General features: G+C 42.4%; 13 protein-coding genes, 1 long non-coding RNA gene and 2 other non-coding genes across 28 annotated transcripts; 9 read left to right on the top strand and 7 right to left on the bottom strand.

Moving 5' to 3' along the window:
• Window positions 1–7,350: 7,350 nt before the first annotated feature.
• On the bottom strand, window positions 7,351–27,954 carry man2a2 (mannosidase, alpha, class 2A, member 2). 6 transcript variants are annotated; one of them, XM_052062234.1, is made up of 25 exons: window positions 27,786–27,954; window positions 26,954–27,086; window positions 26,056–26,829; window positions 23,904–24,161; window positions 23,637–23,781; window positions 23,305–23,476; window positions 22,973–23,100; window positions 22,207–22,380; window positions 20,952–21,138; window positions 20,223–20,400; window positions 19,738–19,940; window positions 18,377–18,559; window positions 17,906–18,020; window positions 17,043–17,113; window positions 16,784–16,949; window positions 15,484–15,720; window positions 15,291–15,413; window positions 15,086–15,200; window positions 14,788–14,921; window positions 14,554–14,695; window positions 14,250–14,383; window positions 12,979–13,056; window positions 12,100–12,294; window positions 10,040–10,150; window positions 7,351–9,434 (listed from the first exon to the last, which is right to left on the bottom strand). In XM_052062234.1, exons 3-25 carry the CDS (start codon window positions 26,185–26,187, stop codon window positions 9,282–9,284), a joined length of 3,534 nt encoding a protein of 1,177 aa, XP_051918194.1. In that variant the 5' UTR covers window positions 26,188–26,829; window positions 26,954–27,086; window positions 27,786–27,954; the 3' UTR covers window positions 7,351–9,281. The 6 variants fall into 6 exon arrangements, with proteins under 6 accessions (XP_051918194.1, XP_051918190.1, XP_051918189.1 ...); XM_052062230.1 differs by lacking the exon at window positions 12,979–13,056 and having other exon boundaries at window positions 26,056–26,832; XM_052062229.1 differs by lacking the exon at window positions 12,979–13,056.
• A 1,757-nt stretch (window positions 27,955–29,711) lies between these two features.
• On the top strand, window positions 29,712–39,665 carry unc45a (unc-45 myosin chaperone A). 2 transcript variants are annotated; one of them, XM_052062236.1, is made up of 19 exons: window positions 29,712–30,119; window positions 30,227–30,419; window positions 31,528–31,703; window positions 31,792–31,881; window positions 31,977–32,144; window positions 33,099–33,267; window positions 35,336–35,506; window positions 36,085–36,256; window positions 36,361–36,661; window positions 36,737–36,831; window positions 36,938–37,079; window positions 37,223–37,363; window positions 37,508–37,635; window positions 37,716–37,782; window positions 37,899–38,012; window positions 38,097–38,212; window positions 38,567–38,684; window positions 38,772–38,927; window positions 39,003–39,665. In XM_052062236.1, exons 1-19 carry the CDS (start codon window positions 30,093–30,095, stop codon window positions 39,288–39,290), a joined length of 2,832 nt encoding a protein of 943 aa, XP_051918196.1. In that variant the 5' UTR covers window positions 29,712–30,092; the 3' UTR covers window positions 39,291–39,665. The 2 variants fall into 2 exon arrangements, with proteins under 2 accessions (XP_051918196.1, XP_051918197.1); XM_052062237.1 differs by lacking the exons at window positions 29,712–30,119; window positions 30,227–30,419 and having other exon boundaries at window positions 31,572–31,719.
• A 23-nt stretch (window positions 39,666–39,688) lies between these two features.
• Window positions 39,689–42,906, top strand: LOC127598401 (RCC1 domain-containing protein 1-like). Its single transcript, XM_052062238.1, is given in 9 exon segments — window positions 39,689–39,971; window positions 40,069–40,254; window positions 40,390–40,555; window positions 40,964–41,085; window positions 41,164–41,271; window positions 41,788–41,843; window positions 41,846–41,942; window positions 42,346–42,375; window positions 42,465–42,906. Coding segments are annotated over 9 exon segments (1,203 nt in total). The 3' UTR covers window positions 42,620–42,906.
• Window positions 42,725–45,372, bottom strand: LOC127598402 (calcium and integrin-binding protein 1-like). Its single transcript, XM_052062239.1, has 7 exons — window positions 45,208–45,372; window positions 44,848–44,882; window positions 44,640–44,739; window positions 44,354–44,507; window positions 44,163–44,281; window positions 42,984–43,072; window positions 42,725–42,903 (listed from the first exon to the last, which is right to left on the bottom strand). The coding sequence occupies exons 1-7, from the start codon at window positions 45,256–45,258 to the stop codon at window positions 42,882–42,884; spliced, it is 570 nt and encodes a 189-aa protein (XP_051918199.1). The 5' UTR covers window positions 45,259–45,372; the 3' UTR covers window positions 42,725–42,881.
• A 1,912-nt stretch (window positions 45,373–47,284) lies between these two features.
• LOC127597365 (titin-like) lies at window positions 47,285–54,641 on the bottom strand. Its single transcript, XM_052060354.1, has 4 exons — window positions 54,471–54,641; window positions 54,011–54,098; window positions 47,578–53,835; window positions 47,285–47,422 (listed from the first exon to the last, which is right to left on the bottom strand). Exons 1-4 carry the CDS (start codon window positions 54,492–54,494, stop codon window positions 47,388–47,390), a joined length of 6,405 nt encoding a protein of 2,134 aa, XP_051916314.1. The 5' UTR covers window positions 54,495–54,641; the 3' UTR covers window positions 47,285–47,387.
• Window positions 54,642–55,332: 691 nt separating this feature from the next.
• On the top strand, window positions 55,333–57,577 carry gdpgp1 (GDP-D-glucose phosphorylase 1). Of its 2 annotated transcripts, none has more exons than XR_007961643.1 (2): window positions 55,333–56,794; window positions 57,384–57,577. XR_007961643.1 is itself a non-coding variant. In XM_052060397.1 (2 exons), the coding sequence occupies exon 1, from the start codon at window positions 55,669–55,671 to the stop codon at window positions 56,731–56,733; it is 1,065 nt and encodes a 354-aa protein (XP_051916357.1). In that variant the 5' UTR covers window positions 55,333–55,668; the 3' UTR covers window position 56,734; window positions 57,391–57,577. The 2 variants fall into 2 exon arrangements, 1 of the variants encoding a protein (XP_051916357.1); XM_052060397.1 differs by having other exon boundaries at window positions 55,333–56,734; window positions 57,391–57,577.
• Window positions 57,578–60,213: 2,636 nt separating this feature from the next.
• Window positions 60,214–68,243, top strand: rhcgb (Rh family, C glycoprotein b). Its single transcript, XM_052060409.1, has 11 exons — window positions 60,214–60,935; window positions 62,554–62,746; window positions 63,133–63,283; window positions 63,962–64,109; window positions 64,193–64,359; window positions 64,455–64,592; window positions 64,868–65,004; window positions 65,093–65,217; window positions 65,294–65,367; window positions 66,090–66,157; window positions 67,295–68,243. The coding sequence occupies exons 1-11, from the start codon at window positions 60,713–60,715 to the stop codon at window positions 67,326–67,328; spliced, it is 1,458 nt and encodes a 485-aa protein (XP_051916369.1). The 5' UTR covers window positions 60,214–60,712; the 3' UTR covers window positions 67,329–68,243.
• Window positions 68,244–76,563: 8,320 nt separating this feature from the next.
• LOC127597378 (uncharacterized) lies at window positions 76,564–88,185 on the bottom strand. Of its 2 annotated transcripts, none has more exons than XR_007961640.1 (4): window positions 88,047–88,185; window positions 86,963–87,078; window positions 85,241–85,504; window positions 76,564–78,081 (listed from the first exon to the last, which is right to left on the bottom strand). It is a non-coding gene; the product is annotated as an uncharacterized LOC127597378 (long non-coding RNA). The 2 variants fall into 2 exon arrangements; XR_007961639.1 differs by having other exon boundaries at window positions 86,963–87,151; window positions 88,047–88,182.
• Window positions 88,186–89,894: 1,709 nt separating this feature from the next.
• trnar-ucg (transfer RNA arginine (anticodon UCG)) lies at window positions 89,895–89,967 on the bottom strand. Its single transcript has one exon. It is a non-coding gene; the product is annotated as a tRNA-Arg (tRNA).
• A 212-nt stretch (window positions 89,968–90,179) lies between these two features.
• On the top strand, window positions 90,180–107,928 carry polg (polymerase (DNA directed), gamma). Its single transcript, XM_052060824.1, has 23 exons — window positions 90,180–90,403; window positions 90,628–91,218; window positions 92,172–92,367; window positions 92,434–92,601; window positions 92,692–92,838; window positions 92,937–93,016; window positions 93,086–93,268; window positions 94,557–94,699; window positions 94,763–94,889; window positions 94,973–95,197; window positions 96,114–96,231; window positions 97,362–97,427; window positions 97,547–97,672; window positions 97,738–97,898; window positions 99,250–99,303; window positions 99,397–99,514; window positions 100,170–100,305; window positions 100,823–101,069; window positions 102,496–102,618; window positions 102,715–102,883; window positions 106,833–107,041; window positions 107,128–107,288; window positions 107,777–107,928. Exons 2-23 carry the CDS (start codon window positions 90,647–90,649, stop codon window positions 107,878–107,880), a joined length of 3,633 nt encoding a protein of 1,210 aa, XP_051916784.1. The 5' UTR covers window positions 90,180–90,403; window positions 90,628–90,646; the 3' UTR covers window positions 107,881–107,928.
• On the bottom strand, window positions 107,631–119,851 carry fanci (FA complementation group I). 2 transcript variants are annotated; one of them, XM_052060812.1, is made up of 37 exons: window positions 119,648–119,851; window positions 119,473–119,545; window positions 119,164–119,294; window positions 118,793–118,946; window positions 118,640–118,697; window positions 118,399–118,440; window positions 118,182–118,305; window positions 118,020–118,105; window positions 117,802–117,934; window positions 117,633–117,710; window positions 117,401–117,540; window positions 116,678–116,858; window positions 116,504–116,591; window positions 115,839–115,969; window positions 115,687–115,757; window positions 115,430–115,544; window positions 115,010–115,132; window positions 113,858–113,926; window positions 113,650–113,751; window positions 113,268–113,462; window positions 112,962–113,083; window positions 112,723–112,884; window positions 112,372–112,551; window positions 111,542–111,708; window positions 111,395–111,465; window positions 111,046–111,162; window positions 110,920–110,971; window positions 110,723–110,850; window positions 110,432–110,497; window positions 110,255–110,351; window positions 109,956–110,140; window positions 109,326–109,382; window positions 109,177–109,236; window positions 109,006–109,074; window positions 108,293–108,388; window positions 108,094–108,195; window positions 107,631–108,015 (listed from the first exon to the last, which is right to left on the bottom strand). In XM_052060812.1, exons 1-37 carry the CDS (start codon window positions 119,738–119,740, stop codon window positions 107,953–107,955), a joined length of 3,981 nt encoding a protein of 1,326 aa, XP_051916772.1. In that variant the 5' UTR covers window positions 119,741–119,851; the 3' UTR covers window positions 107,631–107,952. The 2 variants fall into 2 exon arrangements, with proteins under 2 accessions (XP_051916772.1, XP_051916770.1); XM_052060810.1 differs by having other exon boundaries at window positions 107,631–108,195.
• A 345-nt stretch (window positions 119,852–120,196) lies between these two features.
• Window positions 120,197–120,269, top strand: trnar-acg (transfer RNA arginine (anticodon ACG)). Its single transcript has one exon. It is a non-coding gene; the product is annotated as a tRNA-Arg (tRNA).
• A 1,320-nt stretch (window positions 120,270–121,589) lies between these two features.
• fbxo31 (F-box protein 31) lies at window positions 121,590–135,840 on the top strand. Its single transcript, XM_052060890.1, is given in 11 exon segments — window positions 121,590–122,120; window positions 124,400–124,471; window positions 124,834–124,869; window positions 124,872–124,916; window positions 125,272–125,348; window positions 125,428–125,595; window positions 129,304–129,378; window positions 129,507–129,616; window positions 131,265–131,418; window positions 132,643–132,995; window positions 134,262–135,840. Coding segments are annotated over 11 exon segments (1,698 nt in total). The 5' UTR covers window positions 121,590–121,735; the 3' UTR covers window positions 134,485–135,840.
• A 378-nt stretch (window positions 135,841–136,218) lies between these two features.
• Window positions 136,219–142,837, bottom strand: ces2b (carboxylesterase 2b). The gene is made up of 13 exons (XM_052060891.1): window positions 142,688–142,837; window positions 141,679–141,871; window positions 141,469–141,610; window positions 141,140–141,273; window positions 138,114–138,267; window positions 137,917–138,021; window positions 137,737–137,835; window positions 137,470–137,613; window positions 137,313–137,390; window positions 137,090–137,237; window positions 136,866–137,015; window positions 136,711–136,783; window positions 136,219–136,615 (listed from the first exon to the last, which is right to left on the bottom strand). The coding sequence occupies exons 1-13, from the start codon at window positions 142,761–142,763 to the stop codon at window positions 136,429–136,431; spliced, it is 1,683 nt and encodes a 560-aa protein (XP_051916851.1). The 5' UTR covers window positions 142,764–142,837; the 3' UTR covers window positions 136,219–136,428.
• Window positions 142,838–144,633: 1,796 nt separating this feature from the next.
• Window positions 144,634–149,158, top strand: LOC127597735 (cilia- and flagella-associated protein 20-like). The gene is made up of 6 exons (XM_052061087.1): window positions 144,634–144,970; window positions 145,647–145,726; window positions 145,822–145,933; window positions 146,031–146,219; window positions 148,289–148,401; window positions 148,475–149,158. The coding sequence occupies exons 1-6, from the start codon at window positions 144,887–144,889 to the stop codon at window positions 148,515–148,517; spliced, it is 621 nt and encodes a 206-aa protein (XP_051917047.1). The 5' UTR covers window positions 144,634–144,886; the 3' UTR covers window positions 148,518–149,158.
• Window positions 149,159–149,316: 158 nt separating this feature from the next.
• On the top strand, window positions 149,317–199,115 carry banp (BTG3 associated nuclear protein). Of its 4 annotated transcripts, none has more exons than XM_052060905.1 (14): window positions 149,326–149,469; window positions 150,254–150,355; window positions 152,535–152,613; window positions 152,699–152,811; window positions 152,927–153,126; window positions 153,238–153,318; window positions 155,004–155,176; window positions 156,641–156,880; window positions 158,112–158,270; window positions 161,625–161,746; window positions 165,546–165,617; window positions 170,079–170,123; window positions 187,629–187,769; window positions 198,241–199,115. In XM_052060905.1, the coding sequence occupies exons 3-14, from the start codon at window positions 152,544–152,546 to the stop codon at window positions 198,343–198,345; spliced, it is 1,521 nt and encodes a 506-aa protein (XP_051916865.1). In that variant the 5' UTR covers window positions 149,326–149,469; window positions 150,254–150,355; window positions 152,535–152,543; the 3' UTR covers window positions 198,346–199,115. The 4 variants fall into 4 exon arrangements, with proteins under 4 accessions (XP_051916864.1, XP_051916865.1, XP_051916863.1 ...); XM_052060903.1 differs by having other exon boundaries at window positions 150,254–150,365; XM_052060904.1 differs by lacking the exon at window positions 150,254–150,355 and having other exon boundaries at window positions 149,317–149,469.
• The last annotated feature ends 15,760 nt before the right edge of the window (window positions 199,116–214,875 follow it).

Raw genomic sequence — 214,875 nt, 5'->3', positions numbered from 1 at the left:
GACATAAATTTGTCGATCGTTTTTTTTTAAAATAAAAACGCCTTACTATACATGGTCGTTTTTTTGGGCCAAAAAACGCCGTGCTATACATGGTCGGGTTTTTTCGGCTAAAAACGCCTTACTATACATGGTCGGGTTTTGGGGGATAAAAATGCCTTACTATACATGGTCTTTTTTTTCGGCTAAAAACGCCTTACTGTACATGTTCGGGGGTTTTTTTGGCCAAAAACGCCTTACTATCCATGGTCATTTTTTGGGGGGGCCAAAATTGCCTTATTACACACGGTCGTTTTTTTGGGCCAAAAAATGCCGTGCTATACATGGTCGGGTTTTTTTCAGGTAAAAACGGCTTACTGTACATGGTCGGGTTTTTTTTCGGCCAAAAACGCCTTACTATACATGGTCATTTTTTTCGGCTAAAAACGCCTCACTATACATGGTAATTTTTTTCGGCCAAAAACGCCTTACTATATATGGTCGTTTTTGGGGGACTAAAAATGCCTTACTATATATGGTCATTTTTGGGGGGCTAAAAATGCCTTACTATACACGGTCGTTTTTTGGGGGCTAAAAACGCCTTCCTATACAAGGTCATTATTTTGGGGGATAAAAACGCCTTACTATACATGTTCGGTTTTTTTTCGGCCAAAAACGCCGTACTATATATGGTCGTTTTTGGGGGGCTAAAAATGCCTTACTATACACGGTCGTTTTTGGGGGGCTAAAAACGCCTTCCTATACATAGTCGGTTTTTTTGGGGATAAAAACGCCTTACTATACATGTTCGGGTTTTTTTTCAGCCAAAAACGCCGTACTATATATGGTCGTTTTTGGGGGGCTAAAAATGCCTTACTATACATGGTCGGTTTTTTGGGGGCTAAAAACGCCTTCCCATACATGGTCGGGGTTTTTTTTGGGATAAAAACGCCTTACTATACATGTTCGGGGGTTTTTTCAGCCAAAAACGCCTTACTATATATGGTCGTTTTTGGGGGGCTAAAAATGCCTTACTATACAAGGTCGTTATTGTGGGGGATAAAAACGCCTTACTATACATGTTCGGGGGTTTTTTCAGCCAAAAACGCCTTACTATATATGGTCGTTTTTGGGGGGCTAAAAATGCCTTACTATACATGGTCGTTTTTTTGGGGGGGGATAAAAACGCCTTACTATACATGTTCGGGGGTTTTTTCAGCCAAAAACGCCTTACTATACACGGTCGTTTTTTGGGGGCTAAAAACGCCTTCCTATACAAGGTCGTTATTTTGGGGGATAAAAACGCCTTACTATACATGTTCGGGTTTTTTTTCGGCCAAAAACGCCGTACTATATATGGTCGTTTTTGGGGGGCTAAAAATGCCTTACTATACACGGTCGTTTTTGGGGGGCTAAAAACGCCTTCCTATACATAGTCGTTTTTTTTGGGATAAAAACGCCTTACTATACATGTTCGGGGTTTTTTTCAGCCAAAAACGCCTTACTATATATGGTCGTTTTTGGGGGGCTAAAAATGCCTTACTATACATGGTCGGTTTTTTGGGGGCTAAAAACGCCTTCCCATACATGGTCGGGTTTTTTTTGGGATAAAAACGCCTTACTATACATGTTCGGGGGTTTTTTCAGCCAAAAACGCCTTACTATATATGGTCGTTTTTGGGGGGCTAAAAATGCCTTACTATACATGGTCGTTTTTTTGGGGGGGATAAAAACGCCTTACTATACATGTTCGGGGTTTTTTTCAGCCAAAAACGCCTTACTATATATGGTCGTTTTTGGGGGGCTAAAAATGCCTTACTATACATGGTCGGTTTTTTGGGGGCTAAAACGCCTTACTATATATGGTCGTTTTTTGGGGGATAAAAACGCCTTACTATATACATGGTCGTTTTTTTGGGGCTAAAAACGCCTTCCTATACATGGTCGTTTTTTTGGGGATAAAAACGCCTTACTATACATGTTCGGGGTTTTTTTCGGCCAAAAACGCCTTACTATATATGGTCGTTTTTGGGGGGCTAAAAATGCCTTACTATGCATGGTCGGTTTTTTGGGGGCTAAAAACGCCTTCCCATACATGGTCGTTTTTTGGGGGATAAAAATGCCTTACTATACATGGTCGTTTTTTTTGTTGTTGTTGTTAAAACGCCTTACTATTCATGGTGGGTTTTTTCGTCGAAAAACGCCCTACTATTCATGGTCGTTTTTTTCGTCGAAAAACGCCTTACTATACATGGTGGGGGGTTTTCGTTTAAAAACGCCTTCCTATACACGGTCGTTTTTGGGGGGGGCTAAAAACACCTTACTCTACATGGTTGTTTTTTTTCGTCTAAAAACAACTCATCGTTCACTTCAAAGACCCGAAATCCTCAGGCATGCTCCTGAATTATTTAAATTTTTGCAACATTTGTTTATAATTGTATGTATATGTTGTTGTTTGTGTTATTATCATATGCAATTGAATAAGTAGACCATTTCAGAATTCGAAATTTGGGACTCTCTCAGTGCATAATGGGACTCGTACTTTTCTGATCAGCGAGTCCCTGGGACTCGCTGCCGGTAAACTGTAAAATTATCACTGCACAGATTACCGCTTTTTCTGCACTCAGTGATTGACTTCTATGCAAAGTCATTTCCATGCCATGTCATGCCTGTTGAGTGTTGATTTACTTCACATGAAGAAACTACTGCACTAAAACATTAATTCATAAATGTATGTCATATGCTTTTTTTGTTTTTCTCAGTATAAATAACACGTACCCTGACTGTTCTCCTCTTTGAATAAAAACACTTCATTCAAACGTTAGAGAGTGCAAGGGGTTATGATGGAGGGGTGTTGCAAATCATGAAGACCTGCCAAGTGGTATGATAGCATTGTTTTATACATGTCCTCGGCTAGGCCTCGGCTTCAAAATCAGTCCTTGGTCCCTGGCCTTGGAGGCAAGTCCTTGGTCCTTGGCCTTGGCCTTGGGTTGTAGGTCCTTGGACACGACACTGATCTACACAGTGAAAGCAACGATCGCCCTATGGTGACTTTAAACTTTCACACAGTATTGTATTCTCTTCATCTGCACATCTCCCGGGGGGGGGGGGCAAGCCGCCCCATTACCACCCCCGCATCCATGAAACGTAGTGACGCCCCTGCTGAATACTGCAGATGCTCTCATGGCTTTCCCGGTCATCTGTTCACAATCCACTTGCGTTCTGTGATGTCACAAAACACTTTCTTCTTCTTAATGTTGGGCCTCCCAGCCCCCACTATAGATTCCCTGTGATGTGTGAAAGGAAGGTCTGGTTTCCGCCGTAGCTCGGCTCTGCAAAGTTGGCAGGAAGGGGAGTAGCGACTCATTAATAAATCTTCAGACCTAACTCGCGACACAAACTCCATTATACACAGAAACGTAAATATGCGTCAGGCGCCTCTCGTGGATTTATAAATTCTTTTTCTTCTTTATATCCAAGACTCCATAGAGCTCTGATTGGCGCTTCATGCAAATCAATCATGCTTGGCAATGCTCGGCTGCCAAAGATTAAGATTCAACACATGCATCACAGCAAGTTACTGTTATTGCAGTCGGTTAGTTCGGGTAGGAAGGAATGTTTTCCTGAGAGGTAAATACAGTTGGTGGCAGCAACTTCAGATTTCAACTTCAGCACTTGGCCTTCCCTCTAGAGCTCCATCAGTGCTCGCAGTCAAACCTTGAGCGACCCTGCTGCCACCACTCACTTTCTTTTACACTTAGAACTGCTTTTTTAATGTCACTGCAACAAAAAAAATGTTTACAGCGGTGTGAAAAAGGGTTTTCTATGGGCTGAATTTATGTGCTGCAGTGGACGACTGGGTAGCACGTCGGCCTCACGATGCTGAGATTCATGGTTCGAAATCCGGCTCCGCCCATCCTGTGTTAGGTTTGCACTCTATATTGTCCTGAGGTGTGATTGTGAGCGCAAATGGTTGTTCGTCTGTGTGTGCCTTGCAATTGGCTGGCAATTAATCCAGCCTAGTGCACGACGGCAGCTCGGATAAGCTCCAACATGCCCGCGAGCCTCCTGAGGAAAAGCGGATTATAAAATGGATGTATGGATAGATGAAATACGTGCCACCAAAATCTGAGCCGTTCATATTTGGATTTGAATCAACTAAACTTGAATAACTGCATTGAAAAACAGAATTTGAATCACAAATATTGAATTTGTATTGTTTATTTTGAATCATTGTATTGAAAATTTGAACTGTGCAATTTGAATGTATTAGTCCTGAAAATGTATTTGATCCTGGGGTCGCTGGAGGTGTAGAGGTGCACTCGTCTGACTTGTGTGCGGGCAGTGTGGGGTTGGTTCCCACTCAGTGACAATGTGAACGGTCGGTTGTCTCCATTTGTGCCCTGCGACTGACTGGCGACCAGTTCGGGGTATAGTGTGCCTTTTCCCCGAAGTTAGCCCTTTAGGATAAGTGGTGTCGAAAATGGATGGACGGATGTAGTTGATCCTCACTGAAAATACACGTATGCATATGTTCACATTCAGTTCTTCGTAATACAAATTCAGTTTGCTTGACAGGCACCCATGAACTCTCGGAGAAGCGATAAATCACAGTTGCACAAATCTCTTTGAACCAATTAGCACATTTGCTTTTGAGCATGGCGGCCCGGTAGTCCAGTGGTTAGCACGTCGGCTTCACAGTGCAGAGGTACCGGGTTCGATTCCAGCTCCGGCCTCCCTGTGTGGAGTTTGCATGTTCCCCCCCGGGCCTGCGTGGGTTTTCTCCGGGTGCTCCGGTTTTCTCCCACGTTCCAAAAACATGCGTGGCAGGCTGATTGAACACACTAAAATTGTCCCTTGGTGTGAGTGTAAGCGTGGATGGTTGTTCGTCTGTGTGTGCCCTGTGATTGGCTGGCAACCAATTCAGGGTGTCCCCCGCCTACTGCCTGGAGAGAGCTGGGATAGGCTCCAGCACCCCCCACGACCCTAGTAAGGATCAAGTGGTTCGGAAGATGAATGAATGAATGCTTTTCAGCATGTGACATGATGGCCTCTCTTCACCTTCACACACGGTACCATTAAGGTACAAGTCATCTGGTCAGGGATGAATGAAACGTTGCTTTCAAAAATAATGTATTGATAGGAACATCCATCCATCCATTTTCTGAACCGCTTTATCCTCACAAGGGTCGCAGAGTGTGCTGGAGCCTATGCCAGCTGTTTTCTGGCAGTAGGTGGGGCACTCTGAACTGGTTGCCAGTCAATCACAGGGCACACAGAGACAAACAATCATCTGCACTCACACTAAAAATTTAGAGTCTTCCATTAACTTGCAATGCATTTTTTGGGGAACGTGGGAGGAAACTGGAATACCCAGAGAAAACCCCCACAGGCACGGGGAGAACATGTAAACTCCACACAGGGAGGCCAGAACTGGAATCAAACCCTGCACCTCTGCGCTGTGAGGTCGGCGCGCTAAGCACCAAAATCTGCTGTCGTACTACACATGGTTCTTCAGACATCGTGCTGGGCTCCTTTGTGATCTGCCGAGTGTGTCGTCGCTGTGCTCTTGGGGCAATTTCTGTAGTCTCGTCATGACTGTGAAGGTTCTCCACTGTTCCTTGCTTTCTCCATTTGTTACCATTTCCAGCCTGTTAGATGTCATTGAATTTATTTTTCATCGGTTCTTGAATTTCTTTGATGAATGGCATTTTCTTGCAGGTTTTTGACCTCTTTTTGCTGACTTCATTTTGGTAGACAATTTCTATTTAGGCCATTTCTTGATTAAACAGGCATGGAGGCAATCAGGGTGTAGTTCGTGAAAATGAATTCAGCTCTCCAAAAGATGTGATTAACCACAATTAATTCATGATTTAACAAGTGGGGCGAGTACTTTTGACACAAGCTCTGACATCTTTTTTTTCCTGAATAAATCTAACCACCTTTACTTCGATTATCTTTGATCATTGAATTTGTTTAATGTATCTGAAACAATAAAGTGGGGAATTTTTGCAACAAAAATGAGACTTCAAGACGGGAGGCAAGATTCTTTTTCATGGCACTGTATTTCTAACATGAACATAACATGCTCGAGTTTATGTTCTTCCATAAGCTTCACACAAGGAAAAATGCATGTTTTTTCACTGTATCACTTCTGCTTTGTGTCCCTCTCGTCCACCAGGCCTCAAGGGAACAGCGTTTGAGCTGACTCAATGTTGCCCCCTGGAGGCTCATCAATCATTAAACCAGTTTTTCGGGCCAGGAGGGTGGACTTTGGCTTGGGACAAAACCACAATGGATTTGAAATAAATCAATGTTTGAATGAGTTGTGGATTCACAATTTTAACAAATATGTTTATATTATCTTCCTTCCAATTAAAATTTTGATATAATAAGTACACGTGCTGCAGGGAAGCACAGTGCAGTTATCACATTATCTGCCTATAAAAGTCTCAAACCTCTGGAGGTCAGCTCTGGTCTTCTCCTGTGTGGAGTTTGCGTGGTCTGCCTTGTTCTTGCGTTGCTTTTCTCCAGGTACTCTGACTTCCTCCCACCGTTCTACAAACATGCATTTTTAGGTGTTATCCACTGGATCATTTTACTGTGACGTCATGCGCCTCAAGACATGCCCGGGGCACCTTGCTGGGGTCTATGCGTCATTGTGTTCCGCTGCTTTTGAGTGTTTGCAGAAATTTCTTTGCTAATGTTGAAAATGGTGAATTACTGATCGGATAAGCGGTTTGGAAAATGTTACCGTATAACCAGAATAGTCTCCTGTGCGCTCCGCCCGTGACACGATCCGCATCTGAATGTGCTGCACGTTGCACTGCTTGATTGTGTTTGAGCTTATTCTAACACTCAATTGGCCAAATAATTATTAGGCCCTGAAAACTGACGTAGAGAACCCCTGCATACGGTTTGGCCCCTGCAGATTCACCTATTTGTGGGCTTTTTTTCCCTGTATTTCATGGGGCAACCTGTTTTTGGTTTATTTTTGTGACCACTCTAAAAATGGAATGTTTCATCCCATCCAATGAATACTGTGAACCGCTTAACCTCACGAGGGAACATGCTGGTTGCCTTTGGATAAGTGGCAAGGTGGAGCCTGACATGGTCGCCAGCAGATCACAGGGCAAAAAGAGACAAACCACCATTCGCACTCAAATTCACACCAAAGCCAAGTCAGTCTTGAACGAACCAACTATGCATGTTTTTAGAATGTGGGAGGAAACGCAGGCACGCGGAGAACACGCAACTCCTCATAGGAAGGCCCACTCTCTCTGCACTGTGAGGCAGTTGGGGGAACAAGTCATCCACCATGACGCTATCGCATCACATTTTCCTTTTAAATTGGTTTAAAAAGTAAGCGGAACGTAGAATTTTCTTCTTTATTAAGTTTCTCTCCATGTTAATTCCACGGGGACTTAATACAGAAGATAGCCTGCCACCATATATTACCTTTGAACACAGTGCTACAGCAAACAGCACTTTTTCATTTAACCCCCCCGCCCCCCCACCCAGGACAAACTTTCAGAATTTCCATGTGACACAGTGAAAGAGCGGAGATAGAGGGATGGAAAAGAACAAAGTGCAACTGAATGTTTTCTCATTGAAATGTTAATCAAAGCCAGAACAGGACATGTTGATGTGTGACAGACGTCCTGAGGGAAATGAACTAACCAAACAGGCATAACAAAAATTGGTGGCGACAGCTCCATGCAGAGTACAGACTGAGGCTCAGGAAAATGAAGGGAGCACGGTGGAGATGAAATTTTGTAGCCCAGAGTGGCACACATACCAGCCAGCTATGCTTACAGTGTCACTCGGCTTGCCTCCAGTCAAAACTGGGAGGCAGAACCAAGTCACAGCAGACTGTGTGTGCAAAAGTGAAGCAATCCATCTGCTTGCAAAACAGGCGCGTGGAATTTTCATTATGATGCTTGTACAAAAAGAAAAATTACATATCATGAAGGTAAATTCTCAGACATGCCTCCATTTGACCAAACCTAATCCATAAACACGTTTTCTCCATGTTCGCTGGAATATTACTAATGTATACAATAAATCGGATTATAGGATTCTCCTCTCATTGCAACTCTCTGTGGAGCTGGACTTCATAACTTAAAGAGCCCAGACATCTTAAAGCTGCTAAAAATGTGTAATGATAGTTTTAATTTCTATGGATTAAAAACGGATGGCTCAAACTGAAGAGGAAATCATTTTCGCATTGAGCTGAAACTGCAGTGACAGCATCAGGAATTGGCCCTGACATACTCCTTGTGTCTCCATCTATAATAGGACTGTGGAAAAAAAAAAGTCTTAACCCAGCTTTCGATTTGTTCTTTCAACCAATGGTGCCTAACCATTGGGCCTCAGGTACAGTAGAGTGGGGAGGGGTATTATAGCTTTTGGAATACAAGCCCCACAAACTACACCACCCACTCAAACAGCACAAACCCCCAACACCCCCACCCGTGTAGTTGGCATTTGAGGAAAGGCAGGGGGGGGGGGGGGGCATTTCATTAAAACAATTGAAATGATTGTAATGTGTGCAAACATCAAATCACCTCCTTATCCAGATGCTTCTTTGCACCATTCTTCAACTCCTGCTAATTAATTGTACGTGTCCTACTATTGAATGTTTTACTGTGTCAATGTGAAAGCCGCATGAATACAACAGGGGCAGGTGGTTTCCTAGGACTTTGCATGCACACACATACTACGGTATAGTGTCAGCAAAGCACAACTACACGCACAGCCGCTTAGCCATGATGCGCCAACACGAGGATGAAGACGCACGTTGGCCCGCAGTGACGAGGAAGATCCGAATGATGAGTGGAGCGCTCCCATGATCCCGTTATTACTACAGAGCGGAAAGCCACTTGCACCTCCAAATATCCACACTGCACAGTGTCTTTGTTGAATTGAGGCCAAAACAAAAAAAGATTGCAATGTGCGCCAACATCAGTCTGAGCATAGAAAATTAAAAATAAAAGCTCCGAAAACAAACAAAGCGTTCAAAATTGCAATCATGTGGCAACATTTTTTTTTTATGAAGCCCTCCCCTATTCCTACCTGCACATCATTTGGGATATTTACATTCAGTAGTTCAGTTCCAGGCTGAAAGCCGAGAACGAACACATTCTTACGAAGCAGAACCCATTGCAGTCGTGTTCTCAGAGAGTTTGTGGTTCTGTACATCGTTTTCGTCACAGCTGCATCCGAGTCCCCTGTGACGGTCCAAAGTCCGGCAAGGCTCCAGTTCTCATTAGGAAGAGTCTCAGCCTTCTGGATCCGGTTGGGTCCTAGCACAGTTTGAGCTTGAAGGCAGAAATCTCCATCGGATCCAGGCTGACTCTGGAGTGGTTGGCCAGTGGTGGACTAGAGTACATTAGGGTCAAAGACATGGGCTGCAGCAACTGCAGGTCCAAGTTCTTAAAGAGGCTGGAAACATTCAGCTGCACACAAGATGACAAAGCGATCCGGCGTGTCAACAGAGATACAGAACAGTGTAGAGAAATGCAAGGTGGAGTAGAGCCATGTGTGTGTGTGTGTATATAGATCGTGTTTGATAGAGAGAGAGAGAGAGAGAGAGAGAGAGAATTGGGAAAACCCTGCATAGAATTGGGACTCCAAAGGTTTCAAGAATAAGTTGGTTCTCTCCATGACTACAGAGAAAGGATCTTGAGGACACTGGGGTAAGTGTCCATGAAAGAAAAACAGTGTTCATTCAAGAAAATCAGAGGCGAAGACTTCAATTTTAAATTTGCGCCCTTGGCAAGTGGAACGAGGTCATTTCTTGTGCTTATATATGCTTCATTGTATTTTGTCGTGGACTTGGAACTTATTGATCGTATTGATCCGTACTTTGTTGTTTATACTAGTTATACTTTAGTCTTATGACTGCACATGATGTTTGATTGTACCAACCTCCAAATAAAAATCAAATTTGACATGACACAGAGCAAATAAACAACATGCCACTGCTTAGAACTAAAAAAAACCTGCAAGTTGGGGAACTTGTAAGTCAAGGTGCCACTGTGTTTCGTGTGTGGTTCCTCACCTGTCCTTGGGTGGTGGTGCAATTGAAGCCCAAATTTGGAACATCCAAAGCACAGTCGAGGCCAAAACGGTGAAGAATTAAAGCTGTGTATGGTGATGGCGCATTGGGGTCCTACACACACACACACATAAAAAGAAAGAGCTCACTTCATTAAAAAAAATGTCATAAGTTCGATTTGTTCATACAGTAGTTTAAAATAATGTTGCACCTATGACAAAACTGTTCCAATACAACGGCAATGGCTGGCAATGCAACCAGCCTGCGAGCCTCCCATGCGCTTCTATGAAAAGCTGTCTTTCCAAAAACCGTGATCGGTTGTCACCAGAATGAATGTGCACACATAGATGCATGGCCAAGTCATATCGTGAAAACATTAGCATGAAAGTTGCAACATTTTTCTCATTGGAAGAAGACAAAACCTAACATGGGTTAGAAGTGCCTTAAAAATGATGGCCATACCTAAAACACCATAAAGCACTTTTATAGCAAGATAGACCAGAAAAGAAGTCCAAAATGAACAGTCTGGTGTATATCACGTGAATTCCGTAATATGCCACGGGAATCGAGTGAATTGATCAAAAATGTCCAATATGGCGGTGCACAGCCTATGTCATTATTTTGATAAATCATCGGCTTCAATTTTTTTTTTCGGGGAATCGGATGCCATTGATATTTGCACTGTTATTGTTTTTACACACTGCCTCATAGAATGAAGGAAAATGAACGTTCAGTGGCGTTTTACTGGACGACCAAGATGATCAACTTGTGTCGCCAAAACTCTCGCTAAATGGTAGGTACTGTACAGTAATCTCTCATTTATCGCGGTTAATGGGGACCAAAACCACCCACGATAAACGAAAATCCGCAAAGTAGCGACCAATAAACATATATACATATGTACAGTATATATATTTTTTTAAAGTCCGCAAATTGTCTGCGAGAAGCTGCAAAACAACAGCGAGTCACATGGAGTACAGTACTGTATATGTTGCTCTATGTATATGGATTTTTTTTTATTTAATGAATATGTTTGAAAAAATCCACGATGCACTGAAGCCGCGATAAACGAACCACGAAATAGTGAGGGATCACTGTATTTGTAAATGTTACTTGAATCACCGCTGTATTCACTTTCATTCTTTGCACGTCACTGTATTCCTTGAAAAGAAGTTTTACAACCAAACATGTTGATTGGGAATTTTCCTGCTCTGTCTAGTGTTTCATTGTAATTATTTATCATTAGTTAATTTTCTGATATGTTCTATACAAAATGTGTATTTTAAGAACAGATGGGGGAAAAAAATACAATCGGAAAAAATTTTATGTATAAATCATTTTAAATGCTGTATATTTTGTTTACTAAATGATTGATTTGCTTCGAATTGTCCACAGTCATTTACATTTATGGCCAGAGTTTTTAACGAGTTTGTGTTGTTGGCGCAAAGGTGGACCTATATACCTCACCGCTTGTTTGTTCCGATGACGGTTCGCTCTTATATACAACTAGCTGGTTCGCTTCGGCCCACAAAAGTGTTGTTGCTTGGTTCAACTTTTGTTCATCTTCATTGCTTATCGCGAAAATAAAGAGATGTTTAGCTCTACTAAATAACTAACAATTTCATTGCAATGCTTGTGGGTAGACAACATTTTTTCGCTAAGATGCCCGCGCGATCGTAGTGAGCCACTGCCTGAGCGGCGCAGTGCCGCAGTGAAGTAGGTACGTTTTGAAAAGGGACAGACGGAAGGACAGACCGCGTGCGGGACGACGCGCAATATATATATAGATGTATCCCTCGTCTTTTAAAGTCTGCTGCACTTAAATTGTCCCATTTGATATGTGTTAGATTTTTATCTACATTTGGAAGAGACAAAATTCCAATTGGAATATATTGAAGTATTTGATTCCATGTATCGGCGCCAGTGAGGCATATCTAAATGGTGGCCAACTGAGAGCAAAAAAATTGCAACGGTGTCCCTTGAACCATGCAGTGACACTATCCAGCCATAAAGGTGAAGCTGTGAATTTGATAATGGTTTAATAGTGGAGACGGCCTCTTTACTTGGCTCTGGATGCTGCGAAGGTTTAGAAGGTGGAAGTCACAGGGCAGCATTGACTTGAGTGGCGCAAAGGTTTGCAGAAGAGGGACGCCGCGCCTTTTAGGCAGGACAGGTAGCGCCAGAATGTTATGATTCAGGATGGCGTTGGTCATGTGACTAAGCACAGAGGGGAAGCTCATCGTGGAGCTGTCTGTCATCTGGAGGAAGGCACAGGGGGAAAAAAGGATGATGATTAGTGTGATATAGACAGTAGCTTCTAGCTTCTATGTTTCTTTTAACTCATTCACTCCTAAAGACGTTTTTAAACGTCTTTTCAGACTTGGTCTGGTACTGAATGAGTTAAGAACAACGATCAATACACAGTGGGTTTGGTGAGGTCTACTATTAAATGCCAAGTACAGGACAATATTATCCTGCTCCAAGCACTATTTTTTATGTTTTACTTGAACAGAGGATCTTGGCAGACAGAGACTATCCAGTTTTGGAGCGCTACACGGGAAAACTGCAATCAATGTCCTTTGTTCCATTTGTTACTTTTGGCTATGAGGAGCTGTGATAAACGAAAACAGGAGCTATAGAGCACAGGCGAAGGCGGTGATTCTCAACCAGTGTGCCGCGAGAGATCATCAAGGGTGCTGAGGAAAACTATTGAATGTCAATTATTTTGATAAAAATAATGTTTTGTGTTAATTTAGGTATGCTATCAGTAACAGGCAAAATAATGAAATGCTTTTCCACTAGATGACTGAAGGTACATTATTAACCTGAATATGCCAAGTGGTGTGCCGTGAATGATTTTCCGATTTGAAATGCGTGCCTTCGATCAATAAAGGTTGAGAAACACTGGATGAAGGGTACATGTATCGCAGTCATGACGTTACCTCTTCAACTCTGTCATGCAATATTTTGGGGAGGAGCGTGTGAAACAAGGAGGAGAGTTTGGAAAAGAAGCCATCATGCTGAAGGCAGCACAAGGGAAGAGAAGGAAAAAAATGCATGAAATGAGAACTGGGGGGAAAAAAATATGTTTTCATGAAGTGGGGGAGGAAGAACAATGACCAATTGATTGTTTTGAACAAAAAAATAAAATTACATAGATCAAATTAAAATATACACACATATGCCCATACACATACATAAAGTACATACAGACAAATGCCTCAGACACACATATACACAGATCCGACATATATTTGCATATCGGTAATCATAAAAGACTGTAGTTATAAGAATTAAAGCCTCGCCTTTCTCTAGAGCACTTTGAAACAGTAACTCATGCCTTTGTCACATCCCGGCTGGACTTTACTTTTGATTCAGCCAATCCTCCTTTCAGTGGCTCCAGTTGATCCAGAATGCTAAAGAGAGCACATAACTTCTACGCTAGCATTCCTTCACTGGCTCCAAAAACATTTTTGAATTAATTTATTTTATTATTTGTTTTCAAATGTTTCTCTAAGCTCCTGCGCCCCTACGTACTTGGCTCAGGTCTGCGGACCGGACATTATCAGAGGAACCAAGAATTAAGTAGAGCGTCAGATGGTGATCAACCCTTTTCTGTTGCTGGCAGCTTTCTTTGGAATGACCTCCCAGTGAAATTTTGGCAAGCCCTCTTGCTGCCCATCTTTAAAACTCTAGATGTATGATTAACTCCTTTGTACAGCAGTGTAAATTCTAAGGGATTGCAAGTATGATATATTATCCTGTGAAAATCTAATGACATCTTTTACCATATTGTGAGACAAAGGTTTTCTTAGCTTATATTTATTGTTTGGCTTTTGACGTAGCATGAGATTTGATATTTTAATAAGTTTTACTGCTTTTGTTCATTGGTTGTTTGAATTATTTTAAATTAAGTTGAGTTAAAAAACGAAATATGTGGATAATAATTAGAACCATCTAGTATAAAACTTAAATCGGAAATTTCATTTGAACAGAGGTGTGACTAACTCCATTGTACAGCAGTGTAAAGTATAATAAATTATCCTGTAAAAATCTAATTACATCGTTTGCCAAATCAATAAAGGGAATTAAATTTTCCTGCAAAAGGCAGGCCACCACCTTTTTTTGGTGCCAATACTTTTGTCCATTCAGTGTGCTTGCAGCAGTTAAAGGATGTGAGAATTTCCCACTTATCTGCTGTCAGCTATCTGACCTTGTTGCCCATCAATCTCCTCTCCAGAAGCAGTCGAAAGCGGTTGACAGTCCGCTTGTTGTCCTTGAGGCCTTGTCCCAGCCCACGATTATCATCCTGCATCAGTCGGCGGTCCAAAATTACTTCAAGCTGGCCTAGAGGAGATCATTATACATTTTAAAAACAAAACAAAATCTCACTTTCAAACCTTTAAGACTCGTACACAATTGGGGAAGTGAGCAGTCAAAAAAGAGAGACTTAAAAAAAGAAAAGGGGAAAAAAAAGAGACAAAATTCAACAGACTAAAAGAAAATGAGATGCAAACCGTTTCCCAGACTGCTGACACCCAGAGACTGTGCCGTGTGCAGCGTTAGCCTGTGGTGGCCGTCTTGAATGTAAGCCTGGCTGGGCATTGGGAAGAAGTTAGCTTGCAAAGGAAGTTTCTCGTGGCGCTGACGAAGTTGCATCTACAAAAGAAGGGAATTGCCAGCTTCTCAACTTTTTGAGATTGTAACAGGATATGCATCAGTAATACTCGACAAAGCATTGTCACACTGACCTGGAAGCCATTGAGGTCTGTGTAGAAGACGTCTCCACTCTGGATATCCGTGACCAGTCGCATGGCCAGCTCCTTGTTGTTCTGATCTCTGATGTCCACTGTGGTGGTGATCTCCACAGACAGGCCCTCCACACCTGCAAACATGAGGAAATAAGAGGAAAGATTACACAAACATGCATCTTAATAGGACATAAATTGCCTGTTAAATGGAACAAGCTGGCCCAAGTGGTTTTATAAAATAAACAGAACACATTTGCTGCGTTTGCTATTTGAACAGATCCCAAAACAGTTTTGTTACCTGGCACGTTGTGGATGCGAATTGCCTGCTGAAAGTGTTGGTAGTATGCCACAACTTCAGAAAAGAGAGGTCCCTCAACGACACGCACCACAGGTGGCTCTTGGTGGAGGTATGGCTGAAAGCAGCAAGAAGGAGCACGATCAGCATCAATCGTGGCAATAGAAGCAGTGTGGGGTTTAGAACAGAACACAAAGTGAGTTCATACCCTTGCTTTTCCATCGGGCAGGAAAAGATAAGCCCCACTTTTGTCCTTAGAAGGACGAGTTCCATACACCATGAAGTGCATCTGAACCTTAATTTCCTGAGGATCATCTTTGTGTTTGATAGTCTGCAGATTAAGACAGATTTAGCAAAGTGAGCCTTGTTGAAATGAGCAGATCAGCAGTGTTGAAACAAACCTCCAGCAACCCTGTCGCCCCAGAGAAGCCCAGTGTCAGAAACTGGCTGCTGATGGAGAATGTCTGAGGCTCAGCCTGCTGAGACCGAACAGGAAGTGGGCCTGAAGCTTGGGCAGTACGGGTGCCTCCCGGTAGCCGGAGAAGGGTGTCCGAGCGTAGAGTCATGGGCGAGTCCGGAGAGTCATACAGATGGAAGACAGCGAGACCCAGCGCTGGTAGACGCACCATGAATGTAGCCTGTGAAGAGGATTGAATGGGTGAAAATTAGACATCTGTCAATTACCCGTCTGATGCCTGGCTGCATTTCCATTGCTATTGCAGAGGAGAATGAGAGTTGACAGCAAGGCATTAGACATTTAAAAAATTGACACATTAGCAAAAAACGACTGCATTTCAAGTTGATTAACAATTTGTAAATGGAGAATTCACATGATGAAAACCATTGCATCCAAAGCAGGGGTCTCAAACTCCTCAAGGGCCACGTTCCCGGACATTTGCCATTTCTCCCTGCTGCAACATATCTGATGATCAGCTCGTCACCAAGCTCTGCGGAAGCCTGATAGTGATGCTGATCATTTGAATCAGGTGTGCTGCAACAGGGAGAGATGGAAAATATGCAGGAAAGCAGCCCTCGAGGACTAGAGTTTAAGACTCTGATCAAAAGAGTCAGGGATGCTTGTGACATGCATGTTTGACAACACGTGCAAAAGGATCAATTTGCGCGTAAATGTTTTGTGAACTTAAAATATGAAAGGCTAGCTTGCAGGAAAAATAAAACAAAAAGAATGCTGTGGGATGATCCCTCTATGCTGTATTTTTTTTTAGAAAGCACTCAAACAAAGTGTGGAGAAAAGGAATTACTTTCTCAACCTGAGAAATATGGGAACGGATCAAGAGCTGTTGTTCCAAAACACTGTCTATCAATATTTGTTCTGTGAAGCAAGTTCAGATTTACTCTATGCTTTTGTAAAAACAAATTGTCAAAGTAAAAAAAATATATATATATATATATATATATATACACACACAGTATATATATATATTTTTTTTGGGGGGGGCTCATATTGTCCACACCTACTGTAGTACCTCGTAAGTGCCTATGTCGCAAAATTGCACCAAGCAACATTTACAGTATGCCTTTACCTATAACCATTTTCAAGCTACAGCCTTTTGAAATAATGAGATCAAATCTGAATATGTTTTTGAAAAGGTTAAGACTGATCTAATGTTGCACAGCTAATGAAAAACCAGGCCAAGATAGGGATAGAATCATTAAGATTTATGCAAAGTCATCTCTCACCTCAAACACTTCTGCACTCATTTGAGTCGACGAGCTCCACTGAGCGCCAAGTTGTACAGGGAGGGTCTGTCCATCCTCAGTGAGGATCCTCACCTTGACAGTGTTGACCAACACAGTCACGGCACACAGCCGTTCCTGCTCAAATGGGTTGAACAGGATGAGGTACCTGACGGTGATGAGGGGAAATAGCAATCAGTCTCTTGGCATTGAAGGACCAGAAGGAATGGGGCCAACATGGTAGACATGATGTGGGTCCTACCTTGGTCCTGCTGGATCCAGTGCAATTAAAGTGCGCTGAGGTAGAGAGTCCTGAGTAGCACGCCTGTCATCCTACAAAATCAAACACACACACACAGTCAGATAGAGGCGTGCATGCCGGTTGGGTGGGTTGAGAGGGTACTTTAAAAAATATATTGATGATGATAATAATAATAATAATTTCAATTAATTTATTTCTACAAAGATTCATTTTTCCATTAGACATGGTGACAGCCAGAAAAAAAAGCACAAAACCTGTCTCAATCAAATCACGTTCCACCAGGTGCGCCACAAATTACAGTAATCCCTCGTTTATCGCGGTTAATGGGGACCAAAACCACCCGCGATAAACGAAAATCAGCGAAGTAGCGTCCAATTAACATAAACAGTTTTTTTAAAGTCCGCAAACGTTCCGCGAGAAGCTGCAAAACCACAGTGAGTCACATTGAGCAACATATACAGTACTGTACTCCATGTATATGTTACAAAAATTATATATATTTTTTTTTTGTTTGAAAAAATCCGCGATGCACTGAACCCACGATAAATGAACTGCAAAGTAGCGAGGGATCACTCTTGACCACTTTCAAGCTGATCTCAAGTCTAGTCTACTTTTCGTCATCAAATTGGCAAGTGCGTAAGAAAGCACAGTCAGTTCGCCGGAAAGCCAAGAGAGGAGCAATGCGGTCTGCCAAATTCCCCAAACACAGTCACGTGACTTGCCCTGGCACAAAAATGACTATGGGCCAGATTTTGCGTGCAGCGCATTGGCGCCCATCTTTGAAAATAGGGCCCCAAGTAAGTCAAATGCAATGTAAATTGTTTATTGTCCTGTTGGGAACACTCTCCAATGTTTCTTCTTACCATGTCTAAGAAAGGCTCTGTCTGGTAGAAGCGATAGAACTCTTTGTTCTTCATTACTAAGAAATGTGCAGCATTGATGATCACTCTCTTCAAGCCAACGAGTGAGCGTAGTAATCTAGGATGACAGGAGACAATGGTATCACCCAGGAATCAACTGCTATTGGCATGTTATTTTGCTACTGGGTATCAAACTTGCAAGTTGCTTCAACAAAATTTTAGGATTAAATTATCCTTTTATACAAGAACTCATGTATTTATTTATTTAACCTTTATTGCTCAAGATAAACCAATTGAAAAACGATTCTCATTCGTAAAATGTATCTGCTTTCTATATCTTGAGTCATCTAATCGAAAAGTGAAATGAAATTATTCATTATTTTTCATGTACACTTAAAACTTTAAATATGCAAATTACTAACAATCCCTTTAACCAGATCTAATTTATCTATCAAGGCCATTGGGATTTCCTACCTGGCGCCATAGTCGACAACAACATTCTCTTTTGCAGTACCAGTGATGCCATCATGATGTTGGAAGAGGCCCACATTGCGCCTGGCATCAACGAGGAGGCCGTAATCTGAGACTGGATAACGTCCTTCCATGCCCATGTGTCGTGCATTGGCAACCGCTAAGCTGTACAGTATCTCAGCTCCCCTGAATCGTGCATAACGCAGCAATTGTGAGAAAATGTGTAAAAGACGATCTGCTTCACAACTGAAAACGTCTCATCATCCATAGTACTTTTGTCAAGTTGGGACCTCAAATTTCTTCAATTGGCTCATCAGGTTTAAACCAAACATCTGCTTGTTCCATCACTGAACAAACACACCACTGATGAGACTTTCAAACTTTCAGCAAAGCAAAGGTGCAGTGAGGCTTCTAAAAAAGAATTACACAAAATCTATTGAACTGATTTCCTTCACACTTTCTGCATCCATTCAAGTGGGGAAATAATGGATTAAAAAAAAATCTTGTATTAATTCTAGCATTTTACTTAATTTTTGGAGAATAATAAAAAGAACACCGTGTTGATGTTTTTTAAATGGGCACGTGTTTTGCACAGGACAGCCCCGACAGGAAGGTTTACAGAAGCTGCTGGCTTGATATAATTAAACCGGAGTTGGTGGTCTACTGATGGCTCAAGCTTCTTCACCATTGAAAGGTTCCGTGAGAACCTCTGTTGGACCTTGTATATTTAATGCCCACTTTTCTAAGAGTAACTACAAAAAGGCTGTATATTTTCTGTTGTACTACTGAATGGATGCCAGAAAAATCAAGTACACATCTGTGGAGCCTGACAGATACTGGAAAAAAAAGTGATTCCTGCACTGACCCTCCTTTGGCCACTCCCACACAGTGGGCCGCAACTCCGCCTACCCCATGTACCAATCTGTGACTTTACGGAATTAATAAAACTAATACATATGTGTGCCAAACGAGTGTCATAAGTAAGGACGACAAAGTAAGAGAGAAGTCACAGCCACAAAATGGCCTCCCTCAAGTCACTCATCTCAATATTCATGCCAAAAGAGGCATATAACCATAAATTCCGAACATAAAACTGACACAAAAAAACCCACAAAAACAATAAAAATATTTTTAAATGGAAACATTTCTGGGTCATATCATCAAATCTACAGATCATCTGTCTACAAAAGCATGAAAGAGCGTGCAAAGGGACAGGGACACCAGTGACAGCGTGCTTGCAGTGCATACAAAGAAAAATAAACATTTCCTGTTAGACAGTTTCGTCACGCTCGAAAAACAGGTTGTAAGTGAGAGAGTCAGAGCCAGAGACACAGAGGATTGACGTGTGCATTAAATTGCCCAACCTGAGGTGTGACTCAATGACACGATCCAAGCTCTTATAAAAGGGCCTGGATGTAAAGTAGCCTGTCCAATAGTGGTCTTCTCGGTCTGCATAGGCAAAGAAATCCCCACTTAGCACGGGGAAGTCTGGAGGACGGGATCCTTGGACCAATCCGTAGAATTTATACAGTGCATTGAAGTAGTCTGTAAGAGTTCCAAATTGAGCCTGGAGGAGTAGGCAGAGAAGCGCGAAAAGTTCAAACAAAAGAAAATGCATTAATTAAACTGAACACATAACAGAACAAAAGGATACATTGTTATACCTCTGAACCAAGCACTGAGCCATGACATATCTTATTCTCTCAGCAAGATTAAATAGCTTGTATGATTCATTACCATCTCAAAGTTCAAACTGTACATCCAAACTATTCTGATCACCACAAGCTAGGAAGCATGGAAAAATAAAAATACAATAGTGTGTCTGACAGGTGCCAGATTACTTTCTCACCTTGACATGCATCTCAGGGTGAGAATTCATGTAATCGAAGAGCTTCTGATAGTTGATATACTGCTGATCCCACTCCAAGGACTTGTCATAGCGAAAGTCATCCCCCAGAGGGATGAGAAGCACCTTGCTACGGTAAAGTTTGGACTTCTTGCGATACTGATCAAGGAGGAGTTGTGCCCTGAAAAAGAAAAAAACAAATTGAGGCAGAGCCCCTGTGCAGTCTTTAACACCAGCTTCCTAAGAAATTACTACAACCTTGGAAAGAGAAGGTTCACAATAATAAAGAGCTATTTGCCATAAGCCAGTGAAATGTGCACTCAAAAGTTATTTATGGCTTTTAAAAGCTGCTGCCTCATTGGCCTGTAGGACAATTTGTATACGATTGCCATCTTCCTCTATGCATGTCTTTCTGCCTGTTGTCCTTGGCTCAAGTTTAGGTATGTTAAATGTGCATCCATCACTGCTAAATGCAATAGCGGTTCCAAAATGCTGAATGCAGTTTTCCCCCCAGGAAGAAGCGTCCTTTTTTTTTGTTTAGGTCATCATTATATTAACTTGATTTTTACTAAATAGTCCAGTTTAAGGAATGCTGTGAGAGGACTTTGCAACAGACTCCAGTCTCCAACAAAACAAATCACAAATGAGACAAATATCCAGAAATAACTGTTTAGAATTCATTGATAAATTACGTTGCTTCAGAAATTCATATTTTGCAGCAGTATGACGCACCTCTCTGCTACATTTGCTTCCACCACAGCCTTGGGTGGCACTTTCCATGGACAGTTGATTCGACCGCCGGGTAACCTCTTAAAGTCAAACTGGCAGCAGATCTTTGGGTCAGGCCCGCATGTATGAGGCACGTCATAGCTATAGAAGGGCATCATGTGGCATAAGATGTCTGAACTGGATCCAGCGTCTGTAAAGGTAGTACAAGTAAACATTTACCTTGAAAAAGTATTACCTTGAAATGAGAACATCTATCTTGGAGCAAAAGATAGATTTTTAAATTAACAGTATACAGAAAAATGTTGACGATTAAATGGAATGCAATTTCATTCATAAAATTAGTCAGCTGAGCTCTCAGCACAATGGAGAATTTTTTTTCAATGAAAAGAGAAGGCGGTGAGGAGCGGAGATTGGTTTGCCTGTCCGTGGAGGATGCGGATGACATCTATATTTTTTGGGTTCTGATAACAGGCATCCTACTGTTTGGATTTGCCATATGCATCTTTTGGAATACAGTGATTCTCAAAACAATGATCAATAATGATTGAACAAGGTAAGAAATAGTGCCAGATCTCTGCTTGCGGAATCACTTGTTTCAACGGTCACTTAATGGGATTAAATCTAAATCATGCATAACATGTTGGCTATTAGCAGTGGTTACCGGTTTCAAGGACATATACCGTACTGAATCTCCAAATTATGTCAATAATCATCCAAAAAGGGAACATTTCCCATCAATTTCGGTGTTGTCGTATAGATGTCCACGGCTACAATCATGCTTTCAATTATGTCTGCTTCTCAGGAAACTCCTACTTCAATTCGAGGACAAATTTCAGCTAAAAATATACACTAATAAGCTCATACAGGCAGAAATTTCAAGGTGGTCTTCGAGTGGTAGTCCATTGTTGGATTTTGCACTACATAATGCACCATAATGATTAAAGCTGCATCTCTTGCCCTAAAAAAACCTGACTGAAAAAGCACAAATTGAACATTATTCATGTATTCATGAGAAGAGCAGTGTTGGCAGTAGAATAGGCGAAGCACTTTAATCATCAATTGTGCTTTCCTGAGTTTATTTCTTAAGTAGTATTTTGAAGGTGTGACTTTATTTTGGAGGCATAATTTGGGGGGCAAAATTCTCTAAGATGGCGGCCAATTCTTACATTACAATTATAAGTGTGAAGAATAGTTGAACTTGCTGAAGATGTAATATACTCTTTATTCTTCCAACATGTACCATTTGTGCTACACTCACCCCAGGGCTGTCGCCACATAAACTCCAGGTTGCGTGTGGCAGCAAAATGCTTTTTGACTGAGTAGTGGACCCTCTGGATGAGCATGTTGGTCAGGTTGGCTCTCTTCAACACATAGGCCATAGTAGAGCTGTGACCAAAAGGGTCTATTGCCCATCCGCTGTGGGGTGTTGCCCCTGGATTAGAACAGAAAGACATTCTTATTATTATTACTACTCGGCTTACCCGGAGTGTTTTCACATTGGTCATGTCTCTGTTGCTCCAAATATAACGTAAATTCTGCCGCAGTGAACAGGAGAGCACTGTCCACAGGGAGACCTGCCTGTGTGTCTGTCTGTGTCTTTTGGTGTCACACTGACTGCTAGAACCCCCCCAAAAAACTTAACATGACATTGTGCGATGTCAAATGAAGCTATTGCTGTTCAATTTGAATTATTTGGTAGCTTTGTGACCTTTAAAATGAAGAAAACCATTTTGTTTTCTCCTATCCCCGATAAGATGAAAATGACATGAACAGCCCCAGTTTCCAATCGCATTATCGGCTCAAAACATCTCTAGTTCATATACTTTTTCCTCCCACTGGAGGTGGCATCACCTGTTAAGTGAGAATCTTAAATTCAATGTTCCCTTACAAGATTTGATAATGGAATAGTGACTGGAATGGTCATTGTAACTTGTGTCTGACTCGTGAGTGATACATTAACCATCTCGGAGTACGAGGGAAGCCAATAGAACATTTAAGTAGGACATGGATAGTTTCTAATGCACCTATGTTTCTCTCTAGCCACTGATGTCCCTCAATAAGCTGGTCTATCATGGCGAAGTAATGAACGTTGGCTTCATCTGTCATCACCCAGCCTCCCGTCACAATCTCTAGTTGTCCCCGAAGGATCAGTCTATTGGACAGAAAGGATTACAAAAAGAAGGTGAGAATAATCCTGCACCACCACCGTGCAAGAATCACACTATCCAGATAGCAAGCCATTTTCAGAATTTCCACAATCTGCCAGGATGGATGAGACACGGTGTAAAACATTATCTCCACTAATTTTGGATTTAGCTCATAGAATTGAAAAAAAAATCATTGAGTAGCGACTCACTTGCGTGCTGCCTCTTGCTTTTGGGCATCAGCACTCTCCCACCATTTGGAGAAGAAGGAAATCTCAGACCAGATGAACTTCCTGCGGGGATCTTCGGTCAGCTTCACCACCATGTTGTTTAAAATATGCTGCGTCTGGTCTGAGAAGTACTTGTCAAAGGTCTTAATCCAACCTAAAAAGAAAATAGTAGATTGTAGTCAGAGAGATGGTCTTTCTCTTACCACGCACACAGAAAAAAAATTGTTAACACAGACGCATTGATTTTGGGGGGGGGGGGGGGGGGTCAAATATTTTGGGTTATTCTCAAGAAATTATGAGAAATAGGTGATCACCTGGATCATTGTGAGAATGTGGCACCACAAACACTTGCAGAGGTTCTTTGTCCCACTCATCAGCTTCGTAAGTTATGTCAAAACCCTGTTTCCACACACCACCATCCGGGTTGTCAAACTTAAGGAGTGAGTATACATCCAACATCTGGAAATGAAGACAACATACATAATAATGTCACCAAAAAAAAGAAGGCAATTTTACATTTGACATTCACGAAATAGATGAAACGTGTACGTGCTTGTCAAAATTTGCAGGAAGCTACAAACCTGAACGTCTGCCTGACTGGGACTGCCTGCAGCCAACTGACAGTCCTGTGGCTTGACAGCAAGGAAAGTGGGTCGGCCGTCAAAGGGAAGGACCCAGGAGCCATTGGCACTCCTGAAGGGCAGGTGGCCACTGGGAGACACTGCTCCCGTGTCTGTGAGCTCCATCACAGAGTCTTTTATGTGACTGATGATTTGATGGTTTTCCTCCAGGAGTTGCTCCAACTGCTCTATCCGATTCTGCAGGACGGAAATTTGGCTCTATAACATACAAAGAACAAGTTAACAAAAGATCACTCAGACTTAACAAGACCAACCAAATTCATGTCCAGTAAAACTTACGTACATCATCGGATTAATGGCCACGTCAGAGCATTTGAATTTCAACCAAAAGGTCTAAAAATGTGTCCGAAACATCACACAACTTTGAGCTCAAACCATGTGTAACCTCACCATATCTAGTCAGACTTTAAGTCAGTCAGCATCTAATTAACTCTAAGTCTATTTTACTCTTTGTATGCGTTTATTGTGTTTTAGATGAACAAAAAGACCATGTGTAAGTGATGATAAAGTAGATATATACAACTGGAAAATGTATTTCTGAACATCACGAAACACTAATTCAACTTAACTGCATTGTATTAATTCCCGCAAACGATGGCGACAATTTTGCTCTACAAATACTCCCATTAAGTGTCTGTAGCTACAAAGACAAGGCATTTAAATGTTCAAACTGATAAACGTTCAAACATTTTGAATCTGCAACATATTTCAAAAGTGCTGGGACAGCGGCAATAGGCAACTGGCAGTCAAGTAATGCTCAAACGATGCCCGTTTAGAACATTCCACAGGTGAAAAGATTCATTCAAAATGGGAGCGTGCATGTTAAATACTCTCTAGATGATTGCTCGGAAAATGGTGACAGTAGAATACCGTATATAAATCCACAGACACCTTTGGTCACACATGTGAAACAGAACCTTAGGGAGTTTTCATGAATGGGTGTACAGGGTACAGGTACAATTGACGTCTAATGTGTTTCGAATTCCAAAATTGAAATACCTCGTTAAATAAAGGCAACCCAACATGCCGTTTTCGCTCAAATAATCTACATACAATACGTATTTATTTTTCAATGCCCATCTATGTACATACGGTATGTATTTTTCAGTCACCAGCTTCAACTTTCCAGGCCACAATCTATTTTTCATTTTCTTACAGAAACTGGTGTTTTGTGATTGTTCTCTATTGTGTTTATCTGCTCAATAAAAATAAAGTTAAAATGTGAGTGCATTGATTTGGGTATGAAAGAAGCATCCCCGGAAGGCTCAGTTGTTCACAAAAAATGATGGGGTAAGGTTCAACACTTTGACACCAACTGGGTGAGCACCAGTTGAAGAATGTTTGTCAACTGCAAGGACATTTGTGATTTCATCGTCTACGGTTGATAATATCAAGATATTCTGATAATTTGGAGAAATCTCTGCACATAAATAGCAAGGTCGAAAAGCAATATTTAATGCCCGTGACCTTTGATCCCTCAGGTGGCATTGCATTAAAAGTTGGCATCCTTGCATAAAGGAAATTGACACACGTGCTTAGAACACTTCAGTGTTAATTGGCTTGAACATTAAATATCTTGTCATTTTTATTTAGTCAATTGAATGTAGGTTGAAATGGATTTGCAAATCACTGTAGTCAGGTTTTTTTCAAATTAATTATATTACATACATGCATACATACATAAATATATGTACAACGGCTCAAAATAAGGCTTTGAAGTCACTTTTCTTTTAACTTAATATAAAATAAACACTGATACCCAATGTATTACAGGATAAAATTTACAGGCCCATTTCCGGTTCTGGCAGGGCCACCTCAACATTACTCATGGCGGCCCCTAAATGTTTTGTAAATCCATTTCTCTTTGCCAAATTGCGATAGTTGACCAAGCTTCACTACAAAAAATTACCAATCACAAAATAATGTCTTGTTTCCAATTTTGGATTGTATTTTCTGCCCAATAATAATAATGTGGGAAAGACACTAAAGAGGCAATCATTCCTAAACAAATAGATTGACTGAATGAAATGTAGTACAAATCGTCCCCCCCAAAAAATCAAACGACAAAATAGCCTCACACAGTTTTTCTTACCCGTGGAAAGTTTCCACCATTTTGTCGCCTCGTAGGGTCATGCTGGACACGGTCCAACATGAGATAGAGTGAGAATACAGCCACACAGAAGATGGCCCCTCCACACACTGTCACCTGTTTCCTCAGCTTCATCTTCCCCGAGAGCGTGTTTTCTACAGATTCTAGGAGAGCTCCAGCTGCTTTTTCAACCAACACAGAAAAATAGGTCAATCCCAAGGGTTTAGCTCCTCACAAATGGGTCCTCCAGCCTCCATTCATGATACTGGCGACTACACTGAAGTCGGCAGTGGCTGCAGTGGATGTGAACAAAGTGACTAAATCAGCAATGGCTGGCAAGAAGTCCATCAGCTCTGGCCAGGCCACAACCACCGGTGGGCTCCTTCAAAGTGGCCCTTGTGCTCAATCATCCAAATCTATGAGATAGCAGGAAAAGAGAAAACAAGCACGAACGACACAGATGGGAAGGATCCGACAGGAAGCTTAGTGTCCCTGCTCACTCCCAGTGGACTTGCGCTTTCTGGTCCAGTCCCCACTCGCACAGCAGCAGCTAATCCTTCACTTTAGTCCTCCTTTGGTCCCTTCCAGTGCCTTATCAAGTCTGCACGCGTGTCTGTTGCAAAGCTGGCACTGGTTTTGCAAAAGCAGCTCCAGGCAATGATGAGACAAAAGGTGTCTTTCTCACAGCGTTGTCATCAAATTTAAAAGAGCAGCAACGGTGGATCTGTCCTTGATCACAGTGGCCAAGACGAAATCACACTACTGTATCTTCCTTAGCTGCTGAAATAATTAGAAGAGATTAATGGTGCATACATATTGTAATCGGGCAATTGAAACTAAATATGCTTACATGATGTGCAGGCATTAGAATACAGTGGTGAGAAAATGAGTGACAACATACCTAAACGAAAGGGAAACAATCAGGAAGCAGATGGTGGGGGAGTGTACTTCCTCTAAGCTGAAACGGATGTTCCTGGTTCACCACTGTGTGCAATCCAACACAAGACTAATCAGCTCACTTCTCAGGGCTGCAACTATTAGAACATGATCAGAGAAGAGTGGCATTAGTTCAAACACTCTAACAGCAGGTCTCAAACAACCAAAGGCAGACTATATCGTAATACATAGGCAGACTAATAATGAAGTACAAAGGTACATTATACAATAAGTAGTATTTACTCAGTTTGAGCAATGTGCCAATCGCTTGTGTAAACAACGACAACTGGACAAACACGTCTATTTTATTGACAAACGGCTGTACCTCTGTTAAGCTTTAACTTTGCTGACTTTCAGACGGGGCAGTGAGTTTGACAGCGGAACTTCGATGTTGTAAAATAAAAAATAAATGAATTGGGAAAAACCCCGCAATCGCCAAATGCCACTGGTGAATCAATGATGGTATCATCTCTCAAGTAGCGACATCAGTGTGCCATTAATGCGAAACTCGCCGATATATTCCATTGTAACAAGCTAGCGCTAGTCTCAATGTATATAAGTCCGAAATGACCTAGTCCGCTGATGTAAGAGCGTGTACGAAATTTCAAATGCTTTCCATAGTTTTCATTATGAGCAGAACAATTTAGTCGTAGGCATATCAAGTGTGGGCTTGGGGCATTCAAACAATAACCTGACGCAAGAGAAAACAGCCCGGGCAAAGATGTTCGATTTGGTCAAATACCGGGCAGAATTTTGTGTGAAACCCTTTTAAATAAAATTAAGAATTCTGACGTTACCTGTCAATGTGGCGAGTGGACCTTCGGCGTGGAGACCCCTCATGCGCGCGTGTGTGCACCGTATATGTGTGTGCCTCCAGCTACAAGTCACGTCAGGCTGACAGCTAACCGACTATAGCAGCCAACTAGCGTAAGCAGCTAACAACTAGCTAGCGTCGTCGGGCTGCTGCAAAAAGCTTGTGGGAGGAGAGCGCGATGATTGGTCGACTGCTTCAGCTGCTTGCATGCAGCCAGCAAACAACCCAGTTCTTCCTGTTGACTTTGGTCGAGTCATCACTAAACTATTGTCTACTCATAAAAGGTAGGTTGAATCAATAAAATACACCTCTCGAGTCTCCTTGTCTTTTTTTAGTAATGCGTTTTGAAACAGACTTTAAAAATAGAAAAACGAATGGTTCTTTGATTTTCGTTGTAAAATGGGAACGCCATCGTTGAAATATTGCTTGATTTTCCTCTCAGAGTAAGTAAAGCAGGTGTCACCAACATTTTTGATGGTGAGAGCAACTTCATGTGTACCGATTGTGTGAAGGGCTACCAAATTGATACACGTCTGAAATAACATATTTGTCCAAAATACCTTCAATAATATGAGGATGTGTTATTTTTAATACTTGATGATTTAAATTGTCAGACTTTGATCGTGTTTCGAAATATCTCACAGTACTGCCAATGTTTGCATTTTTAAATCATAATTTCTACTAGCAAATCACAATGTCCAGGCACTGGCGGGCTACTCAAGTGGTCTTCACGGGCTACCTGGTGCCCGCGGGCACCATGTTGGTGACCACTGAAGTAAAGGGATTTGAATTTTTATTTGAATTTCTAAAAACGAAATGTGAACAAGAGATCAATCCTGATTATGGCATGTACTGTACATGTATTGGTTTTGGCAAAAGGGATTTGAATTTTTATTTGAATTTCTAAAAACGAAATGTGAACAAGAGATCAATCCTGATTATGGCATGTACTGTACATGTATTGGTTTTGGCAAAACAAGGCCTGTTCACCAAATGTATGAACTCTAATTGTATGAAATTGCACCAATTATTATTGGACGTACAATACAACGTTGGAGTTTCGTGTGCATTCGAGCACGGTTGACAAATGATTTTGCCCACATTCCTGGTTGACATTCAGGGGGAGATTTTCTGTGTCCAGTCTGCGTGATCCCCACGTAGTGGAAGCAGTGCCGCCGAATTCGTGGTGGCCAGCTACCTGGCCAAATTTACTTCACATTTGACCTTTAAAATCCCTCACAAACAGGATGTGATCATTTAGCAGCATGATTTCAGCAAGATTTTAAAAGTGCCCCTGGCCTTCCTGTGTGGAATTTACATGTTCTTCCCATGATGTGTGAGTTTTCTTCTGGTACAGTACTCCAGTTTCCTCCCGCATTCCAAAAACATGAACGGGATACTAGGTTAAATGAACACTCCAAATTGTCACTAGCGTTGCCCCTACTCCTTTTCCAGACCCCATTACTTTTTCACAGGTAGTTTGGGATTTTTTTATGCCTTCATAAAATAAATTCTCTTTTAGAAACTGCATTTCATATTTCCGTGGGTAGTCTATATGTGATATGAAATCTGTTTGATGAACTGAAACCTTTTATATATGATAAATATGCAAAGAACACAAAAATCAGGTTGAGGAAAATACTTTTTCACAGCACTGTGGGTCTTAAATTTTAACAGATATAAACTATTTTCATGGTTCTTCACATTTTTGCATTTAACTTAATGCATAAGCAACATATCTACATTTTTTACAGATTTACGAGTCATTCCAAGTATGCACTGCGCGCATGAGGGATGAGGGGGTTGCTGGAGACGTTGCATATTTGACACGCCTGAGTGACGTGACGTCATATTTAGAAGCCATCTCCATCAAATGACGACAGCGTGGACTTACGTCTCATTACCCCGAAACATTTGTAACTGCCCCTGCCATGTTCCTTTGCCAATGTCCGACCTCCTCGATGAAATGTTTCGTGGGAGGTGCTAGCATGAAAATAGAGGAGCGAGTTAGTAGGAATGTGGAATTACAATAATGAGATGCGCCCAATGTAGAGCTAACCAACATATTTGACACTAATGTACGCTCGAGCTTTCCTTATACGGACTGTACCGGAAAAAAAGGAGGCGTGACCGATAACTCAACGTCATCATTTCTGCACCACACACCCGGAAGTGTAGCTCTTTGTCGGTATACTGTAGTAGAAGTTCGCCGTGTGTGCCAGTACTTTTTATGAGTAGCGTTAAATTAATTTCCAAAATACCCAACGCGGACCTGTGAGGAACAACTTAAATGATGAGCGAGACAGAAAATGAGAAGGTAACAATGAAACACTTAATCGCAGACGCATGGGTTCGATTTGCACTTGAGGTAGTTAGCGCTCGTGTTGAATTATTTGGGAGCATTCGTTCTTTAATTCCTTTTAGGGTCCTGCAGCCCTGAGGGAAGAGGGGAACAATCGTTTCAAGGCTGGGGACCTGCGGGGTGCGTTGTGTTGCTACACCAGAGCACTGAAGCTGAGTGACAACAGACAAGAGAGCGCTGTGCTTTATCGCAACCGTTCGGCGTGCTACTTGAAACTGGAGGAATATAACAAGGCCGAGACGGATGCCTCCAAGTGTAATGTATTCCTTCTTATTAATGGTTTATTTTAGAGAGATGTATATCTGACTAGACGTTTATGGAAATGCATTATTAAAGTGTAAATTACAAGCCATTTTCGTTAATGATGTACAGTACACTGATTGTACACTCCTTGATACAGACTCACTGGGCACCTAATTAGGTAATTTTTTAAAAAGTGGGATCCCCATTAATTTTCACCACGGTGAAGGATATGCTTCCCGGGGTCCATCACAGAAATTACAGACAAATACAACACAAAACAGTTGTGCAAAATCAAAACGAGTGCAATCCTTCACCGAAACATTCCCAAACAAATAAAAAAACGAGTGAACATAAAGTGAACCTGCTACTTATTATTTTTTAATTATTTAAATCAAGGCTCTTGAAAATAGATTACATTTTATCAGCTAATCCATTTGTATACGTGGTTATACAACATAGAACATAATTTCATTTTCCAGTTGCTTTTTTGTTTTTTAAAGTTTACATTTAAAGATTGATATTTTAACCATAACAAGTTAGGTCGGTAAAACATGGTTCCATTATGAAACTGATTTGTGCATTAATGTTCTTTTCACTATTCGCTGTGGGAATAGGGAGGGCGAAACGATCACCGAGATCAGTGGTGCCGAATTCTGGGCCTTAAAAGCCCCTATCCAGCCTGTTTTCCATGTTTCACTTCTCCAATACACCTGATTGAAATGATCAGCTCAACAGCAAGCTTTGCAGAAGCCTGATAACAATCCTGATCCTTTGAATCAAGTGTGTTCGAGGAGGGCAAACATGTAAAACAGACTTGGGCTCCCCTGTCCTAGAGCCTTGAACCAGCAGAGGGTCAGGCGAGTCGCTCTGTTTTTAGTGATTTGGAATTTTGCATGTTCTTGTGTTGGCTAGTGGACCAGATGAGACAAGACTAAAAATTTAATGAATAATCTGACTTAATTTTGGAGAGGTTTCTACTCTTTTTCAACACAATATCATTAATGTGAAAATGGACAGCGAGGCAAGTGAACAGAACTCCGTAGCACTTTGCTTCGCATCATCCCTTCTTCACTAAGATGGGGCAAAGGAATAAAATGTTATTATTTTGTTTGTTTTTCAGCTCTCGATACTGATCCAAGTGATGTGAAAGCCAGGTTTCGCAGGGCTCAGGCTTACCAGAAACTTGGACGTCTTGATCAGGCCTTTGTGGATGCGCAGAGGTGTGCCCAGCTTGAGCCCAAAAACAAAGCATTCCAAGATCTCCTCAGACAGCTGGGGGCACAGATCCAGCAGAAGGTGATGTTATTCCCTTGTGAGACTTGCATGATCTTCAAAAAAAGACAGTGCTCATCAGCCTCTTGTTTTCTTCCTTTAATCTTTGTAGTCGCTCCAGTTAAACTCCACAGATGCACGTGTGCAACAGATGTTCTCGCTCCTTGTAGATGCATCTGTGAAAGATTCTGACCGACAAAAGGTAGGTTTGCCTTCCCAGGCAAGAAGCTACAAAAAATGTTTCTCCCAGTAGGCTTGCGTTCTGTCCACATAATGTGGTCATCTGTCTGATTTCAGGCTGCCCAGAATCTAGTGGTGTTATCTCGAGAAGACGCAGGAGCTGAGCAGATCTTCCGTAATGATGGCGTGAGGCTGATTGACCAACTTCTTCATTCAAAGCAAGAGGATGTTGTCCTTTCTGCTCTGAGGACTCTGGTTGGCTTATGTACAGAGCATCAGTCCAGAGTAAATTAATCTCTTTCCCATGCATTTTATTTTTTTTTAATACTGATTGTCTTCATTAGAGCTGGAGGCTGCCATAGTAGACTTAAATGTGAGAGCTGAGATAAACCCGGTCACCAGAGGGTGGTCTTGCCGAGCTTGTCTGTGAAATGCAAGTTTGTAAACCACTGCAGTGACGGGACAGATCCCTGTAAATGGCAGAGTTGAATCGCCTTGCATTTATAATCGGCGCAGCTTTTGAGGTGAGGATAAAAATTAGGGGGTGAATCTCATCTCGTCATGTTGACGAAGAGGGACAGAAATGCCAAAACATAGGGAAGTTTGTGCACCTGACACTCAAAAGTATGAACGTGTATGGTCTAAATAGAGTACGTGGCTTGAAAGTTTGTTGAAAGTGTGTTGCAGTCGTGAGTAAAGATGGCACAGTTTATGGAGTAATGGCGAATGCCGTGACAAAAAAAGCAATACTCAAACCATGCAGTGAGTCAGCGTTTCATAATTGCATATCTGTAAATAAGTATTCTGTGGATCTTGACATATCAGTGAAAATGCTCTAAGACAACTGGAAATATGGGGAACTGTGTGTCGATAAATGAGTGAATTCATCAACCTTGCTTGGGGAATGTGGCTGGAAGCCAGAGTACCGGTACCTACAGAAAATCAATTCAAGCACAGGAAGAACATTTAAAATTCAATCATGGACGGCTTGAGCTGAGATTTAACAACCACAACCTTGACTCAGAGATGGAAGTTATATTGATAGTACATTTATATTTTCAACTGCATAAGGAAGTCAAGGAAAACCCGCAGTGCATTATTGTTGTCTGTGACTATGTATTTGTAATTGATCGACTTGACCTATTCATCCGCAATACTCAAAGAAAGTACCCATCTAGCCTATCGCACAGGATTTTGCGTTTCTGTTCTTAATGCTGGCATGTATGGTTTTATTCCTAGACGATGGCAATCGTCAACGAGCTGGGCATGGAGCAACTGTGTGCAGTAATGGCGTCGGGAGGCTCGGCCGTTTCCCTGGCCACTTGCCACCTGCTGCAGGTGATGTTTGAGGCTCTCACAGAGGGCATGAAGAGGGAGATTCGGGGAAAGGAAGAAGCCATACTTCCTGGTAAGTCTGGACTCAGTCATCTTCATGTTTTGTTACATTAAATACTTGTTTCTCTAGGCTCTGGGAATTTGACTTAAAATGTCATGGGAAACACAGACATGAATCCACCAAATGGTTATTAATAAAAACAATACCCCTATAGTATTTTAAACTTTTTATGATGATTAAAGTTGTACCTTAGAACAGCGCAGTTGTAGTTCTAAACTTCAAATGGGGCAAACAGACCCTGGACATAGGGCTGAACCTTTTTTTAGGAAAAGACGGATATATATTTCTGACTGATATCGCGATTTAGATTCAATTCACGATTTTCAAATGCAGCTTCAGTGCAGTATTCAGTATGGCCAGTAACATTTATAATCAAAACCGAAAATGTCATCATAGCATCGAAACCGTAAGAGCTATGTATGACTCAAATAATGCAAGGACACTGCGTGAATGAGGCAATCCTTTTTCATGGTTTTTAAGATGGTTCAATAAAGCAAAACCAACCGATTGATCATATGTGTATAAATATGAAATTATGTGTAATAGTGTATGTAGAAATATTTACATATTTTCTTTGTACATCAATATTTTGTATTAAGTTCAGACATTTAACTGCTTGAAACGGAGACTGCGATATTTAATTTGTGGTATCAATTGAATCTTTTCACAGTCATGGTGTGTAGAAGTGTAAACATCTGAATGGAAGTACTTCTCAATAGGTTATTCAAATGTGAAAGGTAAAAATGTCATTTTAAAAGGGTCAGAAATTGTCCTATTTATTCAAATTTTGCATTTTCATGTAAGTGTATGTTTTCCATTAAATGAAATCAATTTAACAGATTAAAACATACTGAAATCTTGATTTTAAAAAAAAAGAAGAGTAATTTTGAGACTGATTAATGTGGAGATCTCAAATCTCACTTCAGTGCTCTGTGGTGCAAATAACATTTCTGTTGTTATCAGTATTTAATATAATTTGAGCTCTCGTCGTGGCTAATGTCAACTGTAAGCGGTTCATTTCCGGCTTACAATTATCCACTTATCATGTAGCTGTTGTCTGATCAATTGTAAATTTAATTTGCTGTTCCTAGCTGGTTTTCTCTACACCCGAACGCAGTTCTAGCCAGACCTCTGTGGAAAATGTCCACCTAAGCACTGCTCTTTCGCACCATGTAGGTAATAAGGGGCGTTCACACAGCAACTTTTACTCCGGTGCAGCACCGAGGGTGCCCCCGTAGAGCGTTCACACATACAAAGTTACACCGTATTAAAGTTAAAGTTAGCCCCTGAAAACAGCTTCCACCGGAGCAAATTTAACCCTGCTCCAGGGAGTAGTTTAAAAATGTTCTCCGGAGTAAATGCTAGTTTGCGGGCCAGCACCGATATAAATTGGACACGTGAACGCTACAGGAGTAGACTCGCTATTACGCGTGAGAAGAGTTGATTACATACGGGTATTGAATGCGTTGCTTTCGTGCTCTGTTATTCCTTCCGTCAACCTTCCTTTCTCTCTCTCATCCTTTTACGGTGTCCGATAGATCACGGCGTCGATTTGTCTGGAGAAGTATAAACCATGGTTTTTCGATGTGTCACATATTGCACGGCCTCAGAAACTGCCGTGTGAACGCAAGTGGGGCTGCACTGGGGTTAACACGCTTCTCTTTAGGAAGCAGCTTTTTACGCGTGAATGCTCCACAAAATTTACACCGGTGTAAGATATATCGTGACAAAATACGGCGGTGCAGCACCGATGCAAATGTGTTGCTGTGTGAACACCCCTATCTTAGTACCTAATGTTCGCGAGCAGCTGGGAAAGCAGCGAGAATGGGCACCAGTGTGATGTGGACGCAACACTTTTTTTTAACCAGCTTAGCGCGAACTGGTTATTGTGACCTGTCCTGTTGATTTGTGAGCTTGGGGGAAATAAGAGTGCTTGAAAAAAAAAACGCACACGGCTTTGATGATCCTGAGATCACGATTCCGATTTTTAAAAAATGATAAATCGTTCAGACCTGCCTGGACAGATTGTGGAGTGTTACTGTACGTTCAGTGTGCTTTGGCTGTATTCGTTCTAAAACAGAACCATCCAAGGAGCTTCGTTCAATGTTGCGTTACCTCTTGGAGATGTTGCCAGGATCAAATGTGTCAGGACCTGGCAGAGACAACGCCATCAACCTCCTTGTCAAGCAAGTGCCCCGGAAGTCCTTAAAGAACCCAGACAACTCCCTGACACTATGGGTGATTGACCAGGGTATGTTAGTACTTAAGAGAATTGTATTTCTTCAAAGGTACAGTATGTAGAATTTACTCCCATCTAGTGGTCAACTAACAGAATATAATGACCTAAACTCTTAGGCACGTTCATTTTGAAGCCCGTGCACGACTTGTGCTTCCACCACCAATTTCTTCAGCCGAGGTGCAAGCACAATGTCATCCGAAACGACTTATAGTACAGTATTCCCTCAAGTGACAGAGTAAGTGCATAGCATTAATTCAACATGCTGCAGTCATCATGTTCAGGAACTATATTCGTTTATCTCCTCTGGGTATCCACATGTGAGGCTCCGCTAGGGGAGGCACTCCCTCTGTAGTATAATTCATGATTACTTCACCTACAATGACAAAAAAAAATGTATGACGATGTGACACAATTTTTTTTTGTCGGTAGTTGAAATTAATAGTGGGTTTTTGAAATACATTACGAAGATTGAAAAATCAACTTTTTACACACTGTCCCTTTAAAGACCTCAAAATAGGCAATTTCAGAGATTTACTACCTGTTTTGTACCGATATGTCTTTGTTGAGATCCATGAAATTCCCCCTTACAGGGTTGAAACAGATTTTAGAGGTGGCTGCATCAGTGCCTGAGCTTTCAGAAGGGCCAACACTTACAGAGAACACCCACATGAGCTGCTCAGTCTTGCTAAACAAGCTTTATGATGATCTTCAAAGTGACAAGGAGAGGGAGAACTTCAACAAACTGTGTGAAGACTACATTCGGTGAGTTGGCAAGCCAGGTTTTGTGTGACACAGGAGCAGAGAAAGTTGCTCTGCACATCTAAATTGGAACTTCCTTCAGATATCGCTGTTTACATTTGGTTTAGACTACACTTTACCCAAACGGGCCTTGAAGCCAAGCTGCGAGCCATCCAGACCGTATCTGTGCTCCTCCAAGGACCGAGCGATGTTGGCAACCGAACCCTGGAGATGTCAGGATTGATGGATGCCGTTATATCCCTGTGTGCCTCTGAAGATGTAATTCACCAGCAGGTTGCAGTGGAGGCTCTTATTCATGCAGCAGGTAAAGCAAAGAGGGCTTCCTTCATCACAGCCAATGGTGTAGCACTTCTCAAGGACCTCTACAAGAAAAGTGAGAATGACAGGATACGCGTGAGAGCCCTTGTGGTAAGAAAGCTGTTGTGGATGTGAACATTTCCAGATGCAGAACTCAAATAACAATGGTCTCTGCTTGTTATTCAGGGGCTGTGCAAGCTTGGATCAGCAGGAGGGACTGATTTCAGCATGAAGCAGTTTGCAGAGGGATCCACACTAAAGCTATCCAAACAATGCAGGAAGTAGGGATGACTGTTAATGTTTCCAACTGGATATTGTTTAGGACTAAAGTGTTGGTGGAAAAAAACCCCAGCTCAGCCATTGTATGATGGATACTTTCCTCGTTAGGTGGCTTTGTAATGAGTCTCTGCCCCCTACGTCCCGTCGGTGGTCTGTGGAAGGTCTTGCCTATCTCACCTTTGATGCTGATGTGAAAGAAGACTTGGTCGAAGACAGTAATGCTCTTCGGGCCATGTTTGACCTTGCAAAGGTTTGATTTGAAAAGTATTTTTACCATGTGAATGTATTTAGTGTTTTATTTTTATTTTTTATAGTATGTGCAACTACTACCAATGTACTACACATACCAATCTTGGAATAACGTGAATATTATTGCCTTTATTTTTCTGGCAGTCTGAGGACAAAACAGTGCTCTTTGCTGTAGGCTCCACTCTGGTGAATTGTACCAACAGCTATGAGGTGGAAAAACCTGACCCTCAAATGGTTGAACTGGCCAAGTATGCAAAGCAGCATGTGCCGGAGGAGCACCCCAAGGTAACGTGTCAGTAACCTTTTCAAAGTTGTTCTTCCCTTCTGTTCCTTAAATATCTGTTAGGATCAACACTGCAACAGAATTAAAATACAGTGTTTTATTCTGTAAAACAAGATACTGTAATGTGAAACTGTATGGTCTATCAGGATGCAGCTTCCTATGTAGAGAAGAGGCTAATAAAGTTGCTGGAGGCTGGAGTGGTTTCTGCTTTGGTGTGTATGGTCAAACACGAGAGTCCGGCTCTCACAGATGCTTGTAGAGAATGTATCGCCAGGTAGGAAGAGGTTTTTTTTCCCTCTCTTGATACCACCCTCCTGTATAATTAATCAGTATCTTTTACATCTTTTACCACAGGGTGTTCTTGGCTTTAGTGGAACGACAAGAAGACAGAGGCACAGTAGTGGCACAGGGTGGTGGAAAGGTACATTACACAGATATGCTGAGTTGAGCCCATACCAGAGTGACACCCTCTGGTATGGGCTATACCAGAGTGACACCCTCTGGTATGGGCTAATGTATGTTTCTCTTCCACCATAGGCTCTCATCCCACTGGCATCTGATAACACTGATGTAGGAAAAGTCAAAGCAGCACAAGCACTTTCCAAAATTACGATCACATCCAATCCAGAGATTGCCTTCCCTGGAGAAAGGGTAAATAAAATAAAATACACTAATGTACTTCTTCTTTTAAAACTATATTTTCGGTCTTTGACACATTCTGTGTTGTTATTTCAGATTTATGAGGTTGTGCGCCCCCTTGTCAGTCTCTTAAATCTTCATTGCACCCTGCTACAGAACTTTGAGGCACTTATGGCTCTGACCAACCTGGCTGGAATCAGTGAGAGACTCAGGTTGGCATAAAAAAGTGGCATGAATGTTTTAAATGGAGTCTCCAGCAGACAGTTTTCCTGCTGTTTTTTTTTTTTTTTTTCGAGCTCACCTAAGGGTCAAATAATATGGACATGTATATTTTCCCACAGTAATCTCACCAATGTTACATAAAAAAGGGATGCATGTTAAGAACGGGCATAAATAAAAAGTTAGAAGCCTTTTTGGAATAATTGACAGTTTTCTCTTTATTTTTTTTTGTATATCCCAACTATTTTTGGTAGTCGTAACTATTTTTAATGTGGCGGGTTCAGTCAAATATAGATTAATGTGGTGTGTTCATGTTGCTGCTATTCATGACATACTTTGTTTTACAGACAAAAGATAATAAAAGAGAAGGCTCTGCCAAAAATTGAAGGCTACATGTTTGAGGAGCACGACCTGGTCCGAGCAGCTGCCACAGAGTGCATGTGTAACCTCATCCTGAGCACAGAGGTTTGACATACACTCCATGATTCAGTGTCTTGTGTTGAAAAGTGGAACTGAAATAACGGTGTGTTTGTGCCTGATGTGTATGCTCAGGTGCAGGAGCTGTACCTTGCCACGGGCAATGATCGCCTGAAGTTGCTTGTCCTCTATTGTGGCGAGGAGGACGAAAGGCTGAGAAGAGCAGCTTCAGGAACACTGGCCATGCTGACGGCTGAGCAGCCTGAGCTTTGTGCTCGTATCATCACAACAGTAAGCAAAGCTCCATAACCCTCACCATGTCACTATACACTCAATACTGCTACTCACACGACTCCTCGTTTTCAGAGCACACACTGGCTGGAGATCCTGCAGGCCCTGCTTCTCAGTGAAATATCTGACTTGCGCCACCGCGGAGCGGTCATCATTTGTAATATGATGCGAGCCGAGAAGAGTCTGGCAGAGATACTTATTGAGAGTGAAGTCCTGGAGATTCTGTCTGTCTTGACAAAGGGAGGAGAGGGCACACTCGAACCAGCCTCAAAGGTAGCTCAGAATTGCCTGGACAAGGCAATGGAGTACGGCATCATCATGAGTAGAGAGGGAAAGGAAAGGCCGGAAGGAACAAAAGCCTGAATCACCTCCACTCTGTGAATCTGCATTCTATCAGCAATATCCAGTACCCGATACACCTCAGCCATTTCAATTTTGCTGGTCATCAGTTTTGTCTGAATTTCATGTGCATAAGATCAGGCACTTTATATATGTCGTAAAGGAGGTGACAACGAATGTTTGATGGATTTTTAAGAGATTATATTAAATCTACTGTATCACACAATTATGTAGATGTAATGTATACCAATGCACAAAAACAATCCACTTTGAAAACTTTTTTTATTTGAAAATTGTACACATCATTTGAAACTGCGTGTTTTACATTTTTGTTCAAAATATTTTGTGTGCCGTTATTTACATTCCTCTGCGTTTACACAATAAAATGAGCCACGATTACCTTTGACTTTTGGAGATTGCGCATGCGCATGACTTACTGCATAGTTTTTGTGGAAAGCGACACAGTGCCCCCGCCGTTGTACTGGCACAGTAACCTAGAAGCAGTTCGAATGCGCTGGTTCGGGTTCGGCTTTAACGCCTTTGGACAGGTATATGTAGGTGGACGAGTTAACGACGACGACACCGCCAACGAAGTTAAAGTTATAACGCCAATAGAGTTGACGTGTAATGTTGACGGAAGCTGCCGTACGAATATAAGTGGGCTCCGAGCGAGCTGGAGTCGAAGAGCAACCCTTCACTCGAATGGTGAGAGACACGAAATATGTCACTTGGTTCCAAACGCGGACGTTTATGGAATATATCACAATCGCTGAGTAATCGCTGGACCTCGCTATGTTGTCAGGTACCCACTGCCTGTCAGGTTTCAACGCGGCGAGTGGAATTTGTGTGACAGGGTTCACCGACGTCATTGTCGGAGAATCTTTCTTAATCCTCGCTTTTCCAGACCGAATTGAGTCATGGGACTTGGACAACGACAGGAAGACCCCAGTATGGCGCATGGATGTCAAAACTCCATCCGATGGGACTGGTAATAGTTCTTCCTCGAGTCTGTCTAGTTTAAAAGGAAGTCGCGTTTCACCATAGCGCCATCCTCTGGGTCGCTTTGGGTGTTTGTCCCAACATTGCAAAACTTTGACTGAAACCCCACTTTGCGGGTTTCCAGGTACGCCTCCGAATCTGCCATTAATCTCTGATGGTTACATTGCCCTAAAACCACCCTTCTACCGGCCATTATCGCCGCACCTGAAAGCCACCAGGCTGGCACTGGGTGCAGGGCACAGCGTTCTCCTCAGTGCCTCTGGAACTGTGTACGCCTGGGGACTGGGCAGGTATCACTCACACACTTTTGGTTATCTAGAAAGTCTTTGTAAGCCTCTGTTGAGCCAAGGTACATATTTTACATTACCAAAAATATCAGGGATGCCAGTGGATACACAATAACTATACCTTGCTAACAAATATAATTCATGTGTAGTTAAGTTCAGATTTCTACACCAGTGATTCCCATTGACACTTAATTTGTCCAAATAGTACAATTTTTCTTTGTCCAACCCGCAATACCAGCAATTTATCGGGACTGGCGATACAATGAAATGCTCTTCCACTCGGGAGCACAGTACACAATTAACCTGTTCATCCAACATCTCATGTAAAATGTATACCTCGGCCCAATAAAAGGTGGTAATGCCAGATTCACAGATTACACTATTTTTTTTTTTTTTTTACCACTGAAACAGTCACGGTCAGTTAGGACATGGTGGCCTCTTGTATGAAGAGCAGCCCAGGGTAGTGGAGGCCCTTTGGGGTATGACCATGAGCTGCGTGGCTGCAGGAGGCTGGCACACTGTGTGCGTTAGTGGTAAGAATAGCTCATAATTATGTTAGTGGAATCAGGTATGTGCATACTGTAAATGGCCCTATCCAAATGTATTAACAGATGCGGGTGACATGTATGTGTGGGGTTGGAATGAGAGTGGCCAGCTTGGACTTCCCTCACACGTTGAAAGGAAGACAGGGCATCATCCAACTAGTCAAGAAATAGCAGGTTGGCCAACTACGTTATCAGAATATTTTAAAATTTTATTTTCATGCTTGCTATACCTCAGCTACAGTACATATAACATGTCGTAGAAGCCCCCCTCCCCTAAACAAAAAGATTTTCATGAGCACCGAAAAACTTTTTTTGGTGAATGTACAGTATATGACATGTGGATAGCAGGTAGTACTGTTCAAAAGAAGCCAGACGAACACTAACTTAAAATACCGGGACTTATTTTCATTCATTACAATGAGCATAGGTTTTCATCTGTGCCTTACCTTGTCATCTATTGCTGAAATCACATTTTCGATTCTTGATACTTGACTGTAACATGAACAATAAACATAATTTATCGATCAAAGAATGTCTATATCGCAATGTCTGCGGTTTGCTGGGAATCATTGAAAATAGCTGGATTTATATATAAATTTTTAGGAGGGGGGGGGGGGTATGTATGCACACATATATTTCCAAATGGAGCCAAGTTTAACATTGATGGATTCGTCAACTGTTATGTTACAGACTTGTCTTCATATAAAGAGACACCCGAGGGAGAGAAGGACAAAGAAGTGTTTACAGTATATCGATCCAAGCATTCCCAGCACTGCTGGACGTCACTCCATCATGTGACATTAAGATGGTTGGCTGCGGTTCCCGACACACAGCTGCAGTGACATGTAAGTAATCTCATTCCATATGTCTGCATAAAGTTGTCTTTGGAAAGAGGGTATTTACAATCGTTTGTTTCAACAAGTGATAAGCAAGCGATTTGATTTAAAAATTTTGCACATTTTTAAATAATTCAAATCGAAGAAAACACTAAAATTAGAAGCTTCATGTAGTGCAAACTAGGCTGAGAGCATGCATAATTTCTTTAAAATTGTCACCAGCAACATTCTATGGGACTTCACATAACAACAATTTGGAGTACAAATTAAAAAGACTAACCAATCCAACTTACACACAAGAGATTTTTGACATCGCATTGGGTCACCAGAAGACGGCAACCACCGTTCACTGAACAGTGAACAGTGGTTCATATGTGGACTTCGGTTTTCAATGTGATCTTTCTCATTTTAGCTGCAGGTGACCTCTACACATGGGGATGGGGTAAGAGTGCAAGACTTAATATTCCCAGCAAGAGTAATATACGCTTTCACTCACTAAAGTGGGGACAACTTCTTTGTTTTTCCCCTCAGGTCAATATGGTCAGCTTGGATACGAGACACCCTATTCAGATGAGCCGCGCTGTGTGGAGTTCTTCAGGGAACAACAGATGCGCGTCGTCGATGTGACTTGTGGGACGTGGAATACCTTTGCTGCTGTAGTCAAGGAGGAAGTAGCTGCATCTTAAATGTTATCGAATCCCGTTGCAAAACATGGGCTTTGCTCTGTATTGTACAAAATGACAACTTGAAGTATTGAATGCATTTTGTATAGACTCAATAAAAAGCTTGAATTATTAATTTTGTAAAACTTTATATGGAAACAGTTTGAAAAATTACAAGTGTGTGATTTATATAAAATAGTAAAGTCAGTAAAACCATATATAATTTACAGCAAACAATTACTCTGTTGAACTGATTAAACAATACGTGGGTGCTCAACTTCTGTCTTCACAGCACAATCTTGAAGGAACTGTGGAGAGTTTTTTTGAAATAAGTAAATTGCTTTGACAAAGGCACCCATTTTTAATCATGCAAGATTTTTATGCTCACCTGACAAAATCCGGTGACCTTGAAATGACATGCTGAAATTCTGAGAGGTTCACAGTTCCATCCTTGTCAATGTCTGACTCATCAAGAATCTAAATAACATCCATTAGAAAGTATTGTAATTTTACAAATCTGTTTGTCTTGTTGTGCAGTGCTTTAAGTGTGTGCTGTTTCACAATTACTGTAATTGCACGCTCGCGCGTCGTACACTTTTTTCTTACTGCCGGTATTAAAATAGTGGTGACTTGAATAGGGATTCGAGTGGCCATCAGTCTTTCTCCCATGGCATCATGCACATGCGCTTTTATTTATTCATTTTTTTAGTTGCGCGAAGGGGGTGGACGACTGGTGAAACACAACCACAGAGGCGCTTTAGAAGGATGAGGACAGATGGGGTTGAAGGATGATTATTTTGTGAATAAGGATGGAGGGACAATGACAGAAGGGGGGAAGGATGGAATGGCAAAATTGGGTAAAGTGCCAATCTCTGGTTATGCTTGCCACTATGTGCAAGATAGGCAAAGAAAATGTAGATAGGCATTGATAGAAAAACAATAGTAATTTAGATATGAATCCATCCATTTTCTGAACCGCTTTATCCTCACAAGAGTCGCGGGGGGTTGCTGGAGCCTATCCCAGCTGTCTTCGGGCAGCAGGCGGGGGACACCCTGAACCGGTTGCCAGCCAATCGCGGGGCACACAGAGACGAACAACCATCTGCACTCACACTCACACCTAGGGGACAATTTGGAGTGTTCAATCAGCCTATCATACATGTTTTTGGAATGTGGGAGGAAACCGAAGTACCCGAAGAAAACTCACGCAGGCCGGGGGAGAACATGCAAACTCCACACAGGGAGGCCGTAGCTGGAATTGAACCCGGTACCTCTATATTCTTGAGGTCGACACGCTAAGCACTGGACCACTGGCCCGATATTAATCATAGTAATTAAAAATGATACTTTCAATACATTAATGTTTAACTACAAGAAAATGTAATTTTTTTAAGTCAAGGCATACCAAACCAAACTGAAAACCATGAGCACAAAACCAAGAACCAAAGTGAACTGTGGCTTTTATTTAACTAACGACTTCACCTGGCAAAAGTCGAGTAAGGGGAATACCGGCATTTATTTTTTTCCACTTAAAGCACTTGTGTCTATACTGAATCATCTCACTCACGTTGTGGATGAGCTGCCTCATCTCCTCAGGGGTTAATCTTGTGTCTTCCGTCTCTCCAGTCAGGCAGTTGACAAGTTTCTCCAGGTCACCACAATCAAGCGTTCCATCATCATCAAAGTCTAAAAATGAGAAAATAGCATCAAATATGCTTTTGGTAATCACATGCACAAGGTTTTTTCAAACATGTTTACCAAATATACGGAATGCGTAGTGGGACTTGATTTCCAATGTTGCCGAGTCACTGAAGGCACTCAAAAGATCGAGAAAGTCCTCAAAGGTGAGGCTCCCATCTTTCACGATAGATGTTGAAAAGACGTGGCAGATCCTCGTTCTAAAGGGATTGGACTGAAACAGGAATAAGTACAAAGGTCACTGTAGTTTCAGAAATAACTGGGACACTTCCTCCAAACAACATGATACACCTTTCGCCATGAAGAATTTTTTGTTTTAATCCATCTATTTATTTATTTATTTAACCTTGAGTTCTGGAAGGGTGAGGATCTTCTCCATGGGCACTCTAACGTTTGGAAGGTCTTTCTCATCTTTCGTAAGCAGCTCAGTGAATCTTTTATGCGCCCTGGAAATAAGCCACAACATAATACCTGGTTCGATGAGCACAACCGTACGAATCTTGCCATTCAAATAGCAAATACATTCAACGCGTGGCATAAAAATGGTCACTTACAGAAGAATTTCTTGTTTGGTTAAAAACGTCAGCTCCTAGAAGTAGGATGACAGTTACCACAAACATACACGCAAAAAAAAAGAAATCATGCAGGACATAGTGTTAGCAACATGTTACTTTACATTAGTAAGATAACTTGGGATTCAATATGATGAGACTCCACTGTCGGTTCAAATTCTAAATCGGTGTCCAATCTTGGATTCTTCTTCATGAGGTCAGCTAAAATATTTTAAGTTGTCTCACGTTGCTGGGTGGAACAAGTGTTTGGCAGAATGGCAGCCCAGCGTCACCCAGTTAACGTTAGGCAGTCATGACGGCATCGTGTTTTTTTGTTTAGGATTCTTATATTTGGCCACTTACTTGATATTCTGAGAGCAAATCCTTTCCAAGTTGACTCGCCGTTGTCCCCATCGTGTACAGTCTTTCCCGACGAAGTTTTGTCTTGTAAATACTGTACTGCGATGCCACATTACTTCCGGTGATCCTGTTAACCCTTTCATGCTGGTTGACAGGCTACAAACGCAGCTCCTAGCCAAAGTCCAAAACATGCTACAAGAAGCCAATATGGTTATTAAAGCCTGAAAAGACATTTCTGTATATTCTGAGGGTTATTGACACAGCGCTTTGGTTGAATGTATGCTGTATTGGGGGTACAAAAACACGAAAACAGTAACAACAAAAACAAAATGGAATTGCGTCAATAAAGTCGTCCTAAATTACGAATCTTTTGGTTATACCTTTTCCGACGAAGGGGTTTACATTTCTGAGGGAAACTGGAAATTGCGACATTATTCTACCTATTAGACGTTTCTCCTTTTACTTTTCATCGTGTAGGTAATGTTGTTAAGTAAATAATAGCTAATACTGTAGGAGTCGTCAGTCTTTCATTTATTTAATTTACGTTTGACTGGAACGTTAAGAGGCAAAGTGAGATTTGTCTCCAATGTTATTTTTGTATCGTTTAAAAGTTGTTAAATTGCCATAACAAATGTGTAATTTTACTAGGAAAAAAACAACAGAAAATTATGAGAAAAAGTTGTAATTTACAAGAATAAAGTTCAAAATAATTTATGAGAACAGAGTTGTGATTTAACTAGTCATATAGTATACAGTAGTACAAGAATAATTTGACACCCTAGTTTATCCTGACAGAAATGGTAATAAAAGTCTTAATATTGGGATGAATAAAGTGAAATGAAAACATTTTAAACCCTAACCTTTAGAACGGAAGATGTGTGATTTAAACTCCTCTTGTTGTCTGTTTAAACCCTCGTAGTCCACCGCTTTACGATAAATGTAAAATTATGTCTTTGAAACAAAGGCAAAGGCATTCGGAAAAACACGAGAGAGCTGAAACGTATGGGGGAGTTCTAAAATGGCCTAATTTTCCTGAAGTCACCGGCTGATAATTCTCAGGCATTGCAGCAATAATAAAAAAGGTTTTGATTCCGTGATCTTCACAATTTACATATTTTGCACCATAGAGACCCATTATAATTAATATTTCTGAATGCATCGTAAACCTAATGTGTAAACATGCATTTCACGCGATTTTCACGTCAATCGCTTTGTTTTCGCTTGGACAGACTTTTATGCATGCCACATTGTTGGGTTGAGGTCATTCCAATTGTGCAACTTTTAGGTGGCGCCAGAGGATGCAAATGAGTTTGCCTTTTTGCAGGAGGCTTCAAACCAATGATTTTACATGAACACGTCTGGTCGGGATTGTTAGTAGGGCTTGGTTGGGACCTCCAGACACAATTTTTTTTTCCTTTTGCAAAAAATAAAGAATAAAAAATCCCAAAGAACTAATAAAAACTATATATGTATGGATAGCACAGATGCCTCTGAACATTTTGAGTGTTTGAAAAAAAAATGTTTGTATAACACAAAATACATTACAAAAATTGTAAAATGCGTAACTTGGGTTTTTTTTCATTTGAAGGACCCAAGGGTTAAGAGGGAGGAAATTACAGCACATTTCACAATAAGGTTGTACTTGATACTTGATAAACTTATACATCACTATGCAATTTTAATTCCTAAATTATAACCAGTAGCAACCGTGAGGCGTTCAGGTAAAATGAGTGACATTTGCTAATACATATTAGTAAATGATCAATTAATTATTTGATGAGCCGCTGACATGTTAGATTTTTAGATTTTGGTTTTCCATTCATTTTCAACAGTGCTTGTTCTTATAGGGTCACAAAGCTGACTGGAGCCTATCCCTGCTGACTTTGGGAAAAAGGCCGGATACACTGGTCGCCAACAAATCACAGGACAATGTAGGGTTTCTAGAAAATTCAGTTTTGCAATACTGTACTGGTGGCAGTTCATTGAGGTTGTGGTACTTTGGCCTGACTTTGGTGCAGGCAACATGGGCTCACTTAAAACTCTAGAAACATTTTAGATTGACTGCAACACAATATGTGTAAATTCAAATAAATTTTATTTTTTTACATTTAACAAAGTTTAAATAGCTTGGCAATCTACTCAACATGCAGAAGAGTGGAGTGGAACTCTGGAGGAGAGACGAGCTAAGCACCTGTGTTTGTTTCCCAGTCTGTTGAATCTAAAATAAAATACACAAAAAGAGAATTACACAACAGAATACAGTGGAATAAAGGTCTCTCTCTGTTGAGATCCATTTGACTGACCAACTTATTTGGATAGATAAAGCCTGCTATAGTAAAGGCAACATTATTATGTGATTTCTTCAGACCTTACCTGTCATTCTTGTTCCTTCCCTCGTTTCAGCCGGAACGCCTGTGCCAAATTCATTTTCAGCAGTGACTCTGAAATAGTAGATCCCTCCCTCCTCCAGGTCAGTCACCTTGTAGGACAACCTGTGGCATCTGTGAGTGAGTCTTGTCCATCCTTTTCTGCTGATGTCCAGTATGTCAACGAGGTAGTTCTTAACGGAGGCTCCTCCCTCATTCTCAGGGATGTCCCAAGTAACTGTGGCAGAGTTCTTGGTAACGTCTTTAACGGCTAAATGTGTTGGCGGACCAGGGGAATCCAGAACCCTCACACTTAGAGTCAAAGAGGCATTCCCGACACCATTTTGCAAGTTGACTATGTATTTGCCTGTATCATCGCGAGTCACTTTTTCCACAGTGATGGAGGTGACGGAGTTGGTGGTGTTGATCAGTCCTCTGATTCTTAGATCCACATCTGCTTTTTCCCAAGTCACACAGGGAGCAGGTTTGCCAGTGAAAGGCACGATGAATGTGAAAGCGCCTCCTTCTTTAACATGGAGGGTCTTCTTCATATCAGTGCTAATGTCAAACCTGGGCTCTTCTTCTCTGTCCACAGCTGCAAAAGGATCTGTTTCAGGACTGGCCTCACTGATGCCTACCTTATTTATTGATCTAACAACAAACACATATTCTACACCTGAAGTGAGCCCAATTACTTTCAATTCTGTCTTCTCTGTGTTATGAGTCCCAACTGCCCATACGTTTTCTGTAGATTTTCTGAATTCAACTTTGTACCCAGTGACAGGTGCTCCACCATCAAACAGTGGCTTGTTCCATGACAGAGTGACTGAGGACTTGGAAGAATCAAGTATCGTAGGCTTTCCAGGAGGGGAAGGCAGAAACTTTGGATCTTCTGCCATGGTAAGAGGACATGGTATACTGGGTTCACTTATCCCTGCAGCATTCTCTGCAAAAACACGGAATTCATATTCACATCCTTCATGTAAGCCAGAGGCTTTGACCCGTAGGTCGTACACAGGCTTCTTATTTACACGCAGCCAACGAATGCCCTGCTTGTCACGTTTCTCAATGATGTACCCGCTGATTCGGCTTCCGCCATCAGATACTGGTCTCTTCCAGCAGATAGTCATCGCATCACTTGTTGTACTTGTGACCTCAACATCCATTGGAGCGGATGGGATAGTAAAGGGGTCTGCTGCCTTGATGGGATCACTTTCCAAAGTCTCTCCCTCACCATACTTGTTCACTGCCCTCACCCTAAAGAGGTATTCATTTCCTTTGAGCAGCTTAGTTATCTTGCAAGTAGTTGCCGCCAAGTCACCGTAAATAAGAGTCCAGATTACACGGCTGGTTTCACACTTCTCAACCATATAATGCATGATCTCTGCACCGCCTGTTTCATGAGGGGGTCCCCACGATAAGGTGACTTTCTCTGCTGTGAGTCCTGATGCTTGCAGAGGTCCAGCTGGAGGGCCCGGTCTGTCCAAGACTCTACATGTAATCGCAACAGTTGCAGTACCCGCTGTGCTCTGTAGGGTCAGAATATACTGTCCAGAGTCTTTGCGAACACTTTCCCGGATTACCAGAGATGTATGTGTCTTTGTTACTGTAATCTCAACCCTACCCTTTGTGCCAATAGCTCTACTATTCTTTGACCACAACACTGTAGGGTTGGGGCGGCCAGAGATGTCAGCGTCTATTCTTAGAAGATCACCCACTTTGACAACCAAAACCTGTCGAAATTTGTCCTCGACGATAATTTTAGGTGGCTCCATATCATGCTGCACAGTGACCGGTCCTGTGGTCTCAGAAGGTGCACTGAAAAACTCAGCTGCATTCTTTGCAAGTACTCTGAAGTCATATTGTTCACCCTCTGTGAGACCAGTCACCTCCAAAAAGGTGTCGAGTAAGGTGGTGAAGTTACACTTGAGCCAACAACTGTCAGGAAGCTCTTTGCGCTCAACAATGAAACTAGTTATTTTAGCCCCACCGTCATATTGTGGTTTCTCCCATGAGAGGGAAACTGAACAGTTTGTTATGTTGGAGACTGTCAGGTGGCGTGGGGGATCACACTGGTCTCTCGCTGCAACAGGCTCAGAGGCATCACTGCAGGGACCTGCACCAACAATATTCTCAGCATACACCCGGAACTCATATATGAGGCCTTCTTCAATACTTGTAACTTTGAATCTGTTCTCGGTCACTAGACCTCTGTTTAACTTTGTCCACAGAATACTACTTTGATCTTTGCATTCAATATGATAGCCAAGAATAGGGCTGCCGCCATCACTGCTTGCCGGGTTCCATGTAATGACTATTACAGACCTGGAGGCACTCACAACAGAAATATTGGTTGGTGGACTTGGAACCTTGAAAGGATATTGGGCAACTACAGGTTCAGACTCAACAAAGGGGCTCCTCCCGTAGCGATTCTCTGCAGCGACACGAAAGTAATATTCAGTGCCCCGTGTCAGACGGGATATTTTTATAGACGCCCTGGCAACGGTGGCTGACACAGTCTGCCATATTGCGCTGCCTGTATCTCTCTTCTCAACAACATAATTTGAGATTTGACACCCCCCGCTATATTGCGGTGGCTGCCATATCAGAGCCACAAAGTCAGCGCTCACTTCTTCCACAGTGAAGTCACATGGTGGTCCAGGTTTTTCAAAAACATTAACATGCATATCAGCAGATGCAGTTCCAGCGGAATTGGTAACGGTTACCTGATACAAGCCAACATCTATCTTCGTTGCATCTTTGATTATGATTTGAGATGACATAACAGATGTACACACATTTACCCTGCAGGTCTCTTTCAATATGTTGCCATCTTTCTTCCATACTACTGTCGGCCGTGGTGCACCCTTGAACGGCACATCAATCCTTAAATCATTACCTGCTTTCACACTGAATGTGGTGGACAGCAAATTAATAACAGGTTCAGCACTTGTGTCTTTTACAGTAACAGGCGTCAAAAGGAGCTTTGGTTCACTCCTACCCTTTTCATTCACGGCACTAACTCTGAAGAAATACTCCATTCCTTTTGTCAGTCCATTAATGACTGTTTCCAGTGTTTTACTCTCAGAGCAGGTTCCCCACTTGCCATGTCCGTTTGCCTGCATTTCAACGATATAACATGTAATTTTGCTTCCTCCATCATGATCTGGCTTTTCCCAAGAGAGTTGCACACTGTCACTGGTGACATCACTCTGTGTGATTTTGCCAGGAGGAAGAGGCACTTCAGACATTTTAACAGGCTCAACTGTTTCAGCTGCTTGTCCACTTCCAAACTCGTTTACAGCCAAGACACGGAAATAATAAAAACATCCCTCCTGGAGGTTGTCAATTTTATATGAATTCCTTGTGCAGTTACTACACACACTTGTGAACACCTTTCTCGCCTCCTCTCTTTTTTCCACGGCATAATGCGAGATCGCTGCTCCTCCGTCAATGAGAGGAGCTGCCCAGGAGATGAAGACAGAATCTCTGCGGACATCTTTCACTTGCAGGTTTGTTGGTGCACTGGGAGTATCCAACACTCGAACATTGATAAATGCTGATTTAGAGCCCATGCAGTTAGAAGCGGTCAATACATACTTCCCAGTGTCATTCCTGTTTACGTTTTCAATCATCAGCAATGTGGAGGAGCCTGTCACCTCTATCTGCGCACGCTCACTGAGAGGTGCACCTTCCTTTGACCACTGGACTTCAGGTTCTGGCCTTCCTTTGATGGCGACATTGAGACATAATGTTGAACAGGCTCGAACACTAACGAGCTTTCTCAAAGCTGGGTCTAACTCCACTTCAGGATGCTCCAGTCTGTCAGCTGCGACCACTGACCCTGGTAGGTCCACAGGCTCACCGACTCCATTGGCATTTGTTGCACGTACCCGAAAGTTGTACTCTGCATTTTGTCTCAGACCTTTTATGGTGTCTTTTGTTTCTTCTGTGTTTGCTGTGCATGTGATCCACTCATCATCTGCGGCTTCTTTCATCTCAACAACAAATCCAGTAATGGGAGCTCCGCCATCATAGATCGACTTGGACCAGGATAGAGAGACAGTACTGCGCGAATGGTCAGTCACTTTGAGGTTGGTAGGGGGACCAGGAGGATATGACGTATGACACACTTTAATATAATCACTTGCCTCACTGGGTGCACCAACACCTGCAGTATTCTCTGCCGATACTCTAAACTGATAATAACGTCCCTCAGTGAGTCCTGTGCATCTGTAACGCAAGTCATTCAGTCTTCGTTTGTTGCATTTAGTCCACCTAACACCCTCTTTGTCACGTTTCTCCAGGATGTAGCCATCAATCTCAGAACCCCCGTCCGACTCGGGTCTTTCCCACGTCATCATTACAGAGTCTTCAGTTGTAGCGCTGGCTTTAGGGGTAGAAGGCGCACTGGGTGTTTGAAAAGGATTTTGTGCAATGAAAGGTTCTGATTCCAGGAACTCCCCTACACCAAATTTGTTCACAGCACTAACGCGGAATATGTATTCTCTCCCGGGTGTCAGTTTTGCTGCTTTGCAACTGAGAGCTTCAACATGGGCATCGACCCCTGTCCATGTAACACGACTCGTCTCCCTTTTCTCAACAATGTAATGTGAAACACTGGTACCGCCATCATTTAAAGGGGCGTTCCAATGAAGATTACAATTTTCACCACTGACAGCTTTCACTTTCAAAGGTCCGTCTGGGGAACCAGGTCGATCCAGTACTTTCACATTAACTGGCACAGATGTTGTTCCATCGACGTTAGTGAGGCTCAGGACAAAGTGTCCTCCATCCACTCGTGTACAGTCCCTGATAGTCAGTGTTGTATGAGTCAGGGTGTTTTTTACATCTGTCCTTGGTGTAGATTTGTTGATTTCCTCACCATCTTTCAGCCACCTTAGTTCGGGAAGTGGCTTTCCAAAGTAATCGGCTTCAATTGAAAATGTTTCGCCCGCCTGAGCGACGATTGTATTCTTGAACTTGGGGTCCATGAACACAGAGGGTCCTTCAATGACATCTTCAGCAAGGATGGTTATACTTTCAGAAGGTTTGCTCCACACACCTGCACCATTCTTGGCAGTTACTCTGAACTCATAAGTGTGGCCTCCTGTCAGACCTGTAATTGTGAACTGATTTTCAATAATATTGGTGAAGTTTGCTTTCATCCACCGGCCATCTGAAAGCTCTTTCTTTTCAACAACGTAGCCTGTAATGGAGCTGCCACCATCATGGCCAGGTTTGGCCCACTGGAGTGTGATGTTCTCTTTTGTAATAACAACAGCTTCAGGTTTACCAGGGGGATCACAGGGATCTCTCGCCACATAGCAGTCAGATATCTTGCTTGCTGGACTGAGTCCAGCAATATTTTCAGCAAAGACTCTGAATTCATATTCAATACCTTCCTCCAAGCCACTTGTTTTGAATCGGGTGTCTGGTATGGCAAATTTATTCAGCTTGGTCCATAGGATACTGTTTTTCTCCTTTCGTTCCAGGTGGTAGCCAATGACAGCGCTACCTCCATCTCTGGCTGGGGGTTCCCATTCAACTAACATGCTGTACTTTGTCACTGTGGACACAAAAGGTGTACCAGTAGCCATCGGCATGCTAAATGGGTACTGTGCAAGTACAATTGAAGATGTAATGGCTGCACTCTTTCCAAACCTATTTTCTGCAAACACTCTGAATTGATACTCATTACCAGTCTTTAGTTTGGTGACTTTAATTGTGGTTCGCACTGTCGTTGCTGATACTGTTTGCCACTCAATGTTAGTAATGTCACGTTTCTCCACGACATAATTGTCAAGCTGACAGCCTCCTGTGTATTCTGGTGGCTCCCAGGAAATGGAGGCATAGTCACAACTGACCTCATCAATTCTCACAGGACCTTTGGGTGGGTCAGGCTTTTCAAGAACGACCACTGTTATTTCTCCTGTATAGTTTCCGGCATCGTTGCTTGCTGTGATGGAGTATTGGCCAACGTGCTCCCTGGTCGCATTTCTGATATGAAAAACTGTCTTTGATGATGTCGTTGAGATCTGCAGCCTGGATGTCTCTTTGACCGCGTATCCATCTTTTTTCCATTCTATCTTTGGGGATGGATTCCCAAGCACTGGTATGTCTACTTTCAAATCTTCGCCATTTTTCACTGTGAATGTGGTAAAAGCCAGTTGAAGTGTTGGTTTTAAAACCTTGGCCTTTGCTGCATCAGTGGAACGTTCTTGAGGGTTTAGTGTGCTCCTTTCAACCGATTTGGTGATCTGTCCTATTGAAACACAAAGCAAATAAAGAAAACATTATGTGAGACGTTAGGTCGATTATGATAACTTCCCACAGTGATTTGCAGATATCTTGAATTCGTAATAATATTTTATATACACTGTTATGAATGCATGCTGACTCTGAAAACGTCATGATGACTAGATGGGTGCCTTGCATACCTTCAACACTGGCAGAGGTGGATGACTCAGGATGAGTATCATGAGTCAGATTAAGGGTCTGAGCTGTATCGTTTCTTTCATTTCCTGTCTACAAAATAAATACAATTGTCATTTGTCAGTGAAATTACATTAAAGCATCGCTGCTTAATTCCTATATGATCTCATGAAAAACCTTAATATGCTAATGTGCATTCTGGTGAACGTGGCATTGTATTTTGAAAAGTATATAGATAGAAATTGTATATGGTAGGCGAGGATTAACAGTTCATAATGACAGATTTAACTACATAAAACTATTCATATTAATCCCAAAGAGCCAAAAAATAAAGCATTGCCCAAGACAAAACCAACAGATACGAGAGAGAGAGAGAGAGAGAGAGAGAGAGAGACTAGAATACATACAATGCTGTCATATTTTCTGTGGAAGTTTAAAAAAAAGCAACAACAAAAAAGTACTTACTTCTTTGTCTGTTCCTGCCTCCATCCTTATCTTATTAATGTCCTTATAAGAACAACAACAACAAAAAAACAAATTCAACTCAACGCTGTTCTAGATATTGTAAAATGAAGTCTGCTCAGACACAACTCCAGCAGTCACTGCCTGCTTTATCTCCAAAAGTATGCAGTTACTCGGCTGCTAAAATAGCCACATGACTGACAGACCAGCTGCTGTATCTTCTAAAGTTAGTTGAACCTGCATAGATTACAAAACAAGAGCAAATTTACCTAGACCAAAACAATAATAATAATAATAATAAAATGCGACAAAACATTTGTTGTATGTTGATATGATGAGACGTATTTTTCGGAGTTTTTTTCTTTTTCAAATATAGATGTGATACTTTTAAAATTTGTGCAGATGCACTGGAATTTTTATGCACGAGGCAAATTATGGAAATACAGTTCAGTATTTTTTTTAAAACACGATCGGTATTGCATAGAGTTGAAACAACACACCAAAATTAAAATTAAGGGCTTACGTCGATTTCTGATCCATTGGTTCGACACACGCTTCAACTGCAATTTTAGGTTCAGACCGTTCAGTAAAACCATTAGTTAAACTTTTATTTTGGCATCTCAAAAGGAAAATGCAACTCTCAATGTAGAACATCTAACGGAACACGATGTCGTAGGTGCTATACAGTAAAACAAACGTACTAAAGTGTACGAAAAGCGCGTTGTTTGACAGTACTTCCACAGTACTGTCCTTTATATCATTTTGATACATTTGTTCACTTTATCTTATCGAGATTATGGAACTAAACTGTAAACCCCCGGCCAGAAAACTATAAAGTTGCTTTTATTTTGGTATCACAAACCGGAAAGAGAAATACCAACGAAGAAGCATAACGTAACTAACCAGGAAATAATACGTGATCAACCTTTGTAAAACGTGCTCAACTGTATGTAAAGTGTTTTGTGCGACATCTGTATTGTAGTATATGATATACATCTTAGTTAAATATTTGTTGTCATTGTGTTCCCAGTGAAATACTTTCATTTCAATTTGTCCATTGGGTGAGAACTGAACAGATGGCATCCAACTGGACGACTGTGAAGATGACGCTCGCATGTTTATTTACACAAGCGGCGTGAAAGGTCATTCGTTTATTTTATTTTATTTTTTTTGATAATATAGTTCATCTCTAGAACCACCCATGGCAGTCCAATTTGTCTACACGAACCAGGACTTGATACAAGATGTACGCCTCAATACCGATAACTTATCCCTGTCGGCATGTAAATCGAGGTTCGATTCAACCATTCAAACTGGATGGACGGACAGAATGGAAAGGGGACTCTTTCGGTACCGTTTGGGAGACTTACAAACGCGTGTCCTGCCTGGCACGTGTGGTTTTGTGGCCCAGTTAAATGTCAAGAGAGGAATGGAGAGAAGAAAGCCTCAGGAGATCCTCAGTATTCAGCAAGACTTCAACGCCAAACAGTTTAATTTTAACAAGGTCAATCCAGATGAGATCATATTTGAGATGATCAAGGAGTCCGAGGATGGGCATGAAATTGGGAGTCTACCCTACAAGACAGTTGTCTTGGTCAATGTCAGCCCTCTGGAGTTTGGACATTGTCTTTTTGTTCCAGATCCAGCACGGTGCTTTCCTCAAATCCTCACAAGGCCTGCAATTCAAGTTGGTATTGAATCGGTGCTGCTCAGCTCTGATCCAGCCTTTCGTGTGGGCTTCAACAGTCTCGGAGCGTTTGCATCTGTCAACCATTTACACCTCCATGGATATTACCTGAAGCACAAACTCAATATTGAATACATGTCCGTCCGGCCCCTTCTTCCTGAAAAAGGATTTTACACTTTAGCGGGATTTCCTGCAGGGTTTCTCTTCTACACTGAATCAGAGGGAGTGAATGATGTTGCCAGTGCCATCTGTCATGTCACTGACTACCTAATGGAAGCCAACATTGCTCACAACCTCTTCATGACCAGAGGATGCCCACCCTACGCAGAGGATGACAAGTTAAGAAAAGGCGTACGCATCGCCGTGTGGCCCAGAGTAGCTTGTTTTGGTACCAAAGAGGAGTCCGCTCTCAATGTTGCTCTGTGCGAGCTTGCTGGCCATCTACCCTTTAAGAACAAGAAGGACTATGAGGTCAACACCGAGTCAGATGTGATAGAAACAATTCAGCATTATCTTCTGCAGCATGAAGATTTTCTTCAACTGGAAAGGCAGCTGACTCAACATTTAATGATGCTGTAAAGTTTGTACAAAGAATGTCATGTGGTGTTCAGTGCTTATGATATTAATAAATGACATAATGCTGTAAAGATAAGACAAAATATCCTTTATTCGTCCCACACTGGGGAAATTTACAGCCTCCAGCAGCAAGAATGTATGTAGAAAGAAGAAAGGAGAAAGAGAAAAAAAACAACAAACATCTTTCAATTAAATTCAATATGAACACAAATGGATAAATCACAGTACTATTTACAATTTTCCTTCACATCATTTAATTATTATTATTATTATGATTGTTATTTTATTATTTTTTATTCATCAGCCTGACAGCAGTCGGTAGGAACGAGCGCCGGTATCTCTCCTTCTTGCAGCGCGGGTGTAACAGTCTCTGGCTGAAGGAGCTAACAAGTGCTGTCAGGGCGGGCTGGAGGGGCTGGGAGGGACTGGCCATCATAGCTTTTAGCTTAGTTAGCATCCTTCTGTTGCCCACCTCCTCCAGAGTGTCAAGGGAGCAACCCAGGACAGAACTGGCCTTCCTGGCCAGTCGCTCCAGTCTCTTTCTGTCCCGGGCTGAGATGCTGCCTGACCAGCAGACAATGCCATAATGGATGGCCGAGGCCACCACCGAGTTATAGAACGTCTTAAGGAGTGACCCCTGAACCCCAAAAGACCTGTAAGGTTTGGACAAAGCATGTCAAGTGGTGTTCAGTGTTTATGATAAATGAGGATGTGTAATTTTTCAGGGCCGATACAGATTATCGCAGCCAAGGAGGCTGATATTTGGAGCTGATATTTATTTTCAGTAAATGTGATAATATTGAAGTCAAATTTTACAAATTAAACCCCAATCGTTTGTTGAAATGTCCTAGAGCGTATATTATTGAACAACTTTTCAGAAATGTTTTTTGAACCTTCTTTTAACATTCTAAAAAAAAGGTTGACGAACTCTGTCATTGTTATGTCTTAAAAGGTTATATGAAAATTTAAACAAGTCATCCCCTCCGTATACTTTGTTACAGTGACTAAACTTTTCCAAAATGAATATAAAGTAAATGTCAAACTTTAACTTATCTTAATTGTTTTGATCCGCCCATCCATCCATCCATCCATTTTCCGATCCACTTTATCCTCATACAGGTCGCGGGGGGTGCTGGTAGCCTATCACTGCTGCCTTCGGGTAGTAGGCGGGGGACACCCTGAACTAGTTGCCTGCCAATCGCAGGGCACACAGAGACAAACAACCATCCACACCCACACCCACACCGAGGGACAATTTAGAGTGTTACATTCACCTGCCATGCATGTTTTTGGAATGTGAGGGGGGGACCGGAGCATCCGGAGAAAACCCACGCAGGCCCGGGAAGAACATGCAAACTCCACACAGGGAGGCCGGAGCTGGAGTAGAACCCGATACCTCTGCACTGTGAAGTCAACGTGCTCACCAGTCGACCATGAGTCACCACATTGTTTTGATTTCAAACAAAAAACTGCGTAGAGCGTCCCCAGGGAGAGCAGCATTTCATAAAGTTAACTGAAAATCTAAATAAATAGTTCCCTGAAGTTAACACGGTTTTAAATTGATCTCTCATTGGCCATCAGATTTTTTTTTTTTTCAATTATCCGGCCAGTTGTGAATTGGTCCATCCTTAATAAAACAGTTCTTTTTATATTCTCACAGTGGCAATTGAGGTTCATGGGTCACACAAGCCTTCTTTCTATGTTTTAGAATCTCTTGCATAATGTATTATCCAGTAGAGGATTGGAATCAAAAATGTTGCTTTCTTTTATGAAGATACTACTGTTGGCTCAGGCCTGTGCGGAGTTTACATGTCGTCCCTATCCTTGCGTCGTTTTCCCCTGGCTACTTTAGCTTACTCTGACACTCTAAAATATGACGTTGCGCTAATTAAAGACCACATTGTCCAGAAGGTCTTGATTAGCCCTGGAATTGGCTGACGACCTTTCCAGTGTCTACCTTGCTTCTCTTTTCAAGTCATCTGGGATAGGCTCCCGCTCACCTGCAATCCTAATGAGGACCAACAGTATAAGATCGATAGTTGGCAAATTTGCATCACATGGACATTCTGAGATTAAATTCAGCAAATGTACCTTATTTTTTTCTATGGAGAAAAATAACATGAAAAATTGGACCACTATTGTGGTAGAAAACAATCTTTCCGATCAGTGTGTCGAATAGAGTGATATGAATGGAAGGGGAGCATCATCCCAGGAGAGCTTATCATGTGCCTGAATGGCATCACCAAGGCAGCGATGCCAACTCAAATGGTCAACGCAGCGATGTGTTTTCATCTGATAACAAGCTTGTTTTTTCTCAGCGTCCAATGCTGCCTTGACAAAAACTATTATCTTCACAACTGATATACCGTTAAGTCATAAGACTAAGAATTTAGATTTGGTTTTGCGATCACATTTTGTACTGGTTAATTCATAGTCTTGTTTGATCATTTGTAGGATTGCTTGTGCTTCGGTTCTTACTCATTTCAGGTCCTTTCAGACGGATTCCCAAGACAGTAAAGAGCATGCGTAGCTCAAGTTGAGTTGTAAAAAGTGTAATGATGACCATCGAAGCATTGCAACATAAGGATGAAAGCGTGACTCGTTTTCTTTCTGGATGCAGAAGTCATTCTGGCGAAATTGAGAATAAATTAGTTTTCTAGCCAATGGATACTTTTTTTTTTTTTGTATTACAGGTAAGAGTTTAATGCATGGAGCTGACTCGCTTTGTGCTTTTGTCTAAGAGGCGATTTCCATTGTGCATTGTTTAATGGTGAGTTTTACTTCATGGTGCTTTTAATTCGTTTTGAACTGCACGAGTGACTCACTGTGGTGACCCCTGAAGGAAAAGACAGCAGTTATTTCTCATAATTTGACTCTGGAAGGGATTATTTGATTTTCTTCTGTTTCCTATGAGGGGGTAAAAATATCGATGGTTGACCATTTTGTGTGTGACTGTCAAATCCGAAGCAATTAGCCTGATAGCAGGCCCATTTATCAACCAAGGCATGGTCAGCAGCTAATAAAGCCGCATTGAAATTTGTGAACAGTAACGTTCGCGTGACGTGACCAACAGCGTAAGAAGTGGAAACAGATTGATGTCCACTTCTTTCACCACATCTCTTGCGCTGTTCAGGTAGACAGCACAATAAATGTGAAGTTTTATTCCCTCCTGAAATCTCAGAACTGTTACGCAGACGCGCTAACCCACCCGTAACTGTCCTCCCCAGTATGAATAATTCTTGATAAATTTAGAACACAATGGAGAAAATCTAACAGTGGCTGATAAAATGGATGGTCCGTCACAGGATTCCACACACTTCTTTACCCGCTTGAAAGTTCAGTGGACACCTGGGTTCACCTTGAACCCGGTGCTGTAATGGTTGACTGAGTCAAACCTGCCAAGCACCTTTCTGGTGTCTTGTGGGAAACATGTTATTTACAGTGCATGCTTCACAGGGTCTGACTTCTGAAGTCATGAGAACAACCCCCATTGAAGTTTATATCGCTTTTCTGGTGCACACTTTATTATTTTGCACACGAAAGACCCGACTATTGTTTCCTTATCGGCGTCGACTTTGAATTTGCCACCTTTTCAGTCCCCAATATCGCAATCATTCAATCAATGAAGATCTGAACAGCAGTTGACTTTACCTCTGTGGACAGAATTTTGAATCATCATCCGCGGAGATTGAAAAAGGTAACCAGCCTATTTTTGACAAAGTAAGGAATAAAAAGTCCAGACTTCTCTTTTCAAATGTCGGGATTAAATGTAAAAGATTTGAAACACTGCATGTTTAGCTTCCAGACGGTGTCGAGGGAGTGACTATGGGAGTGTCATCTCATCTTCGCTCACCTTCACTCGAGCGTGGCCTTTCACTTTGTCAGGAACGTCAAGAGAGGACATCCAAGTTGAATGATTCCACTCCTGAACATATATTAGAACAAATTGAAAATAGGCAAAAAGAAAAGCTAAGGCTGCGGAATGGGCTGCGTTCAAAGCTTCAGGGAATTCTGCGATCGTTCTAAAAATACAAACGTTCGTCTCAGTCTTCCGGCAGTGTGTATAGTGTGGCAGACAGCCATGATCATCCTATTTGGGGTTTTTATCCGTTATGACGAGGAGTCCAATCCACACTGGATAGAGCACAGGAAAGAAGCAAACATATCAAGTGACATTGAGAATGACTTCTACTTCAGATATCCAAGTAAGTGACTTCATCTTGGCTTGTGTCTCGTCTCTCATCCAATCAGTGTCACCTTTTTTTGAAAGAACAAATTCAATGCAGCTACTGTTCTTGGAGGTGCAATGTTGCGAATAAAGTGTATTTTACTTTTAGAAAAGAACAAAAAAAAAATTTAAAAAGCGGGGGTTTTTCAGGCTGAGACGGAATCAAATCACCCGTACATAATGAGTTGACACTGCTGACATCCACAGGTGATTATTTCCCAAGGGGTTGGCATTGTCACCCAGCTTTCCCAGTTTATGCGTCAAGTGTTTTCCAGTTGCAGCTTCGCTCAAATAAATAAATAAATAAATAATGCCATATTTTCTTGTAGTTACATATACTTTTGTGTTGAGATCAATAAGAACCTGTTGTGTTGAGTCACAACTGCCCACAATGGTGTCAAGAGACTTTTTTTTGGGGGGGGGGGATAATTATTTTGAGGGAAATAAAGACTTTCAGTTAGATGCACTCAAACACACTTTTCACACGATGCTGCTTGTCACAATGTATCCTAAAGTTTCACAGTGACAACATATTGTGCCAGTAGATGTGTCAGATGGTTTGTGGTCATGTTTTTGGAAATGACACCGGCCGGGTGATGCTGGTATCCACTGGAGAGCCAATAGCAGGCCTTGTTAGAAAAGTTTGCCTTCCAAAAGATAATAATGATCAAAGTTTTTTTTTTTATTAGTTTGACACCCTCTGAGCTGTCTTTATTTACCGTGCTTGTTTATGTTGTTTGCCATGTTTTCAAAACATCACTGGATCATATTTTTAATACTGTGCTTAATACCACCAAAGTGATCGGTAAGGTGACAAAAATCTTTATGTAAAAAAAAAAATTTAATGTAAATTGCAAAGAGACCGAATGCAATGCTGTCCAGGATCTTGATTGACTTTTCATTTTGGTCAGATTTCAAATCAATTGTTCCCCCGTCGAGAATGTTCTTCTAAAATCGTCTGTTAATGGGTCAAACAAATGCAACCTTAAATGTTTTAGCTGTGCTGGATCAGTCAATTTGAATATACAGTACGATGATCCCTCGCTCACTTATCGTGGTTTCAGTGTACAGTATTGCCGATTTTTCAAAAGTATTCATCAAATAAATAAATTAATAAATACATGGTGAAAATGCCGCAAAAGGTCCGCGAGAGGCAGCGAAAGTCATCAAAACAACAGGGAGTCACATAGAGCAACATATTACGTGTATATTTCATGTGTATGTTTACTTTGTTATTTATACACCAACCTAACCTAACTTATACATCTTACACATGTATAAATATATATTAGTATATAGTATGAAGTAATGTTAATTACTACAAACATTTACTTCTACTTGCTTGTATACCATTAAATTTGGCCTTTTAAATATTATATGTCCTCATACACATGTACATATCACTGTATGGGGGGGTACCTACTTTGTGGATTTTCCTCTTTTGTGGGAGATCTTGGTTCCCATTAACCGCGATAAGATCACTGTATATACGGTATATATATTTTTTTGTCGTACAAATTTTAAAAAGTAACTTAGCCATTGTTGTCTCCTTATTATGTGTGAACCATATCCTAACACCTTCTTTGTTTTTCAAGGCTTTCAGGATGTCCATGTGATGATCTTTGTGGGCTTTGGCTTCCTGATGACTTTTCTCAAGCGCTACAGTTTTGGCGCCGTGGGTTTCAATTTCCTCATCGCAGCGTTTGGCCTCCAATGGGCGCTGCTGATGCAGGGCTGGTTCCACTCCCTGGATTACACTGATGGAAAGATCAAAATCGGTGTTGAAAAGTACGATTGTCAACCGAATCGTAAATACTGAATTATATAAATCATTTAAAACAAATGATGCTCACAGTTGGGTTTCTTTTTTTTTTTTTTTAATGGAGTTGGATGCATATGTTTGATCGTTTCTGCCAGACTTTTCACAGGACAAAAACAAAAGATGTTGCAAAAACCAGTCGACTCGGATACATTAGATTTAATCACGTTTCTTACCAGTGTAGATCGCTGGTTCCAAGGTAAACTGAAATGTGACGCTCTTGAGAAATGATGATGCTGTTCGAATCTCGTCTGGTGAATGCACAACCATAACCTCCGTTGTTCATGTTTCTGAAAGTAAATTGCTCAATACTTACAATGTTGACTCCTAAATTTTCACATTTTTTTTCTTCAAGTTTAATTAATGCAGATTTCTGTGTGGCGGGCTGCTTGATTGCTTATGGAGCTGTGCTTGGGAAGGTCAGTCCAGTCCAGCTGATGGTCTTGACCCTGTTTGGCATCACATTGTTTGCTGTGGAGGAATATATCATCCTCAGTGTCATACACGTAAGTATGAGGACACATGTGTCGGTTTGTCGAGATATCCTTCAAAGCATTTTGTTGTTTCAATACGAAATAAATGAACTATAATTAAGCAGCAGCATAGCGAGGTAGTGTGAAGTGCGCCTGCCTTACACTCGAGAGGTTTGGGGTATGAATCTGCGCCGGCATGCCAGGGCCCCCCCCCCCCCCCCCACGCTTGTGTCGGTTTACCCGGGGTACTCCGACTTCCTCTCACATTCTGGAAATATATATGCTTGTTAGCTTCATTGAAGACTGATTTGTCCGGAGGTGTGAATCAAGTCAACAAGTCAAGTCAACAGTATTTATAAAGCACTTTCAAACAGCCATCGCTGCATACAAAGTGCTGTACATGGAGCGATTTAACATGCACAATAAACAGTAAGACGAATCGGTAATAAAGGCGGTAGAAAGCACCAGACAGTAAAATCAAGAACAAATCTAAGTCATGCTGAGTCGAACGCCAAAGGCTATTTTCCTCGATTTGGCTGACAACCAGCCCGAATTGGAGTAAGCTCTTGAAAGAAAAGGAATGGATCAACAGTATAGAAATAAATAACATTGACTATCAAAAGAGAGAGAGAGAGAGAAAAAAAAGCAATAACATGAACGATAGCATAAAACGGAGTGTTTTGTGACCAAATAAGCCTTGTTGACCTGAAGGCCCGAGATGCAGGAGGCTCCATGGTGATCCATACGTTCGGCGCTTATTACGGCCTTGCCATCTCGTGGATGCTCTATCGACCCAACCTGGACCAGAGCAGTCGCCTGCAAGGCTCTGTCTACCACTCGGATGTCTTTGCCATGATAGGTAGGGTGGCATCACGAAAAGCTGCATCACTTTGTTGTTTTGACTCGGCGTCTCGTGACTTCTTTGCAAAATTCAATGGGTAGGAACTCTCTTCCTATGGATGTTCTGGCCCAGTTTCAATTCGGCCATCGCCGACCACGGGGACGGGCAGCACCGAGCCGCCATCAACACCTACCTGGCCTTGGCTTCAACAGTGCTCACCACTGTGGCTTTCTCAAGCCTCTTTCAGAAGCACGGCAAATTAGACATGGTAAGAGTCCCTAATAGACCTGCTGAGAAGCCAATTTAAGTTCGGTGTTCTGGATACGCGCGGCATGGACGCACGTTTGTTCTTCTTCTGCGCAGGTTCACATTCAAAACTCCACTTTGGCCGGCGGCGTCGCAGTGGGAACTGCAGCAGAATTTATGCTGATGCCCTACGGGTCTCTGATAGTTGGCTTCTGCTGCGGTGTCATCTCCACATTGGGTTATATCTTCCTCACGGTATTCTTCACATGTTTAGATGTTCATTAGCATTCTCATGGTGGCCGAGTTAGTTCCCCTTTGAGTTTTAGTTCCTTTTTTAAGAAACTGTTGTATGCTTCTACGCTTTGTGGGAACAGTATGGAAGTCCCATATCTCTTCCGACACAAGGCACTGTGTATTAAGGCAGTGATAGATTAGCAAACACAAATACTGCACAATCTATTGACCGAGGTCTGACATTGGAGGTGCTGAACTCCACTAAACCATTGCTATGTTTAACGCTGCTCTCACAGCCATTTATGGAGAAGCACCTGAAGATTCAGGACACGTGTGGAGTCCACAACCTTCACGCCATGCCTGGGCTCATAGGTGGTATTGTGGGCGCTATTACTGCTGCAGCTGCTTCTGACTCGGTTTATGGTAAAGAAGGGTGAGAAGCATGTCGGGCTCAAGGAATTTTTGATGAAGTTAGGCTCTTGGCCACCCTTAATGCTTTCTTTTTTTTTTTTCAATTAAAGGCTGATTAACACCTTTGATTTTGAGGGGGATTTTGAAGAAATGACTCCCACAAAGCAGGGGGGTCACCAGGCTGCGGGCATCTGTGTGGCCGTCTGCTTCGGTGTCGGTGGAGGCATCATGGTTGGTAAGCGACGCAGACTGACCAAAACTGACTTCAACACTTTTGGTGCAGTTTTATGATGTCGTTATATACTTGACAGGTTTTATTTTAAGATTACCCATCTGGGGGGACCCGGCTGATGACAACTGCTTCGATGATGAGGCCTACTGGGAGGTTAGCGACTACATCAGTCAATGTCATGAGCGTCTTTCGGAAGTCACAATACATTAAGTACAGTATAGAGTGACCAAGCTGTGACACCAGTTGTACAGGGACCAAACATCCCATACTAGTAGTGTTATCCGGTACTCCGTACTACCGATGGCTGCCCACAAGCTCCCCTGGGGTACATGGCCGAACACTTTGTCTAAGTTCGCATTTTGACTGGTTCTGCAACCTCCCATACAACTTCGAGGATACTGCTGAGGGTGTCGAGCTGGTTTCAGTCATCATAGGAGGTCTATGAGCCGTACTTTGCGTGGTCAATCACCTCAGAAGTGTTTGCCATGGGTGACCCTGCCAGGGGTGTAAAGCCGCAGACAACTTAGCTCACTGGGACACACAAAACCCTGGAACATGATAAGGTGATGGCTCAGGTGTATTAGTCCAAAAATGGGAGCAAGCATCCTTAAATTTCACAATTACAGTTGGCTCTTGGTTTTGGAATAGTAGTTTTGAAGTTGAATACATGAAAGCTAAAATTCGAAAAATAAGAACTAGCACAAATCTGCAACACAAATCATAGCAAGTAGCAGCTGTGATGATGCATTCTCATTATTTTTTTAAACTACGCTCTCAATGCTGTCACACTAAGACCATGTACAGTGTGTTAGCTATTTTTCAACTTTCCAGCTGATGTAGTTTGTACCCCTGAATGATATTGAATTTTTCTGCAGGTGCCTGATGAGGAGGAGAGTATACCACCAGTCCTGCAGTATAACAATCACATGCTCAACAAAGACGTGTAAGTGTTTTAGTTTGAAGACCAAAAATGTTCAGGTCAAATACTCCCATATCCAGTCAATTTAGTCATTCATATTTGAAGAATTACTAGCATCACATAGGTTCCTAGTGGAGGGAATATTACTATTGTGCAACTTCAAATTCCAATTTCAATTTGAGAAACACAAAGAAGAGTGAGTTTGGTTAGTCTGGACAGTTTTTCCAGTGATCGGAAGAGCAGTGCATGACAAAAATAAATATTTAACAAGGCCTCTAACAATAACCAAAGTCCACTCATAAATGCAAGAAGTAATTAAAAAAAATTGTAAGGTAAGTAAAAATAAATATGGTGTAGTGTCGACGCACTTTCTCAACTAGGAATGTGGCTGCCAGAAGTTACAATTTCTTTCTTTCAGTGAAAAACAAACATTGACTTTAAATGTTCGCCCGATTGGATGATCCATTACTGCTCAACGTGTGAACAGTGCTTCCACCGGTGGGCAGTACAGGACTTTTCGGGAGGTGCAGAGAAATAGAAAGAAAAACGTTAATGATTTGTTTTTGCTGTGGTGAGCGGTGCAAATTCGAAACTCTCCAAAGTAGGCTCCAGAACATTGTTAACAAGGCTTGATTTTTTTGGACTTCCTGACAAATGTTGCAATGATGACATAACTAGACAGTCAAACTGAGATTAACATGAGAGCGACGAGTGTAATATTTTTCGGGAGGTACTGTTGTTGCTTTTATTATCCTCTTGGTGGCAGCACTAATTCATGAAAGAGGATGTCTCCAACGTTCAAGCCGCTGAACAGGACATCAACGATAACGTTCGAACTCTTCTTCGCTTACACACACGCTTGCTGATTGGGCGATGTTACGTCATGTTCACGCTCGTGGGTTTTGTGCTTGTGCTGATGGGGTTTTCACAGCACACGCGCAAGTACATTTATACAAACGCGCACAAGCGACCTTGATGATGCAACGTTGCTGTGTAAATGACATAATTCAATGAGACGTAATTTGTCGTTTTACATTTCGCAAGGACCATTCTAAGTGAATTACTGTACTGTATACCTGTTTGTTTTTTTTAGTCAATGATTGTTTTAATTATGGGCCTTAATGTATTTGTTTGTTTGTTTGTTTGTTTGTTTGTTTTTAGAACTGAGTCAAATTTCACCTTGGAGCAGAACTGACCCAGCGTCTTGAAAATGATGGTTTGCCGGCTTGTGTTGGTCCCTTTTTAATATCCCGATGAACAGAATCATTCATTCCATATTTTCAACGTCTGAAAATAAATTATTGGCCATCCAGAGAATATATTTATGTAAAATTAGGTGAAGTTAGGAATCTAACTGAAATGGCTAAATATAGGTCATATTATCACATTACAGTTAAATGATTTCCACAGTCTAATTCAATATTTGTACAATGTCAATTCATAATATGGATTTGGCCCTTTTTAAAAAGAAGCAAGACATAATGAGGCTATATTGTATGTTCTTTGCTGGGCCCATATTGATTTGTTCTTGTTGGAGAATTGCAGATTTTGGAATTGTTACAAGGTTGTGTATTCTGAATAAAATGTTTAATGTGTGAGGAAAGGTGAAATCACAATAGATCGCTGAAACTCTTTTTGCATTGTTCTCTTGTGGTCATTGGGGTGTCAGGCATTAAAACGGCCACACTTGTGTGATGTTATGAAAACACACCATCATCATCATCATCATCATCATCATCGTTATGAGTATGAGGTGCTGGAAAGCCCCAAAATAACATTTTCGTTTTGCATTTTGATTTTGATTTTATTTTGATGACTGTGATTTAACATGTGTGTGAGTGTGTGTGTGTGTGCGTGTGTGTGTGTGTGTGTGTGTGTGTGTGTGTGTGTGTGTGTGTGTGTGTGTGTGTGTGTTATGTGGCGGAGTGAGATGGTTTCTGGTGCATATGAGAGTTTTCTGTGTGTGAGAGGTAAATGTGTTTTTTGGGGGATGAGGGGGGGATATATGGTACCGTTAAGAGTCATCAACGTCAAGGACTCACTGATCCTGTTTGCTGTGTGTTCATGGGTTTGTAAATAAAGTGTTTGCAACATATAAATCACCCGCTATCTGATTTTGCTCTTAGATTAGCAATGTCATACAGGTGTTACATTTACAAAATATTTTAAATAGTTTACTGTAGTGAGTTGCACCGACAGCTTTTTCTTTCTTTAAGTGAAACGATTAAGTTTCTTCGACAGCATCAGTGAAGACTGTGCTTGAATGTGTTTGTAAATGCTTTTTATTTTTCCATGCAGCTCATTTCCCTTGCTTGTGATTGAAATCGTAATTGAGTTTTCAATGAGTGGATGAAGTGTGTCTACCAGATACTGCCTTTAAAACAATATGCTAATGAAAAGGATGCTCACTCGAGTTAAAATATCTCCAGCAAGTCCTTTCCCCAGGAGTGACACAGACTTCTCAAGAAAAGTTCCATGTATACTGACCCCAGTGCACACTTGAACGACCCAACGTGCACTTGCCTTTACACTGTGACTTCAGTTCAATGGGCAAGAAACGATAAAGGTCAAAGTCTGTGTTTCATGACATTGTTCTGACCAATGATGACCACTCTACTGAAAACGAGCATTCTGTCAGTTTTTTTTCCCACAGATACGAGGCAGCAAGGAGTTTGCATGTATCCACATCCAGTATTAACAAAAACAGGAACATGTTTGAGTAAAGGAGGTAATGATGCCACAAGTGTTCCAATTAAAGGAGATGCAGCCCTGCCGAGAGAAAGGGTTCCCACATTGCTGCATTGATACTAGCCACACACACCCACCCATCCACCCACCCAACACACACACACACACACACACACACACACACACACACACACACACACACACACACACACACACACACACACACACACACACACACACACACACACGCTGGCCTCTTCTCATTGGACCTCAGTTCCCGCTCCTACTTGACTCATGTTTATTCTCCATCTACTTAAAGAACAAATGCAGAACTAATTCAAGGCGTTGTTTACATGATAGCTGGCCTTCTTAAAAGTGCAGGTGCACCAGGCCTCGGGGCCTCGTGAGACCCAAGTTGAGCGTTTTTTTTTGTGTTTTTTTTTACTCAAACAGCCCTATCGTGATATTTGATTGACAGGTGGGGGGCATTAAGGAGAGGGTGGGAAAGGAGTACAGAAGAAGGCCTCCAGAATGGGTAGTGCACAAAACATGCTTGCAAACAAGGGGCCACAGAGACACTCATAAATAATAAAGAATTTGCGGGTAAAAGTGTGTTTACACTGCGTGCCAGTGATAGCGTTTGCAGATTTGAGATTAGGTTGTAATCCTTTACACATGGCTATAAAATGTACAGAAAGGCAGAAATACATCGTGGGGGGTCGTGGGGGTATGGGAGGGTGCCCGCTGATATGCATTCACAGCAAAAGGGCGTGACCTCTGACTGCAACTGCAGTTTACTATTGACACGTGATTAGTTCAGTGTGAGCATCTTCTCCAAGTGTTTTCATGTTACATTTGTGTTTTTGACTGTTCGTCCCGCTCAGCAACTGCATCAATGACTGTGCTCAAAATGTCCCCACCAATTCCTTTCTTTCTTTTTATAGTATCTATTTATATAACTTTAAATTTTCCAGGTAAGGCTATTCAGAACAGATTGTCATTTGCAATGGGGAACTGTCTGCAGGCAACAAAGTCAAACAGCGAAACAAAAGCGCATATACAATATGTACAACAAACTGCAATGTGATATAGTTCCACATTTACATCAGAAATTACAATACAAAATAGCATGCAGTCAATAAAGGTGAACAATATCGTTTTGAAAGGACAGTAAGCAAGACGAGGTGAGTTTTTAATTTATTACAGTCATTTGCGGAAGAAAAGTGAAAAGACGATCAACCCAAAGTAGTGCAGACTGCTGAGAGCGAGGGTGATGGTATGCATGGTGAGTAGAGTGCAAAGATGTGGTGAAGAGAGGACCAATTAAGCAAAGAGTACAGTTCACACCGTGATGGGCGTTAAAGGGAGCACCAGCACGTATCTGATATAGTACTACGAGTTGTGTGCTCAAATAATCGATACGCCAATGTACCTGTATAGTTGTGGGCCTTTTTACAATACACATATCGATTTGGAGACATCAGAATTGATATTTCACATTCATTCATAATGTTTCCTGGCACATCTCTGATAGCTCATGCTGGCTGTGCAGTGTACACTCATATCAGCCAGGCACAGCGCCGCCAACAATAAAAGAAAACATTTTTGTCATCCAGCATAATAAAAATATCGTTTGAGTATACAAATAAAAATGTACTGTATGTAAAACAGGCGTCGCCAATGTGAAATGTGTATTAAACTGGATAGCTGTTCATGTTAATCAATACATAAGAAGTAGCTCTCAGTTTAAAAAATGCTGGTGACCTCTGATGAAAAGTAATGTAAAATATAGAGATACATGTGTATCGCGTTACGTGACGATTGTATAGTGGCACGTATTGTATCGTGAGGTTGTGGCAATACCCAGCCCTAAATCCTACCTCCTCTGAAGTATGTATGGAGAAATGAGGCTCTCTTGAAATTCACATTATGGCTCGCTACAGAAAGCATAGAATTGACTAAGCGATGGTTCATAATGCCCCAAAAACTCATCAGACAAGAGTAGGGACACCCTGAGCTTGTCGGCAGCCAATTCCAGGGCATGAGCAGAGTCAGGGGAGTGTGCCATGACACCTCAGTGAATTCAGCATCAAAAGTCTGTGTGAAAATGGCTGCACCATGTCGTCACAGATTGGCTGGCAACCAATTCAGGGTGTACCCGCCTACTGCCAGAAGACGGCTGGGATAGCCTCCACTACCCCCTGCGTGCCCTGTGAAGATAAGCGGATGGGAAAATGGATGGATTGGATGGATGTCGTCATACATGTTCAAAAGACAACCTGCTGTCACACCAAACCAGTGGTTAGCGCGTCAACCTCACAGTGCAGAGCTCATGGGTTCGATGCTGGGACTTTGGGCTTCCGGATTTCCACCCACATTCCAAAACCATGCGTGGCAGGCAGATTGAAAACTCGAAATTGCCCCTCAGTTTTAGTGTGAGCGCGAATGGTTGTTTATCTGCTATTGGCTAGCAACCGGTTCGGGGTGTCCCCTGCCTACTGCCCAAAGACAGCTGGGATAGGCTCCAGCATCCCCAGTAACCCTTGTGAGAATAAAGCGGATCGGAAAATGAATGAATTAACTTGATGAAGATCTGTGACACTGTGTGCAGTATTAGTGCTTCAACATTCGTTTTGGTTGCTTTTCAAAACAGCCAAGGTATGGTGCACCTTGAGACACACTGTATATTTTTTTCTGAACATATGGGTCAAATTCTGAACTGCACAACCTCGGTGGTGTCTCAATTTTATCATGAAACATCTTGGTATTTCCTTCTGTCTTTTACAGAATTGAGTAGCAGTTGTTCATGCATTCAGGGATCCATGCTGTAACTCCAACAAAGCAGTAAAAGGCCTTAATGAAAGCCGCAAGTCCATAAATGTGTTCATAAACTTGTTCAAACAGAGGTCTCAAACAGAACCGTTCATGTTCTATTATTATTCAAGGTTAGTTCACTTTTTTTTCAATACTTGAATTTCACTTTTATGGAAGACTCGATGCAGACCAGAGACACCCAGACGCTATCTCAAGCGGCCACAGCATAAATTGTGTTGAGGACCTCTGATACGATAAACCCTTTCCATTTTTTCCACAGGTGTTTTGTAGGCCTTATGTTTCACACCATACACAAAAATCAATGCAACTCCCACCTGTGTGTGCCCCAGGTTTCTCCCCACTCCACTAATTGTCAACAGAGGCTGTTTAAGTGTCCCGATCAGACCACAGTGGCGAGGAACAGCAGATTAAGCATGATCCTATTCGATCCCTGCGAGCCCCTTCTTACGCTCTGTTACACCAGCATTTAAAAAGAGGAGGGTGTTCCTTTCAGACTTGTGATATGAATCCCAGACGTATGGACCAGAACAGAGCTTTGCCCCCCCCCCCCCCCCCGTTTCACAGAAAAGACCCCTTTTTGGCAACCTCCAATTCTAGTTGCTACGCGCGTCTGAGTTCAATGGCGCGCTCCTGTTGTGAGGGGACAAAGCCTCTCAGTCATCCAGCCATGGTTGCTAGGGGAGCCAGAATGTATGGGGAGGGACGGGCTGCTGTTGTCCCAGACCAAATGTCTCTCTTAAGGCGGGCAAGAAGGAGTGATTGACAGGTGGCTACACGCTCCACTGCAGATCACCCGGGAGGTCTGAGGGAGGTGACATTATATCTCTGACTGAGTGTGTGTGCGTACTTTGCTGAGTTATGCAGTCAGAGGAGACGGTATATATGATGGTGTAAATGAATGCCTTCTCTCTTTCTCTCTCTCTCTCTCTCTCTATATATATATATATATTATATGCGTGTATATATATATATATATATATATATATATATATATATATATATATATATATATATATATATATATATATATATATATATATATATGTGTGTGTGTGTGTGTGTGCGTGTGTGTGTGTGTGTGTGTGTGTGTGTGTGTAATGGTACACACGCCTGACTTGTATGCAAGCAGTGAGGGATCTGTTCCAACTCAGTGATGGTGTGGATGTGGGCGTGAATGGTTGTTTGTCTCAATACAGTATGTGCCCTGCGACTGATTAGCAACCAGTTTAGGGTATAGTCAGCTATTTTCGTCCGAAGTCAGCTGGGATAGACTCCAGCGACCCTCATCAGGAGAGCTGATGTTGAAAATAGATGGATGGATGGATGAATGTGTATATATATTTATACATATATGTGTCTGTGTGTGTATAGAATGAGAATTATTTTATCGTAACATTTTTCTGAACAGATTTGCTTTTATGCATTGACAAAAAAAAAATTATAATACTTCTCCGTCCGACAAATTGTACACTGCTACTGTTGCAAGTGTTCTTATCAGTTTATATTTAGTGTGAAATTTCACTGTTGTATTCATGAAGGTTTTCTGATCTTATTTTATCTTGTCTGATGAAAACTTGCCCGATGGACTCATTGAAAACCTCATCAAACCATCTGTCAGTTCGACTTCAGCATTGGATCTCATTAGATGAGCAAATGAGTGAACATTTCTGTATACGGTTTACCGACTTTTGTAAGATGAAGAGCCTTTGTTCCTCCTCTTTAGCCAAAACTGATCAAGATAAATATTTAATTGTACTTTGCCATAACCTTGACATGTCATATGGCAAAGTTCCTTCTGAACTTTTTTTCTCATACTGTATTCATCTTTTGATCAAGGACCCAAATGTATTCAGTAAACAACACAAACATGGAACCTTGCCACTCCAATACTTTTTGAGGGGGCTCAACGCATAAACTCTCAACAAAAACTTACATCGGTCATTAATTGATTGCAACAAACATCAATCGAAAAGTCTATTGCCAAGAAAATGTTTGTTCGAAAAGGGTTCTCCTAATTATCCTCTAAAACAATGTTGATGAGAATCAAAATTAAACGTATGACTGGTGATGAACGAGAGACAAACGCAACTGAGTGTGATCCAAATGTTCAATCAATGTTGTTGTGTGGATTTGCATGGAGGCAGATTAGGGAGTCTTTGTGCTATGCGCAGACACCAGCTCCCCCTCCAGGGGCGGGCAGCAGACAAAGTGTGGCGCTTCGGATGCAAAAGGGTTCACGACGGAGCCCGTCTGGCCTGGCATAGATGCTTGAGACTGTCTGGGTTCTGCACTCCCAGACAGGGAACCCTTCCACTCATCAGATGCCACCCATTCCCATCCCCGTCTCTCCAACCCCCTTCCCCTTGACCTTGACTCTCTGTCATCGTGGCCCTCCAGACAGTCTGGGGTCAAAGGCTAACACAGTAGTCACACATCAGACACGGTTCGAGTCCCCTGTGTTCGTATAAATGCTGAATGATAAATCACCTCAAACCAGCCTGTTGGAATGTGCCTTGGAATTCCTGTGGTGCTCGCGCGGCTCAAAATGATAGAGGGGAAATATAACAACAGTTTCTTTTCACTTTTTTTTGGGGGGGGGGGCTAATTTTGTCCCAGCGTTCCTGTTTATCCATGGATAGCAAAGAATATCATATATTTTCAGGGAATCAGCTTGCAGAGAAAATGTTAACACTTAAATTTGAATGTGAATGCCAGCAAATCACAGCAGAGTTATTAGCGTGTGGCAACAATTTGGGAACTTCATTGTTGTGCAGTGCTGATTAACCAATATCAGCTTGCAAATTGCTTGCACAGATCCTTTCATGGTGTTTCACTCTTTCCAGTGGCATCAAACACCCTTTGAAATTCTTAAGATCTATCACGAAACCCTCTACAACATGGACACTTTTTTCTTTTTTTCCCACATGCAATGGAGTCTATTTCCTGCTTGTTCTTTCTTTCTGTCCCCCCCCCCACCCCTTGCTCTCTCTCTCTAATAGTACATCTGCATCACAGTGCAGAGATCATGGGTTCAAATCTGGCCCTGGCCTTCCTGTGTGTGGTTTGCACTCTCCCTGTGCCTACATGGGTTTTCTCTAGGTAGTCCGGTTTCCTCTCACAGTCCAAATACATGCATGGGAGCTTGATTGAACTCGAAATCAGTAGTTCTTAACCTGGGTTCAATCGAAACCCGGGGGTTTGGTGATTCAGTCTAAACAAGTTCAGTGGCGGTCAGGTCACGTGCAGTGAAAATTATGATTCATGACAACTCGTCAACTTAAGAACTTTCTCCTAGGTTAATGGATCACTCTAAATTGTCCAGAGGAGTAGGTGTGAGCAAAGTTGGTTGTTTGTCTCTGTGTGCACTGCGATTGGCTGATTTGTTTGTTTGTTTATTTATTGAACATATAAAACACAACACAACAACAAATTGACAAAAGTGAAGGAAAGCAAAAATTGTAAAAAGGAAAAGAAAAAATCCCTGTCATCATCACAATTCTATGTTCAAAGGAGTAGGAAGAAGTAAGAAACGTATCTAGTCCTGCCCCTTGTTATGTAGCAACATATGAGTTGATCCTTTTTCAATACAAAAATAAAGGAAAAAATCAACATATCATCAATGCTTTTATCCTTATGTGTACTGTACTTATCAATACAGTTCTCGGTTTGTATATACATACTCACTCTTGCAGATTTTTTAAATCAATTTTCTCATATTCATAATAAATACTACATTTCATTCATACATTGAATAAGTTGATCAATGTAATTCTGATGTATTACTATATGTTCTAGGTAGAACTGGTCACCAGTTAAGAGAGAGAGAGAGAGAGAGAGAGAGAGATGTGTGTAAAAAAATAAATACACACACACACACAATGGTGCCATTTAGCTTCTACGTTCAAGATTTAAACTAAGAGAGAACTGAGCATTAATTGCCTTTACAAGCAAGTAATTTGTAATAATTAGTAAACAAAGTAATAAATAAAAATTTCAATGTTTGGATGGAGATACTTTAACTAATCCAAAAATGGAGGTTATTCCGGTCGATGTGAGAGGAAACCTAATTGCATAATGACCCAATGGGAGAAAGGGCCGCCCTGTTATTTCGAGGCCTGGGTCCATTCATAGGGAAAGGCACGAAACATGTGTGGAAGGGGTGCATGCATGAGGAAAGCCTTATAGGATACGTTAAATCAGCTCGATTGGGAGTTTAGGCCAAGGCCAAGGCTCCAAAGAATGGCCCACTAGTCACAGGGTGGGAGGGAGGTCGGCTTCAGAGAAGTTCACAGACCCCATTTCCATTCTTATGCTAAAGTTCGCTTCCAGACTCTTTCACTGCAGGCACAAAAAGCTCCAAGCGACTTTCCCTCCAAAACGTGGAGAGTTTGTCAACAGAATTCATTCAAGTCTTGCTGCAGTGGTTCTTCGAAACATCTAAGATCTCATCTGCAGAAAATCGCTTGCTTTTGGACCATATTCCAAACTATTCGGTACAACTTCCATCGTGTTAAATGCACTCCTCGTTTTTCCTCTTTCGCAGTTTCGTCATCTAGTTTTCTGAATTTGCTGCTGGTTTTTCTGTGTACTTAAGTGGTCAGTGCATCTCAGTGCAGTGGTCACTGGGGAATGGCTGGAAATGGCCTCTTAATTAGCAGCCCTTGCCCTTTGACACTGGCTCCTGACCTCAGCATCTCTCTGGTCTGTTTATTGTGCTCTGGGGGACCATCCTGGTCATGACCTCGGACCCCTGATGTCCTGGAAGTACTTCGCCAAAACAAATAGCGAAATGTTTTTGGCCTATGTGGTCAATACAGACGATTGGGAGTCTTGATTAATGGCAGCATTTATTAGTGGAGCACACAGGTTTGAAAGCACACAAGAAATATTTAATGAATAAAATCTCACCAGTGGAGCAATTTTATTAATGTGCTTATTTCAACATTCCAGAGGCTGGTTTCATTAATTGCTTTGCATTCAACCAGAAAGGAGTCGCTACAATTATTGAGACACAACGAAAACATGCACAACTCCCCACCCTCACGGAATCACTAAAAAGCTTTTCGATTGGGGGTGCGGGGGGGGGGTATTTTTTCACATTTGCCATCTCATTTTACGATTCATTGAATTAATGTCCACATTTATTTGTGTATATTTGTGCAAGGAAGTCGAAATTTGTCAAAAAATCTTTTGTCACTTGTTTTCACTTGAATTTAGTTTTATACAGGTTGGTATTGTTTTATGTGATGAAGTCCCTGTACTGCTCTCCTCACTATAAAATAGTCGTGGGGGGGCAAGGCTGCTAGGCACATGCATTACACTGTATTCCGTTACCGGTATATTAAATTATATTACCTTGTATTGTCGTAGATGATGCGTCTGTGCTACTTTCCACGATACCTTTATGTTTTGTATATTTCGTTTCAGTGGATCGATTGCATGTAAAATGTCAACATTTAAGAACGTTTTCAATTTTTCACATATGAAAACTGTTGACATTTTAATTTTAATCGTGCAAGCCATTTTTATTTGAATAATCATTCTTTATGAAAATTATCTAATAATCCACTGAGCCCCGACGTGAGGAGATTCGTTTCTGCACATTCGTTTGGGCCTTCGAGGTACCCGAACGGGCTCCTGTTAATGCCTGCATCGCATTCGTTTTTCATTCCTTTAAAACGGATGCAGTCTAATCCCGCGTTGACCCGTCTGCACGTACCCGCGCGCGTTTGTGTGCGGGTCTCTTCATATGCTGTTTGTTTGGGTGCAAACAAGGCGTCAGCCATGTCATTCGATCGAACCTTCCTCCTTTTCTGCTCAACCCTGCTTCAAAATAAATTCATAAACGAACATGAAGATGTTGAACCCATTTTAATCACAGGTGCAGCTGTAGCTAATTGTGCAGGGTCAGATGCACTTAATGGGCTCCCCCCCCCCAAATAAAAAAGCGCAAGCAAAGCTTGTATAGCGCATATCCTCATACCAGCTTCTTTCGATGAACGAAATCATTAAATACATTGCTATCAACACGAAAGCACTGCGTGTGCATTCCCTTTTCCCTAAACACGATTTAGACCGTTGTGCGTTTATTTCATTTTGTTGTTCATGTCAATATACAGAAGAATTCATCATTTGGGACGGAAGAGGGGGGCGGGGGGATTACAAGAAGAGTTTTATTTATTTTACAATGTTCTTGAAACAAATCACATTGAAAACAAATTGTACACAGGTTTTGCGGGGAGGGGGGGGGGGGGTTATTTGCAGAATTTAAGATGAACACATTTTACATAAGAACGTGTAGTAACGTTTTATTTTGAAAAAAACATCGTGGGTTGAGTTGAGGTATCTTTGAAAAAAAATGGTGTGGTGACTTTGGTCGCAAATATGTGCAGGCTGGAGTTATTCCACTGCTTGTCATCTTCAACCTGGGGACATAAAGAAAGAAAAGGAGCATTTTCAATCCTGCACAAAATGTAAAAAAAAAAAATTATGATACAAAAAAATTGTCAATACAAGTGCATCGCTATGTTTAAATAATTGAAAAGGGTGCATGAAGGTAAATAAGAAACATCAGCAGAGTTATTTTTTTTTAGCCTCTGTATCTACATGTTATTTTTATCTCTTATTTTCTGACTTTATCATAGAGGGGTTTTTAAGGCTTTTATCCCCACGGGGAACCAGGCCCAACTCTTTCTCTGTCAATTTTCGCCCACTCCCCAATTCACACGAGCCTTTTCTCCCACCAAGCCTACAATGAAGGATTTGTCCTTGTTCTTTGTCCACCTCTGATATCTTTTTTTTTTTTTTACCCGCTCCTTTTATTTTCTGCAGACAGCATACAGCATATGCAAATACACACTCCTTTATTCGTGAGCACCCCCTCCCCTGAATGAATGCAACCTTAAATGAGGCCACACTTTCGCATATTTACGAAGGGGACATGGAGGCGTGCACTTATTCCAATCAGCCGGCTTGCCGGTTTCTCAGAAGTAATAAAATCCCCCCCCCCCCCAAAAAAAAAACAAACACCGCCACAATGGACATGAAAGATGTCGAGCTTTCTTTCAAGGAGTTTCACAAAATGTTATTTACCACAAAACCCTTTTCTACAGATTGCCTCCGTTTGGGGTAAAGTGACATCATTGTATATAGCTGTCATTTATAATACTTGGATGGAATGTCAGTGACACCTGCGCGTCACACACAGGGCAGTAATAAACATGTCACTCGGTCCATATCCTTGAAAATGGAGACCTTTTACGTGAAATGGCAATCTGGTCTCATGTCATACAAGTCTCCAGTTCAATCACATTTTGGATTGTATTCATTTCAAAATCATTTGGAAGGGAAATAACAAAAGACTCTTTGCCCAAATACTTTTGGACCAAACTGTACTCTAAACTATTTCAGTATTGTCTCACAAGTAAAATGTCCAGCACTCCTTCTGACTTGAAATGATGATCTTCGGAGTATTCTTGCTTGAAATACGAAGGCGCACCATCTGACAAGTGGTGTATTTAGTGCCTTGCAAGCTCACACTATGCATAAAGGCTGCTCACATGAATGGGCTTGCAGCTTGGATGAATTATAACAAACATAAACTGCTTTCTTGCAGCGGACATCGCGAGAGAATGTGAATGGAAGTTTTGTGTGTGTGTGTGTGTGTGTGTGTGTGTGTGAGCTGCAGAGCAGTGACAGTTCGGCCTTTTCATTCGTACGTTACTGCGCCCACCAGCCTCTTCCCCATAGCAACGGCGGCAGAGGTAAAAGGCTATGTAACCCCCAACAGGCATGCAGGGACCACCGCTGCACCCATGAACTTGAACTCATAGCTTGACTGTTGAGTGAAACTGATAAATGATCACGTCTGAGCAAGAGCGTAGCCAATACTCGTCACGCTGGAAGGAATGATTACACACAAGTATTAAAGGCACAGTCACCTAATTCTCCTCCCCTGCAGGACCTGCACTCAGGGATTCCTCATAATCCCAGCAAGTGTCTCGCCATCCTTCTTTAAGATACTTAACGTTCAGCTTTGCGCCAGATTAATCCACGTTGCATTAAAGGAGCCCGTGTGAGCCTCGCTTGACCCACATGGCAAATCATCCCACACTCTCAGGTTGTGCCCGTGAGCTGAGCATTAAATATTACAGCGTGTTAAACATTTATATGGTAGTGGCAGATCCAAAAATTTCCTAGAGCCTCGGGAGGACCTTCAAGGGTCATAAAAAGAGTGTTGTTGTTTTTTTTTTTACATGGCAAACAAACGACTTCGATCTATCGTCGAACTAATGTGCTTATCCTCATGTCAAGAGGCAACACATGCAATCATATTCTGTCACCCATTTATTCATATTCATTAGTTAGTAAAACATGACTGTTTTTGTGATGCTTTAAATGTCATTGCTCTTGTGGAACATGACGAGAAAGACATCCTGTATGTCTAACCCTCTGGTAACATGCATCACACAAACACACGATATTGCAATATGCAACATACGAAATGGATGTTGAATATCGCAATGTCGATATTTAATAATGTACTGAATGATTTTGTTTTCATGCGGAAAAATAAGCAGTCTTACTGTATTCTTAGCTAATTAAAATAAGATAAGATATCCTTTATTCGTCCCACACTGGGGAAATTTACAATTATTTAAAATTAAATTTAAGTGTACAGTAATAACTTTTTGGGATGCAGAAGTTATTGTGTGCTAGTATTAGTATTATTATTATTTATTATATTTATTCTACAAATATATTGCTCATGCTTTATTTTATAATGCACTCATATTGAACTGTATACAGTTCTTTTCTGAAACATTTATTTTGTGCAATGAAACAATTTATTCCCCCCCTCACCGCCCAATTTTGCTGTTGTAGACTGAAAACTTCCCCAGTGTGGGACAAATAAGTTATCTTATCGTATCTTATCTTATTGGATGGTGATGTGTAGTAGTAGTAGTTAGTTAGTTAGTTATATATATATATAACTAACTAACTAACTACTAATATATATATATATATATATATATTAGAGCTGTCAGTTTAGCGCATTTTTATTGGCATTAATTGAAATGAATTTTAACGGGATTCAAAATTTTCTCGCGAGATTTACGCGGCACACGTCACAAGCGGATGTTACGTTGCTCTATAAATACACCAGAATTTTTGCCAGCCACGGCAGTGCGAGACACCGAAAACAGATACTTAAAGAGTTTATGAATGGAAAGTTTACTTTTAAAAAGTCAACATATTGCTCCACTGTGAGAGATTATGTGTGAATAACTGCACCAAGTGAAAAATGTTCATGTAAAATTGAAAATCGAAATTGTTATTTCAGTAAATATTTGCATTTGGCACATAGAAAACTGATTCATGATTCCATGTTGACGAGAGCATTAAAATGGGGAAAAAATAGGACAAAAATGTAAAAGGAAATTCAGAAACGATAAAAAATGTGTGAGTAATCACGATTAATTTTTTAGTTCATTTGAGTTAATTATGACAGTTGCATTTTTAATTAGATTAAACATTTTAATCGTTTGACAGCTCTAATATATATATATATATATATATATATATATATATATATATATATATATGTTTGTATGTTTGTTGAATATATATATATATATATATATATATATATATATATATATATAAATATATATATATATATATATATATATATATATATATATAAAGAGAGAGAGAGAGAGAGAGAGAGAGAGAGAGAGAGAGAGAGACGTTCTACCACAAACTGCTCGTGAATTCATTTAATGCACTCGAGAACGGAGACTGTCAATATTTGAATGCACATGGTGCTATACACCGATGTCCTAAATCCTCTTCCCTGGCCAGATGGATAGTCTTGATTGAAAACACTTTTTGTTTTCAGATTAAACAGATGTTTGTGTTCAATCACCAGGTACTTAAAATATAACATGACTAACTTCACGTGATCTGACGCAAAAGCAAAGAGAAAAATAGCTACAGTATATGTTAACTCTTCTTTTAGGAGATGTGGTCATACCGTGCCTGTGCAACAGACCTCCCAACTGAATGTCACGCTCACCTATACTCATTTGAACCCCATCTTGATCGGTCGCGTTTCATTCTCGTCTGTTTGTTAGTTAACCCAATTGTACGCGACCATTTTTTTCTTCAGTATGTGTGGTTCACGAAGCAGGGCGTCGATGAATGTGTGCAGTTTGGACCTGTCTAGCTTAAGGGTGTTCACATTCAGATGAGATGACACGTAAATGTGTTTTTTACAACGAGTGACACGATTGATTTACAATCGACCTTTCTATCAGAGCTTCCCTCTTATCTGGACCTATGTAATCATTCATTCATTCATTCATCTTCCGAGCCGCTCGATCCTCACTAGGGTCGCGGGGTGTGCTGGAGCCTATCCCAGCTGTCTTCGGGCAGTAGGCGGGGGACACCCTGAATTGGTTGCCAGCCAATCACAGGACGAACAACCATCCACGCTCACACTCACACCTAGGGACAATTTAGAGTGTTCAATCAGCCTGCCATGCATATTTTTGGAAGGTGGGAGGAAACCGGAGCACCCGGAGAAAACCCACGCAGGCCCGGGGAGAACATGCAAACTCCACACAGGGAGGCCGGAGCTGGAATCGAACCCGGTACCTCTGCACTGTGAAGCCGACGTGCTAACCACTGGACTACCGGGCCGCCTATCCTATGTAATTAAGTGAAGAATATATTTTCACCATATATGAATGCAACAATTTTATTTATTTATTTGAACAGATATGTGTGTACCTTACAAAATCTGTATCCGTGTGGTTCATTGTGAGAGATTATCAGTGAGATACATCATTGGGCCTGTCATGCAGGCTGGTTCACAGACACGGATAGGCTTGTGCCATTTCGAGTCCAAAGGTTTGCAGGCAACATACAATCAGATTGAGACTATGAATGTGCGGCTGATTTCATGAATGTGCTGATTGCATTCCACTTCTAATAAAGGCCAAGGAGAGAGTGACAAGGTGTAGGTTGGTGACTGCGTGCATGTGGTGTACTTCGCATGAATGCATGTTGAATCCCGCTCAATTGGCAGAGAAAAACAGCATCGTATCACCATGCCATTCAGACATGCAGAGGGGGCTGAATAGACTAATGAACAGTCAGGTGGCACTCCAGGGCCCGCGCTGCCCCCACTCCCCAACGCACACATATCAAACACGCATACACTTGCAAACACATTAAAACTCAGCGCCTCACCCGACCTCGGTGCTCTGCACGACAGTCTAATGTCTCAGGCATCTGCTCATGTCTAGTCTGGAGGGCCTTTCCCACCCTGCCCCCCAGGCCGGGCCCGCTGTGGCACCAGCTCTCACAATTGTGGGAAAGCAAGCTTTTTTGAAGGGGGGCAGGTGTGGCGGGGTGTCAGCAGAGTGTGTGTGTGTGTGTGTGTGAGGGGGTACGGGGGCGCTAACCAGCTATTGAGATGGCAGTGAGCGAGAGCGAGCAGACTTGAATGATAATGTGAAAACGCACAGCGCTGTTCATTAACACACGTGCACGGCAGCTGCGCATGTTGGCGGTAGACGCACGTTCACATCTTCCCGCATGCTGCTCCTGACTACAGAGACGCCAGAGCAGTTAGCACCGTTATCACAATATATAAGAACTGAATCAAAAATTCAACCAGGAAAAAATTAATAATGCTCAATTATGACACTTCATTTAATAATTTGTATATGAATGCAGGTGTAGAACATCCCTACAGCACAGCTGGAGCTGTTGTCGAAAATCTTGACTCTTATGTGACAAAATGAGGTCAATAGAACACGAGAAGTACCTCTCATTGTAGTGCGGCATCGTTGTACTCCAATACAACCTGTACAACCTGTGGATGAAGCCCTTTCTGAGTGTCACCAATACTGAGCAACATTCCCTTGGTAACAGCTGAATATTTTACACAGATGTGTTGAAATATAATAACTGTGTGTGTGTGTGTGTTAGGGATGTGAATCTCAGCACTGTGGACGATTCGATACACACCTCAATGCACTACCAGCGATGCGATACTTAAACGATAAATGGAATTTTCTGGCGACACGATGCGATATGTTTCACCGTCTTCACGATGTGATACGATGCGATACACATTTAGTTCAAATCAATGCGATCCGATACGATACAGTGCAATTTGTTGTGATATTGTGTGTGCAATTAAACATGATGCAATTATGCAAAGAAAAAAGTTTCAAAAAGATGGAATTCAGTATGGTATTGCAAAAAGTAGACCACTTTATTCCTTATAAACAGTAGAACGTGTAAAACAACTTATTTAAGCCCTTTCACAATTGGGTTTTGTGCAAAGAAAACGTAAACAATTTGGCACCTGAGACACAGCTGTTGCTGTAGTGTAAACACAAACAGACTACTCACTGAGTGTCTTATATGAAATATCCATCTCTGCATATTTGTGGCGCTGCCGTTGTATGTCTTCGTAGTGCGACATTCTTTGCAAATTACAGAGGTTTTATCAAGCTTTCCATCTTTCTTTTCGAAGCCATAGTATTTCCACACATAATATCTGAATGTTGCGGCTGCATTAAATATAGTAGTTTCCTTGCTGCTGCTTGCGCTAACTTCCATAATGTTTCGCTAGTTGTGTACTGGACTGTATGTGACGCACGGCTACCGTCCGTGTTCAACACAAAACGCAAAGCAATGATGGTGCATTCATTGCGCCTAGGAAAGGGCAGATAGGTGACGTTTAACATGAATAAAACGGTGCTTGAATCAGATTTTACCGATACCCACCAATGCATCGTGATGAATCTCGATTTCACCCGTCAATCGCGTCGTACCCAGTGAATGAGCCAATGCACTCGCATCGTGCACGTACGCATCGATGTATCGATTAATATCGATTATTTTCCACACCCTTAGTGTGTGTGTGTATGTGTGTGTGTGTAGGTGTGCGCGCGTGTGTGTGTGTATATGATGATGATATTGGCATCTTCATTTCAGCTGAACTCCATTATTTTTTAAAATCTTTCTCCATTGTGAGACAAATATTTATACTACATATATATAATATATATAACCTTTTTTACGTGACACCTAGAGTGTGTGTGTGTGTGTATATATACATATACTGGACTATATATATATATATATATATATATATATATATATATATATATATACACACTTTGTAACATGTATATGCCAGGTGGCGCCCATCATGCTGTGTGCAAAGGAGCAGCGTGACAAGAGAGGGTGGCAGCTTTCCTTCAACCAGTGCCAGCTCATTAATTTTGTTTGCTACCCAGCCCCCTTCCTATCACACCCCTCTACCCCCCCACCAACTGCTAATTATCAGGAAGAGAACAGATGAAAAAGGGGGAAGGCCATGTGAGTGTGAGAGTGTACGTGTGTGCGTGTTCGATTGGGGAAGAAATAAGGAACTCATCTTTTCTTCATCCACGTTGACATCAGTCCGTGCACTCACGTACACGCACGCCTATACACTCACCATTCGTCCTCCCACCAAAAGCCAACGTTACCCTACATAAAAAGGATGATGCAACCCACCTTGTATGTCAGCCCAGCCATTTTAAATATCACTGCAAGATCGCCCAAGATGGCTCCTCCGCCCGCAGCCAGGATCCGAGATCGGCCAAGGTCTTTGTCTGCCTCCTGGCATAGGCGCAGTGTCTGTCACTGGCAGGGCAGATGGCATCCCAAGGCTTCTGGGCAAAAAGAAGAGAGGGCGGAGGAAGCGCGACGACCTCGTCCTCTTTTTCGCTGAACAATGCCTCCACCGTCTTTTCAAGAAGAACGGCGCTAATTGAAACTCTGTAACGACAACATCAATCAGGGTTTAGACAACAAGCCCGCATTGAGTTGTTGGTTGTTATGAAAGCTACACAAAGAGAAGCGACGCACGTTTGGATGCTTGATTCTCATACAGGTGATTAAACGTTGCTGTGAACCTGGGTTTATAATTCAGCTGCTCATCACCAAAGCGAGAACGGCGGTGAAGAATCATTCATGGACTAGAGGTACAAAGGATGACACAATGGTGCCTTGGAGCATCCCATAAATAAAGACACCATGAACAGGAAGAGGCTCGGACCACAGCCCCTTTCGCATCGCTAATATCCCGCAAGTGAAACGAAGCAATTAGGCCGCGAGCTCCACTGCAATAGGTAGTTAACGCGCTGAATGCAAGCTCATCTCACACCGGTGCTCTTCAGGCTTTCGAGGCTCACGTGGATATGGACTGCATCACACTCAAGGAGCAAGTTGAAAAGTTCAGCTCCTGTCTACAGGATGGGGCGGCCCCTCTCATTGAGGCCCGCTCCAATCTATCTCAAAGACTCTAAAGATTCGTTACAGCTTTTAAACACAACTGCCAAGTGTTTTTTTAAACCCTGTTCTGCAGAGGGTCCTACACCACTCCATTTCATTATTAGTAGTCCTGGAAACATTAATGCCAGCACAAAGCACTCGCTTCCCCCTTTCTTTCTTCTGTCAACAAAGCGCGCTAGAGACATTTTACATTTAAATTAAATGAAAAGATTCACGTTGGCACTTTATGACAAGCTTACACACAAATCTAGTTCAGTTGCTGTTTAGTCATTTCCTATGAATATTTATTAAGTCTCCACTAAACAACATGACCAATGTGTGTGTCTACTTCGACAACAATGATGCCCAATGCACAACTCGGGATCCAAACCTGTTTAAAACCAGCTCCTCATATCGCTGATTTGATTAGTGGCTTGGTGATGTGCATCCTCAAAAACAACTTGTGTGAAATCCAATTATACCCAAAGATTTTACACATTCCAATCTATATGTCTGCACACGTAATATGATTTGAATTATTACGGTGGGGTCATTCATTGTGTCATATTTACATTTTAATTACAGTCATATTATTGGATAAGATCGATCACGACATTTTTCAATCCTGGTCTATAGATATTTCTCTACTTGACAATCTTTCTCATGGCAGTATACAGCACTACTTTTCGACACGACACAATGATAGCGATGCAAACTGTCATGTTTATTATGTACACTGTGTCCTTGGCTTCTTTTTACTGCTACTGGTATTATCCATTCTCATTTAGGTTGCGTACGTTGTTAAGTGCGCGTTGTATATGAGTGTGTTTGAATATGTAAGCAAAATTAGTAGTTTACATACGGTCTGCTTGTTGATCAAAGAAATTTGTGCATGACATATATAGCATTATTTTTCAACTGCAAAATTAAACGAACAAGCAGTTAATGTAGAACAATCCTTACCTTTGAGGTGAAGGCCAGTCTTCGCTCTTTCTTGCTTTCTCCCTCAACGTTCATTACGGGAGTCATTCCTACATTCGGTTATCTAGCTTTATGACAGGAATTTAACACTCATACAGCTAGATAACCAAAGACAGAAACAGACTCCCAAAACATCGGATTGCTTTAACCGCACAGGTTACCACTTATCATCTAGAGAAGGCAAAAATGTGTCAGTGTTTTTTCCCCAAAATGAGTACAAATGGATTTACAGCATTTTACAAAATAATCACAAAACACACAGCTAAGGAAACAAGGACATATTTTTCAAATATTTTGTGAAATCCATGTTGTTACATTATAAAGAGCCCACAAAATATAACATTATTATCATAATCAGGTCACTATTAATCGTACTCTAATCCCCCAAAATAATAATACAGTAGGTATATAAAGTATCTGTAAAATATGCACACTTGTTAAAGGCAAAAAATAAATAAAAAAGGCTGGGCCGAAACGCCTGATGGCCTATTACGTTAGAGACGTGGGATACAATGTGCATTTCTACGAGTATTACGGAACATCTTTGCGTGTGAAGTATTTTTGAACGTCGACAACCTCTGCTTCACACTTGGACGTGTTCAAACTCACGTTGTGCTCATCAAGGTTAGAACGCACTAAAGAAAGAAAGAAAAAAGGAAAGCAAAAAGGGAGCGAAGGCGCGAGACGTCAGATCACCGTGACCGTTTTTTCTAATTCGCCCCAATTACTTCGTTTTGACTCCATGACGTTTTTTAATAGCCCAATATCCTCACTTTTAATTAGACTTATGCCGTTGGCCTACTTCGACAACTATTGGGTTAGGCACACAAGGCAATGTTTCAGTCCCAAATATTTATATTAATACAATATTATAAGCGTGCAGTATTATTTAGTAGAACACTGTTATATTAATGGCTACGTTTGATGTTTTTTTTTCCCGAAAGTGAGACCGTACATCATGCGTTCCCTCAATGCCCCAGATCAGTAAGACACATGGTGATAAGCAGGTAAAACGTGATGTAGGATTATGTAGGCATAATCGTCTCCTTTAAAAACATTCGCTTACCTAATTGTAAGCCCGGACTGTAAAGTCCCTGACCAACAGTCGACTTGAATTTCCCACGAGGGTGTTTTTCGGGCATGAGGCCCAGGTAAAGCGTCCTCTTCCATCCTCGTTCATCCACCTTCTCCCTCTCCTCCAGCCTACACGCTGTCACTCAAGCCACTCCGGGATGACGTCACTATTAGCTCTCTCTCTCTCTGACCAATCACAGAATCCAGGGGCTCCGAAGATTGTTTAAAGTGGTGGGAGGATGCTCTTCGAAAAGAAGTCGTTTTTATCCAGATTTCTTTTTTTTTTACCCCACATTCATGTTATTTGAGGCCTGATTGCAAAATAGTACAGATTTTTTTTCTTCAATTCAAGAAGAAAAAACCTTGAGAGATCACATGAATATATTATCACTTCTTTACTCATTACTGTTATTTGACGTTTAATCTCATTGAATTTCTACGTGTAAACTTTGAGACGTTTGCACATATTGATTGGAGTCTGTTGCAGAGATTAGTCTACCTTTTGCATGAAGTCAACTGGGATATGCTCCAGAACTCCCGCGACCCTGTTCAAGATAAGAGGTTGAAAATGGGTGAATGGATATTGCTAACTTTATTTTGTTTCCAATCCTCCTTTTTAAAATCCAAATAATCACATTTGAGAACATAGTATTTACCGGACTCTGATTTTAATACTACTTTAGTCATAGATTTGTTGAGTATATGCAATATGAGGCGACCATACATTTATTTGGGTTCACAGTCATAATGGTCCTCTGAACGAAAGATCAGCAAAAAAGAGTATAACACATCTGCACTCTTTAATGGGTTCGATAGTAAGTTCTCCATTTGTAGTTTGATCGAGTAGTTGTGTAGTGATTATGGATTTTCTCCTGTATCATGGGTCGCTAATATGGTGCCCACCAGGTAAACTTCAAAGACCACATGCAAACCCCGTGGCCCTGTTCTACAAATAACTCACCAATGATGTGACATTGTGATTTCCAAGACTGTTGTAGGGGTCATCATTTGAAAATCTAAACACTTGCCAAAAAAGTGTGACAAACTGATATTTATGCTTCCTGCCTTGTTAAAAAAATACCTGCTAATTATTGTGAGAAATCTTTAACATGATCTGTGTTGTACATGAGCTCCAGTTCCAATGAAATTGGAATGTTCTGTAAATCACTCATTTTTAATTTACTGTAAGTCTAAACTTAGAATTTGGTTGTTTGTTTAAGAAAAGCTAAATTGAAATCTAAGATAAAATATTAAGATCTACTGTAATATCATTTTGAGAACAGTGATTGTGCAGATGTCAAAATCAAAACTCAGGACTCTGTTGCACACCCTGAACTGGATTGTGCAGATGTCAAAATCAAAACTCAGGACTCTGTTGCACACCCTGAACTAGTTGCCAGCCAGTCGCAGGTTAGACATACACAAACAACCATCAGCACTCACACTCACAACAAGGGACAATTTAGAGTGTTACATTAAACTGCCACACAGATTTTTGGAAAGTGGGAGGAAACCAGAGTACCCGGAGAAAACCCAGCAGGGATGGGGAGAACACGCAAACTCCACACAGGAAGACCGAGCTATAATCGAACTCTGCCCCTCTGAGGCTGATGCACTAACCACTTGACCACAAGCCACCCTCAATTAGGTGCTTTCCATTTTATATTTTTAGATTCCTGTGCATCTCAAAAACCAAGTTCCTTATTTATGTAGCACCCATTGTTTAGAAAAAGCAAAACAAACGATGATGTATTGTTAGACCAGCGTTTACTTTTGCACCTGGCGTTGTATATTCGTAATATGATGCGAGAAACACGTGAGACACTGTCAACAAAACATACGACCGTGGCAGGACTCGAACCTGCAATCCCCTGATCCGAAGTCAGATGCCTTATCCATTAGGCCACACGGCCGTCAGCGACGGATAATAGACTTTTAAATAAATATAAACAGTTTATTACTGTAGCAGGCAAACCTTTTATTGTATTAACATCAGGCATGCGTAATTTAGACGAAGCGCAAATAAATTGAATCTTTTTCACAGTTATCCAGTTTAAATGAGTGGACGGAAGTAAACGCGGTTATCCAGACCACAAGATGTCGCAAACGTTTTAAAAGCATGGTGAACTACTCGAATAACACACCGAAGCAGCGCTAGCCTTATCCGGGAATATTTCGTCACATTTGTTTTTTGAATCAGACTTGGGTGCGTTTATGTTGCCCTCGGTCGCTGTCCTGTCATAGCTGGACTTAAAGTAAGCAGCTGTTGTCTTGTTAGCTCACAATCGAGGCAAACACGAGCCGAGTATTGCAGTTGGTAACTCATCATACCATCATGATTCGACCGAGGTAAGTTGGTAGAAGGACGTACGTACCTTTTATTGTAGTTTTTTTTTTTACATTTACTAATGACCGTCTTAACCGCATCGTGCTTGCAGTGTTCTTGAAATTGTCATGTAAAATAAATTAAGGAAAGACGCGGGTAATATTTAAGGGACATTTTTTTGTCCAACAGTTGCTACAAGCCGATGTGATTAAGTCAAATAGTTTGTGAATATTTTTTTTTCTCATAGGATGCAGTGAGCCGTCCAGATGCTCAAAGTGTTCCGCTGTCCCACACCCAGGTCTCTCATCTCCAAAAAAGGGACATGGCCCCGCTCCTTCTGCTCCACAAAGCCTCACCCATTTCAATGCGAGGACACTGGAGAAACCCGTCTGAACCCCCTTAACATCCAGATGCTGTCAAGAAATCTACATGAGCAGATCTTTCGAGGGCTGGTGCCCGAGTACAGAGAAGAAGATGTGGAACGTAGTGTAAGGCACTTGCAGAAGCATCAGCTGTGGGGGAAAGAAACGGCACTGTTACAAGAAGTGGAGCTGAAGCTTCCCAAAATGTACGGGGACAATATTGACGAGCACTTCCGTGTTTTAGCTCAGAAGCAAAGTCTTCCCTACCTGGAAGCTGCGGCCGTGCTGCAGCAAGCAGAGCTCCCTCCCTTACCCCAGGAGTGGACATGGCAGGTTGGCTGGACACGTTATGGGTCCAGCGGGGAGAGCCACAGGGTTGACTTCCCAGATGAAACAGCGCTTGTGTTTGATGTAGAGGTGTGCATGGCAGAGGGCCACTGTCCAACATTGGCTGTTGCTTTGTCTCCAACACACTGGTAAGGATATTTTAAAAAAGAGGGGTGGGGGGTATTGCCACGTTGTAAGATGAATGACTATGTTGGACTGGCTTCATCCATTTAGGAGCATGGTGCTCTAGTGGTTAGCAGGTCTGTGGTTCAGGGTTTGAATCTAAGCTCTGACCTTCCTGTGTGAAGTATGCACATTCTATTCGCTCTATGCTTTTGTGTTTTCTCCATGTACTCCATGAAGATGCTAAGTGTGGAATGTGAGTGGTTGGCTATACAGCGAGGTCCCTAAATATTTGGACATTGAAGCAAATCCTGATTGTTTCGTTTCAAATCCATTGTGGTGTTGTACAGAGTTAGAATGCTGAAAATTGTGTCACTGTCCAAATATTTATGTACTTGACTGTGCTACGCGATTACAGATGACCAGTCCAAGTTGTACCCTACCTCTGACCCAAAGTCACCTGTTGACAATGCTTCAGCTCACCCATCACCTGAATGAAGACATGGGCTACACAAAGTGGATGAATTTATTCATTGCTTAGAAAATTATTTGTCATTAAGTAGACACAACGATGGTATCAAAATAACATAGTGGCAGTTGTCTTAAAAATGTAATCTGTTCTGTGACCAAATTCTTATGTGTAATTAAACTGAAAGTCCCATCATCAGAGTAACCATTTATGTCATTCTACGAGGGAGTGACGTCGGCTCCATGCGAGCTTTTTCATTTTGCATTTGTTTATTTCACTGTCCGGTTCAATCAATGGCCAGAAGTGCATCAGGGGCTTTTTTTACCCACTTCACTCAAATTGCAGCGCATCTAAAACTCGCTCACAGCACTAAACAAACAAAAAATATCAAGTGGCTCGTAACTCGAAAGACTTTGGGGTAAGTTGGGGTACTTGTAACAGGGTAACACTGCATGGGTTTTTTATTTTCTTGCAAGTGCATGTCACAAGTTTTTATGTGTCCATTACAAGGTACTCTTGGTGCAGCAAACGTCTGATTGAAGAGCGCTACTCCTGGTCAGACCAGCTCATCCTCGCTGACCTAATCCCTCTGGAGACACCAATGAATTCTGTTCGTCCACCAGGCGGTCAGTGGAAGGAACGTCTCATTGTGGGCCACAATGTCAGTTTTGACCGATCTCACATTAAGGAGCAATACTTAATGAAGGTGGGTGTGCAAGTAGCAGGCTTGTGTTTTTGCACATTAAATTCATATCCATATCCATTTCTCAAGGCATCTAAGGTGCGCTTCCTGGACACGATGAGTCTTCATATGGCTATCTCGGGCCTTACTGGCTTCCAGCGCACACTATGGATGGCCAATAAGCAGGGCAAGAAGGTGGGCCTCCAGGAGGTCAGCCAGCGCATGAAGAAAGTGGGACAGAAAAGAGACGGTCCCAAGGTTTGTGTATTCGACACTGGCTCAGGGTGGTGTTGTTGTTTTTGGCATAAACTCATGAAAAGGTTCACAGTGGAATGTTTGTGTGCATAGATCGGATTTTGGGACTGGGTGAATATTAGCAGCATCAACAACTTAGCCGATGTCCATGCTCTATATGTGGGAGGGCCGCCATTACAAAAAGAGATCAGGGAGACCTTTATCAATGGCTCCATGATGGATGTCAGGAAGCACTTCCAGGTCTGTCCGACTTTCTGTCCACTGTTTATCCATCCATCAATTTAGCAAGCTATCAATGTGTCAGTGTACGGTTACTTTGTCTTTGCTGTCTCCCACAGGAGTTAATGCGCTACTGCGCCTCAGATGTTCAGGCCACCCATCAAATATTTGTTGAACAACTGCCCCTCTTCATGGAGAGGTTGGAAGACACATTTGTCTTAAATTGTAGTTATTACTGAATCTTAACAGCTAATTTGTCCTTCCAAAGATGTCCTCATCCAGTGACATTTGCCGGAATGCTTGAGATGGGTGTGAGCTACCTTCCTGTCAATCAGAACTGGGGGCGATACCTGGAGGATTCCCAGGACATTTATGAAGAGCTCCAGAGAGAGATGAAAAAATCTCTCATGATTCTAGCTGATGATGCATGCCAACTTCTGGAGGGTGAGAGGTGAGACTCTAACCTCATTTTGTCAAAAAACACATATTATTCCTCAAGAGGGAAATGAAATGAAGCTGAATTTTCGACACCAGGCGTATGATTTAATGTGGCTCTTTCTTCTCCTAGGATTATTGCAATTTATGGTATTTTACACGAAGTACTTGCTAAAGGTTATTCAGGTGCATCTCAAGAAATTGGTACAACATAGAACAGTTATTTCAGTAGCTCAGTTAAAAAAATGAACTCATTCTATACATCTTTGGCCAATACCTTTCACAACTTCATATGTAGTACTAACATTTTTGATTGCTTAAGCTATAATCAGTGTTACTATGACAAACATACAATCAGAGTGTTTCTCACTTTGTGTGTAGTTAATCTTTCATGCAGAATGCGAAGTTGCTTTTTTAATAGATCTACTTCAATGACATTTTCTGTGATTCAGTAATTTTGAATTTCTTGTGATGCATCTGCACATTGGAGGACCTGCGTAATTAGCACTTACTTTACATTCCCCCCAAAAATATTTGACCAGCTTTGTTTTTGTTGTGTACTGAAGACATTAGTGTCTGGGGTTAACGTCAGACATCAGGGTTGGAGGAAACCAAGCGTTATTATATTATTCCTACATTGATGCCTGATGGTAGCAGCACCACACTATGAGGTTGTTCTTTTCAGCAGTGGGATCTGGAAAACCAGTCAGGATTGAGGGAAAGATGATTGCAGCAATGTACACACGCCAAGATATGAAGGAGTGGCTTCAGGGCAACTTTGAATATCCGTCAGTGGCCCAGCACTACAGCAGACTTGAAACAGATTGAACATATCTGGAAAGATCTAAAAATGTCTGCGCAGTCATCATATTAAAAAATAAATAAATAAAATTCAAAAAAAAGGTGCAATACGTCTTAGATGCACTCAACCACTGAATCAGCTCATTCAATAGTTACGGTTGGCCCCTGTCCCTTAAGTTCCCCCTTCAACTTAAACACATGTATTGGACGATACGTTGCTTCTGCATTTTTTTGCAGTGCATAAAGTCAGAACCATAAAGGCTTAAATGCACAAACCCCAAACTTAACCCCTTTTAAAAATGGAGGGGGCAACAAGAACCAAGTCTGTCAGCCAGCCCCACTCATCCAACATCAATGACCCCTGATGTTACAAATACTTAAATCTTATGAAAAAAAAAGCATCAGGTATTTGCTGTGCAAAAAAGGAGATCCCCTACCTTGATATAATGACTTATTGTCACCATACCATTGTCCATATCATGTATTGTCTGTATGTTTCCTAGATTCCGAGGTGATCCTTGGCTTTGGGACCTTGAATGGGACGTGCAGGAATTCAAGCTGAAGAAACTTCCAGCCAGCAAAAAGAAACCGTCCCAAAAAGCGGTTGAATCCCAAACCGCGACTCCTCTTGCAGACTGGATGGATGGTATCACATTACAATGGTCTTCATTCCGAAAAGCCTTGATTATGATTTACTTTGTGCTACAAGACACAGGTCCACCAACTGAAGACGACACTGTAGCGGGCCCTTGTCCCAGCAGACTAGCTGTGGATAAATTGAAGGAAACTGTGAATCGACTTCCCAAGAGAAAGCAACACCTGCCTGGACATCCTGGGTCTGATCTCAAACCGCCAGAACTTGACTTTCACTTTCACTTTCCACTGTTTCTCAATTCTTCCCTGCGTCCTGCATCATCAGGTGGTATCGCAAGTTGTGTGAAAAGATGTTTGCAGACAGCTGGTCGCCGGGAGCGAATCTCATTAGTCTTCAGATGAGGGTGACCCCTAAACTGATGGGTCTGACGTGGGATGGATTTCCCCTGCATTACACAGAGAAGCATGGCTGGGGGTATCTGGTTCCGGGACGCAGGGATAACCTGGACTCCCCGGAGGGAAACATCGGGCCAGCACTTTGCCCTCACAAGTATGTCGTGGACCACACTCAAGTTTAGTGGTTCTCAACCTGAGGCAGAATAATTTGCATAAAATTCGGTGGTACTGTTTTCATAAGTGCATAGCTTTTAACACCTTTTAATCTCTTAGCCATTTCTGCTTTGTTTTTCTTCTAAATGTGTTTGTTTTCAGTCATGTATGCTTGGCTTTAAAGTGTACATTTTATCCCGTGTTTTAAAATCTTTCGCTTTCAAAATTAAAAGTATTATTATTATTATTATTACATATGGGGACCAGCCTACCAATAAAATAAACAAGCCAAGCCAATTACTGTGACCTACTTCAGTTTAGGCCAGTTAAGAGCGCTGATATCTGATACTGTAACATAGCACATCAATGTGACTTCTTTGCATAGCATTTTTCGCTCTCTCACACTACTTTCTCCTTGAGTTGCACAAATATGGCAAAAGGACCTCAGCCGAATATGTAGTTCGGAAGTACATTGGGACAAAAGAAAAATGTCAATGTCATGGATAAAATACTACTTTTGCAATGTGTAAATGGTAACCATGGCTTTGGCGATGTTGAGTCCAATTTTTTGTCATCTTGGCAATGTTGAGTCCAAATTTTTGTCGTCTGTAAAACAACATGAAAATGATTCTGCTCGTGTTGTATCTTTCTTATCGGGGTCTTATCCATTTGCGCCAAGTTGTTCGTAAAAGCAGGGCACGTCGGCAAGTTATGATGGATACTTTTAATTTACGGTAATTGGATTGGATTTGGTTCCTTACTGTCAAACACGCCATGAATACTTTGGTTGAAACTGTTAAACACGTCATGGATACTTGGAAAACATTCTTCTCTGCACCCTAAAAGTTTGAGAACCACTTTTATAATAATGAAATCCAGCCTGCATAGGATGTATTTGAGCTTTTTGTCTTCTACAGAGAGATTGAGCGTGTTTACAGAGAGTATTGTGATGAGAACTGCAAGGGGGCGCCTGAGTATATGGACTGCGCACCATCAGAGGACCTTATGTGGACAGACAACGCTGTTTGGGCAAAGGTACCCAAGCCGAATATGATACGACGCCACAATAGTGGGCAAGCAAGTACACTATGCTGCACGCTCTTGAATTAACTATCTATCCATCGATTTTCTGTAATTCTCATTAGTCGAGGGTGAGCTGGAATTTATCCCAGCTGACTCTTGAGCTGGGGAATTTCATGGACTGGTAACTAGCCATTCAAGGGGCACTAACAGACAAAACAAGAAGTCACACTCGCGTTTACACCAATGGTCAATTTAGAGTCTTCAGTTAGGCCGGGGGTCGGCAACACGCAGCTCCAGAGCCGCATGGAGCTCTTTAGCGACATCTAGTGGCTCCTTGCAGATTTATAAAAAATGTTTGATAATGGAAAAAGAATGAATGAATGAATGGAAAAAGATTTTGATAGTAGGCTAATATAGCTCAAATAGATGTATATACATGTTGCAGCTCTGAAAAAGGAGAGCTGTGGTGTTGGTTTTTTAAAAGGTACACTTTATTTATGCTTTTAACAGTCTCGACAAACGCAGACACCCGACTCCGTGCCTTCTCTCTTCTCGTTCGACTCGAGAGGTGATCAAAGACAGCCTCAGAAAAACGGAAAAAAATGATCACTTCATGGACACTAAGAAAAGCGAAAATACTGCACCAAAACAAAAAAATGAAGCGAAGAAATTACAAAATAAATTCTATGTGGGTGTTGTGAACACACAACAAAGGAATGAATAACAAACAATTCTGATACAGTCCAGTCTCCTACATACATACAGCATGGGTTTCCTTCATTGTAAGTTTTATAGAAGGCTTTTATTTTTTTGCAGCTGCAGATATATTTGTTTTTTGTTTTTTTGTTTTTTTTGTCCTGTATGGCTCTTTCAACATTTTGGGTTGCTGACCCCTGAGTTAGGCTCACATGCATGTACCTGTATATGTATTTGGAATGTGGGAGGAAGCCAAAGTACCCGGTGAACACACACACAAGTAAATTGCCCACTGAGGCATGATTTGGATGCAGGACCGACGTAGTTCATCGTGCTGCTTCTACAATCAATTCCATTTTTAAAAATCAAATTTCCATCAACCAGATGCTACAAAAAAGTCCTAGTAAAGAAAAGAAGATGCACTGAGGTTTTTTCCCCCCCACCAGGTGGAGGAATATGGAACACTGGAGAGACTAACAGAGGAACATGGAGTCAAAGCAGTTACACATGGGGTATCCAAATTGTTCTTTATTACCTTTATTCTCATGTCAGCAGGAAAGTTACTGTTTTTACATACGAGCTCTCGACATTAATGCTTTTCGTCCGTTTGTTTTTCTTCCAATTTGTAAAGAAGCCGCAACCTACCCGCAAATCCCACCCTGTCCCAGAGGAGAGTCATTGCCACTATCACCAAGGAATCGGCCCCTACAGCGATATAGACATTCCTGGGTGTTGGTTTTTCAAATTACCACATAAGGTAAGGTGTCGGTACTTCATCAGTAAGCGACTGGCATTACACTCAAGAGTCTTTGTCTGTTTCAGGACGGGAATCAATATAACGTTGGCAGTCCTTTTTCAAAAGACTTCCTACCTAAGATGGAGGATGGTACTCTCAGAGCGGGAAGAGGTGAAACCAATGCCACACGTGCCTTAGAGATTAACAAAATGATGTCCTTCTGGAGGAACGCTCATAAACGCATAAGGTATCCAGTAACATTGTATTACCGCGTTTTTTCCCCCATACACTCAGTGTTTGATTTAAATGCAAAGATAGTAGTTAAACTGTCATTTGACTAAACCGTAGCTGGTAAGACAAATACGGTTAGCAGAATTACACATAACAAATTATTCAATAACTTGAAGGGTGCCCTGTGGGCCACGTAATAATCCATTACATTTTGGTAAAGATCTGAATGAAGGTCCACATATAGGGATTAAAGTTCAACAGCAAGGTCCATCCCCAGAATTGTAATGGTACCGCCCATGTATTCAACATTCATGAGCCAGGAGGTAGCTTGCCTGCTAATAGACAAATACACAATTTGGTTTGACTTTAGACTACCGTACACATTTTGCAATACTGTATTCATAAGTAATAATGACATAACGTGAGCATTATATAGCTTTTGTATAAAAAAATTCATGATGAACCTAAAATGCGCGCTAACATTGACCTTCATTTTTGCACAACTTCCTGTGCGAACAAGGACGGTAAAATTCACGACAGGTGAATCATTCACCACATGTTGTGGTACAATCCAAATTGGTATTTAGCCCTCTTCACCATGCTGGTCACGTTTTGACATCATGAGGCCAAGATGGCACCTGACTATTGAGCAACAGTTCCTCGCCCTTATAAGGCTTCAGGCAGGATATTCTTAGAGGGAAATGGATACTGATCATACGGTGTAGCAGAGTGTCAGCAGCAGGTTGCCGCAGAGATACAGACAGAATAGAAGACTCAGAGAAAGGCACAATGTAGGACGCCCTGTCTTGTCCAGGGAAACCAAGACAATGAAAGTCTTTATCAAAAAAATGATGACATATATATCCGCTACAAAAAATATGGAGAGCACCAGTCATAAAATTCAAAAATCTATCATGGAGTCTTCTCTCCCGAGCAGTCAAGCGCTCCCTTTTTTATACTCTTCTTGGGAGGCGCTGAAGTGCAGATCATGCAGCACAATCAGCACTTTGGACAGCTGCTACTCAGAGAACAAAATGAAGTCTGGCGCATGAGCAAGCAACTTTGCTTGTCTGCAAATAACACGGTCAACATTCATAATGGCACAAACAGTTTGTTATAATATTTTATTTTATTTATACATTTTAGCACTGTTAGATGTTGAATTCCCATTACAGTCCTTGGAAATACATTGGCCGATTCATGAATTATGCCATTCTACTCCTTTACGAGTTGTGCGACAAGTACCCGGTAGTAAAACGCTGAGCTTCTGCATGACAAAACAACCCCCAAGAAAACTACCGGTAATCTTGAAAGTGCTTGAATTTAACTTGGAAAAACATCATTGAAAACCGATGGTCTTATCATAGCTCCCAGATGGTGATATGGCTGCGGAAAGGAGAGCTTCCTCGTTTTGTGAGCAGGTTAGTCTGCCACCTATGCATATTATCCGTATTGACCACAAAGGGTGAAGGAAAACTCAGCACTTCATACAACGATGTGTGTTTTTTCCAAAGGCACAAGGAGTTCGATGAAGAGGGCCAGTATGGTGCTATATTACCTCAAGTGGTCACGGCTGGAACTGTCACACGAAGGGCTGTGGAGCCAACATGGCTGACTGCCAGTAATGCACGTGTAAGCCACTAACACTAAATCTCATGATGATGTACTGTCATGTATAAGCTAAAAGCTGTGTTTAGAATCACTCCCTATCCGCTATCAATACTCATGTATTGAATATGCAATTTTGGAACGCTGTTCAAATGGGAGAATGAATGTCGGTTATCCCTGACTGCAAAATGTAGTGCCCTCATTGTATCCCACACTAAACTTTCAAATGTAGTAAACAAACCATGATCACTAAAAAAAGCAATGTATTGTTGCACTAATAGAGATTTGTGTGTGTGTGTGTGTGGGGGAGGGGGGCTTGTTCAGGGGTAGAACTGAATTTGAAACCAATTCATGAGTGGTGTCAGGAAAATATATCTTTAGCATAAGTAGAGCAACATACTGTAGCACAACATGGATTGGTGCTTTTTTGTCTATATTTTATAAACATATGCTCATATTTTAACAATGTCATGTTGACCGTGATTCAGTAGGTCATAATTATGCAACAGCAGGAAGTATTTATTTAAGGCATGCCTGAGTAGTGTTCCAAAACATTTTTTTTGGTTTGACTCATGAGTGAACAGTATCGTCCACTGTACAATATCAAAATCCTTATGAAGTGATTTGGGAGTCGGGAATGAGGATTCCGAACAACAGCCGATATGTTTTGTGTCCTTAGCGGGACAGAGTGGGCAGTGAGCTGAAAGCGATGGTGCAGGCACCACCAGGTTACCACCTGGTTGGGGCCGACGTGGACTCTCAAGAGTTGTGGATTGCAGCTGTGCTCGGAGAGGCCCACTTTGCTGGCATGAATGGTGAGATTTGGCATCCATTTGTTCGTTTTTCTATACTGCTGTGAAAAGGTATTTGCCCCCCCCTAATTTCAGGGTTTTTATTTTTTGCATATAAACAAAGGTTTCAAATCATCAAACCAATTTTAATTTCACCCAGACAACCCAAGGAAATACAAAAAACAGTTTTTAAATGCCAATTTAATTTATTAAGGCACCCCCCGCCAAAAAAATATAATATATATGAATATTTTGTGTGCGTGTGTGTGTGCGTGTGCGCAAACCTGTTGCCTTAAAACCGTGTATAACTGATTTATATCGAGTATTGTCTATTGTAATCTTCCAGTGGTCAAATCCATTGACTGTCCAAAAACGACTAAGTACTGTAAATTCAACTTAATATTCAGGAGCCGTGAAGGCTGCATTCATTTTTTGTGATTGATGAGTAAAACTACAGTCTATCAACCTGGAACAACAAAAAAACATGTTATGGAACACCTGTAAGCCAGTCAGGCAAAATATCTTTCTGTGCCGCGTTTAGGTTGTACGGCGTTTGGCTGGATGACCCTTCAAGGGAAGAAGAGCCAGGCCACTGACCTGCACAGCCGTACAGCCGACGCCGTGGGCATCAGCAGGGAGCACGCCAAGGTGTTCAACTATGGCCGCATCTATGGCGCAGGACAGCCCTTTGCAGAAAGGCTGCTGATGCAGTTCAACCATCGCCTTAGCCAGATAGACGCTGCCAATAAGGCCAGGCAGATGTATGCTTTAACAAAGGGGTTACGCAGGTACTCTCATTCATTGTAAAGTGTTACCTTGACTTAGGAGATTCAAGGCGATCCACATCCACGCTCATAACACAAAGCGCTCATCGCTAAAATCAACTTTGCTTGTTGAAATTAAGGTTCATGCATTTACTCCACCCCAATTTTTAGCGATGTTTTCAATTAGCATTTAACTGGGACTGTGCGTCCCTCCAAAAAAAAAAAAAAAAAACACGATTCAATCGGTACGCATCCTGATATATTGGGTGCGGCTCAGTTCGAGAGGGATGGAATGAGTTTATTTTCGGCATCTTCTCATGGACAGAGGTCCACATACTGTATGGGAAATTGTTTTATTGTTTTATTTACCACATAAACTCTTTCTACTGTGGTACGTAAGAACTACTCTTGTCCTGCTTCTCCAAGTTGACCACACAGTACACACACCCCTCGCTCATGTTTTTCAACTTAAATGGGCATCATCCAGTTGTTCTTCTCAGCACTGACTTTCTTCGTACCCTTGCTTGGTAAAAATACCTGCGCAAAAAAAAACCCAAATGGGAGCACAAAACGCAAGAAACTCACTGCTAGTTGTGAACTGATGGTGGTTGGACATTGTGAAGGTGACTGACCCAAGCTAATAGCAGACTGTTTGCTGGTCATCGAAAGGTCAAAATTGTCCTTGCAACTCACAGCAGGCAAATACAGCGACCGCTCGTAACTTGAAAACTTTGTAACCGCACGATGCGACTCAACAGTTTGTTGTTTTTTTTGGTTCAGTAATTCATGCCTTTGTCACATCCCGGCTGGATTACTGCAATGCCCTGTACCGGTACTTTGGAGTCAGCCAGTCCTCCATTAAGTGCCTTCAGCTGGTCCAGAATGCCGCTGCTCGCCTCTTGACTGGTACTCGTAAGAGGGAGCACATAACTCCTACTCTGGCATCCCTTCACTGGCTCCCCATTCATTTTAGTTATCTTCAAGATCCTCCTCTTTGTTTTCAAATCTCTGAATAATCTCGCTCTGAGCTCATCCGCCCCTACACACCTGCCCGGCGCCTCAGGTCTGTGGACCAGTCTTTGTTAGAAGTACCAAGAACTAAACTGAGGCTCAGAGGGGATCGAGCCTTTTCTGTTGCTGGTCCCTCTCTCTGGAATGACCTCCCACTGAACATTCGGCAAGCCTCTCCTCGCTGCCCATCTTTAAAGCCCTCCTCAAAACTCACTTGTATTCTTTGGCGTTCGACTCAGCATGACTTAGATTTGTTCTTGATTTTACTGCTTGGTGCTTTCTACCGCCTTTATTACCGATTCGTCTTACTGTTTATTGTGTATGTTAAATCGCTCCATGTATAGCACTTTGTATGCAGCGATGGCTGTTTGAAAGTGCTCTATAAATACTGTTGACTTGACTTGACTTGTTTTTTTTTTGTTCTGGGGTGGGAGGTCAGATATGAACTATCAGACGAAGGTGAGTGGCTGGTCACTGAGCTGGGAATTGAGGTGGAAAGGGAGGATGATGGAAGTGTATCCCTCCAGGAGTTGCGCAAGATCAGTCGACTGGCCTCACAGAGGTGAGAAATTAAACGCCTGCAACCACCATTTTAGTACATCTCAGTCTTCACTGATTGTTATTTCCTGTCTTCCATCTTCTCACTTGATTAATTCAGTTCCCGTCGGAGAAAATGGGATTTAGTTGGCAAACGAATATGGTTTGGGGGGACAGAGTCGGACATGTTCAACAAACTGGAGAGCATTGCGCATTCAGCCCAGCCGGCGACACCTGTACTGGGCTGCAGGATTAGCAGAGCTCTGGAGCCCAAGGCAGTCAAGGATGAGGTGAGCTGAGGAACTCACCGACACCAAACAAACTTATACTCGAGGACAGTGAGAAATCAATTTTTTTTTTTATAAAGGGGAAAAATATTTCATTATTTAATCACTGCTTTTCAAGATTGTGCTATTGATCTAATTAATTGTAGTTCATTTCAAAAAGTGAAATTCATACAGATTCATCAAATCGTTACTCACATTCTTATTATATCTAGAAGTAGTAGTCAGCCAATTACAAGTTACAAGTAGAAGTTCTGATTTAACATTTTTTTTTGGTTTTGTTTTATTTTGTTTTTTACCAATGGATTGTATTCTGATAACATGACCTAAAGAGAAAAAGTTTTCTTTTTTCTTTTCATTTTTTTTAATAGCAACATGCTAAATTAGGTTATGATACCTGAAAAACATGTTGAATCCCAAGTGCAAGATATGTTTTGAACCTTGGGAGTAACAATTAAGTTGTCCAAGAAAAAAAAAATACACTACAAGTACAATCAAGTATTTGTACTTGGTTACTTCCCAACACTGTTAAATCCATCGGAAAACTATTTTATGAATGACAATTGATACTGGACCCGTTTTCTACATTAAAGATCATTTCAGGGTTTTTTTCTTATGTAATATTAAACTTTCTTTAGATGGTGAATTCTGGGTAAACTCTGTCTTCACTGAGTTAATGTTAAGAGGTAACGGTACTTTATTAGTTTAACAATGTGAATATGGTTTGTGTTTTGCAACATTAAGTACAACTACACATTCTAAAGCTCATTGTCCATCCATCCATCCATCATCTACCGCTTACCGGCCGGGTCGCGGGGGCAACAGCTTTAGCAGGGAAGCCCAGACTTCCCTCTCCCTAGCTACTTCTTCCAGCTCTCCCCGGGGGATCCCGAGGCGTTCCCAGGCCAGCTGGGTGACATAGTCTCTCCAGCGTGTCCTGGGTCTTCCTCGGGGTCTCCTCCCGGTGGGGCATGACCGGAAAACCTCACCGGGGAGGCGCTCAGGAGGCATCCGAATAAGATGCCCAAGCCACCTCATCTGGCTCCTCTCGATATGGAGGAGAAGCGGCTCAACTCTGAGCCCCTCCCGGATGACCGAGCTTCTCACCTTATCTCTAAGGGAGAGCCCGGACACCCTGCGGAGAAAACTCATTTCGGCCGCTTGTAACCGGGATCTCGTTCTTTCGGTCACGACCCATAGCTCGTGACCATAGATGAGGGTTGGAACGTAGATCGACCGGTAAATTGAGAGCTTCGCCCTTTGGCTCAGCTCCTTCTTCACCACGACAGACCGATACAACGTCCGCATCACAGCAGACGCTGCACCGATCCGCCTGTCGATCTCCCGCTCCCTTCTGCCCCCACTCGTGAACAAGACCCCAAGATACTTGAACTCCTCCACTTGGGGCAAGATCTCCTCCCCGACCCGGAGGGGGCACTCCACCCTTTTTCGACTGAGGACCATGGTTTCAGATTTGGAGGTGCTGATCTTCATCCCAACCGCTTCACACTCGGCTGCGAAACGCTCCAGTGAGAGTTGGAGAGCCCTGTTTGAAGGAGCCAACAGCACCACATCATCTGCAAAAAGCAGGGATGCAATACTGAGGCCCCCAAAACGGACCCCCTCAACGCTTCGGCTGCGCCTAGAAATTCTGTCCATAAAGGTTATGAACAGAATCGGTGACAAAGGGCAGCCTTGGCGGAGTCCTACCCCCACTGGAAACGATTCCGACTTACTGCCGGCAATGCGAACCAAACTCTGACATCGGTGGTATAGTGACCGAACAGCCCGTATCAGGGGGTTCGGTACCCCATACCCTCGAAGCACCCCCCACAGAACTCCCCGAGGGACACGGTCAAACGCCTTCTCCAAGTCCACAAAACACAAGTAGACTGGTTGGGCGAATTCCCACATACCCTCGAGGACCCTGCTAAGGGTGTAGAGCTGGTCCACTGTTACATGGCCGGGACGAAAACCACACTGCTCCTCCTCAATCTGAGGCTTAACTTCCTGACGGACCCTCCTCTCCAGCACCCCTGAATAGACCTTACCAGGGAGGCTGAGGAGTGTGATCCCTTATAGTTGGAACACACCCTCCGGTCCCCCTTTTTAAAAAGAGGGACTACCACCCCGGTCTGCCAATCCAGAGGCACTCTCCCTGTTGACCACGCGATGTTGCAGAGGCGTGTCAACCAGGACAGCCCCACAACATCCAGAGCCTTGAGGAACTCCGGGCGGATCTCATCCACCCCTGGGGCCTTGCCACCGAGGAGCTTTTTAACCACATCGGTGACTTCAGCCACAGAGATAGGAGAGCCCACCTCAGAGTCCCCGGGCTCTGCTTCCTCCAAGGAAAACGTGTTGGTGGAGTTGAGGAGGTCTTCGAAGTACTCTGCCCACCGGTTCACAACGTCCCGAGTCGAAGTCAGCAGCGCCCCATCCCCACTGTACACAGTGTTAGTGGTGCACTGCTTCCCCCTCCTGAGACGTCGTATGTTGGACCAGAATTTCCTCGAAGCCGTCCGGAAGTCGGCTTCCATGGCCTCACCAAACTCTTCCCACGCTCGGGTTTTTGCCTCGGTGACCACCGAAGCCGCGTTCCGCTTGGCCAGTCGATACCCATCAGCTGCCTCTGGGGTCCCACAGGCCATAAAGGCTCGATAGGACTCCTTCTTCAGCTTGACGGCATCCCTTACTGCTGGTGTCCACCAGCGAGTACGGGGGTTGCCGCCACGACAGGCACCAACCACCTTACGGCCACAACTCAGATTGGCCGCCTCAACAATAGAGGCACGGAACATGGTCCACTCGGGCTCAATGGGAGTTGAAACTCTTTCTGACAGGGGATTCCGCCAGACGCTCCCAACAAACCCTCACAATACGTTTGGGTCTGCCAGGACGGACCGGCATCTTCCCCCACCATCGGAGCCTACTCACCACCAGGTGGTGATCAGTTGACAGCTCCGCCCCTCTCTTCACCCGAGTGTCCAGAACATGCGGCCGCAAATCCGATGATACAACTACAAAGTCGATCATCGAACTGCGGCCAAGGGTGTCCTGGTGCCAAGTGCACATATGGACACCCTTATGTTTGAACAAGCTGTTCGTTATGGACAATCCTTGGCGAGCACAGAAGTCCAATAACAAAACACCACTCGAGTTCTGATCGGGGGGGCCGTTCCTCCCAATCACGCCCCTCCAGGTCTCACTGTCGTTGCCCACATGAGCATTGAAGTCCCCCAGCAGAACAAGGGAGTCCCCAGCAGGAGTACTCTCCAGCACACCCTCCAAGGACTCCAAAAAGGGTGGGTATGCTGAGCTGCTGTTTGGTGCATATGCACAAACAACAGTCAGGACCCGTCCACCCACCCGAAGGCGGAGGGAGGCAACCCTCTCGTCTACTGGTGTGAACCCCAATGTACAGGCACTGAGCCGGGGATCGGACCGCCAGGCTCCCCGCCTTTGGCTGCCGCCCAGCTCACATTGCACCCGACCCCTTTGGCCCCTCTCATGGGTGGTGAGCCCATGGGAAGGGGGACCCACGTTGCCTCTTCGGGCTGTGCCCGGCCGGGCCCCATGGGTGTAGGCCCGGCCACCAGGCGCTTGCCAACGAGCCCCACCTCCAGGCCTGGCTCCAGAGTGGGGCCCCGGTGACCCGCGTCCGGGCAAGGGAAACCTTGGTCCATCTATTGTATTCATCATTAGGGTCTATGAGCCGTGCTTTGTCTGGCCCCTCACCTAGAACCTGTTTGCCATGGGTGACCCTGCCAGGGGCATAAAGCCCCAGACAACTTAGCTCCTAGGATCATTGGAACACGCAAACCCCTCCACCACGGTAAGGTGACGGCTCACGGAGGGGAGCTCATTGTTTAATTTAAAAATAAAAAAAAGTGAAAGTGATGAGGGAAGTTCACATGTGAGATGTCACATTTATGCCAGGTTTTCCTTGTGTCAGTTCATCACCAGCAGGGTGAACTGGGTGGTCCAGAGCTCGGCAGTGGATTACCTTCATCTGATGCTCGTGGCGATGAGGTGGCTCTTCGAGGAGCACGACATCGACGGCCGCTTCTGCATCAGCATCCACGACGAGGTGCGCTACCTCGTCCGCACCGAAGACCGATACCGAGCAGCGCTCGCATTGCAGATCACCAACCTTCTTGCCAGGTCTGTTCACAGATGGGGTAGCCCTTTGTGGAAACTAAATTGGACATGGACTTCAGTGTTCTGTGTGCTGCTTCTGTCTCCCGCAGGAGTATGTTTGCACATGCATTAGGCATGCGGGACCTTCCACAGTCCGTCGCTTTCTTCAGTGCGGTTGACATCGACACGTGTCTGAGGAAAGAGGTCACAATGGACTGCGTCACCCCCTCCAACCCAATGGGTGTGGAACAAAAATACGGCCTTCCTCCTGGTGAGCCTAAAACCAAATACACCTACTGACAATGATTTTCAGTATTGAGTGCTGCAAACTGTCAGCCATTCTAGCAGAGTGCGGTCATGTTGCTGGGTGAGGTCATACATACTGTACATATTGAGAGAATGATATTATCAATAAAATTATAAAATGAATAATAATTCACCGACTGGCAATGAAAATAGATGACTACTATCTTTGTGAAGGTTGTCTTTTTGATACAGTACTCTCGTCTTGGATCTCATTACAATGAATAAGTCGTGAACAAAGCTCACAGTTATATCAATCATGAACTTAATAGAAGTTACAGAAGTACAAATTGATCACGTAACACCCATGATGCAGTATGGTGCAGTTTTAATGTCAGCCATAGGAGAACCTATACAAAAGCGTTCAGAAATTCAAGACATGCTAAATATAGTGTTTCTTCATAATTAAATTAAACAAGACGTGAAAACAGATAAACACACAAGATGTGCTTTCAGGTGAAGCCTTGGACATCTACCAAATAATGGACATCACCAAAGGCTCCATCAGTAAAGGAAGACAAAATCTTATGGACCAGGCCAAGGACACTCGTAACATGTGAACCCAAAATGGAGAACTGCCTGGAAGCTCATCAACATGCAAGCAGGAGATGTGTGTAACCAACGTGAGCAGCTCAATGTTTCCGTTTTTTCTTCAGTTTGGGTTCTTGAGTCTCTTCCACAGCTTGTGACTCAACCTAAGGCACAGAAACAAATGCAAATGCTGAAATCACACCTGGACAGATTGATCCTCCTCGAGTGCAGATGACGCTTACCTCCACAGTGTCGTCCTGCTCCTGCAGGGCCGCGTCGAGAGAAGCAGCATTGATACGGAAATCTCTCGAGGTGCTCAGTTTCATGTATTGCATCAGATTGACCTGGATGAAGCAGATGCCATTGAAATTAGGTTTTTTTTTCTTTTTCTTTTTACTCTCCCCGCCCCTGACATTTCAAACAACAGACATTCACATGTACCTTTGACTTCTTTGAGAGTGCGATGACGTATTTCTCATACTGTTCAATGCTGAAGATCAAGTCGGGAATGGCCTTTGTCTGACGCAGAAGTTTTGCCTACCCAGAAAGCAAGACGGGTGTATTCACTTAAATTTTTCTTTTGAAATGTACACTGTACAGTTTATACGCCCTTTTTTAAAATTAAAATATGATCAAATGCACCATGATATCTTGATGGGATGGGTGGGCGCATCCTACCAAATGCTTGGCTTCATCATGAAGAACACCTCGCCGTTTGGGGGTGGGAGGTGAGGTGCTGTCGCATTTTTTGCCAATGACACATGCTAATGACTAGTCGGGAAGGGCCTTTTTTTTAATAACTAATTTTTCAACTGGGGGTTGGGAGGGCCCCTGGAAATAAGCAGAATAGAAAATTGTATTGTTGATTCTCTCAATTACTTTGCAGTTTGGAGAGGACCAGGCTGACGTCGATCAGCTGTGGAAAGTTGAGTAACTATTATCCACTCAGGCCAAATGTCAGGCACAACTACATTCCTAAGGGCAGTGGGGCATCATTATTGTCCTTAATAGGACACTGAAAGACAAATTCATCACATGATTCGGAGTTGATGGTGCACTTAAGTCTACTTGGATAAGGTTGAGCTCACTTGACTAGCGGAAGTGAATGATTTAGCCCATTACTAAAAGCAAATAAATACAAGGAAGGTCCTTACAGTGGCAGCAGTGTTCACCTCGTTCTTCTTTTTCTTCTTGTCTGCACCTCCAACACTCAGCTCTCCACCCTGCAGAGGAACAATGGGAACCTTTACGGTATGTCATTTCAAATCACGGCTGGTGTCCAAACTATGCATGGACTTTTTTTGAAAACTTGAACCCGTTTGCACCTGAACATATGTGATGAAGAAATAGCATTGTGGAGTCAGATGGGAGCCAGAGAGTTTGACCTGCATTGTGGCAAAAAATAAAATTACATTAAATTTGAGCATCACATCATGTGTAGTGCAAATCTCCCAAGATTGTTGCCAAGACTCACCAGCTTCTCAATGCGGGAAGGCAATTTACCACTCTGACTGGCACAAACTTGAATGTACTAAAAATGTGAAAAGAATACATTTATATCAAACTGGGTAAGGCACATCTAGGACTGAACTATATATAAAAAATTAAGATTGGGAATTGTGGAAGTATCCAAATTGAAACCTTGTTTTTTAAAATGGGAATTAACTGAGAATTGCAGGTAAATCAATAGAAACGTATCATATTCAGCCTGAAACATTTGGTCATAAACAGACAATAAAAAATACATAGCTGTCCTAGTCCACATGAGGGAGCATTACAGTTCCTTATTTGCAGCATTTATTTTTTCACATTAACGGCACCCAATCTGAAGCATGCCTGTTCCTCGGATTTTTACTCACAACACAAATGGCCTCAAAAAAGAAAAGGTTATTCAGAAAAATAAAATCAACTAAACGACGGCTCATACCTAAGTCAAGGTACCACCATATTTGCATGAATTGTATTTGTTTAGTTCTCCATTTGGAGTGAGCCTTCAATTTAGGAGCTTCCTGCTTCATTCCCATTAATTCCCATGGAAAGTTTCTAACATTGGCAAATTCCCAGGAAATTTGCAACCCTAACAATAAGTAGAACAGATACACACATATTTAACGAGCGTGGTGAGGATGGCGTAAGTGCGACTCAGAACTTTGAGCAATGTGATGGTGCAAGTTCCGAGCTGCAACGCGGTCTGGACCAACTCATTGAGTGCAGTCAGAAGTGTTCCAAGCTGCAATGTCACTGCTTTCTCTGTAGGGTCCTGCTGGCCTGTAGTCTGCGTGGCCTCTTCTACTTGTCAGAAACATAACAGAGCCCCAATCATTGTTGGCACACAGAAGAACACGTCCACCCTTAAACCTCGAAACTTCATGCAAGTGAGCATCAGTGTAAAACTTTCCCGACCAGGGCATGATTTGTCAATGGCCATCTGGCTTTTCTTTGTGCCAATTAGCCAGTCCACTTCATCTAGCACCTTGTCCGCTTGAGACAGGACCTGCAGCTGGAGTTAGAGAGTACAAATATAATGACTATTGTGATAAGTGACTTCATAACTTGGGGGGAAAAAAGGAAACCACTTACTGCTGCTGTCATTGCTGTTTTCATGTTGACAATAGCAAAGTGCGACTGCTTTTCGACCTCCACATCCTGGTAAGAAAAACAACAAGATAAAACAAAGCTGGTAATGATGCTGTGTATCCATCCGTTTTCTATCCCTCTTGTACTCATTTGGAGTCATGGATAAACTGGAGAATCTCGTAAATAATGATGATGTGCAATGTTCTCATTGCCGCTACGTCGGCCACGCTTTAGAACAAATTCTCTCCAGCATTTCAGCTCGGTAACAGCAACTCACATAATTTGATAACATACCTGATCAATATCTCCGAGGTGGCTATGGATGTCCTGACAGAGTTCCAGCAACAAGCTGGCAGGGCTCTTAAAAAGAACATGCAGGCTGAAGAGAAGTGAGAGAAGCCCCTTGGACAAAGCTGAGTCCTCTAAACACAAGGACATGTTTTAGTCAACCAATCAAAACCAACCAATGATGCTCGCTGGCATTCACTGACCAAAGCTGGTCTCCTTGCAGATTTTCACCGTCCATGTGATCATCTGAGCAAACTGTTTATTTGATGCGGATGTCAGCAGAACTAGTATGTAGTTGTGATACGATCATTTCATGATTGCATACGTACTTGCAGAGAGGAGGGATTTAGCTGGAGTGAAAGCACGCTCAAAATGTTGACCAATAGTTGAGCTTCTTTGCTGTTAAATTCCTCCTCTCCTCGACTCAACTGGGCAAACAGCGCTCTCTGTTGACAAAGAGCAAGTACAATGCATAATGAGCGGTGATGACCGAACAATACATCTAGCCGTTCATCATCTATACTGCGTCTTCGGCCAGTAGGTGTAAAGCCAAACATTCAGGCTCACATTCACAGCTATGGACAATTTGACTCTTCAATTAACTGTTTTTGGAATGCTGGGGAGGAGCTCAAGTGCGCCAAGAAAACTAAGGCAAGCATGCAGAGTACAAACAAGGACCTGAAATTGACGGATGTAACGGTATTTCATCTGTTCACAATCTTCTGGCTCAGCAATGTCGTCCGAGTTATCTAGAAGATAGAACACAATGGAATTACCGTCTACACTTTATTCAACGTGAGTGGGTTTTATTTCGACAAGTCAAACCAATGGATGAGAGAAGCTTGGTCATCTTGTCAGGATAGCGCTGCTGGCATGCCGTGAATACCCCAAGAAGGCCCTCCAGGCTCAATTGTGACAGACTGGACCGCTTTTCTTTCTTCCCAGCATCATCCGTTGCACTGGGGACGTTGGTATACCGCCACATCAGCACACTGTAAAATGCCCGTTACGTCACAGATGTGTGCACAAATGTCAAAACACATGTTCGCTGAATCAAGATTATAGGTTTAACGAAAATTTACAAAATAGCTACAATAATAATACGTAAACTAAAATTGGGGGGGGGGGAAACTAATCTCATACTAGATCTAATAAAAAAACTAAACTATGAAGCAAACTATTTCAAACTACTGCGTAACTGTCAAAATGAAATAAATACAATACAATACAATACATACAATACATGCCGATTTATATAGCGCTTTCACAACAGCGGCAGCTGTAACAAAGCGCTTTACAAAACAGTTAACATAAAGTAAAATAATAAACACAACACATAACATAAAACACGGACAGTCGTTCAGTCAACCACTTTTCCGACACACGCTTTGTTGTTTGAAGCGGTTTGAGATGAAAGAGAAGAAAATCAAAGTGTCCTTTAACCAGTGGATCAGAGACGTCATGCTCAAAATGTGCACACGTCGGCTACAAGCTAAGTTTCAAAGTCAACAAGAAGCTGTAGCATCCATTGACGAAAAAGGAGATTGGTTCACTTCTCCTGTCTCATGGAAATCCATTTCAATTCCAAGCGGCGACTCACAAACAATGATGCCAAATCCAAAGCTATTATAACCCCGCAGTTAAACGATTCCTACCTTGTCATTTCACACAGGAAGCGGAAAGTCGAGTCTGAACTTTGGCCATCCGGGCCGTCTGTAACTCCAGTATCTTCCAGCTGCTGGATCTTCTGCACAGCCACGCAGAGCGCATAATGTACAAATTCTCCACGGGAGCGCAACACGGTGAGCGCCTCCTCTCTGCTCTGAGAGCTGTCTCTGGAAACCACAATATTGTATCTTGATCACCTTGCAAAGGACACTATGTTTCAACGTCCTCGCTGTAGTTATTTTTTTATCAGGACCCAAGAATTAACTCTCACTTTCAAAAAGGTTGGTTGACCATGAGCGAGGAAAACATTCACAAGAGTACATACTGAGCATACTTACCGAAAGAGCGCAGTGACGAGAGTTGATATGAAGCCCATTGAGAGTAAACTCCGAGGAATTTTGTTTGAGGCCTGCCGACCTTTTCCGGATTTCTCCCTCAGGATCTCACACAGCTTGTAGTAGCGGTTGAACAGTTCCACTAACTCCTCAAAGGCACTTTTACTGAAAGTGTCATGCAAAGTTTCTAAATATGAAATTCGCCATCACACACAATACAGGAAGTGACAAATACTTTGTACCTGTAATTGCCTTTGACAAAGTTGTACTCCAAGAGGACCTCGTAGAGTCCTATCAAGAGCACAGCGTAGATATTATTCTTCACACCAACACTGGATACAGTGGAGAATTCTGCTGACTTGTCCTGATGAAACACAATGACGGTTGCCAATAACTGGGAAGAATGGGCTTGTGTCAAGTACATTCAACCGACTCTGGTTTTCGATCGTCACTTTGGTTTCTGATCAAAATTTTCATTTATAGCTTAAAATCTGATAGCGCCGCAGTTGATTTATTGGAATTTATCAGTACGTGTGCAGTGTGCGTACCAGTTCAAAGTCTTCCATTTCACTTTTGATCATGCGTTTTGTGATGCTCTCTAGAATAACGTGCAGTTCGGATTGATATCCCTCATCCTCATCCTCGTCTTCGTTATCATCACCGTCATAAGCACCGATTTTGGCTGATCGCCGCATATTTGTAAGCCACAAAAGGCAGTGTACAGTGCAGGATACCAGGTGGGCCTGAGATAGAAAAGTGTTTACAACACATAGCGGATACATGTCAGAAATTACGTGGTCCACTCCGGAGTAAGATTTCAACAAGACTTTGATGAGTTGTCCATTATCCAGAAGAACATAGGTCAGCGTGAAGTTATGACCTAAAGCAAATCAAAAACAACAAATCAGTGTCAGTAAAAATCAACAGTACTAGAGGCTCCTGAAGGTGGATTTGTTCTCCACTAGCTGTGATGCAGGGCTGCAGTTTCACTGGGGGCAAGAGATCTTGTTCGGGTTCGTAGTACCTCCGCAACTAGGAAACAAACCACAAATGGGGTTTTTTGTTTGTTTTCTTAATCTACAATGCATGTAACATGACAAGAAGGTCATTGTGGACAAATAGTAGGAGACATTCACACCTGTGAGAAAAGTGTCTGCATGATGGAGCTTGCAAGTTGGGAGTTCCGACAAAGAACATCATAGAAGCCCTGAATAACAACACAACACATAAAAAAGGGACATCACATGAATCTTCTTAAACTAGATTGCAATGTAATATGTTGTTGTGACTTTCAGCTTGTCCCATATCAAGGGTCACTAGAACTATCCATCCATCCATTTTCTGATCCGCTTTATCCTCACAAAGGTCGCGGGGAGTGCTGGTGCCTATCCCAGCTGTCTTCAGGCAGTCGGCGGGGGACACCCTGAACTGGTTGCCATCCAATCGCAGGCCACACATAGACAAACAATCATCCGTGCTCACACTCACTCCACGGGACAATTTAGAGCACCGGTGTCAAACTCAAGGCCAGTGGGCCAGATCCGGCCCGCCACATTATTTTATGTAGCCCCCCGAAAGAAATCATGTGTGTCAACTTGCATGATCCTTGCTAAACAAAAATACTGAAAATGTCAAATTATCATGTGTAAAACATTTTGTTGAGATTATGCAATACTTTTGTGACCCTTGCAAGTAATAATGCGATTAAAGATTTTTGTGGTTTCACTGTGATAACGGCCCTCCGAGGGAAGACGCAACTCAAAAGTGGCCCGCGACAAAAATTACTTAGACACCCCTGATTTAGAGTGTTCAATCAGCCTGCCATGCATGTTTTTGAAATGCGGGAGGAAACCAGAGTACCTGGAGAAAACCCCACGGGAGGAAAATATGCACACTCCAAGCAGGAAGGCCGGAGCCGGGATCGAACCCACGGCCTTTGCACTGTGAGGTCAACGCGCTAACCACTCGGTCAGCAGGCCCTCGCTAGAACGAGTCACGGGTAATTTGATTTGCAGTTACGTCAATGCAATAGAGATATAACAATGCATCTCATTATTTTTGTATTTAGTTCTGGCACTAACAAAACACTGCTAAGACAATCATTTTGTCGGATCAAACTGAAATTAGAACGGAAAATGGAACATCGAATCCGGGCTTGAGTGAATCATTACATCCCGACAATGCAATATCACCACGCTCAGATAATCAAATCTGCATCTCCGCATAGCCCTAGCAAAATGTCTAGAAAATAACGTGAATTGAATACGAGGCTTAGAAAAACAGCACAAACCTCATAGAGCATGAGACGCACATCAGCCTGCTGGCCAAGGCAACGACGCAGGCTGCTCAAGATCTCCAGACAGAAGGCCTCGTTGGCGGCAGCATTATAACGGGAATGAACATCCACTTGGATCTGGTTGGGTTTACAGGAAGACAGTTGAGCATCTGTCACAAGTCATACACCAAATGTGGGACTTGACTGGATTCCGCTTCTCTTTTATAAGAATCCAATCCAATCTTCACATACTTTAAAGTAGACATGCATTTTTCTTTTCTCCTAATAATATGTGTGTTACTGCAGAATTCGGCCATCTTCGCAGCCCTTGAAAACTTTGCAACATAAGTCAAGCGCTTCCAACAATTTCAGGCACTAGTATGAACCTGAATGAAGCCCCTGCTGTGTTCCATACTCTATTAAGTAACTACCTACCTGGCTGGAGGAGATTGTCTGGCTGCACTGGCTGGAGGCCAGGCTGCCCAGCACTTTGAAGTTCTTCAGCAGCAACAAGAAGCCAGTTACAGCTGACTTTCGTCCATCCAGTTGGCTGACAAAGAATCAGAACAGATCTTTAAATGAGGATATCAAGATGCTCATTCAGATATGGAGCCACCACAATGCACAAATATGCTGACCTCGGCTCAAATTGGCAACAAAACACATTGGGGAATGTGGAACAATCCGTATACCTTGAAAACATGGCCTTGCGGAGAACCAGAATCAAGGCATCTTTCATAGACATGCTGACTTTCAGCAGAGGCTGTAAGTCAAACAGTGAAAACAATTTCCGCATGTTTCTCATGATGTGCGTATGTGAGCGCCTGCTCTGTGTTTTCAGTACCTGGACAGCTTTTAGCAATCCCTGCACAGTGGGCAGGGGAAGGTATGACAGGTGGTCAAATGTCTCTGTAACTTTGGAGGATGATTCCAGCAACATCATTGGAGCCGAGGTTACAATGTCTGAGAAGAGGTCTGAGGACACAGAAACTGGAGTTACAGTGTCATCAAAATATATTTCTTGTCACTATACAGCACATTTTCATTTAAAAGGGAAGTCAAGTCAAACATTCTCTTTACTATTTTAATATGAATGTTCCTCTAAACATGGTACTCTGATTAATATTGCGTTTGAGAGTAAGGAATTAAGCAGCAAAATCAAAACAGTTTTTAATCCATCTCCAGGGGCGGCCATTTTGCAGCTTGCTGTTGACCAAAGATGACATCACAGTTGTTGCTCAGGGCTCAACCCCAGAGAACAGGTGAGCCGTGACAGGAGTTACGTGAGCCCTTTTCATGTGACTTCCCCTGTATAAGGTACACTTACCAGCCACAATGTTATGAGCACTTACACAATTTACTGAGATTCAACGCAAGAGCTGTATTTTTTTTAAACTGCTTTTACAAAAGATAGCGATGTTGACTTTTGATTATATTTTGGTACCGTATTGGATCGGACGGTGTTTAAGCCAACATAATGATGTCGAAAGTGATTGTACATTGTATTACCTAAAAAATGATTGACAGGTGAGGCAGTCTTTGTGACCAGCCGATTCAAAACTTGGTCCAGTATCTCGCCTCTTATTGCCTCATGCATCTAACAGAACAAAAACAAATTGCAGTAAGACAGTAGAGTAGAGTCAACAAGTGCAGATACCGTATTACAAAACAACTCAATGTTACCTTGAAGCCCTGGAGGAGCACCTGACCTCCAAGCTTACATGCCAGCTGAGAAGGAGTCCGGGCCACAGCAGCAGAACCTTCTATGGTCTTTCCAAATGGTCTGGGTTTTGGTCCGAATGTATCCATTAGAAAGAAACCCAGCTGCACCAGGCCCTGGGTCACATGATCCCATCCAAAGACACTGCACAAAAGGATCCAGGCATTTTTTTCCACAAGAAACTATTTTTATACTCCATGTGAACATAGCAGAAGTGTGATTGCTCACGACCAAGTTAGAATACACAAAAACACACGATCAAGCTCTGAGTGGCCAGAGTATGGCCAGAAAAGACACATCGAGTGCCACAAACCACAAGGACATTCAGTGGCATTTAAGTTCAAACGTCATACCATTTGGAAACAGTCTAAAAATTCACACAAACACGTGGGAGGTTGTTCAATATTACAAACATATCTATTTCTGGGTCGCTTGTACAATGTGCCTAAGTTAACAAAAAGACTGGAGTGCTTTCTTTGCCCATCCAACACCAGATTTCTAGCCCACCATCAAAGACATGAATGACGACATCGCCTGTACAGTTTATAAAAAGAAAGACCTAGGAACAGATTATTACATAATTCAGCTCTACAAACATTTTCTGAACAGCAAGCCGTTTCGTAGAGTGTAATGTTGATTGTTGCATGTACAAATATAATGAACTCATGACATGTAACTGCTCACACCTGCTTTTCACCGTGTCCAAAATCATCTCAGCGATGCTACAGTGACCACGAGGCAGGAGGTCCTGCAGGAACTTGGACCCCTGCAGCAGCTGCACATCTTTCAAGCTCTTGAGAATTGCCCCCTTGAAAAGTTCAAACACCTATCGAATACAAAGAACAGTGGGGGCCAGTCATGAATAAGCAGCCAGGAGACAAATGAAGCTAAAGGAGGAGCATCTCGGCCACTCCCGACCTGTTCCTCGCAGCGCTGGATCTGTGCAACAGAGAGCAATAGGGCAACGCTGAAAGGGCAAAGGTCCCCATATGAAGCCTGTTGGAAGGGAATGATTTATGGCATCCAGGAAATGCATGAATTAGACTGTGTAACCATGTTCTGAAATGACTGTTGTGACATTAGGTACTTTGATGCTTTTCAGGAATTCTCTCCCAAGTTCATGGTTGAGCCTCACAGCAAAAACAATGTGGAGGATAACAGTGCCCTCCACGTGTCTTAGCTGGCCCTGCGGAATGGACTGAACTTCTAAATCTGAGTTCCTGACAGAGAGAACAGAGGAAGTGTGAGGACAGCCAATAATGGTTTCATATGGACAGTGCAACTTGCAATGTTTAAATAACCCACTCTCCATGTTTCTGCTCCTCTTGCTGGTGAAGGTCTTGCTGCTTAAAATAATGAACGATTCCATCGAGCACCTGTTTCTTGCAACCCTAAAAAGTGTAGCGCAGCCATTTAGACTGATTGGAGGACTTGTTTACAATACATGCCTGTCTCTCACCCTTCTACCTTTGCAGATAACAAGAGCAACTGATAAACAAGTGGCGGAATTTCCTGCAGGTCGAGCTTGCTGAACATACGCAGCACTTTCTCCACCACGAACCGCAACTCATCCAGTGACAGGGGCACATCCCTAAAGTGAAGCAGACAAAACCTCGAAAGGGTCAGAGCACGACTTTGAAAATGTTGCCAAATATCACTTGGACAAAAACACCAAATAGGTTACCTGAACATCTTGGCCAGGTGGATAACACATTGTGAGTCCCATCTGCAGGATAAATGCAAACAATAGTGAGTTTATTCCTCTTTGGAAATGACTATTCAGTCTTTACTAGTTTTAGGTGATTGAATCAAATGGCCATTGTTTCTTCACATGTTGATGCACAGAGTTGATCGGGATAATAAAATGATAATGAATTCTTTTTTTTTCATGGCTGGGAGCATGAGCTATTATTATATTAGATCACCTGCTAGCGCAAAGGCTGTTGATCAGCTGTTTCTTGTATTGCTCACCACTGAGCTCACCTGTGGTTAAAAAAAGAAATGACAGAAAACATATTTTGAGTGGGAAAAAGTTTGTGTACAGTTTATTACAATTTTCATCCACTATTTGTACTAACCTTTGCTGTATGAAAATGTTTCACAAGCTGTTATAGCCGTAAGTACAGTTGGAAATAGCTCCAAAGATTTGCCATTGCCTATTTTTCCTGCCTTGATTTCTTCAATGAATAGATCTGCTAGTTTTGCAAGCGAGGGTCCAACCAAAGTGTGTGTCTGCATTTACACAACACAAACAAAATAAGAAATAGAAAAAACATGTACAAGAGTGAGTGTCTGAATTAATGAATGAATGAATAACTGCTAAGAAATTAAAACCTTCACTTATTGCTGTCCTTCAACAGAGAATCTTCCACATTTCAAATACTGTAAGGCCCCTGCCTGCGGGGTGGGGGACAGGGTAGTGAGCAATAGGTGCATTGTGCTTTTGTACCTCTAACATGAGCAGTCCAATAATATCAGCTGCCACTTCACTTTGGAGGTCACCAGACTCACAGAGAGGGATGCAGTGTTGGTAAAGCAACAGTCTGCGTTTTGAACCTTCACTAGATCCCGGTGGCGAGCCTAAAATAAAAAGAAGTCAACATATTTTTTATCCGAGAGCGATTCTCATTTAAATGGCAACATGTGAAAACATGTAAATTAGGTCACACTAGGTTCCAGAAACAGGTTCATGGCAAGAACGTGGTAAAGAGTAATTACATATTGAACAAGAATTCGCAAACAAAAACAAAGCTCTTACCTTTGAAGACGGCTTTAATAATTTTGCCAATCGTTTTCCCCTTGAGTGCACTACTGGTAATTAACGTAGTCAGCTTCAAAACAAAGAAGTGAGTCGTTTACATTTCCGACTAACCAGGTGGGCATGAGAACGAAGGGTGCAACTTGTTATGCGTTACCACGTCAATGCTGGTTACCTTGCTTTCAGAGAGGGAGGACAAGTATTTTTGAAGCTCTCCAGAACTGTCGCCATCTGATAATGAAATAATTCTTTCAATTTCAGCCTTCATGGTAGAAGAAAAGTGAAAAGATCAGGCAGACACACAGCAACAGAAAAACGTCAACAACAGTCCCCCACCACAGGATCTTTGCAGCAGCATATTTCCCGCCAGCAACGAGCACTTCCGGTACTTTTGGGGGGGCGGGCGGGGGTTGCTTTGTTTTTAAAAAAAACTTTAAAAAAATATTTTTCAATATGATGTTTGAACAAATTTCAATCATACAATTACCATGTGGGTAAAACGAATGTACAGCTAATGACGTCATTGTAGGCGTCATAGTGGTGAGGCTTTTGCTGGATTTTTTTTGCCTGTGCCATGTTTGTTTCAAAACGTCATTTACAACCTGCCAACCTTGTAAGTGACGATGAAATACTGAAGTAATCAATCATACAATATGAAATCAATCCCGACCGAATGCATTGCTGTATATGGTTTATAAGACCACATTTACAGAATGTTTGGAAGGGGCCAGTGGCGCAATGGATAACGCGTCTGACTACGGATCAGAAGATTCTAGGTTCGACTCCTGGCTGGCTCGACTTTTTTTCTCCCAAAATGTGTTTTAAATATATTACCAAAGACGTAGCATACAGAAATCTTTCTTCACTTGTAATTAAGAAAAATCTACATAATATGTTAATTTTAAAAGTTTTGGAAAAGAATTCGCAAAACTGTTGAAATCGAAATAGTTGAATCTGTCCCCCCCAAAATTGAAGGGCAAAATAGGGGGAAAATACCCCACACTTTCAATTGCCCTGATTCTGGAGGGCCTGAGCTGATTCGATTGGCATAGAAGACAACAGAACTCGAGCCAGTTGACATGAAAAGTCAAAACACCCTGGTTTAATGCCAGGTTTTTGTGATCTAAAAATGTGAACAAGATAAAACATTTCAAAGATTTAGCCACATATAATCTGTTTAAAAAGATTTTTGAGAGTGGAAGTAAACAGGAAGTAAAATAAACAATTGATATAATGTGGTTGCACAATTGGGCAACTCTGCTAACATGGGGAGGAGGCTGTTCAGAATTAATCACATTCAAATCCATCGTTATTGGGAATCACCAGTCACTGTTTCACTCAGCCAGGTCTTGCAGGACTTCTCAATTGGGTGTGTGTGTACTGTATTTGTGTTCGTGTGTGTTTTTGCATAAAAAAAACTTGTATACGTGTACATAGCTGGTTTGTAGAGAACTGAAGGAGATACCTGCTGACTTTGCTTTACCTGGGAATGAGTTTGATGGTTGAGGTTTTTGATTCAGGGTTCTATGTAATAAAATAATACAAATAAGATAATATATTGTTGTGTCGGTGGTGGAATTCTGTGGGTAAGTCCATACTTTGTGGGGCCGGCATGGGTGGAGGACTGCAGATGCTTTCACAAGAGCAGATGTCAAATTCAAGGCCCGGGGGCCCTGTTAACACTAACTTGAGCAAATGACTGTGTCATTGATTTGAGTGACTTCAAAACTATTAAACCACCCATTTGTTATAACGACGCAATGATACAATGAGACAATTAGACATTTATTTGGTTTCACAGTCTTAACGGCCCATCCGAGGGAAGACTTAACTTTGAAGTGGCTCGTGACAAAAATGAGTTTGACAGCCCTGCACAGGAGTATAGAGTAGTTCGGTCGTTTAGCAAATCTAGCTGGGACTGCCTCTGGGTTGAGCCCAATGAACTCTGCCTAGCAACAGGCAAACGTTAAGTACTGTACATATAATCCATTAAATTCTGTTGATCACTCAAAGCAATAATTCATAATTGCATATTATTTTTATATGGCGCATCGTTATAAAAAGGCCAGCGATTATTTTTTCAAACCACAAAAGCAGCATTGGGCAAATCTTTGGCTGCTGTGACGGTTGACTCCTTCCTTTCCCTTGCTTCACTCGCTCTATTCGAGGCACTCGTTCACGTCACACTAGAGGACGAGATTAAGCACACTGCAGCGGAAACACGTGTAGGAGTGATGTAATGTCGCCCGTCTGCTGACCACGGATGGCTGTTTGTGCCAGGCTCTGCGGAGTGGGTCAGTCGCGGAGGTGCCGGAGGCGACCGCGGCAGAATCAGCAGGTGCAGGCGAGCGATTCGGACATGGACGAGGAGGACGAAGAGCGGATCGTGGGCCAGAGGCGAGGCGACGCCTGCTGCGGGGGCCCGGAAAGCGGCGTCAACACCGCAGGGCCGAGCCGGGTGCACCGCGGTGTTGTGGGCGGCACGGGACACCCGCACCCGCAGGCTTTGTCGGAACTACCGCCGGAGCTTTTAGTGGAGATCTTCTCTTTGCTTCCCGGAACCGCGCTCCCCAACGTCGCCCTCGCCTGCAAGACATTTAGACAAATCATCAACACAGAAACCATCTGGAGAAGGCGGTGCATGGAAGGTACATAGACAGCTGTCGTCGCTATCTTTTAAGCGGCCTGCTGCTAACCTCTATTTGCTACATCGCCTAGACGTCACACGGCGTGACATTCCTCCGTGCTGTTAATTAGATGAGCCGCTGCGACGACTATATGATTATATGTTCGCCGCGCGAGGCCTGCCTATTGATCGGAAACGAGAAGCACCTGCACGCCGCTGTCAAAGCAAAGCGTAGCAAAGCAAAGGCGGACCGGCTGACTTTGTTTACAGGCCCTCAGCTCAGCAATCTCGCAGTAAACAGTGGGTCTGTGGAAGGGTTCTTTGTTTTTTTCCATGCCCCCCAGCCACTGACCGGCGAACAATTGCACGCGTTTTCGAAAGCAGCTGTCGATATATCAAAACTACAGCAGCGAATGTTGCCCTCTCGTCAGGTTTCATTCTAGGTCGCAAATGTTCGCCAGACTTTCACCAAGTTTTATATACATGTATCTATTGTAATATCCGTTACTCGGCGGAAGGTGAAAGAAGAGGCCTTTCCGTGCAGGCATTACAATATGTTTTTCCTGTTACAAGGGACTTTGGAACGTGTACACAGGTGAGTCCCAAGCAGGTATTTAGGAAAGGCACATATTTTGCATGAGCCAAATATCACGGCATACCTCCAAACAAAAGCATCCCTAAAATTGGAATCCCGGATGCGTACTGGAACGATGGATTGCATTTAAAATGTCCTCCCAAATCCTCAGTGTGCAATGTGCCCCATGTTTAGTTGAACCAAAAAGCAGTTCTTTTGTCGTATAAAATTGGAGCTTTGGCCATCACATAGAACAGAATTTCATTGCCCATCTGTCAGGGATAGAAGAACAAAGATATGTAGTATTTGTAACTCATAATAATTTTGGGGCGAATGGACGATTTACAAGCATGAAAACTCATTAAGTATCTCCTGACGAAAGGTCAAATAGCAGAACAGTTTACACTGTCAACATGTTGTAAGTTACTTGTACACTAGCCGACTGAAAAATAACCTCTGTTGTTAAATTAACTCTGGGTTGTGTAATTGCGACAGTGTTTTCAATAGGTCAGTCCTAGTACCTTTCTAGGTGCAAATGGCATTAAAAGTTATATTTCAAAGACGAGGTCATAGCCCCTAGAGCAGGGGTCTCCAACGTGGTGCCCGCGAGCACCAGGTAGCCCGTGAGGACCACACCAGTAGCCCGCCAGTGCTAGGATTGTGATTTGCTCGTAGAAATTATGATTTAAAAATGCAAACGTGGGCCGTATTATAGATTCTATAGCTACCTATTTAGCTATTTAACTAGCTAGCTACAGTATATATCTAGCTAGCTAATGTTCTAATATTATTAAATGTAATTTGTACAAATGTTATTTCAGACGCGTATCAATTTGGTAGCCCTTCACACAATCAGGACACATGAAGTAGCTCTCACTCTCAAAAAGTTTGGTGACCCCTGCCCTAGAGACACCGCTGCCCAGCGAGTCCCAGATGCCGACTGGGTTACTAAGAATTAGTTTGCACACGATACCATCAAAATTGCAACCACTCACTGAGTAACTGTCTCGTGATTCAGAATTGGAAAAGGAATGTCTTGATCTCAGACACTCTGAGATCTAAGATGATCTAGTTAAGATGCAGTGAAGCTCCTCTTGCAGCAGCAAAATACATAAATGACCAAAACTACTATTACACGTGTAAAAGGTGAAAACAACACAAACATGGAATTGCTGCAAGAACACATTGCGCTATTCAGAGAAATTTGAAATCGAGTTTACCTGATGACCCATCAGCTGTGTTCCAGTTTAACCCAAAGGTGTTTGATAGTAAACAACACTCATCCAAGTATGTCTTTATAGACCATTCTTTGTGCAGCTTGCACACAAGAGGGTTTCTCCAAACTGACCTTCCACTAAATCGGTGACATAGAATAGCGTAACATTTCCTAGTTATGTCAGGATTCCAAATTCAGGGGAATGGAGGCCAAAAAATTGTGAGATCTCTTTTTGTCCTCACTGTACCAGATTGTCCAGTCTGAAGATTGAATACATTGTAACAGTGTGTCAACTATCTTCTATATGGGTCACGTCTCCTGATAGTGGTTGTTTTAAAGTGGTCTATAAATAAGGTTGAGTTGATTTGCTGCCATGAAATTTCGCCCTGCCATCACACTTGATGTTGCTTTTAATATAACTGTCAAAATGCGTCTAAGATCTCCCAATGTGAGTAATGGGCATGCCCATTCCTTCTGGTTGTATCTTTCGAACCTTATTTTTTTTCCGCAGAGTTCCACATGAAGGAGGATCTGAGAAAGATGGAAGTGGGCGGAGTTTCGAGCCGAGACCTGTATGTGAAACGTGAGTGATCTTATTTAACACCGAAATGTCAACTCTGAATGTAATACTGTCGTACTAGTACGGTATTAATGTGGCTCTCATGGAATGTGACATACAGTCTCACGTAAAGTAATCATTTTAATTCTCTGTCGAATAGGTCCTTATAAGTCGTATCCTATGCCGGGTATATTTTGTTGAATGAGTAGAAATCATTCCTGGTGAAAGCCACAACCTTTGTCTTTTAAATTTGTGATTACCGGAGCATAGTCTTTTCCACTGCATTTTGGGGCCATTTTGTCTTTTGTCATTCACTTGAGTACCTCGTCGGTCAGAGCGCTTCTGGATCTCTGGCTCCTCAACATGCCAGTGTTGTGCCTGTCCAGGTCTTGACCCACGAGTGAAGTCTGGGCGCTTTATGAATCTCCGGACTACGAGTGTATGGACTATAAAGACGTGTACACGCACCGTATATACACGGGCCCTGAATTAATGGCCACAGCACGAGGGCCTTTGTGTGTTTGTGAGGGATGCTACTCTTGGTGTAATTCTGTTGGCTGTGTTTTGCTTTCTGTGTGGATTGCAAATGCTTTTAGTGGCCAGAAATAGAGACATACAGTCGATGCATAGTGTATTTAGCCAGCTGGTAGAGGGAAACTCAATCCGCTCACATATTCCTTCGAGGTTTTCCAACAAATTGAACTTTGTGCTAATAGAGATACAAAAAAAAAAATAAAAAACGTGTGCTGTGTGCCCTTGCGTCAAGTGTGTGCACAGCACTATCGGGAGTGCTGATTATGGTGCATTGTGCTCTTGTGTTGCAGTGCTTCATCCGTACAGACACATTTTGGGATTATGGCAGCCTGACATCGGCCCTTATGGGGGATTATTAAACGTAGTGGTAAGCATGAATATGAAATGGAAAACTTTCTGAAATGCAAAATTCAGCCGTAAATGTTTGACAACTACATTATTCCAAGGTTGATGGGCTGTTCATCATCGGCTGGATGTATTTGCCACCACATGACCCTCGTGTAGAGGATCCCATGAGAAGACGGCCTCTCTTTCGTATCCACATGTGGGAGACCAAAAAGGCTACTGTGGAGTGCATGTATGGACACAAGGGTCCCCACAGAGGAGACATCCAGGTGAGGAGTCACACGCTCTCTGAGCGAAACTATGCCAATGGAATGTATTAAATTCCTAAATGTGAGTGTATGTGTAATAATAATAATAATAATAATAATAATAATACATTTTATTTGTGGGCGCCTTTCTAGAAACTCAAGGACACCTTACAACAAGCAGTTAAAATCACGAGTACAATGTTAAAAACAACATCAAATAAGAAAAAAAAATAAATACAACAAAAAGAAATAAATAAATAAAATAATGGCTTTATGGTCTGAGTGAATAGGCTTGTCGAAACAGATGTGTTTTGAGGCTAGATTTGAAATGTGTTAGTGAGTCTGAATTACGAAGGTCAGCTGGGAGTGAGTTCCAAAGCTGGGGAGCAGAGCGACTGAAGGCTCTATTTCCCATGTTGACGAGGCGAGCAGGGGGGACAGAGGAGGAGGAACGAAGAGAGCGGACAGGCGTAGGAATATGGATGAGGTCAGATAGGTCTGGAGGGGCTAGGTTATGAATGGATTCGAATGAGAGGAGCAGGATTTTATATTGAATGCGGTGTAAAATGGGGAGCCAGTGGAGATGTTGGAGGACAGGTGTAATATGGTTTATGTATGGTGTGAGTGTGATAATGCGGGCGGCTGAATTTTGGACTAGCTGAAGCTTATGGAGGGTTTTTTGAGGGAGACCAAACAGAAGGGAATTACAGTAATCGAGTCGCGAGGTGACGAGGGTGTGTACAAGTATAGCAGTGGACTGAGGAGTGAGAGAAGAGCGGAGCCGGTGGATGTTTCGAAGATGATAATATGCAGAACGAGTGATGTGGTTGATATGTGAGGTGAAGGAGAGGGTGCTATCAAGGATGACACCCAGACTCTTGACCTGAGGGGAGGGGGAGGTGGAAGAGCTTTCGAAGGGAATGGAGAAATTGTTTATTTTGTTCAGAGTGGATTTAGTGCCAATGAGGAGGAATTCAGTTTTATTGCTATTCAGTTTGAGGAAATTTGAGGTGAACCAAGATTTTAATTCCTGCAGGCAGTTGGTTAGGGAGGATGTTGGAAGTATGGTATTAGGTTTGGTAGAGATGTAGAGCTGAGTGTCATCCGCGTAGCAATGAAAGTGAATGTGATGTTTCCTGAAGATATTACCAAGGGGAAAAAGATAGATTAGAAATAGCAATGGGCCAAGGACAGAACCCTGAGGAACACCTGAAGTGAGGGGAAAGAGGTGAGATCTAAAACGTTTGAGCTGGATAAACTGGGTGCGGTCAGAAAGATAGGAGTGGAACCAGGAGAGGGGGATGCTGGTGATGCCAATGGAGGAGAGTCTGTCGAGGAGGATGGAGTGAGAGATGGTGTCAAAGGCTGCACTGAGGTCAAGCAGGAGGAGGATGGCAAGTGAACCGGAGTCAGCAGAGAGAAGAAGGTCATTGCATATTTTGAGAAGGGCAGTTTCGGTACTATGGAGGGGACGGAAGCCAGATTGAAATTGTTCGTAGAGGTTATTGGAGGAAAGATGGGTGTGAAGTTGAGCAGCTACTGTTTTTTCTAGAAGTTTGGAGATGAACGGAAGGTTTGATATGGGACGAAAGTTGTTCAAGTCGGAGGGATCATAGCCAGGTTTCTTCAGTATGGGAGTGACAGCAGCAGTTTTGAGATGGGATGGTACAATGCCAGTAGAGAGGGAAGTTTGAATAATGTTAGTGATGAGAGGGAGAGGGCCGGGATAGAAGCTTTGACTAAAACAGTAGGGAGAGGGTCAAGTTGACAAGTAGAGGATTTGGACTTCTGGATTAAAATGGAGATTTGGTGGACAGATGGGGATGTGAATGCAGAGAATAGGTGGGTAGGAACCGGGGAGAATGGAGAAGGAGGGTTAGGAGCAGCTGAAGGGGTGAGTTGCTGGTGGATAAGTTGGATTTTGGATGTAAAAAATGAGGCCAGAGTATTACAAAAATCAGTGGAATAGAGATGTGAGGGAAGAGTGTCAGCAGGTTTAGTGAGTTTAGAAATGAGTGAAAAGAGTGATCTGGGGTTGCCTTCATTGGAACTGATTAATCCAGAGTAGAAGATTGATTTGGCTTTGGATATTGAGTCCTTGTAATGGAGAAAGTGGGTAGTGTACATTTCTTTATGAATGGCGAGTCCAGTTTTTCTATATAATCTTTCAAGTTGACGGCCTTTAAGTTGTCTGAGGGTAGGGGTAAACCAGGGTGCTGTTTGGTTGAAGGAGACAGTTCGGGTTTTGAGTGGGGCCAGGATATCGAGAATGTTATGGAGATTTGTATTGTAGTGTATCAAAAACTCATCTGTTGTAGAAAGACCATCAGTACTGGGGAGGTTGTTGATAAGTGATTCTAAATTGTCCGGGTTAATGTCCTTGATTTTACGGAAATGTATAATGTGTTGTGGGTTGGATTTGAAAAATGACAGGTTAACATTGAATGAAAGCAATAGATGATCCGTGTATGGGAGGAGATCGGTTTTACAGTTTGTTGGTGATAATCCAATACAGCAGATCAAGTCCAGAATATGTCCTTTACTGTGTGTGGGAAAGTTGACATATTGTTGAAAACCAAAACTGTCCAGACAGGAGGTAAAGTCTTTGGTGAGTGAGTTATTGATATTGTCCATGTGTATATTAAAATCTCCTAAGAGAATCACCTTTGGTGATAGTGTATACAGATGAGTGAGGAGTGTAGTAATGTCAGTGATAAAATTCTTGTTTGGTTTTGGTGGACGGTAAATAGTGGCAATCAGTGTGGGAGTTGATCCAGAGAGCTGTATAACTGTAGCTTCAAAAGATAAAAAAGCAGGCACGTTTACAGGTGCAAATTTCCAATCCTCGCGCAGAATCATCGCGAGGCCGCCTCCCCTCCCAGTCGTGCGCGGCACATCGTGATAAACAAAGCCCGGTGGAGTAGCTTCATTAAGAGTACCATAATCATTTGGCTGCTGCCAGGTCTCAGTCAGACACAGAATGTCAAACTCACGGTCTGTCAGGATGTCGTGGACGAACTGGCCCTTGCTCGTAAGGGAGCGGATGTTCAGTAGGCCAACGTTGACAGCAGTGCAGCTGCGAGCGACCGCAACGCTATCCGACCTCGGGACGCGTGTCAACACAGAGGCATCCGCACGGCGTCCGGTGTTCTTCCGTGGGCGGCGAGTGGTGGACCAGAACGACCTGATGGAGCTGGAGTTGTCGTACTGATAGTTTCGGCGTGAGCCCCGGTGAGTGCACCTTCGCCGGGGCACGTAAAGGATGTCCGGGTGTTGGAGCAGAGCAGGCGGTGGTGGACCGTGTGGATTAAAGTTGAGTTTGAGCTCAGTGGCTGCATATTGGTGAAGCGCTTCCAATGGGTGGTGGAAAACACACAGAGCGAACCAGCAGAAAGCGAGCCACTCACAGCTGATCGACATAGCCGGACCGGAGTAATGAAGTCGGGAAGCAGCAACAGGTAGCAGGTAAGCTAGCCGCTAGCCGCAACTCAACGACAACTCAATACTCGATGACGGGTAATGACAGTTCGGCCGATCGAGTGTGGATTGATCATTGTTCACTCGGTGACCATAAAAGCAGGTCGACATAAAATATGTCGTCTATAAAAGATCAAAAAATTGACATAAAAATTGACTTAAAAATCAAAAAATCACGGGGAGCCAGCGTTCACTCCGGAAGTCAGTATGTGTGAAAAGTAGTTCATGTTTGTGTTATGTTGTTATTTGTAGACCGTCAGGAAGGATGAATTCTCAACCAAATGCAACCAGACGGATCATCACCGCATGCCAGGGGGCAGACAGGAAGTAGGGCAAAGTTATAGTACTTTCTCTGATTTGTTAATTTGTTTATTATTATTTTTTGCTAAATTTTTAGTTGCTTCAACTCAAAGCTCTTACTTTGGCATTCAGTTGATCTTTATGTGTTTGTGTAGGAGTTCAGGACATGGCTGGAGGAAGAATGGGGCCGAACGCTAGAAGAAATCTTCCATGAGCATATGCAGGAGCTCATCCTGATGAAGTTCATTTACACCAGCCAATATGAGTATGCACCATTTGCATGCACAGGTTTTGACATCAAATACTTTCTGACTGATGATTTTTGGACTTGAAATTCTCAAACTGCTCTCAGGACACGCCTTGTACTTTACGGTCATTCAAAATTCTAGATTAAGTGATAAAAAAAACAAACATGATGATGGCGTGGAGTTCTCGGTATGATTGCGGCACAGTTCTACACCACTGCAAAGTACACCCAGTTTAACACATGTTGAATGAATACTTGTCTCACAGTATCGATCCAAACTAAACATTATTACCTTTGCAAAGGCAGAACATTTGATGAAGCTTGTGTGATGGAAATTGTTATGTTGTAAAAGTGATCTTAATGTGGTGGTTGGTCATTGTATAAGCCAACCATACATAACAGGTCAGCGCTATACACCACTTACAAAATCCTGCCTATAGTATGCATGTGTTGTTCTAAATTTAGGATTGGACATTATGACCTGATGAAACCCCTCCGTGAGTCGTCACCTTACCATGGTGGAGGGGTTTGTGTGTCCCAATGATCCTACGAGCTAAGTTGTCTGGGGCTTTATGCCCCTGGCAGGGTCACCCATGGCAAACAGGTTCTAGGTGAGGGGCCAGACAAAGCACGGCTCAAAGACGCCTTATGATGAGCAAAATATATGGACCAAGGTTTCCCTTGCCCGGACGCGGGTCACCGGGGCCCCCCTATGGAGCCAGGCCTGGAGGTGGGGCTCGTTGGCAAGCGCCTGGTGGCCGGGCCTACACCCATGGGGCCCGGCTGGGCACAGCCCGAAGAGGCAACGTGGGTCCCCCTTCCCATGGGCTCACCACCCATGAGAGGGGCCAAAGGGGTCGGGTGCAATGTGAGCTGGGCGGCAGCCAAAGGCGGGGACCCTGGCGGTCCGATCCTCGGCTGCAGAAGCTAGCTCTTGGGACATGGAATGTCACCTCTCTGGCAGGGAAGGAGCCCGAGCTGGTATGTGAGGCAGAGAATTTCCGACTGGATATAGTCGGACTTGCCTCCACACACAGCCTGGGTTCTGGTACCAGTTCTCTCGAGAGGGGTTGGACTCTCTTCCACTCTGGAGTTGCTCACGGTGAGAGGCGCAGAGCAGGTGTGGGCATACTCATTGCCCCCCCGGCTCAGTGCCTGTACATTGGGGTTCACACCAGTAGACGAGAGGGTTGCCTCCCTCCGCCTTCGGGTGGGTGGACGGGTCCTGACTGTTGTTTGCGCATATGCACCAAACAGCAGCTCAGCATACCCACCCTTTTTGGAGTCCTTAGAGGGTGTGCTGGAGAGTACTCCTGCTGGGGACTCCCTTGTTCTGCTGGGGGACTTCAATGCTCACGTGGGCAATGACAGTGAGACCTGGAGGGACGTGATTGGGAGGAACGGCCCCCCCGATCTGAACTCGAGTGGTATTTTGTTATTGGACTTCTGTGCTCTCCACGGATTGTCCATAACGAACACCTTGTTCAAACACAAGGGTGTCCATATGTGCACTTGGCACCAGGACACCCAAGGCCGCAGTTCGATGATCGACTTTGTAGTTGTATCATCGGATTTGGATGGATGGATGGATGGACCTGATGAAAGTTTAAGAAGAAGTGAATCATTTAATAGTCTGTCAACAATCTCTGTCGTTTTCCCTTGTCAGCAACTGCCTGACATACCGGCGGATCTACTTGCCTCCCGCAATGCCTTCTGACTTGATTCAGCCAGGCCTCTTTAAAGGCACCTATGGCAGTCACGGTTTGGAGATTGTCATGCTCAGTTTTCACAGGACCTCGGCAAGGGCCACCAAACTCACTGTAAGTCACAGCTCTAATACAGTATTTCACCCATCACTCAACTGTCTGAGGCTATTTGCCTTTATTTCCTGACTGATTGGGTTTATGACCCTTTGACTTCCCACCGCCAGACATCGCTGTTGTCAATCATTAATAAATGCTCTCTTGGACACTTAACTCTTGTGCACACCCAAACACAGTGGTTATACTGTACTGAGCATTGAATTTCCTACTTTACAAGTTCTCCTTAAACTTAGCTCTGAGTAACATTTTTAAAAAGCAAAAAAATAAGGGATCAATTTAACTTGAGGCAAAATAAACCTGAGTCAATTAGTATGCACTATGCAGACTGTGGTTTGCCGTTGTCGCACACACTTGTGCTACGCCTGATTGAGGAAATAACCTCACAGCTGATCATTGTAAATGGGCTGGAATTTATCGCAATCGCTAATCTCGAATATATAATCGCACAACCCCAGTTATCCCTGTGCTGGTTGTCGTTCAATTGCAGGGCACATATAGACACAAACATGTATTTCACAGTTCATGCATTGCTGAGTGCACTAGTAATAAAAAAAGAAAAAAAGAATAAAGTCCATTTTAGGTAGACCTAAGCAGAACGTAACACATGTTGCATCTTGCAAGACACAGTTAGTATGGGTTCACTGTGTCACTTGTTTTTTTCTGCATAATACATCACAAAGGCGATTGTGATATTGTGGTTAGCACATCGACTTCTCAGTGCAGAGGTACCGGGTTCAATTTCAGCTCCGGCCTCCCTGTGTGGAGTTTGCATGTTCTCCCGGGCCTGTGTGGGTTTTCTCTTGGTACTCTGGTTTCCTCCCACATTCCAAAAACATGCATGGCAGGCTGATTGAACACTCCAAACTGTCCCTAGGTGTGAGTGTTGACGTGGATAGAAGACAGAAGACAGCTGGGATAGGCTCAAGCACCCCCCGCAACCTTAGTGAGGATAAAGCGGTTCGGAAAATGAATGAATGAATAAAGTGAAAATCATTTAATATTTGTTGGCATATCCCTTAACTGGAAATGCCTCTCTACATTTGAAATTATTTTCCAGGCCTTTAATGCAGTCTCTTTCCGTTCTTGTTTGTTTCTGGGGATTTCTGCCTTCAGTCAAAAATCTGACTTCCAAACACAATAATGCGGCGTGATCAGTGTTTATACCATGCTATTTTTATCAGCTGAGATGTCAAGAAGAAACGTGTTGTATTATATGTGCAGGGAGACCCCAATGTTCCTGCAGGGCAACTGACATTGGATATTGACTTGAGTCAGCCGCTCGTCCTTCCAGACTTGGAACATCAGCGCAATATAGAGGAGCTGTCACGCCTCGTATTGGGTGTACATGAACAAGTACAGAGACAGGTGAGGGAAGGTACCCCTGCCACAGTGAGAGCCCCTGCAGAAGGTGCTCCCGGCGATGCAAATGTGGCGGAGGCCGACCATGGCGTTGGTTCCAATGGCTGCCAGCCAGGTCCAAGTGCAGACACTTGTCCTTCTGAGAGCCACCCCTTTGTCCTGCCCTTGGGAGTCATGGCTCGCAATGAAGTGTACCCACGCACTTGCAGAAAATGGTAAGAACATCTGAAATACATATTGTATGGTAATAACCTTTACAGTTGTGTACAGGAGTTATTACCTGAAAACACATTTTTGTACTTGGGGCCATGGGGCCATGGCTGTAGCTCATTGCAGGCGGAACATCACGGTTCGAGTGAAGGAACTGCAGAACCCAGAGGAAAATTTCACTCATTATTTGCTCTGTCTTGAGCTTCGTTTGAGAAGCATGAACTGAATGTCGGATGAGAGCATATAGAGCTCGGATGGAAATTTCTCTGCCTGAGATCACAGACGGAAACTCTAGAAACAGAGAAATCTATGAGAACTTCTTCAAGTCTCTTGTCAAACGCAAAAGGAGACTGACTTTTGGATAGTAGGGCCGTCACTATCGCATATTTTTAGAATGTATTCTATCGATTATTCCATCGAATAATCGGAGAAAATTTTATTTTGCAAGAAAGTATTACAAAGCCATTTTTCCTGAATTACTATTAACTTACCAATTGTTGTTGTTGTTTTGGTGTTGTTTAGGAGAAAACGACAATGAAACAAACAATTAAGCGATATTACACTAGAGGGGTTGATGTTGGACTTAGCAATCTTATTGGAGCTGATTCAGTTACTGGTTAGCTCATTGTTTTCGAAAGTAAAAGCAGACGTTTGTAAATGTCTTATTTGGACTGAACACAAAAGACTACAAGTCTGCTTTCAGAGTTCAGGATTTGGACAGGTGTCAGTTAAACAATGGCGATAAACGATTAGTTGATTTTTGAAAGATTTGCTGATGAATTTGGTCGTCGATTAATGATTAATCGAATCATGTTTACAATATACATTGATCTCAGTTTGGCATCACACAAATCTCATTGTCTCGGCGAGGTAAATGAGACGTGTTTGAGAGCTCCTTTCAGCAGTTCTTTTTCCTCAAAGAAGGTACACTTAACGTATCGATCCACGTGTTGCCAGTCATACAGCCGAAACATTCAGAGCTTTGTGCGAGTACATTGGCCTTTTGTTTAGTTAAATTAAGTTCATCATTATTTCAGTATTTTTGTTTGTCTGGTCCTTTCCCCCAATAAATGTTGGGAAACACTCCACTAGGACACACAGGTCGAGAATCACAGGTCTTTACTGTATGCACTCACAAACAGCTTGGATAGGCTCCTGCTCAATGATAAGTGGTTAAGAAGACTCGGTTAAGTGTGGTTGACATTTTGTTAAAAACAAACAAACAAAAACATCCATATATTGACTGAAAAATTTATGTGTGTCCATCGCAGCTTCTATGGTACAGGTCTGATCGCTGGGCATGGCTTCACAAGTCCAGAGCGCACCCCAGGGCTATTTGTGCTGTTCGATCAGGATCGTTTTGGCTTCATCTGGCTGGAGTTGAAGTCGTTCAGTCTCTACATTCGTTTGACGGACCACCTGGCGCATGCACATGCTCCGAACTTGGAGCGATTTGAAGCCATGCTGCGCAATATGCAGTCTTGGACATCATGAGGCCCCAAGCTTTAATTCCCTTCCTGGCAATATGATGTATCATAGGAATAACCATACAAATAAATAATAATATAAGAGTACATTATACCTCGCCCACATCCCCACAGCAGTACACATTTTAGATTGTGACATGACCTTTTCCCGCCTCTCTGTTTCTCAAACATTTTGTTTTACTGTCTAAAAGGGCAGATTTATTACTGACCCGTCTTGATTCATAGTGAAGTTGTTCCGGTGCAGCAAAGAAAAAAGAGAGAAAAAAACGGGTCACAGCTGTGTTTTTATTTATTTATTTCCTCCAGGTGAAACCGAGGTAGGATATTGGATACCGTTTATGGTGGATCGAACTTTATGTGCCTCTGATTCTGAAACCATGTCTGTACTTCGTCGTCCTTGAGAAGGTAATGGTGTTATCCGAACATAATGGGCAGTGAATGGTGCCATTCAACGGCATGTTGCATTTGATGTGCATTTAGCTTTGGAGCAAATTATTTTTAGGAAGAAGTGCTGTATGCCTTTCACTTTGATTTATAAATTACATGATTTTGAATAGACACCTTCTCAGGTATTTTTTGTCATCAAATTGTCAATTACAGGACACTCCTTGTGTCTTTGTCATCAAAGTTAGTTACAGTGAGCCAGTTTTAAAGCTAGCCCAATGAATAAAGTGGTCCTCACAACCGCGGGGCATCTTTGCAACATTTGGCAAAGGAATTGCTCTCTTATCGAACTGCAGCGCAGATGTATTATTTATATTTTTTTTTTGCTTTGAGCTCGAGTGATAATATTTTCTGTGATATGCTTTGGCTCTTACACATTATTTCACTACACCTTACTTGATAATGTCAGATGAAAAGTATAAGAAAAAGTATAATATAAGCTATACATACCACTGGGGTCATACAATGTATTACTGGTACGTTTTTTTTTTTTTTTTTTTTAAATTCGACACAACATTACAACATCTGGTATGTGTACCATTGCTGTTGAAATGTTTTACCCATCCACAAGGTTTGCACTTTTTCTGTTGTATTTCATGACACTGTTTCACCGGATATTCCAGACCTCCAATATCCTCTCATTCTATATCACCGATGTGTATATTATATGTATGTATGTACCCTGTATGTCTTATTATGGCTTGATGGATTTACCCAGAAGCTTTTCTACGATAAGTGCACTTTTCTGGGCCGTATAGTAAATCATATCTAAAGGAAGGACACAATGGGCAGCGTGTTTATAGTTGACTGCAGCTATACTAACATTTGCACACAAAAAAAAAACAAACCAACAAAAAAGAGCTTTTGTCTTGTTCATCTGAACCATAATAAACGGTTCAATAAATTTTCCTATCTGCAAGTTATTTGTTTCTGGCTATTTACCGGTAATTAGCTTACCTGAGCATTGCTTTGTACTCACCCGGCAGGGCTTATTTGATGTAATTACTAATCCTAAAGTTGTACGAATTGAAATGAGTAGTTTTTCCTTTAATTAGGGATACTGTGTTTTACTTTTGTGTTTACTGCCAAGACATTTTCAGTCGATGTGCTACTACAGGTACATTTTTATCACAAGCGCCATGATTATGTTGGATTAAACTGCACCCGTAGTAATTAACGCTATAGCATTAGCATCAGTTAATCGTACACGTTGGGTTTCTCCAGTCACTTGTTGAAGTACATTTTGTCTTTACATAAAGAAATGTAATAAATAAACAATAAAACATGCCACACACTGTTTAATTTATTTAATTTAAATGTTATATTTTTGAGAAGCTGACCAGGAACGAGTACACAGTTCTCAGAACGCATCATGCTTGTTTAAAGACATTCAAAATCAGTTCATCAACTTCTGTATGTAACCGACAAATCCCCGCATGAAACTTATAGAACAGCGCAAAATGATGGGAGCAGGTTAAAAAAAAAGTTTTTAAAAAATGCAAGTCACTTAAAGTTCATTGTGCTCCATCTTCTCCCGATGTAGTCGAACCTTCTCGGGGAGGATCTGAGTCCAAAAGACGAAGCGATCCTTCTTCAGGTGCTGGGAAATGACTTGCTCCTTTGCACTTATTGCCAGGTACTTTTCTTCTTTTCCATATGTTGGCCAATGAGCAAGGCCGTCACCATTAGGCGACCTACATGAATGCGTACAGTGCAGACGAGTTTGCCTTAGTAGTTGTTTCACTGTGATTGTATCTGAAATAAACGAGGAGGACTTTTGGGCAATTACCCTGTCCGAGCAAAGTTGCCCCAGTAGGCCATCATCGTTTGACTAAGTTGCTCTTCCTCCTCGAGGCATGTGGCTAAAACAAAGAGCCTAAGTGAAACACTTTGCACTCCCAAGTTAACATTCCATATTTCTTAAGATGTCAAAGAAGGTCTCACCGTTTAGTCGAAAGTGCTTTGTGGTAAAGCAAAGCCCCAAAACTGTCACGATTTCGTCTCCATGGTCACATCGAACAAAGCTTGGCCTTTTTGCTCTCAAGAACTGAGGCGGATGTTGGTACTCATACAAGTACACGCGGGCACCTGCATCTAAGGACGCAAGAGTCGACAGTCTGTAGCCATCGACGAATAATTGATGGCAAATGTCTGTTTACTCACTTTACCTCTGTGAGCATTTGCAGTCTTAATGGCAGGAATGGTGAACAATATATCCCCAAAGAACTCTGTGAAACCATCTCTAGTTTTCTCATGATCTTTACCATCTCCGATATATTCCTCCACCATCAAATCTGCGACAATGGAGTCTTTGGGCTGAAGTAAACAAATGACACTTTAGGGGAAAAAAATGGAACGGTGATATTACGATAGGAGCATCAAGAGTCTTACAGTGGGGTTGAAGGCCAACATTATGTTTGCAGCCTGCTCCCGGTCTATTCCTTCAGTCCAGTTTGGAGGAGCCATGAACTAGGGGGAAAAAAAGGGAAGAAATTGGATTTTCACAAGTGGAGTTGAGAGACTGCAGAAAGACTTTAGTCACACTTACGGAAGGAAATAACCAGCCCCCTTCATCATCATTAACACCAGTCATGAATGGGACATTCTGAATTTCATGCTGCTTGAAGAGCTCATATACTGTTTTTGTCAGGAAATGTCCATCTGTGTGTATTGTAATTCTGAGTGTAGGATCCTGAGAAAAGACAGTTTTGATCAGGGACAACAGTTACAAAAGTAGGGCACACTCGTGAATGTTGATGCCAATTAGTCTTTTGCATGATAGCGCCAGAGTCGAAATCAGTGTTGCATAAGGTACCTGTGCTAGAGTCAAAAAAGGGTCAATATCCAGGTTTCTCATGCAGGCAGCAATCGCCTGTGTGCTTTCAATGCTACAGCCAGATGTATTAGCAACACCCTGAAGGGGCATAACAAGAATTCATCAGTTAACGGTGATATTAAAACCAAACCTATTTTCGATTTAAAATTTTGATTCAACCTGTGCTACTGGTAGTGGATCATTTGACACCAACGCATCCATGGCGGCAGTGCCACTTTCAGCAATGGCTCGATGGATCAGGCCATCAGTTAATGGTGACAGAAGCTGTTTATCAAACCAAAGTCAGTGCATCAAATTCACTGTCAACATGAATAAAGAATTTCAGAAAGATGAGGCATCAGCGCAGTGATTCTTACCAACATGGAGACGCTCACTCCACCAGCAGACTCTCCCAATACGGTGACTGAGGTTGGGTCTCCCCCAAAGTTGTGAACGTGCTTTTGGATCCAGCGGAGGGCTTCAATCTGGTCCAGCAGGCCATAGTTACCAGACAAATGCTCGTCGCCTGTGCTATATCAGACATAAATGATCACAGGTTATGACTGTTGCTCACATACACATCAAATACCTCTAAGGTCAGACAATATTTGGGCTGGGAAACAATACTGCAAAGTCCACACAACTTTCTTTTTTATTTAAACAGAATGACACATTTTATGCGAGGTCAGGAAATCTTGCAACAACTTAGTGCTGTGAGCAGCAAATAGCTAGCTTTTGTTTTTTCTTTAGCTTGTTGCAAAGGTAAAGAAGCAACAACCTCAACAAGGTTTTAAGAAAAAAATAATTTAGAAAAGGGATAACATGGTGGGGTTGGGGGATTGCAATACAATTGCGCTTTGTAATGTTTTTATTCATTCATTCATTCATTCATCTTCCGTACCGCTTGATCCTCACTAGGGTCGCGGGGGGTGCTGGAGCCCATCCCAGCCGTCTCCGGGCAGTAGGCGGGGGACACCCTGAATCGGTTGCCAGCCAATCGCAGGGCACACATAGACGAACAACCATCCACGCTCACACTCACACCTAGGGAAAATTTAGAGTGTTCAATCAGCCTGCCATGCATATTTTTTGGAATGTGGGAGGAAACCGGAGCACCCAGAGAAAACCCACGCAGGCCCGGGGAGAACATGCAAACTCCACACAGGGAGGCCGGAGCTGGAATCGAACCCGGTACCTCTGCACTGTGAAGCCGACGTGCTAACCACTGGACTACCGGGCCGCCCGTAATGTTTTTATGTAATGCAAAAAAAAAAAAAACCCTTACCTGCATGAACAAAAGTTTTATGTTGTCATAAATTGGAAAAGATTCAATTACTTGCAACTGTAAATTTGCATTTCAGAACATGTTTGACTGTTAGCGGTTCACTGTAACTTCATACAAAGCCAGTTGTCATACTTGCATGCTTTTTCTAATACTGCACAACTTGTATTTATTTATTGCCCCCTTGTCTTCTTCATATCTCTTGGATGTGTTTATAGCAAACAACACCCGTTTTCAAAGTCTAGGCTCTGGTTTGTAGGCATTCTAATCTGGACCCGCCATCTTTATCTTTGACGAATTGTATATGAGTAATTAACCCCTTTGTTTGTGGAGTGTTCATGGTCTTCCTGCGCTTGCATATATTTTCTTTGAGTACTCTGTGGGTTCCTCCCACAGTCCATTGACATGCAATTTTGCATTCCCATTGAGGGTCCAAGGGTGTAGAATGTAGTGTCCCAGTTCGAGAAGTGCTCTGTTGCCACGACAATTTAGCAGTTTTTTCCACACTTCAATTGAGCTTGCATCCATGGCACTTCAGCTGACAGATATGGCAAGAGATTTGTCAAAATTATTCATATAAATATATTTATGATGTATGCGATTGGCTGGAAACAAAGCAAAACTGAACTTGTGTAATTACCACCAAGCTATTGAACGTGAATGTGTTGTGTGTGCGTGAGTGTGTGTGTGTGTGTGTGTGTGTGTGTGTGTGTGTGTGTGTGTGTGCGTGTGTGTGTGTGTGTGTGTGTGTGTGTCAGTTAGTAATGGTGACCAGTCACCAGTGTAAAGCAACGTTCCAAAGTGGATCATTGGTTGATATTGTACCGTCAAATAAGGTTTGTGGGAAGTGGCTTGCAAATACACGTCGTCCAGCTTCATCAGTACCATGTGAATGACGCATATTTGAAAATCAAATGATGAGTGTGAAGAGGAGCCATCTAAAATACTCTCTTGTGGAGAAATTATTATTTCTGAATGAAAACGACATCCCTGGCATGTGTCCTTTTCATGGCTCAACCGATATGGATTTTTTTTTAGGCCGATTCAGATTTTTAGCATAAAAATGAGTGATTACTGATTAATCAGACGATTAATTTCAATTTTTTTTTCATTCATTCATCTTCCGAACCACTTGATCCTCACTAGGGTCGCGGGGGGTGCTGGAGCCTATCCCAGCTGTCTCCAGGCAGTAGGCGGGGGACACCCTGAATTGGTTGCCAGCGAATCGCAGGTCACACAGAGACGAACAACCAGTCAGACGCTCACACCTAGGGACAATTTAGAGTGTTCAATCAGCCGGCCACGCATGTTTTTGGAATGTGGGAAGAACCCGGAGCACCCAGGGAAAACCCACGCAGGCCCGGGGAGAACATGCAAACTCCACACAGGGAGGCCGGAGCTGGAATCGAACCCGGTACCTCTGCACTGTGAAGCCGACGTGCTAACCACTGGACTACCGGGCTGCCCACTTTCCCAAAAAAATATTCATTATATTTTTTCACACATTTCTGGAACAATTCTGTGCTTCTGAGATTTTTTTTTTTTTGTGCGAACAATCCCGCCTCCATTTACGTGTGGACATTGGCTCAGTTGTCACGTCTACGTACTTGTCATTTCATGTTGGGTCTTTTCATGGTGCTTGTTTGTTGCTTTGAATCTTGTTTTTGGACTTTTTTTATTTTGTTTTTTTATTCCTCCCTGCACTTTGCTTGTCTCTTTGTTCTTTCATTCATTCATTCATTTTACGATCCGCTTTATCCACACAAGGGTCGCGGGGGGTGCTGGAACCTATCCCAGCCGTCTTCGGGCAGTAGGTGGGGTCTTTGTTCTTTTGAAATTCAATTATTTTTGGACTGCACTTGTGCCTTTCCTCCCTGCTTCCCTGCTCTTGGGTTCTCAACCATGCATAACTTGAACACATAGGTGTGAATGTGACCACTGTATGAATGGATATTTGGCGACCTGGCAACCTGAGCGATCAACCAATCGTGCACACTGCCTCTTGGTTGAAGTAAGTTGGGATAAGCTCCTCCCTACGTTCCTGACCAGGATGAGCGGTTAAGAAGACAGATGGATTCATTGCATGTATTTTCTACTTTACACAATGTGAGTGATATTTACGAGAGGAAGCCCAAAACTCCCAAGCGATATTGAATGAGCACCACAACCACATCCTGGTAAGCAGCCAGGGCGGATCCATCATAGACTGAAGCTGATCCCAAAGTAAAGCCTCCACCATGGATCCATGCCATGACCTGGTCAGACAAACATTTGATCAAAACACATTTTGAACAGGCCGAGGTCAAGTTATGGACTGCCAAACCCACCATAATGTAATCATTCAAACTGAATCTTGCGTACAAGTAAGAAATTGAACAACTATTGAGGTAGAACTGGCAGTGAATTACAGCCAAGAGTATCAGTTCAATGAAGCAGTAAATCTTTCTTACTGGGAGCTTTGCATCATGAGCTCTGTTTGCAGGAGTATATATATTGAGGTAAAGACAGTCCTCTGAAATATTCGGGAGTTCTTCTGCTATGCCATCAATTTTCTCCAGCAGATCTAAAAGGAGCTGTCGGTGTTGAATGCACCTGAAGAAACACATTGTTTTAGCAATAACATGTGCCGTGTCACACAACTGGAGCACAGATGCGTTTACATTGGTGGCTGCCTGCTGGCATCTCTCACTCCTTCCCATCCCTCCACTTTCTGGGGTGGGGCCAGTCTCAGACCAGGGCCAACAGGTGACTTGGCAAATGGGACACCTAGGTAGGCATAGGCGCCCGTCTCCTTTCCTTTTACACTCACATACTCCCCTTTCAGGCTGCCAAGGTCCGTGTGGACGAGAGGCGCTGTCAAGGACATAGTGCGAAGGTAGAATCATTACCAAATTAAATATGATTTACGTTGATCATAAACATCCAACACAAACTTGAAGTGAACTCAAGGCTTCAATCATTAATATATTACATCATCGCATTTAATATGGTGACTGGTGGTAACGGGCATATCAAGTGACTTGGGACACGAAACACCAACTTTGCCTACAGGTCATGTTGCAAGTACGGTAAACAAGTTGCCATATATTCTGACACCCAGCCACAATGTAGATGTGAACAGGAATACTAGTCTAAAAGTAGTAATTTAGTGATTACTAGAACGGAAACCAACCAATATATTTTAATTATATAATAATGAGATATAAAAATGTGAATCTGAAGTCCAGTCAGTTTTTAACTGTATTCAACCAATATATGATTTATGTGGAGAGTCATGGAAGGTCCCATAACTGCATGTTGCGCAAGTCAGGTTAGTGATGCAATGACTTCATGACTGTGATTCAAAAACACTGACATGGAAAGAAATGTTTATGTTAATCCTGTATATAATGATGTGGTGATCACATCTTTCATCACACATAGATACTAAAGGGGAAAAAACCCAAAGAAATCAGATAATCTCTCTATTTGTGTTTCTGCATGAGCGTGAGAAGGAAAAAAAAACCCAATCATCTTAACTACCGGTAGTTGCTGCTAGGTCGGAAAACTGCCTTGGGACACAAGAAGACGAGCTGCAGTCAATTATGGTTGATGTTGTCAAAGTTATGGACTGAAAGGCAAAGACAATGAAATATCACATCATTGAATGACGATCCTGATGACACTCACCCCCAGGTTCTGCTGCAACACAGAAATATAAGACAGCCAAAAGAAAGCAAAGCGTTTCCTCTCCGTGGAACTTCATGGTGCAGCTGGTTATGTGAATGTTGACGCTGTGCTCGATGCGTTGTGAAGAGGTGTGCCAAAATCAGCTGCCCTCTGCTCTCTGCTTGCACTTTGACTTGTGGTGCTGTTATATCTTGCTAAAAGGAGAGTACAACCAGCTCGGTCGTCCGGTGTTGAGATATACCCTCCCCCTATTCAACTGACTACATTATTCCTTCCTGGCCTCAACTTCCTCACTCAACATGAAGTACTGCACGTTCATCCTTCAAAGTATGTCCATTTCCATCATATATGATGCTTGTGGTCTACTTTAGGTTGATGACCCATAACAAAATAGCATACTGTACATAATTAATTAGTGCTTAATTTTTAGTTTTGGAGCACCATATTTAACAGTACCATGCATATCGAAAGGTAGGCTACTTAATTTATGAAATGGTATTTGATGCAGATGTCCAACCTAAACACCCATGAGGTGTTTTCACCCAGTCATGTTGAATGTACTGTATTTTAAACCACTGTATTGTGCTTCCAGGTGTGAGTATGAGCGTGGATGGTTGTTTGTCTCTGTGTGCCCTGCGATTGGCTGACAACCGGTTCAGGGTGTCCCCCGCTTACTGCCCGCAGACGGCTGGGATATGCTCAAGCACGCCTCGCGACCGTTGTTAGGATAAAGCGGATGAGAAAATATGGATATTGCTTAGTTTAAAACTTTAGCAAATCTGTAGGAACACATGGATTGGACAGCATAAAAATTGAGCGAATTAATGCCTGACGGCTTCTAAACCAGCAGCGTCTAAATCAGCGGCCCCCGATGTTTATTGCACCATGGATCTGTTTCACTTAAAGCTATATGGACTGAAAAATGAAATCTTTGTTTTCTGTTCTAGCCGAGCAGTGGAAATGCTTACTCACCTGTCTTGCAATGTCGCAATCAAGCCACTATTTTAGGACTCCCCTGCCACCAATGGATTGTCGGATAATTGGCGTTGTGCAAGCCATTGTGCATGTGCAGTTTTCGTCCCTGTTTTTTTGCTGTCTGTTTTGTGGTATTTATTATTTTGGTTTTGGTGAGTTATTCTTGATTTTTAATTGTTGTGAATTGGTTCTCTTGTCATTTTGAGACTAGCTGCTTTCATTTATATTTTCCTTGCTTTTTGCAAACCAAGCGCCTTTTGTTTCTTTGTTTTATCCTGGTGTGTTTACTAGTGTCTTTATTTGTACTTTGTCGGCTTTGCGCCACTTTTTTCTGTAACTAAAATTCTATTGTGTACTATTATCCGAGTCTGTTTTTTGAGTCCAATTTTGTCCCGCACCTACCAGATGCTGACAGAATCTAGTTGTACAGCAATTAGTGGGAGCCTACCACTTATTTTTCTTTGTCTTCGCAGTAAATAAAAAAAAAATATTCAGTTGATTTGCAAATCACAGATATTTGTTTTATTTACCACATTAGAAACCAGATATCGCCCAGTGCAGGCATGGTCAAGATCAAATACTGTAAAGTCCTACAAAATTTCGTCTGAGGGATGACAAAAATAAGCTCCCACTCAACGTTATGTAATCATAGTTCACGCTAAAGAGTTGGCAAAAAAAGTGAACCTCATTAAAATTGTTCACAAATAGGCACGTTACAATTGAATAATTTCACTGTCCATGAATTGAATTTGCGGGAACGTTGACCTCTCCAACATGGCCGCCATTTAGGCACATCGTGTCGCCGTCTTGGACAGGAAGTCCTTGTATCTTAACAGTTTGACGTTTGCTTTTACTAATTCAGAAAATTGATGAAAAATAAACAAGGCTGTCATCTCGTTGTTGCTGGATGTATTATATGTGGTCGTCCTTTAAAAGCAAAGCTTTGGAAGTAAAAACATTTTTTTAATGTTGCCTGTCGTCAGTTGTTAAAATGTACGAAGATAAATGGATTAACTGAGGAAATATAATGACGAATATGCCATCAAGACGCGTAGCGTGTGACTGAAAGGTATGAGGTGTGCTTGTTTTGTTTACGTGTGTTTGACTGCCTTTGATAGAGTGCTTTTGCAAAGCATGCGGAGCTTCCAGCATACACAACACAAGAAGCGTGCTTCTGGATGTCGGCCCCAATCGGGTCGGTAAATTGTACCGAACACGCACAACATGTTTAGAAGTACGTTTCAAGGTGGATTTCTGTCTATATTATATAGCATCGGCAGCAAACCTCTTCAGATATGGGATATAAAGGTAGGTCACTCGCGAGTGAACCGGTTGGTCGTCTCCCTGGGCTGTGCTTCTGTCCTCCAGGTTGCATTTTTAAAACTCCTTGCAGCACGTTTTTTGACCCTCGTGTTATTCCGTATTGGAGCACTCATTGTTGAATTTATCATGTAACCTGACAATATGTAATATTAATAAAAACGTTATTTTAAAAATTGTTGGCGTATTCACATACACTTGTATTTATAAGATTCAACCAACAAACACAAACCGGCAGCGGGTTTAACATAAATCTAAACTAAAAAAGTCGTACAATGGACAGTATAGTTATGCCATAGTAATACTCTACAATGAGTTCAAAGTGGCAAGTACGATCTTGACTGCGACTGAGTTAGAAACATTTGTAATACTGTAAACCAAATATGTGCAGTCAGTAAAATTAACCCTCTTCATAATTTAGTTGAGGATCATGAAATCATTTATCCTTGTATATGTGTAATTTGTAATGCAGGTACACAAAATACTGTATCCGAGTATCATCATTACTTTCCAAAAGCAAGACATCTGTACCTTTACGACAATGTAAAGTTATGGATATCTTTTCCTAAATAAAGTGGAACTATTGTCATTCCTCTCGATAGTTGAGCATGAGCGAAGCCTCGTTCGTGCACAAAAACATACTACTGAATTTTGTGTTTCACAGGTGAAGAATGGTCATATCAAACGAGTTACAGACAATGACATCAACTCGCTCGTGTTGGAGGTGGAGGGTTCAAACGTCAGGTGAATGTGATGTTTTAATTCAAAATGTTTAGAAGCACTGCACCACTGCTAAACAATTGTCATCTTTGTGTCATCATCTCCCTGTGCTTCTACAGTACCAACTACATCACATGTCCCGCTGACCCCAGGCAGACTCTTGGCATCAAAATGCCTTTTCTTGTGATGATCGTCAAGAAAACCAGGAAATATTTCAGCTTTGAAGTCCAGGCACTGAAACATGCACTTAACACGTGTTGATTATACACAGTAACTATTGCCATTCATGGTGAGCCATACTCTTGGTCTACTCCCCTTCCACTTTCAGGTGTTAGATGATCAGAATTTACGCCGGCGATTTCGGGCAAGTAATCACCACAGCAAGACGCAAGTGAATTCATTTATGTGCACTATGCCAATTAGTGTTGATGACCGCTGGAACCAGTTTCAGTTCAACTTGGCAGACATCACCAGGAGGGCTTATGGAACCAGTTATGTAGAGACGCAGCGTGTGCAGGTATGTGTGTGTGAGGAAAGTGGTCACAAAATTGCTCAAGAACCCACCGAAACTAATAGAAATCGAAATGATCCAAGACACAGTACAAGTAGCATCCAACTGTTGCCATCTTGCTAATATTTTAACTGTTATACAAGTGTATAAAACAGTTAACCGGTGGCAATATTAAAATGAAAAAACACTGCAGCTTTAATAAAGAAAGAGGGCATTTGAGACCCCCCCCCCCAAAAGGACCTTTTTTTACATGATTGCCTAACGTAAAAATAATTTCATCATAAAATATAAAAAGAAAATACATCACAAATGCTGACACCAGGTTTTACTCCTTAGAGTGTGAGCTTGTTTACATGACTTCTGGGGTCTCTATTCTTATCACGCTCTCACACACTTGGTTGACGTTGCTGCTTCTTGGCGAACAAGTGTGGGAAATTGCAGCTACAAGAATAAGTATGGGAACCCAGTGGAATTCCCTGGATTTTTCATAAATTCAAATCTAATATTCATCAGAAGGCCGCTGCACACCGAGCAATGTGATGGATACTGCCTAGTGATTCCTTTGCATTAGTCCAAAATTTCAAATCAAGTCAGAAACACAACAACACTCTTCCTAAAAGGCAACGCATGCATTGAAACATCCTAACAACAAATAAAATAAACAACTAACCTTGTTAAGTTCGTTTTTATGCACTAATATGCTTAAATTCAGTGAGTTGTCGCGTCTGATCTGCGGTGAGGGTGAGGTGAAAGTCATGCGAAGTCCATCGACAATAATTCCTGGACACCAATGCGAGCATGAGTGATCCCTCCTGCCGATTCATTGCGAAGGCATACTTGGACAGGGATAGCCCCAGGAAGGACGTGGGGCCACAATTGTGTGTTTGAGGTGTCCATAATCAATATGTCTAGCAATTTAAATTTGGCCTTTTTTTTTAAATCAGACAATTATGTAACAGCACTACCAGAAATATTTCCTGTGCATTACTTCCTCATTAAAGTGTCGCACGTGGTCACATGGGTGACACGGTCAATCGAGTACCTGTCTATAATACAGACACACCTTATTATGTACAGTAATCCCTCGTTTATCGCGGTGGTTACGTTCCAAAAAGAAGTGATGGGTAAAATCCGTGAAGTATTGAGCTTTATTTTTTTTACGTTCCAAAAAGAAGTGATAGGTGAAATCCGTGAAGTACTGAGCTTTATTTTTTTACAGTTATTATACAATACTGAACTATGTATACAATGAAACCAAAGACCAAAACCTGTTTTGAGGCCCAAGCACAAAAAAACTCCAAACGTTTTCAACAAATAACTAATAGTTTTGGGAAATACTGTACTGTAAAATTATGTTTTTAATAGTACAATGTTGGACTTTACGTCGGTGAGTGCCTTAGCCAATCAGGATGCAGAACACAATTCACAGTTTAAAAGCATTAAAAAAAACTGCATTAAAAAACTGCACACAAAAAAAATCTGTGAAACAGCGTAGCCGCGGAACGTGAACCGCGTTAGAGCGAGGGATCACTGCATTACATTTTAAGTAGAAGAGCTCATTTTTTACCTGTACAACACTACACTGTCAGGTCAGATATAGCAATTGGCTTCCGGGCCGCAAGTTGCCGAGCCCTGCAGTCCAGCATGCTGTATGGGAAGTCTCAGAACTCAACAAAGTCTGTTATAAATGAAAATATTGTGAGGTAACTCTACTTTAATGGTAAATAACCATTTTAAGCTACAGCCGAATTGTTTGTTGTGTGTGGCAGGTGCGTAGGGAGAAAATGTGAAATATTTATGCCCTGGGTTCAGTTTCCCTCACCTTAGACTCCCTGCCCATGAACAGTTCCTTTTTTTTTAACAGTTCCTTTTTCTCCCCACAGCTGATGTGCCCCTGAGAAAGGCACCTGAATCTGTGAATAGCATTGTGTTCAATGGGATGGGTCAAAATGAGAAATTTACTGTAATGTACAGTATGCTTGCTAGAAATACATGATAGGAGTAAACTTTAACCTGTGCAAGCCATCTAAAAAAAAACTCCATGTCTGTTTTATCATGATCTGTTTTTCTTTCAGATTCATGCTAATTGTCGTATTAGGAGGGTATATTTCACTGATAAACAATACACAGAGGATGAGCTCCCACCAGAGTTCAAACTGGTTATTCCTGTCAAGAAACAGGATGCAAGGTGGGGGAATAAGTAATGATCATGTGGGTCATTATTATATATTTTTTTAACTTGTTTTATTTTTTTCCTGCAGCAAAAAAGGAGGTCCTAGGCCTGCGGCAACCCGACAGACCTGAAACATTATTTGTGTAACCATTGGGTTAACTTTGAAGATCGGTTATATTCACTGTTGAAAATATTAGATGCATCTTTTTAATTGTGTCATTTGTTTACATGTTTTTGAAACAAATCCCACTACTCCATTTTATGATTGATTTAAAACCAATCATAAAAAAAATATTTTAAAAAAATAAAATCAATGTAATGTAATGTAATCTTTGTTCATTATAAAACTGCAAATCTGGTGTTGTGAATATCTATTTTTTTTGCTGTGAATATGTATTCTTGGGGAAAATTATGTACTAAAATGATCACAAAATGTGCAAAAAGTTAAAATAGCTGGAGCATAAATTCTGCTGACCAGGAAGACTGAGATGAACATGAACCAACGCAGATACTGTACATTCCTAAATACAAATATATGTATTATGTATATATTTATATCATTTGCTACACAATCAAAAAACGATCACTTATGGACTACCTAGTGCTAAAATATATTAATTCATAGCACATCGAATCCAAACTGATATGGATGGAAAACAACAGACTAGCGTATAATATACACTACTTGGACTGAACATCCATGAGCCCGTTTTACATATTATGTTTGTATAGTCTTCATTAAATAAAGCATAAGGTAGATTTTTCCCTTCGCTTTTATGCTTGAAGTTTATGTGCAGATTTAAAGCATAAGGTAGATTTTTCCCTTCGCTTTTATGCTTGAAGTTTATGTGCAGTTTTTTTTTTCATGACTCGTTTGACCCGTTTAAGTGACGACCTGTTCCGTAGACATGTGAAACCTCCGTCGGCAGTAAAGCGAATGCGGGGTCCTTGAACGCACCGTGGTGTTTCCGCTTGGCACCAGTGAGCAGGCGCGCTACTGTAACCTCATTCGCTCATCTCTCGCGAGGAACAACGCCGTTATCGGAACCTCGACAAACAACACGAGAATTCATCATTCACACGGTAATATAAGCCGATCCTTGACTGTGTATACATTGTTTGCCAATGGTGAGGGAATTAATGGGTTTTAAACAACATTTCACCCCTAAGGGTTACGACGATAGTACAACGTTTTGTGGCCTTTAGGCCCAACTAGCATGCTAACCACCAGGCTAGCTTTTGGGACAGTTTGCAACTGCTTTGACATTAGCAGACGACTTCGCGCCAGCTAATATTAGCTAGCGGTTTCGAATAAAGTAATCGTTTCGTAGTTCGCTCTTAGTCTATCCTCATGTATTTAAAGATCTAGTTGCGAAAATTAATTCACAAGTGATGCATCATTTTCAAAAAACAATCTTGGTTTTGATCAAAGCAAAAGAGACTGCATCAGAATAGCATCCTTCAAATGTGAAAACAAAATTATCTGGCACGCCCGTAACACTCATGAGGATAAGCGGGTCAAACATCGCATGGGTTGATAAATGTTACCACGGTGATGTAAATGTTCATGTATGTCTAGCCTTTATATTAAAACAATTATGGTATGAGTTTTCAATAAAAGATGGATTGCATACCCCAAACTTCAAAATGTGAGTGAGGGGCAGACAATAAACCAGCACATCAAAGAGTTGCTGCTTAAATTCCTTTGAGTGCGTGAGATGTGCCAGGAGAATTGATAGCTCCTTCACCGTACAATGTGCCCAAAGTATCACAGTAGATTTCCTGGGAGAGATGAGCATCGCAATGCTGGGGTAACCTCCCGGCTCACTGCGACCTGGTTCGTGTGATTTCCCTCCCTCTTCCCCAGGCTCAAAGGGGTCATTAAAGGATCCTGGTTTGAAGAAATGGATGACATCATGATGGCCCTGATGATGTAGCTGCAGATGAGCCTGCAAGAATCTTCCCATGAGTGTGTGAAGGTGCAGTAGAGAAGGATTGGAAAGCACATTTGGTTCCAAGCAGATCACTTTGTAAGGGAAAACTTGTATTTTGGATTTGTAATGCATCTTTTGTGACACCAGTCTGGACTTCTGGAAGTTTTCTCATGCAACTCATACTTACTATGATCCCTTACTAGGAAATTCCACTCACGCTATGGTCTTTGGTTGCACACCACATGGAGAAGCAGATCACACACATGCAGGGAGTCATGTTGAGTAAAAAAGGCCATTCAGTTAGTGGGAGTAAGGAAGGGGATCACTGCATCTCCTCAAGGCACTTGGACGTCAGCATCGCCAACAACTACAGTACAGTAGTTTCTTTAATTTGTCTGCAGCGGGACTAGCCCTGTGACCTGCTTGTTTCAAACACTTAAGTTCTTATAAATGAGCTGCTACAGTCATACAAGATAGACCTTAGGTGGATCTTTATTCTCTCCACCTAAGGTGGAGAGTGTAAGATGGCCACATGACCACAGTTCATGTGCACATAAAAATATGTCGAAAAGGTCAACGGTTCACTATATTGTAGTCCAAATGTTTGGAAGCGCAGATTTTATTCTGGCACTAATCGTCAATCCCTCCGTTTTCTGAAGCAATTTTCATTTGGTCCAAAGGTGAGTGAGCAGGAGCTTTTACAAACTGATTGTGATATTTGAAGTTAAAGGACACTGGACTGGTCACCATTCGTTACAGGTTACATGTTGACGCACACCATTAAGTCATTTACACCCAAGGGCATCAATGAACTTAACATGCATGGTTTTGGAATGTAGCAAGAAGGCAGAGTACCTGGAAAAAGCCACCTGTCTTCATAATTATATAAGACTGTCTCCTGGTGGCCAAAGTGGTCCCATGAGACGGAGCAGCTCAATAAATTAAATTGCAGCATTACGCTAAATCCTGCTACAGAAACTGTTGTTTAGACCCCATTTAGTTATGTTATTAAATAAAGCATACAATTACAGAGCTACACTTTTTTTTAAATGAAGCACAATACTTCAGTGATTTTCCTTATTTAAAAAAAATAGGTGGGGGGGGGGGGCACAGGACGTTACAGATTAATATAATTTCCATTCGTACAAATTTTAAAAAAGGTTTGAGATTACAGTGTTTTGGGTTATGAGTGTACGACTGTGGTCATGGAAAAAATTAAATTTGTAGCCCAAGACACCACTGTGTCTTAATTTCATGCTGTCTAATGAAAAGCATGGGTCTTCACAATTAGTGAGTTATTCAAAAGTATATTTTTCTGTGTTTGGAAAAAAATGGAGATACTTTTGATGGTCAATGGGGATCATTTGTATCAAACCTTATTCCAAGGTCCAAATTGCATATTTCAAATACAAGCTTGTTACATCAAAATGATTGTTGCACATTGCAAAAGCACAGCAAATAACTTTTGCTAAAAAAGAACGTTCCTTTGATTACTTGAGCATAATTGTAGCCGCCAGTTGACAACAGCACCGAAAAGGATAATCAGACACCTCTTTTACACAGAGATCTTGCAAAATTGCAGGAGGAGAGCCATAATGGAATCATTCATCCACATGCTGAGAAAACCTTTATTTGTCTCGCAGTGGAGAAATGCTAAAAAATACTGTATATATATTTTCATTGTTAATACATACAGAATTCAGCAAACCGGGTTAGGGATGCAGCTGCATCTGCTTTCACACAGAGACACCACATCAATCATCCATCCATCCATTTTCTAATCCGCTTATCCTCACGAGGGTCGCGGGCGGGCTGCAAACTATCCCAGCTGTCTTGAGGCAGTAGGCGGGGTACGCCCTGAACTGGTTGTCAATCAGTCAGATAACCCTAATTTAGATGCACGAAAACCTCAACATTGGGTGTCATGCAGTATGAAATGCTTGCAGAATTGTCGACTTATCTGCAACAATATTGGAAACATTTATCCAGTTTATTTCCTTTAATTGTCATCCACTTCCATAGACACTTTCATTTAACATCTAATGTCTAACTTGATTTCTGAAATTTAGCCACCATACACATAGAGTATGAAACTTTGAAATCGAATCAGTCATTTTATCTTAAATGTCCTGCTGTTATTTAAGTATAGTAAAGGGTGATTTTCAAAGGGTAGACCAAGTTGTCTGTTAAAAAGCTTATTTCATCTTACTCTAGGTCCAAGCTATGTCCGAAGAGGAATTGGAAGAAATTGTACAAATAACAGTGGAGGACTTTAACCTAGCGGGCCAAACAGGTAAGAGTTATTGAATGCGATGCGAAAAGACGTTGACGTTCCTTTGACTTGTGCTTGTCAGTCAAATGTGTCTTTGACATCATAGAAAACATGCTGGACAATCAAGGCCAAAATGAGGCGAGTCCTCAGAAGAAAAAGAGGAAATTCAGCAACAGTCAAGAAAACAGCAGCAACAACCAGGACATAGGCTATATTAAGGTATTTAAGCTGTTGTACAAAGGACACAGTTCCAAACCCTCCTTTTACTGCCGATTTATTTATTTAACATTTGGGAACCGCTGCTACATTTGTGTTGGAACAACCTTCTTCTCAGAACCTGATGGTCTCCTTCACTGCATCAGTCAGCCAAAGATTGGAAGGCATTGAATCTAAGCTGCAGGCTCTGGACACCACATGTAAGGCTCTTGCACAAAAGCTGGACAGTATGGTGCCTTGTGCCAAGAATTCCATCCAAGTTCCTATGGTTGCTGGGTCACCCCAGGGTGCCACTCAGACTTGGAACAAAGTGCGATGGTAAGCATCATGGTTTCGCGGAACGCACACTAATATAATTTGAGTTAGGACCTCTTAGTTGGAGATTTCCAATGTATCAACTTAACTCTGGTTTCTCCACTTTGCTTATAGTGTTGTTCCACAAACAAATGTCATTGTGAGCAGTGAGTCCATGAAGCAGGAAGATCCCTCGCTAGAAAACCTGCTGAGCAAGTGAGTAGCTTGTCGTCCTACGCTGGAAGTACCATAATTTCACGAGAATAACGCGGGTATGGACACCACGACACTTACCGGAAGCCTGGCTTAACTTTGTGAAACAGAATGAAGAGTAGCGTCTGTGCAACACTTAGAGTAAGATGATATTGACGTATAAAGGTTAACAAAGTGCCATGTTTGATGAGCTTGGTGCTCCCTCTGAGTTAAACAATAAAATATGTCCACTGGCACATCTAACAACTAAACGGGGTTATCTTAAATGCAAATAAACAGCTAAGATTAGTGTCAGAATTTTCCAAAGCAAGCCATTGAGCGAGTGCTCTCCTCAGCAATATTGGACAGAATTGGGCCCACAACAGCCACCTTGTGAACACGCACAGTAACTGCTGCTAATTTGAATTGGGTTGTTAAATAGTTGTGCTTTTGTGTATCAAACGGCAGGTTTACCTATCAGTTGGAGCTCAGGAACATTAATTAATACTTATTTACACTCAAGTGTGAAATTATTTTCATCAGATTTTCAAAAATAAAGCTCTTTAGTGAAAGTGAAAAATTATGAACTTGAAAATTCAATTTTCAGAGGTCTGAAGTATTATTGGTTAAAAATAATGTGTGAGAATAACAGTATTAAAGGGACAAAAAACATGAATGGAAATGCAATTTGTCGATGCTTTTAGATGAGTTCATGCAAAAATCACCAGTCAGCTTCTCTATTTCAACGAGGATTGTCCAAAGTTTTTTTTCCAAGGTACATGTAACCTGTAAATGTCCCCAGTGTGGGACAAATAAAGGATATCTTAATGTAAGGAAAAGAGGCAAGAGCTGCCTTCACAGCTTTCATTTACCACTAAACCAATCCATCAGTGTCCCTATAGAGTGATGTCTGATTGGTTGAGAACAAGGAAGTGGGAAATGAGAACTTTTGCTCTTCTATTGCCTTGCCTCACAGCGTTGAAGGAAATGCCCTAGTACGATGAAGAGAAATGACACCGGCCCTGTCAAATGTTATTTTAGTCTGTTATAAAGTCGTTTAAAACGAGTGGTCGTGGTTTAGACTTGGGACACCCCTGATTTAAACCATGCAGACTTTTTTGACCTTGCCCCTTGAAGAATTCATCCATCCATCCGTTATCCGATCCGCTTTATCCTCACAAGGGTCGCCGGTGGGTGCTCGAGCCTATCCCAGCCGTCTTCGGGCAGTAGACAGGGGACACCCTGAACCGGTTGTCAGCCAATCACGGGGCACACAGAGTCGAATAACCATCCACGCTCACACTCGCACCTAGGGACAATATAGAGTGTTCGATCAGCCTGCCATGCATGTTTTTGGAATGTGGGAGGAAACCTGAGTACCCAGAGAAAACCCACGCAGGCCAGGGGAGAACAAGCAAACCCCACACCGGGAGGCCCGAGCTGGAATTGAAGTCGGCACCTCTGCACTGTGAGTTCGACGCGCTAACCACAGGACCACCTGGCCGCCTTCCCTTGAAGAATTCAAATCAATAATTCCAGAATCGAAACAAAGAACCGTAATCGTTTGAATCTAATCGTTGCCCTACCCAAGTGTGGTTAGGTTGTATAGTAACATGGATGGATGAATAGTTACAGTGGGCTTTGTACAGTTATATTTTGTATTCCCACGTGTCTGACCTACCTCACGAAAAATGTGTATCTATATGTAGCACGGTGGCTAAGAGGCGCCAAAACACAATCTTGGTGAAGGTGCCAGGCCCTGAGGAGAGTCAGGAGGAAATGGAGAGTGGCTCTGAGGCGAGTGACACGGTTTCCAACGGTGGCCATCCCAACAATGCGCAAAACGGCCAAAATGTCACACTCATCACACTCAACTCCGAGGGTAAGATGTCGCAGCTTCACCAAGGACACATACATGTAAAATACTGCACAGTATTAGGCAGTATGATCATTTTCACACAGTCATTAATAAACTTTGTGTGATACTTTTGATCTTAGAAATGTGCTGGTTTCAGTCGTCACAAATCAACACTGGAGCAGCTTTTGTTGTACTATGTTCTGTTTTTGCTCTCAGATACCGGTAATAGTGACAGATGGTTGGCTAAAGATACAACCGACAAACTATATTACACTGGGCTACATTTCATTACACTGTGTACTTGTAATGCCGTCTGTGTCAAGTCTTATTAAGCGCATCATAATACCAAACCAGAAAAGGGTCAGATGGTTTTATTGAATAAAAATCCATGTCAACTCTGTATTGTTATATTGTATTGAGGTATAAGTTATCTTTGCCAAAGGCATTGCCACTGACCAATGGAGGCTCCATTCAATCACAGTCCTTGGCCTTTGGGGTGGTTAGCAACAGCCAAGATGATCTTTTTCATTTTTATTTTGGACTACGTTGCTCCCATTTCTTCCAAAAAAAGGCCTGAGTTATGGATTAGTTTCACGACCAAACAAGTTTCCACTGTGAGATGACCAGATGTCTCACAGGCTGGGAAGTAGTCGACAGGATGTCTGGGCTCAGTTGTGTTTTACCTGGCATTTGTGGATGTAACTACTTATTGGAGTTAGAGTCAACATTTTGCCAAAGTAACCATGAGCCCATGTCGTTATATCAGCTGGGGATGAATGATGTGTTTTTGACACAGCATCATCTTAGAGAGTGGCTATCGCAGATGTTCATTTTCACACGGGGTCCTCGCTTTTTACACACTGGAACTTCGCCACATTACTTTAATGTTATTAATCACTAGAGGGTGAAATATACAAATACATTCCCGTCTCATGTTGAAGAACGCAAAATGTCTTCAAGAACTTCACAAGGACATTTTTGCTTGAGTAAAATTAAGATCGTTAATAACACCTAGATAGAGCTACCTATCTAGCAGCTCCTATATTTTGTTCTTCGACTTCTTCCTTTCGTAACTTTGCTCCTGTGAATTGGGAATTTCTCCATTGCAAGACTAATAAAGGATTCCATATCTTTTTCTCGTGGCTCTTTATTAGTAATTTGCTTTTGTATTACAGAAAAGTATCATTTTTGAAAATGTCATTCTTAGTTTGCCTTGGCTCTTTTATTTTGTAATTGCTTGTTTGTTTTTACTGTGAGTTTCATACTTTTCAAGACGCACGCGGCTGAAATTTCACTTCTCTTTTGACGCCATATGGGGGAGCTGTTGGATTACATAATTTATGTCACATGGTTGTAGGAGTGTGGGATCAGCGAAGCAGTTTTTCAATGTTAATGTTAAAGTGGGTTGATAACCATTTTCCACAATGCATAATGATCTCAGGGGTGTTTGTGGAGAGCTCTGATTTTTTATTTATTTGTGCTTTTCAGAAGACTACCCAGGGGGCACATGGTTAGGTGATGACAGTAACCCAGAGATGCGTGTTCGTTGTCCAGTCTCACCAGCCGACATGCTCCATATATCGTCCAACTGCCGCACGGCAGAAAAAATGGCTCTCACGCTGTTGGACTACCTTTTCCATCGGGAGGTCCAGGCCATGTCCAACCTCTCTGGACAGGGCAAACATGGCAAGAAGCAACTGGATCCGCTCATGATTTATGGCATTCGCTGTGAGTCTTGCCACTTGCTTGATTTTTGTGCATTTTTGGAAGATGTCTTGGTGCTACTATTCAATGACTTCACTCTGACCCATGAGTCAGTGTAGTGTTTTTCCATACACCACCACTGCATGATTCGTGTAGAGCTTATTGTATATCAAAGTAGTGCACATCTCCACTCAGCCAAGGATTATTAGCTCCTTACCCCCTTGAATCAGTAAATGAAGTCTATGAGAACTTCCCAAATTTCACCCTCCCGCCATTACAAAGCAGCATTGAATTGAACACAGAAACAGGCTGCACTCTATTCCCATGGTGAGTTACCTCAACATGCACTCATCATTGCACACAAGCGTTAATGTGCAACACATTTTATAACATACCAGACTCTAAATGACAAGCACATGTCTGGAAGAATGATCTGAAAAGAGTCACGTTCAAGTCACTGAGCTCTTTTATTCCTGTTTGAATCCTGTAGCTCCATACTGTATTTTGCACATGTGTATGGAGTGCATATCAGATTAGTGCGAGGGTACCACGGTATGCAGGAACGAGAGCAGAGCCAATTGAGTGACTCACTCGGCCTTCCTTAAAAAAATAAAAAAAATAGGGGAAGGAATGAAAGAGCACCTGCTCTTCATGTCTGAACTGGTGCCACCGGATGTGAAAGGGCTCCTTTTCCCCCCACATGACATTTATGCAGATAACCTGTTTGACGGGGGTATGCATTTATGTAGATTTGAGATGTAAATCCTGTCATGGACAGCTCATTAGGTCAGCCACCAGCAGCGGCATTTTAATATTTACTTGTTGTCCTGAGGGAAGGATGTTTCATAGGACTGCAGTAACACTTGAAGGTAAAGGAGTCAGTAATTCCTTCCGTTTTAATTAAATTGCTCCTTTTGCAAGCAAATAGTGCTGCTGAAGTAAGATGGCCATTAATGAGGCAAAATACACATCCAGACTCGGATATGCATGTACTTACTGTTTATTTATCCGGGAAGGATTTAACCTGATGCGTGTCAGAGATGGGCTTTCACCTTCTGTGCACGGCTGACGCGCTGTATGCTGGCCCCATCGAGTAGCTGGACAAAGAGTTGAAGCACCTTGATGATGATCTCGCGTTATTTTTGTCCCCATGAAATTTATGAAACTGGGACTGGTACTTGGTGCAACACTCCTGTCAAGAATGATTTATTTTCCTTTTATTTATGTATCCCCCCACCCCCTCTCTTTTCCATAGGTCACTTATTCCACAAATTTGGGATCTCAGAGTCAGACTGGTATCGCATCAAGCAAAGCATCGACTCGAAGTGTCGCACTGCCTGGAGACGCAAGCAGCGTGGTCAGAGTTTGGCTGTCAAGAGCTTCTCCAAACGCACGCCTCGTGGTTCAGGCTCAGGTAATGTCTATACACCACATTGGTTTTGTCCTGCATGAAAACAGGAATTTGTGAGTCATGGTGACGTAAAGATGTCATTGTTAAATGACACCTCACACCAAAATGAATTGGCACAAAATCCTTTGACTTTTGCTGTGTCATTGTAGCAAATGGTCTCTACGGGCCAATATTTTGTGATACCTCATCTATATGCATAATTGCCGAGGACACAATACATGTACCGGTACCTGTTTTTAACTCATTAATTCTATTGCCAACAGTGACAAATCTAACAACCAAATGGTGTGTCAGCTCAAATGCAAATAAACAGTTAATATTAGCATTTGTACTTTCTATACAAAACAAGTGCGTGTTTTCATCTGCAGTAAGACACATGACCGCGTCCGCAACAGGCACATTGTCAATACACACTGTAGCTTACCTGCTGCTAATCTGAATTTGGTTGCCAAATTGCTCTGCTTTTGTAAACACAGCGGGTTATCCCATCAATGGGAGCTCGCCGTATACGCATTTACACTCGTGAATTTATTTTCATGAGATTTTCAAAAATAAAGGTCTCTCGTGCAAGTTTAAAAAAACAGATAACTAAAAAAATTCAAGTTGATACATTTGATTTTAATAGTGGTTAAAAGTAACGCTGTGCTTACATATTTCATTTCACACTAAACCAGTGGTGTCAGACTCATTTTTGTTGCGGGCCACATTGTAGTTACAGTTACCCATGGAGAGCCATTATTACTGTGAATTTTGTGAAACCGTATAAATGTTTAACAACTTCCGCATATTACATACACAACAAAGAAAAAATTGATGGATAGCTAGTTTTGAAACCAGAACCCAAGTTTAAATAATGGAAATAATCATTATAAAACGAAACAAAACACGTGTTCAAAAATTTTTTACCTAAAGTTGACAAGTTTTAAAAAAACTTGTCAATGTGTATTCGTTTTAAAAATCCACTATTAATTTCAATAATATGCAAAAAAATATGTTCTATCACATCAGCGTACCTTTTTAAAAAAATATGTATTTTTATTTTATTGTTTCTCATCTCTAATTATAATACATGGGTCACGCCTCGTCTTTCGGAGTGATGGCCTCATTCACTCTTGGTTTAGACACTCAGTGGTTGATTTTATTAAGAAATGATCTTTAAACCACTAAACATTTTCTGAGACTATTTTTTTCAGCATTTATAGCATTTCATTGGTGTGAATTATTTTTCTTCTTCTTATCATTATAGTTATTGTTATTTTTATTTTTTTCCTTTAAGTGCCGCTGGAGTCATTTACCTATCACTTATCAATTCAGGAATGTTAGGTTTCTGGTGACGTGTTTATATTTTGAGGTCTATTGTTTTGATTACGGGCGGCCCGGTAGCCAGGTGGTTAGCACGTCGGCTTCACAGTGCAGAGGTGCCGGGTTCGATTCCAGCTCCGGCCTCCCTGTGTGGAGTTTGCATGTTCTCCCCGGGCCTGCGTGGGTTTTCTCCTGGTGCTCCGGTTTCCTCCCACATTCCAAAAACATGCATGGCAGGCTGATTGAACACTCTAAGTTGGTGTGAGTGCGAATGGTTGTTTGTTTCTGTGTGCCCTGAGATTGGCTGGCAACCGATTCAGGGTGTCCCCCGCCTACTGCCCGAAGACAGCTGGGATAGGCTCCAGCACCCCCCGCGACCCTAGTGAGGATCAAGCGGCTCGGAAGATGAATGAATGAATGAATGTTTTGATTACTAGCTCAAGAATCCCTGTTTGTGTATTTTTATGTCTGGCATACAGGTAAAATATAAATTAAGGTATCCTTTATTTGTCCCGCAATGGGGAAATTACAAAATAACAGATGGCTAGGCTTACAAAAACTCAAACGATTCATATTTTCAATTGTATGATAAGCAAAAACAATGCAAATGTCAACATTTATTTTTGCCAGTCCATTTCTGGGCACAGCACTGTATAATGGCTAAAAACATCAAGCTTTTAGAGTACTTCTACAGTAATATGTCCCATACATGAATACAAGAATGGATTATGAGGAGCAATCTTTAATGTTTGCTTGCATCACAAGCTGGGGTTTCCATTACAATTTTTTGCAAAATAAAAACAATATTTCTACAATTTCGATAAAAGTATACTTGCTTCTTTTGTAGGTGTTTCCATTGAAGAGTGTTTGCCTTCTGAGGTGTAATGCTCATAATGTTCCGTCTTGCGAGATCCTATAATTCACATGACATCTCAAGACTTGCGATAGGGCGTGAAACCGCTGAGAGGTAAAAGGGTGGGGCCTGAACAGCCTGTGCGGCAGATTCAACCTAGCGTGTTCGGGCTGGGCGCACTTCTCTCACCGCGATGTGCCATGACTGGCTCCAGATCAGCTCAAGGGCCTCAGTCTCAGTTGCACCCATGAACTCTACAGAACTCCCCTGCCTGGACCATGCCGCTTCCCCTGGGGCACCGGGACAGTATTCGCTGCTCCCTACACACGGACCGTGTCCCCCACTCTTGGCACAGCTGCCAACTGGCGTGGACTGCTCATAGGGCACGCTGGCCATGTTGTGCTGCCTTGGCGGGGTCTGGCCCACAAGTGGGCGTCTGGGGTCTGCAGCAATGCCGGCGTTGTTGGATCTGCCCTCGTTGAGATTGTCTAAATAAGGCTTGGCGGAGTCGCCCAGGAAACCCCCATTCCCTCTGTCTCTCGCCGGTCCTCTGTCGAACCAGCACTTGTTGCGATGGCTGCCGCAGGCGTTGCTGGACAGCATGTTGCTGCTGGAGAGGCTGGAATACTGGGTTTCACCCTTTCAATGCGACCAGGCGAGGTCACATGACAAGTGGAAATGTGTTTGTATTATACTTTTGCAATATACTTTGACATCGACATGTCTCAAATATCTGAATCAGAATCATATTTACTGGCCAAGTATGTAAAACACACAAGGAATTTACTTCCCTAGTTACAATCCGTCCAGAGGAACATAAACACAACAATGACCAACAGAGGGAGACAGAGCCCGCTCTGTCTCCCTCTGTTGGTTTTCAGATTCAGATTCAGTTTTGCTGTTAAGTGCCCCGATATCTTAGATGGGAAAGGAAAACGATAAGAAAGACAGGGGTGCAGCAGAGACCGAGGCCCCTGGGCCTCCCGACCCCGCCATCTTCCCAAACCACCTCATGCATGAATGGAAAACATAATTGCAATATTTTAGCTTTTTTTTTCTGTTTACATTACTAGTTTGCTAATGAACAATTTACATTTTGCGCATTTCTGAGGGCAGTGGGAACTCAGCTAGTCTTAATTTGTAACCCATTCACACAAGCACATAAGCAGCATTGTAATTTCAATGTTTCTGCTTTGGAACAGAGGGATGCCTCTCAGAAGAAGCCACCCACATAGAAGCAGCCACCCAACAAACCCTGCACTACACACTGGCCAATCAACAAGTCCAGTTCCATCACATTGGAGAGGATGGACAAGTTCAAGTGGTGAGTGTCACTAATTTGTCTTCCCTTGATCATTCTCTGAATAGGTCATCTTTATGGAAATGTTAAATATGGTTCATAGTCTTGCATAAGTACTCTATTAGTTCTAACATGGTCGAAGGTCTGCCATACTACGAGCACTGTGAGTGAACGCGACTGAAGTTGTCCATCTCTAAACAATTACGAGTCTTAGTTGTACTTCACAGCTTGCTAGGTAATGTGGTGCTTATTCGGTGTCAGTGAGTGAGATTGTGAGTCTGTATTGCTTTTTTCTCTGAAAACACTATCAGTGTGTGTTTTACACTAGTATCCCTGCATGAAGTTAATATAGTATGAAATATTTATAATTTTGAGTCATGTTATTTGTTAGTTTTAACAATACAGACCTGGGTTCTGACCCTGACTTCTGTGGTCTGCACAATAAATGTTCTCAAAATTACATTACAGCAGAGCTTTTTGTAAAAAAATAAAAATAAAAATCTATTTAGCTTTGCTTTTAGTCTGTACACAATGTAAATTTAAGAAATAAAATCTGTTGATTCTATTTAAAAAAATAGTTTTTCATTAATTATATTGTCATATTTTTATGGTTTAATAAAACCCTGGCTTCGCTTCCCTGGGATTAACATGCGGGGCTGGGGAATGCTCCTCAAAGTTAGAAAGTCGGTCATCAAATGGAGTCATTGATTGGCAAACCTTGTCCACAAAGAAAAAAAAATATTTTGTGCACTGCATTTTGATTACTGATGAAAGCTGTCTTTGTTTCACAATGTTGGACGTTTGGAAGTTCACATTGTTTTTCATTTTGATTCTGTTCAGTGACAGATAACTTTTGTGCACTGTATTAAGTTACATATGGAATTCAATGTTTCTATTTGGTATTCCTGTCAAGCTCCCTAATATCCACCAAAAACCCTTGACGAGACGTGCGGCATGCAGTGTTTATGTAGTCTCCCCCCCCCCCCCCCCCGCCCCCCACTCCCTTACATCTGCCCTTACTTTCCCATCTGTACTTTTCCCTAAACTCTGCAACATTGAGGAATACAAGATATTTGATCATTTGCATTGACTGTCCAATTATAGTTGCATATGTTTTGCTGAGATGGTTTACACCACAACAATGCCGTTACTGAAAGACAATACACTTTTTTGTGGTTGCTTGCCAATCACATGTGTTTTAAAGTAAATCTTGGATTTATGATTTCACGAAAGCGCAACACCACACTTTGTTCCGCCCTTCTTTGTTCATTCTCTTTCACAAATACATTGATGGTAAGAATGATCAGGGAGGTATGTGAAAACTAAGTGTGTGTGTGTGTGTGTGTGTGTGTGTGTGTGTGTGTGTGTGTGTGTGTGTGTGTGTGTGTGTGTGTGTGTGTGTGTGTGTGTGTGTGTGTGTGTGTGTGTGTGTGTGTGTGTGTGTGTGTGTGTGTGTGTGTGTGTGTGTATATATATATATATATATATATATATATATATAAATGAATGAATACTTTGTCATTGCACACTTGTTCCAACGAGGAGCCTCCACCCCCAAGTGCATCGTGAAATATAAAAATGTGTATAAATACATTGCACTCCCCTAGATTTACACACAATCACATACACGCGTTGAAAAAATTGAAATTCAAGGTTATGGAATGGATTTAAAAAAAAATTTTAAAAATTAAAAAATTAAAAATTAAAAAAAATAAAATAAAATTGTGACTATACATTGTGAAGGAGTCCTATCGAGCCTTTATGGCCTGTGGGACCCCAGAGGCAGCTGACGGGTATCGACTGGCCAAGCGGAACGCAGCTTTGGTGGTCGCCGAGGCAAAAACCCGAGCATGGGAAGAGTTCGGTGAGGCCATGGAAGCCGACTTCCGGACGGCTTCGAGGAAATTCTGGTCCGCCATCCGACATCTCAGGAGGGGGAAGCAGTGCACCACTAACACTGTGTACAGTGGGGATGGGGCGCTGCTGACTTCGACTCGGGACGTTGTGAACCGGTGGGCAGAGTACTTCGAAGACCTCCTCAACTCCACCAACACACCTTCCTTGGAGGAAGCAGAGCCTGGGGACTCTGAGGTGGGCTCTCCTATCTCTGTGGTTGAAGTCACCGATGTGGTTAAAAAGCTCCTCGGTGGCAAGGCCCCAGGGGTGGATGAGATCCGCCCGGAGTTCCTCAAGGTTCTGGATGTTGTGGGGCTGTCCTGGTTGACACGCCTCTGCAACATCGCGTGGTCAACGGGGAGAGTGCCTCTGGATTGGCAGACCGGGGTGGTAGTCCCTCTTTTTAAAAAGGGGGACCGGAGGGTGTGTTCCAACTACAGAGGGATCACACTCCTCAGCCTCCCTGGTAAGGTCTATTCAGGGGTGCTGGAGAGGAGGGTCCGTCAGGAAGTCGAGCCTCAGATTGAGGAGGAGCAGTGTGGTTTTCGTCCCGGCTGTGGAACAGTGGACCAGCTCTACACCCTTAGCAGGGTTCTCGAGGGTATGTGGGAATTCGCCCAACCAGTCTACATGTGTTTTGTGGACTTGGAGAAGGCGTTTGACCGTGTCCCTCGCGGAGTTCTGTGGGGGGTGTTTCGTGGGTATGGAGTACCGAACCCCCTGATACGGGCTGTTCGGTCACTATACCACCGATGTCAGAGTTTGGTTCGCATTGCCGGCAGTAAGTCGGAATCGTTTCCAGTGGGGGTAGGACTCCGCCAAGGCTGCCCTTTGTCACCGATTCTGTTCATAACCTTTATGGACAGAATTTCTAGGCGCAGCCGAAGCGTTGAGGGGGTCCGTTTTGGGGGCCTCAGTATTGCATCCCTGCTTTTTGCAGATGATGTGGTGCTGTTGGCTCCTTCAAACAGGGCTCTCCAACTCTCACTGGAGCGTTTCGCAGCCGAGTGTGAAGCGGTTGGGATGAAAATCAGCACCTCCAAATCTGAAACCATGGTCCTCAGTCGGAAAAGGGTGGAGTGCCCCCTCCGGGTCGGGGAGGAGATCTTGCCCCAAGTGGAGGAGTTTAAGTATCTTGGGGTCTTGTTCACGAGTGAGGGCAGGAGGGAGCGAGAGATCGACAGGCGGATCGGTGCAGCGTCTGCTGTGATGCGGACGTTGTATCGGGCTGTCGTGGTGAAGAAGGAGCTGAGCCAAAGGGCGAAGCTCTCAATTTACCGGTCGATCTACGTTCCAACCCTCATCTATGGTCACGAGCTATGGGTCGTGACCGAAAGAACGAGATCCCGGATACAAGCGGCCGAAATGAGTTTTCTCCGCAGGGTGTCCGGGCTCTCCCTTAGAGATAAGGTGAGAAGCTCGGTCATCCGGGAGGAGCTCCGAGTCGAGCCGCTTCTCCTCCACATCGAGAGGAGCCAGATGAGGTGGCTTGGGCATCTGTTTCGGATGCCTCCTGAACGCCTCCCTGGTGAGGTGTTCCGGGCATGTCCCACCGGGAGGAGACCCCGAGGAAGACCCAGGACACGCTGGAGAGACTATGTCACCCAGCTGGCCTGGGAACGCCTCGGGATCCCCCGGGGAGAGCTGGAAGAAGTAGCTAGGGAAAGGGAAGTCTGGGCTTCCCTGCTAAAGCTGTTGCCCCCGCGACCCGGCCCCGGATAAGCGGTAGAAGATGGATGGATGGATGGATGGACTATACATTGTTCAAATAAGGGTTAAAGTATATGTATGGAATGTATGTATGTGTGTGTGTGTGTATATATAATTCCATTTTCTGAAAGGCCTATCCTCACTAGGGTCATGGCTGTGCAGGATGTAGAGTATTTCTGACATTTTAACAAAAATGTTCTCCACGTGTCTTTCTCAGATTCCACAAGGCCAACTGCACATTGCCCAGGTTCCTCAAGGAGAGGAGGTGCAGATCACCCAGGATAGTGAGGCAAGTTTGCATTGGTTTTTGGTGTAAGAGGAAAATAACCCCTTTCTCTAGCGTTTTTCCCCCGCAGTATCACAAACCAAACTTGAAAAGTACAGTTCAAGTAGAGTAGAAATAACAACAACAAAAAACCCACTCAAAGAAATATAGTTAAACCTTGGTTTTCGAACATCTCTGTTCTCAACCAAATCGGTTTTCGACCCAAAATTTTTTTTTTTTTTTTTAATGCCTTGGATTACGACCAAAAATCGGTTCTCGACCAAACTGAGCGGACATGAATGCGTGACTTGACTCCTGTCGCCTTCCTTACACGAGGAAGTGACACTTCCTTGGGTAGACGAGGAAGTGACGCTTCCTCGTATAGCATTCCATTGTGAGCAGACGTGTTCACTAAAGATTTCTTTTTTAAAAAGAGCGTGGTTTCGGTTTTTGAACAAATCGGTTTTCGAACAGCCTTCTGGAATGGATTATGGTTAAAAACCGAGGTATGACTGTACCATATTTTTTGGACTGAAAGTCATAGGTTTTTATTTTAATCGTTTGGCTGGTTCTGCGGGCTTCGGCACTCCTTTTTTGGGGCATTCTGATTAACTAAATGGCACATTTGAACAATGTTCTTGAGTTTCTGATCATTCGCAGTGAAGTCAAGTCAACAGTATTTATAGAGCACTGTCAAACAGCCATCGCTGCATACAAAGTGCTGTACATGGAGCAATGTACATTTGAGGAGGGCTTTAAAGATGAGCAGCGAGGAAAATGTCATGCTGTGGTCCAACCATTGATCAAGAAACCTGGTCTTGATCGAGATGTGTTGTCAAGTTACAGGCCCATTTCCAAACTGCCTTTCATTTCCAAAATTCTGGAGAAAGTGGTGCACATGCAGTTGAAACTTTTCTTGGATGAACATAACATCTTGGATGTCTTCCAGTCAGGTTTCAAGATGATGCATAGCACGGAGTCAGCCCTGTTACGCGTTTCTAATGACATCCTCCTGGCAAATGACTCTGGAGACCATGTGTGTCTGGTTTTATCGGACTTAACTGCAGCATTTGATACAGTGGATCACAGTATTCTGCTGATTCGTTTGCAGCACTTGGTGGGCATTGGTGGCAGTGCTCTTGAGTGGTTTAGGTCCTATCTCGCTGACAGGACCTTTTGTGTCAGCCTTGGCTGCCTCTGAGTCACGCACTGCTCCCCTATCATGTGGTGTTCCACAGGGCTCAATTCTGGGGCCTCTGCTGTTCTCGCTGTATCTGCTCCCATTGGGTTCCATCTTAAGGAAACATGGTATTCCCTTCCACTGCTATGCAGATGACTGCCAGATCTATGTCCCACTGAGCAAGAAAGAAGCCTTCTCATTAAGGCCACTCCTATCCTGTCTGGATGAAATCAAAAACTGGATGGCACAAAATTTCTTGAAATTCAACGAAAAGAAGACAGAGGTGATATTGTTTGGTCCCAGTGGCCCTTGTACATTCCCATCCTGTAGACTTGGGCCCCCTGTCTCCTTATCTGAAATCAACGGTCTCAAACGTGGGCCTTAAACTGGACAGTGATTTCAAACTCGATCGGCAAATTGGTGCCGTTGTTTTAAATCCAGCTTCTTTCACCTTAGACAGCTGGCCAAAATAAAACCTCTCCTCTCACATGAACACTTTGAGACAGTAATTCATGCCTTTGTCACATCCCGGCTCGAGTACTGCAATGCTCCATTAAGCGCCTTCAGCTGGTCCACAATGCCGCTGCTCGCCTCTTGACTGGTACTCGTAAGAGGGAGCATATAACTCCTACTCTGGCATCCCTTCACTTGCTCCCCATTCATTTTAGAGTTATTTTCAAGATCCTCCTCTTTGTTTTCAAATCTCTGAATAATCTCGTGCCACCTTACCTCTCTGAGCTCATCCGCCCCTACACACCTGCCCGGCGCCTCAGGTCTGTGGACCAGTCTTTGTTAGAAGTACCAAGAACTAAACTAAAGGTCAGAGGGGATCGAGCCTTTTCTGTTGCTGGTCCCTCTCTCTGGAATGACCTCCCACTGAACATTTGGCAAGCCTCCTCGCTGCCCATCTTTAAAGCCCTCCTCAAAACTCACTTGTATTCTTTGGCGTTCGACTCAGCATGACTTAGATTTGTTCTTGATTTTACTGCTTGGTGCTTTCTACCGCCCTTATTACCGATTCGTCTTACTGTTTATTGTGTATGTTAAATCCCATGTACAGCACTTTGTATGCAGTGATGGCTGTTTGAAAGTGCTCTATAAATACTGTTGACTTGACTTGACAATTTAACATGCACAATAAACAGTAAGACAAATCGGTAATAAAGGCGGTAGAAAGCACCACACAGTAAAACCAAGAACAAAACTAAGTCATGCTGAGTCGAATGCCAAAGAATACAGGTGAGTTTTGAGGAGGGTTTTGAAGATGGGCAGCGAGGAGGGTTGCCGAATGTTCAGTGGGAGTTCAGTGCATGCTTGGTATGTATTTCTGGACGCACCCACGATGAGGAAATGGGGAATTCGGGGGCAATGAGCTTGACTGTTCTTGGTCTCGTTTTTAAAATTTCCCCTCAAAAATGGCTTTTACTCTCTGCAATTACTTTTTTTTTCTTCTTTCTGGTGCAGTTTTGACCGGTATGACCCTGAAGCTATGTGTAGTCCGAAAATATGGATTTTTAAAAAAATTACCTTTGAAACTTTGTTTTACAAAAAAGAATAAAACTTCAGAATTAAGTAATGGATGTACAAAATAAAGCACTGTTAGGGTGACAGGGGGCGGGGGGCAGTACAATGAAATAAAGTTTTATAATAAAGTAATTTTGCGAGGCAAGACATACATCTACAATGAAAAATGTAGGACTGATGATAATAAAGTAACACTTGACCACCATCATTCATATGAAAAGTGTTTGTGATTTTGTGTGCTTCCAAGAAAGAACAGCACAGAATGAAATCATCAGACACGTTTTTATCCAACATTTAATTATATTAACTGATTACTATGACTATATACGTACTATAAACGTGTTCCTCGTAATTTATTATTGTTCAGTGAGTTTACAATTCTATTCTGTACTTTGAGAGTAGATACCCTCGGTTTGACTGACACAAATTCCAGTTCATTAAGATTCATGAAATTGCATCAACTATAATTGTGTCTTCTGCTAGAATCCAACATCATGAGCAAAGCACTTCAGGAATAGCTGACGATTAAAGTAAAGTCATTAGTGATTTGAATAAAAACAGATGTGGCCTGTTATATGCCTTCCTGTTTATATACCCGCCGACTTAGTCATGGAGTTATGACTTTTATCTCCATGTAAATCCCAGATGTCTCATGTCCTTCACCAGGCATCACTGCATGTGCTCACAGCACCGACTTGCCAGTTGAAATTAAAATTTAAAGACCAATGACAGTTGAGTAATTTCTGTATTCACATCATTCTAGATGACTTTGTTCCGGTAGTTGGGCAGGAATTTATTTTAAGACGCCAGTAAATGTAAAGGTACATGCTTGTCATTGCATACCGCATGCTATGTTCTGCACATTCATTATAGCTTGACATTTATGCAGCAGATATTGACACTTCAACCACGTGGTTTTCACATTTCTCACTGAGTTTTGCACTGAGAGGATGAAATGCACGATTGAAGGCGTGGAGTATTGAAGGCAGAAAAGCTTTAAAGTCTTCCCTGCTCTTTGTGGCTGAACTCCGATTTTCTTTTCTCTGCTTCCCGTCCTATTTCATGATTATGTTTCTTTTTTAGAGTTCAAAGCTTAGCAACGGAATCCCACTTCTCCCAACTGCCACTCACACAGAATATGTTTTCATTAGGAACAGACCCCTTTCCATCAAGACATTGGGTTTAGCATGTCCGAAGAGGAAATGAGCTGTTTGAGAGTTTACACTATTTTCTGGCCGTATGACATCTCAGACTATGCTGCAAGCAAATAAAATGCAATTTGCGACCAAAAACCACAGAAAATTGTGACATTTTTTAAATATGACACATTCAGTATGATCTAGTTGGTGCACTTCTGTTTGTCATTGTGGATGTGGCTGTTCAAAGTTTTTATGGTGGGCATTGCAATTACAATTTCTTTTCCAGGAGTCATGTTGTAACCAGACTTGACAGAATAGTTGATGTAGACATTTCTATCAATGTTTATGAGCTAACACTCATGGCAACTGCATGCTGAGAAGTCATTCAGCAGTTGTACTGCCCTGCTACTGACCGACATAGTGGATTGTGAATTGATGTAGATGTTTAAATGTAAACAAGCTAAAAATCTAAAGTCAAGTCCTTTTTTAAAATGGTTTTCTTGTTAGCAGTTCAATCATGTTCAGGCCTTTCTGTCTCTTTCAAATTTAATGGGCTGTGCGTATTTGGCATCTTGTTCAGGGTGTGTTCCCTTGGAGGAGGTCTGTCTTTTTTTTTCATGGCATGTCATTTCTGTCTTTCAGGGGAACCTCCAGATCCATCAGGTGCATGTTGGCCAAGATGGGCAGGTAAGAATCTTGAATTATATTCGGGTCAGAGTAATGACATACTGCAAGTTCTCGGAGGATAAGTTCGATACTGCTTTTCGGTGTTGTGTCGAGAGAGTGAGATAGATTGTTGGGGTTGCTGCTGTGTTTATCACATCTGCCTCACAGTACAGAGGTTCTCCGGCTTTTTATTAAAAAGGGGGGCGCGACAATGCCAACCCTGGACCTGATGTGCTCACCATACATTCAATGAACTAGGGGTAACATAAACACACTTAACTGATAATAATTAATCATGATCTGATGGAAGAACGTCAGCATTACATGCACCAATGCATCCTGGGAACCAAAGTATGTCCGAAAAGTACACAACAGTATTTTTTCCGCCATTAGAAATGTTGACAGTTTATTTAAAGTGTGTTTGCATGTATAAAAGTGCGTGTGTGTGTATAAAGATTTAAATTACTACTATTATTTCTTCTGTTTTGTGTATAACAGTGGGCTCTTTTCAAAAGTATTCACATGGGCAAGGGTGCCTAAAAATGGGGTGCATGTGCACATATGCATACTGGAAATAGTCATGTGTGTGCCAGATTCGATTGCCTCAGAGTGCATTTGCATTTCAAACATATTGCAGCCACATGTGACAGTAATTGCAGCCCACAGTCAACAGTCTAAGTCAAGTTTGGAGCCACAATAATTGCTTCCGAGAGTTAATTTCAAAATAAAATATTCATAATTATGTCCATGTACAGCATTACTTCTGAGGCTTTTACTTGAAGTTGGCATCGTGTCAGAGATTTTCTCAGACAAAGTTAAAGAAACGACTCGGCACACAGGAAAATTGTCTTCAATATCGGCGGAAGCGCGGACCACTGAGAGCGAACGACGGTTGTTGCACCGCGATCACACTGCAAGTCCCGTCTCCGCGAGTTCTACATTTTATTGTAACATATGCAAAATACAAGAAAAACACTGCCCCCGATATTTGCATAGCTCACCTCCGGTCGGGCCCCTCAGTAGTGATTGGTTACCTGTTTTTCAACCTCGAACCACCAGTACATTAGCGCCTTTTCTGGCTGGTCTACATCGAATTAGCATGTTGTAGACTTTACGGATGGTCAATGTCGTCTGGGCGCGACGGGTGTTCTCAACTCGTCTTTTGTTGCTCAACCGCTGTTCCCGAATTATTCATTCCCCTTTTGTGACCGTGTTTCGCCCTCTCCCCTGTGGTCGCCCACCTGTATTGACGTGCTAATTGTGGACTTCAACAGCCCGCCGGCCAAATGGCCGGCGCCGGCCTTTGTGTGTAGGCATTTGGGGGTGCTGGATATGCACCCAAACGTTTAGATGTGCCCAGATTAAATGAAACTTTAAACATGGTACAATTTAGCTCATAGATTCCTCTAACACATCGCTTGACTCTGCGGGCTCTCACGGGAACCGCAGCTAGACTCGAGGGGTGGCAGCACTGGCCGAACACGGGGACACCAACAAAGGAGGGTCATCTCCTCTCGTTGCACCACGGCTTCGATGGTCCGTCAAAATATGTCATCATGTGAAAGTGGTCTGTGGTACAAAAAAGATTGGGCACCGGGCCACTCCCCTAAGAGGACTGTGCTAAATCAGTTAGTGGTCTCATATGGTCTCATTTCACAAGTCAGAGCTGGGCAATACATTTTTTGAAGGTGCCATGTGGAAAAATGATTGCCAAAGGGCCACATGAGGAAACTAACTCAGTTGTGTTAAATATGAATTCAATGCCTTACTGTGTATCAATCAGTAGAGTGCATTACCATTTGTAGCTCAGGTAGACTGTAGCTTGTGATAAAATTCAAATTAAAAACTGGTGAAAAAAAAAATCTGTTACATCACACAGGTGTCAAACTCCGGTCCTGGGGGGCCACTGTCCTGCATGTTTTCCAAGTCTCCCTTTTGGAACACACCTGATTCAGATCATCAGCAAGCTCTGCGGAAGCCTGATATTGAACCTGTTCATTTGAATCAGGTGTGTTGCAACGGGGAGACTTGGAAAACATGCAGGACAGCGGCCTTCCAGGACCTGAGTTTGACACCTATGCATCAACATGACATATGTCCACATATCAACTTGAATCACTTGAATCGATATTCACAAAAAACATCTACAGGAACCATAGTATCTTTTTATCGTGTGCTCACATAATGAGCACAAACCGCCATTAGCTGTTCTTAGGATTTCTAAATCATTACCAAGGTACGCTCCTTTGTTCCCAATCCTCCCACTGTGCAGGAAATAATATTGTTGCTAACATGAGGACCACATTTGGCGTTGACAATATTGATATATATTAGAGCTGTCAGTTTAGCGCGTTTTTATTGGCATTAATTTAAATGAATTTTAATGGGATTAAATTTTTTCTCGCGAGATTAACGCGGCACACGTCACAAGCGGATGTTACGTTGCTCTATAAATACACCAGAACAAAACAACAAGCGCGCTGCAGAAGTCCACGCCCATGTCTGTTTTGCCAGCCACGGCAGAACGAGACACCAAAAACGGATACTTAAAGAGTTTATGAATGGAAAGTTTACTTTTAAAAGGTTGCCATATTGCTCCACTGACAAGACCAAAGTTATGTGTTCTTCTCTCTTTCTCTGTATCATAAAGGTATACGATGTATGCCACTGACGCGATCGTTACTTGTTTGGAACTATTTTGTGTGGAAGGTTACAGTGTTCTGCGTCCATATAAATAGAGCGGGTGGAGCTTCTCTGTGTTTGTCTGACAGTGGTAGCGACCGAGCGAAAATAAAACGTCTCCAGTGTTGTCATCGAACCAAGTGTAGTAATTCGAAATGAGGTCTACACAAAAACTGTAGAGAGACTTCCGCACAAGAAGGACCAACACAATCAACATAACCTGACTGTGTAAGGGGGAGTGACCCCCCCCCCCACCCTTTCAGAATGTTTTGCCCCAGCAGCACGGGGGAAGTGCGTGCGCTTTTTTGTACGGCGGGTAGTTTTGAATATAGCGGCACATAATGAACACTGGTGTCCGGTGTCTCGTTATTCTTCAACAAACATACAGAAACGGACTGCTGTGTTCAAAGTAAACTTGAGAAAAACGAAGTATGCAACCATGGTTTAAATCTACTATAGGCTGAGTACTAGTTTACCTTAGATGTGCACTTTATAATGTTATATTGCTCTATTTTGATTTTATTAAAAAAAGCTGTTAAAGCAGCTGTTGTGTCACAAAATATTGTTTTCACTGTTGTTGATGGACAGTAATATTGTGTGAGAGATTATGTGTGAATAACTGCTCCAAGTGAAAAATGTTCATATAAAATTGAAAATCGAAATTGTTATTTCAGTAAATATTTGCATTTGGCACATAGAAAACTGATTCGTGATTCCATGTTGATGAGAGCATTAAAATGGGGGAAAAATAGGACAAAAAATGTAAAAGGAAATTCATAAACGATAAAAAATGTGTGAGTAACCACGATTAATTTTTTAGTCCATTTGAGTTAATTATGACAATTGCATTTTTAATTACCGGTAGATTAAATATTTTAATTGTTTGACAGCTCTAATATATAGAATTTTGTGGTTGCTAGAATGATTTGAAAAGTCACTGAAGATAGCAACAATATATTTAAGTTGGCAACACTAAAGTAAAGTCGCTCCTTTTGTTCTTTGCTTGCATGGCTGACACATCAAAATGAAATTAGCACATACTTAGCATTTTAGTTTGACTTCCGAGAGGCTGAACAGAATGTGAACAGGCCGGCTGTTGCCCATGGGCCCAACGTTGCCCTTATGTGCCACAGATCTTTAAGTTCTCCCATGAGATGAGAAAAAAAACGAGTGCCAAACAACAAACTTTGAGGCTGATTTGAGAACCACACCGACATTTTTACATGCACCTTTGCAGATAGACCTGTTATTTTTATTTTTTCCTGTACCGGTACTCTTATATGTAAACAAAAAGGCCCAAACTTTTACAGTTTGCACCATTTTTTGTTCCTTTTCTAACCATAAACAGGGAGGACATTCTTTCGCTTTGTTGTGAAATGTGTTTTGCTCTATGGACTGTTTTCTTATTTTTTTTAATCAGCAATTGTGAGCTTTTTTCTGACTACAAAGCAAAAGTTTAATAGATGCTTATGTGAAAATCAGGATTTTACAGTAATACCACCTCTCACCGACATATTACAAAACTTTAGGACCAGAGCTGTAAAAAGCAAGACATATATGACTATATTTATTTAGACCAGGGGAGCCCAAACGTTTTGGACCGAAGATCTTCTTTTCGATCAAGCAACCTCCCGCGATCAAGCCTTTACCACGCACGCGCGCGTACGCACGCACACACCTTCACACATGCCTTGATGAGCAATAGCTTGACGCAGAGGCATGCGACACACTTAGGCAAACTGTTAACGATCATAGTTAACTCGTACCATTTTTAAATGCTTTCTCGGCCCTCCAGATTCCCATTCTTTGCCCTTCCCTTCTGTGAATTGGACAAAACGAACTCTGAATGACAAAAGATATAGCGCCAGAAGTCTGATCACCCGCTGCAACTGCAGACTGCTGAGCGCAAACAACTTCCGGTGACGCAGTCACACGTCAGATTAGGTTAAAGATTACCTGCTTTCTTTTATTTTATTTTATTTTTAAAATACTTTTTGTGAAAGTGAGACTGATAGAATGATTAGGGTGCATTATGCATTAACACAAAAAATATATTATTAACATGCACAGAGACCCAAATGTTTTTTTGTTTTTGTTTTTTCCCCCTACACACCTCGGATGACTTGGGACCAGTCCTTGATCTGGTCGATCGTGATCGACGTAACGGGCACCCCTGATTTAGACAGTCGTGACATGCTTTCTTGCAATTAAGCGGCTGATGTGATTGTATGGACATAATTTGCAGAGAAGGAATGGCACCAAACTGTCCATGAAAACAAATAATCATCCTCCACAAGACATAATATGTCAAAGTATTTAAAATGATGTTTTAGGATCTTAAGCCACCTCCTGGATCTGCATCTGGAAATATGCTCTCTTAGCTGCTCAGTTCCTTATTCTGTTGATGAAGATCTCAATCATCCATATAGTTCATTTGTGTGTACATTGGTTTTGAGAGCTTTTGTTAAGGTTTTATTTGTGTTTTCAACTGTTGAGGGTCTCACTAATGATTGTTGCTCTTCATCTATGATTCATAAACACTATGGGCATTTTTCCTAGAATGGCTCTTATAGCCAGACTGCACGCATTACTCTGCAGCTCTGTGGGTTGTCCAGTGTAAAGTGCTCTGAGACACGTCCTGTACCATTCACATTTGCTCTAGAGTCCATCTTGATCAAGTTTAGCTTCTGTCATGAATGCCTTGAGAAACATGTATTAATTAGATGCACTGCTTGAACCTTCTGCATGTACAGGTATAATATATGCAGATTCGAGGATGTGAGAACTAGAAAGTGCAAAAAGCATTTAATTCCCTTGTGTGCGTAAGTGAGCGCGGTCCAATAAAAAGCTATTATCGCTTCCTTTTGAAACTGACATGCAGATTGTTTTTGTAAAATGATAGGCTGTTCCAAAAAGCGCTATATAAATCAGCATGTATAGTATTGTAAGAAATCGAAAGGGCCCCCCCCCCCCCCCCATCTCTCATGTTACACATTGAGCTTTTCATTCATATCTATATATATATTGCGCGTCGTCCCGCACGCGGTCTGTCCTTCCGTCTGTCCCTTTTCAAAACGTACCTACTTCACCGCGCCGCCACTGCGCCGCTCTGGCAGTGGCTCACTACGATCGCGCGGGCATCTTAGCGAAAAAATGTTGTCTACCCACAAGCATTGCAATGAAATTGTTAGTTATTTAGTAGAGCTAAAGATCTCTTTATTTTCATTTCATTTTAAGCAATGAAGATGAACAAAAAGTTGAACCAAGCAACTACACTTTTGTGGGCCGAAGGCCCACCTTACCAGCCTTCCGCAGGAATTAGCTGATGAGCCGCCCTCCGGGCGGCGAACCACCACCTTACCAGCCTTCCGCAGGAACTAGCTGATGAGCCGCCCGGAGGGCGGCGAACCAGCTAGTACATATATATAACATATATGTGTGTGTGTGTGTGTGCGCGCGCGCGTGTGCGTGCGTGTGTGCGTATGTGTATATATAATTTGGGAAAACATACAGTGTGACAAACCTGCAAAAAGAAAACTCAGGAAGGGTCCACACACCTTTTCACATCATTGTATGTTGACAATTGATGAAGTTAGACTATTTTACTCTTATTTAAAGACTTTTTAAACTGTTTTTATTGCTGATACAACAAAAACTAGAGGTATCAAATTATCACGTTAATTGCGATTAATTAATTACATCACATTTAAGACTTTTTTTAAAATCACGTTAATCTATATTTTAGTCTCTGCCTTTCTTGTTTAGCCGAAGTTGATAGGCTCCCATTTGACTTGGCTTAGTAAGCACCGCTGAGAAGTGGAGAGGTGAAAATGGAGGAGTGTGTGAGAGTTCTCGGCAAAATGAATGGAAAATTTACAAGCTTCCAAAAACCCCCTGATGACACAATTGATAAAGGTGTAGAGTGTTGTGCCTGATTTGTAAGGAGTTTGCTTACCACCGATGACACCTGAAATTGAAAGAGGTCTATGCCATCTGAACTGGCCAAGGAAGTTTTCACATTCACCCATTTTATTTTCATGTTTCCGTATGTTCTTGAATTCTTCTTCCTCTGCCAATCTGTGAAATCAGGAAGTAAAACAGAACACAAACTAATACAAGGTATGAAGACAATCGCTAAGCTTACTGTGAAGAGACGCAAAAGAAATCTCAATGAAAGGTTTGACATAGTTCTAGTCTAAGACTGAAAAAAGTCAGCCACCAAAAATGGTCGACGGAATTCTTTTTTTTTGCATTGAGGCATTGCCGCCACCATTTTACGCCATCTACACAGAAATGCCACATACATCCATTGTATCCTATCCAAATCACTTAGAACCTTCTAATAATTTATGCGTACCCTCTCTTGGTTGGAAAGTTGACACCACCGTTTGTGAGATTTTCCATATGCAGGGCACGTCTCGTCAGGTGTCACCACCGTGATTGAATGTTTGCCGTAGTTTTTACAGGATCCGCTTCCTGATGCGTCCTGCTCATTTTAACACAAAGGGTTGCGATTAGAGTCTATCATACCCATTAGGGTGTTAGTGTTCATGACTGTGATTTGAATCATGGTCCCCTGCTAAAGACCTCAATCCACCACAGTGCTCAGCTGCAAGGTAATGTGTTTTTAAATATACCATCACAAGTTAAAATGTAGTTACCCCAGAATTGCTAGTTGGAATGTACTGCAAGGTGTTTGTAGAATACACATCATGTTGAGATGAGTGACAGCTGGAAATGGAAACTAATTTGTGTTCAACTTAGTTTAGTGTAGTTTGAGACATGTCTGTTGTCAACACATTGCTCAGCAGTGTGAGTGTAAGTGACATGGGACGATATGTACTAGAAATAATTAAAAATAAATGGGCCAATCTGTTGCACGTCCATGCTTCACGGCAGATGTTGCTGTGCATCTGCTGGATTCTCTCAAAAATCACTCTTTGAGTCAGTGTGAGAAGTAGGTCAGAGATTAAATGGAGAAAAAGACAGCTTTGCCCCTGCACTGGTTCTTGGCAGCCCCCTACCAGTACCTGTACATTGGTGTGAGTTGATTTTTATTGGCCACCGGCATCTTTCCCCTCACCACACTTGCTTCAAAACTGAATGACCCTCCAGACTTGGAGTTTAATTAGTGCTTGAATGAAACCGCAAGCTCATGCTAATTGTTCTTGTTGTTTACTGTCTCTTCCTTCTCTGCTCAGGGATGCTGTTGCGGTTCGACTCATAGTGTGTTGAGATTCCAGTCACTCATAAATGCAGCAAAAGTAAAATGAGATCAAAAGCTACAAAGACCACACTCGATGACGCATTTTAGTGTAAGGGGAATGTACATAAGCAGAGAGGCCAAAGTCCGGATACCGTTTCAATGTCTGTTTTGTGTCCTCGTGGCATCTCGGCGTGGCGATACAGAACTCGGCAATCCGAAATGCTGTTTGTGTGTGTATCATTCATTGGTCAGTACGCTTCTGGCTGTTTTCTTCTGTCTATTTGGGCAGGACCCAGGGTTACAGACCGTGTGAGTAAGAGGGACCAGATGTTTCCGACTTATTTCAATGTGACTCAAGATTAGCACAAACTGGGTGCAGACCTGCCTGGCTGGCAACCTCATTTTGGAGTCTAAAAATGCTTGCTTTTGAAAATGTTTAAGTAGAAAGTCACAGTGAAGTTGATAGTCACAGGGAAACACTGAATATGGTCAACTTTGAGTGTGGATGGATCCAAATAGGTCTCTTACTGCCCTGCAGTAGAAGTGCATTAATTCCATCATTCAAAGGTTATACAAAAGTTACACCCAGAATGATAAGCAGTTGCTGTGCATGCCTGTAGTGGTCTTTATGTTTTTTTGTCATGCCAACTTTTGTTTTTCTTTAATGGGGATATTTTTGACACTCCTAAACTGTATCACAGCTTTGAAACTGAGGATGTCTTCTTAGCTTATACTTGCAAATTGTGACCAGATTAGAAAACACATCAACAACCGGAGCCAAAATTTGATTTAGTGTGGCCCTGCTGTTCAGATGATGTTAAGGCTTAGAATTATGTGTGGGAAAAAAATGAAGCGCTACAAGGGGAGCTGTAAAATTTTAGTGTGACTAACCGACAAACAACAGCTTGCGTAGCAAACTAAGAAGGGAGAAAGCATTGTAAAGTTCGCCAAATAACTAAGTGATGTCAAATAACAACTGGTCATCTGGTGTTTGCGCTCGAGTAGAAATGTGGTCCCCTTGTGTTTAGGTGTTTAAAAGGAAATGTCAATAACTGAACTGTGAAGATACGGTGCACATTTAGAGATGTGGGCTTGTTGCAAATGGCTATTTTATTTATTTTTCAGTCTAATACTTTGATGTTGAAATAGAGTATACTAGACAGCCAGAAAATGTCAAATTCTTCGGCTCCATTAAATGGGGTGGTTCGAATCATAAAAAGGCCATCATCTTAAATCAAGAAATGTACCATAACTATAAAGATGCCGTCATTAGTTAGACAGACCAAGTTTGAATTTGCACAAGAGGATTGAGAGAATAAGATGAACTGGAATTTCCATCCTTTTGGTTTGAGGGGCTTGACTTAATTACAGCTTTTATTTTTGTCATCGGTCCCCTTTTGATTTTCTGGTTCTGGATCAGGGTCAGAATGTGGGTCATGCCGGGTTTGTCACAAAGCCCCTGTAACCCGTGTCTTTATACGATTCTTAGTTTAACGGTGGGAATATGGTAGAGAGACCTTAATTAGATGCAGGTGTGAAGACCTTGTATGGGAGAAGATGGGAAGCTGTGGGTCAGGTTACAAGGTTAGAGTCAGGCCAGGACATACAGTACATTTATAGCATTCTGTGCAAAATTGAAAGAATGCACAGTTCATCGAGCTGTAATTATGGTACGTTTTATTTCCGCCAGTCTGTCATAAAGGCCAATGAGTTCAGTCAGAGAGACATTTCAGGCCAGCATGTTCATTTTGTAGGTCGGCACGAAATGAGCACCCAGAACACGGATATGTTTGGGCATCTTTACAGCAGAGTTGCAGCCAAAACAACGTCCAAAAGCCTTCCCACCCCACCTATCTAACTGGAGATAGTGTTACTGCCGAGACATCTGTCCAGAGTTGGCAGATACAGATGTTGACAGCTGTGAAGCTGAAAGGAGGAAGTTCCAGTCACTCTCAAGTCCAAATGTTTCTTTTTTTCATTTCCGTGTTTTGCCTTTGAGATATTTCTCTGGGGGATGAAAAGAACCAGATTAGTGTGTCCCTTTTCTTTAAACACAGAATCGTATCTTTTGTGTATAGATTTGGTGGCTCTTGTGCAATGGGAGTTTCCTTTCTAATCTCATTCCAGCAAATTAAACAGAAACACAAACACTCACACAGACATCACGCGGATTACTCATGGTACCATCTGATGCGCAGATTGCTCTTGCTGAGTGAGTCCCTTTGGGGATGCCAGTCTGCATCATACATGTCGTTCCTGGTAGAAGTCTAGTTACCAGTCACCTTTCTGATGCATCAGTAGAATGGGATTTACATAGTTTGGCGGACAAGATGGATTATTTTGAACATCATTCTTCTGTTAGGGTCAGTCATTTTTGTAGTGGTCACGTTCAAGAGAGAAGTGCGTTCAAGTGTTTGATTCATGAGTCTTGACGGTTTTCCACGTTCTTCCTTTTGAGTGATGCATTTTTTTTGTGTTTCTCCTTGTACTGCCATGATATGTTTTATTTATCGTTGCTGGGAGCATGACAAACACAGCATTTTGTTTCTTCACTTTTTCACTTGGTCAGAATCTTGCAAATCCTCCAGACAATTAAAACTACCCGTGATATAGTTTGTTGCCTTTTGCGTCAATACGGTTAAGTGGTAGACTGACAGCATTGAGGCCCACCAGCCAGCTCAGGTTATTTGAGACTCCTCATGAAATCTGAAGTCAGCCCTAACTAATACACTTAAGACCCCGATGATAGCTCTTGTATCTGACAAATGGAGCCTCGTGAGCCAAATTCCTTTCGTTAGGCTGCGTTTTAAGTGAGACATTTTAGTTCTTATCTAGAAATGGATGAAGACGAAGCAATCATGTTTCATTGTTCCATTAAGTTTGAGAGTTTCCACTTTCTTCTCTCCTCTTTGTCTAGCTCACTCTGTTGTTGATTCCGTCCAATCATTAGAATTGATGTAAAATAGTTCACTGTGAAGAAGTTCAATTACAAATGATATATGAATAAATATAATCTGGTACATGTCTACTGCATCAAGGTATATTCATTATCTGACACAGCCGTATGAAAGGCACTGTTTATTACAGGCAAAATAAAGTGGAACTTATGAGAACCAAAAAGGTCAACCACAATTTGTTGCAGGACCCGAGTCAACCTGCATTTTTTCTTTTCATTTTCCCAAAATGTTTCCCCAAAGAATATAATTGAAATTGAAATAATCTGTTCCAGAGTCAAACCGTGGCCGGTGTAGCGGCAATTTACGGTCCTTTTGTCAGCAGGGCATGAAGGTACCCGACTTGTGCCTTTCGTCGACGGGCCTTTCCGTTCAGCAACAAAAGCACCAAGCCCATGCACTTGATCCAACAAAAAGATTCGCTTTAATACCTCTTGAACACAAATTAAGAATTTTAAAAAATGACAAATGTCACTAGGTAGTGTAACATGAATATTAAATTACACATATACTCCTGGTCAATTCAAATTATTCAATGGTGAACAAATAGCTGAATATACAATTAAACCAAATTTTCCTTATGGCTCTCACAGTCGGCATTAAACCCTTAACTGTACCAGCAGTGTTTCAAGTAATCGTTTGACATGGGGTCAAAATGCAAATCTTCCTATCTGAGGGACTTTCTGATTGGCTGATTTCACCTTGAGGAATGAGAACGGGGAAAGATGCCCATGTTTGGTCTGTCTGCAAGATACCACCACCTTTTTCAGATAAGGTGTTTTGCTTTCTGTCATCTTTAACTCACACAAGTGTTAAAAAAAGACCTGCCAATAAAATGATGTCAAAGCAATAAATGTATACTGCATGAATTTATTTTAGAATGACTTGGAAGTCGGCTTTCAGAGCATGTAGCAGAGCCTTGACCTGAATTTAAAAATACAGTGGAAAAAAGGGCACAATTTCACTGAACAATAAAAATATACATATACTGTACATTTGCAAAATAACTGCCTGAATATTTCTTTGACGTGGTTCATGCAACTTGTTTTCCTGAACCTCTGCGCACAGTGTCTGCAAATCAGGGCTGTAGGAAGTCACCTTCATTTTTACGCAGGACTGTAAGCTGTCGTCTGGTTTGAGGTTTCACTGTATATTTGTGTTTCCTCACTTTAGAATTTTGTTTGCAATCCATCATGTATTGAACCCAGTGTGAGCCGTGTTCTTACATAGTGAGTCATGGGACATGATACGATGCAGAGAAGTTCCAGCAAAGATCCTCGTTTTCCAAATCTATCCACTTTTCACAGCCTTTATGTGCATTTTCACAGCTGAGAATGCAAACTACTCTCAGATGGAATTAGGGAGCGGAGTAAAACAAGCGTTTTACAACTGGCGCCAATTTTCGGGTCTGCTGAGCTGCAGTATTTGACCACATACTGTATGTCCATCAGTTGGACCAGTTGGGGAGGCTTAGTCTCGAGAGGCTTGGCTTTGGAACTGAAACTAGCTGGCTTTGCCAATCCGGTAGTGATAGCATGGCTTTTCAGCAATTTGACATACAGCATGTCAGTCTGTTTAAAATATATATATATATATATATATATATATATATATATATATATATATATTAGAGCTGTCAAACGATTAAAATATTTAATCTAATTAAAAATGCAACTGTCATAATTAACTCAAATGAACAAAAAAATTAATTGTGATTACTCACACATTTTTTATCGTTTCTGAATTTCCTTTTACATTTTTTGTCCTATTTTTCCCCATTTTAATGCTCTCATCAACTTGGAATCATGAATCAGTTTTCTATGTGCCAAATGCAAATATTGACTGAAATAACAATTTAAATTTTCAATTTTACATGAACATTTTTCACTTGGAGCAGTTGTTCACACATAATCTCTCACACAATATTAATATCCATCGACAACAGTGAAAAAAATATTTTGTCACACAACAGCTGCTTTAACAGCTTTTTTAATGAAATCAAAACAGAGCAATATAACATTACAAAGTGCACATCTAGGGTAAACTAGTACTCAGCCTATAGTGGATTTAAACCATGGTTGCATAGTTCGTTTTTCTCAAGATTGCTTTGAACACAGCAGTCTGTTGCTGTATGTTTGTTGGAGAATAACGAGACACCAGTGTTCGTTATGTGCCGCTGTATTCAAAACTGCCGGCCGTACAAACAAGCGCAAGCACTTACCCCGTGCTGCTGGGGCAAACCATTCTGAAAGAGGGGGGTCTCACTCCCCCTAACACAGTCGGGCTATTGTGTTGGTCCTTCTTGCGCGGAAGTCTCTCTGCGGTTTTGTGGAGACCTCATTTCGGATGACTACACTTGGTTCGATGACAACACTGGAGACGTTTTATTATTGCTGGGTCGCTACGACTACAGCGCGCTGTCACTGTCAGATGAACACAGAGAAGCTCAGAACACTGTAACCTTCCACACAAAATAGTTCCAAACAAGTAACAATCGCGTCAGTGGCATACATCGTATACCTGTATGATACAGAGAGAGAGAGAAGAACAGATAACTTTGGTCTTGTCAGTGGAGCAATATGGCAACTTTTTAAAAGTAAACTTTCCATTCATAAACTCCTTAAGTATCCGTTTTTGGTGTCTAGCGCTGCCGTGGCTGGCAAAACAGACATGGGCGTGGACTTCTGCAGCGCGCTTGTTGTTTTGTTTCTGGTTTATTTATAGAGCAACGTAACATCCGCTTGTGACGTGTGCTGCGTTAATCTCGCGAGAAAAAATGTAATCCCGTTAAAATTCATTTAAATTAATGCCAATAAAAACGCGCTAAACTGACAGCTCTAATATATATAAGCGGCTGGGTAGCTCAGTTGGTTTGGCATACGGGAGACGGTGGTTCGAATCCCGCTTGGGGCAAAAAATGAGCACATAACACCATCCAGTGTGGGTCCTTGGGCAAGATTCTTCACGCTAATACCTACCTCATACAATGATGAGAGACAATAAAACGAATGACATGCCGGCTCAGACGTCGCCCGGCCAAACAAGGTCTGCTTCAAGTGCTGGGGGAACCAGAGCACCTTAATGAAAAATGGGCTACTGGAACAAAGCGGAGATGGACGAGATGCGATAACATGGCTCTGTTGGAATGCTACTACTCAAGCAACCCTAGTCAGAGGGGTTACATGCAGAGAATGTGGGCTGAATGGTTACTTCGAAACCCACAGTCACAGTTGACCACGAAACAACTAGTAACTCAGTGTTCCAACATCCACAAACGGCAACTGGTGTCACAACTTGAGATTGATGAGGTACAGGAGCCTAGGTGAACAGGACCCTAAGAGCCTTTGTTGCGAACTCGATGAGGATGTGGAAAACCACACTTGAAGCCAATGGCAAGCCACTTACCCAAGTGTCCAGATTCAGACCACGGACGTTAAGACCGGAAAGCTCCTAACCATGCATGGAGGGTTCCATCCCAAATCCAGCACCCTGAGACTGTACGCAAGCCGAAAGGTAGGAGGCCGAGGACTAGTGAGTGTGAGAGCCACTGTCCAGGATGAAACATCCAAGCTCCATGAATACAACAAGGAGAAGGCTCCAATGGATGACGTACTCACAGAATGTCTCAGACAATGGGGAACAGAAGATGAGGCGCTGGAAGAGGGATCATCATGGGAGGACAAGCCCCTACAAGGTATGTACCACCGGACTGTAACTGAAGTGGCCGATCTCAAGTCCTATCAGTGGCAAGAGAGGGCTGGTCTGAAGGACAGCACAGAGGCACTCATCCTGGCTGCTCAGGAGCAGGCCCAGAGCACCAGAGCCATTGAGGCCCAGATATACCACACCAGACAAGACCCAAGGTGTAGGTTGTGCAAAGAGGCACCTGAGACGATCCAACACATAACTGCAGGGTGTTAGATGCTGGCAGGGAAAGCCTACATGGAACGCCATAACCAGGTGGCTGGCATAGTCTACCGAAACATCTGTGCGTAGTATGACCTGGAAACCGCAAGGTCAAAATGGGAAACACCTCCAAAGGTGGTGGAGAATAACAGAGCGAAGATCCTGTGGGACTTCCAGATCCAGACTGACAAGATGGTAATGACGAACCAACCAGATATCGTGATCATAGATAAAGGGCAGAGGAAAGCCGTTGTAGTGGATGTAGCGGCCCCAAGTGATGGAAACATCAGAAAGTAGGAACACGAGAAACTCGAGAAATACCAAGGGCTCAGAGAGGAGCTGGAGAGAGCCTGGAAGGTAAAGGTGACAGTCGTGCCTGTGGTGGTCGGAGCACTCGGGGCAGTGACCCGCAAACTAGATGAGTGGTTGCAACAGATCCCGGGAACAACATCGGACATCTCAGTCCAGAAATGTGCAGTGCTGGGAACAGCAAGGATACTGCGCAGAACCCTCAAGCTTCCTGGCCTCTGGTAGAGGACCCGAGCTGAATGAGGGACGGACACCACCCGAGGGGTGAGATGAGGATTTTTTATTTATATATATACTAGCTGGTTCGCCGCCCTCCGGGCGGCTCATCAGCTAGTTCCTGCGGAAGGCTGGTAAGGTGGTGGTTCGCCGCCCTGCGGGCGGCTTATCAGCTAGTTCCTGCGGAAGGCTGGTAAGGTGGGCCTTAGGCCCACAAAAGTGTTGTTGCTTGGTTCAACTTTTTGTTCATCTTCATTGCTTATCGCGAAAATAAAGAGATGTTTAGCTCTACTAAATAACTAACAATTTCATAGCAATGCTTGTGGGTAGACAACATTTTTTCGCTAAGATGCCCGCGCGATCGTAGTGAGCCACTGCCTGAGCGGCGCAGTGGCGGCGTGCAGCGGCGCGGTGAAGTAGGTACGTTTTGAAAAGGGACAGACGGAAGGACAGACCGCGTGCGGGACGACGCGCAATATATATATATACCGTATTTTCACGACTATAAGGCGCCATTAAAAGTCTTAAATTTTCTCCAAAATGGACAGGACGCCTTATGGTGCGGAGCGTCCTTTATATGCGCTGTGTTCCAAAATCTGACTGACAGCCGACACGCTGTTTATATAGAGAAAAGGCGGAAGTGACTGTGGCCAGGCATGCGGGAAAGAATCGGCCAATCAGGAAAGGGTGGGCGTGTATATATACATATATGGAGAGGGAGAGAGACGGAGAGAGAGGGAGAGAGAGGACAGGCAAGCTAGTCCGCCAATGGTGAAGGGTGGGCGTGTAAGTGGACGCCTCAAGCCAGTACCAACACTTGTATAGAGTGTGGCAATGTGCTTTGTTGCAAAACAACTCCGGTTTTGGTTTCTAAGAACCCCTGAAAATAAATTCGACAAAAAGACACGCCTACGAAGCTCAGTTCAAACTTAAAGCCACCGGTTATGCTTTTGGCATGCGTGCCCATCTCACAGCAGCGGTGAAAAAAAAAAGTCAAGCAAATGAACTCTGAGCTTGCCGTTATTCCCGGAGGCTTGACTAAAGAACTCCAACCGCTGGACATTGGCATCAACCGGGCGTTCAAAGTAAAGTTGCAAACGGCATGGGAACAATGGATGATCGGTGGCAAACACAACTTTACAAAGAGTGAGAGGCAGCGCTTGGCGAGTTACGCCACAATACGCAACAACGAGAGGGAACGCGGCGTTTTGGATGGATTACGGTACTTGCACAATTGTTCATTTCTTTCTACACACACACGCGCTGCCACCATGTTTCGCTCTGTTCTTTACTTTCAAATGTGGGAAAGCTTCACACGAGAGAAATGTTGACTTTGCTGTTGCTACTCCTTCTTTTCGCTCGGCAATGCGTAGCAACTCACACTAGCATGTGATGCATTCAATGACAACTGAGATGTGCAGTCCTCTGCTTCTGATACAGAGGATGAGGACTTTGATGGATTTCTGGGTGATGATTGATCGAAAAATGTGAGAACATTGTACGATGGCTAAATAAAATACACCCGAACTCAGTTCTGCTTTCGTTGCCTTTTTAAAAACGTGTTTTTATCTTATTTGTATGTCTTGGCATGCTACCGTATGCTTCAAGCTAACGTGTTAGAGTGCGCGCATGCATGCCGTATGTTTAAGCTGGCGTATGTTTTACCACTGTAAAACTGCGGCTATTCGTACGATGCGTCCTGTGTATGTGTAAAATACAGAAATGTCACGCATTAATGAGACTGCGGCCATTAGTACGATGCGTCGAATAGTCGTGAAAATACGGTAGATTAAATATTTTAATCGTTTGACAGCTCTAGTTATTACTAAACATAACTGAATTGTCTCCTCAAGTGTGAGAACAAACAGGGATTAAGATGCACGGGAGCTGCTGAGGTGAAAGTATCTTTCTTTCACGTGGAACTGTGTGATCCTTTTGGTTGCCACAAATTTGTTATGTTATGTTTGTGTGACACCCAGTACTTCCAGTCTGACACCTGCGATCACTTAAAAGATATAAACACTTCAGAGTGAACATAAATGAGGCATTCGGCTATTTGCTTTCATTTGGCTCTTATTACGTCCACTGGTGCGCACTGCACTGTCGATCATAACAAGTGAGTCTGCTGCTTTGCACGTTTCGATGAAGGGCATTGTCAGGTTTTTCTTCAGATCAGTTACACTCTTCTGTCAAAGTCCAAGCCAAATGACACATCCTTTGTGTTTCTCGGCCCTCCCTCCCCATCTTTTGTAGGTACTTCGGGGAGCTCAGCTCATCGCGGTGGCGTCAGCTGAAGGGGCGGCGGCAGCGGTCGAGGGCAACGCTCTACCCCCTGACATTCAAGTGCAGTATGTTCAACTTGCCCCTGTCACAGATCACACAGCGACGGTACAGGTAATTAGAAATGACACAAATTCTGAGGCTCTTGCACCCATATTAAACAGTTGCTGAGTAAGGCGGTAACACAGACACTGGGTAACATTGCTAGGACTCGAGTGAACTCCATTCCACTTTGTTTTATAGACTTTAGAATAAACTACAATAGCAGTTAAAAAAAATCTGCCTCTGCAAAGAGATATATGTTGAGTTTTTATTCAACTCTCTCAGAAAACACAGATAGGTCAAGAAGTATTTGGACTGTGACCAAGTTATGATATCAAACAAGCAGCATGAGAATGTAGTCTGAATTGACTGAGTTTTAATTTATGGGTTTCACAAATAATGGCATTTATCATCTAGTGTGTAACAGACATGGATGTATAGATAATTTGAGCAATTTTTCAGAAATATAAATCCTTATTAAACTGGGAGGCCTCCACAATAATCAGCACCTGACAAATAGCTCTGTTTTTAAAACGGTTGGTGACTCCATTGTTAGTGACTTGACCCATTTTAGTGGGGCTGAGGCCTACCTCAAATTGTCTTAGCCCACAGGTGTCGAAGTCAAGGCCCGGGGGGCAGATCTGGCCCCCCATATTATTTTATATGGCCCGCGAAAGCATGTCAAATTCCATGATGCTTGCTAAAATCTGAACCAAAATTTCAAATTGTCAAACAGTATGTAATCCACAATAACAATCCTTGTTCTTGACTTCTGATTCCAAAACAAGTTATCCATCAATTGTAATAATTAATGGTTTTAAGGCTTTGAAATCTCAAAAACCCATAAACTAATGTATGTACCGTATTTTCACGACTATAAGGCGCCATTAAAAGTCTTAAATTTTCTCCAAAATGGACAGGACGCCTTATGGTGCGGAGCGTCATTTATATGCGCTGAGTTCCAAAATCTGACTGACAGCCGACACGCTGTTTATATAGAGAAAAGGCGGAAGTGACTGTGGCCAGGCATGCGGGAAAGAAGTCGGCCAATCAGGGAAGGGTGGGCGTGTATATATACATATATGGAGAGGGAGAGAGAGAGAGAGAGGGAGAGAGAGGACAGGCAAGCTAGTCCGCCAATGGTGAAGGGTGGGCGTGTAAGTGGACGCCTCAAGCCAGTACCAACACTTGTATAGAGTGTGGCAATGTGCATTGTTGCAAAACAACTCCGGTTTTGGTTTCTAAGAACCCCTGAAAATAAATTCGACAAAAAGACACGCCTACGAAGCTCAGTTCAAACTTAAAGCCACCGGTTATGCTTTTGGCATGCGTGCCCATCTCACAGCAGCGGTGAAAAAACAAGTCAAGCAAATGAACTCTGAGCTTGCCGTTATTCCCGGAGGCTTGACTAAAGAACTCCAACCGCTGGACATTGGCATCAACCGGGCGTTCCGGAGGGAACGCGGCGTTTTTGATGGATTACGGTACTTGCACAATTGTTCAATTCTTTCTACACACACACGCGCTGCCACCATGTTTCGCTCTGTTCTTTACTTTCAAATGTGGGAAAGCTTCACACGAGAGAAATGTTGACTTTGCTGTTGCTACTCCTTCTTTCCGCTCGGCAATGCGTAGCAACTCACACTAGCATGTGATGCATTCAATGACAACTGAGATGTGCAGTCCTCTGCTTCTGATACAGAGGATGAGGACTTTGATGGATTTTTGGGTGATGATTAATCGAAAAACGTGAGAACATTGTACGATGGCTAAATAAAATACACCCGAACTCAGTTCTGCTTTCGTTGCCTTTTTAAAAACGTGTTTTTATCTTATCTGTATGTCTTGGCATGCTACCGTATGCTTCAAGCTAACGTGTTAGAGTGCGCGCATGCATGCCGTATGTTTAAGCTGTCGTATGTTTTACCACTGTAAAACTGCGGCCATTCGTACGGTGCGTCCTGTGTATGTGTAAAATACAGAAATGTCACCCATTAATGAGACTGCGGCCATTAGTACGATGCGTCGAATAGTAGTGAAAATACGGTACTCCAAATAAACTTCTACTTTAGTATGTAGTGTCAATTTTATATGCAACTCGAGCAGGGGTGGCCAATCGGTCAGAGACTAAGAGACAATTTTTTAACTGTGTTACTGCAAAGAGCCACACACACGCACATACGCTCATACACACACAGACACACACATACGTCCATGCACTCGCACACATATGCATACATGCCACGATGAGCAACAGCCTGACGCCCGAACATAAATGAAACCTAAAGACACAAACACACAATTCTCCTATTTCCTCCTCTCACCGCTCGGGGTTGACTTGGGATCAGTCCGCTGGATCTTGGTCGATTGCGATCGACGTATTGGTCACCCCCGCCTTAAAAACAGAAGTAATTCGCTGACTAGCTTAGCACTTAGCGCCGCTGTCTGCACATGAGCGGTGATTCAGTCAGACCAAATCTTGCCGTGTGAACACCCCTTAAGTTGTCCTTTCTTTTCCCACCCTTGTTTCATCTTGTTCTTGTTTTGTCACCTTTGTCTGGTTCTCGACCGTTTGTGGCTTTTTGCATGACATGGTTAATAATAATAATAATAATACTAATGATACATCACATTTGTAAGCGCCTTTCACAACACTCAAGGACACTATACAGCCAAGACCAATAGTAAAACACAGATAAAATAATAAATAAAGAAAGAAATATTTAAGGCGGGTAGGCAAGTCTGAATAGGTGGGTTTTGAGCTGGGTTTTGAATAAAGAAAGAGTCAATATTACGAATGTTGGGAGGAAGTGAGTTCCAGAGTTTGGGGGCAGAGCGACTGAAGGCTCTGCACCCCATTGTACTGAGACGGGCAGAGGGTAGAAAAAGGTGGAGGGAGGATGAGGACCTGAGTGAGCGAGAGGGAATGGAGATTTGAAGAAGATCTGACAGATAGGGGGGCGCAAGGTTATGGCTTTGAATGTATAGAGAAGTATTTTGAAGTTGATTCTAAGTTTGACAGGAAGCCAGTGGAGCTGTCGGAGGATGGGGGTGATATGATGGAAGGAGGGGGTTCTCGTGATGATCCGGGCTACTGAATTCTGAACAAGTTGAAGTTTATGGAGGAATTTTTGATGGACACCGAAGAGGAGTGAGTTGCAGTAGTCAATATGGGAAGTGACGAGACTGTGAACAAGGATAGCGGTGGTGTGCGGAGTGAGTGAGGGACGGAGGCGGTTTATATTGCGAAGGTGGAAATGAGCGGACCGGGTAATGTTATTGATGTGGGAGTGAAAGGATGGTGAACTGTCAAGGATGACACCCAGACTCTTCACCTGGGGGGAAGGAGATATAGTGGCATTATCAATTGTGAGGGAGAAACTGTCGGCTTTGTTTAGAGTGGATTTGGTACCGACGAGTAGGAGTTCAGTTTTATTGCTGTTTAGCTTGAGGAAATTGTGGGTGAACCAAGATTTGATTTCTGAGAGACAGTGAGAGAGGGACGAGGGTGGGAGGGAAGCGTCGGCTTTGCCGGAGAGATAGAGCTGGGTGTCATCCGCAAAGCAGTGAAAGTGTAAGCCAAATTTGCGGAAAATGTTTCCGAGTGGAAGGAGGTAGACAATGAAGAGGAGCGGACCGAGGACAGAACCCTGGGGAACACCAGAAGAAACGGGGAGGGATTGTGAAGTAAAAGAATCAAGTTGAATGAACTGAGAGCGGCCAGTGAGATATGAGTGGAACCAATGTAGAGGGGTGTTGGTGATGCCTATGCTAGAGTCTATTGAGGAGGATGGGGTGAGAGATTGTGTCGAAGGCTGCACTCAGGTCAAGGAGGATGAGGATGGAGATAAGGCCAAAGTCTGCTGCCATGAGAAGATCGTTTGTGATTTTTATGAGGGCTGTTTCAGTACTGTGACGGGGACGGAAGCCGGACTGGAATTGTTCATAAAGACTATTGTCGGTGAGGTGGGAGTGGAGCTGAGAGGCGACAGTTTTCTCCAGAATTTTCGAGATGAAGGGAAGATGGGAAATGGGGCGTAGGTTATTGAAGTCATTGGGATCTGAACCAGTTTTTTTTCAGGATTGGGGTGACAGCTGCAGTTTTGAAGAGCACAGGAACAATTCCAGTCGACGGAGAGGAATGGATAATGGCTGAGATGAAGGGAAGCAGAGAGGGTAGGCAGGATTTGACCAGAACTGTGGGGAGGGGATCAAGCTGACAGGAGGAAGTCTTGGATTTAATGATGAGGTCTGAAATTATTGAGAGATGGGGGAGTTCAAAAGAAGAGAACAGTTTGCAAGGGGTGAGAGGGTCAGATGAGGAGAAAGGTACAGAGGAGCCCAGATGCTGGTGGATTCTGTTGATTTTTTCATTGAAAAAGAGGAGAAGTGCGTTGCAGGTGTCACGAGAGTAAAAGTGAGGTGGTAGGGAGTCAGGAGGTTGAGTGATTCTGTTCCAAAGGGAAAAGAGAGTCTTAGTATTTCCAGCATTGGAGCAGATGAGTCTGGAGTAGTAATGTGATTTTGCTTGGGAGATGGAGTCCTTGTAGAGGGATAGTTGAGCTGGTTGAATGTTACCAGCGGTTTGCACCATGTTGTGAACCTTCCATGAAGGCATCCCTTAATGCAAAATTTGACACAATTTGCCTGCAGACTCCAGAATATACAGTACTGGACTTCTGCTGATGCTGTGAAAAAAATCTTGCTTTGTAATTTATCTATTGCAACCAATTTTATGATTCACCACCTCGATTATGTTCTCATGATCTGTTTGATTGTAAATACTGTACAGTACACAGTTGCAAGCCAGCAGTAACTTCTCATTTTATTTGCAGCTTTTCAGCCAACCTGAATATTTATAAGTCTTCTGTTGATGTGCTGACATAATTTACCATTTCTTCTCCCTCTTTTGCGATTTTCTGCCATTGGCAGCTTTCTTTTTTGCCTCTCCATCTTGAGCTCCCTGTCATCAGACATTTCAAATGGAAACACTCATGCTCCGGCACGTGCCCGACGTGTGTGTGCGTTGGGGTGTGAGTAGAGGAGAGAAGAGAAGAGATGACAGGCCTCTGTTATTTTTCATATAATTACGTGTGAACAAACAACTGCTTTATAAAATACCTACTCAAAATAATTTTCCTCCCATCGCTTTGGTGCCTCTTCTGGCGCAGCGCCCGTACGCTGCAAATGGTGCATACCCGCTTTTTGCACCACTGCTAGTACATCTTACTCTTTGATTTGGGCCCCCGGGCATCTTTTCTAAAACCATAAGCCTGGAATTTGGGTTTTATATTGGACAGTGATTTTAAATTGGACTGGTAAATTTGTGCTGTTGTGAAATCCAGCTTTTTTTTTTAAATCTTAGACAGTATGCTTATGTAAAGCCTCTCCTTTCAGAACAGCACATAGAAACAGAAATGCATGCCTGCATTACATCTTGACTGGATTACTGAAGTGCACTTTATTTTGGAGTCAGCCAGTCCTCCCTCAAGCGCCTCCAGTTGCTCCAAAATACTGCTGCTTGTATGAAGGAGCACATAACTCCAATTATGGCCTCCCTTCAATGACTCCTTGATCATTTTAGTTCATTTTAAAGAGGAAGTCAAGTTAAAAATGTGCTCTACGATATGTCACTAGTATTCTGCTTAATATTGTATTTGTGGAATACGAATTGAGTAGCAAGATTAAGATTAAGATATCCTTTATTTGTCCCACAATGGGGACATGTACAGACTTGCTGTCACCTGACAATAATATTACATAAGATAAGAAAACCTTTATTAGACTCGCAATGGAGAAATTCCCAATTCACAGCAGCAAAGCTATGAAAGAAAGAAGATATGAAAGGAAGAAGTAGGACAACAAATTATAGGAGATGCTGAAAAGGCAGCCACCTTCGCGGCGCCATCTTGAAGTCAAAATAACAAAAATAACAACACAACACATAGGACACAGACAGTCGTGCAATCTTCACCACTTTTCTGCATATACTTTGTTGTCTGAAGCAGTTGTAGTTGAAAGAGGAGAGGATCAAAGTGTCCTTTCACCAGTGGGTCATAGACGTCATGCTGAAAATGTTCACACGTCTGCTACAAGCTAAGTTTTGAAAGCAAACACGAAGCTGCAGCGTCCATTGACGAAAAGAGATTAGTTCACTTCTCCTGTCCCACGCTTCGAACTCCAAGCCGCGACTCCCAGTTCCAAATCCGCATCGGCGCTCCGCGCCAACGCTCCTTTCTTCTCATCGTCAGTTCCTCAAGACTTACATCCATCCAGCCGCAGACCGATCTCTCCGCTGAACAAAGCGGGGCTGTGAGAAATGCTGCCCATTACAGGCGCAAGACACAAGCGCCCCGGGACTGTCCAGCAACGACAGTCAAATGGCACTGACATTCCTCCCAGTCAAAAACAGTGCTGGTATACCCATGCTGCCGAGAAGGCGCAACCACCAAGCACAGAGTCTCCTCGATGAATGTTGCAGCCAGAAAATGCTGAAAAAAGTCCACATCAGGTCCACATGACGTAACAACATAAAACAAAGTGACAAAACAAACGCAAAAACAACAAAAAAAGTAAGGCTCATGAGAGCACTTGCCGACGACTGCCTACTCGGGCGCCATCTTGACTTCAAAGTACAAATTACATGAACAAACCCAGAAAACAGGTGAGGTGACATTACGGTTTTTACTTGGAAATTTGGAAATTATGGTATTACACGGGTATGGGTAGTTGGTGCATACGCTAGTTGATAAATAAGGAGGTGATACTGTTTTTGCTTCATTTGAATGTGCTTTTTTTTAAATAACAGATTTTTTAGATGTAATAATGGGGTTTCCATACAAATGTTTTACACATTTTTAAGAGAATGTAGTGAAAATGCCCAAAATGACCACGTGGCCATTTCCATTTGCTATAATTTTGCCAATATTGAGAGGAGAGGAGACTGCCAGCGCCATGGGATGACCTCATACGATAGATAGCGTGTCTCCCATGTAATGTAACACTAAAGTGTTCCCCAAAACAGAACATTTTTCCAGCATAAAAAGCTCAATACAGTATCCCTGTGGCCTTTTGTCCGATTTTCAAAATTCTTGGTGTGCAATACTCAAGTTGAAGTGGCCTTTGCAAACCTTCAGACATTTTCTGTCACATTGTTCCTCAAGGTATATCAAACAACAGGATAATGACCCCAAAGACAAATCGCCTAGTAATGGTAAAGAGCACAGCATTGGATGAATCTGAAGTGGCAATATATGAGCCCTGATTGAACACCAATTGAACGTTTGTGGAAGAGCTGAAACATCTCACCTGGACAAGGCACCCTTCAAACCTGACACAATTGGAGCAGTTTGCTCATGCAGAATGGGCCAAAATACTAATTGAGAGTTGGAGAACTCAGAACTCTCATTGAAAGTCACAAAAATCATTTCAATCGGTTGTGCAACAAAATATTAAGATTAATCTAACTTATTGTGACATAGGAGTTCTGTGATTTTTATTCATTGATTAATTTTCATTACATTTTATTTGTTACTTTTCTCAGAAACTCATTTCTGTGGCAACCGGGGGTTGTTCTTTCATTAACAGAGGGTTTGCAGCAATATTTTCATTCGTGTCACATCTGATATTTTTTTTTTTGCATTTTAAATATTCATACATACATTGATGTGCAGTTCTGCAATGTACTTCAAGCATGACTGCCACCAGGATGTGAAAGAAGTAAACAGACAGTTTACTGGTGCAGTTTTCAAGTGACCCTCAGGTTTTGGACACAAAATTGCAAATAGTTCCCACAATGATTGCCACTACATGCACTGTATTTCAAAAACTCCAACACAGAAAGCTTGTTTGTTTTCTGAAATGATTTATGTCATTTTTAGTTGTTCTTTTGCAAGTCCATCAGGCTGTCAGATCATTCAACAGCCTGCTTTCATTTGGGCTTGATTCTAGTTAGGTATGGATGCCGTGACCACTTGTTCACTACTTGATGTCTTTTGATCAGATTTTGTTCAATGGTTTTATTCGGATGTCATAATGTATTTTTATTTTTTTAACTGCGTTCATAGTCAGCGCATCTTTAGATCTAACCAACCAATAAATCATTGAAATGAGCAATATAACACTTCTAAAGCATTTTAGCAGTTTAACTGGGAAAAAATCTGCAACAGCTTCAAACATGCATCGATGCGATGAACCACAAAAGGAGCCGAGTGGTACCAAGTGTGGTATGACAGTTTGGTTTTTGTGTCCAAAACTGTAAACACTGTTGATTTACCATTGAAAGTTCAGCCAAAGGTTAGCAATGGTATGTATGTCGCTTTGAACCGTGTGGAATTGAGAGAATGACTGTCATGTGTTTCCAAACACATGGTAGCATTTAAACAAGTTCTTGCAAAATTACTCTCACGTTTTGATTTATTTATCTCCGCGTTAGCATTTCGTTACAGTACTTGGGATAATTTCCCTCTCGTACACAACATGCGGTACAATTTCCTCAAGGTGGCGATGAGCTGTAGAAAATGTTCTTCAACTTACCCCCTGCTCAGTCCATCCCAGCTACCACAGAGTGCCAACACACTGGCTAAATTCGCATAATTATTAAATCATGTCATGACAGTCTTTGAAAAGTATAACCATGAGATTGTTATCCTTCCAAATGGAGAGCGAGGCCCTTGCTGTGAGGCCTCATCATGGCCAGAATCTGAGATTTTCAATGAAAATTATCCATGTGAGTTTTACTTGGCCTCTTTAATAAGCAATGTTTCAAATATGTGACATGCTGTGATGCAGCTGTGTTGAGTGTGCTGGGCTACAGTGAGAAAACCCTGCAGGTGTGTTTGATGGAACCCCTGGCAGTGACTCATTCCTGACAGTCATCGCGGTTTGCACGCATACACCAGAGTTAGAGGGCATTGAAATACTGATTGCGTCATCGGCATTGTCAAAACGATCTACGTCAAAAATGACATTCTGTCATATCTACGCCAGGCCTGGAGTTTGTGATTTGTTGCTATGTACAGAAATACTGGCTGCAGGCACACCAACTGCGGAAAACAATCGCAGTGCGCGGCATGTACGATGTAATCTGTGCACAATGTACAAAAACAGCGCTGTGGTCTGCCAGTTATGTTTGGGTGCATTGTGTTTTATAAAGGCGTTTTTGAACATTGTGCTGTCATCATAAATTACATTTAAAGTCACGTAAATTAAATCAAAACTGCTCAATAAACTAATCACCCAACCATACTTGTCTTTACCTCTTGTCCTCACTTGGATCAGTGGGACCCTATCCCATTGACTTTACAGGCATGTTTTTGAAAAATGTCGGAGGAAGTAGCCAAAAAAAAAAAAAAAAACCCACACAAGCACAGGGAGATCTAAACATTCATCAATTGGTTTTCTATAACACTTGTGCACATTTGGGTCATGGGTGAGGTAGAGCCTGTCCCGACTGACTTTAGGCAAGACACGGGCTACACACCGGACTGTAGTCAGATGCCCCTTTTGCATTGCACCGGTTCTACCCTGAAACAGCTTGAAACAGTCGCTTTTCCATGAGACTTTTTCGAGGCCGTGCTGTTACACTGGAACCGTTCCTCAAAACCTCTTCCAACCTGGTTCTAGAATGCAGGTTGAGGAGGGCCGTGATGTCATGGTCATTGGCTGACTGATATAGACATTACTTTAAGTGATGCAGCAAGGAACTCCACTGCTCATGCCCACTTCCTGGTTCTGAGCGAGCGAGAGACAGACAGTCTGCCGCCGCGTCATTAAAATACAGAATATACAGTTAACATGAAGTTGTGGTGACACTTTTAGCAAGGGGTGCACGCTTTTTGTTGGGTCCATTCAATTCAATTGTATTTATAGAGCACTTTTGAACAAGGGGCTCGAGCCCCATCTTTGAATATATCCACTTTCCTCTTTGGGGCCATCGCACATTGCTCAGTGTTAGTCAAGGAACAGACAGGCTCCAATCAAGATAAAAATGCAGATATATTTAAAGATGGGACTTCTCACATAAGCTTTGCTTATTTCATCTCCAGGTACATATGAAAGTATAAATATGGTTAAGATTTGTGCCTTGGTGGTGGGTAGCTGTGTCTCTCTCGCTTGAACCCTGGGATAGATTTATTGTTTATGTGAGATCCGGTGCATTTGATTTGCAATCTGACCACATCATGCAATTGCGATTTATATTTTGAATCACCACAAAACCAGTGGTCGATACATGAAATCTGTGCCAGAATTCCCCCCAATGATTGGCGGCTGTTGTAGTGGAGAAACAACAGAGGCCAGAGCAGGCCAAGTGAGGTCCGGGTAGAGCAGGGCCATGGTCATTTTGGAACCTGAAATGAAATTGCGCCTATAAAGGTTGGAAAGCCCCGATGTTAAAAAAAAACAGCCAAATAAATACATATTGTATCCATAAAGCACCCATGTACACGGCGACTACGATTCCCCATGAAAATACAGTATTTTGTACAAAATCATATATGAGATTTCAGACATCTTCTTCCCTTCCATCTTTTACCTGTCCTAGGGTGCTGAGCTTGCGCCTGCCCTGCAAGCAGACATGGAAGTGAAAGATACCATCCAGGGAGAGAACGGCGAGGTCGTCCAAATCGTCTCTTCTGTGGCTACTTGAGAGAGGCTTCTGCTTTTTGGACTAGCAAAACTTTTACCGCTTATGCGGCACATGCAGAGACTGATAGACATTGATGTCAGAAACCCTGTTTCAAAAAAATCCCCAACGTCAATCACACCGGTGTGTGAACAAGCCATTTTTGTTTGTTGTTGTTGTTGATGTTGTCCCTTGCAAAGCAGATGTTCCTCACGAACTTGACCACGATTCTTCAAAATCAGCTGCTGTCATTGTGGTGTGTTCATCAGAAGAAGGAATCATCCCGCCCTGGAAACCACACCGGGATTATTGTCCATCGAGGGCAGTTGCTGTTAATGCAGCGTGTCGGCACATACACATACTTGTTTACGATGATGAAAAACAGCAACATTGGAGTGTTGAGAAGCCGGGTCCCCTATGATGGTGTGCAACCCCCTGAATGAACATTAAAGTGGAACTTGAAAATTTGCTGAAAATGATTCCTCTCGGGATGAGTTTGTTTTATCGGTCTTCATAATTGAGTCCATATTTTGTCTCTCGGCTGTGAGCTCCTCCCTTCACTTGCCTCATCATGTTCCCATATTGTTCTGATCTGTTGTTTGATTTATCTGTTTGTTGCTTGCTGGGAGAAAACCTTTAGTTTGGAAAGAGGTAGACCGTGAAATGCAAGAGCTGGTGCCACTGTAAGTGGCTTGCAGAATACCAAGGAAAGCCTGAAGGTGTTAATGTCCCCAGCTTTGTCTTTGGAAATATACATCCATGTGAATAAACCATGTTGTTGGTGGTTGTAAAAATGAGTTTTGACTTTGCTTAGTTTTCATTTTCATTCATTTCCATAAATTGAGGTTAGCAAATGGCTACCTTGTGTTTCCAGACTTGCAGTATGACAACATTGTCAACATCTCCAACAAAAGGAGCAAGAAATGCTTAAGATGGGATACCATTTTTAAAAATGGATTCATTTGCCTTTTTGGTAAATATTTATCGTGATTACAAGGCTTCTACAGTATATTGTCAGCCAGCCCGGCAAGTTTCTTCCATCCACTTTGTGCTCGTGTGTTACGGGTGGGGCGGCTGATTCTCAGAAGATGAATTTCTTTGAAAGGTAGCGCGCAAAGAAGATATCGGTGAGATATTGTTGAGGCTGTGTGTATGGCTTTTGGGGAAGTTTCCCATGCTTAGTGTGATGTCATCGTGTATTTTGGAATAGGAGAAAGACACAGGCGACAAAGTGAACTTGATAAAACAACATCCATTTCTGAAGTCTTGACTGCTTCCTCTTGTTTCTCCCTCAGTGTGTTGTTGCTGTCTCTGACCTCTCGACGCGGCCACTTCATCTTGTCCGTTTCCCTCACTCCCTCTCTTATATAACTGCGCTGCTATGCAACTCTCACTCTCTTCCTGCTCGAGTGTTACACCCTATTTACTCCCCTTTTAAAAGTATTTCGCTAAGCTGCTCCAGAGCTTGGAGGGGATCAACTGCAACGTGCATCCTATAAAAACAATCCTGACATCGCTCATTTCAAATGCCTCCTCCCAATGATTACTGTCTCTTGCGCTCAGCGCAGGCTCTTCTCTTCACTTTTACAACCCTGGGTTCCATCCAGGTGTTGCAGTGGTTTTCTTAGCAACGGACCCTCTCTCAGACTGTCTCGAAGATAACCTGCTGGAAAAAGAAACAGAAGCATTGATAGAAGAAAACTATGTTTAGGAAGGAGTGTCCTGACTGACACACGAATAAACAAAGCAAAATGTTCTGCACTTTGTCTTTGGTCGATCTCGCTATTTCTCGATTGAAAAATCCTTGGCAGGGGTATTTAGTTCACTGGCGAGAATGAAGAAGTAACTCCTTTTTATTTCAGACCTTTGTGGGATGAGCAGCACAACTCTGTGTGATTGAAGTCTTAGCGGAACCATCCAGCGATGGAGGTGCTGCCACAACATCATGCGACAATCAGTCAGCAAGTGGACGGTACAGAACGCTCCACTGTTTAATGGTTGTAACCAAAAGGCGTTGGAGAGGAGAAATCAATCAGTCAGGTCTTGGACGACTGTCCCCCTTCATTCTACCAATTGTGTGCTACTAGTTTTGTGGGGGGGAAAAATATACTGAAGCCCTGACCTAGATGGCCCTCATGGCCAATATCATTGACCTAACACATCACAAATGTTCCTCTGGGTCAGGGGTCGGCAACCCAAAATGTTGAAAGAGCCATATTGGACTCAAAAAACAAATATGTCTGGAGCCGCAAAAAATTAAAAGCCGTATCATGAAGGAAACACATGCTGTGTGTGTCTATATTAGCTACATTAGCCTACAATCAAAATGACTACATTGGCTACAAATGCACAAAAGAGCCTTCTTGATTACCGGTAAATATTTTTTTCCCCGTGCAGGGTGTCCCAACCTTTTTTGACCGAAGTTCTACTTTTCGATCAACCAGCCTCCCGGGATCGACCCGTTACCGCTCGCGCGCATACGCACACACTTCCACACACATGCCGAGGCATAGGGCACACTTTTGCAGAGTGTTAACTATCGTAGCTCATGTAACTCTCTGCCCTCCAGATTCCCATAGTCTGCCAGTACCCTCTGTGAAATGAACATGAAACACCTTTTTTTTTTTTAAAATAACAGCCACCTGTCTGGTACCCCACCCTGCTAATAGAAATGTGTCGCAGGCTGTGATACAAATCTTCGTTGACAGAAATGTTGAAATTTAATATTTATTCTACACAATTTTTACAGCATTGTAAAACGTTAAGAATGTTTGCGTCATGTTTGTCCTCCTACAGAAACCATATTAAAGTATATTTCCTTCTCCCATCTTTTTCCATTTTCAAAATTTTTTGAAAAGCTCCAGGGAGCCACTAGGGCGGCGCTAAAGAGCCACATGCGGCTCCCGGAGCCGCAGGTTGCCGACCTCCGCTCTGGGTGAATGCACAATAATTACCACACATGTACTCTTTTTTTTTTTATAAAGTTGCTGTAGCTGTAAAAGCGGGACGACCTCCCATAGTTACAGTATTTCACTTACGTGTGTAGTAGTTGTTCTTACTGTGTGTATATTTTCCTTCTCAGCTCTGGTCTGATTTAATATGTGCATAAGCAGCACACCATGGTTGCTGCTCACCTGCCATCAAACCATTTGGAAGGAAGCATTATCTTGGGATTCATAAAGATCACTGGACACAACAATCATAAACTGCTGACAGAGCCAAGATTGGTCTGATTTATATGAAGAGTGAGATTACACCAGGACTGCAGTGTTTAAATTGGACCTCGTCACGCAATCCTATCAGTCAAAGTGCTATGTGCAAGACATGCAAATGTAGCTTTCCAAGACATCTCTGTTCTCTCGCTCTCCCTGCTCTGTGGTGGCAAATGAGCAAGATTCTGTTTCTGTGGTTGTATTTATTTATTAAACAACACTACATCTTGGAGTGTTGTCTCAGCGTGTCAGATTCTTGTTCTCCGGCACATTTTTCTGAAATAAAACAATACAATTTAAATCATGTTAAGTAGAATAAGAATGAGAAAACCTTTATTTGTCTCACAATGGAGAAATTCCCAATTTATAGCAACAAAATTATCAAAGGGAGCAAGTAGAAGACAGAAAGTATCTACATAAATATAAAATATAAAGATTTAAGGGGTCTAAATAATGCGGATACCGTCAATGATTCATCTTGTGAATATTATTATTTTCAGACATATATTTTATTGATAGGCTGGTACTTTCACCTTACCTACCACATTTAACTGTAATGAGCACAACATTCAGAATTAATCACACACTGAAGCAGACTCCAGCTTTCCAGTGGCATGAGAAGATACTGGATTTAAAAGCCTTGCTCAAGAGCACCTTAGCTGTGTGAATGGGGCCACCTCATGGTTGCTTGAAAGTTGAGGATTGACGACTGCACTCAGAGATAATTATTTTTAAACCGTGTTCTGTTTTGATCTAGAACATGATTGAATACCCTCTCTGTCTTTCATTGCAGCTGCACCGATGAAAGAACACAATTTTGGTTTGGGCGTACAAGCAGGGTTGAACAGGTGTTGATATAGAGGGCAACAATTGGCAGAGATCTTATTTGTTACTCTGAGAAGCTACCTGAAGCTAAAGCGATTTTACGTGTATTTCTTTATTGTTATCTAAACTATTTTGATCTGTAAATTTTATTGACTTAACATGGATGTAAACAGTTTGTAGAGGCTGGTTAAAATATCAAACCTATGAGTGGCAGTGCACCATCCTCATTGTTGTATGTAATTTAATTTTATTTTTTTACCTGATACAGAGTAGTGATAAGTTTGATTAAATAGAATGTATGAACAAAGTTGCCAAGTATAATCCTGCACAGAAGGCTGTATGCTGTGGATCTTTTTTCCTAGGGCATGCAATGAAACAAGCCTACTCAGTGTTGCCAACATTTATTTTACGTTTCCGTTCACATTTTTTTTTTAACAATAAGAAAATCAATTTTTGTGGTTTCATTGGTAACTTCTGGAGAATCGAGACTCCTTCCAGAGCTGGAAATGTTCACCCCCTTGCATCCAGACCACATAGGATTGCCACATGTACAAAGCTGCTAATTTAACAATTTAAACAACTACATTTTTAATGAGTGTGTCATATGATGACGTCACCAAATACGTATACAGCGGACGCTTGCTATTCAGAACGGTAAGTGACCGGGGCGGCCTGTTAATAGAGAAAATCCGTACCCATGATTGACACAAATAAAATGCATTGGGGGGAAAAAAATCAATAAAACCACCAAAATTCTTCCCAAAAAATGCAGGTAAGCATTTTCATATGCGTTTTCCTTAAGAAAGCATATTAAAATAATTGGGGGCGGGGGATCTGGTAATATGTAAAACCAATCTAAACAAATGCCAAGTTTTTAGCACAAGCTGATGATAGCAAAACTTAATACCTAGCTGTAGTTGTGCTGACGCTGAAGCTCTGCTCACCATTTGATATGATAGTGCTCCTTCCACCGGCCTTTGCTGTAGAATGGCAGATGAGACCGAGGAGCCATTCTGCCCAACCTTGGAGAGAGAAATTTGGTTAGGGTGGCAGTTATGTAAATTAGTGCCACTGTTAACATTTCAAGTAAAGACTGAGTAGTCTTTTACCAGCCTACAGAATTTCAGTTCTTTATTTGTGTCTCGATGGATGTTTTTGCTACCATAATATCATCAATATGGCAAATATACACCCTGCACTTAAGAAGTACAGATTTCTCTTTTTCCAAAACCTTTTACCACTAAACTAAAGGGCTGGCGGCCTCCAGAAACTGTTGTGAGCATCCACCGCTTTCTTTTTGATGTTGAGGAAATCCTGATGTAAATTATGTTTCCGTCCTTCCTCTTGATCTTTGCTTCCTGAACGGGTTCATCATTCTAATCTCCTTTACCGTCTCATATTGGCCCACAGTTCCATCCTGATATTGTCACATCTGTCCCTTTTCTTTGGTGTCACCCCTTTAATTCTTTTTAACATCCTCATTTCTGTTGCCTCTAAAATCCTATTCTACGCCCCTCCTGACCGCCATTTGTCCATATCTCAGTGTCGCAACTTCACTTTGAACGCTCTGTTTATACCGCTGTACAGCGGTTGGAATTCCTGTGTCAAGCTTCCATTAACGATGGCTCCGAATTCATTTGCTGCATTTGACTTTTCACATGGACGCGCATGGAGTCACAGATCAACCGGGGTGGTGAGGCTTGGAAAAACCATCCCATGTTTATCCAAACTGATGTTTTTTATGCACAATGCACATAACGGCACGATATTCACCAACTGAGTGTGTGCCTTTAGCATCCTTTCATGTCCGCCCTTCCCCCTTTAACAACCGCATGCTGTCCTCAGTCACATCTGCCTTTCCTCTATATAAGCAGTGCATCGGCACAACATCAGTCAGTCAAGTAAAGCGCGCATCCAAGTCACATAGCAACATTCATAGATTTTGGAACTCGTTGCACACAGAAGGATAAGCATTACTAGGTGCCTCATCCATTTTTGTGAAAATTCAAGGCTTGTAAGTGCGCCTTCTGATTGTGAAAATATGGTACATTAAATATGTGTGTGTGTGTGCGTGCGTGCGTGTGTGGTGTGTGTGTGAGTGTGTGTGTGTTTAAAGTTCTCTGGGCAGAACGTATGATGTAGATCACAAGTGTCAATCTCAAGGTCTCAACGTTGTTTCAACGAGTCACAAATCTGTGAGGTATCTTGAATGGAAGTTCAGTTTATTGAAAATGTAATTACGACTCGGCAGAGTGTCACCTTAGTTTTTAAATGTTGACTCTTCTCCTGACTCTCTCTCTCAGGGTGCCCAATACGTCAACCGCGATAAAAATAAAAATAAAACAAACATTTGTGTGTCTCTATGTGTGTTATTAATATTATATATTTTTATGTTAGTGGACACTGCACCCATTCATTCATTCATTCATCTTCCGAGCCGCTTGATCCTCCCTTGGGTCGCGGGGGGGTGCTGGAGCCTATCCCAGCTGTCTTCGGGCAGTAGGCGGGGGACACCCTGAATCGGTTGCCAGCCAATCGCAGGGCACACAGAAACGACGCTGCACCCATAACGTCCTATTTCAAAAATAAAATAAAATAAAAAAGCAGATCACCTTTAACCTACGGTGACGCCTGACTTGTATCACCGGAAGTTGTTCGCGGTCAGCAGTCTGGAATTGCAGTATGCAATCAGAGCTGTTGCGCAAAAGCTTTTATAGTTATTATTATTCTCATTCGGAGTTTGTGTCATGTACAATTCACTGAGGGCACTGGCAAAGAATGGCAATCTGGAGTGCCGGGAGAAGCATTTTAAAACGGTACACGTGAGCTACTATCGTGAACACGCAGCAAAAGTGGGTCCCATGCTTCCGCGTCAGGTCTCTGTTCAGGTAGGCAATTATTTGACTTTCACAAACTTTTGTGTCTACTTTATTTTTCTGTTTCGTGTCGCTCATCAGGGCATGCGCGTGTAAGTGTGTGTGTGTGCGCGCGTGTGCGGTAACGGGTCAATCGCGTGAGGTTATTTGATTGACAAGTTTGGTCAAAAACAGGTAGCAGATGCTGCAGATATCTCTCTATATCTGCATTGTTTGTTCCTATCCAGAAACGGCAGTTCAGATATCTGCAACATTGTTTTGCTTAGGACAAATGATAACACTTTTGCCATTCATGTGTCTGAGGTTCGGCATTACATATACAATCTGCAATTCATACGCTGTACAGTTATGGATATGGTGGTCATGTGCATATGTTTGTATGCATACATGTGGTCCGTGGGTAGGTGTATAAAATTTTATTAGTGCTTGCTGAGACGCCTAGGGATTGTTGGGGATGTTTCTACAGTGTTTTTTTGGTCTTAACTGTGGATAAGAAAAAACCTCGAAGAAAAAGTGCATTGTAAAAAAAAAGAAGTTTGTAGTTTTTCGGGTGGGAAAATACTGTATTTCTCACAAGTCATTCGATTATACGTTTAGCCGATAACTTTGAAAAATCTTACTTAAATGATCGTTGATGAGGAACACATTGATTCTCCAAATCCGCCTTTTTTACGAGTGCATTGCGTATCAGTCAATCAAGATTTCAACCGCATTTTACGATACCTCTGTATATACATTTTTTTTAAAAAACTATGACATCATCAGTGGAAGTTGAGAGTGTAATAAACCTATTTGAGGTACTGTAGTATGCGTGTATCCGTTTTCAAATGCATGAAATTCGAGTGCCGTAAAACGTCGGCTTTAATTCTGTAAAGTGGGTCCATAAACCTCATAAACTTACTTTAGTGTATCAACAGTCCATGCATTTGTTTTTACGCTACTTCCCACCACTCTCATATTCTTCGCATGCACGTCAGCGTTCTTCTGTTTTGACGCAAGTACATTGCCCATGATGTATATGCGCACCGTGCGTGATGTCATGAGCGCAGCAGTAGTGCGGCGTCAAGTCTCGGGCGAATCACGCGTTTGAAAGCGGAGAGCGCGCACGAGCGCTCAAGAGTCCCAACTTCCTCTTGATGTCACCTGGGGACCAACGAGCAGGAAGGAACACTTTGACGCCTCGTTGGTGTTTATGTGAAACTTTCGAAATACGACTGATAATTCCATTCTGAAGGGAGTTTCTTGGAGTGGAGTGGAGAATTTAGAGGGGAGGTCCTCTCGCGTTTTAGGGACCAGATGTGTGAGAGAGGAGGGGTGCAAACACAACCAGAAACACACACCGCTCAAGCTGGCAGCACAGACCTTGGAGTGGACATCTTTAATTTTAGCAACCAACGTAAGTAAAATAAAAAAAAGTGAGAGAAAGAGTTAGAACGAGCAAAAGACGTAGCAGTTGTTAGTCTTGTTCACAAAGTCGTGTGTGCGTGTGTGTGTGCGTGTGTGCGTGCGTGCGTACGTGCGCGCGCGCGGGCGTGTATGACGCTGCTGGAGAGGATGAAGATGAACTTGAGACATGATGACGTCGTGCGTAACCAGCTCACAGATGCTCCATGTCTTCCTGCTCGCAGTCGTTTAGCTTTCTTTTGAAAGCTTGCAATGCAGTCAAATTCAATGGTGTTGTTGCTGTTTCCTATGCAAATGCAGCTCATTTTAGGTCAACAAGACATTTTTATTTTATTAGTACACTGAAAAGAATTTAGGTTGAATTTACTCCATTGTATTTGTATCAGTAGAGAATACATCTTCTTAAAAAGATGTATCTGGATCCAGATGATTTTATTTTCTGCAAACAGTTCCAGATGCATTTTGATGTATTGTCTACTTGGAAAAAAATATATCTGGAAATGGATGATTTTATATTGAGGAACCACCTGAAGACACACAATTGAGTAAATTCAGCACACTTTATTTAGTGTGCACCTGGACAGCAATGACAATCTTATCAAAACAGAAACAAAAATTGCCGTAAATGTCTGGGGAACTGTTTCAACATTTACATCATAACAGTGATATGCTACTACTGTCTTTTTTCTCACCAACTAACTTGTGTCACTTTTGTCCCACTATTACAGATTTAAACCTGATTGGTACACTACTGTAACTCGTAGACGTGGCATGCACTGCCCCGAGGTGCTACGAGTATCACCGAAATGCCCACTACTACCGTACTTTTGCTTCTCTTGTAACATGTCCAGTTCTGTTGTTAACCTCGTCTGCTCCTACTCAGCATTTAGACTTAATAATTGACACTGTACAGTGTATAGTTTACACTGTGATTTAAGCATCCGTCCTTCCATTTCTTCGATCACGGTCTTCATCATTAGGGCCAGAGGTGAGCTGGAGTCTACTCGCTTACTTGAGAGCAATATGTATTTCCTGGACGGGTCACAGAGCACATGTCGACAAGAAAACATTCACACCTATGGACAGTTTAGAGAAGGGGTCACCAACATTGTGTCCACGGCACCCACAAGGTGACTACAAAAGTAGCCCATGGATGTGTTCTAAACATAACTCACCAGTGATAGGACATTGTGATTTCCTTGGTATATTGTAGAAGTGATCATTTAAAAATGTACACACTTTATAGAGCGATTTATAGAAATAATGGGCTGCCTACTGGTATTTATGTTTCCTACCTTGTTAATAAAAAAAAAAGTTGCTGACCCCCTAATTAGATTCTTCAATCAACCAAACATGCTTTTGTAATGTCAAAGAAAATCAGAGTACCCGAAGAAAACCCAGCACACAATCTTGGTGAGAACATTGAAACCCTACACTTGAAGTCACCAAGATCCAAACCTCGAACCTCAGAACTGGGAGGCAGACATTCTAACCACTTGACCACCAAGCTGGCACACGCTAAGCGGATTTATTTTAAAATTATTACAGAGATCCCTCGGGTTACGATGCTCACCACATGTTTTATGGTTTAGAGGTGACTTATGGCGTCGAATGAACTGTTTTGCGCAGCGACGTACAAATATGTCGGAACATGTTATGGAGAGGCCCGGTAGTCCAATGGTTAGCACGTCGGCTTCACAGTGCACAGGTACCGGGTTCGATTCCAGCTCCGGCCTCCCTGTGTGGAGTTTGCATGTTCTCCCCGGGCCTGCGTGGGTTTTCTCCGGGCGCTCCGGTTTCCTCCCACATTCCAAAATCATGAGTGGCAGGCTGATTGGACACTCTAAATTGTCCCTAGGTGTGAGTGTGAGCGTGGATGGTTGTTCGTCTCTGTGTGCCCTGCGATTGGCTGGCAACCGATTCAGGGTGTCCCCCGCCTACTGCCCGAAGACAGCTGGGATAGGCTCCAGCGACCCTAATGAGGATCAAGCGGTTCGGAAGATGAATGAATGAATGTTCCGGAGACTCAGTTTTTCATTTCATTGTTTTACGATTATGTCCCCAAAGTTTTTTTTCTTTTTCATACAAATATTTCCCGTAATTATGATTTTCAACCACATTAGTGATCGACTATGGCATATACTGAGTTGTGTAAAAAAAAAAAATGGGGTCATGTTGCTGCCGGTGGAGCAGAATTCCTTCATAAAGCGAGGACCCCCTGTTTTTGGTCAGATCATGTGTCTTTGCTACACCAAATGGGGAACTAATTTTGCTGTTACTAGGAGGCCGTAAACATAACATCTTGTCTCACATAAAACCTCCTCACCAGATGTATTTGTCCAACAGCAAGGTAATATGTTAGGAAAGGGAGTGTTTTACCCTTTGTTGAATGCCCCGTGGACTAATGGACTGCACAGGGAGTCGCTGAGATAGAGAGAGCACAGTGTCAGTTGAATCGAAGCTGCAAGAGAGTTGATCTGATCTACTTTGGCGTGAAGGGAGACTGCGTAATTCATTCCTGTGAAAGTTTCATGCATTTCTTGAATAATAATGAAGAGCAGGCTCCGTTAGCAGCTTTTTTAAGTTTTTGGGGTTTTTTTTTGTGTGTGTTTGCTTGCACCGACCTGCTCGTATAAATGCTTGACAAACAGTATCTGGCACTGCATCCTTTGCCTCCGTTTTTTCTCTATCCTCATCGAGGAATGTTACTTGGCAAATGTCATGTTGCATTTCACTGAAAAATCCAGATCCTTCACACAGGTGTAAATATGTAACTGTGTAAGGATAATCTCACACAGGCATTGTTGCAGCTTTCTTTTCACCTCCCATCGGAGACATGAGTAACTGTATCACACAAAGTCATTATGTTCACACTCTATTGAGTTTGAACAAGCCAGAATGGCCCTTTTGTTTTCAGAGACATTAGGGACCGAACGAGATCATCTAGTTTGGACTGAGTCCACGTCTAATTCCATGGGAGAACGACTGCTTGTTTGTTAACGCCAGAAAGCTCTTATGTGCTTATGTGATGAAAGAAAACGCCACTCTGAGAAAAGGCTGCGCTTGATTTAAATGCTTGGATTTTTGTTGCCACTATAAATATGATTCTGCCAGATGTGGCATGCAGGATAAGTTGTTTGTCGGGAGTTATAAATGGCTGATCTAAAAATGTATTTTCCCCTGCTCAGATTGCACCAATTTTTGGTAAGTAGGGACTCCGTGGCTTTTGTGGTGGTTAATCACCACAGTCTAACATTTCATCTCCCTCCCCACCATCTTGGTTTACGTTCAGCCAATCTGGATTAACAAGTGTCAGTGTGTGCGTGTTGATTTATGTTGTTGTGAGTGTGCCCGAGTGGAGATACATGTAAAGATTTATTGTGTTTTGGACTGTTTGTGGGACTTCACAACGTGAAACACGCTGCCGAACCTCCTTGTCTGATTGTGGGGTTGTGTCCTTGTGTTACGAGCACAGCATCTGAGGCCAAGCCCAGTCCGTACAAGACATTCTGCCACCAGAGTCACCAGAGAGCATGAAACACAAAAGCCTTGTTAGCTCTCTGGCTTGAGAAGCTGGCTAGATTTCAGCTGCGCGGATGATTATTTCACCGGACTGTTCACATTCAGAGAGAGATGTACTTTTGAGTTCGTATGAGACATGCACCCTAATTCTCATGTCCAGGTTGCATAAAGAGACCGTGATTGATGACGGCAGATGTCGAGTTTGTGGGAGACTTTGACTCTCTTCTAATATTGAGCTTGCGTTACAGATCTAATTGGATAATCTTTGAATGGGAACACTTATAGTCTAGAGAGGTGGACAGTTTAATGTCAACTTAATTTTCACTTTACTCCTCGACTACAAATTACAGAATATCATTTGGTGATTGCTGCTGATTAGCTCCACCAGGGAAATATGCTTTTGTTGTCCAGTGTTACGAATATCCACCATCCCTTTTATCATTAGGACTTTGTCACTATGAATGACAAAATCTAATTTGTTTCATGAATGACTCGTTCATGATTAAAAAAAAAAAGTTTGTAATACGGCAGCCTGGTGGTCGACCTCACAGTTTGATCTGGCCTTCCTGTGTGGAGTTTGCATGTTCTCCCCGTGCCTGCGTGGGTTTTCTCCGGGAACTCCGGTTTCCTCCCACATTCCAAAAACATGCATGGCAGGCTGATTGTACACTCTAAGTTGTCCGTAAGTGCGAGTGTGAGCGTGAGTGGTTGTCCATCTCTGTGTGCCCTGCGATTGACTGGCAACTGGTTCAGGGTGTCCCCCACCAACTGCCCAAAGACAGCTGGGATAGGCTCCAGCATGACCCGCAACCCTCGTGAGAATAAAGCGGATCAGAAAATTGATTGATGGATGGGAGTTTGGAATACACCCATCCTTTTAAAAACCTTTTTTGCCAATCTTTTATCCCCTGTGCCCCCCACTCCACCAAAAAACCTACAAAAAAAAAACAAGCAAAACATAAATTCATCAGGTGTCGAGAAAACATGCAAAAAAAATGTGTTAGAGCTGATGGAACTAACTGTACTAACTTGGCCAAAAGTTCCAAAAGCAAGCTTTGGAAAGATTTTTTTCTTTCCCATAAATTCAGAACGTAGGCCTAAATCCAATTGAACTTCTGTGAGGTGACATTTGTTTCATGCTTCTGCACATTAGTTGGTGGGTTGCAATTGGGACCCGTACCTCATTATCTCTCATCAGCAGCCAGTCATACTATTTCATGTCCCCCAGTGAGGTCCAGCGTGCATGAAAAATTGTGAATATCAACAAATCCTTTTAAAGTCAACAGTTGAATAAGGTGCATAGCAAAATCCATCTAATAGAAGACTTGCTTCCAAAAGAATCTGTTCTGCTTTTGGATTTACATGTTTGTATACGTCAGGTCATATATGTGATGTCATGCCAGAATGTAAGTGAACAAAGGAGAGAAGAGACTAGAGCAGTGGTGTCAAACATACAGCCCGCACGCCGGAACCGCCCCCCAAGGAGCTTCGATCAGGCCCGCAGTGAAAGAATACACAAAAGACACGGAATGAATCTTTTTAATAAGCTGCAATTCATGGATCATCCGCTAGGGAAACACAGTTTTGATGAGAAAAGAAGACAACAGCAGTCTCAGTCTGTCACTAAGACAGACCCAACACAGCAGTAAAAGCCAGCTACTTAATTGCTCGCGAAATAGCATTAGCATCAAAGCCATGTTCCAACGGTGACTTTGTGAAACGATGCATGATGAAGGCAGCTGAACTTGTATTTCCCAAGAAACAATAAGCTTTTGCCAATATTAGCCTGACAAGGAATACCAGATAGCATTTTGGACCTATCACCAGATTTAGAGAGTCAAGTCAGTTTGTCAAATGTTTCGTAAAAGGTATGTTGATTAAATTTCAACATTTTCCGAATGTTCTTGTGCTTCTTTATACCAAAATAAAGGAAAGACATGATATTTTGGTTATTTATAGCATAGTATGGTATAATGGTCCGGCCCACTTGACATCGACCGAGGCCGTATGTGGCCCACAATGTGAAATCAGTTATACACCCCTGGACACCCAGCTCAACTGCTAATGGGCTTTGCACTCGGCAGGACAAGAGCAGTTTATTTTCATGGGTGCATCCTGCAAGCATGACTCAGCTTTGCAAGACGTAACCTCTGTGATTAAGGTGAAGGTTGTTGTGCCCAGCTGTCCATTGGCCGGGCCAAAGCTTAGCGCAATTAGAGACGATGAGACAAGATCAGGAGACACCCACGTTGGACGTTGTCGCTGCTGAGCACCATGATGAAGTGAGCGTGGCTGGCAGCCTTCCTGAAAAGGCCCTGGGAGAAATCAGACGTAAACAAAGAGGAGTAGGACAAAACTCCTCACTTGCACCGAATGAACTCGCTTTGAGTCCGTTTGTTGCGAGGCCGGCGCAAAGTCAGCCAGATGGTTTTAGGGGTTAGTTATGGCTGACTTGTTTATTCTTGTGAACATACTACGTTTGAGTTGTTTCTTAAAGGTGTGAATTATGAAGAAACCGTCAAGGAAGCGCGATCCGGAAGGTAATTCTCCAGCATCTGGTTTAGCTCTTCTTCGTCACATGATGATAAGTGGGTAGCTAGACCCAACACACACAAAGTGCCTCACTCTTTGTTTTGTTTTTGTTTTGTTTTTTTTTCATTCGACGAGACTAACATTTCTCCAGAATTACTAAGCAAATACAGAACTTGTACCCTGTACGTAGCATATGTCTTTTTTTTTTCCTGATGACGACACTGTAAACAAACGTTTGTCTGCAAACTATTCTATTCTAATTATTGTGTTGTTTAAAAGGTGGCTGTCACCATCAACCAGCCATCGACTTTCTAACACTTTCTATATCTTATCTTCATAAGAGTCGTGGGTGAGTTGAAGACTCTCCTAGCTGACTCCAGACAGGTACACCAGTCCCAGGACACCCTAGACACGCAGAGAGCATGTAGTAGTAAAAGTGAATATGATAAGAAGAAATCACATGAAAGGAATTTGGAGGTTACTAAATGATCTGATAAAGGACGGCACGAAACAATATAGCTTCCCCAAATATTTTGGGGTGGATAACATTGTAAACTATATTATGGAAGAGGTAACGAGTACTTTTCAGTGAATTTTTTGTAAATGTTGGCCCTGAACTTGCAAAAAAAACCCAAAACAAATCTAGATCCAAACTCACAATGATATGTTGACTATATGAGTGGATTGGTGGAGAGAAATCCTCACTCAATGTGCCTTACGGATGTGAAGGACAAAACTTCAACTGACTAAAAACAACATTGACATGACCCTTTTCAAACAGGTACCGTATTTTCACGACTATTCGACGCACCGTACGGTTGGGCGCAGTCTCATTAATGGGTGACATTTCTGTATTTTACACATAGACAGACCGTACTGTACCAATGGGCGCAGTATTACAGTGGTAAAACATACGCCAGCTTAAACATACAACATGCATGCACGCACGCTAACACGTTAGCTTTAAGCATACGGTAGCATGCCAAGACATACAGATACAAGCTAAAAACACGTTTTTAAAAAGGCATCGAAAGCAGAACTGAGTTTGGGTGTATTTTATTTAGCCATCGTACAATGTTCTCACGTTTTTCGATCAATCATCACCCAGAAATCCATCAAAGTCCTCATCCTCTGTATCAGAAGCAGAGGACTGCACATCCCAGTTGTCATTGAACGCATCACATGCTAGTGTGAGTTGCTACGCAATACGCATTGCCGAGCGGAAAGAAGGAGCAGCAACAGCAAAGTCAACATATCTCTCGTGTGAAGCTTTCCCACATTTGAAAGTAAAGAACAGAGCGAAACATGGTGGCAGCGCGTGTGTGTGTAGAAAGAATTGAACAATTGTGCAAGTACCGTAATCCATCAAAAACGCCGCGTTCCCTCTCGTTGTTGCGTATTGTGGCGTAACTCGCCCAGCGCTGCCTCTCACTCTTTGTAAAGTTATGTTTGCCATCAATCATCCATTGTTCCGGTCGGAGTTCTTTAGTCAAGCCTCCGGGAATAACGGCAAGCTCAGAGTTCATTTGCTTGACTTGGTTTTTCACCGCTGCTGTGAGATGGGCACGCATGCCAAAAGCATAACCGGTGGCTTTAAGTTTGAACTGAGCTTCGTAGGCGTGTCTCTTTGTCGAATTTATTTTCAGGGGTTCTTAGAAACCAAAACCGGAGTTGTTTTGCAACAACGCACATTGCCACACTCTTTACAGGTGTTGGTACCTGCTTGCGGCGTCCCTTTAGCGTCCACTTGCACGCCCACCCTTCACCATTGGCGGACTGCTCCCCAGCTTGCCTGTCCTCTCTCTCTCCCTCTCCATATATGTATATATACATGCCCATCCTTCCCTGATTGGCCGACTTCTTTCCCGCATGCCTGGCCACAGTCACTTCCGCCTTTTCTCTATATAAACAGCGTGTCGGCTGTCAGTCAGATTTTGGAACTGAGCGCATACAAAGGACGCTCCGCACCATAAGGCGTCCTGTCCATTTTGGAGAAAATTTAAGACTTTTAATGGCGCCTTACAGTCGTGAAAATACGGCAATTGTCAGGATTTCCAGAGCATTTAAACCACAAAAGTAAGTTAGTATTCCGGACTGGCACATTTACAAAGCAAATGAAAATTGCTCAAGTAATTCCCCAGTATTTGCTAAAAGCAATAAATGTTGGCTGAGCACGATTTGCA

Source organism: Hippocampus zosterae, chromosome 3, assembly GCF_025434085.1.
Source record: "Hippocampus zosterae strain Florida chromosome 3, ASM2543408v3, whole genome shotgun sequence".
Classification (NCBI taxonomy): domain Eukaryota; kingdom Metazoa; phylum Chordata; class Actinopteri; order Syngnathiformes; family Syngnathidae; genus Hippocampus; species Hippocampus zosterae.
The sequence above is the reverse complement of the archived record's forward strand: the minus strand, read 5'-3'. Positions and strand labels throughout refer to the sequence as shown.

What these genes read in the sequence shown, in the direction of transcription:
- man2a2 (XM_052062234.1), bottom strand. Translation starts at nt 26,187, where the DNA reads ATGAAGCTGAGGAAACAGGTGACAGTGTGTGGAGGGGCCATCTTCTGT. An exon ending in AAGCAAGAGGCAGCACGCAA is followed by an intron (nt 23,101 to 23,304) that starts GTGAGTCGCTAC and finishes TCTGTCCAATAG; the next exon opens with ACTGATCCTTCGGGGACAAC. An exon ending in GAAGCAAATGTAGCAGAGAG is followed by an intron (nt 20,401 to 20,951) that starts GTGCGTCATACT and finishes TTTCTTTTTCAG; the next exon opens with GGCACAACTCCTCCTTGATC.
- unc45a (XM_052062236.1), top strand. Translation starts at nt 30,093, where the DNA reads ATGATGAGCGAGACAGAAAATGAGAAG. An exon ending in AAGATTCTGACCGACAAAAG is followed by an intron (nt 31,882 to 31,976) that starts GTAGGTTTGCCT and finishes GTCTGATTTCAG; the next exon opens with GCTGCCCAGAATCTAGTGGT. An exon ending in CTATCCAAACAATGCAGGAA is followed by an intron (nt 36,832 to 36,937) that starts GTAGGGATGACT and finishes TTTCCTCGTTAG; the next exon opens with GTGGCTTTGTAATGAGTCTC.
- LOC127598402 (XM_052062239.1), bottom strand. Translation starts at nt 45,258, where the DNA reads ATGGGGACAACGGCGAGTCAACTTGGAAAGGATTTGCTCTCAGAATAT. An exon ending in TCACCCTTCCAGAACTCAAG is followed by an intron (nt 44,508 to 44,639) that starts GTTAAATAAATA and finishes TTCCTGTTTCAG; the next exon opens with TCCAATCCCTTTAGAACGAG. An exon ending in CTACGCATTCCGTATATTTG is followed by an intron (nt 44,282 to 44,353) that starts GTAAACATGTTT and finishes TCTCATTTTTAG; the next exon opens with ACTTTGATGATGATGGAACG.
- LOC127597365 (XM_052060354.1), bottom strand. Translation starts at nt 54,494, where the DNA reads ATGGAGGCAGGAACAGACAAAGAA. An exon ending in CACCTCTGCCAGTGTTGAAG is followed by an intron (nt 53,836 to 54,010) that starts GTATGCAAGGCA and finishes GTGTTTCAATAG; the next exon opens with GACAGATCACCAAATCGGTT. An exon ending in GGAAGGAACAAGAATGACAG is followed by an intron (nt 47,423 to 47,577) that starts GTAAGGTCTGAA and finishes ATTTTATTTTAG; the next exon opens with ATTCAACAGACTGGGAAACA.
- gdpgp1 (XM_052060397.1), top strand. Translation starts at nt 55,669, where the DNA reads ATGGCAGTCCAATTTGTCTACACGAACCAGGACTTGATACAAGATGTA.
- rhcgb (XM_052060409.1), top strand. Translation starts at nt 60,713, where the DNA reads ATGGGCTGCGTTCAAAGCTTCAGGGAATTCTGCGATCGTTCTAAAAAT. An exon ending in ATCAAAATCGGTGTTGAAAA is followed by an intron (nt 62,747 to 63,132) that starts GTACGATTGTCA and finishes TTTTTCTTCAAG; the next exon opens with TTTAATTAATGCAGATTTCT. An exon ending in CACATGCTCAACAAAGACGT is followed by an intron (nt 66,158 to 67,294) that starts GTAAGTGTTTTA and finishes GTTTGTTTTTAG; the next exon opens with AACTGAGTCAAATTTCACCT.
- polg (XM_052060824.1), top strand. Translation starts at nt 90,647, where the DNA reads ATGCTCAAAGTGTTCCGCTGTCCCACACCCAGGTCTCTCATCTCCAAA. An exon ending in CCAAGGCAGTCAAGGATGAG is followed by an intron (nt 102,884 to 106,832) that starts GTGAGCTGAGGA and finishes TCCTTGTGTCAG; the next exon opens with TTCATCACCAGCAGGGTGAA. An exon ending in AAAATACGGCCTTCCTCCTG is followed by an intron (nt 107,289 to 107,776) that starts GTGAGCCTAAAA and finishes ATGTGCTTTCAG; the next exon opens with GTGAAGCCTTGGACATCTAC.
- fanci (XM_052060810.1), bottom strand. Translation starts at nt 119,740, where the DNA reads ATGAAGGCTGAAATTGAAAGAATTATTTCATTATCAGATGGCGACAGT. An exon ending in TCCAGCGCTGCGAGGAACAG is followed by an intron (nt 117,541 to 117,632) that starts GTCGGGAGTGGC and finishes TGTATTCGATAG; the next exon opens with GTGTTTGAACTTTTCAAGGG. An exon ending in AGGTGAACACTGCTGCCACT is followed by an intron (nt 108,389 to 109,005) that starts GTAAGGACCTTC and finishes CTTTCTGGGTAG; the next exon opens with GCAAAACTTCTGCGTCAGAC.
- ces2b (XM_052060891.1), bottom strand. Translation starts at nt 142,763, where the DNA reads ATGAAGTTCCACGGAGAGGAAACGCTTTGCTTTCTTTTGGCTGTCTTA. An exon ending in TGTTGCAGCAGAACCTGGGG is followed by an intron (nt 141,872 to 142,687) that starts GTGAGTGTCATC and finishes TGTCCTTGACAG; the next exon opens with CGCCTCTCGTCCACACGGAC. An exon ending in GGGGCTGGTTATTTCCTTCC is followed by an intron (nt 137,391 to 137,469) that starts GTAAGTGTGACT and finishes TTTTCCCCCTAG; the next exon opens with TTCATGGCTCCTCCAAACTG.
- LOC127597735 (XM_052061087.1), top strand. Translation starts at nt 144,887, where the DNA reads ATGTTTAGAAGTACGTTTCAAGGTGGATTTCTGTCTATATTATATAGC. An exon ending in TTCAGATATGGGATATAAAG is followed by an intron (nt 144,971 to 145,646) that starts GTAGGTCACTCG and finishes TGTGTTTCACAG; the next exon opens with GTGAAGAATGGTCATATCAA. An exon ending in ATTTCAGCTTTGAAGTCCAG is followed by an intron (nt 145,934 to 146,030) that starts GCACTGAAACAT and finishes TTCCACTTTCAG; the next exon opens with GTGTTAGATGATCAGAATTT.
- banp (XM_052060903.1), top strand. Translation starts at nt 150,330, where the DNA reads ATGAGCCTGCAAGAATCTTCCCATGAGTGTGTGAAG. An exon ending in AGGACATAGGCTATATTAAG is followed by an intron (nt 152,812 to 152,926) that starts GTATTTAAGCTG and finishes CCTTCTTCTCAG; the next exon opens with AACCTGATGGTCTCCTTCAC. An exon ending in CTAGAAAACCTGCTGAGCAA is followed by an intron (nt 153,319 to 155,003) that starts GTGAGTAGCTTG and finishes ATCTATATGTAG; the next exon opens with CACGGTGGCTAAGAGGCGCC.